Source organism: Pseudophryne corroboree, chromosome 7, assembly GCF_028390025.1.
Source record: "Pseudophryne corroboree isolate aPseCor3 chromosome 7, aPseCor3.hap2, whole genome shotgun sequence".
Lineage (NCBI taxonomy): Eukaryota > Metazoa > Chordata > Amphibia > Anura > Myobatrachidae > Pseudophryne > Pseudophryne corroboree.
Genome location: NC_086450.1, coordinates 60,315,923 through 60,604,280, shown reverse-complemented (window position 1 = coordinate 60,604,280; position 288,358 = coordinate 60,315,923). Strand labels below are relative to the sequence as shown.

At 47.7% G+C, this 288,358-nt stretch overlaps 2 protein-coding genes and 1 pseudogene across 10 annotated transcripts; 2 read left to right on the top strand and 1 right to left on the bottom strand.

The window, feature by feature from the left end:
- Positions 1-88,847: 88,847 nt before the first annotated feature.
- COPS8 (COP9 signalosome subunit 8) lies at positions 88,848-99,666 on the bottom strand. 2 transcript variants are annotated; one of them, XM_063933211.1, is made up of 7 exons: positions 99,498-99,666; positions 96,524-96,594; positions 96,390-96,438; positions 94,713-94,845; positions 93,441-93,548; positions 90,578-90,640; positions 88,848-89,935 (listed from the first exon to the last, which is right to left on the bottom strand). In XM_063933211.1, the coding sequence occupies exons 1-7, from the start codon at positions 99,573-99,575 to the stop codon at positions 89,856-89,858; spliced, it is 582 nt and encodes a 193-aa protein (XP_063789281.1). In that variant the 5' UTR covers positions 99,576-99,666; the 3' UTR covers positions 88,848-89,855. The 2 variants fall into 2 exon arrangements, with proteins under 2 accessions (XP_063789281.1, XP_063789280.1); XM_063933210.1 differs by having other exon boundaries at positions 90,566-90,640; positions 99,498-99,665.
- A 22,264-nt stretch (positions 99,667-121,930) lies between these two features.
- LOC134946273 (5S ribosomal RNA) lies at positions 121,931-122,049 on the top strand (annotated as a pseudogene).
- Positions 122,050-126,239: 4,190 nt separating this feature from the next.
- Positions 126,240-270,514, top strand: MLPH (melanophilin). 8 transcript variants are annotated; one of them, XM_063933204.1, is made up of 18 exons: positions 126,240-126,359; positions 163,244-163,403; positions 170,159-170,380; positions 192,970-193,106; positions 194,286-194,324; positions 199,391-199,479; positions 200,943-201,068; positions 201,471-201,672; positions 202,828-203,054; positions 224,749-224,832; positions 224,907-225,086; positions 236,860-237,036; positions 243,480-243,635; positions 244,618-244,710; positions 256,183-256,275; positions 258,274-258,331; positions 265,511-265,602; positions 267,850-270,514. In XM_063933204.1, exons 2-18 carry the CDS (start codon positions 163,294-163,296, stop codon positions 267,871-267,873), a joined length of 2,109 nt encoding a protein of 702 aa, XP_063789274.1. In that variant the 5' UTR covers positions 126,240-126,359; positions 163,244-163,293; the 3' UTR covers positions 267,874-270,514. The 8 variants fall into 8 exon arrangements, with proteins under 8 accessions (XP_063789274.1, XP_063789277.1, XP_063789273.1 ...); XM_063933203.1 differs by lacking the exon at positions 126,240-126,359 and adding an exon at positions 126,417-126,664; XM_063933202.1 differs by lacking the exon at positions 126,240-126,359 and adding an exon at positions 126,417-126,664 and having other exon boundaries at positions 163,189-163,403.
- The last annotated feature ends 17,844 nt before the right edge of the window (positions 270,515-288,358 follow it).

Genomic DNA, 288,358 nt, shown 5'->3' with positions numbered 1-288,358 from the left:
TTCGCATAGCCGATCGCAAGGAGATTGACAGGAAGAAGGCATTTGTGGGTGGCAACTGACTGTTTTCTGGGAGTGTTTGGGAAAACGCAGGCGTGTCCAAGCGTTTGCAGGGCGGGTGTCTGATGTAAATTTCCGGGACCAAAAAGACTGAAGTGATCGCAGCGGCTGAGTAAGTCCAGAGCTACTCAGAAACTGCAACAAACTTTTTTGTACCGCTCGGCTACATAAGCGTTCGCACACTTGCAAAGTGAAAATATACTCCCCCGTAGGCAGCGACTATGTGATCGCAGGACTGCAAAAAGTTGCTAGTGAGCGATCAACTCGGAATGACCCCCTTAGGACTTCGAGATACTGCAGTAACTGCTGTTTTTTGGGTTTGGCCATTGGCAGCTTTGCACTAATGTGATTGGTATACAGACGGCAAGTTTCATCCTTGTCAGCAATATAGGACTGGACTATCCTGTCAGAATATATAGCATTTTAGAGAAAGAGAAAGGGTGTGTGTACACACGGTGAGATATTTTCTTTTGATTTTGACTATATAGTCAAAATCGCAAGAAAAGTTAGTGCAGATCTCAAGGTGAAAGTCACCTTGCGATCCCGATTCGATCCCGATGCGCGATCCCGATGCGCGGACCCCGCCAGGTCGGCATCGCATGAAAAGATAGACTGTGCAGGCAAGTCAATACTTGCTAGATCGGTGTACTATCTAGTTCATCTCACATGTCAATGACATCTCACATAAGCTAAAATCGTAAGCACACATAGTCCATATCTCAAGAAAAGTTAGTCAAAATCTGTGCTATTTGGGCTCTGGGTAATTCAAGGGAAATCGCAAGTGAAAATCGGGCATAGCAAGGATCTCACCATGTGTACACACCCAAAGCTTTTAGCTACTTCCTAGGTACATGCAAAATACAAGGGGGGAAAAACATAAAAACAGTCCTGTTCTAGTTAGTTGACTTCTGTATATGAATTACCATGTAAATGGAATTATGCCAGTGGTTCCCAAATTTTTTGACTCACGGTGCCCTAGCGATTCAGCAGTTTTTTCACAGCACCCCTAGGATAAAAGTTATTTTATTGATAAATTTAGAGAGAGAAAAAATTAAACTAAGTAAATTGTGCCTACCTGCCATCCTTAGGTTCAGTTATGTGGTGGTATACATGATTTATGATTGGCAACCGCTAGCACTGGTTTTGCCTATCACTTTGACCATAAGACAGTGATTTAATTTGGTCCTGGACCACCAATCCAAAGCACCCCTGCAAGAGCCTGGCCTGGCCACACAGTTTGGGAACCACTGAATTATGCAAAGATTATTGTCCAGCATTGAACTATACTTACTGTATATCAATGTTTCTCAAACTGTGTGCCGTGGCACCCTGGGGTGCCTCAAGGTACATGTAGAGGCGATTTCGATTGGGGTCCAGGACCAATTCAAATTATTTATGGTCAATGGTTTATGGTCAATGTAATAGGCAAAACCAGTGCTGGTGTCTGTCGATCATAAAATATGTGGACGGACAAACGCAAATCCTGTCCCTCACCACACAATTGAACCTATGGATGACTTATAAACACAATTTACTTAATTTATTATTTCTTTCTAAATTTCTTAAAAAGAAACTTTTGGCCTAGGGGTGCAAGCTCTATACTTTAGGGTGCCGTGATTCAAAAAAGTTTGGGAACCACTGTCTCATAGGTGTATATTCAATTGAAGTCGGAATCCATTCCAACATTCATTTGTCGGAATGGATCCAACCAGGGCTATTCAATGTCATCTCAATTCGACTTTTCAAAAAGTCGAATTGAGAAGCGGGAGCTGAGACAGGGGAGAGCCGTGGGCAGACGGGGGAGAGCAGCGCTACAGCAGCAGCTAATTAAGATGGTCTAAAAGGGGGACAAAATCTGTCGGTTTTAGCCCCGTTTTCGACACAAGCACGCAGATCGGCAGCTATTCCGCCAATCCACGTATTTTTCGACAAGTCGAATGCCTCGACTTGTCGAATGATTTGGGGTTAGATTGAATAGGTCGGAAACCCCTTCCGACCTAAAAAAGTCGAAAACGGACGTCTTTTCAACTTTAATTGAATATACCCCATATTGTTTCTAAGTGGTGTCTTAATGATCTTCTTAAGCTCCAGAAAGGACTGGGCACGAGTTGAAAACTTTGCACTAATAGTAACTGCTGGCATCAGTCATCCTTCTTACATTTCAGCAATTTATACTTATTTCACTTTAATATGCTAAATAAAAAAATAATTAGATTTAATAAACCCTTATTTATAGAGAACCTGATACATCGCAATTTTGTATTAAGTCAATAATAAACCAGGCAAATTTAAAACAAGTAAATTTATGTAAAGCAACACAAGATGTGCACTCTAGCTTAGGTGCAAAAAGGACAAACCTTTCTGGTTTTTAGCCCTAGCAGAAGGGGTAATTCAGACCTGATCGTAGATGTGCTAAATTTTGCACATCTATGATCAGTTACACAGACATGCGTGGGGACGTCCGGCACAGGGGTAGTCCGCCCTGCATGTCTGGCTCTGCCCCCCCCTCCCCCCTCCCCCACACGGCGGCAATGCTTTTGTACCTGACGAGTAGCTCCCTGCCAGCGCAGATCCTGCACGATGGCAGGCCGCTACTCGCCTCGTCCTGGGTTACAGCGTCTGCATGTGATATCACACAGCCGCCGCAGCCCCCCCCCCCCCCCACACACAACGGTCCGGACATGTTGACATGCCCCCTCCCGCCCCGCGACCGCCTCTGCCTGTCAATCAGCATCTCACTGGGCTCCCGGGGTGCGCGAGTGCACTCCACAAAGTAATTCAGACTGCGATCCAGTCTGGATTACCCACATAATGTGTAGACAATTGGTTCAGTTTTCAGCAGAAAGTTATCACATTGCCGTAGAATTCCATAGAGTGTTCTCTTAAACACACATGCCTTTGTGATGTACAGAGCTGCTTGGGCTAACTATCCATGCTATCATAGGCAACTAGACACACACAATTGCAATATGCTTGGATGAGGAAAGACAAACATGGAATTTAAAGGGCTACACTATTTGTTGCTGAACCCATAGAAAGGCCATGAGGGACAGGTAGGTAGCACTAGCCAGCTGAATATCACTCTGCTATCAGCGTAATCAGAATCTGTTCTCCCAATCAAAGGCAATTGTTGGCTATTACTGAAATTCAATGTTCCTTTATTAAACAAATATGTTTGACTAATGGCCAATCTCTTTCTCAGCGACTTGCGTAACTGACTGGTGATGCAATTTTTAGTCACAGATCATTTTTGCCGTTAGAGTGTTGAAATGTGTGTATGCAACACAGATCATTGCGTCTGTTTTCATAAGAACTGCTTAAGGCACTTTGCAAAAGTTTATTTAGAATAGTTTCACTCCATATCTACCTTAAATAGCAATTGCACCTGCCCGCATGTCTCTCCATTTCCAGCCCCCTCCCTTCTAACAAATATTTTTATTTTATTTAATTCTTTCTACTGATGTTAACTGATGAGTCACTTAGGGTGCTTTGAAGTGAAACCGTTTAGGAACCTCTGTCATAATGTATTGTTTTGAAAATTATGTACTTTTGTAAAACTAAATTTTTATCCCATTAAACAGGTAACGCAAGAGACTTCATTGAAATCTCCTTCTTGCATGCCATCCCCAAAGCGTACTGAGGTCCCCGTACACTTGTAGGGGAACCTCCTTATGTCTGTATTGATCAAACTCCAAAAATACATAACTTCTTCAGATAGCACTCATTCTCAGTGCCCTGCTCTTTCCTATGGGAAGGAGTCTCAGATTGTGAAGATGGTTCCATTTAGATCCCTCCTCCGGCTGTTAGAGTTCATTGTGCGCAATTGTGGACACATGTGCACCAACACTGCTGAGTCATTGAGCACATGTGCACTGATACCCCTTTTCCACTTACGATCACGGGTCGCAGCCGGGAGCCTGACACGGGAGCTGCCCCCTGCTGCGACCCGTGCTCGTCCCCTTTCCCATCAGCAGTCACAACCCGGCATATGCCGGGTTGGTGACGCTTCTAGTGACGCGGCAGGGGCGGCGCAGGGAGATCACATGATCTCCCAGCGCCGCCCTTCCATACAGTGTAAACGGGAGCCGTGTCGCATCGACACGGCTCCCGTTTACACTACAACCCCACCCGGATCATTCCCGTGTCCTACCCAGGTAAATAGCCGGGTAGGATTCACGGGTCACTTGATCCGGGTTGACCCTTTTCCACTTGCCAAAAACACGGGTAAATGCGCGCCCCCGTGCATTTACCCGTGTTTTTTGAGCTAGTGGAAAAGGGGTATAACACAGCTGAGTCATTGTGGACATGCACACTAACAACGCTGAGTCTTTGGGGGGGTAATTCCGATCTGATCGCACGCTGCCATTTTTCGCAGCGCAGCGATCAGGTTACTACTGCACATGCGTATGCACTGCAATGCGCAGGCGCGTCATACAGGTACAAAGCGGATCGTTGCTGGGCGATGGCTTTAACGAAGAATCCATTTGCACAACTGATCGCAAGAAGATTGACAGGAAGAAGGCGTTTGTGGGTGTCAACTGACCGTTTTCAGGGAGTGGTTGGAAAAATGCAGGCGTGTCCAAGTGTTTGCAGGGCGGGTGTCCTACTCAGAAACTGCACAAACTGTTTTTCTACTGCTTGGCTGCACAGGCGTTCGCACACTTGCAAAGCTAAAACACACTCCCAAGTGGGCGGCGACTATGCGTTTGCATGGCTGCAAAAAGTAGCTAGCGAGCGATCAACTCGGAATGACCCCCTTTGGCGTATGTGCACTAACAATGCTGAGTCACTGTGCGTATGTGCATTAACAAAGCTGAGTTATTGAGCGCATGTGCACTAACAATGCTGGGTCACTGTGCGCATGTGCACTAACAATGCTGAATCACTGTGCGCATGTGCACTAACACTGCTGAGTCACTGTGCGCATGTGCACTAACAATGCTGAGTCACTGTGCGCATGTGCACTAACACTGCTGAGTCAGACTCAGAATTAGCAGTGATAAAGATCGTGGGGACAGCTAATTTTGGATCACCTGTCCACGGGCTCCTGTGATTTTGTATCCACCACTGCTCCTCCCAGCAAGTTGGATACCTAATTATCGGGAGGCCATCAGCCCCTGACATTGAATAGGCTCCAGTGTGTTATTATTATGCAGTAATTAGTAGGGATGAGCGGGTTCGGTTCTTCGGAATCCGAACCCGCCCGAACTTCATGTTTTTTTACACGGGGCCGAGCGACTCGGATCTTCCCGCCTTGCTCGGTTAACCCGAGCGCGCCCGAACGTCATCATCCCGCTGTCGGATTCTCGCGAGGCTCGGATTCTATCGCGAGACTCGGATTCTATATAAGGAGCCGCGCGTCGCCGCCATTTTCACACGTGCATTGAGATTCATAGGGAGAGGACGTGGCTGGCGTCCTCTCCGTTTATAGAGAAGAGAGTGAGACAGTAGAGAGAGACACAGTAGTAATTTTGGGGAGCATTAGGAGGAGTACTAGTTACTTGCTGAAGTGATAGATAGTGTGACTGTATATTATCTGACTTGTGGGGGAGACACTGACAGTGAGGAGCAGTTAGAGTCTGAGAGCAGGACTCAGGAGTACATATAACGTACAGTGCACACTTTTGCTGCCAGAGTGCCACACTGCCATTGTGACCACACTGACCACCAGTATAATATATATTGTGATTGTCTGCTTAGGAGTACTACTTGCAAGTTGCTGATAGTGTGACCAGTGACCTGACCACCAGTCACCACCAGTTTAATATATATATATATAATTGTATATAATATATATATAATATTGTATACCACCTACCCGTGGTTTTTTTTTTCTCTTTCTTCTTTATACATACTACTATAGTAGCTTACTGTAGCAGTCTGCGGTGCTGCTGAGCTGACTGTGTCCAGCAGGTCCGTCATCAGTCATTACATAATAAATATATATACCTGTCCGGCTGCAGTACTAGTGATATTATATATATATATATATATTGATTTCATCTCATTATCATCCAGTCTATATTAGCAGCAGACACAGTACGGTAGTCCACGGCTGTAGCTACCTCTGTGTCGGCAGTCGCTCGTCCATCCATAATTGTATACCACCTACCCGTGGTTTTTTTTTTTTTCTTTCTTTATACATACTACTATAGTAGCTTACTGTAGCAGTCTGCGGTGCTGCTGAGCTGACAGTGTCCAGCAGGTCCGTCATCAGTCATTACATAATAAATATATATACCTGTCCGGCTGCAGTACTAGTGATATTATATATATATATATTGATTTCATCTCATTATCATCCAGTCTATATTAGCAGCAGACACAGTACGGTAGTCCACGGCTGTAGCTACCTCTGTGTCGGCAGTCGCTCGTCCATCCATAATTGTATACCACCTACCCGTGGTTTTTTTTTTTTCCTTTCTTCTTTATACATACTACTATAGTAGCTTACTGTAGCAGTCTGCGGTGCTGCTGAGCTGTGTCCAGCAGGTCCGTCATCAGTCATTACATAATAAATATATCTACCTGTCCGGCTGCAGTACTAGTGTGATATAATATATATTGATTTCATCTCATTATCATCCAGTCTATATTAGCAGCAGACACAGTACGGTAGTCCACGGCTGTAGCTACCTCTGTGTCGGCAGTCGCTCGTCCATCCATAATTGTATACCACCTACCCGTGTTTTTTTTTTTTTCTTTCTTCTTTATACATACTACTATAGTAGCTTACTGTAGCAGTCTGCGGTGCTGCTGAGCTGACAGTGTCCAGCAGGTCCGTCATCAGTCATTACATAATAAATATATATACCTGTCCGGCTGCAGTACTAGTGATATTATATATATATATATATATATATATATATATATATATTGATTTCATCTCATTATCATCCAGTCTATATTAGCAGCAGACACAGTACGGTAGTCCACGGCTGTAGCTACCTCTGTGTCGGCAGTCGCTCGTCCATCCATAAGTATACTAGTATCCATCCATCTCCATTGTTTACCTGAGGTGCCTTTTAGTTGTGCCTATTAAAATATGGAGAACAAAAATGTTGAGGTTCCAAAATTAGGGAAAGATCAAGATCCACTTCCACCTCGTGCTGAAGCTGCTGCCACTAGTCATGGCCGAGATGATGAAATGCCAGCAACGTCGTCTGCCAAGGCCGATGCCCAATGTCATAGTACAGAGCATGTAAAATCCAAAACACCAAATATCAGTAAAAAAAGGACTCCAAAATCTAAAATAAAATTGTCGGAGGAGAAGCGTAAACTTGCCAATATGCCATTTACCACACGGAGTGGCAAGGAACGGCTGAGGCCCTGGCCTATGTTCATGGCTAGTGGTTCAGCTTCACATGAGGATGGAAGCACTCAGCCTCTCGCTAGAAAACTGAAAAGACTCAAGCTGGCAAAAGCACCGCAAAGAACTGTGCGTTCTTCGAAATCCCAAATCCACAAGGAGAGTCCAATTGTGTCGGTTGCGATGCCTGACCTTCCCAACACTGGACGTGAAGAGCATGCGCCTTCCACCATTTGCACGCCCCCTGCAAGTGCTGGAAGGAGCACCCGCAGTCCAGTTCCTGATAGTCAGATTGAAGATGTCAGTGTTGAAGTACACCAGGATGAGGAGGATATGGGTGTTGCTGGCGCTGGGGAGGAAATTGACAAGGAGGATTCTGATGGTGAGGTGGTTTGTTTAAGTCAGGCACCCGGGGAGACACCTGTTGTCCGTGGGAGGAATATGGCCATTGACATGCCTGGTGAAAATACCAAAAAAATCAGCTCTTCGGTGTGGAAGTATTTCAACAGAAATGCGGACAACATTTGTCAAGCCGTGTGTTGCCTTTGTCAAGCTGTAATAAGTAGGGGTAAGGACGTTAACCACCTCGGAACATCCTCCCTTATACGTCACCTGCAGCGCATTCATAATAAGTCAGTGACAAGTTCAAAAACTTTGGGCGACAGCGGAAGCAGTCCACTGACCAGTAAATCCCTTCCTCTTGTAACCAAGCTCACGCAAACCACCCCACCAACTCCCTCAGTGTCAATTTCCTCCTTCCCCAGGAATGCCAATAGTCCTGCAGGCCATGTCACTGGCAATTCTGACGATTCCTCTCCTGCCTGGGATTCCTCCGATGCATCCTTGCGTGTAACGCCTACTGCTGCTGGCGCTGCTGTTGTTGCTGCTGGGAGTCGATGGTCATCCCAGAGGGGAAATCGTAAGACCACTTTTACTACTTCCACCAAGCAATTGACTGTCCAACAGTCCTTTGCGAGGAAGATGAAATATCACAGCAGTCATCCTGCTGCAAAGCGGATAACTGAGGCCTTGGCATCCTGGGTGGTGAGAAACGTGGTTCCGGTATCCATCATTACTGCAGAGCCAACTAGAGACTTGTTGGAGGTACTGTGTCCCCGGTACCAAATACCATCTAGGTTCCATTTCTCTAGGCAGGCGATACCGAAAATGTACACAGACCTCAGAAAAAGAGTCACCAGTGTCCTAAAAAATGCAGCTGTACCCAATGTCCACTTAACCACGGACATGTGGACAAGTGGAGCAGGGCAGGGTCAGGACTATATGACTGTGACAGCCCACTGGGTAGATGTATGGACTCCCGCCGCAAGAACAGCAGCGGCGGCACCAGTAGCAGCATCTCGCAAACGCCAACTCTTTCCTAGGCAGGCTACGCTTTGTATCACCGGTTTCCAGAATACGCACACAGCTGAAAACCTCTTACGGCAACTGAGGAAGATCATCGCGGAATGGCTTACCCCAATTGGACTCTCCTGTGGATTTGTGGCATCGGACAACGCCAGCAATACTGTGTGTGCATTAAATCTGGGCAAATTCCAGCACGTCCCATGTTTTGCACATACCTTGAATTTGGTGGTGCAGAATTTTTAAAAAAACGACAGGGGCGTGCAAGAGATGCTGTCGGTGGCAAGAAGAATTGCGGGACACTTTTGGCGTACAGGCACCACGTACAGAAGACTGGAGCAACACCAAAAACACCTGAACCTGCCCTGCCATCATCTGAAGCAAGAAGTGGTAACGAGGTGGAATTCAACCCTATATATGCTTCAGAGGTTGGAGGAGCAGCAAAAGGCCATTCAAGCCTATACAATTCAGCACGATATAGGAGGTGGAATGCACCTGTCTCAAGCGCAGTGGAGAATGATTTCAACGTTGTGCAAGGTTCTGCTGCCCTTTGAACTTGCCACACGTGAAGTCAGTTCAGACACTGCCAGCCTGAGTCAGGTCATTCCCCTCATCAGGCTTTTGCAGAAGAAGCTGGAGACATTGAAGGAGGAGCTAACACGGAGCGATTCCGCTAGGCATGTGGGACTTGTGGATGGAGCCCTTAATTCGCTTAACAAGGATTCACGGGTGGTCAATCTGTTGAAATCAGAGCACTACATTTTGGCCACCGTGCTCGATCCTAGATTTAAAACCTACCTTGGATCTCTCTTTCCGGCAGACACAAGTCTGCTGGGGTTCAAAGACCTGCTGGTGAGAAAATTGTCAAGTCAAGCGGAACGCGACCTGTCAACATCTCCTCCTTCACATTCTCCCGCAACTGGGGGTGCGAGGAAAAGGCTCAGAATTCCGAGCCCACCCGCTGGCGGTGATGCAGGGCAGTCTGGAGCGACTGCTGATGCTGACATCTGGTCCGGACTGAAGGACCTGTCAACGATTACGGACATGTCGTCTACTGTCACTGCATATGATTCTCTCCCCATTGAAAGAATGGTGGAGGATTATATGAGTGACCGCATCCAAGTAGGCACGTCACACAGTCCGTACTTATACTGGCAGGAAAAAGAGGCAATTTGGAGGCCCTTGCACAAACTGGCTTTATTCCACCTAAGTTGCCCTCCCACAAGTGTGTACTCCGAAAGAGTGTTTAGTGCCGCCGCTCACCTTGTCAGCAATCGGCGTACGAGGTTACTTCCAGAAAATGTGGAGAAGATGATGTTCATTAAAATGAATTATAATCAATTCCTCCGTGGAGACATTGACCAGCAGCAATTGCCTCCACAAAGTACACAGGGAGCTGAGATGGTGGATTCCAGTGGGGACGAATTGATAATCTGTGAGGAGGGGGATGTACACGGTGATATATCGGAGGATGATGATGAGGTGGACATCTTGCCTCTGTAGAGCCAGTTTGTGCAAGGAGAGATTAATTGCTTCTTTTTCGGTGGGGGTCCAAACCAACCCGTCATTTCAGTCACAGTCGTGTGGCAGACCCTGTCACTGAAATGATGGGTTGGTTAAAGTGTGCATGTCCTGTTTATACAACATAAGGGTGGGTGGGAGGGCCCAAGGACAATTCCATCTTGCACCTCTTTTTTCTTTAATTTTTCTTTGCGTCATGTGCTGTTTGGGGAGTGTTTTTTGGAAGGGCCATCCTGCGTGACACTGCAGTGCCACTCCTAGATGGGCCAGGTGTTTGTGTCGGCCACTAGGGTCGCTTATCTTACTCACACAGCTACCTCATTGCGCCTCTTTTTTTCTTTGCGTCATGTGCTGTTTGGGGAGTGTTTCTTGGAAGGGCCATCCTGCGTGACACTGCAGTGCCACTCCTAGATGGGCCCGGTGTTTGTGTCGGCCACTAGGGTCGCTTATCTTACTCACACAGCTACCTCATTGCGCCTCTTTTTTTCTTTGCGTCATGTGCTGTTTGGGGAGTGTTTTTTGGAAGGGCCATCCTGCGTGACACTGCAGTGCCACTCCTAGATGGGCCAGGTGTTTGTGTCGGCCACTAGGGTCGCTTATCTTACTCACACAGCTACCTCATTGCGCCTCTTTTTTTCTTTGCATCATGTGCTGTTTGGGGAGTGTTTTTTGGAAGGGCCATCCTGCGTGACACTGCAGTGCCACTCCTAGATGGGCCAGGTGTTTGTGTCGGCCACTAGGGTCGCTTATCTTACTCACACAGCTACCTCATTGCGCCTCTTTTTTTCTTTGCGTCATGTGCTGTTTGGGGAGTGTTTTTTGGAAGGGCCATCCTGCGTGACACTGCAGTGCCACTCCTAGATGGGCCCGGTGTTTGTGTCGGCCACTAGGGTCGCTTATCTTACTCACACAGCTACCTCGGTGCAAATTTTAGGACTAAAAATAATATTGTGAGGTGTGAGGTATTCAGAATAGACTGAAAATGAGTGGAAATTATGGTTTTTGAGGTTAATAATACTTTGGGATCAAAATGACCCCCAAATTCTATGATTTAAGCTGTTTTTTAGTGTTTTTTGAAAAAAAACACCCGAATCCAAAACACACCCGAATCCGACAAAAAAAATTCGGTGAGGTTTTGCCAAAACGCGGTCGAACCCAAAACACGGCCGCGGAACCGAACCCAAAACCAAAACACAAAACCCGAAAAATTTCAAGTGCACATATCTAGTAATTAGGCATATAACAGATATACATCAATCCAAAGATTTAACTTTTCATATAAAATGGCTTCCAGCAAATCAGTGTAAACAAGGGGATAATGTACGTTAATGTATGCTTAAGAGGCCTGTTTTGTGTCACCTATCCTGGATTGTTTGATCAAAGATGCCTGGTGTAACAGATAGCGCCAACTATGCCGTATCGCACAGACAACAAATGCTTAAAGATTGGGGAATTTATTTGTCTACTGAAAACAATAGTTGTTTGCTCTCCAATGCAAGCATATTCACTATAAGAAATAATGCATCAATACATTACTTTTCATAATCCATGTTTTAGTAGACTTCTACCACATATGGGCAGCACAGACAGTGTAATGGTTAGCATTACTGCCTCACAGCTCTGAGGTCGTGGGTTCGATTCCCACCATGGCCCCAACTGTGTGGAGTTTGTATATTCTCCCTGTGCTTGCGTGGGATTCCTACGGGTACTCCGGTTTCCTCCCACAATCCCAAAAATATACTGGTAGGTTAATTGGCTCACTACAAATTAACCTTAGCGTGAATGTGTGTGTGTGTGTACATGTGGTAGGGAATATAGGGTTTAAGCTTCACTGGGGCAGGGACTGATGTGACTGGCCAAATACTCTCTGTAAAGCGCTGCGGAATATGTGTGTGCGCTATATAAATAACTAGTAATAAATAAATAAATATGTATCCACTGCAATGAGCCCCCAAAATCTACCGAGACAGTGTATATACCATGGAATGTACATAACTTAAGTCACGTTTCCTACACAGATACCAAACCTTGTTTAGTGGGCTTTAATATATTATCTCCGATGTGTTTAACAAGAGGATTATAGTAATTACAGAATCACTACTAGGAAGGTGTTGAACAAGGGACACGATTAAAAAATATGATTTTAATTACCAACCGGTAAATCCTTTTCTCGTAGTATATAAGGGATATTGGAGGAATCTAGTATGATGGGGTGTAGATGGGGTCCAAAGAAGCCAGTGCACTTCAAATTTCTTCAACTGGGTGTGCTGGCTCCTCCCCTCTATACCCCCTCCCACAGGCAGTTATAGGTAAAACAGTGCCCAAAGGAGAAAGGACATACTCGAGAGAAAGAACATAAGAACAATGGGGGTAATTCAGCGTTGATCGCAACAGCAAATTTGTTAGCAGCTGGGAAAACCATGTGCACTGCAGGGGGGCAGATGTAACATTTGCAGAGAGAGTTAGATTTGGGTGGATTATTTTGTTTCTGTGCAGGGTAAATGCTGGCTGCTTTATTTTTACACTGCAATTTGGATTTCAGTTTGAACACACCCCACCCAAATCTAACTCTCCCTGCACGTTATATCTGCCCCCCCCCCCCCCCCCCCCCCCCTGCAGTGCACATGGGGGGTCATTCCGAGTTGTTTGCTCGTTGCCGATTTTCGCAACGGAGCGATTAAGGCAAAAATGCGCATGGTTCGCAGTGCGCATGCGGTTAGTATTTTAGCTCAAAACGTAGTAGATTTACTCACGTCCTAACGAAGACTTTTCATCGTTGAAGTGATCATAGTGTGATTGACAGGAAGTGGGTGTTTCTGGGCGGAAACTGGACGTTTTCTGGGAGTGTGCGGAAAAACACAGGCGTGTCAGGGAAAAACGCGGGAGTGTCTGGAGAAACGGGGGAGTGGCTGGCCGAACGCTGGGCGTGTTTGTGACGTCAAACCAGGAACGAAACTGACTGAACTGATCGCTATTTGTGAGTAAGTCTCGAGCTACTCAGAAACTGATAAGAAATTTCTATTCGCAAATCTGCTAATCTTTCGTTCGCAATTCTGCTAAGCTAAGATACACTCCCAGAGGGCGGCGGCTTAGCGTGTGCAATGCTGCTAAAAGCAGCTAGCGAGCGAACAACTCGGAATCACCCCCATGGTTTTGTCCAACTGCTAACAAATTTGCTGCTGTGATCAACTCTAAATTACCCTCAATGGCCCTCATTCTGAGTTGTTCGCTCGCTAGCTGCTTTTAGCAGCATTGCACATGCTAGGTCGCCGCCCTCTGGGAGTGTATCTTAGCTTAGCAGAATAGCGAACAAAAGATTAGCAGAACTGCTAATAAATATTTTCTTGCAGTTTCTGAGTAGCTCCGACCTACTCCTAGATTGCGATCAGCTGAGTCCGTTTAGTTCCTGGTTTGACGTCACAAACACGCCTGCCTTCTTTAGCACACTCTCGGAAAATGCTCAGTTACCACCCAGAAACGCCCCTTTCCTGTCAATCATTCACCGATCAGCAGTGCGACTGAAAAGCGCCGCAGGATCCACAGCAAATCTACTAAGTTTTCAGTTAAATAACTAAGCGCATGCGCCCTGCGTGCCTTGCGCATCCGCATTTAGCAACAAATCGCAGCATAGCGAAAATCGGCAACGAGCGAACAACTCGGAATGACCCCCAATGAGTGGTGAGATTTACACACCAGCACACCACTAACATAAAAACGACCAGCAACGGCTGGTAACAAAACAGCAACAGCTAAACAGGTAACCATATAAAGATAACCTGCAGAAAACAGAGGCTGGCGCCCAAGAGTGTTCATTCCGAGTTGATCGCTAGCTGCATTCGTTCCTTGTGCAGCGATGAGGCAAAAAAACGGCACTTCTGCGCATGCGGCGCAATGCGCACGTGCGCCGTACTATTACAACGAACGATGTAGTTTCACACAGGGTCTAGCAAAGCTTTTCAGTCACACTGCTTGCCGCAGAGTGATTGACATGAAGTGGGCGTTTCTGGGTGTCAACTGACCGTTTTCAGGAAGTGTTCGAAAAAAACGCAGGCGTGGCTAGGTGAACGCAGGGCGTGTTTGTGACGTCAAAACAGGAACTGAATAGTCTGAAGTGATCGCAAGCGCTGAGTAGGTTTTGAGCTACTCTAAAACTGCACAAAAAAAAACTTTGTTGCAGCTCTGCAAACCTTTTGTTCGCACTTCTGCTAAGCTAAAATACACCCCCAGCGGGAGGCGGCATAGCGTTCGCACGGCTGCTAAAAACTGCTAGCGAGCGAACAACTCGGAATGACCACCAATATCCCTTATGGACTACGGGAAAAGGATTTTCCAGTAGGTAATTAAAATCCTATATTCTCTAGCATCCATAAGGGATATTGGGGGACTCAAGTACGAAGGGGACGTCCCAAAGCTTCCAGAACGGGCGGGAATGTGCAGAGACGTCTGCAGCACTGCCTGCCCAAACTGGGAATCCTCTTTGGCCTGGGTATCAAACCTGCAGAACTTCACAAAGGTGTTCTTCCCCGACCAGGTAGCAGCTCGGCATAGTTGCAAGGTCGAGACTCCACAGGCAGCTGCCCAGGAAGACCCCACGGATATTGTAGAGTGGGCTGTCGAAGTCGAAAATATTACACACACACCACGTGCAAACACCACAGAGTGGCCTCTGTGCGTGCGCGTTTTCACCGTGCGTACGCATACACGCACGCTACGTACACTGGTTCACGAGCCTTGCGTATTGGCGCGTGGTATGAGTACATACGGTAGCATCCGCATTCGCACAGAAAAGCTACAAAGACATAATCAATATTCAATTCATATAGTACACAATTTACACATAGGGGTATATTTACTAAGGTCCCGATTTTGACCGAGATGCCGTTTTTTCATCAAAGTGTCATCTCGGTAATTTACTAAGCAATAATCACGACAGTGATGAGGGCATTCGTAATTTTTTGGAAGTCCAACAAAAAAAATACGAATGAATACACCATCGGTCAAAACGCGGCTGTTTAAGTATGAATCTCGGTAATTTACTAAGAAGTGCAAAGCAAAAAACAAACAAACACTGCCGTGAAAAATTACAACTCGCAAAAAAGTGCTAAAATAAAACAGACCTGCTTTTTTAATCCGTGATTGTATAGGCAATGGCATGCAGGGATCCATGAGATCCGTGCATGTATATCAGTGGGAAGGGGTGGGAAAGTGGTTATTTTCTTAAAAAAAATTGCGTGGGGTCCCCCCTCCTAAGCATAACCAGCCTCGGGCTCTTTGAGCCGACCCTGGTTGCAGAAATATGGGGGGGAAAATGACAGGGGTTCCCCCATATTTAAGCAACCAGCATCGGGCTCTGCACCTGGTCCTGGTTCCAAAAATACGGGGGACAAAAAGAGTAGGGGTCCCCCGTATTTCTAAAACCAGCACCGGGCTCCACTAGCTGGACAGATAATGCCACAGCCGGGGGTCACTTTTATATAGTGCCCTGCGGCCGTGGCATCAAAAATCCAACTAGTCACCCCTGGCCGGGGTACCCTGGGGGAGTGGGGACCCCTTCAATCAAGGGGTCCCCCCCCCCAGCCACCCAAGGGCCAGGGGTGAAGCCCGAGGCTGTCCCCCCCATCCAATTGGCTGCGGATGGGGGGCTGATAGCCTTATGTGAAAATGAAAAGATATTGTTTTTAGTAACTACTACAAGGCCCAGCAAGCCTCCCCCGCATGCTGGTACTTGGAGAACCACAAGTACCAGCATGCGGCGGAAAAACGGGCCCGCTGGTACCTGTAATACTACTACTAAAAAAATACCCAAAATAAGACAATACACACACACCTTGAAAGTAAAGTTTTATTACATGCATCCACACAAACATACATACATACTTACCTTATGTTCACACGAGGGTCGGTCCTCTTCTCCAGTAGAATCCATGGGGTACCTGTTGAATAAATTATACTCACCAGATCCAGGGTCCCAGGCTCCTCGTAGCATCCATTTGTAATCCACGTACTTGAATAAAATAAAAAAACGGAGAGCCGAGCCACGCACTGAAAGGGGACCCATGTTTGCACATGGGCCCCCTTTCCCCGAATGCCAGAAACCCACTCTGACTGATGTCTAAGTGGGTTTCTTCAGCCAATCAGGGAGCGCTACGTTGTAGCACCCTCCTGATCGGCTGTGTGCTCCTGTACTGTCTGACAGGCGGCACACGGCAGTGTTACAATGTAGCGCCTATGCGCTCCATTGAGCGGTGAGGTCACTTTCGGTCAACCGCTGACTACAAAGTTCCCACCATTGGTTACAATGGAGCGCATAGGCGCTACATTGTAACACTGCCGCGTGCTGCCTGTCAGTCAGTACAGGAGCACACAGCCGATCAGGAGGGTGCTACAACGTGGCGCTCCCTGATTGGCTGAAGAAACCCACTTAGACATCAGTCAGAGTGGGTTTCTGGCATTCGGGGAAAGGGGGCCCATGTGAAAACATGGGTCCCCTTTCAGTGCGTGGCTCGGCATTCCGTTTTTTTATTTTAATCAAGTACGTGGATTACAAATGGATGCTACGAGGAGCCTGGGACCCTGGATCTGGTGAGTAGAATTTATTCAACAGGTACCCCATGGATTCTACTGGAGAAGAGGACCGACCCTCGTGTGAACATAAGGTAAGTATGTATGTTTGTGTGGATGCATGTAATAAAACTTTACTTTCAAGGTGTGTGTGTATTGTCTTTTTTTGGGTATTTTTTAGTAGTAGTACTACAGGTACCAGCTGGCCCGTTTTTCCGCCGCATGCTGGTACTTGTGGTTCTCCAAGTACCAGCATGCGGGGGAGGCTTGCTGGGCCTTGTAGTACTGCTACTAAAAACAATATCTTTTCATTTTCACAAAAGGCTATCAGCCCCCCATCCGCAGCCAATTGGATGGGGGGGACAGCCTCGGGCTTCACCCCTGGCCCTTGGGTGGCTGGGGGGGGGGGGGGGGGCCTTGATTGAAGGGGTCCCCACTCCCCCAGGGTACCCCGGCCAGGGGTGACTAGTTGGATTTTTGATGCCACGGCCGCAGGGCACTATATAAAAGTGACCCCCGGCTGTGGCATTATCTGTCCAGCTAGTGGAGCCCGGTGCTGGTTTTAGAAATACGGGGGACCCCTACTCTTTTTGTCCCCCGTATTTTTGGAACCAGGACCAGGTGCAGAGCCCGATGCTGGTTGCTTAAATATGGGGGAACCCCTGTCATTTTTTCCCCCATATTTCTGCAACCAGGGTCGGCTCAAAGAGCCCGAGGCTGGTTATGCTTAGGAGGGGGGACCCCACGCATTTTTTTTTCGCCGTTTTACAGTGTTTATTTAAAAAAAAACAAAAAAAAATGAACCCCAGCACGGATCACACAGGCCGAGATTCATTGTGATAAAGTCGGCAGTGTTTTGCTAATCACTGCCGTAAAAAATGGGAAAAAAACACGAATGACATCGACATCGGAACAAATTAAAAATACGAATACGACAGCTTAGTAAATTAGGCGTAATAAATTCAAAAAGTTGCAGTTTTACACTGTCGATGTCATTCGTGATTGAACTTTGACCTTTTTCCGAAAATTACGAATGTTAGTAAATATACCCCATAGTCTCCACACACATTGCCAGCAAGTTACATTTACTCAAAGGGTAGAACAATAGAGTTATTCAGCTTTACAGGATGTGAGGGGACAGAGCAAGGTTAGGTGTTTGGTATCCAGATGTGCAGTATTTTGAGATCTACATTCCGGTTGTTATGTGCAGTTAATCGCATGTTTCTGCGCATAGATATGTGCAGAATTGTAATATTCACAAATACTGTAAATACTGTACTCTTGATATTCGGCGGGAACCCACTGGCGAACACCTGCAAGCACACCTGGACCAAGCATCGCCCATTCATTCAAACCAACCTATGACCCCTCATGTACTGTAAATGACCTGCCCCTTGACCTATGGAAGAAGAGCTTACATTTCCTATTGTATTGTATTTGGACCCACTGTATAAAAGAAAGGCCTCCTGGCCGGGCTCAGTCTATTCTCTGAAGGTCACCTTGCTAAGACTGAATGAGGCCTGGATCCGGGAGCGCTCGCAAACAAACGTATGTACTATTGGTTGTAGCTCTTCCCTGTATTACTGTTGTATCTTTACTTGTATCTTTTGAGTAAATATTGTTGATGCGTTGGACCACAACATAACATTTAACTACTGGTGTCGCATTCCATTCTTGTTGGGGATAGCGTGTATTCAGCCACACGTGTCGCTGCATTGTGCGAATAGCGTGTCGGCGTGTATACGCAACGTGCATACATATCCTAGCGGTTATTCGTTTACGTTTAGCGGCCGCAGCAGCCCGAACCACAGTGTGATTAGGTATTGCTTTTCTTTGTAATTTAATCAAACTTTACAGGGCCTTCAGAGACTCTGGAACAGGTAAGGCTGCCAACACATAGGCCTGTTGGCTATTAAGTCTAAGCCAATGAGCAATGGACTGCTTTGAAGCAGGGCTACCCTTTTTCTGTGCATCATATAGCACGAACAAGGAATCCGTCTTTCTGATCCGAGCTGTTCTCTTGACATAGATCTTCAAGGCTCGCACAGCATCCAATGCCTCCGGAGGAGTAGAAGAGTCAGAACTTGACGGAACCACAATAAGTTGATTTAAGTGGCCTAGTCCTGAGCTCCGCTCTGTCCTCATAAAAGACCAAGTAAGGGCTTTACACGATAGGGCCCCCAATTCTGAGACACACCTAGCAGAAGCCAGGGCCAATAACATCACTGTCTTCTACCGTCATCAGAGATTCAAACCAGGAGGACTGTAGAAATGTCACCACAACATTCAAATCTCAGGGTGCCGTGGGCGGCACAAAAGGAGGTTGAATGTGAAGCACCCCGTGCAAGAAGGTCTGAACTTCTGGCAATACTGCCAATTTCTTCTGAAAGAAAATGGAGAGAGCTGAAATCTGGACCTTAATGGAACCCAGACGTTATCCACACCAGCGTGCAGGAAGTGAAGGAAACGTCCCAAGTGGAACTCTGCAGGCGGATACGTGCGTTCCTCGCACCAAGATACATATCTTCTCCAGATATGATGGTAGTGTTTTGACGTCACAGGTTTCCTGGCCTGAACCATGGTAGCAATAACCTTTTTAGAAAGGCCCTTGGGACCTAGGATGTTCCACTCAACCTCCATGCAGTCAAACGAAGCTCCCGTAAGTCTGGGTAGACAAACGGACCTTGTTGAAGAAGTTCTCTTCTCAGTGGCAGAGGCCAAGGGTCTTCGACGGACATGTCTGGAAGATCCGTATACCACGCCCTCCGCGGCCAATCCTGGGCAATCAGAATTGCCTGGACTCTTTGATTCCTGATTTGCTTGAGCACCCTTGGGAGCAATGGAATCGGAGGAAACGGGTAGACCAGCCCGTAAGGCCAAGGCAACGTCAGTGTATCTACTGCCCTTGCCTGAGGGTCCCTGGTTCGTGAGTAATACCAAGGAAGCTTTTTGTTGAGACTAGAAGCCATCATGTCTATTTGTGGTCAACCACACCGGTCGATGATCTGCTGAAACACCTGATGGTGAAGCCCCCACTCTCCCGGGTGGAGATCGTGACGACTCAGGAAGTCCGCTTCCCAGTTGTCCACTCCCAGAATGAAAATTGCGGACAGTGCTCTCGCATTTCTTTCTGCCCATAGGAGTATCTTTGACACCTCTCGCATGCAGGCCCTGCTTTTTGTTCCTCCCTGTCGATTGATGTACGCTACTGCCGTGGCATTGTAAGACTGTACCTGGATCGCGTGATCCCTGAGTAGTGGAGAGGCCTGAATCAGAGCATTGTGGTTCCCCAACAATCTTTTGCAAAGATGGATGGATATTCGAGTAGGCTGGGCCATGCGGACCATCTCCTGAAGTATTCTCGCTTTTTCCTCTGGGAGGAACATTTTCTGGGCCACAGTATCCAGCAATAGGAACCGCTGAGTTGGCTCCAAGTGGGACTTCTGTAAATTGAGGATCCACCCATGGTGTGACAGAAGCTGAATAGTGCAATCTATATGGAGCAATAAAAGCTCCCTGGATCTCGCTTTTATCAAGAGATCGTCCCGATAAGGGACAACATTGACCCCCTGAACCCGGAGTTGGAACATCATCTCTGCCATCTCTGCCATCACGTGACGACTCAGGAAGTCCGCTTCCCAGTTGTCCACTCCCAGAATGAAAATTGCGGACAGTGCTCTCGCATTTCTTTCTGCCCATAGGAGTATCTTTGACACCTCTCGCATGCAGGCCCTGCTTTTTGTTCCTCCCTGTCGATTGATGTACGCTACTGCCGTGGCATTGTAAGACTGTACCTGGATCGCGTGATCCCTGAGTAGTGGAGAGGCCTGAATCAGAGCATTGTAGATCACCCGAAGTTCCAGAATGTTGATTGGAAGGAGGGCTTCGTGGGCTGACCACCTGCCCTGGAACTGAGCCCCCTGGGTGATATCTCCCCATCCTCTCAGACTTGCATCCGTTGCGAGGAGGATCCAATCCTGAATCCCGAAACTTCGGCCTTCCAGTAAGTTGGAGGACTGCGGCCACCACAGGAGGGAAATCCTGGTCTAAGGTGACAGCCATATTATCCGGTGCATTTGAAGATGTGATCCGGACCACTTGCTCAGGAGATCTAATTGAAATGTTCTGGCATGGACCCTTCCACACTGGATCGCCTCATACGAGGCAACCATCTTCCCCAACAATCTTTTGCAAAGATGGATGGATATTCGAGTAGGCTGGACCATGCGGACCATCTCCTGAAGTATTCTCGCTTTTTCCTCTGGGAGGAACATTTTCTGGGCCACAGTATCCAGCAATAGGAACCGCTGAGTTGGCTCCAAGTGGGACTTCTGTAAATTGAGGATCCACCCATGGTGTGACAGAAGCTGAATAGTGCAATCTATATGGAGCAATAAAAGCTCCCTGGATCTCGCTTTTATCAAGAGATCGTCCCGATAAGGGACAACATTGACCCCCTGAACCCGGAGTTGGAACATCATCTCTGCCATCTCTGCCATCACGTGACGACTCAGGAAGTCCGCTTCCCAGTTGTCCACTCCCAGAATGAAAATTGCGGACAGTGCTCTCGCATTTCTTTCTGCCCATAGGAGTATCTTTGACACCTCTCGCATGCAGGCCCTGCTTTTTGTTCCTCCCTGTCGATTGATGTACGCTACTGCCGTGGCATTGTAAGACTGTACCTGGATCGCGTGATCCCTGAGTAGTGGAGAGGCCTGAATCAGAGCATTGTAGATCACCCGAAGTTCCAGAATGTTGATTGGAAGGAGGGCTTCGTGGGCTGACCACCTGCCCTGGAACTGAGCCCCCTGGGTGATATCTCCCCATCCTCTCAGACTTGCATCCGTTGCGAGGAGGATCCAATCCTGAATCCCGAAACTTCGGCCTTCCAGTAAGTTGGAGGACTGCGGCCACCACAGGAGGGAAATCCTGGTCTAAGGTGACAGCCATATTATCCGGTGCATTTGAAGATGTGATCCGGACCACTTGCTCAGGAGATCTAATTGAAATGTTCTGGCATGGACCCTTCCACACTGGATCGCCTCATACGAGGCAACCATCTTCCCCAACAATCTTTTGCAAAGATGGATGGATATTCGAGTAGGCTGGACCATGCGGACCATCTCCTGAAGTATTCTCGCTTTTTCCTCTGGGAGGAACATTTTCTGGGCCACAGTATCCAGCAATAGGAACCGCTGAGTTGGCTCCAAGTGGGACTTCTGTAAATTGAGGATCCACCCATGGTGTGACAGAAGCTGAATAGTGCAATCTATATGGAGCAATAAAAGCTCCCTGGATCTCGCTTTTATCAAGAGATCGTCCCGATAAGGGACAACATTGACCCCCTGAACCCGGAGTTGGAACATCATCTCTGCCATCACCTTCGTGAACACCCTCGGAGCTGTGGACAGGCCAAAGTGTAGCGCTTGGAACTGGTAGTGATCGTTCAGCAGGGCAAACCTCAGGTAAGCCTGATGAGGTGGCCAAATTGGGATATGGAGATAGGCATCCTTGATATCCAGGGAGACCATGAATTCTTGTTCTTCCAGCCCGCAATCACTGCTCGCAAGGATTCCATCTTGAACCTAAAAAACCCTTAGGTAAGGGTTCAAGGATTTCAGATTCAAAATGGGTCATACCGAACAGTCCGGGTTCAGTACCACGAACAGGTTGGAGTAGTAACCCTTTCCCTGTTGTTGTAGTGGCACTGGAACAATTACTTGGGACTGGACTAACTTTAGGATGGCCTGTTGCAGCATAACACGCGTATCCTCCAAAGCTGGCAAGCTTAATTTAAAAAATCATTGGGGAGGTGCACTGTCAAACTCCAGCTTGTAGCCCTGAGAAATGAGGTCCTTTACCCAGGTATCCTGGCAGGAGCTTTCCCAGATGCGGCTGAAGTGATGAAGCCGAGCTCCCACTTCAAGATCCCCTTGGGTGGGTGGGCACCGTCATGCAGAGGCCTTAGTGGAAGCTGAACTGGTGCTCTCCTGAGAACCTGCAATTTAAATCTTAGACCGAAAGGACTGGGTCGACGGCCCCGGGTAGGAACGTCTAGCCGGCAGGGCCCCAGAGGGGCAGTTACTTTAGAAATCCACATATCCAATTCCACCCCGAAAAGCCAATCCCCTGAAAAAGGGAGAGACTCTACACTGCACTTAGACCCTGCGTCCGCTATCCACTGACGTAACCACAAAGCTCTGCGCGTTGACACTGCCATAGCAGTGGTCCTAGCATTAATATTGCCTATCTCCTTGAGAGAGTCACACAGGACCCGTGCAGTGTCCTGAATGTGTTTTAGGAGAGTCACTGTAGTGACCAGGGACATATTCCGAGAGGTTCTCCTGAATGTGAGTAGCCCACGTATGAATGGCATGACTCATCCATCAATCTGCTATGACCAGTCTTTGTGATATACCTGCCGCTGTGTAGATAGACTTCAGTGTAGTCTCTATTTTTCTATCCCCAGGGTCCTTTATGGTAAAGGAGCCCGGTGCTGGCAGTACCGCCTTTTTAGATAGACGAGAGACTGATACAGCCGGGGGTTCTATTTTTTCTCTGGATTTTTCCAGGCTAACTTAAACAAGTCATCTAACTCTGCAGAATCAGGGAAAGTAACACCGAGTTTGTTCTGTGCTAAGACAATTGCTGTGCTGCAGTGTCCTCTAGAGGGAGCTTTAACATGTCCCGAATAGCTAGAATGAGGGGTTCAATACCTTGCTAAGAAGGGGAATCCCCAGTAACGAAATCCAATTTCTCCCCCTCCTCATCAGAGTCCGAGGGTAAAGCAGGTAACCCACGCTTTTGTGGTCCTGATCTAGAGTGGGGGAGCTCACTTGCAGCTAGGTCTGCAACAGCCTGCTGCAGTTGTAGAGTTTTTTGAGCATTAGCAGTGAGCCGAGATGACATATCTGACATCATGGATTTTATGGCACCCAGCCAGGAAGGCTCTTGACCCTACCAACCCCAACCCTCCCCCCCCCCCCCCCCCCCACCCCGGGTCCCCTCACTGTGCTGTGAGTACTGACTACATTGTTCACATGACATGGAACCAGATGTAGAGGGAGAGAATCTGGTGTGACAGACACTGTATAATTGGGGTTTTACCATGTTTACAGTAAACAAGACATATACACATACATATACACAGACAGACAAGTAATACAATAGCAAGCCTGCCTTTACTGTATGTGAGAGGGAGACAGAGAGAAGGAAACAGCACACCCAAGCTAAACAGCCCCAGTGAGGCTGCAAACAGTTATATCACAGTGAAACACTGGCGTTTTTGTCTTTTTCAGGACACAGATCGTGTACAATAGCGGCTCTCCCCCTTTGCTACACCCCTGTACCAGTTTTCCAGCGTATCTTGAGTGTTTGGAGGAGTTGTGTGTGCCTGCTGCTGCAACTGTAAGCAGAGGAAGGCGCCAAAACGCCGCTTGTCCCACTCTGAGGAAGCTCCGCCCCCTGTAATGGCGTCAGAGTTTCAGTTATATTTATACTGGCAAAGTCTCCCTAGGAGTGTAAAAACATCACAAGTGCTAGTTTTAACTAACGCTGCCAGTGTACACTCCCCCCAGGAGGTTCCCGTATGCCTCCCATGCGTGTTTGCCGCACCATAAACCGGGGGATCCCCCTAGCAGGGCCCCCGGACTGTACTCACCACTGTCGTCACCTTCAGGTTACTGTTAGGGGTGTGTGGCATGCTGCGATTGTGACCGCTAAGGTGCAGTGCCCCGCTGTACAACACCCTTTCAGGATGGTGGTCCTGCATCGGGGAACAGCTGACACCTTGCAAGGTGCCCAAACAGCATACCGAAAATAACGTTTAAAAAAAACTGAGAAAAACTCTCTGCAGCTCCAGAGAGTGTGCATCTTCTACTGAGGGCACATTTTTCTAAACTGCCTGTGGGAGGGGGCATAGAGGGGAGGAGCCAGCACACCCAGTTGAAGAAATCTAAAGTGCACCGGCTCCTTTGGACCCCATCGTACTAGATTCCCCCAATATCCCTTATGGATGCTAGAAAAATAAATAAAAAAAAGTTATAGACCAGATTTGCTTTCCAAAAAAAGCTATTGGTGTTTTGTTATAAAGGAGGGAAACTAATTCAGACATGGTGAGTTCTGGGAGTTTAGGGCTTTAGATGCACCCGAATTTTCCATAGTCGAGTGATTATCGGCAGTCACATGTGCTGCAATGGTCTTGATATGGAGGCCGCAAAGAGAATTTATTTGCAAAGTGACTGACCATCAGGGACCATTTGGGGGAAGGAACAGGGAGCGTTGTCAAAAACATAGGCGTGTCGATGATCGTTTTGGGGCGTGTTTAAACCTGCGATTGCGATCCCATATGCAGCTGCAATGGCTCTGGCAGGAATACATATGGTCTACCGGCGGCCACCAGTATGCAGGCAGCAGGGCGAGCGCTAGAAAGCACCTTGCAGGGTCGCCACAGGTTATATTCTACCTCTCTGTGTGTCATAGAGGGAGAAAAGCCTATGGCTCCGGTATTCCGGCGGCGGCGGCATTTCACCGCCTGTCAGGATTCCGGCGTTGGCATTGTGACCGCTCGTATCTCGACAGGTGGTCTCGTGATTGCCTCCCCTCTGGCATCATACTTCCTTTGGCCATTCTGCACTACAATAAGGTACAGAACTACAATAATCGATTGATCTCCATTGGTTTGCTGCCTCTTTGTGTGCAACCACTGGGATTTGCAAAGCCACTGCCACGTGTCTCTGTACAAATCCAAATGGCAGCGACATTTGCATACGGCTGCGGACTTTCAATCTATTGACGTCTTCAGCTGTTCTGCGTCAGACGAAGGAAAAGGATTTACTGGTGAATGCCCAAAGTACCGAACGCCGGTAATTTGCGATGTACACCAGATCCGTCGGGACCTGAATCAGGTCTTCAGCGTATGTTTTACACCACATGAGCTGGTATTGGGCAAGCACCAATTTTTATTATTGCAATTGCTAATTATCTTTTATAAATGCTGCATCAATGTTCGACATCAAACTTTTTAGCAGAATCTCCACCCCATCTTTTTCTTTTTGCAAGATGATGTAGAAAAGGACATTCCACAGCATTCTCTGCATTGTAGATAAGGCAGAGTTCATTTACACTTCCACTCAGAAATGCTGCCCACTATCACCGACTTGGGTATGGGACTCAGGGTTGACAGTGTCTAGGTCGACAGTGGCTAGATCGACACAGCCATTAGGTCGACATGCACATGTTCAACATGAAAAATGTCGACATGAGTTTTTCATGTTTTTTGGGTCTAGTTTTCTTCGTAAAGTGACCGCGAACCCCAGTTAGTGCACCGTGTCCCCTGGCAAGGCGAACAAGCTCTGCTGCGCTCGGCACAGGTTACCGTTCCCAATCATTGTCCACGTGGATCGTAAAGTATGAAAAAGCACAAAAAGGGGGAATTTTTTGAAAAACCCATGTCGACATATTTCTAGTGTCAACCTATTCACTGTCGACCAATGGGTGTCAACCTAAGTAGAGCAATTTAAACATGCATGGGATAGACATAAGGATATCCTTACAAAGAAATAAGGATCAAATAAGGTTTGAGATACAAACATGGTAAAGAAAAAAAAGGGGGGGGGCAGAATAGATGGGCCAAGTGGTTCTTATCTGCCATCAAATTCTCTGTTTCTATGTTTAAGTGATGTCGACCCAGAGTCCGGATACACACCGACATAACGCTACAGGTATGAAGAATCTGTTTTCTGTTTCCCACGCCAAACACCAAAATGTCATGATGCCAGAATACAGGAATAGATTCTCACAGCTGAGCACCAATGTTAAGGTGTGTACACACTAGACGATATCGTGTATGATATGCCAGCTTCGCACACATTGTTAACGCTCTCGTCCGCAACATCCTCCATCGGACCTGCACGCCCCTGAGAAGAGTGAAGAAAAGTAAAGATCCGGTCGGTACTATACGTACACCTTATCACAGAGAGATGGTTGTCACCCTATTTTACTACTCATGTGCAGGACTGAGCAGTGGCAAGTAAACAGAAATGCATCAGACAACTGCAGCACTCTCCCCTTCACACATCTTAGCAATCTGATATGGGTATGTAAACGAGGGCTTATTACAGTTGGCTTGGGCTCAATGGATGTAGAAGGTAAAAATAGTATTTTAATTACCTACCGGTAAATCCTTTTCTCGCAGTCCGTAGAGGATGCTGGGGTCCACATTAGTACCATGGGGTATAGACGGGTCCACCAAGAGCCATTGGCACTTTAAGAGTTTGAGAGTGTGGGCTGGCTCCTCCCTCTATGCCCCTCCTACCAGACTCCGTATAGAAACTGTGCCCGAGGAGACGGACAGCTTCGAGAGAAGGATTTTACACAGATAGTGGTGAGATTCACACCAGCTCACACATACAAGGCAAACCAAGGTCACCTGCTTGAACTACTCAGCAACGGCTGAACAAGATTACTTAACCAAGTAACAAAACAGTACTTAGTTCAGTACTGCTTAGATCTTGGTTAAGTAACCACTGCAGGATCACGAAGCGCTGGGAGGGCGCCCAGCATCCTCTACGGACTACGAGAAAAGGATTTACCGGTAGGTAATTAAAATCCTATTTTCTCTTACATCCTAGAGGATGCTGGGGTCCATATTAGTACCATGGGGATGTACCATAGCTCCCAGTATGGGAGGAAGAGTGCGGAGGCTTCTGCAGAACTGATTGACTGAACTTCAGGTCCGCAGCGGCCAAGGTATCGAACTTGTAGAACTTTGCAAACGTGTTCGACCCAGACCAAGTAGCCGCTCGGCAAAGCTGTAAAGCCGAGACACCCCGGGCAGCCGCCCAGGAAGAACCCACCTTACGAGTAGAGTGGGCCTTAACTGACGTAGGACACGGCAATCCTGCCGTAGAATACGCATGCTGGATAGTGAACCTGATCCAGCGAGAGATCGTCTGCTTAGAAGCAGGACACCCAAGCTCTTGGGATCATACAGGACAAATAGTGTCCGATTTTCTGTGACGAGTAGTCCTCTTCACATAGATTTTCAGAGCCCTTACAACATCCAAGGACTTTGATGAAATTGAGGAGTCAGTAGTAACTGGCACCACAATAGGTTGGTTGATATGAAATGCCGACAAAACCTTCGGAAGGAACTGCTGACGTGTCCGGAGCTCAGCTCTATCTTCATGGAAGATCAAGTAGGGGCTCTTACAAGACAAACCCCTCAGCTCCGACACACGCCTAGCAGAAGCTTAGGCCAACAAAGTGGCAGCCTTCCATGTGATAAACTTGACCTCAACCTCCTGTAGAGGTTCGAACCAATCCGAATGGAGAAACTGCAGCACCACGTTAAGATCCCATGGTGCCGTAGGCGGCACAAAGGGAGGCTGGATGTGCAGAACCCCTTTCAAAAAGGTCTGAACCTCTGGGAGGGAAGCCAACTGTTTCTGGAAGAAAATGGATAGGGCCGAAATCTGGACCTTTACGGATCCCAACCTCAGGCCCACATCCACACCTGCCTACAGGAAGAGGAGAAACCGTCCCAGTTGAAACTCCACCGTAGGAAACTTCTTGGACTCACACCAAGAAATATATTTTTCCAAATACGATGGTAATGTTTAGACGTTACTCCTTTCCTAGCCTGTATCAGGGTAGGAATAACCCTGTTCAGAATGCCCTTCCGAGCTAATACCTGGCGTTCAAACTCCATGCCGTCAAACGTAGCCGCAGTAAGTCTTGATAAGCGAACAGCCCCTGCTGCAGCAGGTCCTCCCGAAGAGGAAGAGGCCTCGGCTCTTCTAGCAGTAGATCCGCGTACCAAGCCCTTCTTGGCCAGTCCTGAGCAATGAGGATCATCTGAACTCTTGTTCTCCTTATGAGTTTTAGAACTCTTGGAATGAGTGGAAGTGGTGGAAACACGTACACCGACTGGAACACCCACAGAGTCACTAGGGCATCCACCGCCACTGCTTGCAGGTCCCTAGACCTGGAATAATACCGCCGAAGCTTCTTGTTGAGACGAGAGGCCATCATGTCTATTTGAGGTACACCCCAAAGATCTGTTACCTCCGTGAACACCTCCGGAAGGAGTCCCTACTCTCCTGGATGGAGATCGTGTCTGCTGAGGAAGTCCGCTTCCCAGTTGACCACTCCCGGAATGCAGATTGCTGACAGCGCCAACGCATGTTTTTCCGCCCAGAGGATGATTCTTGTTACCTCTGACATTGCAGCTCTGTTCTTCGTACCGCCCTGTCGGTTTATGTAAGCCACTGTCGTTACATTGTCCGACTGCACTTGAATGGCTCGATCTCGCAGAAGATGGGCCGCCTGGAGAAGACCGTTGTAGACCTTCCTTGGAAGGTTTCCCCTTGAGTGACTGCGCCCCAGCCCCGGAGACTTGCATCCGTGGTTAGAAGGATCCAGTACTGAATCCCGAAACTGCGGCACTCCACAGAAGGTGAGTTGTAGCCACCAGAGGAGTGAAATCCTGGCTTTCGGCGACAGACGTATTCTCTGGTGCATGTGTAGATGAGATCCTGACCACTTGTCCAGGAGATCCAGTTGGAAGGGCAGAGCATGAAACCTTCCGTACTGTAGAGCCTCGTAAGAGGCCACCATCTTCCTCAGAAGGCGAATGCACTGATGAACCGAAACCCGGGCTGGCTTCAGGACAGCCCAGACCATTGTTTGTATCACCAACGCTTTCTCCTCCGGAAGAAACACACACTGCACCTCGGTGTCGAGGATCATTCCCAGAAAAGACAACCTCCTGGTCGGCTCCAAATGTGATTTTGGAAGATTCAGGATCCAACCATGTTCCCTGAGCAGATGAGTCGTGAGAACAATGGACTGCAACAACCTCTCCCTGGACGATGCCTTTATCAGCAGATCGTCCAGATATGGGATTATGTTCACCCCCTGTCTGCGGAGAACCATCATTTCTGCCATCACCTTGGTGAACACCCTCGGTGCCGCGGAGAGGCCGAATGGCAGTGCCAGGAACTGATAGTGACAGTCTAACAAAGCGAATCGGAGATAAGCCTGATGCGGCGGCCAAATCAGAATGTGGAGGTACGCATCCTTGATATCCAGGGATACCAGGAACTCCCCCTCCTCTAGACCTGCGATCACCGATCTCAAAGACTCCATTTTGAATTTGAACTCCCTCAAATTCAAAATTGGTCTGACCGAACCATCCGGTTTCGGAACCACGAAAAGGTTCGAACAGTAACCCTTGTTTTGCATCTGAGGTGGAACTGGGACAATGACCTTTGACTTTTCCAATTTTTGGATGGTTTCCTGTAGGACAGCCCTGTCTACCAGTAAAGCTGGTAAGCCCGATTTGAAGAATCGGTGAGGCGGGAGTTCTTGAAACTGCAGCCTGTACCCCTGCGACACAATCTCCTGCACCTAGGAATCCAGGCCGGAAGACACCCACACGTGGCTGAACCGTCTGAGTTTTTGATGTACCAGAAGCAGGCTTCTGGTCTTGGGAACCTGCAGTAGCAGGTCTTTTTGGATTTTGCACGACCTCCTCTAAAGAAGGTGTTAGAAGGCTTGGTCTTTTTTGTTTTTGCTGTCCGAAAGGACTGTGATGGGAATGAAGAAAAAAAGGTTTCTTCGTAGCAGGTGTAGCTGAGGGAAGAAAAGGTGACTTACCCGCAGTTGCCGTGGAAATCCACGCATCCAACGCTTCCCCAAATAGAGCCTGACCTGTGTATGTTAGGTTCTCCACACCTCTCCTGGATTCCGCGTCGGCAGACCATTGGCGTAGCCAGAGTCCTCTGCGAGCCGAGACAGACATGGAAGATATCACTGCAGCCATCGAACCCAGGTCTTTCATGGATTCCACCATAAATCCAGCAGAATCCTGTATGTTACGTAAAAACAATTCAACGTCACTTTTATCCATTGAATCCAATTCCTCAAGTAACGTGCCTGACCACTTTACTAAAGCTTTAGAGATCCATACACAGGCAATAGTAGGTCTCAATATCGCCCCTGAAGCCGTGTATATGGATTTCAGCGTAGTGTCAATTTTGCGATCAGCCAGTTCTTTCAACGCGCTAGATCCCGGGACAGGTAAAACCACATTCTTTGACAGTCTGGAAACAGATGCGTCAACTATGGGTGGGTTTTCCCATTTCTTTCTATCCTCCTCAGGAAAGGGAAAAGCAACCAGAACCGTTCTGGGGATCTGGAATTTTTTCTCCGGGTTTTCCCAGGATTTCTCAAATATAGTGTTTAATTCTTTAGAAGCAGGGAAAGTTAGCGAGGCTCTCTTATTATCCGTGAAGTAAGCTTCCTCAACCTGCTCAGGTGTTGCGTCAGTAATATTCATCACATCTCTAATGGCCCCAATCATCAACTGCACCCCTTTTGCAAGAGATGCCGCCCTCAGCACATCCCCATCACCGTCTTCCGTGTCAGAATCGGTATCCATGTCATCTTGCATAATCTGGGCAAGAGCACATTTTTGAGAGTGTATGTTAGGGGGCACTGGAACAGAACTGGACGATACAGCCATAGAGATTTGTAAAACCTGAGTTACTGTCTCAGTTTGTGCTACCCTAGTAGAAATCTGAGAAATCATACCCTTGAGAGGCTAACCACTCAGGCTTTAGAATCTGTGCTAAAACAGTGCAATCCTGATTACATGGAATGGGATCATCCTGAGAGGACATATCTTCTGCAGCATATGACACAGAGTCCCTAGCCATGGCCAGTTGGGGACAACAAACACTACACACACACACACACACACACACACACGGAAAAGGCAGGGTTTCCCCCTCAAGAATGCCAAGAGAGCCACAGAGATTGGAGCCAACCCACACACAGCACTTTTCAGATATAGGAAAACCACTATCCAGCGCTTACTGTGCACCTTAATAAGTTACACAGTACATACACCCCCCCCCCCCCCCCCCCTTTCTACAACCTCCTGGTACCATACAAGATAGCTGGAGTTGATGAGGAGGAACAGCTCTGTCAGCATCTCTGCATGCAGGAAAAATGGCTCTGAACGCTGCTGGGTCCGCTCTGAGAAGCTACGCCCCCTTCCATGGCGCTGCTTCCCACTCTCTGGTTCTTTATACTGACCTGAGGAATATCTGCTGGCAGTGATCTGGGTTCCCTGACAGGCTTCTGACCAGTATAGGGTGTAGGCACTGGCTCAGGGCACCCCTCACAGCGCCGTACAATGTACCGCTGAGCCCTGGAGAGCAGTTAGTACTGCGCTACCTACCCTGTTGCCATCTTCACACCGGCTCCCCGCTTGCCAGGAGACCGGTGACTCACTCGCCACCGAAATCTTCTGGCTCTGTAAGAGGGTGGCGGGGTGAGCGATCACCTGTGGCGGCGAATGTTCATTCCCCTCAGGAGCTCAGTGTCCTGTCGGCAGAGATAGTGGCTTAGACCCCTTAGAGCAGACACTACTCCCTCCCTTAGTCCCACAAAGCAGGGAGGCTGTTGTCAGCAGCCTCCCTGTGCCTAAACTCTATTAAAATTAAAAAAAACAGAGAAACTCCTATGGAGCTCCACTAGCTGTGACCGGCTCCTCCGGGCACATTTTCTAAACTGAGTCTGGTAGGAGGGGCATAGAGGGAGGAGCCAGCCCACACTCTCAAACTCTTAAAGTGCCAATGGCTCCTGGTGGACTCGTCTATACCCCATGGTACTAATGTGGACCCAGGCATCCTCTAGGACGTAAGAGAAAAAATAAGATTTTACTCACCGGTAAATCTATTTCTCGTAGTCCGTAGTGGATGCTGGGACTCCGTAAGGACCATGGGGAATAGCGGCTCCGCAGGAGACTGGGCACAACTAAAAGAAAACTTTAGGTCTACCTGGTGTGCACTGGCTCCTCCCTCTATGACCCTCCTCCAGACCTCAGTTAGGATACTGTGCCCGGAAGAGCTGACACAATAAGGAAGGATTTTGAATCCCGGGTAAGACTCATACCAGCCACACCAATCACACCGTAAACTCGTGATACTATACCCAGTTAACAGTATGAACAACAACTGAGCCTCTCAACAGATGGCTCAACAATAACCCTTTAGTTAAACAATAACTATATACAAGTATTGCAGACAATCCGCACTTGGGATGGGCACCCAGCATCCACTACGGACTACGAGAAATAGATTTACCGGTGAGTAAAATCTTATTTTCTCTGACGTCCTAAGTGGATGCTGGGACTCCGTAAGGACCATGGGGATTACACCAAAGCTCCCAAACGGGCGGGAGAGTGCGGATGACTCAGCCAGGGTGTCAAACTTGTAGAATTTAGCAAATGTGTTTGACCCCGACCAAGTAGCTGCTCGGCAAAATTGTAGAGCCGAGACCCCTCGGGCAGCCGCCCAAGAAGAGCCCACCTTCCTCGTGGAATGGGCTTTCACTGATTTAGGATGCGGCAGTCCAGCCGCAGAATGTGCAAGCTGAATCGTACTACAGATCCAGCGAGCAATAGTCTGCTTTGAAGCAGGAGCACCCAGCTTGTTGGGTGCATACAGGATAAACAACGAGTCAGTTTTCCTGACACTAACTGTCCTGGAAACATAAATCCTCAGGGCCCTGACTACGTCCAACAACTTGGAAGCCTCCAAGTCTTTAGTAGCCGCAGGCACCACGATAGGTTGGTTCAAATGAAAGGCTGATACCACCTTAGGGAGAAACTGGGGACGAGTCCTCAATTCTGCCCTATCCATATGGAAAATCAGATAAGGGCTTTTACATGACAAAGCCGCCAATTCTGACACACGCCTGGCCGAAGCCAAGGCCAACAGCATGACCACTTTCCACGTGAGATATTTTAATTCCACGGTTTTAAGTGGCTTAAACCAATGTGACTTTAGGAAATCCAACACCACGTTGAGATCCCAAGGTGCCACTGGAGGCACAAAAGGGGGCTAAATATGCAGCACTCCCTTAACAAAAGTCTGAACTTCAGGTAGTGAAGCCAGTTCTCTCTGGAAGAAAATCGATAGAGCCGAAATCTGGACCTTAATGGAACCCAATTTTAGGCCCATAGTCACCCCTGACTGTAGGAAGTGCAGAAAACGGCCCAGCTGAAATTCCTCCGTTGGGGCCTTCCTGGCCTCACACCACGCAACATATTTTTGCCAAATGCGGTGATAATGGTTTGCGGTCACTTCTTTCCTAGCTTTAATCAGCGTAGGAATGACTTCCTCCGGAATGCCCTTTTCCTTCAGGATCCGGCATTCAACCGCCATGCCGTCAAATGCAGCCGCGGTAAGTCTTGGAACAGACAGGGCCCCTGCTGCAGCAGGTCCTGTCTGAGCGGCAGAGGCCATGGGTCCTCTGAGATCATCTCTTGAAGTTCCGGGTACCAAGCTCTTCTTGGCCAATCCGGAACAATGAGTATAGTTCTTACTCCTCTTCTCCTTATTATCCTCAGTACCTTGGGTATGAGAGGAAGAGGAGGGAACACATAAACCGACCGGTACACCCACGGTGTCACTAGAGCGTCCACAGCTATTGCCTGAGGGTCTCTCGACCTGGCGCAATATCTTTCTAGCTTTTTGTTTAGGCGGGACGCCATCATGTCCACCTGTGGCCTTTCCCAACGGTTTACAATCATTTGGAAGACTTCTGGATGAAGTCCCCACTCTCCCGGGTGGAGGTTGTGCCTGCTGAGGAAGTCTGCTTCCCAGTTGTCCACTCCCGGAATGAACACTGCTGACAGTGCTAACACGTGATTTTCCGCCCATCGGAGAATCCTTGTGGCTTCTGCCATCGCCGTCCTGCTTCTTGTGCCGCCCTGTCGGTTTACATGGGCGACTGCCGTGATGTTGTCTGACTGGATCAGTACCGGCTGGTTTTGAAGCAGGGGTTTTGCCTGACTTAGGGCATTGTAAATGGCCCTCAGTTCCAGAATATTTATGTGTAGGGAAGTCTCCTGACTTGACCATAGTCCTTGGAAGTTTCTTCCCTGTGTGACTGCCCCCCAGCCTCGAAGGCTGGCATCCGTGGTCACCAGGACCCAGTCCTGTATGCCGAATCTGCGGCCCTCTTGAAGATGAGCACTTTGCAGCCACCACAGCAGAGACCTTGGAGACAGGGTTATCAGCCGATGCATCTGAAGATGCGATCCGGACCACTTGTCCAACAGGTCCCACTGAAAAGTCCTTGCATGGAACCTGCCGAATGGAATTGCTTCGTAGGAAGCTACCATTTTTCCCAGGACTCGCGTGCAGTGATGCACCGACACCTGTTTTGGTTTTAGGAGGCCTCTGACTAGAGAGGACAGCTCCTTGGCCTTCTCCTCTGGGAGAAACACTTTTTTCTGTTCTGTGTCCAGAACCATCCCCAGGAACAGTAGACGTGTCGTAGGGACCAGCTGTGACTTTGGAATATTTAGAATCCAACCGTGCTGTTGTAGCACCTCCCGAGATAGTGCTACCCCGACCAACAACTGCTCCCTGGACCTCGCCTTTATCAGGAGATCGTCCAAGTACGGGATAATTAAAACTCCCTTTTTTCGAAGGAGTATCATCATTTCGGCCATTACCTTGGTAAATACCCTCGGTGCCGTGGACAGACCAAACGGCAACGTCTGGAATTGGTAATGACAATCCTGTACCACAAATCTGAGGTACTCCTGGTGAGGATGGTAAATGGGGACATGCAGGTAAGCATCCTTGATGTCCAGTGATACCATGTAATCCCCCTCGTCCAGGCTTGCAATAACCGCCCTGAGCGACTCCATCTTGAACTTGAATTTTTTTATATACGTGTTCAAGGATTTCAAATTTAAAATGGGTCTCACCGAACCGTCCGGTTTCGGTACCACAAACATTGTGGAATAGTAACCCCGTCCTTGTTGAAGGAGGGGCACCTTGACTATCACCTGCTGGGAATACAGCTTGTGTATTGCCTCTAACACTGCCTCCCTGCCTGAGGGAGTTGTAGGCAAGGCAGATTTGAGGAAACGGCGGGGGGGAGACGTCTCGAATTCCAGCTTGTACCCCTGAGATACTACTTGAAGGATCCAGGGATCCACCCGTGAGCGAGCCCACTGATTGCTGAAGTTTTTGAGACGGGCCCCCACCGTACCTGGCTCCGCCTGTGGAGCCCCAGCGTCATGCGGCGGACTTGGAGGAAGCGGGGGAGGACTTTTGCTCCTGGGAACTGGCTGTATGCTGCAGCTTTTTCCCTCTGCCTCTGGGCAGAAAGGACGCGCCTTTAACCCGCTTGCCCTTATGGGGCCGAAAGGACTGTACCTGATAATACGGTGCTTTCTTTGGCTGTGAGGGAACATGGGGTAAAAATGCTGACTTCCCAGCTGTTGCTGTGGAAACGAGGTCCGAGAGACCATCCCCGAACAACTCCTCACCCTTATAAGGCAAAACTTCCATGTGCCTTTTAGAATCTGCATCACCTGTCCACTGCCGAGTCCATAACCCTCTCCTGGCAAAAATGGACATTGCACTTATTTTAGATGCCAGCCGGCAAATATCCCTCTGTGCATCTCTCATGTATAAGACTGCGTCTTTAATATGCTCTACGGTTATCAATATAGTGTCCCTGTCTAGGGTATCAATATTTTCCGACAGGGAATCTGACCATGCAGCTGCAGCACTGCACATCCATGCTGAAGCAATAGCTGGTCTCAGTATAATACCTGTGTGTGTATATACAGACTTCAGGATAGCCTCCTGCTTCCTATCAGCAGGCTCCTTTAGGGCGGCCGTATCCGGAGACGGTAGTGCCACCTTCTTTGACAAGCGTGTGAGCGCTTTATCCACCCTAGGGGATATTTCCCAACGTGACCTATCCTCTGGCGGGAAAGGGTACCTTTTAGAAATTACCAGTTTCTTATCGGGGGAAGCCCACGCTTCTTCACACACTTCATTTAATTCCTCAGATGGGGGAAAAACTACTGGTAGTTTTTTCTCTCCAAACATAATACCCTTTTTTGTGGTTCCTGGGGTAACATCAGAAATGTGCAACACATTTTTCATTGCCTCAATCATGTAACGTGTGGCCCTATTGGAAGTTACATTAGTCTCATCGTCGTCGACACTGGAGTCAGTATCCATGTCGACATCTGTGTCTGCCATCTGAGGTAGCGGGCGTTTTAGAGCCCCTGATGGCTTTTGAGACGCCTGGGCAGGCACAGGCTGAGAAGCCGGCTGTCCCATATTTGGTATGTCGTCAAACCTTTTATATAAGGAGTTGACACTTTCACGTAATTCCTTCCACAAGTCCATCCACTCAGGTGTCGGCCCCGCAGGGGGTGACATCACATTTATCGGCATCTGCTCCGCCTCCACATAAGCCTCCTCATCAAACATGTCGACACAGCCATACCGACACACCGCACACACACAGGGAATGCTCTGACAGAGGACAGGACCCCACAAAGCCCTTTGGGGAGACAAAGAGAGAGTATGCCAGCACACACCAGAGCGCTATATAACACAGGGATGAACACTATAACTGAGTGATTTTCCCTTATAGCTGCTTATATATATATACTGCTGCGCCTAAATTTAGTGCCCCCCCTCTCTTTTTTACCCTTTGTAGTCTTGAAAACTGCAGGGGAGAGCCTGGGAGCGATCCTTCCAGCGGAGCTGTGAGGGAAAAATGGCGCCAGTGTGCTGAGGGAGATAGCCCCGCCCCTTTTTCGGCGGACTTTCTCCCGCTTTTTTATGGATCTCTGGCAGGGGTATTTTTCACATATATAGCCTCTAGGACTATATATTGTGATTTTTTTTGCCAGCCAAGGTGTTAATATTGCTGCTCAGGGCACCCCCCCCAGCGCCCTGCACCCATCAGTGACCGGAGTGTGAGGTGTGCATGAGGAGCAATGGCGCACAGCTGCAGTGCTGTGCGCTACCTTGTTGAAGACCGAAGTCTTCTGCCGCCGATTTCCAGGACCATCTTCTTGCTTCTGGCTCTGTAAGGGGGACGGCGGCACGGCTCCGGGACCGGACGATCGAGGTCGGGCCCTGTGTTCGATCCCTCTGGAGCTAATGGTGTCCAGTAGCCTAAGAAGCCCAAGCTAGCTGCAAGCAGGTAGGTTCGCTTCTTCTCCCCTTAGTCCCTCGTAGCAGTGAGTCTGTTGCCAGCAGATCTCACTGAAAATTTAAAAAAAAACTAAAATATACTTTCTTTACTAGGAGCTCAGGAGAGCCCCTAGTGTGCATCCAGCTCAGCCGGGCACAAGATTCTAACTGAGGTCTGGAGGAGGGTCATAGAGGGAGGAGCCAGTGCACACCAGGTAGACCTAAAGTTTTCTTTTAGTTGTGCCCAGTCTCCTGCGGAGCCACTATTCCCCATGGTCCTTACGGAGTCCCAGCATCCACTTAGGCCGTCAGAGAAATAAGATTTTAAACCTACCGGTAAATCTTTTTCTCGCAGTCCGTAGAGGATGCTGGGACTCCGTAAGGACCATGGGGAATAGACGGGCTCCGCAGGAGACATGGGCACTTTAAGAAAGACTGACTCTGGGTGTGCACTGCCTCCTCCCTCTATGCCCCTCCTCCAGACCTCAGTTAGAGAAACTGTGCCCAGAGGAGATGGACAGTACGAGGAAAGGATTTTTGTTAATCCAAGGGCAAGATTCATACCAGCCACACCAAACACACCGTATAACTTGTGATAAACTACCCAGGTAACAGTATGAACAAACAACATACTCTCGGTCCAAAACCGATGAAACTACAACATAACCCTTATGTAAGGAGTAACTATATACAAGTTTTGCAGAAGAAGTCCGCACTTGTGACGGACGCCCAGCATCCTCTACGGACTACGATAAAAAGATTTACCGGTAGGTTTAAAATCTTATTTTCTCTAACGTCCTAGAGGATGCTGGGACTCCGTAAGGACCATGGGGATTATACCAAAGCTCCCAAACGGGCGGGAGAGTGCGGATGACTCTGCAGCACCGATTGAGCAAACAGAAGGTCCTCCTCAGCCAGGGTATCAAACTTATAGAACTTTGCAAAGGTGTTTGACCCCGACCAAGTAGCTGCTCGGCACAACTGTAGTGCCGAGACCCCTCGAGCAGCCGCCCAAGAAGAGCCCACCTTCCTAGTGGAATGGCCCTTAACCGATTTTGGCATTGGCAAACCTGCCGTAGAATGCGCCTGCTGAATCGTGTTACAGATCCAGCGAGCAATAGTCTGCTTTGAAGCAGGAGCGCCAATCTTGTTGGCCGCATATAAAACAAACAAAGCTTCTGTCTTCCTGACCCTAGCTGTTCTGGCCACATAAATCCTCAAAGCCCTGACCACATCAAGGGACTCGGAATCCTCCAAGTCACGCGTAGCCACAGGCACTACAATAGGTTGGTTCATATGAAAAGACGAGACCACCTTAGGAAGGAAGTGAGGACGAGTCCTCAATTCCGCCCTATCCACATGAAAAAACAGATAGGGGCTTTTATGTGACAAAGCCGCCAGTTCCGAAACACGCCTTGCTGAAGCTAAGGCTAGCAACATGACCACCTTCCAAGTGAGGTACTTCAACTCCACCGCATTGAGTGGTTCAAACCAATGTGACTTAAGGAAACGTAACACCACGGTAAGGTCCCAGGGCGCCACCGGAGGTACAAACGGGGGCTGAATATGCAGTACTCCCTTCACAAATGTCTGAACTTCAGGAAGAGAAGCCAATTCCTTTTGAAAGAAAATGGATAAAGCCGAAAATTTGAACCTTTATGGACCCTAATTTTAGGCCCAAATTCACTCCAGTCTGAAGGAAGTGAAGGAGACGGCCCAAATGGAATTCCTCTGCAGGAGTACTCCTGGCCTCACACCAAGAAACATATTTTCTTCATATATGGTGATAATGTTTCGATGTCACGTCCTTCCTAGCCTTAATCAGGGTAGGAATGACCTCCTCCGGAATACCCTTTTCCGCTAGGATCCGGCGTTCAACCGCCATGCCGTCAAACGCAGCCACGGTAAGTCTTGGAACATACAGGGCCCCTGTTGCAGTAGGTCCTGTCGTAGAGGAAGAGGCCACGGATCTTCTAGCAACTCCTGCAGATCCGGATACCAAGTCCTTTGTGGCCAATCCGGAGCAACGAAGATTGTTCTCACTCCTCTTCGTCTTATTATTCTCAACACCTTGGGTATGAGAGGAAGAGGAGGGAACACATAGACCAACCTGAACACCCAAGGCGTCACCAGGGCGTCCACCGCCTGAGGGTCCCTTGACCCGACGCAATACTGCTTTAGCTTTTTGTTGAGACGGGACGCCATCATGTCTATTTGGAGCAGTCCCCACCGACCCACGATCTGTGCGAAGACTTCCTGATGAAGCCCCCACTCTCCCGGATGCAGATCGTGTCTGCTGAGGAAGTCCGCTTCCCAGTTGTCTACTCACGGAATGAACACTGCTAACAGTGCGCTTACATGACCTTCCGCCCAGCGAAGAATCCTGGTGGCTTCTGCCATTGCCACCCTGCTCCTTGTGCCGCCTTGGCAGTTTACATGAGCCACTGCTGTGACATTGTCCGACTGAATCATTACTGGCTTGTTGCGAAGTAATGCCTCCACTTTGACGTAGGGCGTTGTATATTGCCCTCAATTCCAGGACGTTGATGTGGAGACAAGTCTCTAGACTTGACCAGAGACCTTGGAAATTTCTTCTCAGTGTGACTGCTCCCCAACCTCGGAGGCTTGCGTCCGTGGTCACCAGGATCCAGTCCTGAATGCCGAACCTGCGGCCCTTTAGGAGGTGAGCACTGTGTAGCCACCACAGGAGAGATACCCTGGCTCTGGGAGACAGGGTGATCCTTTGATGCATTTGTAAATGAGACCCGGACCACTTGTCCAGTAGGTCCCATTGAAAAGTCCTCGCATGGAACCTGCCGAAGGGGATGGCCTCGTAAGATGCCACCATCTTCCCCAGGACACGTGTGCAGTGATGCACTGAAACCTTTTTTGGCTTCAATAGGTTCGTGACCAGAGCCATGAGCTCCTGAGCCTTTTCCATCGGAAGAAAAACCTTTTTCTGGTCTGTGTCCAGAATCAGGCCCAAAAAGGTCAGACGCGTTGTAGGAACCAGCTGTGACTTTGGAATATTGAGAATCCAGCCGTGTTGCTGTAACGTCTTCACAGACAGTGATACGCTGTCCAGTAACTTCTCTCGAGATCTCGCCTTTATGAGGAGATCGTCCAAGTATGGGATAATTGTGACACCCTGCTTGCGCAGGAGCACCATCATTTCCGCCATTACCTTGGTAAAAATCCTTGGGCCGTAGAAAGCCCAAACGGCAACGTCTGAAATTGGTAATGACAGTCCTGTACCGCAAATCTCAGGAACGCCTGATGAGGAGGAAATATCGGAACATGAAGGTATGCATCCTTTATGTCTAGGGAAACCATCCAATCCCCCCCCCCTCCAGGCTTGCAATGACCGCTCTGAGCGATTCCATCTTGAACTTGAACTTTTTTAAGTACAGGTTCAGGGATTTTAAATTCAAAATAGGTCTGACCGAACCGTCCGGTTTCGGTACCACAAACAGGGTTGAGTAATACCCCTTTCCTTGTTGCAGAAGGGGAACCTTGACTATCACCTGTTGAAGATACAATTTTTGAATTGCATTTAACACTAACTCCCTCTCTGAAGGAGAAGCTGGCAGAGCCGACTTGAAAACCCGGCGAGGAGGCACCTCTTCGAATTCCAGCCTGTATCCCTGAGAAACAATCTCTAGTGCCCAGGGATCCACCCGTGAGTGAACCCAGATGTGGCTGAAAAATCAAAGACGTACCCCCACTTGAGCTGACTCCACCAGGGAAGCCCCAGCGTCATGCGGTGGATTTTGCCGACGCAGGGGAGGACTTCTGCTCCTGGGAACTAGCTGTGTGCAGCTTCTTCCCCTTGCCCTTACCTCTGGCAAGAAAGGACGATCCCCGTACCTTTTTACCTTTATTTGAACGAAAGGACTGCATTTGATAATGAGGCGCCTTCTTAAGTTGCGGGGGAACATAAGGCAAAAAATTAGATTTACCTGCTGTAGCAGTAGAGACAAGGTCCGAGAGGCCTTCTCCAAACAACTCTTCCCCCTTGTAAGGCAACGACTCCATGTGCCGTTTTGAGTCTGCATCCCCCGTCCACTGCCGGGTCCACAAGAGTCGCCTAGCAGAAATAGACATAGCATTTATTCTAGAGCTTAGTAAACAAATGTCTCTTTGAGCATCCCTCATATATAATGCAGCATCTTTTATATGCCCTAGGGTCATCAAAATGGTATCCTTATCCAGAGTTTCAATCTCTGCTGATAGGGAATCAGTCCATGCTGCGACAGCACTACAAACCAAGGCCGATGCCTTAGCCGGCCTGATAATAGTACCAGAATGCGTGTAAATGGACTTCATGGTAACTTCCTGCTTGCGATCAGCAGCATCTTTGAGGGTAGCAGTATCCTGGGATGGCAGTGCTACCTTTTTTGATAAGCGTGTTAACGCCTTGTCCACCTTAGGCGAAGATTCCCATCGTATCCTGTTCTTTTGTGGGAAGGGATACGCCATAAGAATCCTTTTGGGAATTTGCAGTCTCCTGTCTGGAGATTCCCAAGCCTTTTCGCACAATTCGCTTAGCTCATATGAGGACGGAAATGTGAATTCAGGTTTTTTCTCTTTATACAGGTGTACCCTCGTGTCCGGGACAGGGGGTACCTCAGTGATATGCAAAACCTCTTTTATAGCAATAATCATATAACGAATACCCTTAGCCACTTTTGGCTGTAATTTTGCATCCTCATAATCGACACTGGAATCTGAATCAGTGTCGGTATCTGTGTCAGTGATTTGGGATAATGTGCGCTTCTGAGACCCGGAAGGTCCCGGTGCCACTGGGACAGGCATGGTCTGACTATCTGCCTGTTCCCTAGCCTCAGCTTTGTCTAATCTCTTATGTAATAAATTTACATTAGCACTCAAGACATTCCACATATCCATCCAGTCCGGTGTCGGCGCTGCTGACGGCGACCTGACATTCATGCACTCCGCCTCCTCCTTAGGTGAACCTTCAGCGTCAAACATGTCGACACACACGTACCGACACACTCCACACACACAGGGAATCTCTTTTCTGAAGACAGGTTCCCCCTAGGCCCTTTGGAGAGACAGAGAGAGAGTATGCCAACACACATCCCAGCGCTATAATCCAGGAAAAAAACACAGTATGCTCCTTCCAATAGCGCTGAAACACCTGTATACCGCCAATTATGTGCCCCCCCCCCCTCTTGAAAACCCACTGTCACCGTCTGTAAGCAGGGGAGAGTCCGAGGAGCTTCCTCTCAGCGTTGTGCTGTGGAGAGAAATAGCGCAGGTGAGTGCTGAGGGAGAAGCCCCGCCCCCTCGGCGGCGGGCTTCTGTCCCGCTCAAAATATGTAAAACATGGCGGGGGCTCTTTTATATACATGTACAGTGCCCAACTGTACATGTATATATCTCATATTGCCATAGGAGAGGTTTATATTGCTGCCCAGGGCGCCCCCCCCCTGCGCCCTGCACCCTTGCAGTGACCGGAGTGTGTGAGCTGTATGGGAGCAATGGCGCACAGCTGCAGTGCTGTGCGTTACCTCAGTGAATTCACGAAGTCTTCTGCCGCCTTTGAAACCTTCTTTCTTCTCATACTCACCCGGCTTCTTTCTTCTGGCTCTGTGAGGAGGACGGCAGCGCGGCTCTGGGACGAACGTCCAGGACGAACCTGTGTTCCAATCCCTCTGGAGCTAATGGTGTCCAGTAGCCTAAGAAACAAGACCTTGCAACTCAGAGAAGTAGGGTTGCTTCTCTCTCCTCAGTCCATCGATGTAGGGAGTCTGTTGCCAGCAGTGCTCCCTGAAAATAAAAAACCTAACAAATATACTTTCTTAGCAGGAAACTCAGGAGAGCTCCCTGCTGTGCACCCATCTCCTCTGGGCACAGTCTCAAACTGAGGTCTGGAGGAGGGGCATAGAGGGAGGAGCCAGTGCACACCCAGAGTCAAAGTCTTTCTTAAAGTGCCCATGTCTCCTGCGGAGCCCGTCTATTCCCCATGGTCCTTACGGAGTCCCAGCATCCTCTAGGACGTTAGAGAAATAAGATTTTAAACCTTTTTAAATCTTTTTCTCCTAGTCCGTACAGGATGCTGGGGACTCCGTAAGGACCATGGGGTATAGACGGGCTCCGCAGGAGATATGGGCACTATAAAGAACTTTAGAATGGGTGTGCACTGGCTCCTCCCTCTATGCCCCTCCTCCAGACTTCAGTTAGAGAAACTGTGCCCAGAGGAGATGGACAATACGAGGAAAGGATTTTGTTAATCTAAGGGCAAGATTCATACCAGCCCACACCATCCACACCGTATAACCTGGAATATACGCAACCAGTTAACAGTATGAACAAAAAACCAGTATCAGCTAAAGACTGATCTCAACTGTAACATAACCCTTATGGAAGCAACTATATATAAGCCTTGCAGATTTTGTCCGCACTGGGACGGGCGCCCAGCATCCTCTACGGACTAGGAGAAAAAGATTTACCGGTAGGTTTAAAATCTTATTTTCTCTTACGTCCTAGAGGATGCTGGGGACTCTGTAAGTACCATGGGGTTTATACCAAAGCTCCAGACCGGGCGGGAGAGTGAGGACGACTTTGCAGCACCGACTGAGCAAACGCAAGGTCCTCAAACAGCCAGGGTATCAAACTTATAGAACTTTGCAAAAGTGTTTGAACCTGACCAGGTAGTTGCTCGGCAAAGCTGTAAAGCCGAGACGCCTCGGGCAGCCACCCAAGAAGAAGGCCTTTACTGAATTTGTTAACGGCAAACCCGCCGTAGAATGAGCCTGCTGAATCGTGTTACAGATCCAGCGAGCAATAGTCTGCTTCGAAGCAGGAGCGCCAACTTTGTTGGCTGCATACAGGACAAACGGTGCTTCTGTTTTCCTAACCCGAGCCGTCCTGGCTAAATAGATTTTTAAGGCCCTGACTACATCCAGGGACTTGGAATCCTCCAAGTCACCCGTAGCCACAGGCACCACAATAGGTTGGTTCATACGAAATGAAGAAACCACCTTAGGCAAAAATTGAGGACGAGTCCTCAACTCTGCTCTATCCACATGGAAGGTCAAATAGGGATTCTTGTGAGACACGGCCGCCAATTCGGACACCCGCCTTGCAGATGCCAAGGCCAACAACATGACCACCTTCCAGAGTGAAATTTCAATTCAACCCTTTGAAGAGGTTCAAACCAGTGAGACTGCAGGAACCGCAACACCACGTTAAGGTCCCAAAGTGCCACTGGGGGCACAAAAGGAGGCTGGATGTGCAGCACTCCCTTTACAAAAGTCTGGTTCTCTGGGAGAGAAACCAATTCCTTCTGAAAGAAAATAGACAGGGCCGAAATCTGTACCTTAATGGAGCCTAATTTTAGGCCCATATCCACTCCTGTCTGTAGAAAATGGAGAAAACGGCCCAGAAGGAAATCTTCCGTATGAGCATTCTTGGCTTCACACCAAGAAACATATTTCCTCCAGATACGGTGATGTTTTGCCGTCACCTCCTTCCTAGCCTTTAGCAGAGTAGGGATGACTTCCTCCAGAATACCTTTCCCAGCTAGGATTCGGTGTTCAACCGCCATGCCGTCAAACGCAACCGCGGTAAGTCTTGGAACACGCAGGGCCCCTGTTGTAACAGGTCCTCCCTGAGAGGAAGAGGCCACGAATCTTCTGTGAGCATCTCCTGAAGATCTGAATACCAGGCCCTTCGAGGCCAATCTGGAACAACGAGGATTGTTTTCACTCATTTTTGCTTATGATTCTCAATATTTTTGAGATGAGAGGAAGATGGGGGAACACATAGACCGACTGAAACACACAAGGTGTCACCAGGGTGTCAACCGCTACTGCCTGAGGGTCCCTTGACCTGGCACAATACCTCCGAAGCTTCTTGTTGAGGCGTGACGCCATCATGTCTATGTGAGGAATTCCCCAAAGACTTGTCATCTCTGGAAAAACGACTTGATGAAGTCCCCACTCTCCTGGATGGAGATCGTGTCTGCTGAGGAAGTCTGCTTCCCAGTTGTCCACTCCCGGAATGAAGACCGCTGACAGAGCGCTTACGTGATTTTCCACCCAGCAAAGAATCCTGGTGGCTTCCGCCATTGCCACTCTGCTCCTTGTCCCGCCTTGGCGGTTTACATGAGCCACGGCTGTGACGTTGTCTGATTGAATCAGAACCGGTAGGTCGAGAAGAAGATTCTCCGCTTGTCGTAGGCCGTCAATTCCAGTACGTTGATGTGTAGACAAGCCTCCTGGCTTGACCACAGCCCCTGAAAATTTCTTCCTTGTGTGACTGCACCCCATCCTCGGAGGCTCGCGTCCGTGGTCACCAGAACCCAGTCTTGAATGCCGAACCTGCGACCTTCTAGAAGGTGAGCACTTTGCAGCCACCACAGGAGAGACACCCTGGCCCGGGGGGGGGACAGGCTTATCTTCTGATGTATTAGTAGATGGGACCCTGACCACTTGTCCAGGAGGTCCCACTGAAACGTCCTTGCATGAAACCTGCCAAAGGGGATGGCCTCGTATGACTTTGGCAGATTGAGAATCCACCCGTGTTGTTGTAGCACTTTCAGGGAGAGCGACACGCTCTTCTGCAATTGATCTCTCGATCTTGCTTTTATCAGGAGATCGTCCAAATATGGGATAATTGTGACTCCCTGCCTGCGCAAGAGCACCATCATCTCCGCCATCACCTTGGTGAAAATTCGCGGGGCCGTGGAAAGCCCAAACGGCAACGTCTGATACTGGTAATGACAGTCCCGTACAGCGAATCTCAGGTACGCCTGATGAGGAGGATATATGGGGACATGAAGGTATGCCTCCTTTATGTCGAGTGACACCATAAAATCCCCCCCTTCCAGACTGGCGATTCCATCTTGAATTTGAACTTTTTCAAGTACAGGTTTAGGGATTTTAGATTTAAAATGGGTCTGACCGAACCATCCGGCTTCGGAACCACGAACAGTGTCGAATAGTACCCTTTCCCCTGTTGGACTAGGGGAACCTTGACAATCACTTGCTGTTGACACAGCTTTTGAATTGCAGCTAACACTACTTCCCTCTCCGGGGAAGAAGCTGGCAAGGCCAACTTGAAAAAACGGGAGAGGGGGCACCTCTTCGAATTCCAGTTTGTAGCCTTGGGATACAATATCCATCGCCCAAGGATCCACGTCTGACAGAACCCAGACCTTGCTGAAGAGTCGAAGACGTGCCCTCACCGGTGCGGACTCCCTCAGTGGAGCCCCAGCGTCATGCGGTGGATTCAGTAGAAGCCGGGGAGGACTTCTGCTCCTGGGAACTAGCTGGAGCAGGTGCTCTCTTTCCTCTACCCTTAGCTCTGGCGAGGAAAGATGAGCCCCGACCTCTTCTGGACTTATGCACCCGAAAGGACTGCATCTGATATTGTGGAGTTTTCTTTTGCTGTGGGGGAACAAAAGGCAAAAAGGTAGATTTACCCGAGGTAGCTGTTGCAACCAGGTCCGCGAGACCTTCCCCAAATAAAACTTAACCTTTGTATGGCAAAACCTCCATATGCTTCTTTGAGTCGGCATCACCTGTCCATTGGCGGGTCCACAGGGCTCGCCTAGCAGAAATCGCCATGGCGTTGGCTCTTGAATTCAGCAGCCCAACGTCTCTTTGAGCGTCCCTCATATATAAGACTGCATCTTTAATGTGGCCTAAGGTCAATAAAATGGTATCCCTGCCTAGGGTATCAAGGTCAGCTGACAAGGTATCTGTCCAAGCTGCAACTGCACTACACACCCATGCCGATGCTATTGCCGGTCTGAGCAAAGCACCTGTATGCTCATAAATAGACTTTAAAGTAGTTTCCTGTCTGCGATCAGCAGGATCCTTGAGGGCTGCCGTGTCCGGAGACGGTAGCGCCACCTTCTTGGACAGGCGTGTTAAAGCCTTGTCCACCCTGGGTGAGGATTCCCAACGTACCCTGTCCTGTGCAGGGAAAGGATACGCCATAAGAATCCTTTTGGGAATCTGCAGTTTTTTTATCAGGAGTTTCCCAAGCTTTTTCAAATAACTTGTTAAGCTCATGAGATGGGGGAAAGGTTACCTCAGGTTTCTTTTCCTTATACATGCGCACCCTCGTGTCAGGGACCGAGGGGTCATCAGTGATATGCAAAACATATTTTATTGCAATAATCATATAATGAATACTTTTGGCCACCCTTGGGTGTAACCTCGCATCATCGTAATCGACACTGGAGTTAGAATCCGTGTCGGTATCAGTGTCTGATATTTGGGATAGGGGACGTTTTTGAGACCCAGACGGGCCCGGTGACCCAGTCGAAGCGGTGGATTGACTCCCAGAGCTTTATCTCTGGACTCTGCTTTGTCCAATCTCTTATGTAATAAGGTCACATTTGCATTTAAAACATTCCACATGTCCATCCAATCATGAGTCGGCGTTGCCGACGGAGACACCACAATCATCTGCTCCACCTCCTCCTTAGCTGAGCCTTCTGCATCAGACATGCCTCCACACTCGTACCAACACCCCCACACACACAGGGATATAGTTATAAGGAGACAGTTCCCCAATAAGGCCCTTTGGAGAGACAGAGAGAGAGTATGCCAGCACACACCCAGCGCCAACTGACACTGGAAAATAATCTCCCAGATAATAGCGCTTTTATCTTAATCACTGTGTTAATACACTCACTGCGCCTTACAAGTGCCCCCCCTCCTCTTTTCAGCCCTGTGTCACCGTGTTCAGCAAGGAAGAGACCGGGGAGCCAGCTTCTCTGCAGATCTCTGTGGAGGAAATGGCGCTGGTTAGTGCTGAGGGAGCAAGCTCCGCCCCCTCCAGCGGCGGGCTTCGGTCCCGCTCAAAATATCACAAAACTGGCGGGGGATTTATAGAATTACTGCCTCTGCAGTGTCTAACCTTATAATGCCAGAATTAGAGGTTTTTATTGCTACCCAGGGCGCCCCCCCCCGCGCCCATCAGTGCCCGCTAGTGTGTGTAGTGTGGGAGCAATGGCGCGCAGCGTTACTGCTGCGCGCTTACCTCAGTGAAGATCTGAAGTCTTCTGCCGCCTTGAAGTCTTCTTTTCTTCTTTTACTCACCCGGCTTCTATCTTCCGGCTCTGCGAGGAGGACGGCAGCGCGGCTCTGGCACGAACAGCGAGGGGAGACCTGCGTTCAGACTCCCTCTGGAGCTAATGGTGTCCAGTAGCCTAAGAAGCAGAGCCTATCACTGAAGTAGGTCTGCTTCTCTCTCCTCAGTCCCATGATGCAGGGAGCCTGTTGCCAGCAGGACTCCCTGAAAATAAAAAACCTAACAAAATTCTTTATCAGAGAAACTCAGGAGAGCTCCCTGTAATGCACCCAATCTCCTCTGGGCACAGGATCTAACTAAGGTCTGGAGGAGGGGCATAGAGGGAGGAGCCAGTGCACACCCATTCTAAAGTTCTTTATAGTGCCCATATCTCCTGCGGAGCCCGTCTATACCCCATGGTCCTTACGGAGTCCCCATCATCCTCTAGGACGTAAGAGAAATATACGTTATGGTAAGAACTTACCGTTGATAACGCGATTTCTCTTATGTCCACAGGTATCCACAAGATAACATTGGGATATTGTCGAGCGACAGCGAAAATGGCACCAACACTGTCACGAGCTTTCTGGCCTCCCAGGATGCATTGGGGCCTCCACTATATAGTCCCACCCACTGACTCAGTCAGAGCAGTTCTTTCCACAGCGATTTTAGGCAGGAACATCAGGCAGAGACCTGTTTAGGCGATAAGAACACACATGCACACCCTTCCATACAAGAAGGAGGAGGTTTTAGTGATTGTCTAGATCCTCATATCAGATGCGTCAGGGTGGGATCCCTGTGGATACCTGTGGACATAAGAGAAATCACGTTATCAACGGTAAGTTCTTACCATAACGTATATTTCTCTGGCTGGGTCCACAGGATTATCCACAGGATAACATTGGGATTCCCAAAGCCATTTTAGTGGTGGGGACGCTCCTGATTGCACAGGAGGACCTTTCGCCCGAAGTCTGCGTCATGAGAGGCAAAAGTATCCAAGGCATAATGTCTAATGAATGTGTTTATGGAAGACCGTGTGGCTGCCCTACATATCTGTTCTGCTGAAGCACCCTGTTGTGCTGCCCAAGAAGGACCTACCTTACGTGTAGAGTGTGCAGAGACATTAGCCGGAATAGGGAGATCTGCATGAGAATAAGCTTCTGATATTACCATTCGGAGCCATCTCGCCAGCGTCTGTTTACTAGCAGGCCATCCTCTTCTATGAAATCCGTAGAGGATGAAGAGAGAATCTGTTTTCCTGATGGCACTAGTACGATCTATGTAGATTCTTAAAGCCCGGACCACGTCCAGCGACGCTTCTCCCGCAGATAGTCCCGATACCTGAAAAGCTGGGCCTACAATCTCTTCATTCAGGTGAAACTTTGATACCACCTTTGGAAGATAGCTAGATCTCGTTCTGAGAACTGCTCTGTCTGGAAAAAAACTTAGGAAAGGAGACTTACATGAAAATGCTCCTAAATCTGACACTCTTCTGGCTGACGCCATTGGCAGTAAAAAAAAAGAACTTTAACCGTTAACCACTTAAGATCTGCTCTCTCAAGTGGTTCAAACAGAGGACCCTGGAGAAATTTAAGAACTAAATTCAAATCCCAGGGAGCTGCAGGAGGAACCAATGGAGGTTGAATATGTACTACTCCTTGAAAAAATGTACGTACATCCTGTAAATCAGCAATCTTCTGCTGAAACCATACAGTTAACGCTGAGACTTGAACCCTCAAGGAAGCAATTTTCAACCCTTTATCCAATCCTGCCTGAAGGAAATCCAAAATCCTAGCTACTTTAAAAGATCTCGGATTGAAATTTTTTCCAGTACACCAATGAATATAGGCTTGCCATATTCTATGATACACACGGGCCGAAGAAGGCTTTCTTGCTCTAAGCATAGTTTGGATTACTTGCTTTGAAAAACCTTTAGCCTCTAAGATAGAGGTTTCAACAGCCACGCCGTCAAAGACAGGCGATCCAGATGACTGTGACAACAAGGACCCTGCATTAGCAAATCTGGACGTCGAGGGAGCAGTATCGGTGCTTCCATGGACATTCCCAACAGATCTGTGTACCAATGCCTTCTTGGCCAAGCTGGAGCTATTAGAATGATTGCTCCTTTTGCCTGTTTTATATTTCTCACTACTCTGGGTAACAGAGATATTGGCGGGAACAGATACGCCAGCTGAAACCTCCATTCTACTGACAGTGCGTCTACAAGGGCCGCTCCTGGGTCCCTTGTCCTCGATCCATACCTTGGAACTTTGTTGTTCAGACGAAACGCCATAAGGTCCATCTCTGGTAGACCCCATCTGTTCACCAGTGTCTGAAACACTTCTGGGTGTAGTGCCCATTCGGTTTCCTGAATGGTGTGCCGACTGAGAAAGTCCGCTTCCCAGTTTAGTACACCCGGGACAAATACTGCTGACAATGCCGGGAGATGGAGTTCTGCCCATTTTAGAATGGGAGTTACTTCCTCCATCAATCTCTTGCTGTGAGTTCCTCCTTGATGATTGAGGTATGTTACTGCCGTCGCATTGTCTGAGCGGATCTGGACTGGTCTTCCTTGTAGATTGTACTTTGCCTGAACCAGAGCCAAGTAAATGGCTCTTATTTCTAACAGATTTATTGGCAGGCGACTTTCCCTTGCGGTCCATTTTCCTTTGAACCATAGGCTTCCGAGTACCGCCCCCCAGCCCTGCAGGCTGGCATCTGTTGTCAGGACTTGCCACTCTTTTATCCAAAAGGGTCTCCCCTTGTTTAAATGGTCTGTCTGTAGCCACCACGCTAGAGACCTTTTTACGTTTACTGGAATCTTTATCATCTGCTTCTTTATCGTCTGATGATTTCCGTTCCATTTGGTCAGAATAAGGTGCTGCAACGGTCTGGAGTGGAATTGCGCATATTGCACAATGTCGAAGGTTGATACCATCAGACCCAACAGTCGCATTGCTGCATGGACTGACATTGTCTGGGCTTGCAACGCTTCCTGAGCCATGACCTGCACCTTGACGATCTTTTTCTCTGGTAAGAGAACCTTCTGTAGGTTTGAATCCAATATGGCTCCCAAATGAACCATCCGCTGTGACGGATTCAGGGACGACTTTTCCCAATTTATGAGCCACCCGTGTCTCTGTAAACAAACTCTCGTCTGTTGAAGATGGCTCCACAGTAAATCTTGCGACTGTGCTAAGATTAACAGGTCGTCTTGGTATGGGAATATTCTTATCCCCCGTTTGCGCAGACAAGCTGCCATAACCACCATGATCTTGGTAAACACCCTGGGTGCTGTAGCTAGCCCGAAAGGCAGACCTTGGAACTGGAAATGTTCCTGGAGGATGGCAAACCTGAGGTAACACTGATGCGACAGTGCTATAGGCACATGCAGGTAAGCATCCCGTACATCCAGAGATACCATGTAATCTCCCGGTTCCATAGCCAACATTATGGAGCGTAACGTCTCCATGTGGAACTTCGGGATCCATATGTATGTTCATCATTTTCAGATTTAGAATTGGTCGATATGACCAATTTGGCTTCTGGATTAGAAATAGATTGGAGTAAAACCCCTGTCCCCTTGATGGAAGTACTGGGACAATCACACCTGACTGCAGTAATTTTTGGACTGCTTCTTGCAGGGCATTGGCCTTCGACTCTATACGAGACGGGCTGGTGCAAAAAAATCTTTGAGGAGGCTGCCTCCTGAATGGGAACCCATACCCCTGAGATACTACCTTCTGCACCCAAGCATTTGCTGTTGACTGTTGCCATATGTGTGCAAAAAGGAGTCGGCCCCCAACCCTGGAATGCTCCAGGCGGAGGCCCGCCTCTTCAGGCTGACGGTTTCTGTTCAGGTTTGGAAGCTGGCTTTTTGCTAGCCCACTGCTTCCTACCCCTGGATTTAAACTGGGGTTGCTTAGGCTCCTCTTTAGCTTTCGCTTTGCTTTGCCAACGAAATTAGCGAAATTTTAAACCCTTGGACTTAAGGGTTATAAGCAGCCGGAAATCTGACCTTTTTCGATTCAGCCTCTGATTCTGGGATATCCGATAAAGGTTTTCCAAATAATATATTACCGACAAAAGGCAATGCTTCCAATTCTTTCTTGGATTCCGCATCTGCCTTCCAGGTACGTAGCCAAACTGCTCTGCGAGCGACTACTGTCAAGGCTGAAGCTTTAGAAGCAACTGTACCTACATCAATTGCTGCTTCTTCCAAATACTGGGCAGATTGTCTTAAATGGCAAAAACGATCCTCTTGCTCCCTCGTAGAAGGGATGTCATTCTCTAGTTCCTCTATCCATTCGCCCATTGCCTTTGCTACCCAGGCCGAAGCCATAGCAGGTCTTACCACTGCTCCCACTAGAGAAAAAATATTTTTCAACAGGCTCTCTACCCTTCTGTCTGTGACATCATTCAATGATGTAGATGACAGTGGTAAAGCAGATTTATGCACGAGTCGCAGAACATGTGCATCTACTTTTGGAGGAACTTCTCTCTTCGAACAATCCACAGCAGGAAATGGATAATAAGAATCCCATCTCTTAGGAATCTTATACTTTTTACTGGGCGCTGCCCAAGACTCATCCATCATTTCCGTCAGCTCATCTGATGCTGGGAATTCAGTTTCACTGATTTTGTTCGTTTAAATTAGTGATGAGCGGGTTCGGTTTCTCGGAAACCGAACCCCCCCGAACTTCACCCATTTTACACGGGTCCGAGCCATACTCGGATTCTCCTGTATGGCTCGGTTAACCCGAGCGCGCCAGAACGTCATCATCCCGCTGTCGGATTCTCGCGAGATTCAGATTCTATATAAGCAGCCGCGCGTCGCCGCCATTTTCACTCGTGCATTGGAAATGTTAGGGAGAGGACGTGGCTGGCGTTCGCTCCGTTTATGTTGATGCATTGCAAATATTTTGTGCTTGCTTATTACTTAATTGTGGGGACTGGGGAGCAGCTGTATATAGGAGGAGTACAGTGCAAAGTTTTGCTGACAGTGACCACCAGTAATACGTTGTCTGCCTGAAAAACACTCCATATCTGTGCTCAGTGTGCTGCATATATCTGTGCTCACACTGCTTAATTGTGGGGACTAGGGAGCAGCTGTATTATATAGCAGGAGTACAGTGCAGAGTTTTGCTGACAGTGACCACCAGTATACGTTGTCTGCCTGAAAAACACTCCATATCTGTGCTCAGTGTGCTGCTTTATTGTGGGGACTGGGGACCACCAGTATAATATTATATAGGAGGAGTACAGTGCAGAGTTTTGCTGACCAGTGACCACCAGTATATAATATATAGCATTACGGTACAGTAGGCCACTGCTGTACCTACCTCTGTGTCGTCATTAAGTATACTATCCATCTAGATTCTATACCTGTGGTGCATTTCAGTTGTGCAGTTTGCTGACACAGTGACCACCAGTATACTATATATAGCAGTACGGTACGGAAGGCCACTGCTGTACCTACCTCTGTGTCGTCATTAAGTATACTATCCATCTACATTCTATACCTGTGGTGCATTTTAGTTTTGCAGTTTGCTGACACAGTGACCACCAGTATATATAGCAGTATGGTACGGAAGGCCACTGCTGTACCTACCTCTGTGTCGTCATTAATCAGGATTTTGGTACTTACCGATAAATCCCTTTCTCCGATTCCACAGGGGCCACTGGAGCGTAGTTACAATGGGGAAATAGTAGGCAGTAATTGGGAGCTGGCACTTTAAAATTCTCATACTGTGGCTAGCTCCTCCCCTACTATCTCCCCTCCAAGCCAGTCTACGTAAAACTGTGCCCGATGAGAGATGGAATAAACAAACCTTAAGGTAGAGGAGGTTAATGACGCCCTGTAAACCAGGATAATCCAAACTAAACCTGGAACAGAACCTGACAAAAACCAGGCTAGCCTGAACTCAACAAGCAGTCATATATTGATCTGCAAACCTTTAAGCAAAAAACAAGGATGATGAACAGCGCTGGGCGGGCGTCCAGTGGCCCCTGTGGAATCGGAGAAAGGGATTTATCGGTAAGTACCAAAATCCTGATTTCTCCTTCATCCACTAGGGGCCACTGGAGCGTAGTTACAATGGGGACGTCCCAGAGCTCCCAAAAACGGGCGGGAGAGCGCTGAGAGTCCTGTAAAAACTGCTCGGCCAAACTGTGATGCAGAGGCCGCAAAAGTGTCAAACTTGTAGAATTTGACAAGACGAATGTCGGTCCGACCAAGTAGCCGCCCGACAAACTATTTATGGAGACCCACGAAGGTCTTACAACGTGCGTAAAGTGCGCTGAAATGGAATACGGAGGCTCCCTAGCAACCTCCAAGAAGACTGTCTGATGGTCAGATGTATCCAACGGCCCAGCGTATGTTGGGACCCCGGCTATTTAGCACGGGAGCATTGTACAGCACAAAGAAGAAAAACACTTCGTCGAATAGCCGAAGACCTCTGTAGGGAGAGTCGGCGAGCCATGACAACATTCAAAGAGGACCAAAAAACACTAGTGTCAGATTTGTCGGAAAAATGGACATCCCCTCTGGAAGAAACGACCGCTGAGACCGAAGCTCAGCCGGGGGAGTTGCCAATAGAGTACTCCTTGAAAAAGAGGCCGAACCTACGGCCGCTAGGCTAATGTCTTTTGGAAGAAAACCGAAAAAGGCAGAGACCTAAAATTCAGGTCAGTGTGGTATGAAGCGCAGCGGGGCAAAACCTCCCAGAGAAACCAAAGATGACGGCTGAATGGTAACTGAAAGAAGGGGAAAACCCCTTTTATGCTTATTATGTCCCATACAGTTTTCCAAAAGTGGCAAAAGCGAGAAGAGGTAACAGACTTCTGAAATCGGAGCCCGGTAGGCCTAACCAAACTAGGGAACTACTCCCTTCTGAGGTCTCGTGAACAGTCACACGGTTACACGGAACCAGTGTAAGATTGAACAAAGAAAAAGTTGTTGAAGTGGACAGTCCAGTCGAGGTAGTAGCCAAGGCTCCTCTACTGACAACAGGTGTATCTGTATCTTCAAGTCATGTGTGGCCCAACCAGAGCCACCGAGAGGACTAGCACGCATAATCCTGTGTTACCGAACCTGAGGTAGAAATCAAAAAGGGAGGCAGGATAGAATAACCAGAAAACTCCCCGGAGCCCTGAGGGCCTCCTCGGCTACTGCCCGAGCTCATGTCCGAGAGTAGTAAAGGGTTAAAAAGTCAGTCAGAATGCCCTGAGGTCGATCCGAAATCTCCGCCCACAGCGGACCAGCTGACAAAACCCCGGGGAATGTTTTCTCACCCGGGAGTCTGACCTGGTGGCTTGACCTGGAAAGAAGATTGTTGTCCCCCGCTCAGAGAGGAATGTTGTCCCCTGCTCAGAGAGGAATGTAGGCGACCACTCATTGCGTCGCAACTTGACTGAAGGAATAGAGTACCTGGTGCCGAGTAAGGAAAAATCCTCTGACGGACCGTGTTGAGAAACGTCTATGAGGAGCATAAATTGGATCTGTGTTGAACCAGAAGCTCCTGGATCCTCCGGATATTCAGAAGCCACCTAATGTACAGAGTGGGAAAGCAGCAGTAGATTGTCCCATTAGGGAACCAACGTCACCTTCTGCCCTTGAAAGAGAGTTATTCTGTGATCTTCCTGAACTCTGTGGGAGCGGAAGACAGACCGAAAGGAAAGGACTGACAGTGAAAATGAGAATCCTGTAATGCGAATCTGAGAAAAACCCGTCCAACGGAAATCAGTAAACAGGCATCGCTGAAGACAAGGGACACGTAAAAACTCCCTTTCTTGTTCAAACTAGCAATCACAGACTGAAAGGATTCTAAGGCCAGAATAGGTCTGGCCGAGCCAACTGGCTTCGGAACGTGAAAAGAAAACAAAGGCCTGAGAACTGTCCCGATTCAAATGATATGTGAAAAACAGGGATCAACACCCTTTGCGGTTAGAAGCATATGGAGCGCCGCCTGCAGTATGACTCTCTTGTCATCGTAAATCGGCCGACCCCTGCCGAGGGACTCCTGAGATGGTTGTACTCCGAAATCTAGTTTGTAACCGCCCAAGCCTTCTCAGTTCTTCCCATAGGACCACCGACCTGCGCCTACCCTGGGACCCTCCAGGTGGTAGGAAAGTCTGACCTGTAGTGGGTTTATAGGAGGATGCTGAACCTCTGCTTCAGCTTTTTTTTTTTTTTTTTTGAGATCCCCTGGCGACTGAAATATCGCCCGTGTGGAGTCGAAAGTTTTTGAAGGGGCACGGAAAAATCTAAAGGAAAGACCGGTAAAGGTCTGTCTTGGAGCTGGGGCAGTATTAAGAGAAAGCAAAGTGGACTTACCTCCAATGGTTCCAGAAATCCTGCAGAAAGTTCCTTCCCCTGAACCATCTGCCCCGTAGGATTACATGTTCACCTGTCACAGTGTGCAGACCCAGAGGTCGCCGGTTTAAGACAGCCCAAGCGAAAATGCAGGGTCCGAGTCTGCAGACGTGGAGACCTTCAAAGATCATAGAGCAGAATCGTGATTCGGACCTGTACCAAAGTATCAATTGATCCTGATGTGAAACATCCTGTAACCTAGAGGACAATTGTTCCACAACCTACCTGCTCCGGACAAGGTAGAACCATGCTGCCGTATATGTCTTCGATGGGTCCCTGAACAAGGTTGCTCAGGCAAACGGCAGCTTGTTGGACCGGCGATACATCGAGGGGTTTACCCTAGAGAGGTTCTGATACCATCTCCTGCCGACTGTGGGGAGAGGGTAGGGAAAACAAACATTGTTTGATACCTGATATTGTGTATTCGGGTGTCTGCCGGCCGCCTACCGGAGCCTGCCCAGCTCATCCGAGACTGGGCCAGTCGCTGTCATTTCGTCATTGGCGTCGAACCCTGATGGACTTGACGTGTCCGCCTCCTTTACCTGCAGTACCAGACGAACTGCTGTATAATGCACCTGGATATTCTGAGACACTGGTTCAGACTCCACAGAAAACAGACATCATTAGTATTGTAACCTGGAAGGTTAGCAAGGTTCCTTTAGAAACCTGGAGAGGTGAAATGACGTACAAGATCTCTGGTTAATAGTGACATTACCTGCATAATCTGAGCTGTTCAAACAGGAGTGTTCTGCAGGTGCGTGGAGGGCTAAGCAGATGGCTCCGCCGCATACTTCACACCTAATAGGGAATTCTTTGACCATCCCAGGTGAGTGGAGAAAAGGTGGGTTAAAGAAACACAGCCCTATGTAAGGTCTGCACTATAATGTGTAGTGACCGACACGATTCAAATAAACTTTCTGGAGCAGCGGAGACCTGAACCAGTAGCGCTGCGCTGTGGGACAGGAGTCTTAGCCCTAGGCTATAGGAGCTCCCCTTAAAGTTTCTTTATTTTCAAACCCTGGTCCCCCTGTACAGATACCCGCTACTAGCGTACTGAGCCGCAGCGCTATTTGTCTGATGCCTTACACGCATTCCCCAAATTACAAATAGCATTAGTAACTAGTGACACCAAGGAATAATAAAAGGGAAGGCAACACTGTATGTAGTGTACCGCTAAATTTAGGTGCACCAGATGTTTCTCGGAGGTTCCGCTGGCTTTTCAAAATGGTGACCAGACTGTGAGAAAAGATGGGGGGAAATGTTATGTGGCAAGGAGGTATTTTGTTATTAGAAAACATTGCGGAAGTGGTTTGTTTTATCTTAAAGATGTATGTGGACACATCTGTACAAACTACACACAATTAGGGCACTGGTGGGAACCAAACCCATGACCTCCATGCCGCGAGGCAGCAATGCCAACCACCACACCATCCGTACTGCCCTATATACGGTATTGTATGCATATATCTATATACATACCTCCACACATATATATATATTCATACATACATATCTATATATATATATATATATATATACACACCCACAGTGAATCCAACCGTGTATGTGAACCCAATAGGGTAGATAAATACTGTAGTATATGTAGGGTAAAGAAATTGTGCACAGTAGATTTTTAATCATTAATGAGATGAGCCCCAGCTCCTGTAATAGAGCAGGCTCCTGTATGAAATGCCTGGCAGAGGACTCTCCTGCAGGGAGGAATGGCTGCCAAAGTCAGATATTACAAATATGTCAGCAACTCCCTGCACAGAAAAACTAAAAACCCCCCTGAGACAGGATTTGTGCCTAGAGGCAGTGAACGCTGCGATCCCCTGCCGGGAGACCGCTGAGCAAAGCGGGAATAGCCTTCACCCCCACATCCTACCTTTATCCTCCCTGAACAGCCCGGAGAGGGAAGGGAGCTTGCAGCGGCCGGGGAGCGGTGTGACAGTGAAGCGGCGGTCCTGTAGCGGCCGGGGGACGGAGAGCGCTTAGCCCGCCGAACAGAGCGGGAGTTAGCTCCGCCCCCTCCGCTTCGGCGCCAAATTCAAACCTGCTCTACAGTAAGCGGGAAGCGCCCTGTATCTCCCCGGCCGCTTGTATGCTGTGGCCGGGGAGCGTTTCATGAACAGAGCCCCATGTTTTTGTTATTTTTACACCACACTGACATAAGATGGCGGCAACTATAAAAGGCAACCAGCCTTGGATTCAACTAACATCTCACTGTTCTGTATCCCCCGGCTGCCTTCTGCAGCCGGGTAGTGAAGAGTGCTGAGCCCGCTTACAGAGCGGGCTGAAGCTCCGCCCCCCATATAATGGCGCCAAGTTCAAATTAGTAAGCGCCTTTGATGCACTCCAGCCTTCTATGACTGGAGAGTATAGGGGTCCATACATATGTTGAAAACTGAAACTGTAAAACATACATCAGTCTGGAAAGGGGGATGTTTGTACTCACCACACTTTAGGCGTACTCCAGCTCGACCCCGCGGCCCCGACACGCGCCGCACGCAGCGGTGTCCGGTCCCTTTTGATACTCATCTTCTGATGGAGTGGCCCCGACACGCGCCGCACGCAGCGGTGTCCGGCCATTTTTTATACTCACCGCTGCCATGCTGCCGGAATCTTCTGCTGGATGGAGTGGTCCCGACACGCGCCGCACGCAGCGGTGTCCGCCAACTCAGGAGAGCTCAGTGTCTCCCTCAGCCGGGGCCCATCCCGAGCCGCACGCAGCTGCGATGGGACCCCGCCGGCAGCTCACGCGGTGCAGACTGGCAGTGGCAGAGCTGCCAGTCTGTGCATGTGTGAAAGTAAAAATAAAATAATAAAGAAAAAAGAAAATTTTCTTCAGCTAAACCCAAGTGAACCAGCTCACATCGGGCACTAAACTCATAGGCCCTACACACTTGGCGATATTCTGAAAGATATGAACGATCTCGTTCATAAATGAACGAGAACTCGTTCATATCTTTCAGTGTGGAGACTTAAGCGATGAACGATGCGCGTCCCCGCGCTCGTTCATCGCTGGTCTCCCGTCGGCTGTGCATGCAGGCCAATATGGACGATCTCGTCCATAATTGCCTGCACTTCAATGCAGCCGGGTGACGGGGGGAGTGAAGAAACTTCACTCCCCCCGTCACTGCCCCCCCCGCCGCCGGGTCGCTCGTCGGCCGTATCGGCCGTCGGGCACCTCGGCGGCACATCGCCAAGTGAGTAGGGCCCATAAGACTGGCTTGGAGGGGAGATAGTAGGGGAGGAGCTAGCCACAGTGTGAGAATTTTAAAGTGCCAGCTCCCAATTACTGCCTACTATTTCCCCATTGTAACTACGCTCCAGTGGCCCCTAGTGGATGAAGGAGAAAGTATACTATCCATCTACATTCTATACCTGTGGTGCATTTTAGTTTTGCAGTTTGCTGACACAGTGACCACCAGTATACTATATATAGCAGTACGGTACGGGAGGCCACTGGTGTACCTACCTCTGTGTCATTAAGTATACTATCCATCTACATTCTATACCTGTGGTGCATATTAGTTTTGCAGTTTGCTGACACAGTGACCACCAGTATACTATATATAGCAGTACGGTACGGAAGGCCACTGCTGTACCTACCTCTGTGTCATCATTAAGGGGGTCATTCCGAGTTGTTCGCTCGCAAGCTGCTTTTAGCAGCTTTGCACACGCTAAGCCGCCGCCTACTGGGAGTGAATCTTAGCATAGTAAAATTGCGAACGAAAGATTAGCAGAATTGCGAATAGACACTTCTTAGCAGTTTCTGAGTAGCTCCAGACTTACTCGGCATCTGCGATCAGTTCAGTGCTTGTCGTTCCTGGTTTGACGTCACAAACACACCCAGCGTTCGCCCAGACACTCCTCCGTTTCTCCAGCCACTCCCGCGTTTTTCCCAGAAACGGTAGCGTTTTTTCACACACTCCCATAAAACGGCCAGTTTCCGCCCAGAAACACCCACTTCCTGTCAATCACATTACGATCACCAGAACGAAGAAAAAGCCGTGAGTAAAATTCCTAACTGCATAGCAAATTTACTTGGCGCAGTCGCAGTGCAAACATTGCGCATGCGCACTAAGCGGAAAATCGCTGCGATGCGAAGAAATTTACCGAGCGAACAACTCGGAATGACCCCCTAAATATACTATCCATCTACATTCTATACCTGTGGTGCATTTTTGTTTTGCAGTTTGCTGACAGTGACCACCAGTATACTATATATAGCAGTACGGTACGGAAGGCCACTGCTGTACCTACCTCTGTGTCGTCATTAAGTATACTATCCATCTACATTCTATACCTGTGGTGCATTTTAGTTTTGCAGTTTGCTGACACAGTGACCACCAGTATACTATATATAGCAGTACGGTACGGAAGGCCACTGCTGTACCTACCTATGTGTCGTCATTAAGTATACTATCCATCTACATTCTATACCTGTGGTGCATTTTAGTTTTGCAGTTTGCTGACACAGTGACCACCAGTATACTATATATAGCAGTACGGTACGGAAGGCCACTGCTGTACCTACCTCTGTGTCGTCATTAAGTATACTATCCATCTACATTCTATACCTGTGGTGCGCCTCTTTTTTTCTTTGCATCATGTGCTGTTTGGGGACAATTTTTTTGAAGTGCCATCCTGTCTGACACTGCAGTGCCACTCCTAGATGGGCCAGGTGTTTGTGTCGGCCACTTGTGTCGCTTATCTTAGTCACACAGCGACCTTGGTGCGCCTCTTTTTTCTCTAACGTCCTAGTGGATGCTGGGAACTCCGAAAGGACCACGGGGAATAGCGGCTCCGCAGGAGTCTGGGCACAACTAAAAGAAAGCTTTTAGACTACCTGGTGTGCACTGGCTCCTCCCACTATGACCCTCCTCCAAGCCTCAGTTAGATTTTTGTGCCCGGCCGAGCTGGATGCACACTAGGGGCTCTCCTGAGCTCTTAGAAGAAAGTATATTTTAGGTTTTTTATTTTACAGTGAGACCTGCTGGCAACAGGCTCACTGCAACGAGGGACTAAGGGGAGAAGAAGCGAACCTACCTGCTTGCAGCTAGCTTGGGCTTCTTAGGCTACTGGACACCATTAGCTCCAGAGGGACCGACCGCATGGAACTGGCCTTGGTGTTCGGTCCCGGAGCCGCGCCGCCGTCCCCCTTACAGAGCCAGAAGCAAGAAGAAGTCCGGAAAATCGGCGGCATGAAGACTTCTGTCTTCTCCAAGGTAGCGCACAGCACTGCAGCTGTGCGCCATTGCTTCTCATACACACTTCACACTCCGGTCACTGAGGGTGCAGGGCGCTGGGGGGGGGCGCCCTGAGCAGCAATAAAAACACCTTGGCTGGCAAAACAATCACAATATATAGCCCCAGAGGCTATATATGTGATAATTACCCCTGCCAGAATCCTTAAAAAAGCGGGAGAATAGTCCGCGAAAAAGGGGCGGAGCTATCCCCCTCAGCACACTGGCGCCATTTTTCCCTCACAGTTCCGCTGGAAGGAAGCTCCCTGGCTCTCCCCTGCAGTCTACACTACAGAAAAAGGGTAAAAAAGAGAGGGGGCGCACTAAATTTAGGCGCAGTAAATATTATAGCAGCTATAGGGGACATAATTCAGTTAGTCCCTGCAGTATATAGCGCTCTGGTGTGTGCTGGCATACTCTCTCTCTGTCTCCCCAAAGGGCTTCTGTGGGGTCCTGTCCTCTGTTTAGAGCATTCCCGGTGTGTGTGCGATGTGTCGGTACGGCTGTGTCGACATGTTTGAGGAGGAAAATTATGTGGAGGCGGAGCAGATGCCTGTAGAAGTGATGTCACCCCCTGCGGGGCAGACACCTGAGTGGATGGTTTTATGGAAGGAATTACGTGCACGTGTCGACTCCTTACACAAAAAATTTGACGACATGCCAAATGCGGGACAGCCGGCTTCTCAGCTTGTGCCTGCCCAGGTGTCTCAAAGGCCATCAGGGGCTCTAAAACGCCCGCTACCTCAGATGGCAGACCCAGATGTCGACACGGATACTGATACCAGTGTCGACGACGATGAGTCTAATCTAATGTCCACTAAGGCCATTCGCTGCATGATTGAGGCAATGAAAGAGTTGTTACACATTTCAGATTTAAACCCAGGTACCACAAAAAAAGGGTATTATGTTTGGGGAGAAAAAACTACCCGTAGTTTTTCCCCCATCTGAAGAATTAAATGAAGTGTGTGAAGAAGCGTGGGCTTTCCCTGATAAGAGATTGATAATCTCAAAAAAATTACTAATGGCGTTCCCTTTCCCGCCAGAGGATAGGGCACGTTGGGAAACACCTCCTAGGGTGGATAAAGCGCTCACACGTTTGTCTAAAAAGGTGGCACTTCCGTCTCCGGATACGGCCGCCCTGAAGGAGCCTGCGGATAGAAAACAGGAGGCGATCCTGAAGTCTATATATACACACACAGGCATTATACTTAGACCAGCTATTGCGTCAGCATGGATGTGCAGTGCTGCCGCTGCGTGGTCAGATTCCCTGTCAGAAAATATTGACACCCTAGACAGGGACACTGTTCTGCTAACCATAGAGCATATAAAAAACTCAGTCTTATACATGAGAGATGCACAGAGGGAGATCTGCCGGCTGGCATCTAAAATAAGTGCATTGTCCATTTCTGCTAGGAGAGGCTTATGGACCCGGCAGTGGACAGGGGATGCAGATTCCAAAAGGCACATGGAAGTTTTGCCTTATAAGGGTGAGGAGTTATTCGGGGATGGTCTCTCGGACCTCGTTTCCACAGCGACAGCTGGGAAGTCAGCATTTTTACCCCATGTTCCCTCACAGCCTAAAAAAGCGCCGTTTTATCAGGTACAGTCTGTCACAACTGAGGGCCTGAGCTGACGGGAGGCAGCCTCAGTTGTAGGGGCTGAGATGTACCGGAACCTGGGAGGTTGTATCAGACCCCTGGACATGTAAGTAACATGAATAATAACTGCCCGAAGGCGTGACCACGACAACTTGGATAAAAGTCAATGATGTTTATTATGACAACTCCGCAACACAGCAGCAGTAAAAGAAAACGTAAAAGTCAGCAAAGAATAAATACAGTTCCTGGGTACTACAGGATGGCAGGAGCCACAGGGCACTGGTAGTGTGAGATAGTTCTTATGATCTTCTAGATGGAAAGTCCTTACCAGGCCCGACTGTAGCAATGGAGATAACCAAGGATTGTGCCAGCTGGTGTTCCAGGAAAAGCTGGGTTGCTGAAGATAAAACAGCTGCTGTGGATACTGGCTGGAACCAGACTGTTGTTAGCACGGAGTGGATACTGGCTGGAACCAGTTAAATAATAAATGAACTTGGGAGCGATGAAATATGAACTGAAATGTAGAACTTGAGAGCGGAGAAATAATAATACCGGTGGAGAGTGGTAAAGTGTAGAAAGGACACCGGCCCTTTAAGGGAAGCTGTACTCTGCTGGAAGCTGAGCTGGAAGCAGGTAATGTTGTAGCTGGAAACAGATGAATCCACAATGGATTGGAGAGTCAGGCTACACCGCAGGTGGAATGCTGGTGCGGGTCTCTATGGTGGAAGTCTTGAGACAGGAGCTGGAACCTGGAAGACAATCACAGGAGAGAGACAAACAGGAACTAGGTTTGACAACCAAAGCACTGACGCCTTCCTTGCTCAGGCACAGTGTATTTATACCTGCAGCAAGGAAGGGATTGGCTAGGCAATTATGCAGATTATCAATACTGAGAACAGGTTGGTGGAAATGATCAGCTGACAGAATCCAAGATGGCTGCGCCCATGCAGACACTTGGAGGGAAGTTTGGTTTGTAATCCATGTGGTAATGAAAACAGTAATGGCGGCGCCGGCCACCGGAGACAGGAGGCACCAGGCTGACAGATGCACATCCAACCACGCGGACACAGCGGAGGCCGCGGCTGACGTAATCGCCACTCAGACACTCTGCATGCAGAAGTTCAGGGACGGCGGCGGAGGCCGCGGGAGACGCCATGCCAGGTGTAATATGGCGTTTACTGTGACAGCGTCCCAGAGTGACAGGAGAGGATACAGGAATGTACACATCAGGATAACAGATGGGATCCGGTCCTGGAGCGCTGAGCCAGCCTTAGGAGGCATCTGATGGGTAAGAAATGGCGTCCAGATACCCGGATCGTGACAGCACCCCCCCCTTTAGGAGTGGCCCCAGGACACTTCTTTGGCTTTTGAGGAAACTTGGAATGGAATCTCCGGACCAAGGCAGGAGCATGGACATCAGAAGCATTGGTCCATGAACGTTCCTCAGGACCATAACCCTTCCAGTCAATAAGATATTGTAGTTGACCGTAACGGTGACGTGAGTCCAGGATCTTGGCCACTTCATACTCAACGCCTCGTTGAGTTTGGACTTTCGGAGTTGGAGGAAGTGAGGAATGAAACCGATTCAAGATCAGCGGTTTCAACAGGGAAACATGGAATGTCCTGGGTATTTTTAAGAAGGGAGGCAACTGGAGTCTGTAAGCAACAGGATTGATGACTTGTTCAATCTTGAAAGGACCGATATAGCGAGGTGCAAACTTCATACTGGGAACTCTTAACCTCAAATTCTTCGTGGATAACCATACCCGATCACCCACCTTGAGAGCAGGAACTGCTCGACGCTTCTTATCCGCAAACTTCTTGTACCTGAACGATGCCTTGAGCAGAGCTGATCGTACGCTCTTCCAGATATTGGCAAACTGATGCAAGGTGATATCCACTGCGGGAACAGAAGTTGCTGGAAGCGGTTGGAACTCAGGGACTTTAGGGTGGAATCCAAAGTTAGTGAAGAATGGTGTTGAAGCAGATGAAGAATGATACTGGTTGTTATGACAGAACTCGGCCCAGGGAAGTAATTGAACCCAGTCATCTTGAGAGGAGAACACATAGATGCGGAGGAAGGCCTCCAAGTCCTGATTCACCCTCTCGGTTTGACCATTGGTCTGAGGATGGTAAGCCGTGGAAAACTTTAGCTTGACTTGGAGGACTTGACATAAACTTCGCCAGAATTTGGCTGTGAATTGAACTCCTCGATCTGAGATAATTTCTTCAGGAAGACCGTGGAGTCGGAAGATCTCTTGTACGAATACTTGAGTCAACTTGGAAGCTGACGGAAGACCGGTGAGAGGAATGAAGTGTGCCATCTTGGTGAACCGGTCAACTACCACCCAGATGGTATTGAACTTGTTGCACATGGGTAAGTCTGTAATGAAATCCATCGACAAGTGGGTCCATGGTCGACGGGGAACGGATAGTGGAACCAGTTGCCCCGCAGGCGACTGGCGGGATACTTTATATTGGGCACACTTTGGGCAAGATGCAATAAACTCCAAGACGTCCTTTTTCAGAGTTGGCCACCAATAGGACCTAGAGATAAACTCCAGGGTTTTTTGGATACCTGTATGTCCGGCAAAACGGGAAGCATGGGCCCAATGCATGAGCTTCTTCCTTAGCATCGGCTTCACAAAACTTTTCCCTGATGGGGGCGTAGAGTCCATCCCTACCGTGGAGAATGCCAACGGATTTATAATAGGATGCTTGTCTGAAGACTCTGACTCATTTTCTTGCTCCCATGAGCGGGAAAGGGCATCGGCCTTGCGATTCTGAGAGCCCGGACAGAACTGGAGTTTAAAGTCGAACCTGGAAAAGAAAAGTGCCCATCTGGCCTGACGAGGGTTGAGACATTGTGCGCCCTTCAGGTATAAAAGGTTCTTGTGGTCTGTAAGTATGGTGATAGAATGAGAAGCTCCCTCCAACAGATACCTCCACTCTTCTAGAGCGAGCTTGATGGCTAGCAACTCCTGGTCGCCAATGGCATAGTTGCGCTCAGCTGGGGAGAACTTCCGGGAGAAGAAACTGCAAGGGTGTAAATGGCCATCTTTAGCCCTCTGAGATAACACCGCTCCTACTCCAACGGAGGAGGCATCCACCTCTAAGATGAAAGGAGAGTCGATGTCAGGCTGTTTCAGAACAGGCGCAGAGATGAACCTTTGTTTTAAAAGATGAAATGCTTGCATGGCTTCTTCAGACCACTTGGACGGGTTAGCACCCTTCTTAGTGAAAGCAGTAATAGGCGCCACAATGGTGGAAAAGTCTCGTATAAACTTTCGGTAATAGTTGGCGAACCCTAAGAACCTCTGGACCCCTTTGAGGGTTAAGGGTACCGGCCAATTTTGGATTGCTTGTAGTTTCTCAGGATCCATCTCTAGTCCGGAACCGGACACAATGTACCCTAGAAACGGAATGGACTTGACTTCAAAGACGCATTTTTCTAATTTTGCAATAGAGATGATTGACACGGAGACGGGACAGAACCTCTTTAACCCAAAAACGATGTTCCTCTAAATCGTTGGCAAAAATGAGGATATCGTCTAGATAGACCACGACATGACGGTATAGAATGTCTCTGAAGATCTCATTGACAAAATGCTGGAAGACAGCTGGAGCATTGCTCAATCCGAAGGGCATGACGAGGTACTCATAATGTCCGTCACGGGTGTTAAAGGCGGTCTTCCACTCGTCACCCTCACGGATCCGGATGAGATTGTATGCACCTCGCAAGTCCAGCTTTGTAAAGATGGTAGCTCCGCTAACTCTGTCAAAGAGCTCAGTAATCAGGGGTAAAGGATAACGGTTCTTGATGGTAATGTCGTTCAAACCTCTGTAGTCGATGCACGGCCGCAGACCACCATCTTTCTTTTTTACAAAAAAGAAGCCTGCGCCGGCTGGAGAAGAAGAAGGTCGAATGAACCCCTTTGCTAGGTTCTCTTTAATATATTCCTCCATAGAATGCGTCTCAGGCAGAGACAACGGATAAGTTCGGCCTCAAGGTGGAACCTTCCCTGGAACGAGATCAATCGGACAGTCCCATTCTCTATGAGGAGGAAGGATATCAGCAGAAGCTTTACTGAACACATCCGTGAAATCTTGATATGGAGGAGGTGGAACATCAGACGACCTGGGGGAGGAAGAACAGACAGGCAATACTTTAAACAAACATGTCTCAGCACAGGAGGAACCCCATGCCAGGATTTGTGTAGTCGTCCAATCAATTGTAGGATTGTGAAGACGGAGCCATGGAAGGCCCAGGACCACAGGATGTGTGGCTCTTGGAATCACTAAAAAAGAAATAAGTTCGGAATGAAGAACTCCCACTCTCAGACGAACTGGTAGAGTCCTTAAAGAAATAACTGCATCAAAAATTTTGCTGCCATCCACGGCAGTTAAAGAAATGGACGAAGGAAGTCTCTCGGTGGGTAGGGACCACCGTTTAACATAGGCTTCGGTAATAAAGTTCCCAGCTGCTCCGGAATCAAGGAGGGCAATGACGTTCCGATAACGTTGAGCAACTTGAAGCGAGACTGGGAGATTACAATCTTGAGGAGATGGAGAGGAGATCATTACTCCTAGCCGGCCCTCTCCTTGGCGAGCTAGGATTTGGAGTTTCCCGGACGTTTGGGACAGGCATTAATGGTGTGAGACGGAGCTGCACAATAGAGACAGAGAAACTCGGAGAGACGTCTTCGGCGCTCAGCAGGAGTTAAACGGGAACGGCCAAGTTGCATGGGCTCATCTTTAGATGGTGACAGTTGACGAGGAGGAGGAGCAGAAGATTTTGGAGCAGATGATCTTCCACGCTCAGTTGCTCTCTCTCTGAAACGTAAATCAACTTTCGTGCAGAGTGAGATTAGCTCATCTAACTTAGAAGGTAAGTCTCTGGTAGCTAACTCATCTTTAATACGCTCAGATAAGCCATGCCAGAATGCAGCATACAGGGCCTCGTCGTTCCATGCCAGTTCGGATGCCAGGATCTGGAACTGTATCAGATATTGTCCTACAGTACGTGACCCCTGGCGTAAACGGAGAATCTCGGATGAAGCTGAGGTTACCCGGCCTGGCTCGTCGAAGATGCGCCTGAATGTTGACACGAAGGCAGTGTAGGAAGATAGCAGGGTGTCGGACCTCTCCCATAACGGTGATGCCCAATCAAGGGCTGAGCCACTGAGAAGAGAAATAATGTAGGCAATTTTTGTACGGTCACTGGGAAAATTGCCAGGTTGTAGCTCAAACTGAATCTCACACTGGTTGAGAAATCCCCTGCAGAATCTTGGAGATCCGTCAAATTTTGCTGGCGTTGGAAGATGAAGACGTGGAGCAGAAATGGGTAAGGTGGGTGGGGTTATAGCTGGAGTCACTGTGGTTGACGCACCAGACGCGCCTGATCCACGGAGAGTTGTCTGAATCCCATCCAGCCGAGTAGAGAGATCCTGGAGACAGCGGATGATGTGGCCCTGTGCAGCCTCCTGATGTTCTAGTCGGGCTGCCAGTTCTTGCATCGGCCTGGCCGCCTGATCCTGGTCTCCGGCTGGATTCATTAGGTCAGTGCTTACTGTCACAACTGAGGGCCTGAGCTGACGGGAGGCAGCCTCAGTTGTAGGGGCTGAGATGTACCGGAACCTGGGAGGTTGTATCAGACCCCTGGACATGTAAGTAACATGAATAATAACTGCCCGAAGGCGTTACCACGACAACTTGGATAAAAGTCAATGATGTTTATTATGACAACTCCGCAACACAGCAGCAGTAAAAGAAAACGTAAAAGTCAGCAAAGAATAAATACAGTTCCTGGGTACTACAGGATGGCAGGAGCCACAGGGCACTGGTAGTGTGAGATAGTTCTTATGATCTTCTAGATGGAAAGTCCTTACCAGGCCCGACTGTAGCAATGGAGATAACCCAGGATTGTGCCAGCTGGTGTTCCAGGAAAAGCTGGGTTGCTGAAGATAAAACAGCTGCTGTGGATACTGGCTGGAACCAGACTGTTGTTAGCACGGAGTGGATACTGGCTGGAACCAGTTAAATAATAAATGAACTTGGGAGCGATGAAATATGAACTGAAATGTAGAACTTGAGAGCGGAGAAATAATAATACCGGTGGAGAGTGGTAAAGTGTAGAAAGGACACCGGCCCTTTAAGGGAAGCTGTACTCTGCTGGAAGCTGAGCTGGAAGCAGGTAATGTTGTAGCTGGAAACAGATGAATCCACAATGGATTGGAGAGTCAGGCTACACCGCAGGTGGAATGCTGGTGCGGGTCTCTATGGTGGAAGTCTTGAGACAGGAGCTGGAACCTGGAAGACAATCACAGGAGAGAGACAAACAGGAACTAGGTTTGACAACCAAAGCACTGACGCCTTCCTTGCTCAGGCACAGTGTATTTATACCTGCAGCAAGGAAGGGATTGGCTAGGCAATTATGCAGATTATCAATACTGAGAACAGGTTGGTGGAAATGATCAGCTGACAGAATCCAAGATGGCTGCGCCCATGCAGACACTTGGAGGGAAGTTTGGTTTGTAATCCATGTGGTAATGAAAACAGTAATGGCGGCGCCGGCCACCGGAGACAGGAGGCACCAGGCTGACAGATGCACATCCAACCACGCGGACACAGCGGAGGCCGCGGCTGACGTAATCGCCACTCAGACACTCTGCATGCAGAAGTTCAGGGACGGCGGCGGAGGCCGCGGGAGACGCCATGCCAGGTGTAATATGGCGTTTACTGTGACAGCGTCCCAGAGTGACAGGAGAGGATACAGGAATGTACACATCAGGATAACAGATGGGATCCGGTCCTGGAGCGCTGAGCCAGCCTTAGGAGGCATCTGATGGGTAAGAAATGGCGTCCAGATACCCGGATCGTGACACAGTCCTTTCGGACCCAGAAAAACAGGCGAGGAAAAGGCGGGTCTTTTCTGTCCAGAGGCAGAGGTAGGGGAAAAAGGCTGCAACAAACAGCTAGTTCCCAGGAGCAAAAGTCCTCCCCTGCTTCTTCCAAGTCCGCCGCATGACGGTGGGGCTCCACAGGCGGAGCCAGGTACGGTGGGGGGCCGCCTCAAAAACTTCAGCGATCAGTGGGCTCGCTCACAGGTGGATCCCTGGATCTTTCAAGTAGTATCTCAGGGGTACAAGCTGGAATTCGAGGCGTCTCCCCCCCGCCGTTTCCTCAAATCAGCCTTGCCAGCAACTCCCTCGGACAGGGAGGCTGTGCTAGAGGCAATTCACAAGCTGTATTCCCAGCGCGTGATAGTCAAGGTGCCCCTACTTCAACAAGGACGGGGTTACTATTCCACACTGTTTGTGGTACCGAAACCGGACGGTTCAGTGAGACCCATTTTAAATTTGAAATCCTTGAACACATACATAAAAAAATTCAAGTTCAAGGTGGAATCGCTCAGGGCGGTTATTGCAAGTCTAGACGAGGGGGATTACATGGTATCCCTGGACATCAAGGATGCTTACCTGCATGTCCCCATTTGCCATCCTCACCAGGAGTACCTCAGATTTGCGGTACAGAATTGCCATTACCAATTCCAGACGCTGCCGTTTGGTCTGTCCACGGCACCGAGGGTGTTTACCAAGGTAATGGCGGAAATGATGATACTCCTTCGAAAAAAGGGAGTTTTAATTATCCCATACTTGGACGATCTCCTAATAAAGGCGAGATCCAAGGAGCAGTTGTTGGTAGGAGTAGCACTATCTCAGGAGGTGCTACACCAGCACGGTTGGATTCTAAATATTCCAAAGTCACAGCTGGTTCCGACGACACGTCTACTGTTCCTGGGAATGATTCTGGACACAGTCCAGAAAAAAGTGTTTCTCCCAGAGGAAAAAGCCATGGAGCTGTCGTCTCTAGTCAGAAACCTCCTGAAACCAAAACAGGTGTCGGTGCATCACTGCACGCGAGTCCTGGGAAAGATGGTGGCTTTTTACGAAGCAATTCCTTTCGGCAGGTTCCATGCCAGAATCTTTCAGTGGGACCTGTTGGACCAATGGTCCGGATCGCATCTTCAGATGCATCGGCTAATAACCCTGTCTCCAAGAACCAGGGTGTCTCTACTGTGGTGGCTGCAGAGTGCTCATCTTCTAGAGGGCCGCAGATTCGGCATACAGGACTGGGTCCTGGTGACCACGGATGCCAGCCTTCGAGGCTGGGGGGCAGTCACACAGGGAAGAAACTTCCAAGGACTATGGTCGAGTCAGGAGACTTCCCTACACATAAATATTCTAAAACTGAGGGCCATTTACAATGCCCTAAGTCAGGCAAAATCCCTGCTTCAAAACCAGCCGGTACTGATCCAATCAGACAACATCACGGCAGTCGCCCATGTAAACTGACAGGGCGGCACAAGAAGCAGGACGGCGATGGCAGAAGCCACAAGGATTCTCCGATGGGCGGAAAATCACGTGTTAGCACTGTCAGCAGTGTTCATTCCGGGAGTGGACAACTGGGAAGCAGACTTCCTCAGCAGACACGATCTCCACCCGGGAGAGTGGGGACTTCATCCAGAAGTCTTCACACTGATTGTAAATCGTTGGGAACGGCCACAGGTGGACATGATGGCGTCCCGCCTAAACAAAAAACTAGAGAGATATTGCGCCAGGTCAAGGGACCCTCAGGCGATAGCGGTGGACGCTCTAGTGACACCGTGGGTGTACCAGTCGGTTTATGTGTTCCATCCTCTGCCTCTCATACCAAAGGTACTGAGAATAATAAGAAAACGAGGAGTAAGGGCAATTCTCGTGGTTCCGGATTGGCCAAGAAGAGCGTGGTACCCGGAACTTCAAGAGATGATCTCAGAGGACCCATGGCCTCTGCCGCTCAGACAGGACCTGCTGCAGCAGGGGCCCTGTCTGTTCCAAGACTTACCGCGGCTGCGTTTGACGGCATGGCGGTTGAACACCGGATCCTAAAGGAGAAAGGCATTCCGGAGGATGTCATTCCTACGCTGATTAAAGCCAGGAAAGATGTTACTGTAAAACATTATCACCGCATATGGCGGAAATATGTTGCTTGGTGTGAGGCCAATAAGGCCCCAACAGAAGAATTTCAGCTGGGTCGATTTCTGCACTTCCTACAGGCAGGAGTGTCTATGGGCCTAAAATTAGGCTCCATTAAGGTGCAGATATCGGCTCTGTCGATTTTCTTCCAAAAAGAACTAGCTTCACTACCTGAAGTTCAGACATTTGTAAAAGGAGTGCTGCATATTCAGCCCCCTTTTGTGCCTCCAGTGGCACCCTGGGATCTCAACGTGGTGTTGAATTTCCTAAAATCACATTGGTTTGAACCACTGAAGACCGTGGATCTTAAATATCTCACGTGGAAAGTGGTCATGTTATTGGCCTTGGCTTCGGCCAGGCGTGTTTCAGAATTGGCGGCTTTGTCATGCAAAAGCCCTTATCTGATTTTCCATATGGATAGGGCAGAATTGAGGACTCGTCCCCAGTTTCTCCCTAAGGTGGTATCAGCTTTTCACTTGAACCAACCTATTGTAGTGCCTGCGGCTACTAGTAACGTGGAGGATTCCAAGTTGCTGGACGTAGTCAGGGCCTTGAAAATTTATGTTTCCAGGACGGCTGGAGTCAGGAAAACTGACTCGCTATTTATCCTGTATGCACCCAACAAACTGGGTGCTCCTGCTTCTAAGCAGACTATTGCTCGCTGGATTTGTAGCACGATTCAGCTGGCGCATTCTGCGGTTGGACTGCCGCGTCCTAAATCAGTTAAAGCCCATTCTACAAGGAAGGTGGGCTCATCTTGGGCGGCTGCCCGAGGGGTCTCGGCTTTACAACTTTGCCGAGCTGCTACTTGGTCAGGGGCAAACACGTTTGCAAAATTCTACAAATTTGATACCCTGGCTGAGGAGGACCTTGAGTTCTCTCATTCGGTGCTGCAGAGTCATCCGCACTCTCCCGCCCGTTTGGGAGCTTTGGTATAATCCCCATGGTCCTTTCGGAGTTCCCAGCATCCCCTAGGACGTTAGAGAAAATAAGATTTTACTCACCGGTAAATCTATTTCTCGTAGTCCGTAGTGGATGCTGGGCGCCCGTCCCTAGTGCGGATTGTCTGCAATAATTGTACATAGTTATTGTTTAATAACGGGTTATTGTTATGAGCCATCTGTTGAGAGGCTCAGTTTTGTTTCATACTGTTAACTGGATATGGTATAACGTGTTGTACGGTGTGATTGGTGTGGCTGGTATGAGTCTTACCCGGGATTCAAAATCCTTCCTTATTGTGTCAGCTCTTCCGGGCACAGTATCCTGAGGCTTGGAGGAGGGTCATAGTGGGAGGAGCCAGTGCACACCAGGTAGTCTAAAAGCTTTCTTTTAGTTGTGCCCAGACTCCTGCGGAGCCGCTATTCCCCATGGTCCTTTCGGAGTTCCCAGCATCCACTACGGACTACGAGAAATAGATTTACCGGTGAGTAAAATCTTATTTTTCTTTGCATCATGTGCTGTTTGGGGACAATTTTTTTGAAGTGCCATCCTGTCTGACACTGCAGTGCCACTCCTAGATGGGCCAGGTGTTTGCGTCGGCCACTTGTGTCGCTTATCTTAGTCACACAGCGACCTTTGTGCGCCTTTTTTTCTTTGCATCATGTGCTGTTTGGGGACAATTTTTTTGAAGTGCCATCCTGCCTGACACTGCAGTGCCACTCCTAGATGGGCCAGGTGTTTGTGTCGGCCACTTGTGTCGCTTAGCTTAGCCATCCAGCGACCTCGGTGCAAATTTTAGGACTAAAAATAATATTGTGAGGTGTGAGGTGTTCAGAATAGACTGGAAATGAGTGGAAATTATGGTTATTGAGGTTAATAATACTATGGGATCAAAATGACCCCAAAATTCTATGATTTAAGCTTTTTTTTAGGGTTTTTTGAAAAAAACACCCGAATCCAAAACACACCCGAATCTGACAAAAAAATTTTGGTGAGGTTTTGCCAAAACGCGGCCGCGGAACCAAAACCAAAACCCGAAAAATGTCCGGTGCACATCACTAGTTTAAATACAGGTGCTTTAGCTTTTAACACTGTCTTGGCTGGCTCTTCCAACGAGAGAACAGCCTTCACAGCATTAATAAGTTCAGCTACATCCTCTGAACTAAAGCTCTGCGACTGATCATCAAACGGAGTTGAATCTATTGTATCATCATCATCCGATGTATCATCTTGTGTAGTCTGCCACACAGACGTATCTGTCTTAGTCTTACCTACCCCTTGGTTGCTTGTAGAGGCTACTGGAACCAAACCATAGGAAGGGCGCTGCATGTACGGGTTCATAGTGTAACCTAACCCTTGAGGTGGTGCTACCGGAGCTAACCTGTCCGCTATTGAAGACAGAGTCTTTGCGAACATATTCCATGGTGGCTCTGTTGGTGGTTGAACCAACTTCTGTTTTTTACTTTGCTGAAAAGCGAAAGTTTGCACACAACCCCTCATAAGTGACCAATTGATTCATATCAATTACCCCTGACTTACAAGATAAGCATGTTAGGGCTGTAGGAGTGCTTGATAAATTCTCCTCATCACTTTTGCCGCTCACAGACATGGTATTAACCTGTTATTGACTACACAATTTGTGACTGAAAATCACCCTATATGTCAGTATAAAGAGGTGAGATCAATCTGACCACAGTGCACCTGATTTGAGGGTCAGAACAGGACTGACATTACACAGAAAAGTCAGCACACACACTAGCAGTCAGTCACATGTTAAAGCATTAGACATTGCCATATGGGAATACAACCTCCATTACAACTTATTCATAAGTAGGAAAATTGTACTTCTGTTTTAAACTGGTTCTTTTTTCAACATAGCATGCAGAAAATAAGATTTTACTTACCGGTAAATTTATTTCTCATAGTCCGTAGTGGATGCTGGGGACTCCGTAAGGACCATGGTGAATAGACGGGCTCAGCAGGAGACAGGGCACTTTAAGAAAGAATTTGGTTACTGGTGTGCTCTGGCTCCTCCCTCTATGTCCCTCCTCCAGACCTCAGTTAGAGAAACTGTGCCCGGAAGAGCTGACAGTACAAGAAAAGGATTTTAGAATCCAGGGCAAGACTCATACCAGTCACACCAATCACACCGTATAACTTGTGATAAACTTACCCAGTTAACAGTATGAACAACAACGGAGCATCAGATCAACCCTGATGCAACCATAACAAAACCCTTATTTAAGCAATAACTATATACAAGTATTGCAGAATAAGTCCGCACTTGGGACGGGCGCCCAGCATCCACTACGAGAAATAGATTTACCGGTAAGTAAAATCTTATTTTCTCTAACGTCCTAGTGGATGCTGGGGACTCCGTAAGGACCATGGGGATTATACCAAAGCTCCCAAATGGGCGGGAGAGTGCGGATGACTCTGCAGCACCGAATGAGCAAACACAAGGTCCTCCTCAGCCAGGGTATCAAACTTGTAGAACTTTGCAAAAGTGTTTGAACCTGACCAAGTAGCCGCTCGGCAAAGCTGTAATGCCGAGACCCCTCGGGCAGCCGCCCAAGAAGAGCCCACCTTCCTAGTGGAATGGGCCTTAATTGATTTTGGCAGCGGCAAACCAGCCGCAGAATGAGCCTGCTGAATCGTGTTACAGATCCAGCGAGCAATAGTTTGCTTTGAAGCAGGAGCACCAAGCTTGTTGGAAGCATACAGGATATACAAAGATTCTGTTTTCCTGACCCTAGCCGTTCTGGCTACATAAACTTTCAAAGCCCTAACCACATCAAGTAACTCAGAATCCTCCAAAGTCACGAGTAGCCACAGGCACCACAATAGGTTGGTTCATATGAAAAGATGACACCACCTTTGGCAGAAATTGCAGAAGGGTCCACAATTCTGCCCTGTCCATATGGAAAACCAGATAGGGGCTTTTATGTGACAAAGCCGCTAATTCTGACACACGCCTAGCTGAAGCCAAGGCTAATAGCATGACCACCTTCCACGTGAGAAATTTTAACTCCACGGTCTTAAGTGGCTCAAACCAGTGTGACTTTAGGAAACTCAACACCACGTTAAGATCCCAAGGCGCCACTGGAGGCACAAAAGGGGGCTGAATATGCAGCACTCCCTTTACAAACGTCTGAACTTCAGGTAGAGAAGCCAGTTCTTTTTGAAAGAAAATGGATAGGGACGAAATCTGGACCTTAATGGAACCCAATTTTAGGCCCAAAGACACTCCCGACTGTAGGAAGTGAAGGAAACGGCCCAGCTGGAATTCCTCCGTAGGGGCATTCCTGGCCTCACACCAAGCCACATATTTTCGCCATATACGGTGATAATGTTTAGCCGTCACATCCTTCCTAGCCTTTATCAGCGTAGGAATAATCTCATCCGGAATACCTTTTTCTGCTAGGATCCGGCGTTCAACCGCCATGCCGTCAAACGCTGCCGCGGTAAGTCTTGGAACAGACAGGGCCCCTGTTGCAACAAGTCCTGTCTTAGAGGCAGAGGCCAAGGGTCCTCTGTGAGCATTTCTTGCAGCTCTGGATACCAAGTCCTTCTTGGCCAATCCGGAACAATGAGTATTGTTCTCACTCCTCTTCTTCTTATGATTCTCAGCACCTTGGGTATGAGAGGAAGAGGAGGAAATACATAGACCGACTGGAACACCCAAGGTGTCACTAGTGCGTCTACAGCTATCGCCTGAGGGTCTCTTGACCTGGCGCAATACCTCTCTAGCTTTTTGTTGAGGCGGGATGCCATCATGTCTACTTGTGGCAGTTCCCACCGACCTGCAATCTGCGCAAAGACTTCTTGATGAAGTCCCCACTCTCCCGGGTGGAGGTCGTGTCTGCTGAGGAAGTCTGCTACCCAGTTGTCCACTCCCGGGATGAACACTGCTGACAGTGCTCTTACGTGATTCTCCGCCCAGCGAAGAATTCTGGTGGCTTCCGTCATCGCCACCCTGCTCCTTGTGCCGCCTTGGCGGTTTACATGAGCCACTGCGGTGATGTTGTCTGACTGAATCAGCACCGATTGGTCGCGAAGCAGGGTCTCCGCTTGACGTAGGGCGTTGTATATGGCCCTTAGTTCCAGGATATTGATATGAAGGCAAGTCTCCTGACTTGACCACAGCCCTTGGAAATTTCTTCCCTGTGTGACTGCTCCCCACCCTCGGAGGCTTGCGTCCGTGGTCACCAGGACCCAGTCCTGAATGCCGAATCTGCGGCCCTCGAGAAGGTGAGCACCCTGCAGCCACCACAGGAGAGACACCCTGGCCCTGGGGGATAGGGTGATCAGCCGATGCATTTTTAGATGTGATCCGGCCCACTTGTCCAACAGATCCCATTGAAAGGTCCTCGCATGGAACCTGCCGAAAGGAATGGCCTCGTATGATGCCACCATCTTTCCCAGGACTCGCGTGCATTGATGCACCGACACCTGTTTTGGTTTTAATAGGTCTCTGTCCAGTGTCATGAGCTCCTGAGCCTTCTCCATCGGGAGATAAACCCTCTTCTGGCATGTGTCCAGAATCATGCCCAGGAAGGGCAGACGAGTCGTAGGAATCAACTGCGACTTTGGAATATTTAGAATCCAGCCGTGCTGTTGTAACACTTCCCAAGAGCGTGCTACGCTGATCAGCAACTGCTCTCTGGACCTCGCCTGTATGAGGAGATCGTCTAAGTACGGGATAATTGTGACTCCTTGCCGTCGCAGGAGCACCATCATTTCCGCCATTACCTTGGTAAATATTCTCGGTGCCGTAGAGAGACCAAACGGCAACGTCTGGAATTGGTAATGACAATCCTGTACCACAAATCTGAGGTACTCCTGATGAGGTGGATAAATGGGGACATGAAGGTAAGCATCCTTTATGTCCAGAGACACCATAAAATCCCCCCCTTCCAGGCTTGCGATGACCGCACTGAGCGATTCCATCTTGAACTTGAACCTTTTCAGGTATATGTTCAGGGATTTTAAATTTAATATGGGTCTGACCGAACCGTCCGGTTTCGGTACCACAAACATGGTCGAATAGTAACCCTTTTCTTGTTGAAGGAGGGGAACCTTGACCACCACCTGCTGAAAACACAATTTGTGAATTGCAGCTAACACTATTTCCCTCTCTAAGGGGGAAGCTGGCAGGGCCGATTTGAGGTAACGGTGGGGGGGCATCTCTTCGAATTCCAGCTTGTATCCCTGAGACACAATCTCTATAGCCCAGGGATCCACCTGGGAGTGAACCCACTCGTGGCTGAAATTTCGGAGACGCGCCCCCACCGGGCCTAGCTCCGCCTGTGGAACCCCAGCGTCATGCGGTGGATTTAGTGGAAGCCGGGGAGGACTTCTGTTCCTGGGAACTAGCTGTACTGTGCAGCTTCTTTCCTCTACCCCTGCCTCTGGCAAGAAAGGACGCACCTCGGACTTTCTTGCCTTTTTGTGATCGAAAGGACTGCATTTGGTAATACGGTGCTCTCTTAGGTTGTAAGGGAACATATGGCAAAAAATTTGACTTTCCAGCCGTAGCTGTGGAGACCAGGTCCGAGAGACCCTCCCCAAACAACTCCTCACCCTTGTAAGGTAAAACCTCCATGTGCCTTTTTGAGTCGGCATCTCCTGTCCATTGCCGAGTCCACAGGACCCTTCTGGCAGAAATAGACATTGCATTTATTCTAGAGCCCAGTAGGCTAATGTCTCTTTGAGCATCTCTCATATATAGGACAGCGTCTTTTATATGCCCCAGGGTCAGTAATATAGTATCCTTGTCCAAGGTATCAAGTTCCTCAGATAAGGTATCCGTCCATGCTGCTACAGCACTACACATCCAGGCCGACGCAATTGCCGGCCTTAGTAAGGTACCTGAATGTGTATAAATGGACTTCAGGGTACCCTCCTGCTTTCTATCCGCAGCATCTTTTAGGGTGGTCGTATCCTGTGACGGCAGGGCTACCCTCTTGGATAAGCGTGTTAAAGCTTTGTCTACCCTAGGGGAGGATTCCCAGCGTAACCTGTCCGTTGGCGGGAAAGGATACGCCATAAGCATCCGTTTGGAAATCTGCAGATTTCTATCTGGAGATTCCCAAGCCTTTTCACATAACTCATTTAACTCATGTGAAGGGGGAAAGGTCACCTCTTGCCTTTTTTCCCCATACATATAAACCCTCTTGTCAGGGACTGGGGTTTCCTCTGTGATGTGCAACACATCCTTCATTGCTATAATCATGTAACGGATGGCTTTAGCCATTTTAGGCTGTAACTTTGCATCATCGCCATCGACACTGGAGTCAGAATCCGTGTCGATATCCGTGTCAACAATTTGGGATAGTGGGCGCTTCTGAGACCCTGACGGCCTCTGCGACATAGGATCAGGCATGGGCTGAGACCCCGGCTGTCCTAAGGCTTCAGCTTTATCCAACCTTTTATGCAAGGAAGTAACATTATCATTTAAAACCTTCCACATAGCCATCCAATCGGGTGTCGGCGGCGACCCCACATTAATTTGTTCCCGCTATGCTTCCACATAGCCTTCCTCGTCAAACATGCCGACACAAGCGTACCGACACACCACACACACAGGGGATGCTCTTTTTGAAGACCGTTTCCCCACAAGGCCTTTTGGAGAGAGAGTATGCCAGCACACACCCCAGCGCTATATGACCCAGGAATCACACAGTAACTTAGTGTTAACCCAGTAGCTGCTGTATATACTGTTTTTGCGCCAAATTTATGTGCCCCCCCTCTCTTTTTACCCTCTTCTACCGTGATTCTGCAGGGGAGAGCCTGGGGAGCTTCCTCTCAGCGGAGCTGTGGAGATAAAATGGCGCTGGTGAGTGCTGAGGAAGAAGCCCCGCCACCTCAGCGGCGGGCTTCTGTCCCGCGTTTGTGTGTAAAAATATGGCGGGGGCCCATGCATATATACAGTGCCCAACTGTATATATGCCCACTTTTGCCAAGAGGTCTCTAATTGCTGCCCAGGGCGCCCCCCCCTGCGCCCTGCACCCTACAGTGACCGGAGTATGTGGGTTTAGTGTGGGAGCAATGGCGCACAGCTGCAGTGCTGTGCGCTACCTCATATGAAGACTGGAGTCTTCTGCTGCCGATTTCGAAGTCTTCTTGCTTCTGTCACCCGGCTCTGCGAGGGGGACGGCGGCGCGGCTTCGGGATCGGACGACAAAGGGTGCGATCCTGTGTACGATCCCTCTGGAGCTAATGGTGTCCAGTAGCCTAAGAAGCATGACCTATCCGCAGTTAGTAGGTTTGCTTCTCTCCCCTCAGTCCCACGTAGCAGAGAGTCTGTTGCCAGCAGATCTCTCTGAAAAAAAAAAAACCTAACAAAATACTTTCTTTTTAGCAAGCTCAGGAGAGCTCACTAAGTAGCACCCAGCTCGTCCGGGCACAGATTCAAACTGAGGTCTGGAGGAGGGACATAGAGGGAGGAGCCAGAGCACACCAGTATCCAAAGTCTTTCTTAAAGTGCCCTGTCTCCTGCGGAGCCCGTCTATTCCCCATGGTCCTTACGGAGTCCCCAGCATCCAGTAGGACGTTAGAGAAAACACAGTAATATACAGGTCTCATATGCAATAGGTACTAAAAATTAACAATGCATACTAAGAAGTAGAGAGAATTTTTAGTACTGTATACCCTGCCTCCGTAGAGCGGGATACAGGGAGACTCACCACACTTCCATATCCAAGCAAAGACGCTCGTAAGACGATGAGTGGATTCAGACGCTACTGGTGTACACTGCCGCTCTTGATAACTGATAACGGACGCTGAGCGACTTCCACGTGTATGCAGACGCTAAGGCCTGCGACTCGGTCTGGCGGGTTTATCTCCAGTGTACACAACCGCAGATTCTAAGCTGCGACCGAGTACCCTCGTGGTAGCGTCTGAGCCGGAAGTGAGGTCATTCAGTTTATGAAACGAGACACCCGCGGGAACTGGCCATGAACTCGGAGGAGGGATGGCCAGGAGAGCGTCTGAATCCCCCTGTTGACTTAAACTCCCAGGATCGCGGCCTCTACCTAGTCCTGGCGCCTATGATCCACAGAGCGTAGCGCTATCGCACTCTTGATGTTCGGCGCATCAACACACTGTTTGTAGTCTCCACCAAAATCAGTGTAGCTGTGTCCTGACCCCTCTAGTAAGAGGGAGTCCATAGACTCACCGTCTCCCCATGCTCCGGCCTCAGCCTGGTTACGTCTGCTGGACCTGCTAGAACATCCGACACAGACACCCGTCGAGACAGCACTGATACCCGAAGGTAAGCGTTGTTGCGACCCGGTGGGGAGTTGTTGGAGCGACTCTTTCTAGTATGCGTTTAAGACGCTGTTAAGAGAAGTCGCTCAAAAAAACAATATAGTAAGTCTATAAAAATAAAATAATAAAAGCTTGAGGCTGCTCTCACAGCAGCCCTGTGACAATGCGGCTTCCTGCCGCACCAAGCAAAAAACTGATCTGACTGAGTCAGTGGGTGGGACTATATAGTGGAGGCCCCAATGCATCCTGGGAGGCCAGAAAGTAGGGGGTTGGAAACATTTTGAAACATAGGTCTGGTCAGCAAAAAAAAAAATAAGATTTTACTCACCGGTAAATCTATTTCTCGTAGTCCGTAGTGGATGCTGGGAACTCCGAAAGGACCATGGGGAATAGCGGCTCCGCAGGAGACTGGGCACAACTAAAGAAAGCTTTTAGGTCACCTGGTGTGCACTGGCTCCTCCCACCATGACCCTCCTCCAAGCCTCAGTTAGGACACTGTGCCCGGATGAGCTGACATAATAAGGAAGGATTTTGAATCCCGGGTAAGACTCTTACCAGCCACACCAATCACGCCGTATAACTCGTGATACTATACCCAGTTTAACAGTATGAAAACAACTGAGCCTCTCAACAGATGGCTCAACAATAACCCTTTAGTTAACAATAACTATGTACAAGTATTGCAGACAATCCGCACTTGGGACGGGCGCCCAGCATCCACTACGACTACGAGAAATAGATTTACCGGTGAGTAAAATCTTATTTTCTCTGACGTCCTAGTGGATGCTGGGAACTCCGAAAGGACCATGGGGATTATACCAAAGCTCCCAAACGGGCGGGAGAGTGCGGATGACTCTGCAGCACCGAATGAGAGAACTCAAGGTCCTCCTCAGCCAGGGTATCAAATTTGTAGAATTTTGCAAACGTGTTTGCCCCTGACCAAGTAGCAGCTCGGCAAAGTTGTAAAGCCGAGACCCCTCGGGCAGCCGCCCAAGATGAGCCCACCTTCCTTGTGGAATGGGCTTTTACTGATTCAGGATGCGGCAGTCCAGCCGCAGAATGCGCCAGCTGAATTGTGCTACAAATCCAGCGAGCAATAGTCTGCTTAGAAGCAGGAGCACCCAGCTTGTTGGGTGCATACAGGATAAATAGCGAGTCAGTTTTCCTGACTCTAGCCGTCCTGGAAACATTAATTTTCAAGGCCCTGACTACGTCCAGTAACTTGGAATCCTCCAAGTCGCTAGTAGCCGCAGGCACCACAATAGGTTGGTTCAAGTGAAAAGCTGATACCACCTTAGGGAGAAACTGGGGACGAGTCCTCAATTCCGCCCTATCCATATGGAAAATCAGATAAGGGCTTTTACATGACAAAGCTGCCAATTCTGACACACGCCTGGCTGAAGCCAAGGCCAGTAACATGACCACTTTCCACGTGAGATATTTTAGATCCACGGTTTTAAGTGGCTCAAACCAATGTGATTTTAAGAAACTCAACACCACGTTGAGATCCCAAGGTGCCACTGGAGGCACAAACGGGGGCTGAATATGCAGCACTCCTTTCACAAACGTCTGAACTTCAGGTAGTGAAGCTAGTTCTTTCTGGAAGAAAATCGACAGAGCCGAGATCTGTACCTTAATGGAGCCAATTTCAGGCCCATAGTCACTCCTGCTTGCAGGAAATGCAGAAATCGACCTAGTTGAAATTCCTCTGTTGGGGCCTCTTTGGCCTCACACCAAGCAACATATTTCCGCCATATGCGGTGATAATGCTGTACAGTCACATCTTTCCTGGCTTTAATCAGCGTAGGAATGACTTCCTCCGGAATGCCCTTTTCCTTCAGGATCCGGCGTTCAACCGCCATGCCGTCAAACGCAGCCGCGGTAAGTCTTGGAACAGACAGGGCTCCTGCTGCAGCAGGTCCTGTCTGAGCGGCAGAGGCCATGGGTCCTCTGAGATCATCTCTTGAAGTTCCGGGTACCACGCTCGTCTTGGCCAATCCGGAACCACGAGTATTGTTCTTACTCCTCGTTTTCTTATTATTCTCAGTACCCTTGGTATGAGAGGCAGAGGAGGGAACACATAAACTGACTGGTACACCCACGGTGTCACTAGAGCGTCCACAGCTATCGCCTGAGGGTCCCTTGACCTGGCGCAATATCTCTCTAGTTTTTTGTTTAGGCGGGACGCCATCATGTCCACCTGTGGCCGTTCCCATCGATTTACAATCAGCGTGAAGACTTCTGGATGAAGTCCCCACTCTCCCGGGTGGAGGTCGTGCCTGCTGAGAAAGTCTGCTTCCCAGTTGTCCACTCCCGGAATGAACACTGCTGACAGTGCTAGTACGTGATTTTCCGCCCATCGGAGAATCCTTGTGGCTTCTGCCATTGCCATCCTGCTTCTTGTGCCGCCCTGTCGATTTACATGGGCGACTGCCGTGATGTTGTCTGACTGGATCAGTACCGGCTGGTGTAGAAGCAGGGATTTTGCCTGACTTAGGGCATTGTAAATGGCCCTTAGTTCCAGAATATTTATGTGTAGGGAAGTCTCCTGACTCGACCATAGTCCTTGGAAGTTTCTTCCCTGTGTGACTGCCCCCCAGCCTCGAAGGCTGGCATTCGTGGTCACCAGGACCCAGTCCTGTATGCCGAATCTGCGGCCCTCTAGAAGATGAGCACTCTGCAGCCACCACAGCAGAGACACCCTGGTCCTTGGAGACAGGGTTATTAGGCGATGCATCTGAAGATGCGATCCGGACCATTGGTCCAACAGGTCCCGCTGAAAGATTCTGGCATGGAACCTGCCGAAAGGAATTGCTTCGTAAGAAGCCACCATCTTTCCCAGGACCCGCGTGCAGTGATGCACCGATACCTGTTTCGGTTTCAGGAGGTCTCTGACTAGAGATGACAGCTCCTTGGCTTTCTCCTCCGGGAGAAACACTTTTTTCTGGACTGTATCCAGAATCATACCCAGGAACAGTAGACGTGTCGTCGGAACCAGCTGTGATTTTGGAATATTCAGAATCCAACCGTGCTGGTGTAGCACCTCCTGAGATAGTGCTACTCCCACCAACAACTGCTCCTTGGACCTCGCCTTTATTAGGAGATCGTCCAAGTACGGGATAATTAAAACTCCCTTTCTTCGAAGGAGTATCATCATTTCCGCCATTACCTTGGTAAACACCCTCGGTGCCGTGGAGAGTCCAAACGGCAGCGTCTGGAATTGGTAATGGCAATCCTGTACCACAAATCTGAGGTACTCCTGGTGAGGATAGTAAATGGGGACATGCAGGTAAGCATCCTTGATGTCCAGGGATATCATGTAATCCCCCTCGTCCAGGCTTGCAATAACCGCCTCGAGCGATTCCATCTTGAACTTGAATTTTTTTATGTATGTGTTCAAGGATTTCAAATTTAAAATGGGTCTCACCGAACCGTCCGGTTTCGGTACCACAAACAGTGTGGAATAGTAACCCCGTCCTCGTTGAAGTAGGGGCACCTTGACTATCACCTGCTGGGAATACAGCTTGTGAATTGCCTCTAGCACAGCCTCCCTGCCTGAGGGAGTTGTCGGCAAGGCAGATTTTAGGAACCGGTGGGGAGGAGACGCCTCGAATTCCAGTTTGTACCCTTGAGATACTATTTGCAGGATCCAGGGATCCACCTGTGAGCGAGCCCACTGATCGCTGAAATTTTTGAGGCGGCCCCCCACCGTACCTGGCTCCGCCTGTGGAGCCCCACCGTCATGCGGCGGACTTGGAAGAAGCGGGGGAGGACTTTTGCTCCTGGGAACCTGCTGTTTGTTGCAGCCTTTTTCCCCTACCTCTGCCTCTGGACAGAAAAGACCCGCCTTTTCCACGCCTGTTTTTCTGAGTCCGAAAGGACTGTACCTGATAAAACGGCGCCTTCTTAGGCTGTGAGGGAACATGGGGTAAAAATGCTGACTTCCCAGCAGTTGCTGTGGAAACTAGGTCCGAGAGACCATCCCCGAATAACTCCTCACCCTTATAAGGCAAAACTTCCATGTGCCTTTTTGAATCTGCATCCCCTGTCCACTGGCGAGTCCATAAGCCTCTCCTAGCAGAAATGGACAATGCACTTATTTTAGATGCCAGCCGGCAGATCTCCCTCTGTGCATCTCTCATGTATAAGACGGAGTCTTTTATATGCTCTATTGTTAGCAGAATAGTGTCCCTGTCTAGGGTGTCAATATTTTCTGACAGGGAATCTGACCACGCAGCGGCAGCACTGCACATCCATGCTGACGCAATAGCTGGTCTAAGTATAATGCCTGAGTGTGTATATACAGACTTCAGGATCGCCTCCTGCTTTCTATCAGCAGGTTCCTTGAGGGCGGCCGTATCCGGAGACGGTAGTGCCACCTTTTTAGACAAACGTGTGAGCGCTTTATCCACCCTAGGGGGTGTCTCCCAACGTGACCTATCCTCTGGCGGGAAAGGGAACGCCATTAGTAACTTCTTAGAGATTACCAATCTTTTATCAGGGAAAGCCCACGCTTCTTCACACACTTCATTTAATTCTTCTGATGGGGGAAAAACTACGGGTAGTTTTTTCTCCCCAAACATAATACCCTTTTTAGTGGTACCTGGGTTTATATCAGAAATTTGTAACACCTCTTTCATTGCTTCAATCATGCAACGAATGGCCTTAGTGGACATTAGACTAGACTCATCGTCGTCAACACTGGTGTCAGTATCCGTGTCGACATCTGCGTCTGCCATCTGAGGTAGCGGGCGTTTTAGAGCCCCAGATGGCCTTTGAGACGCCTGGACAGGCACGAGCTGAGAAGCCGGCTGTCCCGCATTTGGCATGTCGTCAAATTTTTTGTGTAAGGAGTCGACACGTGCACGCAATTCCTTCCATAAGTCCATCCACTCAGGTGTCTGCCCCGCAGGGGGTGACATCCCTTCTATAGGCATCTGCTCCGCCTCCACATCATTATCCTCATCAAACATGTCGACACAGCCGTACCGACACACCGCACACACACAGGGAATGCTCTAACAGAGGACAGGACCCACAAAAGCCCTTTGGGGAGACAGAGTGAGAGTATGCCAGCACACACCAGAGCGCTATATAATGCAGGGACTAACTGAATTATGTCCCCTATAGCTGCTGTTATATATACTGCGCCTAAATTTAGTGCCCCCCCCTCTCTTTTTTACCCTTTTCAGTAGTGTAGACTGCAGGGGAGAGCCAGGGAGCATCCTTCCAGCGGAGCTGTGAGGGAGAAATGGCGCCAGTGTGCCGAAGGAGATAGCTCCGCCCCTTTTTCGCGGACAATTCTCCCGCTTTTTTATGGATTCTGGCAGGGGTAATTATCACATATATAGCCTCTAGGGCTATATATTGTGGTATTTTTGCCAGCCAAGGTGTTTTTATTGCTGCTCAGGGCGCCCCCCCCCTAGCGTCCTGCACCCTCAGTGACCGGAGTGTGAAGTGTGTATGAGGAGCAATGGCGCACAGCTGCAGTGCTGTGCGCTACCTTGGTGAAGACTGATGTCTTCTGCCGCCAATTTTCCGGACCTCTTCTTGCTTCTGGCTCTGTAAGGGGGACGGCGGCGCGGCTCCGGGACCGAACACCAAGGCCAGTTCCATGCGGTCGATCCCTCTGGAGCTAATGGTGTCCAGTAGCCTAAGAAGCCCAAGCTGGCTGCAAGCAGGTAGGTTCGCTTCTTCTCCCCTTAGTCCCTCGCTGCAGTGAGCCTGTTGCCAGCAGGTCTCACTGTAAAATAAAAAACCTAATTAAATACTTTCTTTCTAGAAGCTCAGGAGAGCCCCTAGTGTGCATCCAACCTCGGCCGGGCACAAAATCTAACTGAGGCTTGGAGGAGGGTCATGGTGGGAGTAACCAGTGCACACCAGGTGACCTAAAAGCTTTCTTTAGTTGTGCCCAGTCTCCTGCGGAGCCGCTATTCCCCATGGTCCTTTCGGAGTTCCCAGCATCCACTAGGACGTCAGAGAAAAAAAAAAAACCATGCAGGGACATGTGGTCCACATGTCTTGAGACTGCTGTAAAACTGCTCAGATGGAGACCATCCCTTCACTTTAGACTTTGGCCCATTACATTAAGTTGATTCTGCTGGCACCACCACAGGCAGCGAGCATAAACCAGGGCTTAGAAAATGCATGAAGCACAGGACACCCGTAACGGAATCTGCCTGTCCAAGTATTGCACAGCAGGAGTCACACTGTGCTCTGTTTTAGGCATGCCATCATTTGTATTAATGGTGGTACGGGAGAAATGGCTCCTCTAATCAGTCACTCTGTGATGCAGCCCTGGAAAAGTTCCCATGCCGCTAGCATAATGCATGCGACTCCTTGCCTATTGACTGGTGTACAAAAGCTCTACAACCATACACAGCGTCACACCAAAACTCATTTAACAAAAAAAACACACACAAAAAACACAACCCAACGGGTCTGGAAATTAGAAAACTGCAACTTGACAAATCAGCCAGGTGAAAAAAGGGCCGAGACATGCTCTGAGTAATAAACATTTTATTATCTCATTTTCTTCTTTAAGGGCCTTTAATATCAAGCTACAGGGTGACAAAACGTAACACCGCTCTAGTTTCCATGCAGTGTCTGGAGGTAAACGGTCACCCGGGAGAGCTGATGTTACATCTTGGGTGGTATGGAATCGCCATTCTTATAGATACCCATCAGTTTTTAGAGAAATCCATTTGTCATGCCAGGATGAAGCAGGTTCTCCTTGATACCAGAGTGTTGACAGTCTTGTCAAGACAGGCAGCTGATGTTTACGTTGCTTCAGTTACTCCACTTTAACATATAAGGTCTTCACGGTGCAACTCAAATTTATTTACACGGGCAGGGAAAAAATTGTCAAGCTTTGTACGTACGGACTGGCCAGTAAATGGTTAAAACAGGGCTAATCTTGCAATGGAAACCCAATTATCCGAAAACCCTCGTGACACATGCAGTGTCCTTGTGAACGCAGCTTACAGAATGTTCCCCGTGTCTGTAATTACTAAGAGGAAATGATACGCTAACATATTCCACTACTAGTAAGCCGACTGGAAAAACTCACCTCTGGAAAACGGCTATAAGAGGAGGTTTCATTAAGACGTCTCCGCCGGGTGAGACCTAACTCCAACAAAATAGGTGTAACCTATTCATGCACACAAGAGTAATAACTATTGCTAATCTTTCTTAAAATAGCAAACACCATTCTTTAGCCAGTGGAACCTATAGTATATTACTGTGTATTGGACAGGAGGCCTTTTCTGGCAGTAACCTAGTTAACTCCCACACAAGTCAGATTTCAAAGTCTGCTCCTTGATGCAGTCTTCCATCCTCAAGAACCCCTTCAGACCTAGTGCAGCTCACGAGGAGATGGGGTGTGCCTGGTCTGTAGGAGTATAGGGACTGTGCAGTATGAGGACTCAGAAGAACAGGCCATGAAGTGTGGAAGAATCCCCCATGTCTGCCTAACGCTTGCACATTCTTGATGTCAGGCTGGGAGGGAGTGCTAGTTCTCTAGGAAAGCCACGTAGTCAGTGAGCCGAGCCAGCTGCTGTTCGTTGGGGATCAGAGACAGGGGAGCAGAATCTGTGTGGAAAGCAGAACAAACAGTCACTCCAAAACGCCCACCCAAAATGTACCGTGTTACCATGCAGGCCGGCCCACCCTCCCTCATCCCAGACCTGCAGTGCTTTAGGAAATTAGCAACAGAACTGCATGCAGAAACAGTGAGACAGACTGATTTATTTTTAGCGATGTTAGATGAGGAAGGGAGGAGGAAGAGAGGGGGATGGGAGGGAGAAGGGAATTGGGGCCAGATGTGACCTCATTCCCCCGTGATTCTGGGAAGTTGCTTTTCTTTAAAATTAAAAAAGTCTGCCAGCTATTTGTATTAATAACTGCACAAATTAGGCGGCCAAATTAAAAAACATGTTCTAGCACTGGATATTAATTATGGAATTCTTAACGAATGTTGCAAACGCACAGCACAACTTAGAACAAAAAAAAGGAGAATACGCATTACCAAGTGTACACACTGAAAAAAAAAAAAGACTTATCTGAGCTAACAAATTAAGCGATTGCAGAGGTCAGGGAAGACAGAGACTTCTCGTGGAGCAGAAAGGAGAAAACTTGTTCTTCAGCTGCAATTTTAGACTCACACTAAAGAAATATTTAGGCAAACACTAACTTGACCCGAAATAAAAAGAGTGAACTTACAGAGCACCCTACCTGGCTTCTTCGGCATTACCATGCGTGTTGCAGAATCGGCCTGCCAGCCCTGTTCTAAGACACCTGCAAGAGGACAAGTGAGATTTCCGTTCCATAGGCGTAACCAACAAATATAATAAGCCCTTATGTCCCTGGTAAATTTCACAGTACATAGAGAAGCAATCCATGCTCTTAACCCTCCCAAGTGTACCTCTCCCTACTGTAACCCGTGTGCTGGGCCAGAATCTCTCCACTGTAAATTCAAGAGAGATGGACCCGAAAACCAAAAATCAGTACACAAGAGAAAACTAAAATCAGGTACCTCCGGCTTTTCCAGATAGAATTACTGAGGGGCAGATGTATTAAGCCTGGAGAAGTGATAAAGCAGTGATAAGTGGAAGGTGATAACGCACCAGCCAATCATTACAGGTTTGAAAAAATGACGGTTAGGAGCTGGTGCGTTATCATCTTCCACTTCTCCATGCTTAATACATCTGACCCTGTGTATGCAAATCTACCATACATACAGTACCTGAGGAATCTGGACAGCCAATAAATGTTATACCTGATCTGCTGCAGATCACTGCATGCAGGGGCAGATAAAGACACTCAATCCCAGAATACATATATAGATGGCAACCATAAGACATTTAACAGGACCAATGGTAAAGTCACTCAGATACGGTGACTGGGGCAGATGTATTAACCTGGAGAAGGCATAAGGAAGTGATAAACCAGTGATAAGTGCAATGTGATAAACACACCAGCCAATCAGCTCCCATATGTAAATTAACAGTTAGGAGTTGACTGGCTGCTGCATTATCACCTTGCACTTAACACCGATTTATCACTGGTTTATCACTTCCTTTTGCCTTCTCCAGGTTAATACATCTGCCCCTCAATCTGAAATACAGTAGATAATGCGGTCCTCACAAATGGGCCTATTAAAATTATTTCTTATGTCAAAGATGTTCAAAACTATGGTAGCTTTGTACGGTGAGGGTACTGCAGCAGGTATCAGAGATATGGAGCAGTCCAGTAGCTTTTTTTTGGGTACTGCCCAATTTACCAAGTTTTCAGTTTACCAGAAAAGCTTAACATTTTGGAGCTTTTCCCCTGATTTTTAACACCATCTTTAAATGGTATTAACTAATGCCGCATTTAGTCTTCATTTCCAGTATTTTTAATGGCTGCACACGTGCAGTAGCCAAGCCCGGTCCGAAACTAGTAGTAAGCTTATAGTGTAAGATATTACTTTATTCTTTACTTTTCCCCAGGATGGCTCTCATCAGTGCAAAATGTCCCGGATAAAGAACCTTGATAAATAGTATACAGAATGGACTTCCATGATATGCAGAGATAAGAAATTACAGTTATTGGGGGGAAAGGGGGAATGTAAAAAATCTCTTCCACAGAGAGCAAAACAATTTTCCAAATAATGTACAGACGTACAAACTGGTTTATTCAATTTAAAATGTATTCAGAATTCTATTACAATATATAGGGGTATATTCAATTGCAGTCGAAAGCTGCAGTCTGTCGGAAAGACGTCAGTTTTCAACTTTTTTTTAGGTTGGTGGGGGTTCAGACCTATTCAATAGGCCCCAGAATTTTCCGTCATGTCGGGAATTCTGACTCATCGGAAAGCACGTGGATTGGCGTGTTGTTTTGAGTGGTGTGGGGACCGGCGGGTAGGTGAGGACGGGAGAGGTAATTGTGCGGGGAGGGGTTGTTACCTGCCGAAGCCGGGTCCTCCAGGAGGGCATCTGTTCAGTGTCCTGTAACAATCATTCAAACTTTAAAAACTGTCGGAACGATTGTGGAGAACGGCCAAATCCGAGAAGATCCTGTCGAATTTGGCCGTTCATTGAATAGGTCCTGTCTGATCCGTTCCGACAAATGCATGTCGGAATGGATCCGACTTTAATTGAATATACCCCATAGTGGTCAATCCAATTACATGCGATCTTACATGCTCCAGCTTGATAAGGGAGATGTTCAGTGCAGGCGGATCTCTCAAACATACAGTAGCCTAACATCACGCATTTTCCTGTGTGTCCCTACAGGGGTACTAGGTAAAATGCATACTCTAGGGGTAATATCGGGTGCCACGGCCTACTTTCACATACCGTCACTGCCCCTGCATGGTGAGAAACTGAACTGCCCCCTTAAAGTGTATGGTCAGTTTACATCAAACAATCTCCCTAATGTGCAGACAATATATAATTGTACGGCATACCCAACTTTGCATCTTATTTATGCTGCTGATAGAGAAAACGTTTTAGTGAAGCATCCCTGCTTCTTTCCTAAACCTATCTCCGCACCGGGATGGTATCGGGGTCCAGGCATTTAGTTTGCCGGCAGTCAGAATACAGACAACAGCATCTCAACGCTCAGTAACCCGACACCAACTTGGTGAGTACCCTAGCCTAATACCCAACCCTCCTTACCCGTAGCCTGACCCTAACCCTCCCTGCAGCCTTAACCTATACCACACACACACCCCCCACACACACACCCCCCATCCTCCGTGGCTAACCAGTGATGAGTCCTGCAGTCAATAGTTTGGGATTCAGGCGCCAGCTTGTCGATCCTTGTTGGGGTCCCAGTGTCTGAATTCAGAGCAGTGTCGGGATTCCGGCTTCGGTATTCCGGCTGCTATGATCCTCTCTGCACCTACCCTCTGTGTGCGTCATGCGTGTTTTAAGTTAAGCAATTAAACTGCAAACTATCACCTCACATGCAGGATCCTTTGTGCCCAAAGTCTCAGTGTTAAGATAGCATGTACAATTTCTGATATTTGAAAAGTACAAGATAAGCATACGTGTATGTGGGTTCATACATATGAATTAAACCTATACTGCTTATCTTGGACAAAACTCACCTTTAACAGCTTCTTCCACAGGAAGACCAACAAAGGCTGCTAAATCATCAGCAGAAATTGACGTGTAAGCTTGTGACACCAAACCAAATGCGCGCCGCCTTGTTGCATCTGACATGAAAGAAAACGTATATCTTTTTTTCAAATTAACTTGCTAGTACGAAAGTTTGCAGCTTAATCCAATGCATATACCTACATTCCAATACTTTTCCCAATTATGGAGCAACATTTCTTAGACAGGAGCCCCCCCTAGTGGCCACAGCAACATACATTGGGCCTAATTCATATTTGTAAGTAAAGCAAAAAAAAAAAAAAAAACAAGAAGTAACTGTGTCTGGAACAAACCATGTTGCCATTCAAGGGGAGCAAATACATTTGTATTGTTTCTTTGGAGGGTAAATACTGGCTGCTTTTGCAATTAGCCTACATATGTTAGACAGCTTTATTTTTACATTGCAGTTTAGATTTCAGTTCGAACACACCCCACACCTAAACCTCTCTGTACGTTACATCTGCCCCACCTGCAGTGCAACATGGTTTTGTCCAATTGCTCGAATCGTGATTCGACCTATTCAATATATCCCAAAATTTTTCGACAAGTCAATGAATTCAACTTGTTGAAAAGCACGAGGATCGGCGGAATAGCTGCCGATCCACATGCTTGTGTCGAAAACGGGGCCAAAACAGATAGGTTTTGGCCCCCTTTTCGACCATCTCAGTCCGACATAATAAAAATGTCGGACTGAGATGAAGGATTAGAGCGGGGGAGGGGGGGGCCGCAGGGAAACGGGGGGCATATTGGGGAGATCAGCGCTACAGCAGGATGTCACACAGCCGCGCCGCTCACGGCAGCTTCCACCCAGCTCCAGCAAGTGAGGTCACGCTTTCTAAAGCCGGGTGGACACTGCCATGAGGTCGGGCGGATGTGTGACATCCTTCTGCAGCACTACTGTAGCGCTGATCTCCTCCGTCAGCGGGGACAGCTGCCGGCAGGTCTCCCAGTGCCGCCCCTCTCCCTCTCCTCCTCTGGTTCCCTCATCTCAATTCGACTTGAAAAAGTCGAATTGAGATGAGATTTGAATAGGGGTTGTCGAATCCATTCCAACAAATGCATGTCGGAATGGATCTGACACTAATTGAATATACCCCTTAATCTCCGTGGTAAATTAATTCAGCTGGGTAGTCAGATTACAAAAGTGAAGGAGTTTAATTTCCTCTCCCCCCAGAAATATACACAATGCAGCAGCAGACTGCAGTAAAATATGGTTTCCTTACCGCGTACAGCCTCCATGACTGGTTGTATTGTTTCAGACCACTGATGGGCTGCTATGGCGGAATAAATTTCAGGGAACTCTCTTTGCCAGATCCTCTGCCCTACCTCCCAAATCCAACCAAGCTCTGCACTGGCCTACCAGAGAACAAACATAACCATTGTAAATCATCAGCCAGAATGTGATGAAAGATATACACTTGAGGCGGTGAAGCCGGTTTTAGGAGACAGAAAAGCCACAGTTCCAGCTATGGAGTATAGATCCGAGTTTTACACTACGGGTGCAAGCAGAGAAGATGTATCTGTTATCGTGTGCTTACACATCTCTGCGGAACTGAAGGGCTATTCAAAATAGTATAGAAAACAGTTGGATCTCCACTTGTGACTAAGGGGTCTATTTACTAAGCCTTGGATGGAGATAAAGTACCAGTCAATCAGCTCCTAACTGTCATTTTTCAAACACAGCCTGTAACATGGCAGTTAGGAGATGATTGGCTGGAACTTTATCTTCGTTTACTTTTTCTCCATCCAAGACTTAGTAAATAGACCCTAAATGTGTGTAACTCAGTAGCAGACTTACTCTTAGCATAAGTTTGCCATGGGCGTGTAGATGGAAAAGCGCGGACTAGTTAGAGGTACAGTATGCGTATGCACAGATCAGGCAGTTTCAGGCGGATAAGACATAGCCTCATAGGTGTACTTAAAGATTCCTGCTCACACCCACCTGAGGAGCGACCAGAAACCTTAGTTATCTAGTGTTTCCGGGACTAATCATTATGTTACCACAGACCGTAATTGAATAGCTCCAGGCACTTAACCCAGGAACTATACCAATGCAGCAAGCCCTGTGGCTAATTGAATCACCACAGTTGTTACCAAATATCTACATTTTAAATATGTATTTAATGTGTAAATGTCCACATCATCCAAACGAATGCTATTAAAGAACTAATTCATCCACATATTGACTACATTTTACCCGAGGTAATCTTCCCTTTCCCTTTAAACATTTTTGGGGATGATGGCGGTCATGTGACTGACACCAGAATCCCGACAGTCCGGAGGTAAATATCGGGATAACTGTTAGGGGTTAGGCACTGGGAAGGGAGGGGGGAGAGTAAGCCCTATCCGCCCGGTTCCCCCATCCCCGAGGGTTAGGGTAGCGGGGAGGTAAAAGTACTTGACGCCTCAGGCATCAGGATCTTCAGTGTTGCGATGCCTGTGATTGTCATGTGACCGTCGGCATCCCGACAAGTGGTATTTCACACCGAACCCGTACTGTACCGAGCATTGCTTTTCGTTGAATACTCTGAACCAGAGATAGCAAACAATTCAACTAGTTTATTAGACACTCTCACATCAGTCATACATTTCTCATCAACATTCCAGTGGTGTTGAATATATAGCTGGTTTGGGTATGGGATCCCGACCACCACAATGCCAGCAGAGGGGCGAGCGCAACAAGGCCCCTAGTGGGCTCGGTGGCTCACCACAGGGTCTATTCCCACTCTATGGGTGTCGTGGACACCCAGGAGTGGGAATAGCTGTGGCAGCGCTGCCGGCATCCCGGCGTCGTAATTCTGGCCGCCGGGATCCTGACTACATCCCATATATCTGTGCACCCAGATTATGGACGGGTTTACATAACAAAGTAAGCACAGATTACAAAATATATAACTTACAGATTTAACAGCCGGTGGGACCCTTTTCCACAGATAGCGGGCGTTATTCCTGGTAAAGACAAAACACTAGCTGGTAAGTGCAGTAATAACATTAACACTTATGCAACAGAAATACCAGTGATGGAAGCACTTACATGTCATTGTGTAACAGGTATAGCGACAACAGCTGGCAGTACACCTGGGGGGTAGCAACGCCACCTGGGGACTGGAAAAGATATGGATTTAGATAAGGGCTTTTGCATGTTCTAGTGTAGCTGCACCACAGAGTTATTATGCTTGTTGAGGATATAGGATCTAAAAGAAACTCTACACATAACAGCACAGATTCATAGGGTTACATATGTACAGTGAGGAGCGTACTGCAGATACCACTGGGATACATTAACAGGGCTATATTCACACAAAAAAAAAGTTTACAAATTATTCACAGCTGGTCCCTCTCCTTTGCGTACCTGGGTCACATGTGGCTGGCTTCACCAAGAGTAGCAAAGAAGCTAAAAATCACAGTACACAATTCATCTGCATTTCATTCAATAGCCGTATAGCGCCAGATACTAAATACCAAAGTAATTTGGAGTACACTGTATGCAAATACAATTTTTTTTTATTTACAACAGTATATGTGGAGTGCAAAGGTGTAGTGTGTAACCATGAGGCCTGAACCATGCCCCCAACTTCAGCAAACCCCAAACTGAATACTGCTAAAGTGGACAAGGCCAGCATGTGAGGCTAACATGAAGAGTGGGTACAGCCCAGGGGCATGCGTACAGTATGGGTGATACCCAAGGGACGCGCAAACAGCCCCGGTGACAGCCCATGGGCGCACTAGCACAGGCCGGGCAAGTAGGCAAGGCCAATATGAGACAATATTGTACAGAAACCTTAATGGCGCGAAGGGCTATTGGTGTGTATCTTCAATATAGAGGGTTCTAATTGTAAATCAATTCATCTGCAGCAGACCCTACGAAACCAGTCTGTCCCGGATCCAATAAAAAATAAATTTAAAAAAAGGAAGCATGGGTTTGCGCTCATGAATAGATTATTTAAAATCACAATATGCACAGGTGGTTTGATAAAATTAGCATAACATTAAAAATCACATAAGACACAACATTTTAAAAAACAATATTTAAGATAATATATTAGGAACTCAGAGATGGTAAAAGTATCCAAATGTAGCAGTGTTGGATGTGCTCCTTAAATGAAACTATAATAGAAACATTTATCGATACTCCTCAAGAGAGGGCTAATGTATTCTTTTGTAGCAGTCTCAATTATAGGATACAATATAACAGTTATTAATCAGAATCAGCTTTATTGGCCAGGTATACATGCGTATACTAGGAATTTGATTTTGGTTTACAGTGCAACAGGTGAGGGGGGGGGGGGGGGGAAGACACACGTAGGCAAGGGGTGGGGGGGGGGGATATATGCAGTACACAGCTTAAGTAAGAGAGCACAGTGTTCGTTACAATCAGAAGATCAGAGTAGAACGACTGGAAAGTCAACCTGGCGGTTTGTCAGGAGTTCAGCAGGTGGACTGCTTGAGGAAAGAAGCTTTTGAGGCTTCTATTGGTTCTGGTGGGAATGGCCCTGTATCTTTTTCCTGATGGCAGCAAGTTGGGCTCGCCATAGCACGGGTGAGGAGGATCATTGACTATATTGGTCGGCCTTTTTTTGGCTCTGGACCGGTACAGGTCGTGGACAGGCGGGAGGGTCAACTCCGATGATCTTCTCAGCAGACCTCACCACTCTTTGGAGCCTGCGTTTGTCTCTCTCGCTGGCGGAGCTATACCAGACGATAATCGAGGAGCACAGAACAGATTCTACAATTGCGGAGTAGAAAAGGAGCAGGAGATTCTGTGGGATGTTAAACTTCTTAAATTGCCTTAGGAAGAACAGCCTCTGCTGCGCCTTTCCGACGGTGGCATCTGCATTTGGTCCTCACTTGAGGTCTCCAGAGATCGTGGTCCCCAGGAGCTTGAAGGAGTCCACTAGCGACACCACACTATCGGCGATGATTAGTGGGGGTGCTTCCGCTGGGTTCTTCCTAAAGTCTACTACCATCTCAACAGTTTTAAGTGGGTTGAGCTCTAGGTTGTTACAGCTACACCACCGGGCCAACCGATCCACTTCCCGCCTATAGTCCGATTCGTCCCCTTCTCTAGGCCGATAACGGTGGTGACATCGGCGAATTTAATGATTTTAATCGACTGGGACTCTTAATATCCAGCTGAGGGAAAGTCTCCAGAAAGAATTAAGTAGAGTAAGATGTAAAAATGACCCTTCGTAGCTGATCCCAATATCGCATTCCTGTGATGTCACATAGATGATAAACGCCGCTGTTTAGTTTCCTAACAGAGCGTCCTCGGTTATGATGAATTACCGCGTCCTTACTGGTCTCAGCGGCCACTCACAGCGGCTTCTCCGCCTCTTAATCACAGTAGTAGCCGTCGGAAATTTCCGACAGATACTACTGTGATTGATAACGGGTTGAGACTAAATCCCCTTTTGTTTCAGTAGCTGAAGAGAAACTAGACTATTTATTCTAAGCCCTCTATTTCCTCTCTTGTTTACGTGCATTTTTGGATACTCTCACCATCTGAGTTCCTAATATATTATCTTGAATATTGTTTTTTAAAATGTCTTATGTGACATAACTGTTATGCTAATTATTATCAGACCACCTGTGCATATTGTGATTTTAAATAATCTATTCATCAGAGCAAACCCATGCTTCCTTTTTTTGAAGGCCATGATATGAGGCTAAAAGGAAGGGGAAGGGGGCTTGACAGCCCAGGGGCACAAGCACAGCGCCCCGGTAAAACGGCTCAGGGTCACGCGTGCAGCATCCGGGTGACAGCTCAGGGTCAAACGTGCAGCCCGGGTGACAGCCAGGGGTCACATGTGCAGCAAGGGTGACACCTCAGGGGCACACTCACAGCCCAGGTAATGCATACAGCCCGGGTGACAGCCAAGGGTCACATGTGCTGCTCGGGTGACAGCCAAGGGTCACACTCACGGCCCAGGGTAATGCATACAGCCCGGGTGACAGCGCAGGGTCACACGTACTGCAGAGCAGTCAGACCACTCTCAGACGTTCCCCACCTCCAGCTCTTGCTCCTCGCTCTGCTCTAGAAGCCGCTGGAAGGACACCGGGTTTTCCGCCATCACGGCAACTGGCATGTTCACCTCGGTGCCCGGGCTCTCGTCCCGCACCGCCGCCAACACTGCACTTCCGCTTCCGGATCAGACCGAGAGGTGGTGGGTGGGGCGCGTCAGAAGCGCCTCCCTCGGATTGGCTGGTGAGCAACGGCTCCTGATTGGTGGACACGCCTCGATTGGTCAGCCTCACAAACCAATGGGCTCGGAGGAGGGAACGTGTGTGTGTGTGAGAGAGAGAGAGAGAGTGGGCGGGGCTGTGCGGCTACTGGTCTCCGGGACCTAAGAGGACAGCAGCAGCAGCACATAGCGCAGCCCCTAACTAGGCTTTCCTTCTGCCTCTGCTCATCCCCACTGCCTCCCTGCACCTACATCCACAGCCGGAGGAAGACAGCAGCAACGAGAAGCCAACCAGCTCCTGTCATTTTTCAAACACAGCCTGTGACATGGCGGTTAGGAGCTGCGTGGCTGCTACTTTATCTCTCTCGGAGGCTTAGTAAATTATACACTAGGTGTTGTCGGTAATGTGCTTAGCTTCAGACCACGCATTATATGAGAGCGCTGGGGTAAAGCATCTGATGGGGTCCTGCAGTATTTCTCTTATACTCTTCCCCCCTCTCTTCTTCCCACCTTTGCCTCCTTTGGGATGTCAGAGCTATGACGATCATGCCACAGCCAATCAGAAAGCCGGAAAAAGTAAAAATGTCATCAAGCTGGGTGCGATCAGGCAGGGGTGATGAAGCGCTTTCTGTTCCTCCTCATCTGCTGTGAGCCTGGGACTATACCGGATGCCTCTATCCTAGCTGCGGCACTAGACTTGGTGATCCGTCAGGTTATCCTTAGGGGCCCATCTAGCGACCCGCCTCCAAGCTGCCTGACGGCCAATACGGCAGACGGGCGACCGTCACCCGGCTCCATAGCAATGCATGGTAATATGGACAAGATTGTCCATATTGGCCTGCAGGTTTAATCGAGCCGGCACCAGCGATGACCGAGCGCGGGGCCACACAATGTTCATCGCTGGTGCCTGCACACTGAAAGATATGAACGGTATCTTGTTCATATCTTTCACTGGTATTGACCAGTGTGTAGGGTCCATAAAAATTGCTGACAGATATATGGGTCGGGTGTGGTATTGAAGGTCGACCACACTTAGGTCGACAGTGTATAGGTCGACCACTATTTGTCGACAGGTCAAAAAGTCGACATGAGTGTTTTTTTTTAATTGTGTGGTTTTTGCTGTACAGTGACCGGGAAACCCAATTAGTGCTTCGCTCGCCATACCTCGGGCAAGGTGCCTCGCTCTGCTACCGCTGCACTCAGCACAGGTTACCATTCCCAATCGTAGTCTATATGGATCGTAAAGTATGAAAAAGTCCAAAATCAGAAGAAAAATGTGAAAAACTCATGGCGACCTTTTGTCTTAGAACATGTCAACCTAGAGACCCTGTTGACCTAGAAACCCTGTCGACCTAGTTACTGTCGACCAATAGTGGTCAACCTAGTCACTGTCGACCGAAGTCTTGTCGACCTAGAGACCGGATACCATATGGGTCATTCCATGCCTGTTCTCCCAGGCATGACACCCACCGACACGGGATTTTCATGATCCTTTGTACACTTGATACTACCACAGAGCTACTAACTCATGTCAATTTTTTCTGCTCTAGGCCTCATAGTTTTTGAGTTATAGGGGGGGGGTCAAAATTTTGAAAAATTGCTGAGAAATGCTGCTACTAATGCTCCGTTTGTTCTGAGGTGTATCTGGGGAAAAAATCACATCTCGGTGCCTGGTCCACGTATCACTTTGAAATGTTGACCCTTTTGTCAATTGAAATATGGAGATTTTGGAAAAAAATGTTTTAGCAATCTTGCTTAACTCCGAGAGTTCTTTATACATTCCTTTATGTCATGCTTAATTTTTTTTAGCAAAAAAAAAAGTGGGTTCAATTAGCATTATCAACCTAAGGCAGGTGAGTTTTTTTGTTCAAAGTTAACCTTAAAATATACTTTAAAAAGGCGATGAAAGACCCCCTATATCTCAAAAACTATGAGGCCTAGAGCAGAAAACATTTACATGGGTTAGTAGCTCTGTGGTAGTATGAAGTGTACAAAGGGGGTCATTCCGACCTGATCATAGCTGTGCTAAATTTAGCACAGCTGCGATCACTGACACAGACATGCGGGCGGACGCCCAGCACAGGGCTAGTCCGCCTCGCATGTCTAGGCCGGCCCCACCGCACAAGTACAAAAGCATTGCACAGCAGCGATGCTTTTGTACTTGTAGAGTAACTCCCAGCCAGCGCAGCTCCTGCGACTGGCTGGGAGTTACTTGGCAGCCGCTGCGGCCCACCCCACGCATGGTCCAGCCACGCCTGTGTTGGCCGGACTGCACCTTGAAAACGGTGGGCAAACGCCACTGTGCCGCTACCTCCCGCCCAGCGACCGCCTCTGCCTGTCAATCAGGCAGAGGCGATCGCTAGGCAACAACAGCTGTCGGCCTTCTGGCATGCGCCTGCGCAGTTCTGACCCGATCGCACCGCTGCGAAAAACTGCAGCGTGCGATCGGGTCGGAATGACCCCCAAAGTATCATCAAAATCTGAATTGGTGGGTGTCATGCCTGGGTGAACTGGCACGGAATGACCCTAATGCAATCCATAGTCAAGTACATTTTCTAAATATTTTCCCATAATTCTAATGAGTATATCCCCCCTCTATTCATTTCAGTGCATTGCATAATATTCCTTGTACAGGTATGGCATCAGTTTTCTCTAGTGCTTGGGATTTCAATGTTACTGAAGTGTCCACAGACACCTATGATTAAATTGCGCCAAATAGCTCCAGGTACAGGGGGCACAGGTATTTTAAAAGCATGGAGACCCTACTGTATCTACAGTATAACTAAATTGCTAGTACTTTGCTGCTGGTTGTACCAACACGCAGGGCCGGTGCTAGGGTGTTCGGCGCCCCCCTGCAAACTATAAAATTGCGCCCTCCCATATTCCGTTGGCGTGCGCCGGGAAAAGGGGTGTGGTCTCACAACTAAGGGGCATGGCCACACAATAGTACCCCCATTTAAAATTACGCCACAATGTAGCACAATCTTATTAATCTTATACGTAATGCCCCACCCGTAGTAGTAGCGTCTTTATATGTAATGCACCCCAGTAGTAGTAGCACCCTTATACATAATGCACTCACAGTAGTAGTAGCATCCTTATACATAATGCCCCCCAGTAGTAGTAGCATCCTTATACGTAGTGCCCCCCCAGTAGTAGTAGCATCCTTATACATAATGCACACAGAGTAGTAGTAGCATCCTTATACGTAGTGCACCCCCAGTAGTAGATGCGTCCTTATATACGTAATGCCCCCCCCCCAGTAGTAGAAGCGTCCTTATACGTAGTGCACCCCCAGTAGTAGAAGCGTCCTTGTACGTAATTCCCCCCTAGTAGTAGTAGCGTCCTTATACGTAATGCCCCCCCACAGTACTAGTAGCGTCCTTATACGTAATGCCCCCCCCAGTAGTAGCATCTTTACATGTAATGCCCCCCCCCCCTGTAGTAGTAGCGTCCTTATGCATAATGCCCCCCCAGTAGTAGCATCCTTATACGTAATGCCCCTCTAGTAGTGGTAGCATTGTTATACGTAATGCCCCCCGAGTAATAGTAGCGTCCTTATATATAATGCCCCCAAGTAGTAGTAGCGTTCTTATACGTAATGCCCCCCCCCAGCAGTAGTAGCGTCCTTATACGTAGTGCACCCCCAGTAGTAAAAGCGTCCTTATACGTAATTCCCCATAATAGTAGTATCGTCCATATACGTAATGCCCCACAGTAGTAGTAGCGTCCTTTTACATAATGCACCCCCAGTAGAAGCCTCCTTTTATGTAATTCCCCCGTAGTACTAGTAGCGTCCTTATAAGTAATGCCCCCCCCCAGCAGTAGTAGCGTTGTTACGCGTAATGCCCCCCCCTGTAGTAGCGTCCTTATATGTAATGCACCCTCCCAGTAGTAGTAGCGTTGTTACGCGTAAAGCCCCCCTGTAGTAGTAGCATCCTTATACGTAGTGCACCCACAGTAGTAGTAACATCCTTATACGTAATTCCCCCCTAGTAGTAGTATCGTCCTTATAAATAATGGCCACCCCAGTAGTAGCGTAGTTTCACGTAATGCCCCCCTGTAGTAGTAGCGTCCTTATACGTAATGCCCCCCCAGTAGTAGTAGCGTCCTTGCATGTAATGGCCTCCCCCAGTAGTAGCGTCATTATACGTAATGCCCCCCCCAGTACTAGCGTCCATAAAGTGCGCGTACGCAGACATACCTCACACACACAATTCACACATATATACACACACATACACACCCACCCACCATATGCACACACACACACCACTTACCTAAGCCAGTCTCCCTCTGTACTGCAGTGCAGCCTGGTCAGTGTAGCTCCGCCCCTTCTGTCCCTGTTAGCCCCGCCCCCTTTCGGCCCGTTTAGCTCCGCCCCCGTCTGTCCCGTACTCAGCCGCTGTCACACGGGGAGGGGAGGCAGGAGGTTTTTGATTCTGCAGACGCTGCTGCCAGTGACTGTCATACAGTGACAGACACAGCAGCAGCAGGGGGGACAGGAGTCACAGGACGGCGCAGCAGTGAAGGGATTCAGAGCAGGGAAAGCGCCTCTCTGTCCCAGCGCCTCCCTGCACTGCATCCCTTCGCTGAGCGGGTAGCGCCGGGCCTGCCAACATGCTTGTTAATAATCTAATTGGTTTTGTGATTGTATTATCATGCATTGCAGTCAGACAAATATTCTGAAATATCCAGCCAATATTGCTCTGTGTATGAGGACAGTATAATGTATTAAAATAATGGAAGTGTGAACTGGATTAAGTTTACGGAACAGTATTTGCAAATAGTTCTATGAAACAATGTATTTTCATAACAGCAAATTATTTTTACTAGTTTAACAACAGACAAACTTTCAGATAAATGCCCAGATTATACTGGAGATTTGCACCTTGCTATTCTTAGAGCCAGGGCCGGCTCCAAGATCCCGTTGCTGGTTCATTCAGGGGTCTATTCATGTAATAAATGACACATGAATTCTTGCTTACCGACGCCGGGATCCCGGCAGCATACCGACGCCGGGATCTCGGCGAGGAGGGGCGAGTGCAGCAAGCCCCTTGCGGGCTCGGTGGCGACCTGCGGTCGCCACGGGTTCTATTCCCACTCTATGGGTGTCGTGGACACCCACGAGTGGAAATAGTCCCTATTGGTCGGCATGCCAACCATCGGGAAAGTGAGCCGTCGGGCTTGTGGAGGAGGTCATGTGACTGTCGGTCAGCTGACCGGCGGTCACATGAATACCACCCCTATACATCGCATTAGTTCGATGTGATATATAACTTTGGTAAGTAGCAATTCATGTATACTAACCTCATTGTACCATCTGAACTACAGTGCGGTAACTGCACTGAAGCTCAATGCTCCCATGCTCTCTGCCCAGCACCGCTGCTGGCTTTGACCCCTGACCTCTCGGCAGCCCCTGCAGCCTCCTGGGAACACAGCCTGATGCAATATATAGCTTTGGTAAGTAGCAATTCATGTATACTCACCTCTCCGGTGATGCGATCCGATATCCCAGGGTCCAGTGGTGAGGTCATCTCTGGCGGGCCCCTCTGTGGTGGTTGGAGTCAGCCAGCGGGTCCCTCTGCGCAGGAGCTGCAGGGAGGTCAGGGGGCAAAGCCAGCACGGGTGCTGGACCGAGAGCAGGGAAGCGGCAATAACTCAGGTTTTAGCGGCAGTGGAAAAGAAGCATAACTAAAGTTTTAAAACCCATTTTAAGCTTAGCTTCCACTTGTTTGTGTCTTCCACACATACAGGCAGATAACCTTACACTGGCAGATCAGGCAGCCTAAACATCTGCTCCTTATAGAAACTCCTTGAACTAACTCCTCCACTCCTCATCTTCCTACTCTCCCTCTCTCTCCTTTCTCTGTCACTCACTTTATTTGGCTGCTGGTGTGAAACCAGCTCCTGAGGGTCCAGATCCCTTTCTTATTCCCTATCCCAAGCATGCCTGTTGCTGTAGCTGGGTACAAGGGCCTAATTCAGACCTGATTGCAACAGCAAAAGTTTTCTTTAATGGGAAAAACCATGTGCAGTGCAGGTGGGGCAAATGTAACATGTGCAGAGAGAGTTAGATTTGGGTGGGGTGTGTTCAAACTGAAATCTAAATTGCAGTGTAAAAATTAAGTAGCCAGTATTTACCCTGCACAGAAACAATCCAACCCACCCAAATCTAACCTACGCCGATCGCTGACAAGGTGACCGGCTGCACTAAACACTCTTTCGGAGTACACACTGGACGGGGGGGGGGGGGGGGCAACTTAGGTAAAATAAAGCCAGTTTGTGCAAGGGCGTCCAAATTGCCTCTTTTTCCTGCCAATATACATGCCTACTTGGATGATGCTGTCACTCATATAATCCTCCACCATACTTTCAATGGTGACAGAATCATATGCAGTGACAGTAGACATGTCAGTAATCATTGGCAGGTCCTTCAGTCCGGACCAGATGTCAGCTTTCAGAGCACTACATTTTGGCCACCATGCTCGATCCTAGGTTAAAATGTAGTGCTCTGATTTCAACAGATTGACCACCCTTGAATCCTGGCAAAGCGAATGAAGGGCTCCACCCACAAGTCCCACATACTTTGCGGAATCGCTCCGTCTTAGCTCCTCCTTCAATTTCTCCAGCTGCTTCTGCAAAAGCCTGATGAGGGGAATGACCTGACTCAAGCTGGCAGTGTCTGAACTGACTTCACGTGTGGCAAGGTCGAAAGGTTGGAGAACCTTGCACAAGACAGAAATCATTTTCCACTGCACTTGAGTCAGGTGCATTCCCCCTCCTTTGCCTATATCGTAGGTGGATATATAGGATTTAATGGCCTTTTGCTGCTCCTCCATCCTCTGAAGCATATAGAGTGTTGAATTCCTCATCGTTATCACCTCTTGCTTCAGTTGATGGCAGGGCAGGTTCAGGAGTGTTTGCTGGCGCTCCAGTCTTTGGCACGCGGTGGCAGAATGTCGAAAGTGGCCCACAATTTTTCGGGCCACCGACAGCATCTCCTGTACACCCCTGTCATTTTTCAAAAAATTCTGCACCACCAAATTAATTGTATGTGCAAAATATGGGACGTGCTGGAATTTGCCCAGATGTAATGCACGCACAATATTGGTGGCGTTGTCCGATATCACAAATCCCCAGGAGAGTCTAATTAGGGTAAGCCATTCTGCAATGATGTCCCTCAGTTTCCGTAAGAGGTTGTCAGCTGTGTGCCTCTTACGGAAAGCGGTGATACATAGCGTACCCTGCCTAGGAATGAGTTGGCATTTGCGAGATGCTGCTACTGGTGCCGCTGCTGTTGTTGCTGCGGGAGGCCATACATCTACCCAGTGGGCTGTCACAGTCATATAGTCTTTAGTCTGCCCTGTTCCACTTGTCCACATGTCCGTGGTTAAGTGGACACTAGATACAACCGCATTTTGTAGGACACTGGTGACTCTTTTTCTGACGTCTTTGTACATTCTCGGTATCGCCTGCCTAGTGAAGTGGAACCTAGATGGGATTTGGTACCGGGGACACAATACCTCCATCAATTGTCTAAATCCCACTGCACTAATGGCGGATACCGGATGCACGTCCAACATAAGTGTCAAGGCCTCAGTTATCCGCTTTGCAACAGGATGACTGCTGTCATATTTCATCTTCCTCACAAAGGACTGTTGGACAGTCAATTGCTTAGTTGAAGTAGTACAAGTGGTCTTCCGACTTCCCCTCTGGGATGACGATTGACTCCCAGCAGCAACAGCTGGCGTACCACTCAAGGATCCTCCGGAGGAATCCCGGTTAGGAGAGGAATCCTCAGTCTTGACAGTGACATGGCCTGCAGGACTACTGACGTTCCTGACTGAGGAGGAAGTTGACGTTGAGGGAGTTGGTGGTGTGGCTTTCAGGAGCTTGGGTACAGGAGGAAGAAGGGATTTAGGTATCAGTGGACTGCTTACGCTCTTACCCAAAGTTACACAACTTGACACTGACTTATGATGAATGCACTGCAGGTGACGTATAAGGGAGGATGCTCCTAGGTGGTTAACATCCTTACCCATACTTATTACAGATTGACAGAGGCAACAGATGGCTTGACACCTGTTGTCCGGATTTGTGGAGAAATAATTCCACCCCGAAGAGGTGGCTGTTTTGGTAGTTTTCACAGGCATCACAATGGGCTTCTTCATCCCACAGACAACAAGTGTCTCCCCCGGTGCCTGACTTAAACAAACCACCTCACCATCAGAATCCTCCTTGTCAATTTCCTCCCCAGCGCCAGCAACACCCATATCCTCCTCATCCTGGTGTACTTCAACAGTGACATCTTCAATTTCAATATCAGGAACTGGACTGTGGGTGCTCCTTCCAGCACATGCAGGGGGCGTGCAAATGGTGGAAGGAGCCGACTCTTCCCGTCCAGTGTTGGGAAGGTCAGGCATCGCAACCGCCGACACACTTGGACTCTCCTTGGGGATTTTTGATATCATCTCAGAACGCACAGTTCTTTTCTGTGCTCTTTCCAGCTTAACTCTTTTAATTTTTCTAGCGGGAGGATGAGGGCTTCCATCGTCATGTGAAGCTGAACTACTAGTCATGGAGCTTGCCACCCCGTGTCGTAAATGGCATATTGACAAGTTTACGTTTCTCCTTAGACGATATAAATTTCTTTTCATGGGTCTTTTTACTGAACTTTGGCTTTTTGGATTTTACATGCCCTCTACCATCACATTGGGCATCGGCCTTGGCAGACGATGTTGGTGGCATTTCTTCATCTATGTCATGGCTAGTGGCAGCAGCTTCAGCACTAGGAGGAAGTGGTTCTTGATCTTTCCCTATTTTCTCCTCCAAATTTTTGTTCTCCATTATGTTTCTGGAGTTATATAACAAAATATGTGGCACAGGAATGGCTGATGGACAGGACACTACCACTGGTCTGATGCAGCACAACACAGCAACACTGTAAGGGACTTGTTGTTATAATTATTATAATACTGTAGCAGTGGACATATAGCAGCAGCGTATACCACTGTGACTGCCTGGTCACTGGAATGACTGATGCACAGGACACTAGCACTGGTCTGATGCAGGACAAAGGTATATGTACAAAGAGAAAAAGTATGACTCTTGTTTGGGCGCACTCTTATTATATTATCATAGATGATACCTAGTAGGAGATAAGTCAATAACAATGTTGTTATCGTCTTTAGTTAGTACCCTTCTCAACACGTAAAAACTCAAAACAAAATAAATTCAACATGGCCATGATTATACAATGCGGAAAATATGTCGGGATGAAACAACTTATTGAATTTGGAAGTATATATGAAATGTTCAGATCTTATTTATGCCTGGATAAATGCATAGGAAAAGTAGCTACATCTCAAGCTGCCTCCGTCTGCCCAAGATCTGTACAAACTTGGTTTGTATTAATGCAGCCCTAGTTGGGTTAAATACGCGAGTGGGAGAACCCACACACTGTTAACAATTCTAATTATTTGCCACTATCATAGGTAAGTGAGTCGTCACAATTGGAGATTGAAGAAGTAGTTAGATTGAGTATAAGTGGTGATACTGCTGTTGGTGTTTTTGATATAGGGAAGAAAATCTAATCTAGGTCTGTGCAGGATCAAAAATCTTTGTTCCCTCACTGATGCAGGACAATACAGATAATTATACAGCAGCACTGGGCATATGGCAGCAGATGACACCACCACTGTGAATGGTCACTGGACTGACTGATGCACAGGACACTACCACTGGTCTGATGCAGGACAATTATACAGCAACACTGTAAGGGACTTATTATACAGCAGCACTGAACATATGGCAGCAGAGGACTCCACCACTATGACTGATGCAGCACAACACATCACCACTGGACAGCACTGGACATATGGCAGCAGAGGACACAAGCACTGTGACTGGACAGATTCAGCACAAGACACGGACACTGAGAGAACGGAGACACGTCCTCTCTGTACACTCTCCAATGCCGGAGTGAAAATGGCGGGGACACGCAGCTCCTTATATGGAATCCAAACCCCGCGAGAATCCGACAGCGGGATGATGTCGTTTTGCCTCGTTCTGGTTTCCGAGTCAGGCGGTGGTGAAGTTCGGTACGGTTCGGTTCTCTGAGAGCCGAACCCGCTCTTCACAGCGTCATAAGGGGCTGTGCCCCCTTAACCCTTGCACACCCTTGTGGCGTGAAATATTTTTATTATATGGAGTATTACCTCCAATCATAATTGTGTGAGTGGTTAAATATTGCATGGACAAAGGGCATGCAATGGTTAAGGGGTCGAAGACCCTTGCAATGGGGTGAACAGTGCACGCAGGGCCTGATGAATCACCTAGTAGGCGCTTTGGTTGGGGGAGTGGCGGGTGCGGGGAAGACGCGGATGGGATCCGGAGGTGCCGCTGGAGGGGCGGTTGCGGTGTTGCTGCAAGTGGGGGAGGGGCTGGTGTGTGGGTGCCGCAGGTGAGGGTCCGGAGCCACCGCGGGTGGGGGAGGAGCAGTTGTGGGGTTGCTGCAGGTGGGGGAGGTGGTCCGGAGCTACCGCGGGTGCTGGAGTGGGGGTGCCACGGATGGGGCCCGGAGGTACTGCGAGTGGGGGAGGGGCGGGTAATGTTTCTCCTCCTGTCAGCAGCTAAGCTGCTGTCCTCCCTTTGGCAGTGGCTCTCCCGGAGACTCGCACAGCAGCCAAGCAGCCAGTCACTATTGTTAGCGCCGGTGTCCCAACGCACTGCATTACAGGGAAGAAAATGCACTCAATAAACTACAGCTCTCAGCAGCTGGTACAGAGGGCATTACGTGTCTTACGGCACTGGTACAGAGGGCGTTACGTGTGTAAGCGCCACTGCTACGGGGGCGTTACGTGTGTAAGCGTCACTGCTACAGGGGGCGTTACGTGTGTGAGCGTCACTGGTACAGGGGGCGTTACGTGTGTAAGCGTCACTGGTACAGGAGGGCGTTACGTGTGTAAGCGTCACTAGTACAGGAGGGCGTTACGTGTGTAAGCGTCACTGGTACAGGGGGCGTTACGTGTGTAAGCGTCACTGGTACAGGGGGCGTTACGTGTGTAAGCGTCACTGGTACAGGGGGCGTTACATGTGTAAGCGGCACTGGTACAGGGGGTGTTACGTGTGTAAGCGTCACTGGTACAGGGGGCGTTACGTGTGTAAGCGTCACTGGTACAAGAGGGCGTTACGTGTGTAAGCGTCACTAGTACAGGAGGGCGTTACGTGTGTAAGCGTCACTGCTATAGGGGGTGTTACTTGTGTAAGCATCACTGGTACAGGGGGGCGTTACATGTGTAAGCAGCACTGGTACAGGGGGCGTTACGTGTGTAAGCATCACTGGTACAGGGGGCATTACGTGTGTAAGCGTCACTGCTACAGGGGGTGTTACTTGTGTATGGTCACTGGTACAGGGGGGGCGTTACATGTGTAAGCGTCTCTGGTACAGGGGGGCGTTACATGTGTAAGTGTCTCTAGTTCAGGGGGTATTATGTGCGCTGTGCCTTTGTAAAATATGCGAGGGTGCAAATTTATAGTTTGCAGGGGGGCGCCGAACACCCTAGCACTGGCCCAGACTGCACACCCACTGCACTGCACAGCACTGTCACCTTTTGCATTGATCCAGCGTCCATACATTACCCTCCGCGATATCACCCACTCTATCCGTTACATTAGCCATCTCGGGGCTTCCAGGCCGCAGCCCAGGTGCTGTGTTGCGGAGTCAGGGCCTCTGGGGATCTGGGCGCGGCTGTGGAGGGGAGGCACTTCTGTGATATCAGGCGCAGAGGAGGCTTCGGGGCTCAGAGAGTATGCGGCGCAGGGAGGGCTATGAAAGCCTTCCGCTGCGCCACTTGTATACACATATATGTGGGTGGCCGCAGCAGCTTTTGTTCCACCTGCGCTGCGGCTAGGGAGTGGGGATTGTTGATGGCGGAGGGGGCAGGCGGACTGGAAGGACATTGGATGCTGCAGTAAAAGGATTTTTTCCCTATCTACTGTGCAGAGACTTGCTGCAGATGCAGTGGCATACCCTCCAGCTGTATCTTTTTGGCAGGTACAATACCTTTTTTTATGGTCTGTACCGATTTTTGACTCCCAAAGCTTCCATTGAAAGTATAGGAAAAGGGTCGTGGCCACGTGGCTGTGGCTATGCCCCCTCTTCAAATTTGTATCAATTTTTATGTGTAAATTGTTGGAGGGTATGTTGCTGCAGATGCAGTGGGCCTATTTTGGGGTGTGGACCTGGAGCTGCAGCTCCATCAGTCCCATTGCTAATCCTGCTCTGTGAAAACACAACAGGCAAAGGGCAGAGCCTCCCATTGGATGTAACCTGTGTGGGAGGGTGTTTCTCGCCCAATCAGCTGTGGACTGGGTGTGATAGACCTGCTGCTAACCCAATGAGAGCTCCTAGCCACGCCCAGGCACAAAGTCAAAGATCTGGGCTATTATATAGGAGATATATCTATATCTGTTGGTAAAACTGAACAACAGTGTAAAGAAAGGATGGTACTGCATGGATCAATGAACAGCGCAGCCATCCTCTCCCGTGGTGAAACACTTGGCCACTATGGGTCCATGAAGCACACAATTGTGGATCGTATATCCCCTATGACAAGAGGAGCAGACCGGGGTAAATTATTATTACAGAGAGAGGCAAGGTGGATTTTCCAACTGGATTCTTTAACACCTAAGGGACTGAACTAAACCTTAGGTTTACAATGTTTTCTGTAATAATAGAACTCATTGTTTAGTTTCCTTATTAGATATTCAATTCTCCATTTAAACTGTTATTTTTAGATTGCGCCACTAGATGGCGACATTTACATACTTGCATTATCTTTAGTTAAATATCGTCTATAGCTGTTTATTAATAAATTAACAGTAGAACAACAGTTTTTAATGTCTTTTATATTTGATATACAACATGCATTGTTATTAGACACAGCACTCGTAGCGCCAAGGCAGTATTCAAGTGAGTGCTTGTTTCAATAAACTTTGGGCCTAATTCAGACCCTGGGGTAAATTTACTAAGATGGGAGTTCTATTTAAGATGGAATGTTGCCCATAGCAACCAATCAGATTTTGCTTCTCATTTATCTAGAACCTTTTTGAAGATAATATCTGGAATCTGATTGGTTGCTATGGGCAACATCACATCTTAAATAGAACTCCCATCTTAGTAAATTTACCCCCCTGTCGCTGATGTGCAAAAATCTCTGTGAAGTGATTTTTGCACCTCTGCGCATGCGTGTATGCCAGTATCCACATGTGCAAGGTACTAAACTGCGTTCTCTTCAGAACATAGTTTAAGACCTGGAGGGGTGCGGGAACGGGGCATTGATGCTGCATTTTGCAGCTAGGCTGCATAGGCAGAGGGCACCTGGAGGGGTGCAGGAAGGGGGCATCGATGCTGCATTTTGCAGCTAGGCTGCATAGGCCGAGGGCTACTCGAAAAATGCGAAAGCATAGCTGTCGTGCAATGCTTTTGTCGTGCAATGCTTTTGCATGTCTCCTGGGGGGTAGGCTGGATCCAGCATGTGGGGCGGACTTGCCCTGTGCTGGGCATACCTCGCATGTAAAAGAATTTGATCGTAGATGTGAGATTTTTTTCGCACATCTACGATGAGGTCTGAATTGCCCCCTTTATTGTACTATTCTCTAATACAGTCTTTGACCATGGTGACGGGTGGACTTTTGGTGACGTCATCAAGAGCACGCCTAGTGGCGGGACATATGGGGTGCAGCGGCCTGAATTGTAAGGAATATGGCACACACATGGTGAGTTCTTGATATATTCTTCCTGGCGAAAAATGTGTTTACAGTGAAACATTGACCACACAAGAGGCAGTTTGCAGTGTGTTCATCTGAATCCCTGAGTGCCGCATTCTGATTTTATATATATATATGTATATATATATATATATAGTACTACAAATAGAAATGGATTCTCGTGGGAGCCAATATGCCTTTTGTATGACAATAATTAAAAGTTTTTATTGTACAGAAACAAACGATATTTATCCTATGCGTTCGTTATTGACACAACCTTCTAAAAATTCATATAAAACAATATTACAATCTTATACATAAATTACAGTTGGATGTGAGGATTTTACAGCCAGGTGATCACAGTCAGAACTCGAAATGGATGTATCTCCAACCAGATGTTTGTGATATATATAGTACTACCTGCATTCCTAGTTTTGTTAGTGTTTAAATATTAAACGAAAGGGCGTCCGATGGTGAAGGGGGCGTAGTCCCTTGCAACGGGGAGGGGCTTGGGGAGTGGGGACCGCGGATGGGGGAGGTTGACTGAAGGCGCTGTGGGTGGGGTAGGGGCGGGAGTGTTGCTGGTGGGGGATGGCAGGTGCGGGGCTGTTGCGGATGGAGGAGGGGTTCCGGAGGCGCTGCAGATGGGGAAGGGGTGGGTGTGGGTGTGCAGTGGATGGGGGAGGTGTCCAGGGGTCGCGGTGAGTGGGGGAGGGGTGGGTGCGGGGGTGCCGTGGGTGGGGGAGTGGCGGGTGCGGGGCTGTTGCGGATGGTGGAGGGGTTCTGGAGGCGGTGCGGATGGGGAAGGGCCTGCTGCGCGGGTGGGGTAGGGGATCCAAAGGTGCAGCGGGCGGTGGAGTGCCAGGTGTGGGGTGTGGCGGATGGGGGAGGGGGTCCGGAGGTGCTGCAGGTGGTGGAAGGGTGGGTGGTGTAGGGGGCGGGGGTGCAGCGGATCGGGGAGGGAGCCGGGGGGCGCTGTGGGTGGGGGAGGGGCAGATGCTGGGCTGGTGTGGATGGGGGAGGGGTTCCGGAGGTGCTGCGGGTGGGGATGGGTGCGGCGGGTGGGTAGGAGGTGTGGAGGCGTTGCGGGTGGGGGAGGGGGGTGCAGCGAATGGGGGAAGGGGTTCGGAGAAGGGAGGGAGGGTCCGTGTGTGGGGGTGTGGGGTCCGAAGGCGCAGTGGGTGGGGGTGCCACGGGTGATGGAGGGACAGGTGCGGGGATTTGCGGCGGATGGGAGAGGGGGTCTGGAGGCGCTGCAGGTGGTGGAGGGGTGGGTGCGCGGGTGGGGTAGGGGGTCTGGAGGTGCCGCGGGTGGGGGAGGGGTGGGTGGGGAGGGGGTGCGGGAGGGGTGGGGGTGCTGTGGGTGGGGGAGAGGCGGCTGAGGGGCTATTGCGGATGGGGAGGGGTTCCGGAGGCGCTGCGGGTGGGGAAGGGTGCGGGTGAGGTAGGGGGCCTGGAGGCGCTGTGGGTGGGGGAGGGGGGGTTTGGGGGTGCGGTGGATGGGGAGGGGCTGCAGGTGGTGGAGGAGCAGGTGGTGTAGGGGGTCCGGAGGTACAGTGGGTGGTGGTGGGGTGGGTGCTGCGGGTGGGGTAGTGGGTCCGAAGGTGTCGTGGTTGCGGGAGGGGTGGGGGTGCAGGGTATGGGTCCGGGGGTGGAGCGGATGGGGAGGGGCGGGTGTGGGGCTGCTGCAGATGGGGGAGGGGTTCCGGAGGCACTGCGGGTGGGGTAAGGGGACCGAAGGCGCAGTGGGTGGGGGTGCCATGGGTGGTGGAGGGGCAGGTGCGGGGGTTTGCGGCGGATGGGGGAGGGGGTCTGGAGGCGCTGCATGCAGGTGGTGGAGAGGTGGGTGCTGCGGGTGTAGTGGGTCCGGCGGTGTTGCGGGAGGAGTGTGTGCGGGGGTGCAGCGGATGGGGAAGTGGCGGGTGCAGAGGTGCCGCGGGTGTGGGAGTGGCAGGTGTGGGGATGTGGCAGATGGGGAGGGGTCCAGAGGCGTTGCAGGTGGTGGAGGGGCGGGTGCCGCTGTAGGTTTTACAGCAGATATCAGTGCACATAATCTCTGTGGCGGTTAGTGAGGGTTGCTGATGGTGTAAGAGGGGTGAAGGCCAGTACACAGACAGGCAGTTAGAGAGCAGGATGAGGATGACAGGGCATAGTGGTGGGGAGTACTTAGCAGATATAGGGGTGGGGTACAGGTGTGACGTCACAGTGTGTGTACCTTTGCTCTCATGTGTGAGGTATGTGTGACGTAAGGATGTGCGGGTCGTGGTGGCCACTAACCTCCAGGCTGCTGCTGTGAGATGGTGACTGCAGAGGGAGGGAGCTCCGACTCAGCAGCAATGGGTCGTGGTCAGCATTCCTTCCTGGCCCCGTTCCGCCGCACACTGGTCGCCCCGTCTGACGGGCGTCATTCCTCTATCCTGCCTGGCAGCGTCAGCTGCTGTTATCGCGGAGCATGAGTAAGCGTCCGGAGCCCTGCAGACGGGGGGGGGAGCTCTGGCACAGCAGCAATGTTGATTAGTGCGTGTCCCGTCCTGGCGCTGTCCTGCTGCACATGCTCCTTGCCGCTGAGCATGGCAGCCCTTGTCTGTATGCTGCAGATGCTGATATAGCGGTGCCTGAGCTAGCGCCCTCTCCCTGGGGTGTGGGTGTCAGGCGGTAGGTATGGTGTGTACGCGGGAGAGGAGCTGCGGGTGGCGACTCGCTGCCTGCAAGTACCCTCCATATCAGCGCTGTTCCCCTCCATGCAGATGGTGTCAGTGGCCGTGGTGTACTTTTGCTACCGCTGGCCATCCTCACCTCCCTAGGCCTATACTGTAGGTAGGGTCTTGTACCTGACTGCTGCTGGCACTGGGTATGGGGTAGCTCCCTGCAGCAGATGCAGTTGACTCCGCCCAGCGTTAGAGCGCCAGGCACAGAGTCACAGGGCTATTATATAGGATATATATACTGTATATATACACTGCTAAAAAAAATAAAGGGAACACTTAAACAACACATCCTAGATCTGAATGAATGCAATATTCTTATTAAATACTTTGTTCTTTACATAGTTGAATGTGCTGACAACAAAATCACACAAAAATGATCAATGGAAATCAAATTTATTAACCCATGGAGGTCTGGATTTGGAGTCACACTCAAAATGAAAGTGGAAAAACACACTACATGCTGATCCAACTTTGATGTCATGTCCTTAAAACAAGTCAAAATGAGGCTCAGTAGTGTGTGTGGCGTCCACGTGCCTGTATGACCTCCCTACAATGCCTGGGCATGCTCCTGATGAGGTGGCGGATGGTCTCCTGAGGGATCTCCTCCCAGACCTGGACTAAAGCATCCGCCAACTCCTGGACAGTCTGTGGTGCAACGTGGCGTTGGTGAATGGAGCGAGACATGATGTCCCAGATGTGCTCAATTGGATTCAGGTCTGGGGAACGGGCGGGCCAGTCCATAGCATCAATGCCTTCGTCTTGCAGGAACTGCTGACACACTCCAGCCACATGAGGTCTAGCATTGTCTTGCATTAGGAGGAACCCAGGGCCAACCGCACCAGCATATGGTCTCACAAGGGGTCTGAGGATCTCATCTCGGTACCTAATGGCAGTCAGGCTACCTCTGGCGAGCACATGGAGGGCTGTACGGCCCCCCAAAGAAATGCCACCCCACACCATTACTGACCCACTGCCAAGCCAGTCATGCTGGAGGATGTTGCAGGCAGCAGAACGTTCTCCTTGGCGTCTCCAGACTCTGTCACATCTGTCGCATGTGCTCAGTGAGAACCTGCTTTCATCTGTGAAGAGCACAGGGCACCAGTGGCGAATTTGCCAATCTTGGTGTTCTCTGGCAAATGCCAAACGTCCTGCACGGTGTTGAGCTGTAAGCACAACCCCCACCTGTGGACGTCGGGCCCTCATACCACCCTCATGGAGTCTGTTTCTGATCGTTTGAGTAGACACATGCACATTTGTGGCTTGCTGGAGGTCATTTTGCAGGAATCTGGCAGTACTCCTCCTGTTCCTCCTTGCACAAAGGCGGAGGTAGCGGTCCTGCTGCTGGGTTGTTGCCCTCCTACGGCCTCCTCCACATCTCCTGATGTACTGGCCTGTCTCCTGGTAGCGCCTCCATACTCTGGACACTACGCTGACAGACACAGCAAACCTTCTTGCCACAGCTCGCATTGATGTGCCATCCTGGATGAGCTGCACTACCTGAGCCACTTGTGTGGGTTGTAGACTCCATCTCATGCTACCACTAGAGTGAAAGCACCGCCAGCTTTCAAAAGTGACCAAAACATCAGCCAGAAAGCATAGGAGCTGAGAAGTGGTCTGTGGTCACCACCTGCAGAACAACTCCTTTATTGGGGGTGTCTTGCTAATTGCCTATAATTTCCACCTGTTGTCTATTCCATTTGCACAACAGCATGTGAAATTGATTGTCAATCAGTGTTGCTTCCTAAGTGGACAGTTTGATTTCACAGAAGTGTGATTGACTTGGAGTTACATTGTGTTGTTTAAGTGTTCCCTTTATTTTTTTGAGCAGTGTATAACGCCATTCTGAAATGGCGTTCTATAACATAAGGAGTTTTCAGGAAGTTTAATATTTTTATGCTTGCTGAATAGCATAAAACGTTAATTCACAGTAGAGATCAATGGAGTGATCCCTACTGTGCGATATTCAGCAAAATGGGAATGAACGGAGTTATCTTTAATTATCTTCTCCGTTAACCTTTTGCTGAATAGCGGGGTTGTGTTAAATGCGGAAACACTATTTTTTCAGTATTTTTAACAAGAAATTGAATGTTCTAAATCGGGCCCTAAATGAGAATAAAGTTTTGAGATAACAGAAAATAGTTTTGGATAGAATAAGAGCCTGAAAGAGACCTCAAAAAAAAAACATACCTGCATCTTGCAAGACGTTCTAAGTGGAAGAGGGTGCAGCTGGAAGAGGAGAGGTGAGTGTGGCAGAATGGACATGGGGACAGCTGTGAGGGAGCATTAGTACTAAGCAGGGGAAATTCAAATGTTATCACTTTAGACGGGAGACCGAGGGGCGATATTCAATGCCCCCACTTATAGTCGCTATCACGCCCATTACATTAGGGTTCAGGTGCTCAAAGCACCTAAACCCGACTAAAGTAATGGGCGAGAGCGTGAAAAGACCCGTTTGGGCACCCAAACGGGTCTCTTTACGCATATTTCGGGGGTAGCGAGCAGAAATTAACTTGTGTCGTGCGTCTGCAGTAACAGAATACTGCCAGCAGGCGCGATAGGGGGCAGAGATTTGAATCTCACCCAGTAGCTCAGGTGGAAAGTATTGTAAGCTCTAATCAGTTGGTCATTAGAGGGTGTTAAAAGATTTGAAGGTGACGGCTAGTAATTTGAATTGGATTAGTAGAAGTGCATATTTTGATTAAAAACATTTACATCTGCAGCCCACCTCAGGGGTCCTCAATGTCTGGAAGGTTTGCAATAATAAGTCCAAGCATGTGTAACATCTGTCTCTTTGTTTGTATGGATGTAGGGCACTTGTATTGCCATGCGGCTGGTACCGTGTATAATAAGGGATCAACAGAGCGCTAGCTTATTTGTTGTTTGTTGGTGCAGGGCTTTGTGAGGTGTTGTGGTAGATGTGGAGCGGCGAGAGGGGTCAGTCTTGTAGCATTTAAGAAGGATTGAAGCAAGGATAGATGTGTGAGGGGAAGGCCAGATAGGGAGAAGTTGTGGTAGTGAGAGAAGAGGGAGGATAAAAGCTTTGGTAGTATGTTGGGTAGGGAAATGGGGAAATATTTCAAATGTGGAGATAACGGTTCTGGTAGAGAGACCAAGGCAGTGGTTTCCAAACGCAGTCCTCAAGCCACGCCAACAGTCCAGGTTTTAGGGATATCCCTGCTTGTGCAATATGGTCTAATCAAACTGACTGAGGTACTAATTTAGTTACCTGTGCCTAAGCATGGATATCCATAAAACCTGGACTGCTGGGGTGCCTTGATGACCGCGTTTGGGAACCTCTGGACTAAGGGGTCTATTTACTAAGCCTTGGATGGAGATAAATCCGACGGAGATAAAGTCCCAGCCAGTCGGCTCCTAACTGCCATTTTTCAAACCCAGCCTGTGACTCTCCCCCGTTTCCCCAGCCACTCCTGCGTTTTTATCGGGCACGCCTGCGTTTTTGCACACACTCCCTGAAAACGGTCAGTTTCCGCCCAGTGACACCTACTTCCTGTCAATCACTCACCGATCAGCAGTGCGACTGAAAAGCGTCGCTAGACCTTGTGTAAAACTGCATAGTTTTGTGTGAAAGTACGTAGCGCGTGCGCACCATACGCATGCGCAGAAATGCCGCTTTTTTAACTAATCGCCACGCTGCAACCGAAAGCAGCTAGCGAACAACTCGGAATGACCCCCAAGTGCTAGGTTGTAAGTATAGGCCTGTCTACAGCCAGGGCCGCTGAGACATTGTGTAGGTCCAGGTACTGGGCAGGCGTGGCCTCTGGTGGGGGCACGTCTATATCCTGTGGTGAGGCACATTCGCATGGTGGCTGTTGCTTAGTGGTGGTATGTGCAATGGGGTGCATGGTTACCCCCTCCCCTCTGTGTGGCCCTGCCTACATTTTCTTGGACTACCCACATTTTCTGCTCCCTCTCCTCCATTCCTTCTCTCTTATGGGTCCTACACATTAGGCGATGTGCCGCCGAGTTGCCCAACAGCCGATACGGCCGACGGGAGACACGGCGGCGGGTGGGAAGAGTGAAGTTTCTTCACTCCCCCCCATCACCCGGCCCCATAGCAGTGCATGCTAATATGGACGAGATTGTCCATATTGGCCTGCATGCATAAGCGACCCGGCACCTACGATGAACGAGCGCGGGGCCGCGCATTGTTCATCATTGGTGCCTACACACTGAACGATATGAACGATATCTCGTTCATTAATGAACAAGATCGTTAATATCTTTCAGTTATATCGCGTAGTGTGTAGGGCCTATTAGTTATAGTTTTAGCCTTTTTTCTTATGTCTATTGCCTATATATTTTTAGGTCAAATGAGTCTCGTCTTGGAGATTTGTGTGTTAGTTTGTATGTGCATTATCCTGGATGATGACCATTTCAAGTATTTTAAAGGGAGTGAGGTGGAATCTTGTGCCTACAAAAATAAACTGCACTCGCCATGAAAGACGCAGAAAACGTAATATGTTGGGGAAATAAATACGAAACAAATACAAAAAGCGTTTGAACACGGCTTCATCTGGACGGCTATCAGGCAGTATGTCATTTCCTCATTGCTAGCCTGGAATAAGAGTCAGCAGAATGGTAATGAGCGGATTGTGAACAGCGGAATTTGAAGTTAGATTAAGGTCCATATAGTGAGGTGGTTTGGCAAACAGAAACACTGGCCTTGGAGAGTGATAAATTATATGGAGATAAAGTACCAGCCAATCAGCTCCTAACTTCCATATTACAGGCTATGTTTGAAAAGTAACAGTTAGGAGCTGATTGGTTGGTACTTTATCACTGCATACCTCCCAACACTACTGACAGCAAACTGACTATTTATATACTGAAAGCAAACCTGAGCATTTAACGCAGACCCACGATTTGGGCAACGGTTATTGGGGGTAATTCCAAGTTGATCGCAGCAGGAAATTTTTTAGCAGTTGGGCAAAACCATGTGCACTGCAGGGGGGGCAGATATAACATGTGCAGAGAGAGATAGATTTGGGTGTGGTGAGTTCAATCTGCAATCTAAATTGCAGTGTAAAAATAAAGCAGCCAGTATTTACCCTGCACAGAAACAAAATAACCCACCCAAATCTAACTCTCTCTGTAAATGTTATATCTGCCCCCCCCCCCCCCCTGCAGTGCACATGGTTTTGCCAACTGCTAAAAAATTTCCTGCTGCGATCAACTTGGAATTACCCCCATTATTCCTTGTTCATTGGACACAGTATGCCGATATCAATCAGCAGGAGGCAATGAGAACTGATTAAACATCACGGGGCAGTATCCAAAGGAATAACCACATTTGAAATTACCTACGTACACCTATTTGTCCTGTATATACCCCCTTTGGGAGCTGGCTATTAGAACTCGGACAGCCCAGTAATAGGAATTATTTAAATACATATGCATGCGTGAGTAGCTGGGACCATTTGATATTCCATGGGCCGTTATGCCAGTATGTGATTATTCATAATTTAAGGTAATTGAGCATACCTGATATTGCAAACCCTTATCTAGACATATAAGTCTCAATTTAGACACAGTGCTTTCACATTTTTCACAGGCACACATTGTGCCTAGTGCTCTCTCATCATTTTTCTTCATTTCCTACCTACCTACATCCGCGGACTCTCATCTATGATTCACAGTTAAATCCTGTGTCTAACGTAGACAGCAGATCTGCAACTTTTCCTTTTTACTTGTCTAATTTCTTTGCAAACCTTCCTTAGGTGCACTCTCATTGGTAAGTCGATCACACCTGCATCCAGAAATTACTACCATACCCCACCGACAGAGCCCGATCTCGTCCGATCTTGGAAGCAAAACGGTGGTGGGCTGGGTCAGTATCTGTGAGGGGGACCCCCAGAGAATACCCGGTGTTGTAATTTATGACCCATCTCGACTTTACACCAACAGCAGGATCACCACGTTTTTTCTTCAATCATCTCCTTGTAATTTCTGTTTCAATTTGTAAATTGTTTTCAGATATCACTTTTTCCGAATAATCTGGGATAAGCTGACCAATTCCAATTTTGACTTTCACAAGGTCCCACAGAGGTCGATTTCGTATTTATATGTTAGGATCTATACTACTAATATCAGTCCGGTCCAGCGACCCATTGAGGTCTCATTAAAACAAGCCTAGCTTGTGCTGGTTGGAGAGGATTTGGGTGTACAACCAGTATCTACATCCCCCTACAAGTCTAATATTTTAGACTAACCAGAACATTTCCCAAAAAAAAATTTCAACCCAACAATCAGTTGATTGGTTTACCCTATAATCTGCATGGTTTTCACTATTCAGATTTACGCAGTCACATTTTTTACATTATCTTACTCTTAAGAGATATAGATAAGTTGACATGTATGTTGGTACATAGATACCATTTTATCCTTACTGACCAACGGTGGTGGAATACGATAGTGTGGATTCTTTTTGTCAAATTAATTATTCATTAAAAGTTATGTTTTAATAATTTCATATTAACAAATTGATACAAGAGTGCACCAACACAAGAGTCTTCTGTAAGCCAATTTTCTCCTAAGTTTCCCTCTGACTCTGGGTGCACCACCAGGTAACTATAATGGAATTGTACCCGTAAATTGTCATAATTCTGGTTAAATACAATTCTGTCTGATCCTTGGACTGGTGCGGAATCATACCTTGTTTTGAGATACCTCCCAACACCTCTGATAGCGGAAGAGGGACATTCGCGCGGCAAAGTCGCAACCGATTTTTAAAAGAGGGCGTGGCTTACGTGGAAGGGGGCATGGCTTCACGCGAGTGCCGCGATCACGAGCCACGGCCCCCGTTTTCATCACTGACCGGGCATGCTTAGCGCTCTGTGAGCTGCTGGCATGCCTCCTCTCCTCACCGCTGCTCTGCTAAGCAGAGCAGTAACTACAGGAGCCTCCCAACTGCCCCCCCATCACCACCACCGCGTTGGCCCGTGGGTGGGACAGCGGGACAGTCCCCAAAAAACAGGACTGTCCTGCGAAAATCGGGACAGTTGGGAGGTATGTCACTGTACAATTTATCACTCTCCAAGGCTTGATAAATCTGGGCCACTGATCTGTAGATACGCTGCCTATACAGCTATATGGACGGGATGTACTAAAGAAAAAATACGGTAAAACCCCTGTTTTCAGGGGTTTTACAGCATTTTCAAATGTACTAACCCCCGGCCACCCGCTTAGTAATGCGGAGGGCATTGCCATCTTTTTAGGCAATACCCTATAAAAGCCTATGGGCTTCTTGCCGCATCCTGCCACCCCGCGCCACACACGCCGACCCCCACCCCTTCCCCCGACATACCTGTGTGCAGGCAGCCCATGGTCCCAGAACCTAAACACCTCCACCCCCAGAAGTCCTTCCGGCTTCAGGGAGGAGGAGCCCGGGACTGACTGCTGACGTCACATCCCATCTCCAGGAGGTAACAGAGACCCCTGGGAGGTGACGGAGACACACCTTCTCACAGGTATCGCGGGGGGCCTCTGTCAACGCATTGCAATGTTAATCGCATGTGTTAGTACATATGCAATTAGCATCGCTGCGGTGGGAGGCGAGGGACGGCAATGTATTTTAATACATCCCGCCCTATATGTTTTATGTGACCATATCATTCTTTCATCAGCTTCACTGACACAGCTGTGGAACCTCTCACGGCAGAACTTGACAAGCTGGAATAGATCTGTACAGTCAAAGGGAACATACTACGGAATGAAGAAAAGAATCCAGAAGATGACCCAGAGCATCAGTGTGACCAGCAGAGAGTAAATCACACACTGACTTATCCTCGTTACGTTACCACGGTGGCAAATTCTCCTCTATCACCCAGTTTCATACATATAAATCTGCTCAGCCCCCCCTCCCTCCCCGCTTTCACTTCACTCCCATATTCTGTCACCAGGCGCAAGGAAGTGCAAGTGTCACGTATGAGCTGCCCTGATTTCCCATATATGCATATGTTCCCTTTGTGAGGATGTTTACAGCAGATTTGGACAATTTACACTTTAAAACTGGCATAAGTTCTACACTGATTTGATATTATTTAAAAAATACCAGGAATACTACTGAATAATCACTCCTATACCCACCAACATGTGCCACATCCCCAGCAATGCAATATATATATATATATATATATATATATATATATATATATACCTAGATCCTACAATTGCTTAGGGGCAGATGTATTGAGCCTGGTGAAGTGATAAAGTGGAAGGTGATGACGCACCAGCCAATCAGCTCCTAACTTCCATGTTACAGGCTGAGTTTGAAAAATGACAGTTAGGAGCTGATTGGCTGGTGCGTTATCACCTTCCACTTCATCACTTCACCAGGCTTAATACATCTGCCGCTGAATTACTCGGCAGAACTACAGCCATGTGAAGTGATAAAGTGGAAGGTGATGACGCACCAGCCAATCAGCTCCTAACTTCCATGTTACAGGCTGAGTTTGAAAAATGACAGTTAGGAGCTGATTGGCTGGTGCGTTATCACCTTCCACTTCATCACTTCACCAGGCTTAATACATCTGCCGCTGAATTACTCGGCAGAACTACAGCCATGTAGCCAGTGCCCAGCAACATAGTGGTCTCTTCTGAGTCATGCCCCTGGTGTAGGTAGATTTATGGGTACATCTGTGCCCCTGGCTCCAGTTGTATAGATATTATGGATACAACTCTGCCCCTGGCTCCAGCTGCGTAGATGTTATGGGCACAATATGCCCTTGCAGTGAGTATTTGCGCCGTGTCATCGGAAAGCCACCCTGAGACAGGTACAGATGAACATGTTACACGTTTACACAATTTAATATGACACTCACTCCGTGCACAAGTGGGAAAGTTAAATGTTCTGCGCATGTTTGTACAGTGTATAATATATTTGCATAGAATTGTGCGACTGCAGTTACATCTGGAACATAGCTGGAATGTGTAGCTTTAGGAAGCCATGTAATCACCTACCTCCCAACGGTATCCAGTCTTTAGGTCGACACTGTCTAGGTCGACCACTACTGGTCGACAGTAAGTAGGTCGACGTGGTTTCTAGGTCGATAACGTCTCTAGGTCGACATGACAAAATTTCGACATGAGTTTTAAAAAAAAATCATTTATTGAACTTTTTCATACTTTACGATCCACGTGGACTACAATTGGGAACGGTAACCTTTGCTCACCATGCGAGGGGATATGGTGCACTAATTGGGGTTCCCGGTCACTGTACGGTGAAAACGACACCAAAACAAGTGAAAAAAAACCTCATGTCGACGTAAAACGTAAGACGTAAAACAAGTCGACCTACTTACTGTTGACCAATAGTGGTCGACCTAGAGACTGTCGACCTTACATACCACACTGCCTCCCAACATGACCCTCTCTAGGAGGAACAGAATGCTCTGCTCCTGGACTTCCCTCTTAATTTATGATTGCCATCACCTGTGCTGAAACACCTTTCTTATCCATTAAACCAGAGGTTTTCAAACTCGGTCCTCGGGAGCCCACACAGTGCATGTTTTGCAGGTAACCCAGCAGGTGCACAGGTGTATTAATTACTCACTGACACATTTTAAAAGGTCCACAGGTGGAGCTAATTATTTCACTTGCGATTCTGTAAGGAGACCTGCAAAACATGCACTGTGTGGGCCCCCGAGGACCGAGTTTGAGAACCTCTGCATTAAACCATAGGTTCTCAAACTCTGTCCTCAGGACCCCACACAGTGCATGTTTTGCAGGTCTCCTCACAGAATCACAAGTGAAATAATAAGCTCTACCTGTGGACCTTTTAAAATGTGTCAGTGAGTAATTAATACACCAGTGCACCTGCTGGGTTACCTGCAAAACATGCACTGTGTGGGGTCCTGAGGACCGAGTTTGAGAACCTGTGCATTAAACCATAGGTTCTCAAACTCGGCCCTCAGGACCCCACACAGTGCATGATTTGCAGGTAACCCAGCAGGTGCACAGGTGTATGAATTGCTCACTGACACATTTTAAAAGGTCCACAGGTGGAGCTAATTATTTCACTTGTGATTTTGTGAGGAGACCTGCAAAACATGCACTGTGTGGGATCCCGAGGACCGAGTTTGAGAACCTGTGCATTAACCTATTCAACACAGGTGCCGGCAATCATAAATTAAGAGGGAAGTCCAGAAGCAGAGCATTGTGTCCCTCCTGGAGAGGGTCATGTTGGGAGGTATGGAATCACATTTATGCAGTAACAGTAATTGTGCGGAAATGTTTTGCATGATGTAATGCTGGCGCTGCGTCCGATTGCTCCTGGCTGTCCTTTTGGTGCTCTGAATGGGAGAAAGTCAGTGTCCACAGGGTGCCCAGCCCTGGGCTCATGTGATGACTACACTTAGCTGCCTCTGGCTATGGGAGGTGTAGAAGGCAGGAGCATGTGACAGGCAGGGCAGGGCCTGTCCCCCTTCACAAAAACACACACTATTGTTTGGCAAAGAGTTCAACCGAGGCACTTCTACTGCAGCCACAGAGCAGGTAACGGCACGCCGGCACCCCTGGTTTGGAATGCTCTGGTTATACCTCTTCTTGTATGCTAGTCCTTTTCACAACTGATACATTTAAATGACTTGTTGCCATGGCAATTTAGGAAAGTTTTCTACTTGACTGCTGATCATCTATACTAATTTATTCACTGAAGCTTTGGATCAAAGTTAGTGAGAATGGACATTAGTTTACTGAGAACAGATTTCAGTGGGTATTATGGATTATTCTCAAATGACAGACTGCAGTCAGGCTCTCATTGGATTAAACCATATGTAACAATTTTTTTATTAAAATGTAAATGTTTCCCATTCATACTATATTTAATTTATTTTTTTATTGCAACTTTTATAAACTAGTTTTTAATGCAACAATTGCATTTTTATTTTTTTATTTTTTATTTATTTAGTGGTGGGTAGAGCATATGCCTACGGGACCCAGAATTAAAGGGCCACCCTAAAGAAAAAACTCCTGGTTCTGACTGTGGCATTTATCTAGAACTGTATTTAAGAATTAAATATGCTTTTACTCAGTTTGAATGCTGTGCTTTTTATTTGTTTTGCTAATATATTTTTAAAATAATCAAAATGTGTTTTTTAGTCCACCTAAATGATGGGAACTTTGCCAATACGTTCACATTTCAGCTTTGCCACTGCAATGTCTCCATATGTGTCACGCCTGTACTTATAATAATGGCATTATTGCCTAACTAGACTTGACCACTTTCTTTTTGTCTGCATGTTCTTCTGTGTGGTTTTATTGTGCATTAGGTGAGATTTATCAAAGCTTGGACAGAGATTTAGTGGAGAGAAACTTGGAGTACCAAGCAATCTGCTCGTAACTGTCAATTTGCAGGCTGTGGGGCATATGTAATCAATGCTTGCAGAGAGATAAAGTGGAGAGAGATACAAACCAATCAGCTGATGTCGTCTATAGTGTGCACCTATGAGTGTGCTGCTTGCTAAGTTCGGCTTTGTGTAGGGCAATATTAAGAATTTTTACTATACATACTTTTGGTCTTAAAGTATAATAATTGATCAGCACTCAGTGCCACAGAAGTATTGTGAGTGAAACATGAGGATCTGCCCTTTGCATGGGGCATATTGTCAGTAAACAGTATTGTACGTGTGAGCTGAGTTTCCAACTGTCCCTAATGCCCTAGTGATAGAGACTTGTCCCTGGAGAGTGTTGCCACTTGGTCAGGTCCCAGGCTTTCAATACCGACCAATAGCACAAGTGAAATTTACTATTTTTCTCCCTCTAAAGTGAACGTCTAACGTGATGTTAATTCCTGGTATTTGTAGGTCAATATTTATTGAAGGGAAGAATGTAAAATGTTGAATGCTGTAGCATGTGAAAACGTAATTCAGCAAGCAGGTCATGTAGCATATATACCTCCAAAACATCCTGATTTGGCTTTTTGGGCACTGTCCAGCCAACCCACCCGCGCAGTGTCCTGCAGTGGGGGGAAATGTTGGGAGGTCCTCTCTCACCCGCTGCTCTGCTTAGCAGTGCAAGCTGTAAGTATATGTCGGTCAATGTGATATTCTCTCTGTTATATGGTGGTCTATGTGATGTTCTCTGTATTGAATGGTGGTCAATGTGATTCTCTGTATTATATGGTGGTGACTGTGATGTTCTCTGTATTTTATGCCGGTCACTGTGATGTTCTTTGCATTATATAGACATGACATAATTTCTGTATTATATGGCAGTCACTGTGATGTTCTTTGCATTTATATGGTGGCCATGTGATGTTTTCTGCATTAAATGGCGGTCACTATGATGGTCCCCTCATTATATGGCTCTCTCCGTGATGTTCACTGCATTTATATGGTGATGACTGAGATGTTCAATGCATTATATGACGGTCACTGTGATTTTCTTTTGAATTGTATGGCAGTCACTGTGATACACCCTGCATTATACAGCAATCTCTACTGTAGAAAAAAAAATATTAAAAAGGGCTTTTTAATAAATTACTCCCAGTACTCTCTGCTTAAAACCACCAGTGAAGTATGAGCTGCTCCTCATGGACCAGTGCTTTGTACCTGCCCCCTAGGCTAAAATTTGCCACCCAGCGCCTGCTGACCCTTACGCACTTACCTAGGGAGGCCGTACAGGTGAGGGAAGGAACAAACTAATGTATGTCCTTTACACTCCCGCCCGTCCTCTTCGCTCTGCTAATGCACATTACCTCTCCTGCCTACTGATTACTTCCTCCCACTCCTAACTCCAAGATTTTGCACATGCTGCTCCCTTTTTCTGGAATTCTCTACCTCTCCCCCTCAGACTCTCCAGTCTCCACCTCTCTACAAAACTTCAAACAGGCTCTCCAGACCCACTTCTTCACCAAACCCAAGCCCTCTGTGGCCCACACTCTCTACCCCATCTGTGTGCCCCTCCCCTTTATAATGTAAGCTTTCACGAGCAGGGCCCTCTTCCCTCATGTGCCTGTACGTCTCTTACTTAACCTATCTTCTTTTCAATACTTCCTTTTGATGGCACCAAATCTCTCGTTTTTCTGCCGCCCTGATACTTATTTCAGTACTCTTTACTGACGCAGCTATGTTTATATACCCTGTACTTGTCCTATATTGTATTGAACTGTAAGTCACGGTCTTCATGTTTTGCTTATTTGTTTACTCTGTAATTGGGTGCTGCGGATCCCATGTGGCGCTATATAAATAAAGGGTAATAATAATAAAATAAGTGTGTGCTTGCGTAAATGTGAACATGTGCGAGTGCTTACGTACAGGTGCAAACACACAAAGAAAACACACCTATTCTGCATTTCTACTTGCCCTCCTCACACTCATAACTCACACTTCACTCCCTCCTTATCTCATCCAATTCCCCTGCAACTTTTACCTCATTCCTTTAAGCTTTAGGATCTCACAAGGCGCAGGGCCCTCCACCCTCTTTGTTCTCACCCTGCACTATCCCTGTCGCCAATGCACCCCATTTGCAGAGTTACTGCAAAGCAATCTTATATTCTGTTTTGTTTTGTTTTTGTTCCTATTTCATTTGGACAAATGGTTGGATTACATTACAATTGGCATATTATTGAATACGGTGTATTGGTTGGTGAGAATACATTTCCATACCTCCCAACTGTCCCGATTTTCGCGGGACAGTCCTGTTTTTTTGGGACTGTCCCACCCGCGGGCCACAGTGTCCCGCGGTGGGGGAGGGGCAGTTGGGAGGCTCCTGTCATCGCTGCGAATAGACGCTGTCATGCCTCCTTTAGTGTTGAAAACGGGGGCTGGTCATGCCCCCTTTAGTGTTGAAAAACGGGGCAGTGACTTGTGATTGCGGCAGTCCCACGAGGCCACGTCCCTTTCTGTTAGGCCACACCCCATTTTCGGGCATGCGCGCAAGAGTCCCTCTTTTTGAACTGAGAGTGTTGGGAGGTGTGCATTTCAGTTAAATCCATCATGTTGCAACACAGTATACTATGAAAAGCTCAGTGGGGTGGTATACCTTTTTCTAGCCTTAGTAAGTGGTAGGTGTGAGTTTTGTACCCTTGGTATAACTAAAGCTGGCCATACACAAGAATAGCTTTCATCCAATCATCCTACAAGTTGGTTGGTCCCAAACCCTGGGAAATACACAAAAAAACCTGTATTTTAAATCTGATTTAGCAACTTGCCTGATCAACAGTTTTTATCAATTTTCCAGGGTTTGGGAGCATGAAAATTCCATAAACACAACCTATTCCCGCATGCCATTAATAATACAAATCAGTATATTATACTGTGTATGTCATTGTTAATGCTTAGAGCAGTCTCGGCAGGGCCGGATTAAGGTTCACATGGACCTGGGGCTTGGCCTATTGAGAAGCTGAGGAGGTGTGGCTAATGCTTTGTGGGTGTGGCTAGTGCCATGTGAACATGTACACTCCCTACACTATAAGCCCCAATGTCTCCCAAAATACGTAAAAGTAGAAAAACAGCGTTACTGTGAGGAAATAATAAATACCATTTTAATTCTTAGGATTTCTGGCAACCATGTGACCATCTGGACAGTTATTAATCATAATGCTGTCATGGTGGTGGGGCCTATTTTTATCGGGGGCCTGGAGCTCCATCCGTCCCACTGTTAATCTGGCCCTGAGTCTCGGTCTTCAAGGCACCCTAACAGTCTAGGTTTTAAGGAGACCCACAGATGAATTCATTAATAACGAGGGGGCGACTAATAAGTCTAGGTGGCTTACCTAAACGGCCGCTGGGCTACAATATTATACTGCCGCAGTGTCGGTCGCAGATGAGTTGATTATCGAATTTGTGAGTGACCCTATAACCGCACGGCATGGCCACTGGAAGTAAGACTCCTGGAGCCATTGCAGTATGCCAAGTTTCATACTTGCAATTCCAGGGCCTTTTTTTTGGTGGTTACCCTTTTTCCTATAAAACATATTAGCTTAATTCTATGGCATAATTTTATCTTATTTATTTTTGTAAGTAATTTTGCACAAAAATATGGAGTTACACTTAAGTCTGAGACTTGTACAGTATTTCCATAGTCTTTAGAAACCATGACTCTGTGGTTGTCGCATGCGTCTTTACTGTAAAACTGCAGGAAACAGAAGATATGTTTATACACCGATTTTATACAGCACAAAATGAGATCCGGTGTATCCTGCCACCGAATACACTCGCATAGGGATAGCCATCGGTGGATTATCCATCGATGGTCACCGTTGATGGATAACCTTGATGGTGTGAAACCATCTGCAAGGTAACCATCGATGGTCACCCCTGCATTAGTGTGCAATGAGCTGCTGGCCAATCAGAGCCTGGGAGCAGGGCTTCAAGGGAGTGAAGGGGCGGAGCTAGGCTCCGTGTCCCAACACCTCTGCGGAAGAAACAAAAAAAATTTGGTAGCTCCATATCATCGATGGCGGAAATCATCTGGTTCATCCCCATCGGTGGTAAAAGTAGTTACCATTGGTCATAGACCAAAGAAGATTTCAAATCATCGATGGTTGATGAACATCCCTACATGCACACAACAACAGGAACTACTTACACCACAACACTAACAGTCATTTACAAAATAAAATAAAAAAACATCAATACGGATATTTCTAGCTTAGTATGTAATAATATAATGTTAATTATCCTAATAGTTATTGTATTATATGGACATATACAGGTTTTATATGGCAGAAAATAATTTGACTTCTTTTTTACTGACTCTCATTACATTTACTGACTGGTGGTAGTAATGATTTCAATCACTTCTGCCATAGCAGGATGTGTTCAGGATCTGCCGCTGCTTCAACTGCTCTTCCAGATCTGAGTGCTGTAAAATTATCTGGGCAATTAGCCACCATTTAGTGATCTTATAAGAGAAACTGGGAAAGGAGCCTATGTAAACAGTGTGTCTGCAGCCCATACTTGCTGACTTCTAGTGCTATGATGTCATTAGGCCACGCCCCCACTATGTGAAAAGCAAGTTATTTCCGTCATTTAGCCCTGCCCCTTCCATACGGCGCCATGATTCCCTGATTATTTCCCCATCCTGCGTAAGCTATTGCTATTTCATGTAGCACTTGCACCTTTTTCTCCTAAGGGGGTTTCCTGATGAAAACAAAAACATTTATATGAACGATGGGTAAGGGTCTGTTAGGTAAAAAAAAAAAAAAGTATACTTGCCTTCCACACTCCTGTCTCCTGAAGATTCCCAGCCACTTATTGCTGCTATGAACTTGTAGATATTGCAATGGGGCCCATTTATCATGTATCGTATATTTAGTGCAATCTGTGCACGTTATTAGCGCCCAGGATCGCACTGCAATATGCCTTTAGTTCAGTTAAATGTATTAACATGTACCCGCATGGCATACAGGGGCTCTTGTAAGGGATGCTCAGTGGCGCACACAGGGGCACCCCCGTGCTTGGCTCCACCCATTTCTGGAAACCACCCCCCCCCCCCACCCCCCATGCAAATCCTGCATTTGCCAATGATGCTGGGGCTTCTGCATGCACATGCATAGCAGCCAATTCCGGTGGAGCCGGAACCCTCCGGAACTACAAACAAGATGTGTAGTCCATTGTGTAGCTGCGAGGGACATTTGAATGCTTTGCACTCCGGAAATTGGTAAATCTAGTAGCATCGCATGTCGGAGATATCTGCTGCGGTCCCTCAGTGATAGATTCAGGGGATACTTAATTTCTCTATCGTCCTAGTGGATGCTGGGGTTCCTGAAAGGACCATGGGGAATAGCGGCTCCGCAGGAGACAGGGCACAAAAAGTAAAGCTTTTCGATCAGGTGGTGTGCACTGGCTCCTCCCCCCATGACCCTCCTCCAAGCCTCAGTTAGATTTTTGTGCCCGGCCGAGAAGGGTGCAATCTAGGTGGCTCTCCTAAAGAGCTGCTTAGAGAAAGTTTAGCTTAGGTTTTTTATTTTACAGTGAGTCCTGCTGGCAACAGGATCACTGCAACGAGGGACTTAGGGGAGAAGAAGTGAACTCACCTGCGTGCAGGATGGATTGGCTTCTTGGCTACTGGACATCAGCTCCAGAGGGACGATCACAGGTACAGCCTGGATGGTCACCGGAGCCTCGCCGCCGGCCCCCTTGCAGATGCTGAAACATGAAGAGGTCCAGAATTGGCGGCAGAAGACTCCTCAGTCTTCTAAAGGTAGCGCACAGCACTGCAGCTGTGCGCCATTTTCCTCTCAGCACACTTCACACGGCAGTCACTGAGGGTGCAGGGCGCTGGGAGGGGAGCGCCCTGGGAGGCAAATGAAAACCTATTTGGCTAAATACCTCACATATAGCCTCCGGGGGCTATATGGAGATATTTAACCCCTGCCAGAATACACTAAAGAGCGGGAGACGAGCCCGCCAAAAAAGGGGCGGGGCCTATCTCCTCAGCACACAGCGCCATTTTCCTTACACAGCTCCGCTGGTCAGGACGGCTCCCAGGTCTCTCCCCTGCACTGCACTACAGAAACAGGGTAAAACAAGAGAGGGGGGGCAAAATAGTGGCAAAAATTATATTATAAAAGCAGCTATACAGGGAGCACTTATTATAAGGCTATCCCTGTCATATATAGCGCTTTTGGTGTGTGCTGGCAAACTCTCTCTCTGTCTCCCCAAAGGGCTAGTGGGGTCCTGTCTTCGTTAAGAGCATTCCCTGTGTGTCTGCTGTGTGTCGGTACGTGTGTGTCGACATGTATGAGGACGATATTGGTGTGGAGGCGGAGCAATTGCCAAATATGGGGATGTCACCTCCTAGGGGGTCGACACCAGAATGGATGCCTTTATTTATGGAATTACGGGATAGTGTCAACACGCTAAAGCAGTCGTTTGACGACATGAGACGGCCGGACAATCAGTTAGTGCCTGTCCAGGCGCCTCAAACACCGTCAGGGGCTGTAAAACGCCCTTTGCCTCAGTCGGTCGACACAGACCCAGACACAGGCACTGATTCCAGTGGCGACGGTGACGAATCAACCGTATTTTCCAGTAGGGCCACACGTTATATGATTTTGGCAATGAAGGAGGCGTTACATTTAGCTGATACTACAGGTACCACTAAACAGGGTATTATGTGGGGTGTGAAAAAACTACCTATAGTTTTTCCTGAATCAGAAGAACTAAATGATGTATGTGATGAAGCGTGGGTTGCCCCCGATAAAAAGATGCTAATTTCAAAGAAGTTATTAGCTTTATACCCTTTCCCGTCAGAGGTTAGGGCGCGCTGGGAAACACCTCCTAGGGTGGACAAGGCGCTCACACGCTTATCTAAACAAGTGGCGTTACCCTCTCCTGAGACGGCCGCACTTAAAGATCCAGCAGATAGGAGGATGGAAAATATCCAAAAAAGTATATACACACATACAGGTGTTATACTACGACCAGCTATAGCGACAGCCTGGATGTGCAGTGCTGGAGTAGCTTGGTCAGAGTCCCTGATTGAAAATATTGATACCCTGGATAGGGACAATGTTTTACTGTCTTTAGAGCAAATAAAGGATGCATTTCTTTATATGCGTGATGCACAGAGGGATATCTGCACACTGGCATCACGGGTAAGTGCTATGTCCATTTCGGCCAGAAGAAGTTTATGGACGCGACAGTGGTCAGGCGATGCGGACTCAAAACGGCATATGGAAGTTTTGCCGTATAAAGGGGAGGAGTTATTTGGAGTCGGTCTATCAGATTTGGTGGCCACGGCTACAGCCGGGAAATCCACCTTTTTACCTCAAGCTACTCCCCAACAGAAAAAGACACCGACTTTTCAACCGCAGCCCTTTCGTTCCTTTAAAAACAAGAGAGCAAAGGGATATTCATATCTGCCACGAGGCAGAGGAAGGGGGAAGAGACACCAACAGGCAGCTCCTTCCCAGGAACAGAAGCCCTCCCCCGCTTCTACAAAAGCCTCAGCATGACGCTGGGGCTTCTCAAGCGGACTCGGGGGCGGTGGGCGGTCGTCTCAAGAATTTCAGCGCGCAGTGGGCTCACTCGCAGGTAGATCCCTGGATCCTGCAGATAATATCTCAGGGGTACAGGTTGGAACTAGAGACAGATCCGCCTCGCCGTTTCCTGAAGTCTGCTTTACCAACGTCCCCCTCCGAAAGGGAGACGGTTTTGGAAGCCATTCACAAGCTGTACTCTCAGCAGGTGATAGTCAAGGTACCTCTTCTACAACAGGGAAAGGGGTATTATTCCACTCTATTTGTGGTACCGAAGCCGGACGGCTCGGTAAGACCTATTCTAAATCTGAAGTCTTTGAACCTGTACATAAAGAAGTTCAAGTTCAAAATGGAGTCACTCAGAGCAGTGATAGCGAACCTGGAAGAAGGGGACTTTATGGTGTCCTTGGACATCAAGGATGCGTACCTCCACGTTCCAATTTACCCCTCACACCAGGGGTACCTCAGGTTCGTTGTACAAAACTGTCACTATCAGTTTCAGACGCTGCCGTTCGGATTGTCCACGGCACCTCGGGTCTTTACAAAGGTAATGGCCGAGATGATGATTCTTCTTCGAAGAAAAGGCGTATTAATTATCCCATACTTGGACGATCTCCTAATAAGGGCAAGGTCCAGAGAACAGCTAGAGAGGGGATTGGCACTGTCTCAAGAAGTGCTAAAACAGCACGGCTGGATTCTGAATATTCCAAAATCCCAGTTAATGCCGACAACTCGTCTGCTGTTCCTAGGGATGATTCTGGACACGGTTCAGAAAAAGGTTTTTCTCCCGGAGGAAAAAGCCAAGGAGTTATCCGAGCTTGTCAGGAACCTCCTAAAACCAGGAAAGGTGTCTGTACATCAATGCACAAGAGTCCTGGGAAAAATGGTGGCTTCTTACGAAGCAATTCCATTCGGCAGATTCCATGCACGAATTTTCCAGAGGGATCTGTTGGACAAATGGTCAGGGTCGCATCTTCAGATGCACCAGCGGATAACCCTGTCTCCAAGGACAAGGGTATCTCTTCTGTGGTGGTTGCAGAGTGCTCATCTATTGGAGGGCCGCAGATTCGGCATACAGGATTGGATCCTGGTGACCACGGACGCCAGCCTGAGAGGCTGGGGAGCAGTCACACAAGGAAGAAACTTCCAGGGAGTGTGGACGAGCCTGGAAACGTCTCTTCACATAAACATTCTGGAACTAAGAGCAATCTACAATGCTCTAAGCCAGGCAGAACCTCTGCTTCAAGGAAAACCGGTGTTGATCCAGTCGGACAACATCACGGCAGTCGCCCATGTAAACAGACAGGGCGGCACAAGAAGCAGGAGTGCAATGGCAGAAGCTGCAAGGATTCTTCGCTGGGCAGAGAATCATGTGATAGCACTGTCAGCAGTGTTCATCCCGGGAGTGGACAACTGGGAAGCAGACTTCCTCAGCAGACACGACCTTCACCCGGGAGAGTGGGGACTTCATCCGGAAGTCTTCCACATGCTGGTAACCCGTTGGGAAAGACCAATGGTGGACATGATGGCGTCTCGCCTCAACAAAAAACTGGACAGGTATTGCGCCAGGTCAAGAGATCCGCAGGCAATAGCTGTGGACGCGCTGGTAACGCCTTGGGTGTACCAGTCGGTGTATGTGTTTCCTCCTCTGCCTCTCATACCAAAAGTATTGAGAATTATACGGCAAAGAGGCGTAAGAACGATACTAGTGATTCCGGATTGGCCAAGAAGGACTTGGTACCCGGAACTTCAAGAGATGATCACGGAAGATCCGTGGCCTCTACCTCTAAGGAGGGACTTGCTTCAGCAGGGTCCCTGTCTGTTTCAAGACTTACCGCGGCTGCGTTTGACGGCATGGCGGTTGAACGCCGGATCCTAAAGGAAAAAGGCATGCCGGAAGAAGTCATTCCTACTTTGATTAAAGCAAGGAAGGAAGTAACCGTGCAACACTATCACCGCATTTGGCGAAGATATGTTGCGTGGTGCGAGGATCGGAGTGCTCCGACGGAGGAATTTCAACTGGGTCGATTCCTACATTTCCTGCAATCAGGATTGTCTATGGGTCTCAAATTGGGATCTATTAAGGTTCAAATTTCGGCCCTGTCGATTTTCTTTCAAAAAGAATTGGCTTCAGTTCCTGAAGTCCAGACTTTTGTTAAGGGAGTGCTGCATATACAGCCTCCTGTGGTGCCTCCAGTGGCACCGTGGGATCTCAATGTGGTTTTGGAATTTCTAAAATCTCATTGGTTTGAACCACTAAAAAAGGTGGATTTAAAATATCTCACATGGAAAGTGACCATGTTACTAGCCCTGGCTTCGGCCAGGAGAGTGTCAGAACTGGCAGCTTTATCTTACAAAAGCCCATATCTGATTTTCCATTCGGACAGGGCAGAACTGCGGACTCGTCCGCATTTTCTCCCTAAGGTGGTGTCAGCATTTCATCTGAACCAGCCTATTGTAGTGCCTGCGGCTACAAGTGACTTGGAGGACTCCAAGTTACTGGACGTTGTCAGAGCATTAAAAATATATATTGCAAGGACAGCTGGAGTCAGAAAATCTGACTCGTTGTTTATATTGTATGCACCCAACAAGATGGGTGCTCCTGCGTCTAAGCAGACGATTGCTCGTTGGATCTGTAGCACAATCCAACTTGCACATTCTGTGGCAGGCCTGCCACAGCCTAAATCTGTAAAGGCCCACTCCACAAGGAAGGTGGGCTCATCTTGGGCGGCTGCCCGAGGGGTCTCGGCATTACAACTTTGCCGAGCAGCTACGTGGTCAGGGGAGAACACGTTTGTAAAATTTTACAAATTTGATACTCTGGCTAAGGAGGACCTGGAGTTCTCTCATTCGGTGCTGCAGAGTCATCCGCACTCTCCCGCCCGTTTGGGAGCTTTGGTATAATCCCCATGGTCCTTTCAGGAACCCCAGCATCCACTAGGACGATAGAGAAAATAAGAATTTACTTACCGATAATTCTATTTCTCGGAGTCCGTAGTGGATGCTGGGCGCCCATCCCAAGTGCGGATTATCTGCAATACTTGTACATAGTTACAAAAATCGGGTTATTATTGTTGTGAGCCATCTTTCAGAGGCTCCGCTGTTATCATACTGTTAACTGGGTTCAGATCACAGGTTGTACAGTGTGATTGGTGTGGCTGGTATGAGTCTTACCCGGGATTCAAAATTGCTCCCTTATTGTGTACGCTCGTCCGGGCACAGTACCTAACTGAGGCTTGGAGGAGGGTCATGGGGGGAGGAGCCAGTGCACACCACCTGATCGAAAAGCTTTACTTTTTGTGCCCTGTCTCCTGCGGAGCCGCTATTCCCCATGGTCCTTTCAGGAACCCCAGCATCCACTACGGACTCCGAGAAATAGAATTATCGGTAAGTAAATTCTTATTATTTGCTGCATACAGAGGTGTAGCTAGGTGCCATAGTGCCCAGAGCAAAGGTGTGTTTCGGTGCCCCCTCCCCTGGAGTGAATTTGGGTGCATGTCACATTTGAAAAGAGAAAATATTTTAAAATCCTAAATCGGTGACATGACCAGTTCTAGACCTTGTGGATCTCGGGTTGAAAGTTTTATTTGGGCGCCCACATGTTTAAAATAGGAACAGCACGTGCCAGAGGTGCGCAACAAAAATATAGGGGTGTGGCTTCATGGGGAAGGGGCATGGCCACAGAATAGTACCAATTCAGATTACACCGCAAAGTATTGTCCGTTACTCACATTACACCACAGTAGTACCCCTTACACACTTTATGCCATATAGTAGTGTCCGTTACTCACATTACACCACACAGTAGTACCCCTTATACACTTTATGCCATATAGTAGTGTCCGTTACTCACATTACACCACACAGTAGTACCCCTTATACACTTTACGCCATATAGTAGAGCCGCTTATACGCATTACACCACAGTAGAGCCGCTTATACACGTTACACCACAGTAGAGTCATTTTATTATACATGTTACTCTGCAGCTTCTAATGCAGAGAGAGGTGCTGCAGCAGCAGCTGGGGCATGAAGAGGTGCTACAGCATCAATGTAGAAAGTTGTGCTGCAGGAGCCGGGGCAGAGAGAGGTGCTGCAGCAGGAGCCGGGGCAGAGAGAGGTGCTGCAGCAGCAGCATTTGGGGCATGAAGAGGTGCTACCGCATCAATGTAGAAAGTTGTGCAGCAGGAGCCGGGGCAGAGAGAGGTGCTGCAGCAGGAGCCGGGGCAGAGAGAGGTGCTGCAGCAGCAGCATTTGGGGCATGAAGAGGTGCTACAGCATCAATGTAGAAAGTTGTGCAGCAGGAGCCGGGGCAGAGAGAGGTGCTGCAGCAGGAGCCGGGGCAGAGAGAGGTGCTGCAGCAGGAGCCGGGGCAGAGAGAGGTGCTGCAGCAGGAGCCGGGGCAGAGAGAGGTGCTGCTGGACAGAAGTAACCATGCTGCACAGCTACAAGCAGACAGACATATAAAGAGGGCGGCAGAGTTATGGCATGTGCCGGCTGTCAGTGTCTCCTGCTGTCGCCTCTGGCCTGCCCTGTTCCCTACCTAGTCTTCGAGTATGAGTTAATGCGCGCCCCCTCTGCTTCTTCTCCTCCTCTTCCTCCTCCTCCTCCTCCTCCTGCTCTGCGGCTGCCTGTACAGCGACCCATGGTACAGATGTGTGTCAGTGGGGTGGGGGGAGCAGGACCGGAGATGGCTGCTCAGCAAAGGGCTGCAGTGCAGGGAGGTGCCAGGCTGGAGAGGCACTTTCCCTGCTCTACATCCCTGTGCTGAGCTGATGTCCCTGCTGCTGCCAACTACTGTGCCTGTCACACTCTGACAGGCAGCAGTGCCGGAAGCATGAAGCCTTCTCCCCTCCCCCTGGTGACAGCCAGTGTACGGGACACAAAAGGGGGCAGAGCTACACGGGGCGGAGCTACACAGGACCAGCAGTGCTTCTGGAACATTTATCAAAAATATCTCACTGTGTTTGCTGCCCTGGTGATAATGTCCTGGAATGCTTAGGGTTAACTGCAGTTTCTGCGGATATACTATATGCATGGACCAGATACCCGTCTCTTGCATACACAGTGGAACTTAAAGTCAAGTTCTCAATATTTAATTTCACTAATTAAAAAAAAAAAAGTTGAAAAGTGATGAAATAAATAAAACACAGTTATTGTATATTGCACAAGGCTCCTCCCCACCCCTCCATTGTGCACGGAAACCCCTTTGTATACAGGCATTTTACTTTTATACAGAGAACACTCCAGCCTCCCCACGTACCAGGATTTTTCTGATGCTATGAACCTCCGCATAACCGTGTGAAGGCCCATGCAGAGGCTGGTGACCCTACAGGCGTTTTCCTGCTCACAAACGCTCAGATTGTTCTGATCCTCTCTATGGCCAGTGAGACACCCAAAGCCTTGAATGAGCCATAACCTTCCATACAGTCACGTGGAACTCCTAGGAGAAGAGATGGCATTGCTCTGCCAGGTCAATATCTACTGGACCTTCCTTCTAGCAGTCCAAAGTATCAGTGACCGTGTCTAAAAACGCAGTTGCACGGACACCAGCGTCAATGGCAAGTAGAACATTATGGGGGAAATTCAAATGTTTGAAAAGTCGGTTGGGTGTCTGTTTTTTCCTGTCTATTAGATAGGAAAAAACAGACACCCAACTGATTGTTCAAACAGTTGAATTCCCCCCCTATGTGTCTGCTGTAAGCAGCTGCAGTTTCTGATGGCCAGGAAGATGGTCCGCTCATAGGGCACATTTGTACGCACATCGGCGATTTTAGCAACACAGCTGATGGGCATTACCATAAAATTGCAATAGCTGCACTGCCAGAACACGCAACGTAAGCCAGCTCTGGAGACTTGCCCACTTTTCCGTGTGGCTGGGAGTGCCACCCGATTTTCAGGAGCCTCCCGACTTTCCTCTTCCCTAAGAGAATAAAATGGCAATAATATGATAGACGTAATTACATTTCAGTTTATATCTCTTTACAACAAAATAAAGGTTTCTCAGGTTTGTGCACGGCCCACTAATATATCCTAGTGACTTTATTTAGCAATTTCTTAAACATAACCTTTTGCTCAGTATAAATATTGGCCATGAACGCAGGCCTCTGCAGTGGAAAACGCAGGATTTGCATGGGGGGGGGTTTCCAGAACTGGGCGGGGCCAATCACGGGGGTGGGGACTGAGGTGACCCAGTATATGCTGGGTCCGTAAAACTAGTATGTATGTATGTATGTATGTATATATATATATGTATGTATGTATATATATATATATATGTATATGTGTGTGTGTGTGTGTGTGTGTGTGTGTGTGTATATATATATATATATATATATATATATATATATATATATATATATATATATATATATATATATATATTAGTATAAGTAACAATGAGCGGCACTCAGCAGACTTGTAGTAGAGAAAATGCAGTTAGTTTAATCCGACATGTTTCGGGGACAACCCCGTCCTCAGGGCCTAACTGGTTAGGCCCTGAGGACGGGGTTGTCCCCGAAACATGTCTGATTAAACTAACTGCATTTTCTCTACTACAAGTCTGCTGAGTGCCGCTCATTGTTACTTATACTGCATACTGGGAGATTGTATTCATCTTACCTGGGAGGGCACCGCAGCCATTCATCTACATGAACAGGGAGTGCCGGGACAAACAGCTTGGATATATATATATATATATATATATATATAATCATATGTGTGTGTGTGTGTGTTTTATATGTATGTATATACATGTGTATATATGTATGCACATGGATATATATGTACTATAATTAAAATAAAGTAAACTTTTATTGCACTTACAAGTGCCACCAGGAAGACAGCAGGCTGCAGAGGACGCTAGACAGCCATTAATAATACTCATGAAGCTATAAAAAAAAAAAAAAAGTGGAGGGGGGTTTCTGGGTGCTCGGACCCCCCTGGGTGCGCCACTGCTCCGTGTTGAATTCTTTTGTCTGTTTCCAGATATGAACGCATGAGACTTTCCCTGCAGGTCTGCCTGCTATTTGTTATCCATCCAATTCATGGCATTGGAGAAATCTGCACATTTTGTGGATGCCCAAACCAACCAAATCTCATTATGCTCATGGCTGCTAAGACATACTGGGCGGGATGTACTATCAGTGATTGCGGGCCATCGCCGGTCATCGCAACAATGTACTAACATATGTGATTAGTATCGTATTGCGATGCCAGGGGTGCTCTGCGGTCACTGATGGGCTGGAGGAGAGAGTTTGCGGCGGCCTCTGTCACCTCCCAGCACCGTGAGGTGACGTGTGTTGGGAGTCGCCGGGCTCCTCTTCACTGCAGCCGGAAGGTGACAAGGCTGTGATGCGGGGGGAGGATGAGGCGGGGGATCCTGGAGCTGAAGATGCATGCTGCCAGTACTCAGGTGAGGGGGGGATCGGCGTGAGCGGCAGGTTGGGCGCTGGGTGCGACGGGTTGCAGAAAGAAGCCCATAGGATTCTATAGGGTATCGCCATAAAAAGATGGTGATACCCTCCACGGCGATATGTAGGCAGCCGGGTCTTAGTACATTTTGAAATGTGGTACAACCCCTGAAAACGGGGGTTTTACCGCATTTTTCCCTTAGTACATCCCGCCCACTAAATGTTAGTCATTCCTCATGCAATGGAGGTCACTAGAATTAGAATGTCCGGTTTCTGATTGGATTTCTGTCCTGTATATCACATGGCTCTCTGGACATTACTGAGGTGATGGCAGCACTTGAAGTTCTAAATGGTCTTGCCTCATCCATTGTTCAGGTGCAGGGAACGGAATGTGCCAAGCTGACGACTATTACAGTATATTTTAACTTCTTAAAGGAATATGGGTTTAACATTCTTCCTTGTCAAACTGATTCTATGTAGAGATAAGTCCTTATACACCAGGGGGTATATTTATTTACTAAAGTGCACGTTTTTAGAACTGAAGATATTGTCCATGGCAACCAATCAAATTTGTACCTACCATTTATCTAGCACCTTCTAGAAAATAACTAGAATCTGATTGTCTGCTATGGCCAACATCTTCACTTCCAAAAACCTGCACTATAGTAAATATACCCCTTAATGTCTATACACCATACAGTGTGAGGCGCCCGGCGTGACTGACTGAGACGTGTAGTGTTCTGTATTATTTCTTTAAATGTTGCATCTTATGCACATTGCAGGCTCGGCGAAACACCACTGACCGTGTACTAGAGATGCGACATTACCTGAACAGGAGTTGGGGCCTAATTCAGACCTGATTGCAGCAGCAAATTTGTTCTCTAATGGGCAAAACCGTGTGCACTGCAGGGGGTGCAGATATAACATGTGCAGAGAGAGTTAGATTTGGGATGGTTATATTGTTTCTGTGCAGGGCAAATACAGACTGCTTTATTTTTACACTGCAATTTAGATTTCCGTTTAAACACACCCCACCCAAATCTAACGCTCTCTGCAGATATTATATTTGCCCCACCTGCAGTGCACATGGTTTTGTCCATTAGAGAACAAATTTGCTGCTGCGATCAGGTCTGAATTAGGCTCTTAAGGGCCCTACACACTAAACGATTGGCCGCCGAGGTGCCAGACGGCCGACACAGCCGACGGACGACCCGGCAGCAGGGAGTGGGGGGGGGGGGTGAAGCTTCTCTACTCCGCCCGGCCCCATAGCCCTGCATACTAATATGGACGATATTGTCCATATTGGCTTGCAGGCAAAAACGAGCCTGCACCAATGATGAACGAGCGCAGGGACGCGCATCGTTCATCGTTGGTGCAAACGCACTGAAAGCTATGAACGATATCTCATTCATTAATGAACGAGATCACTCATATCTTTCAGTGTAATCGGCCAGTGTGTAGGGCTTTCAGTAGCAGATCTTGCCACGGGCAAGCAGGACTTTTGCCCGGGGCGCCGGCGCCATCCGGAGCCGCCGCACCATGGCAAGATCCGCTGCTGCTGTGGTGCCGCCCGCTGTCCTGTGAAGGGAAACTAGACGCTACGCGTCTAGTTTCCCTTCGTGGGCTGCCCGCTGTGAAGGGAAACTAGACGCTACGCGTCTAGTTTCCCTTCCTGGAGAGGACCTTAACTGTAATGATGTGCGGTGCGCGTTGACGTCATCGCGCACTGCACAGCAGAGGTCCTCTCCACGAAGGGTACTAGACGCTTAGCATCTAGTTTTCCTTCGTGGAGAGGACCTTTGTTGTGCAGTGCGCGATGACGTCATCGTGCACCGCACATCCTACTACAGTACAGGGAGCGTAACTGACCACGCCCCCTGTATGATGCCACGCCCCCTAATGCTGCCCGGGGCGCAAGAAGCCCGGAACCGGCCCCGAGGGCTTTTTAGTTTGACACACTTATAAAGTTACAGATAAAGCACAACAACAGAACTTGGTGAGAGAAAAAGCCGCGGATGCGTTCTTATGCAGATTCAGATGCACGCAGATGTACAAATGTTGCGCTTCCAGTTGTTTTATTTATGTGACTAAGAAGCACATTTTGAGTGAGAGAGATGCTCGTGTGGCCGAGTTGCCCCGGGACCTGGCACACCGAGAAGGGGTAATATCTATACGTTTCATTATGGTCTATGTGTAATTGTTGTCTTACTCTTGAATGGATGTTTAGACACAGGTGCTCCTGTGACTCTGTCCGAAATTGTAAAACATCTTCACTAACAAAGCCACAATTGTGGGCATACTGTATGCAAAATTGCTACCATTGTATGATGCGTTCAGGTTGGCACAGGTACCCAGGTGAACGTGCCAGGTATACAGAATGTTTTTAACCATTAGCCTTGCTTTAGAAATGCACTTTGGTTATTAGGCTTCAATAAAATGCTAAAAATAATATTTATAATTTAATTTATTTATCTATAATACATGTCATGAAAAAAAATTGCTGAAATCCACACACAAAAACATAATATCTTTGCACCTGAAGACCCCCCCAAATAATCAGCATGGACAGGTGTATATACGTCACTGTGTCGGCCCATATCTGTTCGCAAACTTGCCCTTACCAAACACGACTTACCCGCTACTCCAGGAGTAAAACGGCATGTCAGACACATAATTATCTACACAGACACATTCACACAACCAGTATTCTGTGTGTGTGCACACAGCGATGTTACTGGCATATGTATCACTGTGCATCAACCGCATAATGTGTATGTGCCACGTTTGAGACTGTTGTACATATTGTGGTTATAATTCATTATAAAATAACTGCACCCAGGGCTGAACTATCCACAAAGCAACCTAGGCACCGTGGGTCCTAGTGGGCCCGCCATCTGCCCAAATTATATTTCTCTTACGTCCTAGAGGATGCTGGGGACTCCGTAAGGACCATGGGGTATAGACGGGCTCCGCAGGAGATAGGGCACCTAAAAAGAACTTTTACTATGGGTGTGCACTGGCTCCTCCCTCTATGCCCCTCCTCCAGACCTCAGTTAGATCTTGTGCCCAGAGGAGAATGGGTGCACTGCAGAGAGCTCTCCAGAGTTTTCTGTTGAAAAAGAATTTTGTTAGGTTTTTTATTTTCAGGGAGTCCTGTTGGCAACAGGCTCCCTGCATCATGGGACTGAGGAGAGAGAAGCAGAGCTGGCTTGTCAAGTTGGGCACTGCTTCTTCAGGTCCAGCTTAAGACTTTTGGGCACTGGACAGTTGTGCCCTGAATAAGGGGGCATCATCTCATGCAAGGGGGCATGGCCTTGCAGGAAATGCCATACCCTCAAACACTAGTTACCGCATGTTTTAAGTAACTGGCTCATTAATTATCAAGAGCCCAATGGGCTGCATAGTTTTCATCAAACCCAAAAACTTTAAGTTTGCCTACGAAAAAACCAACACCATCGGTTTATTTCCAGAGCCCCGCTCCTTCCTATGCGCAGAAAATCTATGGTTGCATCAAATGATGCTAGTGGATCCCTCCGTATGGCAAGAACTTTGGTTTTACTCATGTGTGACATCAGGTCATACTGATGGAGCGGGCGCTCATTTAATGCGGCTCCATCGCAAACGTGCACTCCCGGCGTGGCTAGGTGATCAGTCACCTAGCTACGCTATGGGAGTACACAGAGGCGCTCCCATTGCAGTGAATGGGGTATGTGCGTGTCTCGCATGCATGCGCATCCCAGACGCTGTGATAGGCGTGACTCAGCGGGCGTGCTGCGGAGGAGATGAAGCCACGATTAATGTGGCTTCATCTGTACATGCACAGTCAGCCAGGTAGTCTTCAATAAGTAACACTGCTACAGCTGGAATAGTGATACTGATCGTGGAAACAGCTGCTTTTTGGAGCAATGTATGTAAAAAAATAAAAAAGCATAAATACTACCTTAATACAAAGTATTGAAGAAAAAACTGAGGCATTAAAGGAGAGATAATAATAATGGGAGACTTTAATCTACCTGATGTAAACTTGGAGGTATCTCTTGCAAGTTCCACTAGAAGTAGGGACATTCTGAATTCCTTGCAGGAAGCATCCCTCCAGCAATAGGTGAGGAAGCCCACTCATAAAGATGCAATATTAGACTTAATACTTAAAAATGGTGACAGAATATCTGACATAAATGTGCTTGAGAAGATAGGAACCAGTGACCATCAAGCAGTAAGGTTTAGAATAAATGGGAGGAGGGGGACTTGGTGGGATCCCATGCCCTGGTCTTGAACCTTAGTTTTAGGGACCCACCAATTGAGGTCACCTGGACGTTGGTTATTGGGGCCATATTTTTTGGCCGAAAATTTTGCCAAACACCTTGATTTTGCTCTGTTTTATTGCAGAGTTTATTATAATCGGATTATCAGTGCTTGGTACTACAGAGTGTGCATCTGCATTTTCTTTCTTTCTGGTATCGAATAAAGGCAGAGACCAACTCATCCCACACAAAAACAAAGGTCTTAGATTTTTGGAAGGCTGACTTTGGAGAGATGGGAAAATGTGTAAGCGATTCTTTGGCAAAGTTGGGGAACTTGGAAGAGTGCAGGAGAGATGGGAAAGATTAAAAAGTGCAACACTTGAAATTGGATTGGATTATTCCATGTTGTACATAAGTACTAATTTGTACTGTACTTGGATGCTTGATGATGGTCTCTTTATACAGTACATATGGCTGTATCCGATGCTTGTTAATAAAAATGTACTTTAAAAAAAAAAAAAAGTGCAATATTAAAAGCAACAGACCTTTGTATAAATTTACTGGACAAGGAAAATAAAACCAATGTAGTTTACAAAAGAAGTACCAAGCAATGTTAAAGCAAAAAAGATGGCCTTTAGGAAATATAAGCAGACACAGAATAATGAAGACAAAGAGTTGTATCTTGTTAGACAAGGGGGGCTAAGGGGGTAATTTTATCATGGATCGCATGTTCAATGCGATCTGTGCGGGATCTTATCACCGAGGATCGCATTGCAGTATGCAAACCTTATCACCCGAATGTTTGCTTGTACACACGCAGGGGCCCCCGAAACCCGTACATCCCTGCAATGTACGGTGAAGGCTGCTGGGGCTTCTGTGCATGCATGGTCAGCTAAGACCGCACATGGACAGTGGCCTCTTCCGGGGAGCGTCCCAGGTGAACCCTCTTTCGGCTACAAGTGCGATATTTAGCCCACAGGCTACAATGGGCTACCGCCATCTTTAGATATGCGGGGGATAATATCGGGGATTCTTTGCATTCCAGATATTAATGAATCGAGCAGAATTGCATCCTCCATAAAAACCTATGGGAGTTGAGGCTGCGGACGCCAATGGAGTGACCGCAACAGATACCTACTGCAGTCCCTCCTCCTTGCATTCAGAGGATACTTAATATTTGCGGATATATCCGCAAATATACAAAGATAACTGGTCCCCTTAGAAGGTAATCAGATGTGCAAAGGTACAGGCTAATGAGAAAATGGCCTAGTCAGAAAAGCAAAAGGAGGAATAATAAGACTAAAGACAGAGAGTTGGAGTCTTGTTGAGTGAGAATTTAATAGCAGATCATCTTAATTTGCTCTAAAAGAGAGGGGCAGGATGCACAGTTAAGTTATAAGTATATTAATTAAAAAAAAAAAGGTAGATAAAAGTACATTTACAGAGGAGAAAATCCTAACAGAACTCTGAAAACTGATAAATCAGTGGGGCCAGACGTGATACATCCAGGGATACTATAAAAGTCTGAAGGGGTTCTGGTAACACATTAACATAGTTATTTAACCAGTCGCAATCCAAAAATATACTGGTAGGTTAATTGGCTCCCAACAAAAATTAACCCTAGCGTGAATGTGTGTGCATGTACGTGCGGTAGGGAAAATAGATTGTAAGCTTCACTGGGGCAAGGACTGATGTAAATAGGCAAATATTCTCTCTGTAAAGCACTGCGGAATATGTGTGCGCTATATAAATAACTGGTAACTAGGTGCTTCATCGCGCTCTTCACACCGTCGCAAGGGGCTACGCCCCCTTAACCCTTGCATGCCTTTCTGGGGTTCAATATTTGTATTATATGGAGTATTACCTGCATTCCTTTGTTAGTGGTTAAATATTGCACAATGAAAGGGCGTGCGATGGTGAAGGAGGCGCAGCCCCTTGCGACGGCGTGAACAGCACCTGCAGGGCACGATGTACAGAATGTAGTGGGTGTGGGGGGGACTGCGGATGGGGGAGGGTGTCTGTAGATGCTGCGGGTGGAGGGGGGCGGATGCTGGGGGGGGCCTGGATGGGGAAGGGTCGGGAGGTGGTGGGGGAGGGGTAGAGGAGTGGGGGCTGCAGATGGGGGAGGGGTCCGGAGGCACTGCAGGTGGGGAAGGGGCAGGGGTGCCATGGGTGGGGGAGGGGCAGGTGCGGGCATGTTGCGGATGGGTAAAGGGTACCGGAGGTGCTGTGGGATGGGAAGGGGTGGGGAAGGGGGTCCGGAGGCGGTGGAGGGGCGGGTGCGGGGGTGCCGTGGGTGGGTGAGGGGGGGACTGCGGATGGAGGAGGGTGTCTGCAGATGCTGCCGGTGGAGGGGGGGCAGGTGTGAGGGGAGACATATATGGGGGGTAGATGTGTATGGAATAGGTACAACAGGGTGCGCTAAATCTGTGAAAGTTAGTTACACGTTTAAGCCCTTTAGCGTGAAGAAGCAATTTAAAACAATACTTCCCTTTAATACTTCATATATGCATCCACTCTTAATAGAGTTCCATATGCAAGGAAACAGAAAAATAACATATAGTGTAGTATATTTGTATAGGGAAAATTTAATACAGAACTTAAATACAGATAAAACAAATATCACACATTTAAAACAAGTCTTTTTCTCATAGTCCCCAATGGAGGGTAATAGGGTGGAGGATTACCAGAAAAAAGTGTTAGTGGGCGTTTAAGATGTAACCTTAGGGCAACTGGCTCCGGAACCTGGTTCCCTCGTCCACGACACAGTCGTCTGGTCAGCCTTTCCCCTGGGTTAAGTCCGGTAGGTGCTCCACTCTCCTGCTGCTACGCGTCCCTTCATCAGGCAGTGAGGGTGGAGTGTCAGAGCTTCCTATTTAAACCTTTCATGTTAATCACTTCCGGTTCAGAGATCATGAACCGGGTCTTAGGAATATTACCTAATATTCATAATGTAATCTAATATACATATTTCAGACAAACCAGTCTGTTCATTGTGCTGTAAAAACATAAATTCTAATAAAAATAAAACCAAAAAAGACCTGTAAGTCCGTGTCCCGGTGACCGGAAGTGACGCTCCCGTCCCTTCCGGTTGCGGCCGCAATAGGCGCCGGCATCCTGTATAATCAATAAGTCGCCAGAGTCACTGTGCCACATCAACACGGGTTCTCCCTGGTGGCAAGTCCATGGCAAAGTTCCAGAAAGCCCACAGACACGGCGAGCCGATTCCTACTCCGCCGTGTAACGCATATTGGAATGCACAGGGACTTCCGGTGACGCACTTCCGGTGACGTCAATCGTCCATAACATGTTGTAATGCAGTCCAGCGCCCCTACTGTCCAAACGGACTAGGAGGATACATGCACCTCTAGATATCCAGTAGCTTGTTCACATGGAATAATGTACATTAAAAAAAAAAAAAAATTTAATTAATTAAAATTACATAGTGAATATTCAGTGTATTGTGGAACAGTGAACACTATGAATGTGAGTGACTCATGCAAATACTGTGGGATAGAAGCTGAGTGGAGGGGGGGGGGGGGAATGGATAATTTCAGAGACACCATTTAAGTTCGAAATCTGCGTTAAGTCCATGTGGAATAAGGCTTTTTACCTTACGAATCCATTTCATCTCGCTTTTAGCTAGGCGAGTGGCTTCATCTCTATACCTCCAATTGTTTTTGACATTTTCAATTGCTAAAAACCGAATGATATTTTTAGTTGAGCAGTTATGTTTTTCTTTAAAATGGTTTGATAGTGAATGAGTGGTCAGTCCTCTCTTTATGTTGCGGAGATGTTCGCTCAGTCTGGTCTTTAAGGCTCTGCTGGTGCGGCCTATGTAAACAAGATTGCAGCTGCATTCAATCAAATATACTACATTGGTAGTATGACATGTCATGAATTGTTGGAGTTTGTATTTATTATTTTTAACTGTGAATTCTTCATATTTTGACCCTTCTGATTTGATTTCCCGGCATGCTTGACACGTCCCGCATCTGAAAAAGCCCTTGTTTCTTATGGGATGGAAATCTTGATATGGTAAAGCACTCCTGGTCAATTTAGTTTTCAGATTCGGTGCCTTTCTGTAGATGAATTTGGGAACTTGAGGTAGAGCTTCTTTCAAGACACGATCTCTAAGTAACAGGTGCCAGTGTCTTCGCACAATGGACTCCATTTTTTTGTGTTGGTGGTTATATTGGGTTATGAAGGCAAATTGCGTCTTTCCATCATCCTCTTTCTTCCTCTTTGTTCCTTCTAGAAGTGCCATCCGATCTTGTTGTAGGGCTTCGTTTTTAAACTTCTCTAACTTCCTCCTGTCATAGCCCTTCTCTATAAAACCCATTTTTTCATAGTGTCGATTTGTTCTTCACATGTTTTTTTTTATTGCTGCAATTTCGTCTTAGTCTTAAGAACTGACTCTTTGGAACACTAGTGAGCCAGTTGGTATGATGCTCACTTGTTACTGAGATATAATTGTTGGCATCTGTTGGTTTTTTGTAACATTTTGTTTCTAGTTTCCCATCCTCGACATATAGCGTTAGATCTAAAAAGTTTAGTTCTTTCTTTCTGGTTTGTTGTGACACTTACTTTGATGTTCATGTCATTGAGATTCAGTTGTTCAGAGAAACTGTCCAGACCTGCCTTGCCGCCTTTCCAAAAGAAAATGATATCGTCGATGTAACGATTCCAAAAGACGAGATCCTTTCCGTATTCCTGGCTTGATTTAATATTCTTCTCCTCCCAGAATGACATAAATAAATTTGCAAAGCTTGGTGCGAATTTCGTCCCAATCAGTTGGTTGTAATATACTCCGTCAAAATAGAAATAATTATTCTTCAGTATAAATTTGATACCTTCCAACAGAAATTCTTTCTTATTTTCTGGATAATCTGTTTAATTCTGGGGTGAATGGTGGAGGGGGTTTGGAGGTGCTGTGGGAGGTGGAGGGGCGGGGGAGTGGGAGCCGCGGGTGGTGTAGGGGGTCTGGAGGCACAGTGTGTGGGGGAGGGGTGGGGTGCCGAATGTGGTGGAGGGGGAGGTGTGGTGCATTGGGGAGGGGTCTGGAGGCGCTGCGGGTACTGTACCTGCCCAAAAAGTTAGTTGGTGGGTATGCAGTAACGGGGCCAGGGCAGGGGCGGCAGGACCAGGACAGGGCAGGATAAGGGTGAAAGGGCCAGGATAAGGATGGCAAGGCCAGGGGTGACAGGGACATGACAGAACACAGGGCATGGGAGAGTTTGGTATTAGGGACAAAACAGTGGTGACAGACAGATGTGTCTTACCGGAGTCACTGCTGCTGGCTGCTGCTGTTCTACTCCAACCTGTTGGGATCTGCTGCTGGTGGAGACTTGGCATGGCTGACTCAGGCTGGAGTCCTGCTTCCTCTGCCAGTCCGCATCCCTCCCCCCCTCCTCAGTCACACACCGCAGACCTCGTGCAGCTGCTGGGCACTGTGGTAAGGGGAGACTGGGAGTGACTGGTTAGCCCCCAGGAGACGCTGCGGCTGGAGGGAGGAGGGGGTCATAGCATGCACGCGGTGTGGACCTCGCGGGTGCCGGGCACTGTGGTAAGGGGAGACTGGGAGTGACTGGTTAACCCCCCAGGAGACGCTGCGGCTGGAGGGAGGAGGGGGTCGGAGCCTGCAAGCAGCGCGGACTTCTGCAGTGCTGCCCGCCGGCTAAATTGTGTGAAGGAGCTGGGCGCACCTCACTGCGGGCGGCAGCGCTGCAGCTAGCGATGGGGTTGCCGGGGCTGGAGATAACAGAGGCAGTACGGAACCTGCACAGCGGCAGGTGCCCCACAAAACTGCTACTAAGAAGCGTGGAGTGTGCCAGAAAGTGACACTCCTCCATGCCAGAGAGACCCTGCTGAGTATGCTGATGTGGGGGGTCAAGCAAACAGTGAGCCGGTGCCCGTCTGTCTGTACGGCATACCCCCATACCTCCCAACTGTCCCGATTTTCGCGGGACAGTCCCATTTTTTGGGGTCTGTCCCATGTGCGGTCCGCAGTGTCCCATGGTGGGGTGGGGTGGGGGGGCAGTTGGGAAGCTCCTGTACTCGCTGTTCTGCTTAGCAGAGCAGTGGTGAATAGACAGGAGGAGAGGGGCATCAGGGGGTACGGATTAAGGGGGGGGGGGCAGGGGATACGTACCCCGGGCCCCACAGTTTTAGGGGGCCCCCCGGCTGGAGTAGCTCTGTCCCAGCTCTGAAGCTCCCCCGTCCTGCCAGCAGCAGCAGCAGCATTGTGCTACATTCAGCACACGCTGCTGCGTGTTGGCAGGTCTGTGGTGTTACAGGGAGGCAGCAGCCTCCCTGCTTTCTTCTGCCTGTGCGGGTGTGTAGGGGGGAGCGACCACCCCCTCTGGATTTACCCCTAGATGAGGGGCCAAAATCCTATTAAAAAAATAAAAACAATTTCTGGAATTTGCATAAGGGGGCGTGGGCATGCATCCCGCGATTTGGCCACGTCCCCAAACCCGCAGCAGGCACAGCAATGAGATAGGGCCCCCCTGTCTCAAGTGCCCTGGGTCCTCCGGACTCAATCTTCCCCTGGGGGCATGCCAGCAGCTCACAGAGTGTTGGGCATGCCCCCTCACTGACGAAGACGGGGCGTGGCTCACGATCACGGGTCCTCCCACGAAGCCACTCCCCATTTTCGCTATGCGTGTGTCCCTCCTACCTGAAGAAAGTTGGGAGGTGTGCCATGCCCATACCATCTGCTTCTGCTCCTAGTCTCCTATATATTAGCCCAGATCTGTGACTTTGTGCCTCATTTGTGTCTCCTATAGATTTGCCCAGATCTGTGACTCATTTGACTAACTCCGCCCAGTGTTGTGACTTCGCCCAGCGTTGGCAAATGAGGCACAAAGTCACAGATCTGGGCTAATATATAGGAGATAATAATATAGTGATCAGCATGTATCCGGTATGTGATATAGATGTGGACCTGTGTACAGTGATCAGTGTTTCTCCCAGAGAGGAGATGAATAAATGGGATCCGGTTGTGATGCCGGCAGTCGAAATGCCGGAATCCAGACACCGCTCGGAATGCTGGCACCATTATCCTGAATGAGATCACATTCTCGGTGCCGGCGTACCGACAGCCAGGATCCCGAACAAGTGACTGGCGGGCCACCGGAAAGGTAAGCTGCAAGGGGTGGGGGGATAGTTTTAGGCTGCAGGGGGAGGGCAGAGCCGGATTAACAATGGGGTGGATGGAGCTGCAGCTCCAGGCCCCCCCATTGAAAATAGGCCCACAGGATCCCATGCAATTCAGCCAGCCAGTGATGACAGTGAATTTATGGGTAAACACCCGAATCTGAAATAATTCTGATTTATAAGATCTGGATATTCTCCATAGTCCACCAAAATATGGATGTATAACTGCCAGTATCTTTAAAAAAGAACTTCAATCAATAGTTTTTATAAGGAACTCCCTAAATAGAGTTCTTTTAATTATTTTTAAGGCAGCCTGTGGAAATTTCCATCTATAATAAGCCCCCTCCAGGAGCTAATATAGAAGATTTTACTATCCTTATATTTAAGGTTGTGATTTTCTACATTTAAACTCACTTATGACAAGTAAACATGTCATCTATATTTGGTAGGTACTCACCTTACTTTTTCAATTTCTCATACCATCTATATACCATTCTTCATAAATTCTGGACATCAGTCCTTTGAAAATAATTTTTTCATAAATTTTAAAACCATTTTTTCATATTTTTCATCCCCAAACAAGTTACCCCTGATGAAGTCAATAAGACTAAACGCGTTGGGTTTGTCAGTCAGAAGTTTCCTACTTAGTTTGTGAAGATACTCCCTTGTTCAAATTATTCAACAAACGCAGTGGTTGTCTTTTTTTTTACTGACATTTATATTTCCTATCTGTATACTCATTACATGATGAACTATGTAAAAATTGCATTTGTTCAAATGAATGTTATTAAAATAATCTTTTATTAATTGGCCATGGGCCTCTTGTTTGGATGACCGTTTGGTGAGGGGTGTCCGTTACAGATTCCCGGTCACAAACTTTCTCCAATATCCAACTTACACCTATGGAAACAACATTGGAAGAATTACCGTAAAGATGTTCCTATATAGCGCACTTGGGAATTTTGTTTGTATCATATATATATATATATATATATATATATATATATATATATATATATATATATATATATATATATATGTGTATATGTATGTATATGTATGTATATATATATATATATATATATATATATATATATATATATATATATATATAAATAAAATACGGTGTATGGGATGGCAGGGCCATCATTAATTTATTGCCAAGTTTGCCGTGCACGTAGTGCAGTTCGCCTGGGGGTGGAACCGGCAGCCACTGCAATGTCTGTATTGCCGGGCCCGCAGCTGAGAAGTGAAGAGCCACACAGCATCTCCATGCACTCCTGATGCCCAAGAGGACCCATGAAGCAGGGGAAGTAAGGAGCGATCAGCCGGACAGCAGGTACTCTACTTAAATAGACAGACATCAGCCGCACTCACAGGAGGAAAGGTCCATACACACTAGACGATGTGCTCTATAAACGACGTCTAGTGTTTCCCCTCACGGGCTGCGCGGTCTGCGGCCGCCCGTACATACGGCGCGATATGACCGCTCATATCGCTCAGTGATGTCACGCAGCTCCTGGACGACAGTCCAGATAGAGCATGCATGCACTGCTGACAGCGACGATCGTAGCCGACCCGCAGGGCAGCACATCGATCGTCGCTGGCGCCATATACAGTTGCAGAGAAAATGAGCAACGTTGCTCAGGTAGGCGGAAAATGAGCTACGTTGCTCATTTTCTCGGCAAGTGTTTATGGGTCTTTAGTGAAAGCAGTGTAGTTACTACTTCACTTGGATTGAGCAGCACCAGAGTCTGACCGCTGGCTCCAGGCAGCATTGCTTGTGGAACGCCCTTTTGTATTGAGCAGCATTTCCAACTCTGAAACCCAGAGGAGGGTCTCCAATTAACCAGACCAGGGACACACGATAAAGGAGTCGGGAGAATCTGCTACTGTCCCCCCATCTCCTGCTGTTCCCATCACTACTGCTCCCTTCATTCCCTCCTGTACCCTGCACTACTGCCCCATCTCCTGCTGTTCCCATCACTACTGCTCCCTTCATTCCCTCCTGTCCCCTGCACTACTGCCCCATCTCCTGCTGTTCCCATCACTACTGCTCCCTTCATTCCCTCCTGTACCCTGCACTATTGCCCCATCTCCTGCTGTTCCAATCAATACACAGTGCCGGCAACAGAAATCCCAGGGCCCTGTACACTAATATCGCTGGGGGCCCACCCCTCGACCCCCAGTTAGAGAAGCACAGTAATACTCCCGGAAAAAGTGGGGAGAAGCCAGACATGCATACACAGACAGAGACTGGCACACATAGAGATACAGATTGGCACACAGAGAGCCTGGCGCACAGCTAGAGACAGAGGGCGGGATGTACTAAAGCAAAAATGCGGTAAAACCCCCGAAAACGGGGGTTTTACCGCATTTTCATATTTACTAAGACCCTACCGCAGCGTTTTCGGCGTCCAGGGTTTCGCCATCTCTGGATGGCGAAACCCTATAGAAGCCTATGGGCTTCTTTTCGCCGACCGCCGCAACCCGCCGACACCGTCGACCCCCGCCGCAGACGCCGACCCCCCTTCCCCCTGGCTTACCTTCCTCCAGGCTGCCCTGGACCCGGAAGGTAGTGTCCTCCTCCCCCTAGCAATGCAGCCGGACGTCCTTCCGGCTGCAGGGGGGAGGAGGAGGTGCCGGGGGCAGCTTGCTGCTGCTTCCCGGCATCTAGCCAGTGTGGGGACCCCGGGGAGGTGACGGAGACCCCCCGCAGACCACCTAACAGGTATCGCGGGGGGCCTCCGTCACCGCATCGCGATGTTGATCGCATATGTTAGTACATATGCGATCAACATCGCTGCGGTAACCGGCGAGGGGCGGCGATGTATGTTAATACATCCCGCCCAGAGCCTGGCACACAGCAGGAGACAGACTGGCGCACACAGAGAGACAGACTGGCGTACATAGAAAGACAGACTGGCACACACACAGAGACAGACTGGTATACATAGAAATACAGAGACTGGCACACACACAGAGACAGACTGGTATACATAGAAAGACAGACTGGCACACACACAGAGACAGACTGGCATACATAGAAAGACAGAGACTGGCACACACAGACAGATAACATCTACAATATAGAGAAATGCAGACAATGCAATCAGCTGGACAGTGACTGTTACTATGACTTGAGTCACCAGTCTTCTTTTCACTCTTCTGCTGTGCTGCACTGCCAGCCAGAGAGGGTGTCTGTAGGGAATAAATGGCAGTGGGGCTGCTGCAACCGCCTCATATACTCTGCACCCGATGCTTCACTTCCTGACTGCTCCTCTTTTTAGGTGGCCGGACCACGGTGGCAAGGACAAATAGAGAAGGGCTGGTGCTGCACAATGACATCACAATATCCTTAATATGCACAATGGATGGGACCAAACCACGTGATGCCGTTAACAGGGAGGGGGCGCCATAATGGTTTAAAATTGGAAGTCCTAGTGATGGTAAATTTGCTGTTATGCGCTGAGGCAAAGTTTTTCTGCTCCTGAAACTCAGGGCTCCTCCAAACCTCTAGGCCCGGTACAGATGTACCTGTTGACACCCCCGTCGCCGGGCCTGTCACTACTGCTCCCTCCATCCCTTCCTGTCCCCTGCACTACTACCCCCCCATATCCTGCTGTTTCCATCACTACTGCCCCCTTCATCCCTTCCTGTCCCCTGCACTACTACCCCCCATATCCTGCTGTTTCCATCACTACTGCCCCCTTCATCCCTTCCTGTCCCCTGCACTACTACCCCCCATCACCTGTTATTACCATCACTACTGCCCAATTCATCCCCTCCTGTGTCCTGCACTACTACCCCCCATATCCTGCTGTTTCCATCACTACTGCCCCCTTCATCCCTTGCACTACTGCCCCCCATCTCCTGCTTTTCCCATTACTGTCGTCCCCTTCATGCTCTGCTGTTCCCTTTACTTCTGCTCCCACATCCCGTGCTGTGTTTCTTTATACTGTGCCCGCCTCCTACATATATCTCTCTCTCTCTCTCAATTCACCATTGTTGTGTGGCACAATGTGTATAAAGGGTACTACTATGTGGTGTAATATGTATAAGGGCTCTACTATGCGGTGGAATGTGAATAAGGTTGCACTACTATGTTGTATAATTTGAACTGGGGTACTATTGTGTGACAACGCCTCTTTTTGGATGCATGACTTTGGCGCGCACTGTCCCTAGTCATGTTACGGCTGTGTGGGATAGTGGCGGTTCGGATGCCGGCAGTCAGAATACCGACAGCAGCATCCCAAGGCACAGAATCCTGACATTTGCTAGGTAAGTATTCTGGCCCTTCCCCTCTGCCCCCATAGCCCTCCCCGCAGCCTAACCCTCTCTCCCTGCAACCTAACCCCTCCCTGCAACCTAACCTTCCCCGCAACCAGAGCCGGCGGAACACACTCGGCAAGGGGATGCAAAGCAGGGAGGTGCTAGGGTGGAGAGGCGCTTTCCCTGCTCTGCATGTAATACCCTGGTAAAACCCAAATGTTGCCCTTTGCTAAGTCCCCTGTATGAGCAATGAGTTGTGATAGGATAAAGTTATAATATTAATAACTGTACCTTGTATAGATAGGGATAAAAAGAACATTCTTATAATTACATCTAGCCTCTCCTAGAAGGATATGGGCATATTTAATATTAGGACTTTCACAGAAAGAGACAGTTGTGGGCAAGCGCCCCTCACAGAGGGAAGTTAGTACTGTCAGCCTGAACTTGGGCATACTAGACTGCTACACTGCCTACCAAGGAGGGGGGTGCTGGCACGAGGCTAGGAGCGGAGCAACCAGCTCGTGCAGGGGACCTCTGGCGGGACTGATCCGGGGCCCTGGAGGGGAAGTTATAAAGGAGAGGGCGGGATGTATTAACATACATCGCCGCACCTCGCCGGTTACCGCAGCGATGTTGATCGCGTATGTACTAACATATGCGATCAACATCGCGATGCGGTGACGGAGGCCCCCCGCGATACCTGTTAGGTGGTCTGCGGGGGGTCTCCGTCACCTCCATGGGGTCCCCACACAGGCTAGATGCCGGGAAGCAGCAGCAGGCTGCCCCCGGCGCCGCCTCCTCCCCCCTGCAGCCGGAAGGACGTCCGGCTGCGTTGCTAGGGGGAGGAGGAGATTACCTTCCGGGTCCGGGGCATCATGGAGGAAGGTAAGCTGGGGGGGAGGCGTCTGCTGCGGTGTCGACGGGTTGCGGCGGTCGGCGAAAAGAAGCCCATAGGCTTCTATAGGGTATCGCCATCCAGAGATGGCGATACCCTGGACGCCGAAAACGCGGCTGTAGGGTGTTGGTAAATATGAAAATGCGGTAAAACCCCCGTTTTCGGGGGTTTTACCGCATTTTTGCTTTAGTACATCCCGCCCAGAGTGAGAAAGAAAAACCGTTGGTGGTCTGAGGAGACAGAGCTCGGGTCCGGAGCTGCGCAGGGAGAGTAACGCAGCCGCTAAGGAAAGCACGGAGATCTGAGCAGTAACGGACAGCGGAGAAAGCTGTAAAAGTACCCTGGTGGTGGCTCCGGTGTTTCCCGGTCGTGTTGCGGGATCCTGAAGTGCGGACGGTGGTCTAAAGAAGGCTGGAGCTGGAGGGTGAAGAATCTCAGCCGAGTGACGCCCACCGGGAGGTGGCTGAGGCTGGCTAAACCAACCCGACCGGAGCTGGGCTGTGGCCGGATCAGTGAGTGACACTAGCGGGGAGTAGAGGAGGCGGATCCGGTTTTCCCTTATAAGGTTAGAGGTGGGCCCGAATCGCCATTGCCACAGAGCGGCCCTGGACTGAAGGGAAAATAGCCTGTGTGATATTAACAACCATTGCATTGCCACAGGGCGGACCTATACTGAAGGGAAAATAGTTCAGTGTCACATTAGAGACTTTTTAATTACAGCTTCCCAATAGGGGGATTTCTTATAAGAAATACACCAGCTAGCATTTTGCCCTATTTACAAGTGAAAGCTTAGTTCTTAAAGTGGCAGCCAGCACTAAAAGAGACAGTATAAACTCTGGTTAAGCAACAAGAGTTAAATAGAGGAGGCTACTGTTTTAGTTGGGGCTGGAAATACACTTACCTCAGACACCGCATAGACACATCGCATCAGAGTGATCCCGACAGCTCACGTTGTTAATTTGGAAGGATCAATTCAGATACATAAATTCCTTCAGGAAGCTGTAGCAATAAAAAGAGAAGAGAAATTGGTACTTCACGCTCAGGCACACTCGAGGAATCTTAGCACATTACATCGTCACAGGACTAATTGCTGTTAAATAGAGTCCGTCAGGCGCAACTAACTCAAGGATGCAGTACAACTAGCCAACAATTAACCCCATCGGTGATTAGACTGCTTTGAACCACATTGGGAGTCACCGAATCTGATTATATTGCAGTTAACATCAGGGATCCTAACAAGTATTCTATTAGGAGTACGCCTACAGGAGACCAGGAGCTTTTCTGTAATGCGCTTTCGATTAATTCCTCAAAGACTTCATGTGCACCAACGTTATGGCCACCAGTCACTGCGCAGTGTAGACATTAGTGGGAGGTTATATGGATCAATAAAGCTTCTAGAACATATATAGTAATAATTTACTAGAGTAATTGTTAGGTATAATATTTATGTTACAGATATGAGCAGTAACTGTATATCTTTATTGTATATGTGATAACCCTAATATTAAGTCCAGGTTGCTACCTCGCATATTCCAAGGCGGAGACTTACTGGAATCGTCAGTGGCTGTGAAATAAAAACTGTCTTTATTGTTTGAGTGTGTGAATATATATATACTATTATATAATAGTGGTTCTTTTTATAAAAAAAAAAATTAAATAAATGTTGCTAACATAATTAGCTAATATTTATTTTACCTATGTGTTAACCACAATCTCAAAGAATAATGAGAAGGTATTACATGCATCCCACCTGCTGTACAGCCCGCTGTTGCTGCTGGCTGCCGCCGATGACAGGCGCCGGCATTGTAAAGCTGGAACGGCGAAGAATATCGCCGCTTAGCCTCACACTGTACTCCACTGTCATGTGGTGCAGAGAGGATCCGTCTGGCTCATCCCTCCTCACAGCAACTGCAGCAGGCACCGGGCCTAAGTACAGAAGGGACTGGGAGGACCTGCGTTCCGGCAAAACAGAAGCCCCGCCCTCCCAGGTCATGTCACCGGGCTCCACAAGAGATCAGACAGAGACACCACAAGTTCAGAATGTAACGTTTGTCCCATGCTCTGCCGTGTTCATATACCTGTCAGCTGGGGCTATTGCACCTCTCCTGCACTCCCCATGATGTTAGGTAGTCTCAGATGGAAACCAACCGCCATCCCAGCTTCACCCCTTCACTTGTGCACACGGGGGGGGTGGGGGGGTAAAGCTCTTCTGCCTCATCTCATTCTGTTGCTCTCTCTCACTAGTCTCTCCCTATGGATGTCTCTTTCCCCATGCCTGTCTCTCCCGCTCCTTATGGCCCCATCTCTGCCCATGCCATCTCCCTCCCCCATAACTCTCTCTCCCCATACCCCCATCTCTCTCTCCCCCATGCCCCTCTCTCTCTCTATCCTCCATGCTTCTTTCCCTCATGCCCTCTCTCTCCCCTATGCCTCTCTGTCTCTCCCCAGTGCACTCCCTCTCTTTCCTCCATGCAGCTCTTTCCCTCACCACTGTCTCTCCACGCCAATACTCTCTCTCTCCCTCCATGTGTCCTGATGATGGGGCTACGTACCACGAAACGTAGATAAAGCACCTATTTGCTTCACCACTTACCTGCCTCCTGAGTGCCGCCGTTCATTTCCCTCAGTGTACAGACGGACCGCAGAGTCCGGTAGGAGGGTACCAGAGCACATAAACTATCAGCTGTATCCCCCTGAGTGAATGATACTTGCAGTTCAAATTACCTGTTTTATTAGCTCTATCATAGGATGGCAATGACCGTTTAAATTTGTTTGTTTTTTGTTCTTAAATAGATATATTTGTATATGTAAAGATTTTTTTGTATCATCTGCCGCAGCAATTCTGCAGTGGCATACAATAGGCCCTTCATAAGTTTCAGCTCCAGGCCCATGTGGACATTAATCTGGCACTGGGGGAGGGTTTGGGTTAGGCTGCAGGGGGAGGGCTAGGGTTAGGTTGCGGGAAGTGGGAATTAGGTTTATGCTGTGGGGAGGGTGGTTAGGTTTAGGCTGCGGAAACGGGGGGCAAGGTTAGCATACTTACCTGACCCCGGTTAGTATTTTAACCATCAGGTTGCCGTGGTCGGTATTCTGATCGTCTGCATCCCAACCACCGGCATTTGAGCCCCAACACGTATAAATTTGGCAAGTATAGTGATCATAATGTATCAGGCGGGTATAGGGTAAGTAAACAGAGCGATAAAATTGGATCAGAGGAGGGGGCCCCAAATCCTGATCTTGGTTTGGTCACAATTGAGTCTTAATTTGACTCTCACTGCACCCATAAAACGACTGGGAAGTCACTTAATCATTGTGGAGACACTTATAACTAGGAATGTGAACTTTAATAACTTTTCTAAAATAAATACCCCTATGGGAAAAAAAATATGCAAAAGAAATATGTATTCTTGACTCCCATAATTCATCCCTTGTATGAGGTTGTTTTTCTGTACGCAGCACATCCGCAGGCAAGATGAGGGCACCGCAGCACACTTTCGGAGCATGTGGTCCTCGAGTTCTGTTGGACTAAGACAGAACATGAAAAACATATTGCTTTTAATATACATCATTTAAACAGACAATAAGACTATTGAGTGAATCAGGGCTGTTAGGGGCACATGGTCTCGTCAGACATCAGCCCCCTGTGGTGTGACCATCAGCTGACTGCTTGAGCAGTGACTTCTCTGTGCACCGTCTCACGCTCGTTATCGGCTAAAGGAACCAGAACTCCTGACGAGAAATGCAATAAATATTTTTGGAGAAAAGTAGAGCCGTCTCATTTAACCTCTTCAAGTTTACTCTGACGTGGACGCCCCATCCTCCACCATGATACAGTATATAATTAGCAATTATATACCCTCAGTAGACTGCATTTAGCAGCGTCCTTTATCAGTCCATGCTACGCTCGGACGTCTCATTTCCTGTTATTGCCTTTTCTATCTACAGTCATTTTATAATTTCTTATCTCCAGTAAAAAAAAAAAGTCATGTGACATTATATAAAGCATCTAAGTCAGGATACGCAGTTATCTGTTACTATGTATGTTCCTTGTGATCGACAGATAGCCGACAAGCGTCTTCAGTAACACATTTCCTCTTTCGTTCCTGTTGCAGAGATCTTGGGTACCAGCATCCACTAAGCGCTGTATTCCTGGTTTTGTTCCTGCAGAGACCGTGTCCCTGCATTGTACATCATCTTGGCACAATTAGGGGACCGCCATGGGAAGAAAGCTGGACTTATCCAAACTGAGTGATGATGAAGCTAAACATGTATGGGAGGTTGTCCAGAGAGACATCAGTCTGCGCAAGAAGGAGGAAGAGAGGCTTGAGTGAGTAATCTGTAAAACATGATATACAGAATAATGATATTCTTGCACCAGGTTCTCATTGCCAGAAGAAAGTACTGGTCTCGCATTTACTATAGTTTTGAGGGAGTCTTTGGTGCTGTCCAGGTCTTGACGGATTTGCTAACATGGGATATTGGGCCTAATTCAAGGTTGATTGCCAAACAACATTTTCCTCTGATGGGCAAGACCATGTGCATTGCAGGTGGGGCAGATATAATGTGTGCAGAGAGAGTAAGATTTGGGTGGGTTATATTGTTTCTGTGCAGGGTAAATACTGGCTGCTTTATTTTTACACTACAATTTAGATTTCAGTTTGATCACACCCCACCCAAATCTAACTCTCTCTGCACATGTTATATCTGCCCCACCTGCTGTGCACATGGTTTTACCCAGTAGAGGAAAATTTTATTTTGCAATCAACCTTGAATTAGGCCCTTTAGCTGCAAATCTAATATCACACTGTTCAATTCTATTCTCAGAGTTTAGCAGATATTACAGAGCTTGTTGTACAACTTACATACACCGATCGCTTTGTGATCTTACGGCACGCTTGATTGTAATTATCTACTGTTCTGATACAGCATGCATGTAAAAGCCTGCACCCCCCCTTGTGATAACACATGAACTGTACTTGTAGGGCTGTAAAGTCAGTAATTTCTTATAGGACACACAAATATTTGTGATATCTTGGAAACAGATCAGGTGCACGGTGTATGGAAGTTGGACTGGTGTTTGGGGCAAACAGGATAGTTATCCAGACACCAATCTCCTGCAGGTAGGTGGGAGGTAGGCGGGGGAGTGTGTGTGTGTGGGGGGGGGGGGGGGGGGGGGGGGGGGGGGGGGTGTCATGCAATAGGAGTCATTATTTTATTTTATTTTGTCATTTAAATGGAATGTTAGGTCTTTCTGTGCATTTCAGTGGCATAATTAGAGATGGTCGTGGTGGGCTAACCATCGATGGTCACCATTGATTGTTAACCTCGATGATGTGAAACCATCTGCAAGGGAACCATCAATGAGTGGCAGGCCAATCAGAGCCTGGTGGCGGGGCTTCAGGAGGCGGAGCTAGACTCATTGTCCCGCAACTTCGAGAGAAAAAAAGTGCTTCTGTATCATCGATAGCGGGAAACCATCTGGTTCTCCCCCATCGATGGTAAAAGTATTGCAAATCGGGCATAGACCATCTATGATTTTAATCCGCCAATGGTCGACGGCCATCCCTAGGCCTAACAAACTTTGTTTGACCTGAGCATTATCACTGGCGTATGGCGGTCCATTATGGCATAAATTATATAATAGAGTAATGTGACTATAAATGACGTTGGGTTTGTATATGCAATAATACAGTTACATTATGATTTTTCCAATAATCTCTTTATTCTAGATACATGAAAGTAGCACTAGAAATGGTAAAGCTTTGATGTTTTTAGTTCTGAGAAAACAGGCACTTATATGGGAAGAAAAGCATCTTGAGTTATAGATTTCCAGCATTTGATGACATATCTGTAAATTGCCACTACCAGTACATCAATTACCTTATTAGGGGACCCACTTTAATCCCCTCCCAGGACCCATTAGTCTAGCACTAATTGGTCATCTGTATTACTTTAGGTACAACTAGAGTGTGTATTTCATATGTGCCGGGTTTATCCTAGTACTTGGAAACCTCTGAAGTGATTACACATTACAAAATATTCATGTAATAGAATCTGCAGCAAACTATAAACGTGTCTGTATACAATGATACAAAGTAAAGAGTGTGGATTATGTTTCCGAGGGACAGAATGGAAAATACCTAAGAAATACCTTACCAGAGAACTCATCCTACTAGCCAAACATTGTACCTGCTCCACCTTGCTCAAACCCCAAAAGCAAACAGCTCTTAGATACTGCATGTGCGGCTACGGCACTGTGATTCATTCTGTGGTGCCTAGAAGACTGTTCCAGCACCAAATTGCGGTCAGAAAATGTCAGAGTGCACATGTCATTTTGTAAACTCATGCACCTACTATTGTGCAAATGTGGGTGCAGTTATGGGTAAGTGCATGATTTGTGCCTGTAGCAGTTCTATAAAGTAGGGTCTGCTGTATTACAAATTGGAGTTGGTGCAGATTTGGGAGCAAAAGCAAACATTCATGGGGTGCAGATACTGGAACGGCCTTTTTGTACACTGCAATGTAGAGGTGGGGTAGGGCAATCCTTTCCCAACTCTAAATCCATTGCTATATTTTAAATTTGCCTTCTTGCAATGCACTATAGTTTTTCCAAGGTGGACATTTGTTCCTAATGTCATTTTTCATTGCAGCTTTTTTTTGGGTGGTAAAAATGAATTATCAATGCAATTATTTTCTTATGATAGGACAGTGCTGTTCATCATTAATTCAATGTTGACTTTCATCAGAACATCGACACTCACAATATCCACACTCTGCTGATGAGATTAGGTGCAGGCTGTGGTGGAGGGTTATGCTGCTGGGGAGACTTAGAGTTAGGCTGCATGGGAGGGTTAGGTTTAGGGTATACTTACCTACCTTTTATGGTCTCCTCTCTGGAAGAAGCCCGGGGAGGAGACACTGCAGGACACTTCTGGGGGCTGGGCTCTCTTCTTGCTAAGCCCCGCACCCGTTGTGGCAAAATGTCACAATTCATGAGGAGGAGGTGGGACTAAATTATGTACATTTGCGTAATTTAGCCCCACCCCCTCTATACAGTGCCGCAAAGGCCAGGTAATCCTGCCCGCTTCACTAGGAAGTAGGTGGGATGCGGGAGATTTGGCCACTCTTCTGTGGGTGTGGCGGACAGCCGTAAAAAATTAGGAGTGTCCCGCAAGTTGTGGGGGAGTAGGCAAGTATAGGGTTAGGACACAGGACATATCACCTGACACTGCCGAGCCCAGGCGGTGTCGGCTATACAGAAATAAGCAGCGGCAGTTGCTCAGTGGGTGCTGCAGCGCAGACCAAAATTAGCAGAGGGTGGCCCGGAAAAAAACATAACCCTAACTGTACCTTTTTAAACTCTGATTGGGTCTCCTCCTACCCCGGTTGTGCAGCAGACTTTGGCATTGTGCTAGAGTCTACTGCCCATGCACAGGGTAAATCTCTATGGCACGTGCGCGAATCGCCAGAAAATAGCCGCAGCGGCCATTTTCCAAGCGATATTTTCCACTCCAGGCCGACGGAGACGTGAGTATACTTAAATGGATACACGGTGTGTGGGCCCCCTTGGACCCATAGGCCTGTGTGCACCGCACACCATGCACCCATTATAGATACGCCAATGAGTAAACTAGTAATACCCTGTGTGTCAGGACACAGTTACCATGTCTGAAGTCTCCCAAGACTTGAGGTCTGTCATAGGAAATGTTTTAAAAAAAGTTGAGGTGTGATTTTGCTAAGATTTGCCTGGGATTTTAATTGTATTCATGAGATTCATTGATTTGAGCAGAGTTAACTGCAATCATCAACATTGATGCGTCACACAAATGTACCCATGGGCCCTGATGATTCATTCTCAGCGAAAGTACAGAATATGTTGTCAGGTTACGTCCACTGCAGATATAAAGGAAATTAATTATTGTAGAACAGTAGTTCAAGAAATAGATCGAAACAAACTCCAACTAATCAAATCTTTGCAAATATAATAATATAATGGACCTCCTACGCTTGTGCTTTTCGTGCTGCAGTCCTCGCAGGGCAATAATATCCTCTTAGGATTCAGATGAATCCGGGTTTTGTGGACTGCTGGAAGGAGACTCAGAGGGGTTATTCAGGGATGGATGCAGCGACCATGTCCATCTGGTCTGCACACGTGCACTGACCGCAGTGCATGTGCGCGACTTTACACATTGCGGCCGCATCCAGGAAGGATGCGGCCGCAGTGTGAGTGACAGCGGAGGCCGTCGGAGTGGTGTCATTGCAGTGTGTGTGTGGGGGTGTACTAAGTGGGGGCATGTTGGGACCGTTTTCAGGGTGGCTGCGTGACGTCACACGCAGCTCCTCCGGAAAAAAATTGGCTGCTGACAGCGCAACCAGACTGCGCTGCCAGGGGTCAACCCTAGATCCGATGCATTCACAATTAGATTACGGGAGGCGGCCCTCAAACATGCTGTGCAGCTTTTCCCTGTGCTGGGCGGCCCTCAGCACGCGCAGAGATGAATGCCGATCCGGCTGTATATGCAGCCATCTGCGTTCATCTCCGAATAACTCCCTCATACCGTACAAGGGGCCTAATTAATGTTGTTCGATTTTTCATGACTTTTGAATTGCTAATCTTAGCAAGTGACGCTGCCACCCAGAAAAGACGCCCACTGGCGCTGTCGCAAACTCCTTCGCAACTGCGTACACATATGCAGCCTATATGAAGAGGAATAACGGCTGCAAGAGTTGCCCTATGGCTACGCACACTGGCCGCAGCGATGCAGAAGCCATGTTTTTGCGCACATGATCGCAGATGACAGCAGATAAACGCCCTGAAATTGTCCATGCCTGTGTTTTTGCTGAAACTCCCCATTACCTCCCCCAAACAGTCCCTTCCTGTCAATCAGTCTACGATAAAAGACAGTTGGGAGACCCTCTATCACTCGCTGCTGTACTTAGTGGTGAATATTCGCTGTACGCATGCGCACAACGTCTGTTCACTGGGAGAGAAGGATAGGGGGCATTCCAGTTGCTCACAGAGCGCTGGGCATGCCACAACAGCGGTGAAAACGGGGGTGTGGCCCATGATTGTGGCACCCTCTGCGCCCCGCAGAGGGTGCCACAATCATGGGCCACACCACCGTTTTCACCGCTGTTGTGGCATGCCCAGCGCTCTGTGAGCAACTGGAATGCCCCCTATCCTTCTCTCCCTTGCACCCTTTCTAAAGTGGGGAGGTATGTAATATGATTAACTCCTGGTTAGTATCCCCTTCTCAGCTGTAGCTCTGAAAGCATAAAACTATACAGAACCAATTTACTGCCTGGAGGCGCATTTAAGATGTGTATACAGATTTAGGGACATATTTACCAAGGTGATTTTGCAAGGAAATCCCCAGGACACAGATGTTTTCAGGGAATATCCATAAAAAGTAAGTGCCCCCAGGATTTAAGAGGGAGGGCCTCTATTTTTGCTTAGTACTGTAGGTTCTAAAATGTTTTATTTATCAAGCTTGGCCCCAGTAGTGAACGCCGTCTTCAAATGGGGTGTGGTTCATCAAATCGACAGTGTCTAGGTCGACCACTATAGGTCGACAGTCACTAGGTCGACATGGATGGAAGGTCGACAGGTCTAAAGGTCGACATGAGGTTTTTGGGGTTTTTTTGGTGTCTTTTTCTTCGTAGTGTGACCGGGATCCCAAATTAGTGCACCGCGTCCCCTCGCATGGCTCGCTTCGCTCGCCATGCTTCGGGCATGGTGCCTTCGCTCCGCTACCGATTCGCTCTGCACACTTTACCGTTCCAATCGTAGTCCACGTGGATCGTTAAGTATGAAAAAATTCAAAAAAAGAAAAAAAATTTGAAAAACTCATGTCGACCTTTAGACCTGTCGACCTAGCACATGTCGACCTAGAAACCCTGTCGACCTTCCATCCATGTTGACCTAGTGACTGTCGACCTGTAGTGGTCGACCTAAACATTGTCGACCTAGACACTGTCGATCTTCAGACCGGATCCCCATCAAATGGCCTTAGCCCATAATCCTTAGTCCGTAAGTTATAGGTTACCATACCTCCCAACTTTATGGCCGGATAAGGAGGGACATCTGTGCGTGTCCGAAAAGGGTGTGTGGCTTTGTCACTAAGGGGGCATGCCTGGCGCTGTGTGAGCTGCTGGCATGCCCCCTCTCCTTCTGTCTCCACTGAAGCGCAGCATCTATTCACCACTGCTCTGCTAAGCAGAGCAGTGACGGGAGCCTCCCAATTGCCCCCCACCCCACACCGCGGGACACTGCAGCCTGTGAGTGGGACAGTCCCCCCAAAAAAAGGGACAGTTGGGAGGTATGGACTACTCGCTCATGGTTTTTACCAGAGAGGAATGGCTGCGCCAGCACATTCGGCAAGCCAGGTCTATACACGTAAGGGAAGCAGGAGTCACTGTACTCAGAGCGCTTCACCGGGAAAAGGCTTTAGCACAAGCTCTGTCTCGGCACCTGAAAAATAGTACATACAAGCCATAACTGCAATGTGACTACCAACAAAAATATCTCACCCCAACTGCATTTTAAATGCGGACTGTGGTAAATATGCCCTCAGTTGGGAGGGAGATGGATACTGTTTATATTTAGACTGCATTGTAAGAATAAAGCTGCCCAGAACTCATACACTACATGAAAAGGCTGATCGTATATTTCATGGCACGTAAAAATAAAATGATATCATTTGCTCCCCTTCCACTGCAACATGGTTTATCCCCCGTCACATTTGCACCATTTATATTGGGTTGGGTATGGGATCCCGGTGGTACAAATAACGCCGCCAGAATGCCGGCAGGGGGGCGAGCACAAAGAAGCCCCTTGTGGGCCAGCTGCACTCGCCACGTTGCGGCCCCGGCGGCTCGCTGCACTCGCCACAGGTTCTATTCCCACTCTATGGGTGTCTTGGACAACCATGAGTGGGAATAGCCCTTGGCCTTCTGCCAGCATTCTGCCGGCCAGGATCCCGGCATCGATATGCTGACCGCTGGGATCCCGACCGCCGGGATCATAACTACATCCTTCCCTATTGAGTACTCCAAATGTAAACTCCATTTTGTATTTTACAGGGACCTGAAGGAAAAGCTGGACAAGGAGAGCAGTAAAAGAGAGCTCCTCTCCAACACGAGTCATGTGAACAGCACTCTCTGCATACACTGCCTGCAGCCCTTCCAGTTCCTGCTGAACAGTAAGCGCCAGTGCCAGGACTGCCAGTTCTTTGTCTGCAAAAACTGCAGCCGCTACAACAAGAAGGAGCATTGCTGGGTGTGCGACACCTGTAGGGCCACCAGGTAAGTGACACTTATGGGATTGTATCATATTATTATTATATAGGATAATCATGTAACATAAATTACCTCATGGTCTGGAGAGCGGTTTATGGGGCAATGCCATGTGCGCCGAACCTGTGGGGAAAAATGAAATATTTTTTCCCTGTGTTTTTCTTGTGTCAATAATACGAAGGGCTCACTCATGAGACTCGGCTATAGGTTCCTGGTAACGTACGTGGATGGTACTATGGAATCTTGGTTACTGGTATTGATATGTGTTGTATATACAGTAATTAGGTTTACAGTCATTAGGTTTGATCCTTTCTTTGATACTCCCCTCAGATTTTATTGAGGACCATTTATGGAAACATTGGGGGTCATTCCGAGTTGTTCGCTCGTTGCCGATTTTCGCAACGGAGCGATTAAGGCAAAAATGCGCATGGTACGCAGTGCGCATGGGCTAAGTATTTTAGCACACAACTTAGTAGATTTACTCACGTCCAAACGAAGAATTTTCATAGTTGAAGTGATCGGAGTGTGATTGACAGGAAGTGGGTGTTTCTGGGCCGAAACTGTCCGTTTTCTGGGAGTGTGCGGAAAAACGCAGGCGTGCCAGGATAAAACGCGGGAATGTCTGGAGAAACGGGGGAGTGGTTGGCCGAACGCAGGGCGTGTTTGTGACGTCAAACCAGGAACGAAACGGGCTGAGCTGATCGCAGTGTAGGAGTAAGTCTCGAGCTACTCAGAAACTGCTAAGAATTTTCTATTCGCAATTCTGCTAATCTTTCGTTCGCAATTCTGCTATGCTAAGATACACCCCAGAGGGCGGCGGCTTAGCGTGTGCAATGCTGCTAAAATCTGCTAGCGAGCGAACAACTCGGAATGAGGGCCATTGCTCCCTAAAACTGTGGCCTACACAATATTCCGTAGTGTGATCTGAGAAGTGCGCTACCATTGAAATGAGCTTCTAAACATCTCCTTATGTACATACAAGCCAGTGCTCTGTGAGAGGCCAGGGGGATCCTCTCGCCTTGCCATTGTGGGGCAGTTTGGTGGCAGCAGCTCTGTTCTATAACCGCGAATATAGTAGAGTGTGGTTCTAGAATAGGAACGATCAGTGCTACTGTGGCACCCCAGGGGAGTAAGGGCGTAGTGGGCGTGCAACTTGGAAGTAGCTTGGTCCGCTTCTCATCTGAGAGAGTCTTGCTGTACCACCCACCAGCAGAGAGGTAAGGACAATACCCAGAACAGACGCAAAGAGAATGAGTTGGCCGTATGTAAAAGAACTGTAATATTTATTCTGCATCTATTACAGTATGTTTGCAAAACTATGGCAGTTCATTTATTCATGGATAAAGATACTATATATAATTTACGGGAAGTCCATTAATAGATACGTCCTAAAATATTAATATAAACACAATGGGTGGAATTCAAATCTTTTAGACGCCGGCAACCTACGGAGATATTCAAGATGGCGCCCAACGGAAATATTCAAATATAGCTCCGATTGGGCGCGATCAACTGCTGGCGTCAACATGTGTGAAAAGTGAATAATTTGGGCGCCCACTTTTCCCGACTGCACCTATTAGTTTAGTCTGGTGTAGCCGCTTAAAGTGGAGAGGAGATGGTATCAGGATCCCTGCGCTTAGGATGCCGACACCTACTAGGGGTATGCTATCCCTAATCCCTAACCTCCCTAACCCTTCTTACCCACAGCCTGACACTAACTCCCCCCCCCTCAGCCTAACCCTGACCCTTCCCGGTGGTGCCAAACCCTAATGCTGCCAAACCCCAACCCCCAGTGGTTTATCTCTCACCTGTCCTGGCATACGACGGGTTCCCGGCGCCGGCATTTTGATCCATGTCTGGATCCCGGTGTCGGTATTTCAAGCAATGTCAGGATTCCGGCATCAGTATTCTGACTGCCGGGATCCCAAACACCGGGATCCTAACCGGATCCAAGTGGAGAGAGAGAAACTGCCAACTAATCAGCTCCTTAATGTCATTTTTAAAACACAGCCTGTAATATGGCAGTTAGGAGCTGATTGGATGATACTTTATCTCTCTCCAAGGCAGAGTACATCTGCCCCCAAGTGTTATACTCCTGTGTCAGGACTGTATTTCCCCACCATGTGTGTAATTAGCAGACAGTGTATTTCACAGCTGGGACGTTTTTACCCAAATTCTGTCAGACTCTTCCTCCTAATGCAGGCCCAGCAGTGAAGATGGGTGGGAGTCCTGATTCTGTTATCTGAGCTCTGCTTCCCACTGACACCCCAGTGGCTTTGCTGAAAGTCTCTGTCACTCTGTAAAGGTTTCATCACTGTCTCTGTAACACAGCAGAGCCGTAGTATCAGGCATGTAATGCAGGACTGAAGTCGAACTAGCCACCTGGAATATGTGCTCTGGTTGGTACACTAGCCACCAGGAAAGTGGGGTCTGCTTTACATACTAGTCGTTAGGAATGTGTGGAAAACGTTACATGATAACAGGGAATGTTGGGTCTGATTTTTGTAGAGTGTGTGTGTCAAACGCCTTTCTTATCGATTACCTAGCTCACCACAGGTGATGGCAATCATACATTACCAGGAAAGTCCAGGAACAGAGCATTTTCTCCCTCATGGAGAGGGTCAGGTAGGCAAGTATGGTGTATATATATATATATATATATATATATATATATATATATATATCTCAAATGATGGGGAATTTGTACTGTGCACTAGCCACCAGAATAAACACTACACTCCTAAAGCGATTAAGTCATGGTCAGGGCGGGATGTATTAAGATACATCGCAATGCGGTGACGGAGGCCCCCCGCGATACCTGTGAGAAGGTCTGCGGGGTGTCTCCGTCAACCCCCCAGGGGGTCTCCACACTGCCCGCACGCCAGGAAGCAGCAGCAGGCTGTCCCCGGCGCTGCGTTGCTAGGGGGAGGAGGAGATTACCTTCCTGGACCAGGGCTGCCTGGAGGAAGGTATGGCAGAGGGGAGGGGGGTTGGCGTCTGCGGAGGCGGCGGGTTGCGGCGGTTGGCGATAAGAAGCCCATAGGCTTCTATAGGGTATCGCCTTCCAGAGATGGTGATACCCTGGACGGCGAAAATCCGGCGGTGGGGTCTTAGTACATTTGAAATTGCGGTAAAACCCCCGAAAACGGAGGTTTTACCGCATTTTTCCTTTAGTACATCCCTCCCTCAGGCGGGATGTTATGAGATAATTATGTTTTATTAAAAATCCCCCAAAATCCAAGTCAATCAGCTCCTAACTGCCATGTCACAGGCTGTGTTTGAAAAATGTCAGGAGCTGATTGGCTGGTACTTTATCTCCGTCCACTTTATCTCTCTCCGAGGCTCAGTCCAAGATTGAGGGCCTCGGATAACCCTTCAGTAAACAATGAAAATTTAATTTATTTCAAGTAACACTTTCATTTATTACAAATGTATGTGGTTAATGTACAGTGCACAGTGTCGGGCTCGCGGACCTCCGCAGTTTACAGATCTATTGCAGATGGAAAAGTAAAGGAGAGCTGTCAGAAAAAAAACAGTTCTGATTGTGATCTGCTTTAATAGCAGACTGTCCGACAAGTTTCAGTGCACAATAATTATTTGTGTGTTTAATGCAACAACAACAAAAGAATCAGTCACTGTGGTGTGTGCAAAAGTCCAGGCATTCATCCAGTTATTCATTAATACTTTTTTTTTAAGGCTGTAAAACTTGATTGCCTTGTTACACCTTCAGTACAGAGAATTCCAGAGCTGAATAAATACTCTGGCCTTTCTAGCCTCTCAGGAGATGGTGCTTGCTCTCAACAATGAAGGGGTCCTGGCACAAAACTGCTCACACTAGATAGGTCACAACAACCACTCTTAACAAGGCCTTCACCTACAAAAGCCCCTGCCTTATACCTAGAAGCACAGGCCGTAGCCGGGAGCCTGACACGGGAGCTACCCGGCTGCGGCCCGTGCTCAGCATATTGACGGGTTGGTGACGCTGCTGGCGAAGTGGCAGGGGTGGTGCTGGGAGATCACATGATCTCCCAGCGCCGCCCTTCCAAACACTGTGAATGGGAGCCATGTCGCATCGACGCGGCTTCCCTTTACATTGCACAGCTTACCGGGTTGAACTCGTGTTCAACCCGGTAAGCTACCCGGGTAGGATTCCCGGATCACTTGATCCGGGTTTTTGCAGAGGGACCATTTTCAACTAGCAAAAAACACAGGTAAATGCGCGCCCCCGTGCATTTACTCGTGTTTTTTGAGCTAGTGGAAAAGGGGTATTAGAGTCCTAGATCTACACAGGTAATTGGTTGGTCCCAGGAGTTAAGCTTGTGGCAGTAGAGATTTATCTTAGAACTGCTTTTGAGTAGGAGTTGGAGACTAGACTATACTATGAAAACTGAACTGACAGCATTATACTAAGGGGTCTATTCATGAAGCAGTGAAAAGAGTGGAGAAGTGAGCTAGTGGAGAAGTTGCACATGGCATTGGCAACCAATCCGTGTTGAGGTAACATTTAAAAAGTGCAGTCTATAAAATTGTACAGAGCAGCTGATTGGTTGCCCTGAGCAACTTTTCCACTGGCTCACTTCTCCACACTTTTCACTGCTTCATGAATAGACCCCTAAGGCACCAGATGAAGATATAGTATGTACACTTCTGAAGGGCAACCGGCAGCTAAAGTCCAGGTAGCAGCAGATGGTCAGTTCAGGCAACAACAAATGGCGGAGTTTGGATATACAAGATGGGGATGATTACAGATGGCAATCAAGGGCAGTGTTGAGGTTCACTAGGTGGTGACAAACAAGCAGCCTAGTGTTGGCACACTAGTGGAAGTTACAACAAAGTCAGCAATGCTTTCCAGCTGCAGCTGCCATATAAATCAGCAGGGACCAATCGGTGCATAGTGATCATGTGACCACACTGCATCCTGGACTCGTGGGCCTGAGGTAGATGTATCAAACCTTGGAAAGTGGAGAATGATAAAGTACAAACCAACGAGCTCCTAACTGTAATTTTTCAAATGTAGCCTGTAACACGGTAGTAAAGAGCTGATTGGTTAGTACTTTATCAAAGCTTGGAGTGAGAGAAATTACCAACCAATCGGCTCCCAATTTTAATTTTACACCCTGCAACCACACTTCATTTGGACGCTGCAGACTGCAGTGTGAAACAGGCCCCCGGAGCATCCTCAGTTCTATGCTCACTGGTGCTGGCCTGCTCACCTTGGGGAAGATGTAGTGAGCCATGGAGAATTATAAAATGGAGAGAGATCAAGTACCAGCCAATCAACTCCTAACTGCCATGTTACAGGTGCTGTTTGAAAAATGACAGGAGCTGATTAGTTGGTTGTTTAGCTCTCTCCATGGCTTAGCACATCTACCCCCTTCTCTTTAATGATGTCATATGCTCAGCAGGGACGTGCAGGGAGATAAATGGCTGAGGAGGCACTGGCTAGTATCAGAGCCAGATTTACACACAATACAGTGCATCCGGAAAGTATATACAGCACTTTACTTTTTCCACATTTTGTTATGTTACAGCCCTATTCCAAAATGGAATAAATTCAGGTTTCCCTTAAAATTCTACACACAATACCCCATAATGACAATGTGCTAACATTTTTTTAAGTTTTTGCAAATTTATAAAAAAAAAAAAATGAAACCACATGTACATAAGTATTCATAGCCTTTGCTCAATACTTTGCTGCCAAAGGTGCATCAACAATTACAGCCTCAAGTCTTTTTGAATATTATGCCATAAGCTTGGCACACCTATCTTTGGGCAGTTTCGCCCATTCCTCTTTGCAGCACCTCTGAAGCTCCATCAAGTTGGATGGGAAGCGTCGGTGCACAGCCATTTTCAGATCTCTCCAGAGATGTTAAATCGGATTCAAGTCTGGGCTCTGGCTGGGCCACTCAAGAACATTCACAGAGTTGTCCTGAAGCCACTCCTTTGATATCTTGGCCGTGTGCTTATGGTCGTTGTCCTGCAGAAAGATGACCGTCGCCCCAGTCTAAGGTCAAGAGCGCTCTGGAGCAGGTTTTCATCCAGGATGTCTCTGTACATTGCTGCATTTATCTTTCCCTCTATCCTGACTAGTCTCCCAGTTACTGCCGCTGAAAATTATCCCCACAGCATGATGCTACCACCACCATGCTTCACTGTAGGGATGGTATTGGCCTGGTGATGAGTGGTGCCTGGTTTCCTCCAAACATGACACCTGGCATTCACGCCAAAGAGTTCAATCTTTGTCTCATCAGACCAGAGAATTTTGTTTCTCATGGTCTGAGCGTCCTTCAGGTGCATTTTGGCAAACTCCAGGTGGGTTGCCATGTGCTTTTTACTAAGGAGTGGCTTACGTCTGGTCACTTACCATACAGGCTTAATTGGTGGATTGCTGCAGAGATGGTTGTCCTTCTTTAAGGTTCTCCTCTCTCCACAGAGGAATGTTGTAGCTCTGACAGAGTTACCTTCGGGTTCTTGGTCACCTCCCTGACTAGGGCCCTTTTTCCCCGATCGCTCAGTTTAGACTACCGGCCAGCTCTAGGAAGAGTCCTGGTGGTTCCGAATTTCTTCCATTTACGGAAGATTGAGGCCACTGTGTTCATTGGAACCTTCAAAGCAGCAGATATTTTTCTGTACCCTTCTCCAGATTTGTGCCTCGAGACAATCCTGTCTCGTAGGTCTACAGACCACTCCTTTGACTTCATGCTTGGTTTGTGCTCAAACATTTATTATTTATTTATTTATTAGCAGTTTCTTATATAGCGCAGCATATTCCGTTGCGCTTTACAATTAGAACAACAATTATAGAACAAAACTGGGTAAAGACAGACAGACAGAGGTAGGAAGGCCCTGCTCGCAAGCTTACAATCTATAGGGAAATAGGCATTGATACACAAGGATAGATGCTACTTGTCACATAATGGTTCCCCAGGTTGCTAGGTTCTTAATGGGTTGTATATGATATGATCACCCAGCAATGTTGGAAGACAAAATGTGAGTTTATGTGGACTGTACTGAGGGGATGTAACTTGATAGGGAAGCTGTGAAGGTTATGTGTGTGGGTCTGAAATTTGGTAGGCTTGTCTGAAGAGATGAGTTTTCAGAGAACGTTTAAAGGTTTGGAGACTAGAGGAGAGTCTTATTGTGCGTGGGAGTGCATTCCACAGAGTGGGTGAAGCCCGGGTAAAGTCCTGTAATTTTGAGTGGGAACAGGTAATACATGTGGATGAGAGATGCAGATCTTGTGCAGAGCGGAGAGGTCTGGTAGGGAGATATTTTGAGATGAGTGAGGAGATGTTTGATGGTGCAGTTTGGTTAATAGCCTTGTATGTAAGTAAAAGTATTTTATATTTGACACGGTAGAATACCGGTAACCAATGGAGGGACTGACAGAGCAGGTCAGCAGATGAAGAACGTCTGGCGAGGAAGATTAGCCTCGCAGCTGCATTTAAAATGGATTGAAGTGGTGATAGCCTATGTTTGGGAAGACCAGTAAGGAGACTATTACAATAATCAATGCGGGAGATGATAAGTGCATGGATTAGAGTTTTTGCAGTGTCTTGTGTAAGATAAGGGCGTATTTTGGATATGTTTTTAAGGTGCATGTAACATGATTTAGAGACAGATTGAATGTGTGGAACAAAGGACAGTTCAGAGTCAAGGGTGACACCTAGGCAACGAGCTTGTGGGGTGGGGTGGATAGTTGCATTGCCAACAGTTATAGGGATATCAGGTTGGTAACTACTCTTAGCTGGTGGGAAAATAATTAATTCGGTTTTGGAAATGTTGAGTTTGAGGTGGCGAGATGACATCCAAGATGAAATGGCAGACAGGCATCCAGTGACACGAGCCAATACTGGTGGTGACAAATCTGGGGAGGATAGGTAGATTTGAGTATCATCAGCATACAAATGATACTGAAATCCAAAGGAGCTGATTAGTTTACCAAGAGAGGAGGTATAGATTGAGAAAAGCAGAGGACCTAAGACTGAGCCTTGCGGTACTCCAACTGATAGAGGTAGAGAAGAGGAGGTAGAATCAGAGAAGTGAACACTGAAAGAGCGATTAGATAGGTAGGATGAGAACCAAGAAAGGGCTGTATCCTGAAGACCTAGGGATTGTAGTGTTTGTATGAGAAGAGTGGTCAACAGTGTCAAAAGCAGCAGAGAGATCTAGAAGAATAAGTAGTGTGTAATGGCCTTTTGATCTAGCAGTGACCTAGATCATTTAAAAAAGAAGGAAGGGTAGTGTGACTGCGCTAGGTTTGATGAATACAACACTAATGGTAAAATTTAACAAATTTATTCCTAAAATTGTACAATGGATATATAAGAATAGTATCAATAAAATATGCACATGAATAAACTAATAGACAATGCAATTGCTAAAAATGTAGATTAACATCCCAAGGGACCACCCAATTCGCCAGGTGTGGAAATTGGACTTTGTGGAGATGTATGCGGTGACCGTTCCAAATGTATTTCCCCTATATTATAGTCCAGCTTATACAATAGTCTCAGAATTTAGGCAAGGTCCAAATGAATGGACTAGTTACCGTTAGAGGGTATATTGCTCCGGAATCTGTAGTGGAGAGCTCCTCATGCGATACGGTTATATGCAGTCCTTTGTATGATGTTTGCCGTTTGGAATCTGAGAATTGAGAAGATCGTCTGGACGATGCTTGGGGAATGGTTCGGTCCTCCTTGGAGTCGCTTCCTGGCTGGGGTCCCTGGATCACCTGACGCGTTTCGCTGCAACCAACTGGCAGCTTTCTCAAAGGTATAAGCAGTCTAGGACATGTGGGGTTTATATACCATCTCTAATATGGTGGCTAATTAGCCCCTTGGTGCACCTGGGTACAATTGCATAATCACTTCTAGAGCTAAATGCAAAAAATCAGAATAAACTTATAAGATAAGACAGACCTACTTCGAATAACATATAGTAAGTAGCAAATATGTACATTCTTTGTGAAAACCGAAGTGTTTAAAGCTTTTGTTAATATGTGAATTAATGGATATGGACAGACAGGAAGTGTGTAGACAAACATTAGCCAATAGCTAAATTTGTTGTGTGTCCGGTTGTCATGGGAATGGTGTTGGCAGCTTCCATTATAGGTGGGGGAACATGTAGAGAACGGGACTAAGGCTACGTGCTTCCGTTTTGTTCCGATCATGTGACTATTGTCACGTGATCGGGATTTGGTATTCTGTGTCTGTGGCGTACGGAGGAGCGGGGAGACGGTTGCTAAGCAACCGGACGATATCTTTGTTTCTATAGGTCCGCAGCGACACACCCTCAGGCGGTCGCGTAACTGGCCCTGCTCCGTATGTTACGGAGAACGTGATTACGTCATAGTCTGTAAGTCATCACTGGCATTACTTCCGCCCTCCAATCCGTAGGATGCCTAATGCTTCCGCCAACCTAGCGATCAGAAATAGAGATTTTATACTTCAGTTTTTGGTTCAGTTGAAACTCGTACTTTTTTAGTGGCTTAAGAATCTGACTCAACAGGGCCATTATTCGAACTATAGATACAGGGAATAGGTTTTTTTAGTAGCAGGTATTTTAAGCATTATATTAACGTATCCATTGGATAGTGATTAGAATATTAGTTTCCTAGATAGATTAGTAGACTATAATGCTTCATAGCTATTTATTGCTTAGTATATTAATTTTATCTGAATATTAAGATAGATAAGATGGTATAGAGGCCATATAGGTGTCCCCTCTATTGATTTATATATATTAATTTTATTATATTATTATTATTTATTGTAATCATAATTCAAAGGTTTCAGAATACTAGAAAGGCGAGACCATAATTTGTGAGCGGAATTGTAATTTTTTAAAAAGAAATTCTTATATATTTTATATGGGGAAAAAAAGAAAGATTAGTTATAAACAATAATTCATATTATAGTATTTAGTTCTACGGCATCATTAAGACCACCAGGGTAAATGGAGCCCATTTTAAACATCCAATAAGTTTCTTGTTGGCATAGTTTTTTGTAGCGGTCCCCACCCCTATTGGTTATTGGGATGTGTTCCACTCCAATTAGTTTCAGGCTGTTGGGATTGCCTTGGTGGAATTCATAAAAGTGTTGAGAAACACTATGGGATGACAGTTTTTTAATAATATTTCTACGATGTTCAAGAAACCTGATTTTGAGTTTTCTAGTGGTGCGCCCTACATATTTGAGTCCACATCCACATGAAAGAATATATATAACATATGATGAATTACAATTGATGAAATGTTTAATTTCATATAGTGCACCATTATCTTCAGTTTTAATGGTCTTGGTTCTATTATCTATGAAGTTACAGGTGATGCACCTGGTTGCTCCACATTTGAAGAACCCTTTAGTGTCGGATGGAAGCCAGGAGTCTAATTGGGCTGTGGATTTTAAATCAGGTTTCAAAAAACTGGGTGCCAACGTGTTTCTAAGGGATCTATTTTTCTTAAAGATAAAAACAGGAACACTTGGTAGCAGGGGGGCTATTAGATAATCCTGTTTAAGGATATTATGATTTCTTTTAATAATTTGTTTAATCCGAGAACAGTGACTGTTATAGGTAGAGATGAATGCTATTGGTTTCTCATCTTCTATTAGGTTAATTTTGTCCTTTTTCTTATTGGTTAGTAGTGTGTTTCTGTCTAATTTACTAACTTCTTCAAATGCTTTATTTAAGAGAGCTATAGGGTACCCTCTCTGTTCAAATGATTTTATCATCTCAGATGCTTGGGCTTCGAAAGATATTATATCGGAGCAGTTGCGTCTGAGGCGTATAAATTGACCCCTGGGAATGTTTCTCTTCCAGGGGGGGTAGTGTGCACTGGAATAATGTAGATAAGCATTAATGCCCACTTCCTTAGCATAATTGGTGGTGTAGATTTTACCATCTTTAGCTTCAAGTGACACATCCAAAAAATTAATACATTGGGAGTGATATTGGTGAGTGAAAGTTAAACCATAAGAATTAGTGTTAAGATAATCAACAAATGACTGTGCTGAGTGTGAATCCCCATCCCAAATGATGAAAAGATCGTCAATGTACCTGCCATATAGGACCAGGTGCGCCTCCCAGCCTCCCCTCCAGATAAGTTGTTCCTCCAATTCCCCCACATAGAGGTTAGCATAGCTGGGGGCGAACCTGGTCCCCATGGCGGTACCCTTGACTTGTAAATAGTGAGATTGAAGAAACAAAAAATAATTGTGATGAAGGATGTAAGAGATGGAATCAATTATAAATTTCTTGTGTGTCTCACTCAGGTCCCCATCTTGAGCGAGTCGATTGGATATTGTGAGTAGGCCTTTCTCGTGTGGAATATTTGAATAAAGGCTTTGGACATCCAAAGTTAAGAATGCATATGAGTTAGACCATTTCACGTCTTTGATAAGGGTTAGGAAATGAGTGGTATCCTTGATGTGAGACCTGAGTGTAGGTACACGTGGTTGTAAGTATGAGTCTACATAATAGGATAGGTTGGATGTGAGGGAGTGAATGCCAGAAATAATGGGACGCCCCGGGGGTGAGGTGAGGGATTTGTGTATCTTGGGTAAATGATAGTATACTGGAGTGACAGGGTGTGCAGAATAAAGAAAATTGTATTCGTCCTTGGATATGACTCCATCGTCTAGAGCCCCCCCCCAGAAGAGAAACAAGCTCCAGAAGGAATTCTCGAGTGGGATCGCTGTTTAATTTAGTGTAGAACTCGGGGTTTTCTAACTGTCTTGTGGCCTCCAGTATATAGTCGGTCTTGTTCTGTATGACAAGCCCTCCCCCCTTATCAGCTTCCTTGATAATAATGGATTTATCCCTAGTTAGATTCTTAATAGCCCTTTTCTCTTGTCGAGATAGGTTAGATTTATTTTTATGGGGATAAAGATGAATATCAGAACACATAGTTTTGAAATCGTCCATGGTCACCTTATAGAAGGTTTCTATGCTGGAACCTTTGGATTTAATTGGGAAGAATTCTGATCTCTGTTTAAAGTTCTTTCTGGATATGTCGTACAGTTTCTCTATTTTATTGGGGATGCATTGTTCTGTACTAGCCAGTTCCTCCAATATGTCCAGCGCTGTCTGGTCCCCATCATCAAGTACTATGGGTAAAGCTTCCTCCCTCCTTTGTTTTATGTGTTGTTTAGCGAAGAATCTTTTACGGCATAAGGTTCTGATGTATCTATTAAGTTCCACAAACAGTGTGAAAATATTTGGGGGAGTGGATGGGGAAAATTTAAGGCCCTTATTCAGGAGGGTAATTTCAGAGTCTGAAAGAACCTTTGTAGATAAATTGAAAATAGTGGAGGTCTTTGTGCCCTTGGTCTTATTTCTATTTAGTTTCTTGTGTTTTTCTTTCTTACCCCCTCTTCTACCTCTGAATCTGTACTTCTTCTTCCTCTTTTTGATGTTATCTGTTGTTCGTTCGCATGTGGTATTTGATCCCAGTGTGATTTTGTTTGGGCGTTTGTCTAAAAAAACATCTGTTGTGGTTTCCGTTTTGCTCATATTTGGATCTCTTTCTTTAGGTCTCGCCCCTCTGCTTTGCGTATCATAAGTTGGTCTATCCTGTATTCTAGGAGATACTGGGTGGGGATATCTAGAGTGGGGGGTTTCTATTTCGTTTCTATTATTTCTCCTATATGAGGGGGAGCTATTTGGCCAATGATGTCTCGTGTGTTCCCATTCTTTATGTTGGGGGTAGTTGGAGTTCCTATAGGTAGAAGAATAGGTATTTCTATTGGAAGTTTTCCTGTGTCTATTAGATGTTGATTTGTTATAAGGTCGACCTTGTGATTTTTCATATGGTCTCCCTCGCTGTTCTATCTGTTCGTCCCTGTTTTTTAGTTTATATGTTCTCACTGTTCCTTTCGTATAATCATCAAAATCTCGCCTAAATTTTGTACATTTGGTATCTAGGAGCGTTTGTTCGAATTTATCGATTTTTTTCTGTAACGATCCTATCCCTTTCTTTAAATTCAGGCATGTTAGCATGTGGTTCGAGTCTCTTTTTAACTTCCTCAATTTCTTGTTCTATTTGTTTCGCTCTTTCCATTCTGTATTTAATAACTAGCTCCATTAAAGTAAAGGAGCATCTATCGAGAATATTCTCCCATTGTTCCTGAAATACTTTATTACTTTATTATTATACTTTGTGACTAGATCATTCACTACTTTGGTCAGTGCCGTCTCTGTGGAGTGTTGGGCACGAAAGCCTGACTGAAGTGGATCCAATAAATTGTGCGAGTTAAGAAAGTGTGTAAGGCGAGTGTACGCAAGCCTCTCAAGTAGCTTGGAGGGACTGGGTAGCTGGGAAATGGGACGGTAGTTAGAGAGTGTGTTTGGGTCAGAGTTGTGTTTTTTTAGAATGGGAGTAATGACTGCATGTTTAAACAGAGAGGGAAAGATACCAGTAGAGAGAGATTACAGATGTTAGTTAAGGTTGGGATAAGCACAGGAGACAAAGTTTTACTGACCTGTGAGGGTATAGGATCAAGAGGAGAGGTAGTGGAGTAGGAGGATGAAAAGAGTGTTGATACTTCATCTTCACTTGTGGGATCAAATGAAGAGAAAGTGCCAGAGGGTTCAGGTAGGGAATTGAGCAGGTCACTGGCTGAGTTAGAGCATACCATTTCATCTCGGATTTTATCAATCTTATCCTTGAAGTAGGAAGCAAGTTCTTGTGCACGGATAGTAGCCAGTGGGGGAGGTGAGGGAGGGTAAAGAAGTGATTTAAATGTATTAAAAAGTCGCTTGGGGTTGTTGGCATGATAAGAGATGAGAGATTGGAAATATGTTTGTTTGGCAGTGTCCAGGGCCTGACGATAGGAGTGGTAGGTAGTCTTATATGTGAGAAAGTCACTTGGATTCTGAGATTTCCGCCACTGACGTTCTACTTTACGTGACAGTTTTTGTAGGTGTCTTGTTGATTTAGAATGCCATGGTTGGCATCTAAGCCTACGTGGAGTGTGATGGGTAGCTGGAGCCACTTCATCAAGGGCACTCTCTAGGGTCTGGTGCAGGTGTGATACAGCAGTGTCAGGTGTAGTAAATGTAGAGATTGGTGAGAGCAGTTGTTGCAGAGAAGTGGAAAGTTGTTGAAAATGTATATTGTTAGTATTTCTGCGGGTTAGAGGAGGCTTGCTTGGTTTTAGTGTCCTAGAATTTAAAGTAATAGAAGAAATTGTGAAGGTCAGGTTGTGATCAGAGAGAGGGAAAGGAGTGTTAGTGAATTCGGAAACTGAGCAGAGCCTGGTGAAGACAAGATCAAGGCAGTGGCCCTCATGGTGAGTAGAGGAGTTGGACCATTGGGTTAGGCCAAGAGAGGAGGTTAGAGAGAGGAGTTTGGATGCATGAACAGATTGTGGACTGTCAAGAGCTATATTGAAATCGCCCATAATGATGGTGGAGATGTCAGAGGATAAGAAGTGTGGGAGCCAGGCAGAGAAATCTTCTAGAAATTGTTGTTTAGGTTGCCCAGGAGGGCGATAGATAGCTGCAACACGCAGAGAGAAGGGGGTGAAAATCCTGATAGAGTGAACTTCAAATGAGGTGAATGCGAGTGATGGAACCTGAGGTAGAACAGTGTATGTGAAAAACTGTGACAGTAAGATTCCGACCCCACCACCTTTACTATTATTAGGCCTAGATGTGTGTGAGAAGTGGAAACCACCATGTGACAGTGCTGCAGGGGAGGCAGTGTCTGATTGTGTGAGCCATGTTTCTGTTATAGCCAGCAGATTAAAGTTGTGAGATATGAAGAGGTCATGGATGGATGTTAATTTGTTACAAACAGAGCGTGCATTCAATAAGGCACATTTTAGTGATTTGGAGGGGGATGGGAGACACGTGATATTTATGAGGTTAGATGGATTTCTATGTTGTTTTGAGATAGCAGAGTGTGAGAGGGAAAGGTGGTTGGGGCCTGGATTTGGTGATATGTCCCCAGCTAATAAAAGCAGAAGAGTGAGATATATATTGGTGGATGTTTGCGAGTGTTTGTACTGGTGGCCAATTGCGTTTGTCAAAGTACTTGCAGAGAGGAAAGTATAAATCTCATGAGTGTTTAGAAGAGGGGAGTGGAGAATAGAAGCTGTAATGTGTACAGAGGGGTGAGTTTCAGGGTGAGTGTAGAATGTGTTAAATTTGGTGAGAATTCCATGAATTGAAATTAGACACAGTAGTTTGATGAACATGCTGTGGTTGTTTGTGTTTTCTTTAGTTAAGTGGAGTTAGAGTAAGTTGTTAAAGTAAGATACCTTTTCTTGTTGTTTTCAATGTTTGTTCAACTGTTTTTTTTAACTGTTCGGATAACACACTTATTAATTCCACACTTAATAAATTCCAGCAAGCAAACATACACTGTCAAGTGTGGGACCTTTATAAAGACAGGTCTGTGCCTTTCCAAATCCTGTCCTATCAACTGAATTTACCACAGGTGGACTCCAATTAGGCTGTAGGAACATCTCAAGGATGATCCGTGGAAACCGGATGCACCTTAACTCAATTTTGAGCTTCCTGGCAAAGGCTTTGAATACTTATGTACTTGTGATTTCTTAGTTTTTTATTTATAATAAATTTGCAAAAATCACACACAACTTTTTTCAGGTTGTCCTTATGGGGTACTGGGGGTAATTTAGACCTGATCGCTGCTGTGCGATCGGGCCCAAACTGCGAATGCACCGCAATGCGCAGGCGCGTCGCACGGGTACAAAGACAATCACCGCTCGGCAATGGGTTTGTGCGACGGATCCATTCGCACGGCCAATTGCAAGGAGATTGACAGGAAGAAGGCGTTTGTGGGTGTCAACTGACTGTGTTTTCAGGGAGTGGCTGAAAAAAACGCAGGCGTGTCCATGTGTTTGCAGGGATGGTTCCTGACGTCAATTCCGGTCCCGGACAAGCTTATGTACTCGCAGCGGCTGAGTAAGTCCTGGGCTGCGCAGAGACTGCACAAAATCTGTTTGTACAGCTCTGCTACATATGCGTTTGCACGCTTGCACAGCTAAAATACACTTCCCCTGTAGGCACTGACTATCGGATCGCAGCAGTGCAAAAATCGCTTGCTAGCGATCATGTCTGAATTAGGTTCATTGTGCATAGCATTTTGAGGGAAAAAATTAATTTATTCCATTATGGAATAAGGCTGTAACATAACAAAATGTGGAAAAAGTGAAGCGCTGTGAATACTTTCTGGATACACTTTCTAGGTTTAGAAACAGCAGCTTCTCAAGATGTCACGGGAGTATAGCAAGTATCCCTGGAATAACAAACTGCAGGATTCCCTTAACGTGTTTCGTCCACAGCTAATATATTTGTTTAGGAGAGTCTTTGGTAGCCGTGCTGGATTGCAGGAGCTGGGGTGGATGAATAGAACTTTCTCATAGGCTGAGATGAGTACAGGTCTGGTGGAAATTGGGATACTGGTTTAGCTGCTAAGGCTGAGCTTCGGGCTCTAGGCGGGAACATATGACTGGCTGGGGCCAGATAGGATAGAGGGTCGATTGGGAGCGGTTGGGATATAGCACCAGGCTGGAATCGGCAATGCTTCTTAGGCCACTGGAACCTCTGTGTGATAGATGATAGAGACCTGGTGTACTCTACTAGGATTCTGGAACACTGACTGCCAGCAATCAGAAGCCTAGGGACGTGGCTGAATAAAGCTACGTTTTAACTGGTATCTTGTTACTGCCCGGGTAGCCCCCCCCCCCCCTATATACGACCTGCTCAGAGGGGTATCTAGAGAGGAGGGGACCCGGAGCGTGTGCAATCCCCGTGTGTGGGCCCCCTCCTATCCCCTAGCCGGCAGCACCGCTATTAGGGCTCTGAGCACTGAGACTCTGGCACAGTGCTAGAGTCTACAGCGCATGCGCGGGACTCCGAAAAAATGGCACAATGGCCATTTTTTCGAAAACCTGCGCATGCGCTGTCGACTCTAGCACTGTGACAGAGTCTCTAGTGCTCAGTGTGCTAGCAGTGGCAGTTCCAGCTACAGGAGAGGGTGGGGCCCACACACTGCCACCAAAGGACGCTGGAAAGGTAAGTATAGAAGAAATGGGTGCAGTGTGGGCCCCCTCTGAACCCAGGGGCCCGTGTACACAGCACACACTGCACCTTTTATAGATATGCTACTGCCCCTGCTAAGCTGTGATTGGTGCAACTGGGCAGGTGACCACAGCCTGCCATCCCAGTGTACTGTTCCCGATCAGCTGACTCTCAACAAGATGGCAGTGCTCATAGGATGGCGCCTGCGGGTCCCACTCTTGTGGAATGCCAACGGGGTGGCAGCAGACACAGCGGGGAAATCCAGAGAGAAGAAGAGAAGAGCCCCCGGAGCCAGACAGCTGCAGAGAAGACAAGTGTGCGGGTTTCCACTGTAAGCCTAAATACCTAGGTCTGGTGTGAAGGGTGACAACACTGGAATAACCTGGGTCATCACCCATGCGTGATCAGGTTTAAGTACAGTACTGAAACCAGTGCTAAGAGTCCCGGGTCCGAGCCGTGTTACAGCCAGAGTTTATGTCTGAAACGGGTAGAAGAGAGCACCCACCAGGCTTTTTTTTTAGTAGAAAATTCCCAAATAATTGTCAACCTTTCGATTCTCTTGGGGACCTTCGTCAAGACACGTGAGATGTGTGGTTGAAAAGGTGCAGTTGCCTGGACGTTACAGGATAGCCTTGAGATTTGTAAATGCACCCAAGCATAAGTGTCTGAGATGATGTATGTCAGTGCGACTCTTTCTGTAGACTATATATAGATAAGAGACAAAGAGGTCTATTTACTGAGCCTTGGACGGAGTACCAGCCAATCAGCTCCTAACTACCAAGTCATAGGCTGGGTTTGAAAAATGACAGGAGCTGATTCTTAATCTCCATTCACTTTTATCTCCATCCAAGGCTTAGTAAATAGACCCCAAAGTAATTCACCAGCATGGTTAAACAGATTACTATTAGCATGTCTTCTATTACTCAATAAATACTGAGTTTCAGAAGACGGCGATACTCGATGAATCTGATAGCGGAATAACGTTTTGTTTGTATTACCGTCCTATGGCCCTCATTCCGAGTTGTTCGCTCGCTAGCTGCTTTTAGCAGCATTGCACACGCTAAGCCGCCGCCCTCTGGGAGTGTATCTTAGCATAGCATAATTGCGAACGAAAGATTAGCAGAATTGCAAATAGAAAATTCTTAGCAGTTTCTGAGTAGCTCGAGACTTACTCCTACACTGCGATCAGTTCAGTCAGTTTCGTTCCTGGTTTGACGTCACAAACACACCCAGCGTTCGGCCAGACACTCCCCCCGTTTCTCCAGCCACTCCCGCGTTTTTCCCTGAAACGCCTGCATTTTTCCGCACACTCCCAGAAAACGGTCAGTTTCCGCCCAGAAACGCCCACTTCCTGTCAATCACTCACCGATCAGCAGAACGATGAAAAAACTTTGTTACGCCGTGAGTGAAATATTTAACTTTTGTGTAAAATAACTAAGCGCATGCGCTATGCGAACCTTGCGCATGCGCAGTAAGCGACTAATCGCAGTATAGCGAAAATCAGTAACGAGCGAACAACTCTGAATGACCCCCTATGCGCAGAACGTATACAGTATACAAAGGAACATTTACCCTCAGAACATACTGTGAAAGGTTTAGCTGGGGCCTGTGATATGAGAATGTGCTAGGAGAACGATGACTTCAGAGTTAACACCGGTCATTTATTCTCAGACTGCCGCCCTTTGGTGTATGAGCAAACTTCCGTACTGATCCAACTGTATTACAGGGATTACAAACCTAATCCCAGATAAAAATACATCCTAGGAAAAACAGAACTGTATGTCTGTATGTCTGCTCTAGGCCATTTACTAACTTTGTTGTCATTGAGATTATCAGCATGTTAGCCACATGCCCTGGAAATGAGTTCACGTGTAAAATTAATGATGTAGATCCCCTTGAAATAATTATTATTATTATCCTTTATTTATATGGCACCACAAGGGGTCCGCAGCGCATTGCAAAGTACAGAAACAGTATGAACAAAGCAAGAAGAAAGTAGCTTACAGTACAGAACATTGCAGGATATGGATGTGGTCTATAAACATTACTGCAGCAGCTGTCATAGTGCTCAGATAAGCAGTGGGGCGGCAGAACCCAAGGGATTGGTGGTGGTGTAAGCAGTGGGGAGGACCGGACGGTATAAGTAAGGAAAGAGGGCCCTGCTTGTGAGAGCTTGCTGTCTAATATTGCATACAGTCATAGGCTTTTAAATCTGAGCTACTCTATGTTCTGCTTCATGGGTAGGAAGGCCAATCCCGGGCCGTTTTTTCAATACCGGGACCCAGGATTAAAAAGTGATCAATTTTGGGATTGGCTAGGGTTAAAAAAAAATTTGTAAAAAAATACTCACCCTCCTCAGGTTTGGCTGTCGGCGGGTCCGTGCGGCAGGTGACTGTAATGTTGGTGGGTTCGGGCAGCAGGCGGTGAGTATGGGCAGCAGGAGGCGGGTGCAAGCATTCCAGGCCGGCAGTGAGGCTTGTGCTGTGTTGCGCAGAGTGACCTCTAACACCATGTCACACAGCTGCACTGCTGTGGGCAGGGGGAGCTGGGCAGCGTCTGAGCCGTATGCTGAACTGGCTCAGACGCTGCCCGGCATTAAAAACAAACAATGGCCCGAATCCCGGGATTGGAAGCTCCAATCTCTGGATTCAATCCCGGCCAATTTTAGGCCAAAATCCCGGGATCCCGCTGATCCCGGGATTGGCCACCATATCCATGGGTTTATTAAGCACTATGGAGACCATGTCTACAGTGCAAATCAAAGGTATAGAGATCACTGGTATTTACTGTCCATTACACAAGTTACTTGTGAGTGCTATAATCATTTAATTAAGCTATTGGCACACAGCTTTAGGACTGCACAAGGGAAATCCTGCAGGTTGTGCACTGGTCCTGTCCCGCATATCCCCTTTAGAAATCCTAAGGAATGTTGTAATTACCCTGTGTAAATTGTGCCTTCACCTGCTGGTATTGATGGCTCGCTCCTGGCAGGGTTACATGACGTCTACGGGTTTGGAAGTCTGGCAAAGTGAAGGAGTTGACTAACTAAAAGTTCTACTTCTGGGCCACAACATCATGGAGGATCTGTGATAAAACCCACCAGTCAAGAGCTTAGAGCGAAGGGAAGGCTGGGGTAATATGCGGAGATCTTTCACTGACGTATGTGTTCCCCAGGGGTTACATTTTGTGAATGGATAAGCAGGGACGTGCCTCGGCTCAGCCAGTGCCTCTGGTAGTTACAGCCCTGGCTCCTAGGTTACCAAAGAAAAGCTGTGTTCTCATAAGTGGGTCTCTTGCGGAATCTCTGCACCATGGTGGGGGGAGATGGAAGGTTTGTCATGGGGATGTTTAACATCTTACTTTTCTGTATGTGTGTACACACACACACACACACACACACACAATTGAAATCACAGAAAACTAGTAATTCGTGCAAATCAATTTGCACGAATACAAGTTTTCTGTGATTTCAAGTCTCTGAGTGCCGTCTCATCCTTTCACCGTGAATCTACAAGGGGTTCATTCCGAGGGAAAGGCACCGGAGCGAGTCAGTCCCGCTGCTGGGACAGTGCCTAGTGCCGGAGGTTTGCATATAATATTTATATATAATGTGTGTGTGCATATAATAAATACTGTATATATCTAAAATTATGATTATTATTTTTTTCTTAAATATACTATGGGCCGGCTGTACTTACAGTATGTTATAGAAATTCAGTAGGCTCCATCATTCCGGATTCGGTATGAATTACTGGCTGTCAGGATCCCGACGGTCAAGAGACCGCCGCTGGAATCCTGACAGGCGGAATCCCGGTAGTGAGTGCTGCGAGTTCGCTTGCCACACTATTATATCCTCCCTCAGGTGGTGGCGTGGACCACCACCCGAGTGGGAATACTGGGTTTCTGTCGGGATTCCAACCGCCGGCATTTCCTTGGCTGTCGGGATTCCGGCGTCTGTATCCTGACCGCCGGGATCCCGACATCCGGTAAATTAACTGCATCACATCATTCCTTATTACAGTAAAAGTACGCAAAGTACAGCTTTTGCTACAATATTATACTTTGTATATGATGTCAGATTTCTCCCCAACCTATATGAACTGCCTCTGAAAAAAAAAAAAAAATTCACCTATAGAGTCCGTTAAACATCTCTGTACCGTATGTGACATAAGTATTCAGACCTCTAGACTCATGTAAGTGGAATGATTAATGATATGAATATTAAAAAGAACTTGCCCTGTTCCCAGGTGATCAGCGTCTCTGGGTCAGTGCACCGTGGAATGTGATAAGATCTGTGTTGGAATCACTTTCCTTATTAGGAACTCAGACAATGCTGCAAGTAATCTGTCCGGTTCTCCCTGTTCTAGAATAAGCAACTCACACAAAAGGATTATGCAAAGTGAGAAATATTTGCCTGTGAAATAAGATCACGCAATTTTCTGTATACCATCTGCACATATTGGCCAATAGTGCGGGTTGTATTATAACACAAACATACAACATTCTACGCTGAATACATCTAACATCGAGGAAAATATTACAGCGCCTGTTAATGCAATTACTAGCAACGTGAGTGCCAAAGTGGAATTATCACCAGCAATCTATAGAGGTGGATTCATGTTAACATTGGTGCGAACAATATTTAAATGTTATCCAATTGGTTAGTAGGAAATGCAGGCATGGCTGTGCGGCCAATCACAGTGCTGAGCCTGCTTCTGCCCTATAGCATTATAATAAAGGCACTAAATGGGGGATGTATACATGGTGGAATTACAGTTTTCCAATACGTCCTTCAGTTCAAATGACCACGAACCATCTGAGACAGGAAAAAGGCAACGCTATGATATCAGTGTATCTTAATATGCAACAAACAGAATCCCAGTGCATTTAACAACGGGGGTCATTCCGAGTTGATCGTAGCTGTGCTAAATTTAGCACAGCTACGATCAGGCACTCAGACATGCGGGGGGACGCCCGGCACAGGGCTAGCCCGCCCCACATGTCAGGCCGGCCCCCCCTCCCACACAAATACAAAAGCATCGCACAGCGGTGATGCTTTTGCATCTCAGGAGTTACTCCCAGCCAGCGCAACTCCTGCGGCTGGCCGGGAGAACCTCTTTGCTGCCCCTGGTCGCAGCGGCTGCGTATGACTTCACGCAGACGTCGCGCCCCACCCAACGTTCCGGCCACACCTGCATTGGCCGGACCGCGCCGCCAACCAACCCCATCTCGTCCAGCGTCCGCCTCATAGGCGATTGCTAGGCAACGACTGCCTTCAGCCATCTGGCACGCGCCGGAGCACTGCGCCACCGGTGCATGCGCAGTTCCGACCCGATCAGGTCGGAATGACCCCCAACATCAGCACATAATACAATGCAGTCTGATACACAGGCACAGCACTGGTAACTGTGGGGGAGATACACTGGCGTCTGCGTACTCCAGACCCCTGACGCCACACTATACACACAGGCCGGAAATCTGTTAGTTCTTTGCTCCTTTGTTGCTTTCCTGTATGTCCACTGTATTAAACACTTGTGTATGTTCCGCAGAACGGTGAAGATCGGGTCTCATGACTGGTATTACGACCATGTCCGCTCTCGCTTCAAGCGGTTTGGCAGCGCTAAGGTGATGCGCTCTCTGTACCTGAGACAGCAATCTGACGCAAGGGGAGGATCCAACTTGTCAGGTGGGACTGAGTGACTTTTGCAGCTTACGAATAATGAACGGTCGCTAGTCAAAGGGAACTTAAAGCCAAAAGATTTCCACACTTGCCAACAAGCCTATACTGCAGTTTAATTAAATGTAGCAGACTGTTTCCAATTTAATATTAAGGCAAAAGAGGGATGGTAACGGGAAAAAATATGAGATTCAAGACTAACTAATGAGCGATCAAATCTATTCAAAAACACTCTGAAATTTGATTAGGGTTTAGCGTTGTTAAATAAGTTTTTTGCTGAATATGTCCGCCCTTATAATGGGGACAATTGACCAGTAATGTTTAAAGCGGTCTGCTCAGACCACGCTGCAGAGCCGCCACTTTCAGTGAGAGTTCCGGGGGAACCCTCTACCCGGCTAGGAATGCGATGTGTAGCCCATAGGCTACAATGGGACGCGGGGACCAATATCGGGAAGGAGGGACATTTTCAATACAGCACTGTGGACGGACGGATGGGGACGGCTGTGGCGGGTGGATGGTGGCATGAACAGCCTGGGCCCTCCTTTCTCTGTCAGATAAGCTGGGCCCGGGACAGCTGGCCCCCCAGCACCCCCCTGGTGGTGGCCCTGTCATTACTACTTCCTTGGAAGCAGCAGTAATAGCGCTGTATGGTAATGTAGTTGTAGGCGTCTATTATAAGCAGACACCTCCTGCTCAGTAGTAATACGACCTGCATCCTAAGATGCAGCATTGGATCAGGCACCCACCACCCCTCAACTTATGGCACCCATGGTGCTACGCAAGCCGCTCATCACAGAGGCCAGAAAAACTTCGTCTAAGGATGGACTTTCCTGACCTCTTCCCACCTCCAAAACGGCTGCAACACGCCTCCTTTGTCACAAACTGAAGCCGTCGGCGGCCAAGAAACAGCATCAGACTGTCTCAAGGACAGTCTGATGCCGGGCTGCTTGCAATGTTGCAGGACCCATTCGCACACGCGTAGAACGAGTCCTGCACATGCACAAAGTACTGAACATCGGTACGTTGCATCATGAGCCGCCTTAGCGACCGCACCTGAGTGAGGGCCAGTGTCTTATGAGAAGCAAATATTATGTGTTATACTACAAACCATCAGTAGATAGTTCTACATATTCTGTGATGATTTTTTCCCCCGACTTAAATGATTCCCCCTTTTATGTCTCTGCACAGGACTTCAGGACCGAGTATACAGCATGCCCGACATTAGTAGTAAGTAAGGCCGCCATAACTTAATACTTGGGAACAGTTTTGTTAAGTGAATGTGTAAAAATGTTCTGTATTTTGGATGTCAGGGACACACGGGGTCATTCAGGCGCTGTTGCACCTGTGATATCATGCACAAAGTACCGATGTTCTGTGCGCAGACCCCGTTCTGCACGTGCGCAAAGGGGTCCTTCAACATCGGAAGTAGAACGGCAGTCGACTATCAGTGATTGACAGTCTGCTGCTGCTCGGAGGGCAAGGACGCAGTGGTTACGGCCTCCATTTTTGAAAACGGAGACATATTGCCTCCTTTTAGGGGAGATTTGTGCGGCACCATAGGTGATGGTGACTGAGTGCTCCGATGCTGCGTCCTAGGATGCAGGTCCGATCACTACTGTAACAGGAGACGTTGACTTGTAATAGACGCCTCATGCTGCATCTCCATAAAGCGCTGTCACTGCGGCTACAAGGGGAGCAGCAGTGATAGTGCCTCCGACATGACCTGAATGAGCCTCACAGTGCGTATTGAGGTATCGCATGGTATTCATAGAGTAAAGCATCATAGAGGGCCTAATTCAGCAGCAATCTCTATTGCTACTAAAAGTGAGATTTTTTGAAAACTCAATTGCATAGAATCGCACAGGTAGTTGCCGCCCACAAACAGAAAAAGACGCTCATGCAAAATCGGGAACATCAAAGGGGTAAATTCAAGCAGGGCATCCACAAATCTGCACATGCTGTTGCATGCAGGTGATCGCAGATGACGTCAGAGACCCGCCCACAAAATGCCATGTTACCATCCCTAAATGCTCACTTCCTGTCCATCACTGTGCAATCGCTTCACTTTAATATGCGAATGCACCACGATCGCAATGCAGCTCTGGCACATGTGCAGCGCATGTGCAGTGTTTCTGTAATAGGCTAAATTGCGAAAACTCTTAATTGCGATCCATTCTAAATCAGGCCCAAAATGTAGCAATGTAAAATATATTAATATAAAATAACAATTAAATAACCATAAAAAAGGTATGATAAATTTATATATACATACCTCCCAACTGTCCCAATTTTCGTGGGACAGTCCCATTTTTTTTTTGGGGGGGGGACTGTCCCGCTGTCCCACCCGCGTGCTGCAGTAACCCGCGGTGGGGAGGGGGGCAGATGGGAGGCACCTGCACTCGCTATTCACAGGTGACAGAGGGAGAGAGAGGGCATTTCAACAGCTCACAGAGTGCTGGTCATGCCCTCTTCAGTGACGTTAAAGGGGGCGTGACTCACTATTGTGGCTTTACCGTGAGGCCACGCCCCTTTCGTATAGGCCACACCCCTTTTGACGCACATGCACTTTGTGCGCGCCAAGGTCCCGGTTTCAACCTTTAAAATGTTGGGAGGTATGTATGTATGTATGTATGTATGTATGTGTATAGTCCTCTATTTGACCGACACTTCACTTCATCAATTAAGTACCTGGGTGCCTTTCCACGCTCCAACGGAACCTCAATGGATGCAGAAAGATGACTTGAAAGGCTTGTGTGGCTGCAACTTTTCAAATCTGGGGAGTACCACTTGTTACTTATAGTGTGTATGTGTGTGTATAGTGCTGTGGTTTGCATCTTTCTACACATTTTCTGGTTCCCGCTAACAGGGGTTCTACTGTGAGGTGCGGTTTCTGAATCGCGTGAAGAGAGTTTTCACATATATATAATATGTATGTGTGTGTGCACTTTTGTGTTGTGTTTTTTTTAATACATTTTACTTCATTTTATTTTCATTTTTAACATCTTGTTACGTGTGCATGCTTGCTCATGTATGCATGGAGTGACTTATTGTCACTGCTCCATCGACGGGGTAGCGGAGGAATGTGATGTTTCAAAATTTACAGTTATCACTAACATTTAGTAAATGGGCACATATACTGTATCTGTTATTCTGGCTGCCGAAGTCATTTGCATATGCATTTATTTCACACATATTTTGACTACTATACATAGTGACCCAGAGCAGCACGTCTGTAGAAACAGATGCTGAGCTAACAGGGCGGCCACAGTAGTGCTGGTCCTCTGTGATAGGTGGGGGGGCCTCTCTGGGCCACCGTCCAATCATCCTCTGCACAATAACATATTGGAAGAAACTGGGCATTCTACACCTGGCCCAGTCACACCTTGATATACCTAGTTACACTCCTGCATCAGTCTGACCGCCTTCAACCCTTTTGCACACACATTAGAGTGGCACTTGAGTGGAGATGAGCAAAATCCCTGCAGAACAAGCTGAAAATGTGTGGCAATACAATGGGGGTGATTCAGATCTGATCACTGGGTTGCTAAATTTGTTGTGCTGCGTTCAGATAGTCGCCGCCCAAGGGGAATGTATATATGCCGTGCAAGTGTGCGATCGCATGTGTACGCCGAGCTGCAAAAAATTCCTCAGTCAGCAGACAGCTGCAAATACGTTCGCACCTCACTCACCATCCAATGATTTTTACACTGTGTGCTGTGTGTGTGCAGCCCAGGACTTACTCCTACAGCGCCATGAGAACAGGCTGATCAGGTCCGCTTAGTAACACCTGCGTTTTCCCTGACACTCCCAGAAAACGGTCAGTTACCCCCCACACACGGCCTCTTCCTGTCAGCCAGCGAATGGCTGTGCGATTGAAATTTTTCGCACCATCCTGTCGCTGTTCGGCGATGCCCATTGTTTTCCGACGCGCGTGTGCTTTGCGTTGCTTGCGCAGTCTATCGATGATCGCCCGCTGTGCGAAAACACCCAGCAGCGATCAAGTCTGAATCAGGCCCAATGTCCGAATTGTGCTTGCGATTCATTTGGTATTCTAATAAATATTTTAATTATGACCATCCATAATGATACGTCTCTTATCTTGTGTACAGTTCTCAGTATTGGTTTTTATCATGAGTATTATACTGGGCCTAATTTAGACTTGTACGCAAACCTGATGCTCGGCATACAAGTCCGATGATGATAACACTAAGCATGTGTGGGACCTGTTCTGTGCATGTGAACAACGGGTCCTGCGTCCTCATACGCATTGCCCCTTAAGCCCCAGCCTGATGGATAGGCTGAGGGTGTTTGGGGATGGGGAAAGGGCGGGAGCGGCAGTGCTGGCAAAAAAATTTTTTTTCAACTGAGATTGCAGTAGCGCGTCGACACTCGCCACATCAACGATCAAAACAGCGTTTTTGCAGACATACTCCCAAACGGGATGTAGTTATGTGACCGATGCCTATTGAGTGGGAATAGAACCTGTGGCACTCGCTCTCCCCACCCCACCGCTTCCCCGCCGGGCATCTCATTGCCAGGATCCCGCCGTCGGTATGGTGACCGGCAGTCTCCCAACCACCGGTCACTCGATACCAACTCCTTCCAAACGGCCTCTTCCTATCAATCACAAGGTACCTAGTCACATGTGCCCTGCAGCCGCGATTCATGTGCGGTCTACTGGATTCGCTCAGTGACGTCGCCATTGAAGTTGCAACTGCATCTGAATCAGTTTTAGAGTGGGGTGGGTTAGGGTTAGACTTAAAATACTTACCCGGATCCGACAGCATTCTGAGTGTCGGGAGTCTGCTGTCAAGATTCTGGCCATCGGGATCCCGACTGTCAGTATTCCGATACCATCGACCACATCCCTAGTTCTGTGTTCTTATATTGCGTGCTCCATAAAATGGAAACCAGTGAAAAAGCGGAGTTGAATTAGTGTCGGAGTGTCATGCCATTCCGAAGTTAAAAAGATCAGTTGTGCACTTTGGCAAAACCATGTTGCACTGCAGGTGGGGGCTGGGGAAATGTAAACTGTGCAGAGAGCTAAGAAGCACATTTATTAAATACCGTGTCAGCAGAACTGGAATAACAGCAGAGCGGCTGCGGCGGACGCCCACACACCATAAAAACACAGATGTGCCTGCCATGAATTCATCATGTCCCGAAAACGTAAAGATTGCAGAGCCTGACTACGGGAACTAACTGCATCTTCAGATGGCATTATCCTGGTGTACCCCACTCCTGCAAAGAGGGATCCGCCTCTTCCAGCCCTCGCTGTGCGCATCTGATGACTAAGTCCATAACTGCGCAATAACTCCGCCTGCAGTGTAAACTTTTACTGCTACTTAGCGGCAAAAGTATTGCTACTGTGGTAGGGCTCACGGGACAGCGGCTTTTCAGAGCAGCCATCCCGCCACTGGAGAATTTGTGTCTGCCACCGCAACTCACAGAGAGTTAGAAACATAGGGCCCGATTCAGACCTGATCGCTGTGCTGCTAATTTTGTTGTCCTGCGATCGGACAGTCGCCACTCAAGGGAAGTGTTAATTTGCTCTGTGCAAGTGTGCGATCGCATGTGTACGCCGTGTGAAAATGTCCCTCGCACCTCACTCACCATCGAATGGTTTTTCCAGTGTGTGCGCTGCCCAGGACTTACTCCTACAGTGCGAAAAGAACAGGCTGAACCGATCCGTAGCTCACGTCACACACCCGCCCTGAAAACGCTTGGGAACGCCTGTGTTTTTCCTGACACTCCCAGAAAATGGTCGGTTACCACCTCCAAACGTCCGCTTCCTGTCAATCGGTTTGCGATTGGCTGTGCGATCGAAATTTTCACACCAGCTTGTCGCTATTTGGCGACGCGCGTGCGCTTTGCGGTGCATACGCAGTCATTCGATAATCGGCCGCTGTGAGAAAACGCACAGCAGCGATCGGGTCTGAATCGGGCCCCTAATTTCTACAGGTCCACTGCAAATTACTAGGAAAAGGCCAATAAATGTGGCTTCAAGAGTGCACCCCTAATGAACAAAAGGGTACCTCAAATGATAGTGAGATGCCCTTCTCCGTTATGTCCTCGTTATATGGCTGACTTTCTCAGTCAATGGCAGTTATTAAAAAAAAAAAAAAAAAAACTGTTTATTATATGTGTGCAGCTTAGTATGTCTTGCTTAGATTTACATACGACATTCCGGACGTATAATAATCCATTGCTCTACGTTGTCGCAGTTGCTATATTATTTATGAAGTACACAGGACACTGACTTCTGTTATGTCGTATTATTACCTTTCCTCTAGGAGAATATCTGCGCCAAGCCAGGGCGGGCATGTTTAATGATGAGGACGAGGACATTATGGACAGTTCAGAGACTCAGCGCTACAGTATGGTAAACACTCGGCTTTGGACACGTTAAACAATGAGCTCCTTCGCATTGGACAACAAGACCGCTGCTATTACTTATATGTGCTCTGCTTCCCTATATATCTTCCAATATACTATAGCTCACTGTACAGATGGGTCCACAGTTATCTTGACTTCTTTGCTGCGCCTAGGCACAACATGGTTTATTAACATAAACCCTTCATCTATTGTTCTCAGCTGCAATACAATACAGAGAACAATACAGCAGGGGATTAAGTCATTACAGCAGGGGATTAAGTCTGATTGGCTAGTCTCCGTTAATCCTATTAAAGGTCAAGATAAACATGGACCCATCTGTAGTTTAAATGGTAAAAAGCAGACTGTGATTTATAAGGGGACAAGTTTAAACAATGTCTGTGACGGTGGTATTGTCAGACTGTGCTATGCAGGCTCTACATGTAAATACAGTTATATATAGAATATATATTGTCTGCTTGTGTTAAACACACTAGTAGGCACAATTCAGCCTTGGGACTCTTGGATTCATACACCTGAGGTATGGCCAGAGATGTCATAGCATCTGAAAGGTTTACTGACTTTGGGTTTTTAACCCACTTAAGATCACATAAGACTGTCCTAAGCACATACCTCCCAACATTCAATCATGTGATATCAGGCCAAAATAAGCCATACCCAAAATTCACCTCAAACCTCACCCTGATCACCCCAAAACACCCACTGTAGATTGAAACTCCACCCACTGCATAATGCCCCACCCCTTTTAAGGCCTGCAGTTAGGCACTATCCTGATTAATTAGCAATGCTTGGGGGTTATGTTAATAAGGTGGGAGGAGCTCCAGCTCTGTAACAGAGTGGGGAGGTATAACTTTTATTTTTAAAGCGCTGCAGTGCTATGTGGGCTCGATACTGAACAACGTATTTTACCTTCATGGTTGCTATCCGGGACTCTTAGCGAAGGAATATATACACAGATATAATGCAACAGTTCTTAGTCTCGGCTGGGAGTACAAAATGTAATCCTGTCTGAAAGAGATAATAGGGAAATCATAACACAGTGTTTTATATGGGGGCATGCATAGTTGTGCTAGAATGATCTATAATGTCTGTTTGCAACTATGGGACATGTACTAAGCGGTGATAAAAGTGGAGAAGTGAGCCAGTTGAGAAGCTGCCCATGGCAACCAATCGGCATTGACGTAACATTTAGAATTTGCATACTATAAATGTATACATAGCAGCTGATTGGTTGCCATGGGCCACTTCTCCACTGGCTCACTTCTCCACTTTTATCACTGCTTAGTACATGTCCCCCTCTGCTAACGATACATGCAAATTATACTGATCACCACATTTTGCAGCCACTGTAATATGCATGAATCACACTCCCAATGGGAAATCACCATGGTGCTGCTCTATAATGGCTTCTGCTCTCTGTTACTTTACTTCTCATAACTTTCTCTCCTGAAGATGCGCAAGAAAAAGCGTCTGCTCTCCGTCCACCCATTTGACTTTGAGAATGATTCTGAGTACTCGGCTCAATCAAGGAGACAGTCTACGCAGCTGTCCCCAACTCTAGACCATGATGTTTTCCAGGTATCTTCTTGGGTTGCGGTTCTGTCACTGATTACCTTCTGTATAATACAACCTGAATCACGCGGATGTTGTGTAGCCTATGCCCTCTTGCTGTGTGAACATAAAATTGCGTGGGGTCAATTCAGTGTAACATTGTATATCACGGCGCAGTGCCCGGGCAATCTAGAGTCTGCACATCACCCATACATATAGTAGCCTAACATTCTGTATTTTCTTGCTCATTAGGGGATGCGTGGTGAAATGCGTTATGTAGGGGCGGTAATGGGTGCCGTTGGTGTTCCCTTGCCATCAGAATGGCACATTGCCTGCATTGCGCCAACATCACATTCAATGGAATCGCCTCCTATGAGCCCGCATCCTGTATCATAATTTATCTGCTTATTTTGTCACCTTATTCCGCAGTCGTTCTCTGAATTCACCAGTCCTGGGAAAGATGTGGCCCGGAAGGAGTCGCTCATTGCGGAGTCTGAGCTGGCTTCCGTTTTCCACCAACTACTCCAGGAACAAGGACAAAACACAGCTAACCCAGAGCAAGAGTTCAGCACTGAGGTCCGCCTGACCAACAACTCCCGCCGCCGCAGTCTGGAGAACATCCGAAGGCCCAGTGAGTAGATGGTCCCAGCATCTGCACAACATCACACGGAACATGGAGAGTCCTCTAAGCTTTGCACACCTGGAAACTTGGATATAGTCAGGGTTCTGTTACAGTCTGTGGGTTCCCCCAGATCTCTCTTGTCCACATCTCTCTCTCTCTCTCTCTCTCTCTCTCTCTCTCTCTCTCTCGTTCTTAAACTCTGTCCTCAATGCACCCCAACGGTCCAGGATTTAGGTATATCCATGGCTCAGCACAGATGGTTAAATCTAATTGACTGAGGTGCTAATTAAGTCACCTGTGGCCAAGCATGGATAAACTTAAGACCTGAACCGTTGGGGTGCCTTGAGAACCGCGTTTGAGAACATCTGCTCTATACCCATCTAAGACATTGACAGTGCCAAGTACAGGAGCAGGTGCAGTTGACGTTTACAAAATCCAGAAAGTTGATACAGATGCTTACGAGATATTTTAATGTTCCAACTAATATCGGTAGTACAGTTACAGCATATAGGGGGAATTGTATCAAGCTTTGCTTTTCATAGAATGTAGTTGACAAATGAAGGGGTCTATTCATGAAGCAGTGAAAAGTGTGGAGAAGTGAGCCAGTGGAGAAGTTGCCCATGGCAACCAATCAGCATTGAAGTAACATTTATAATTTGCATACTATACAATTGTACGGAGCAGCTGATTGGTTGCCATGGGCAACTTCTCCACTGTTTTAACTACTTCATGAATAGACCCCTTAGAGCTAAAGTAGATTGTCTTATATGGGAAACTTTGGCACCTGTTCTTTTTAGAAGATTTGATACATCTACCCCACAATCACTTATCTAACGCGATGCTATCTACCCTGTAACAATCATGGGCTGTATATGTGAAAGACTGATCAGGAGAGACATGTCCCCCAGTCTTACCAATGATATCCTTCTGTAATATTTACCTGTCCTTGGATATATGCCAGGCCCACACTAGTGCCAAACGCCAGGCTGCAGTGATGTCCGTTATTCTATTGTTCCCTGCAGATGATGCAGTCATTAACCAATACTGTGCCAGATGGATTTGCACTAATTGCAAGTTCCATAGCAGAAAAATATTTGACAACAGAAAATGCCATAAATAACACCTTATTTTCCTGCTTCTTCCCATTCCCGCTTACTCCTCCAGACCTTCCCATTTTAACAGAATCCCAAGTAAACTGCTCCTTCCCTGATCCCCAACTAACTCGCACCCGGTATCTCCCTAAAGGCAGCCCTTCCCTTGTACCCAAGGGACCAAAGTACTCTGGGGACATGGACACCTCCGATGAAGAAAGGGGAGCTATTCCCAAAGCCCCACCCAGACGCAGGAGCCGGGCTTCTTCCCAGGAGAACGTCAATCATTCCGTCACTCAGGTAATATCTGGACCGGGCAGCTGATTCTCAAGTGGGAGCAATGCAAAAGAGAGCAAGTAACTGTGCACCAGGACAAACCATGGTGCAATGAAGGGGTGCAAATAAAAGTTTGTTTTTTTGCATGTAGCCCACAAATGCTGGACAGATTTATTTTTACACTGCAATTAAGATTTCAGTTTGGACACACCCCACCCAAATTTAAATCGCTCTACACTTTTAAATCTGCCCCACCTGCACTGCAGCACGGTTTTGCCAACTTGCACAGTTACTTGCTCTTTTTTGCTTTACATCCACCAGGGCCATCTTAACAGCATTGTAGGCCCTGGGCAAAGCAGTGCACTGGGGCCCCTACACACCCATTCATGGGAACCAATTAAAAAAAAAAAAAATCAGAACATACCCCTTCTGCAGTCATATAGTGAATGGCTTTCAGCACTCTGATTGGTGGATAGCTCCAGCCATCCACCAATCAGCACGCTGACAGCCATTCACTGTCTGGCTGCAGGCTGGGAGGCAGGTAGAGAATGGTGTACTCTGATTGGTGGATAGCTCCAGCCATCCACCAATCAGCACGCTGACAGCCATTCACTGCCTGGCTGCAGCCTGGAAGGCAGGTAAAGAATTCTGCCTTGCCGCTCTGATTGTGTGACCACCACCCGCCCCTGTTCAAAGGCCCCCTAGAATTGTGAGGTCCTGGGCAGCTGCACAGTGTGTCTGTATGTTAAGATGGCCCTGACACCCACCTCAGCATCAGGCACTCTTATCAGAGCATTTAACAGAACCCGTGTTTGCAAACATCTTGGTGCGTGATACATGTAGACGAAGTAATCTTACTAAAGAAAATTGTTTACTGTTAGAATTAAGATTTATGTTGGTATTTTTTTTATTTTATTTTTTTGACACCTACTGTATAACAAGCTCGTGCCCCGTCTCGATCCCTTTCTGATATGACAGTCAGCACACAGCCTGGAGTGCGCCAGGCACCATATGTTCTCTGAGGTGGTAATTAGGCCCTTTTCATCCACTGCTTGCTCATTAATTAGTATCACAGCTCAGAGTCACTTTTGATGTAAACAATATCTCTTTCCCACTGCCCTCTTAACCCTCTTCAGTTCTTTGTACGAGTTTGTTAATTATATTTTATGTCTTGTTCTTGGAGTGAGTGCCGTCTGGGCAAATTCAGCTTAATGGCCCATTACCATGATACGAGGTCCCGGATGGACGCTAGGACAAAGTAACCACATATTGCTTAACTGATGTTTTTTCTCACCATACTTATAACAACGTGAGTGTCGGTGACAAGATGATGAGAATATATAGGTGTAGGCTTCATTGCTCTGATAACTTGGTGCACATTCTGCGGTTTTATCACCTAACTCACAATTATCTGTATTTCCGCCATTCTCATATTTCTTCTGAACATTTTATTAAATATTAATGATTAATATTCAGTTATTTGCATTGATTTGTGAGGTATTCATTTAACAACTGTTATTTTTAGTGATATCAACAAGTCATTTGAATCATTATCTTAATTAGAGAATTCGGATGGGTCTGGTATGTAATACCGGCGGTCTGGATCATGGCGGTCAGGAAAGCGGCACCGGAGTCCCAGCAGCGAGTGCAGCGAGGGTGCTTTGCTTAATTAACTTTAAATGTGGACAATGATTGGGAATAGTAACCTGGTATCCGGATAATAGGTCAACAGTAATAAGGACACTCAATACATCGACCACTTTTGATCGACATGGCAATGTTCAATGCAGTATATGGTCGACATGATTTAAAAAAAAAAAAAAATTCAAATTTTCAACTTTTTCATACTTTACCATCCACGTGGACTACGATTGGGAATAGTAACCAGCACGAGGCACCTCGCCCGCAGAATGGCGAGCAAAGCGAGTGCGCTAATTGGGGTTCCCGGTCATGTTACGGACTAAATGACACAAGAAAACAAACATGTCAGCCTTTTTCCTGTGTTGACCTTTTTCTGCGGCGACCTTTTCACCATGTCGACCTTTTCCCATGCTGACCTAGTGCATGTCGACTTTTTCAGGTTGACTCAATAATCCACACCCCAGTAACCTTGCCCGAAGCGTGGCGAGCGCAGCAAGACCGCAAGGCTAAACATTTGTACGGATAGTGGTTACATATTACCAAACATACAAGATTTGACCATTTTCATGTTGCCCTTTTGACCCTGCCGACCTTAACCTCTGTTGACCTTTTATCTGTTGACCTTTTGTGCCCGCCAACTTTTTGTACCTAATGCATGTCGACCGTATGGTGTTGACCTATTGACTGCCTACCTAGACACTGTAGATTTTCTATACCACACCCCTCTAACCCATACAACCTTACCACATAGCTTTAACATTTTTCTTGACATTTTGCAATGGTCAACATGTTGGGTGTCAACATTTTAACCATGCCGACATTATGACATGCCACATTATTGTGTCGACCTTTGACTGTCAATGTGATTGTCACACGACTACTTTCTTAGTATACAGTATGTGAATGAGGTGGGTACCTGTGCAAGCTATGAGCCCGCAGGAGGACCGTCGCCATTTTTCTGATCAGTGGCTGCGTCACGCCCCCACCATGCCCCCATTCGCACAGCCACGCCCCCGCAACGCTCCATCTCTGCCTAAAAAACGGAGCGTTGCCACCCCGCGAACGCCTCTGCTTGATTGACAGGCAGAGGCGTTCGCATTTTCTGCGGCCATCCACAGCAAATTACAGGCGCATGCGCAGGACAGACCCGCATCTTTTGGTAATATTTGCGGTTGGATTGCGAATAGCGATCCAACAAATGGCGATCCAATCGGAATCAGGTCCTATATGTGGCGATGGGACGTGTCCAGTGGGGGTATCTTTGATTTAAATATGGCTTGATAGGAGAGTGGAGGTGAATTGCCAGGTGGGAGACAGGCAGGTCATTGTCCGGTATGATCTGCTCTGCTCCTCTGTCCCATACATGGTGCGTGTCTCTGGTTGATAGGATATTTAAAAGGAGAAAAACAAGCACGTTAACTATTTATCATAACCACACCCACCTAGACATTACAGGTGCCTCATCATCAAAGTTAGTGAAGGTTATTTACGAACACTGCTTATGGGTTCACACTTTCACTATAATAGGTATAGCAATACATCAGCAACAAGGTTCTGTATGTGTAGCAGATAATGGTGGTCATTTCCGAGTTGTTCGCTCGCTAGCAGTTTTTAGCAGCCGTGCGAGCGCTATTCCGCCGCCCACTGGGAGTGTATTTTAGCTTAGCAGAAGTGCGAACGAAAGGATCACAGAGCGGCTACAAAATAATATTGTGCAGTTTCAGAGTAGCTCCAGACCTGCTCAGCGCTTGCGATGACTTCAGACTGTTCAGTTTCTGTTTTGACGTCACGAACACGCCCTGCGTTCGCCCAGCCACGCCTGCGTTTTTCCAGACACTCCCTAAAAATGGTCACTTGACGCCCAGAAACGCCCACTTCATGTCAATCACTCTGCGGCCAGCAGTGCGACTGAAAAGCTTCGCTAGACCTTGTGTGAAACTACATCGACCGTTGTGAAAGTACACTGTGCCGCATACGCAGAAGTGCCGTTTTTTTTCATCATCTCTGTACAGTGAACATTTTCAGCGAGCGATCAACTCGGAATGACCCCCAATGTGATGGCATTAATGAGGGTTTGCACAATTTTGGGAACAACATTACACTTGCCATAGCATCAGTCATATAAGTCACTGCTGCCCATGTATGTAATTAATGGGGATGACATTTTGTCACGTATGTGTGCCTGTTGCACTGATATCCCCCAACTGCCAGACACTAGTTCCATAGAAGCCCCCTCACTGCCAGCCGTACATTGTAGATTATCCACCCATCTGCCAGCAATCTGTAGCACAGATGGTTGTGGTACGAGTGACCGGCGTTCAGGATGAGGACGGTCAGAAGACAAACGGCGGCATCCCAATGGGGAGAATACTGACAGGGGTTCTGAAAGTATACTTCCCCCTCCCATCTACCCTCCTAAGCCTAACCCTCTCCACTGGTGCCCAAACCTAACCCCCCCTCCTAGTTTCACCTGATGTCAGGATTCCGGTGCCGGACTTTTGGACGCATGTTGAGATTCTGACGCCGGGATTTCGACTGCTGGAATGCCGACCGTCAGCATCCTATACGTATCCCGCACAGATACCCCACTACTACACCTCTGCAATCAGCAGTGTACACCAAAGAACTGTGATAACATGTTAATCATATTAGTCCTTATGACAATTATATGACATAATTCATTTCTTACTCACAAATAGAGCAGTCCTTCATCCTCATCCTCCTTATTAACACATCAACTTCTGTATGATTCTTCTTTATTGCGGATGATACAGGCATTTTCCAAACATAAAAATCTCTAGACTCCTCAAGAAGGGAACGGCCTACAGAGAGTTGCTTACAGCGCCATCTGGTGGCTTCATACTTTTAGTCAAGAAAAGTTTAGCTCCAGTTATATACATGGCAGGGAAACAAAAATTCTAAACTCAGTGTAACAATAATAAATATAAGCTTCAAACACATAAAAAGTACCGCAAATAATAAAGACCGTTATAATCTGTCATTATTACATCATTAGCTCACACATGCAAGAACATTAACTCATACTGTCATAGAGAGATAAAGTATTTTTATTTTATTTTCTGGTATACAATACTGTAACCTACAGTATACGGTATATTAATTTTTGTTTATATCATTATTTTTTTCTGTTCTGATCACTGAGCTGTGCTCTGATAACTGTTTTGTCTGCGTGATTCATTCTATATACTATCATTTGTATTGAACTTATACACATCTTGATTTTATTAAGGCACTGAAGTTTATGTGTAAGCTTGCGAGATGCAGAACTGGGCGCAGTTGGTCTAGATCAACCTGGTTTTGCCTTTTAAATGAGCGCTGCTTTAAAATACTTGCTAACTTGCTGAAATCACACCGGTGCCTCAACCTCTGCAGGTGTGGCAGATGTAAAATGTGCAGACAATGGTACCGGGAGAGGGGGAGCGGGCACTAATTACCTGGGCCTGGAATGCTGGAGAGGCCCAGGTCTGCTGCAACCCTCCCCCCTCCACCCCCAGTATACCTATACTTAACTCCGGCACCATCTTCCCAGTGTTATCTTCAAAAAGATGGTGCCAGTGCACTGTGCCAGAGTCTTTGCCCTCTAGTGCACATGCCCCATCTTCCCAAATATCAGTGGGAAGATGGCGCCAGCCAAGGAGGAGTGACCTGCTTCCCACAAGAATGGCGCCCCCTCGCAATTATAACTTTTTTTATATTGTATTATTTTTAGGGGGGGTGTGGACATGCCTCCATTTTAGGTCTATACATTTAAAAATCTAGAAATATCAGTAATTGTGTATAAAAACAATGCGTGGAAGTATTTAATTTATTCCTGACAACAAAATGCTATGTTTGAAGTGGGATGTGGTTAAGATGTCGGAATACCGACACCCGTCAAAATGCCAACGCTGGAATCCCAGCAGGGTCAGGAGACCGACGCCGGAATCCCAACCGTAAGTATAGCGGCCAGGTTAGGGTTGGGGGGGAAGGGCGCGTTTAGGTTTAGGCACCACCTGGGGAGGTTAGGATTAGGCTGCGGGGGGAGGGGGGGAGGGTTAGGATGCAAGGAGCGGATTGGTTAGGGGCAAGGGGAGAGGAGATAGCATACATAAATTACACCTGTCGGGATTTTAAACATCGGGATGCCGACATCTGTATTGTGATCATCAGCATCCTGTCCATCGGTCACACATACTGCACCTGTTTGAAGGCTTGTATTGTTCAATTATTAAAAAAATCTAAAGTAAAGTTAACAAAGCAAATTCAAAAAGATGGAAGGGCAGCTATTATGTTAGCCAACGCTGCATTAACGAAAAGACTACCCTAGGAAATAGTGACGTGCCCGACTGATGCCTCTCGTATCCTGCGACTCAATAGGCTGCTACTGCACGCCCACAGTACAGCCCAGTGGCTGCCACTCCTTTGTAAGGCAGTGACAGACATACTTTAAATTGAGGTTGTTCACTTTGCTGCCGATGATCTGGTCTCTGACTATGCTGCAAAACAAATTAGCAATGAGTCAACGAAAATAAGATTTTAATCACCGGTAAATCTATTTCTCGTAGTCCGTAGTGGATGCTGGGAACTCCGTAAGGACCATGGGGAATAGCGGCTCCGCAGGAGACTGGGCACAACTAAAGAAAGCTTTAGGTCACCTGGTGTGCACTGGCTCCTCCCACTATGACCCTCCTCCAAGCCTCAGTTAGGATACTGTGCCCGGAAGAGCTGACACAATAAGGAAGGATTTTGAATCCCGGGTAAGACTCATACCAGCCACACCAATCACACCGTATAACTCGTGATACTATACCCAGTTAACAGTATGAATATAACTGAGCCTCTCAACAGATGGCTCAACAATAACCCTTTAGTTAGGCAATAACTATATACAAGTATTGCAGACAATCCGCACTTGGGATGGGCGCCCAGCATCCACTACGGACTACGAGAAATAGATTTACCGGTGAGTAAAATCTTATTTTCTCTGACGTCCTAGTGGATGCTGGGAACTCCGTAAGGACCATGGGGATTATACCAAAGCTCCCAAACGGGCGGGAGAGTGCGGATGACTCTGCAGCACCGAATGAGCAAACTCAAGGTCCTCCTCAGCCAGGGTATCAATTTTGTACAATTTAGCAAACGTGTTTGCCCCTGACCAAGTTGCAGCTCGGCAAAGTTGGAAAACCGAGACCCCTCGGGCAGCTGCCCAAGATGAGCCCACCTTCCTTGTGGAATGGGCTTTTACAGATTTTGGCTGCGGTAGTCCAGCCGCAGAATGCGCCAGCTGAATTGTGCTACAAATCCAGCGAGCAATAGTCTGCTTAGAAGCAGGAGCACCCAGTTTGCTGGGTGCATACAGGATAAACAGCGAGTCAGTTCTCCTGACTCTAGCCGTCCTGGAAACATAATTTTTCAAGGCCCTGACTACGTCCAGTAACCTGGAATCCTCCAAGTCCCTAGTAGCCGCAGGCACTACAATAGGTTGGTTCAAGTGAAAAGCTGATACCACCTTAGGGAGAAACTGGGGACGAGTCCTCAATTCTGCCCTATCCATATGGAAAATCAGATAAGGACTTTTATATGACAAAGCCGCCAATTCTGATACACGCCTGGCCGAAGCCAAGGTCAATAACATGACCACTTTCCGCGTGAGATATTTTAGATCCACGGTTTTTAGTGGCTCACACCAATGTGATTTTAAGAAACTCAACACCACGTTGAGAACCCAAGGTGCCACTGGAGGCACAACCGGGGGCTGAATATGCAGCACTCCTTTTACAATGTCTGAACTTCAGGTACTGAAGCTAGTTCTTACTGGAAGAAAATCGACAGAGCCGAGATCTGTACCTTAATGGAGCCTAATTTTAGGCCCATAGACACTCCTGCTTATAGGAAATGCAGAAATCGACCTAGTTGAAATTCCTCTGTTGGGGCCTTTTTTGGCCTCACACCAAGCAACATATTTTCGCCATATGCGGTGATCATGTTTTGCAGTTACATCTTTCCTGGCTTGAATCAGCGTTGGAATGACTTCCTCCGGAATGCCCTTTTCCTTTAGGATCCGGCGTTCAACCGCCATGCCGTCAAAACGTAGCCGCGGTAAGTCTTGGAACAGACAGGGCCCCTGCTGCCGCCGGTCCTGTCTGAGCGGCAGAGGCCATGGGTCTTCTGATATAATTTCTTGAAGTTCTGGGTACCAAGCTCTTCTTGGCCAATCCGGAACCACGAGTATCGTTCTTACTCCTTGCCTTCCTATTATTCTCAGTACCTTTTGTATGAGAGGCAGAGGGGGGAACACATAAACCGACTGATACACCCACGGTGTTACCAGAGCATCCACAGCTATCGCCTGAGGGTCCCTTGACCTGGCGCAATATCTTTTATAGCTTTTTGTTGAGGCGGGACGCCATCATGTCCACCTGTGGCCTTTCCCAATGGTGTACAATCCTTTGGAAGACTTCTGGATGAAATCCCCACTCTCCCGGGTGGAGGTCGTGTCTGCTGAGAAGATCTTCTTCCCAGTCCCACTCCAGGAATGAACACTGCTGACAGTGTTAACACATGATTTTCCGCCCATCGGAGAATCCTTGTGGCTTCTGCCATCGCCATCCTGCTTCTTGTGCCGCCCCGTTGGTTTACATGGGCGACTGCCGTGATGTTGTCTGATTGGATCAGTACCGGCTGGTTTTGAAGCAGAGGCCTTGCCTGACTCAGGGCATTGTAAATGGCCCTCAGTTCCAGAATATTTATGTGTAGGGAAGTCACCTGACTTGACCAAAGTCCCTGGAAGTTTCTTCCCTGTGTGACTGCCCCCCAGCCTCAAAGGCTGGCATCCATGGTCACTAGGACCTTGTCACAACTGAGGGCCTGAGCTGACGGGAGGCAGCCTCAGTTGTAGGGGCTGAGATGTACCGGAACCTGGGAAGTTGTATCAGACCCCTGGACATGTAAGTAACATGAATAATAACTGCCCGAAGGCGTGACCACGACAACTTGGATAAAAGTCAATGATGTTTATTATGACAACTCCGCAACACAGCAGCAGTAAAAGAAAACGTAAAAGTCAGCAAAGAATAAATACAGTTCCTGGTTACTACAGGATGGCAGGAGCCACAGGGCACTGGTAGTGTGAGATAGTTCTTATGATCTTCTAGATGGAAAGTCCTTACCAGGCCCGACTGTAGCAATGGAGATAACCCAGGATTGTGCCAGCTGGTGTTCCAGGAAAAGCTGGGTTGCTGAAGGTAAAACAGCTGCTGTGGATACTGGCTGGAACCAGACTGTTGTTAGCACGGAGTGGATACTGGCTGGAACCAGTTAAATAATAAATGAACTTGGGAGCGATGAAATATGAACTGAAATGTAGAACTTGAGAGCGGAGAAATAATAATACCGGTGGAGAGTGGTAAAGTGTAGAAAGGACACCGGCCCTTTAAGGGAAGCTGTACTCTGCTGGAAGCTGAGCTGGAAGCAGGTAATGTTGTAGCTGGAAACAGATGAATCCACAATGGATTGGAGAGTCAGGCTACACCGCAGGTGGAATGCTGGTGCGGGTCTCTATGGTGGAAGTCTTGAGACAGGAGCTGGAACCTGGAAGACAATCACAGGAGAGAGACAAACCGGAACTAGGTTTGACAACCAAAGCACTGACGCCTTCCTTGCTCAGGCACAGTGTATTTATACCTGCAGCAAGGAAGGGATTGGCTAGGCAATTATGCAGATTATCAATACTGAGAACAGATTGGTGGAAATGATCAGCTGACAGAATCCAAGATGGCTGCGCCCATGCAGACACTTGGAGGGAAGTTTGGTTTGTAATCCATGTGGTAATGAAAACAGTAATGGCGGCGCCGGCCACCGGAGACAGGAGGCGCCAGGCTGACAGATGCACATCCAACCACGCGGACACAGCGGAGGCCGCGGCTGACGTAATCGCCACTCAGACACTCTGCATGCAGAAGTTCAGGGACGGCGGCGGAGGCCGCGGGAGACGCCATGCCAGGTGTAATATGGCGTTTACTGTGACAGCGTCCCAGAGTGACAGGAGAGGATACAGGAATGTACACATCAGGATAACAGATGGGATCCGGTCCTGGAGCGCTGAGCCAGCCTTAGGAGGCATCTGATGGGTAAGAAATGGCGTCCAGATACCCGGATCGTGACAGCACCCCCCCCTTTAGGAGTGGCCCCAGGACACTTCTTTGGCTTTTGAGGAAACTTGGAATGGAATCTCCGGACCAAGGCAGGAGCATGGACATCAGAAGCATTGGTCCATGAACGTTCCTCAGGACCATAACCCTTCCAGTCAATAAGATATTGTAGTTGACCGTAACGGTGACGTGAGTCCAAGATCTTGGCCACTTCATACTCAACGCCTCGTTGAGTTTGGACTTTCGGAGTTGGAGGAAGTGAGGAATGAAACCGATTCAAGATCAGCGGTTTCAACAGGGAAACATGGAATGTCCTGGGTATTTTTAAGAAGGGAGGCAACTGGAGTCTGTAAGCAACAGGATTGATGACTTGTTCAATCTTGAAAGGACCGATATAGCGAGGTGCAAACTTCATACTGGGAACTCTTAACCTCAAATTCTTCGTGGATAACCATACCCGATCACCCACCTTGAGAGCAGGAACTGCTCGACGCTTCTTATCCGCAAACTTCTTGTACCTGAACGATGCCTTGAGCAGAGCTGATCGTACGCTCTTCCAGATATTGGCAAACTGATGCAAGGTGATATCCACTGCGGGAACAGAAGTTGCTGGAAGCGGTTGGAACTCAGGGACTTTAGGGTGGAATCCAAAGTTAGTGAAGAATGGTGTTGAAGCAGATGAAGAATGATACTGGTTGTTATGACAGAACTCGGCCCAGGGAAGTAATTGAACCCAGTCATCTTGAGAGGAGGACACATAGATGCGGAGGAAGGCCTCCAAGTCCTGATTCACCCTCTCGGTTTGACCATTGGTCTGAGGATGGTAAGCCGTGGAAAACTTTAGCTTGACTTGGAGGACTTGACATAAACTTCGCCAGAATTTGGCTGTGAATTGAACTCCTCGATCTGAGATAATTTCTTCAGGAAGACTGTGGAGTCGGAAGATCTCTTGTATGAATACTTGAGCCAACTTGGAAGCTGACGGAAGACCGGTGAGAGGAATGAAGTGTGCCATCTTGGTGAACCGGTCAACTACCACCCAGATGGTATTGAACTTGTTGCACATGGGTAAGTCTGTAATGAAATCCATCGACAAGTGGGTCCATGGTCGACTGGGAACGGATAGTGGAACCAGTTGCCCCGCAAGCGACTGGCGGGATACTTTATGTTGGGCACACTTTGGGCAAGATGCAATAAACTCCAAGACGTCCTTTTTCAGAGTTGGCTACCAATAGGACCTAGAGATAAACTCCAGGGTTTTTTTGATACCTGTATGTCCGGCAAAACGGGAAGCATGGGCCCAATGCATGAGCTTCTTCCTTAGCATCGGCTTCACAAAACTTTTCCCTGATGGGGGCGTAGAGTCCATCCCTACCGTGGAGAATGCCAACGGATTTATAATAGGATGCTTGTCTGAAGACTCTGACTCATTTTCTTGCTCCCATGAGCGGGAAAGGGCATCGGCCTTGCGATTCTGAGAGCCCGGACAGAACTGGAGTTTAAAGTCGAACCTGGAAAAGAAAAGTGCCCATCTGGCCTGACGGGGGTTGAGACATTGTGCGCCCTTCAGGTATAAAAGGTTCTTGTGGTCTGTAAGTATGGTGATTGAATGAGAAGCTCCCTCCAACAGATACCTCCACTCTCCTAGAGCGAGCTTGATGGCTAGCAACTCCTGGTCGCCAATGGCATAGTTGCGCTCAGCTGGGGAGAACTTCCGGGAGAAGAAACTGCAAGGGTGTAAATGGCCATCTTTAGCCCTCTGAGATAACACCGCTCCTACTCCAACGGAGGAGGCATCCACCTCTAAGATGAAGGGAGAGTCGATGTCAGGCTGTTTCAGAACAGGCGCAGAGATGAACCTTTGTTTTAAAAGATGAAATGCTTGCATGGCTTCTTCAGACCACTTGGACGGGTTAGCACCCTTCTTAGTGAAAGCAGTAATAGGCGCCACAATGGTGAAAAGGTCTCGTATAAACTTTCGGTAATAGTTGGCGAACCCTAAACCTCTGGACCCCTTTGAGGGTTAAGGGTACCGGCCAATTTTGGATTGCTTGTAGTTTCTCAGGATCCATCTCTAGTCCGGAACCGGACACAATGTACCCTAGAAACGGAATGGACTTGACTTCAAAGACGCATTTTTCTAATTTGCAATAAAGATGATTGACACGGAGACGGGACAGAACCTCTTTAACCCAAAAACGATGTTCCTCTAAATCGTTGGCAAAAATGAGGATATCGTCTAGATAGACCACGACATGACGGTATAGAATGTCTCTGAAGATCTCATTGACAAAATGCTGGAAGACAGCTGGAGCATTGCTCAATCCGAAGGGCATGACGAGGTACTCATAATGTCCGTCACGGGTGTTAAAGGCGGTCTTCCACTCGTCACCCTCACGGATCCGGATGAGATTGTATGCACCTCGCAAGTCCAGCTTTGTAAAGATGGTAGCTCCGCTAACTCTGTCAAAGAGCTCAGTAATCAGGGGTAAAGGATAACGGTTCTTGATGGTAATGTCGTTCAAACCTCTGTAGTCGATGCACGGCCGCAGACCACCATCTTTCTTTTTTACAAAAAAGAAGCCTGCGCCGGCTGGAGAAGAAGAAGGTCGAATGAACCCCTTTGCTAGGTTCTCTTTAATATATTCCTCCGTAGAATGCGTCTCAGGCAGAGACAACGGATAAGTTCGGCCTCGAGGTGGAACCTTCCCTGGAACGAGATCAATCGGACAGTCCCATTCTCTATGAGGAGGAAGGATATCGGCAGAAGCTTTACTGAACACATCCGTGAAATCTTGATATGGAGGAGGTGGAACATCAGACGACCTGGGGGAGGAAGAACAGACAGGCAAAACTTTAAACAAACATGTCTCAGCACAGGAGGAACCCCATGCCAGGATTTGCGTAGTCGTCCAATCAATTGTAGGATTGTGAAGACGGAGCCATGGAAGGCCCAGGACCACAGGATGTGTGGCTCTTGGAATCACTAAAAAAGAAATAAGTTCGGAATGAAGAACTCCCACTCTCAGACGAACTGGTAGAGTCCTTAAAGAAATAACTGCATCAAAAATTTTGCTGCCATCCACGGCAGTTAAAGAAATGGACGAAGGAAGTCTCTCGGTGGGTAGGGACCACCGTTTAACATAGGCTTCGGTAATAAAGTTCCCAGCTGCTCCGGAATCAAGGAGGGCAATGACGTTCCGATAACGTTGAGCAACTTGAAGCGAGACTGGGAGATTACAATCTTGAGGAGATGGAGAGGAGATCATTACTCCTAGCCGGCCCTCTCCTTGGCGAGCTAGGATTTGGAGTTTCCCGGACGTTTGGGACAGGCATTAATGGTGTGAGACGGAGCTGCACAATAGAGACAGAGAAACTCGGAGAGACGTCTTCGGCGCTCAGCAGGAGTTAAACGGGAACGGCCAAGTTGCATGGGCTCATCTTTAGATGGTGACAGTTGACGAGGAGGAGGAGCAGAAGATTTTGGAGCAGATGATCTTCCACGCTCAGTTGCTCTCTCTCTGAAACGTAAATCAACTTTCGTGCAGAGTGAGATTAGCTCATCTAACTTAGAAGGTAAGTCTCTGGTAGCTAACTCATCTTTAATACGCTCAGATAAGCCATGCCAGAATGCAGCATACAGGGCCTCGTCGTTCCATGCCAGTTCGGATGCCAGGATCTGGAACTGTATCAGATATTGTCCTACAGTACGTGACCCCTGGCGTAAACGGAGAATCTCGGATGAAGCTGAGGTTACCCGGCCTGGCTCGTCGAAGATGCGCCTGAATGTTGACACGAAGGCAGTGTAGGAAGATAGCAGGGTGTCGGACCTCTCCCATAACGGTGATGCCCAATCAAGGGCTGAGCCACTGAGAAGAGAAATAATGTAGGCAATTTTTGTACGGTCACTGGGAAAATTGCCAGGTTGTAGCTCAAACTGAATCTCACACTGGTTGAGAAATCCCCTGCAGAATCTTGGAGATCCGTCAAATTTTGCTGGCGTTGGAAGATGAAGACGTGGAGCAGAAATGGGTAAGGTGGGTGGGGTTATAGCTGGAGTCACTGTGGTTGACGCACCAGACGCGCCTGATCCATGGAGAGTTGTCTGAATCCCATCCAGCCGAGTAGAGAGATCCTGGAGACAGCGGATGATGTGGCCCTGTGCAGCCTCCTGATGTTCTAGTCGGGCTGCCAGTTCTTGCATCGGCCTGGCCGCTTGATCCTGGTCTCCGGCTGGATTCATTAGGTCAGTGCTTACTGTCACAACTGAGGGCCTGAGCTGACGGGAGGCAGCCTCAGTTGTAGGGGCTGAGATGTACCGGAACCTGGGAGGTTGTATCAGACCCCTGGACATGTAAGTAACATGAATAATAACTGCCCGAAGGCGTGACCACGACAACTTGGATAAAAGTCAATGATGTTTATTATGACAACTCCGCAACACAGCAGCAGTAAAAGAAAACGTAAAAGTCAGCAAAGAATAAATACAGTTCCTGGTTACTACAGGATGGCAGGAGCCACAGGGCACTGGTAGTGTGAGATAGTTCTTATGATCTTCTAGATGGAAAGTCCTTACCAGGCCCGACTGTAGCAATGGAGATAACCCAGGATTGTGCCAGCTGGTGTTCCAGGAAAAGCTGGGTTGCTGAAGATAAAACAGCTGCTGTGGATACTGGCTGGAACCAGACTGTTGTTAGCACGGAGTGGATACTGGCTGGAACCAGTTAAATAATAAATGAACTTGGGAGCGATGAAATATGAACTGAAATGTAGAACTTGAGAGCGGAGAAATAATAATACCGGTGGAGAGTGGTAAAGTGTAGAAAGGACACCGGCCCTTTAAGGGAAGCTGTACTCTGCTGGAAGCTGAGCTGGAAGCAGGTAATGTTGTAGCTGGAAACAGATGAATCCACAATGGATTGGAGAGTCAGGCTACACCGCAGGTGGAATGCTGGTGCGGGTCTCTATGGTGGAAGTCTTGAGACAGGAGCTGGAACCTGGAAGACAATCACAGGAGAGAGACAAACAGGAACTAGGTTTGACAACCAAAGCACTGACGCCTTCCTTGCTCAGGCACAGTGTATTTATACCTGCAGCAAGGAAGGGATTGGCTAGGCAATTATGCAGATTATCAATACTGAGAACAGATTGGTGGAAATGATCAGCTGACAGAATCCAAGATGGCTGCGCCCATGCAGACACTTGGAGGGAAGTTTGGTTTGTAATCCATGTGGTAATGAAAACAGTAATGGCGGCGCCGGCCACCGGAGACAGGAGGCGCCAGGCTGACAGATGCACATCCAACCACGCGGACACAGCGGAGGCCGCGGCTGACGTAATCGCCACTCAGACACTCTGCATGCAGAAGTTCAGGGACGGCGGCGGAGGCCGCGGGAGACGCCATGCCAGGTGTAATATGGCGTTTACTGTGACAGCATCCCAGAGTGACAGGAGAGGATACAGGAATGTACACATCAGGATAACAGATGGGATCCGGTCCTGGAGCGCTGAGCCAGCCTTAGGAGGCATCTGATGGGTAAGAAATGGCGTCCAGATACCCGGATCGTGACAGACCTAGTCCTGTATGCCGAACCTGCGGCCCTCTTGAAGATGGGCACTCTGCAGCCACCACAGTAGAGATACCCTGGTCCTTGAAGACAGGGTTATCAGCCGATGCATCTGAAGATGTGATCCGGACCACTTGTCCAACAGGTCCCACTGAAAAGTTCTTGCATGGAACCTACCGAATGGGATTGCTTCGTAGGAAGCTACCATTTTTCCCAGGACTCGCGTGCAATGATGCACCGATACCTGTTTTGGCTTCAGGAGGTCTCTGACTAGAGATGACAGCTCCTTGGCTTTCTCCTCCGGGAGAAACACTTATTTCTGTTCTGTGTCCAGAACCATCCCCAGGAACAGTAGACGTGTCGTAGGAACCAGCTGTGACTTTGGACTGTTTAGAATCCAACCGTGCTGTTGTAGCACTTTCCAAAATAGTGCTACCCCGACTAGCAACTGCTCCTTGGACCTTGCCCTTATAAGGAGATTGTCCAAGTACGGGATAATTAAAACTCCCTTTTTTCAAAGGAGTATCATCATTTCGGCCATTACCTTGGTAAACACCCTCGGTGCCATGTACAGTCCAAACGGCAGTGTCTGGACTTGGTAATGGTAATCCTGTACCACAAATCTGAGGTACTCCTGGCGAGGATGGTAAATGGGGACATGCAGGTAAGCATCCTTGATGTCCCGGGATCCCATGTAATCCCCCTCGTCCAGGCTTGCAATAACCGCCCTGAGCGATTCCATCTTGAACTTGAATTTTTTTATGTATGTGTTCAGGGATTTTAAATATAAAATGGGTCACACCGAACCATGCGGTTTCGGTACCCCAAACCGTGTGGAATAGTAACCCCGTCCTTGTTGAAGTAGCGGCACCTTGAGTATTACCTGCTGGGAATACAGCTTATTAATTGCCTCTAGCGCAGCCTCCCTGCCTGAGGGAGTAGTCGGCAAGGCATATTTGAGGAAACGGCGGGGGGGAGACATCTCGAATTCCAGCTTGTACCCCTGAAATACTACTTGAATGAAACAGGGATCCACCTGTGAGCGAGCCCACTGATCGCTGAAATTTTTGAGACGGCCCCCCACCGTACCTGGCTACACCTGTGGAGCCCCCGCGTCATGCTGTGGACTCAGAGGAAGCGAGAGAAGAATTTTGATTCTGGGAACAGGCTGACTGGTGCAGCTTTTTCCCTCTTCCCATGTCTCTGTACAGAAAGGAAGCGCCTTTGACCCGCTTGCTTTTCTGAAGCCGAAAGGACTGTACCTGATAATACAGTGCTTTCTTAGTCTGTGAGGAAACCTGAGGTAAAAATATTTCTTCCCAGCTGTTGCTGTGGATACGAGGTCCCAGAGACCATCCCCAAATAATTCCTCACCCTTATAAGGCAGAATCTCTATGCGCCTTTTAAAGTCAGCATCACCTGTCCAGTGACCGGTCTCTAATACCCTCCTGACAGAATGGACATTACATTCATTTTGGATGCCAGCCGGCAAAATATCCCTCTGTGCATCCCTCATATATAAGACGACATCTTTAATATGTTCTTATGTTTGACAGGGTCACCGACCACGCTGCAGCAGCACGATCTGCAGGTCTCAGTCTAGTACCTGAGTGTGTAAATACAGACTTCAGGATAGCCTCCTGCTTTTTATCAACAGGTACCTTCAAAGTGGCCGTTCCTAAAACGGCAGTGCCAGCTTTTTTGACAACCGTGTGAGCGCCTTATCCACCCTAGGGGATATCTCCCAGCGTAACTTATCCTCTGGCGGGAAAGGGTACGCCATCAGTAACTTTTTAGAAATTACCAGTTTCTTATCGGGGGGAACCCACGCCTTTCACACACTTCATTCATTCATCTGATGGGGGAACAAAACACTGCCTGCTTTTTCTCCCCAACATAAAAACCCATTTTTAGAGGGTTAATGTCAGAAATGTGTAACACTTCTTTTTTTTTTTTTTTTTTTTTTTTTATTGCCGGGATCAAGTCACGGATGTTCCTAGTGGATTGTGTATATGTCTCAACCTTGTCGACACTGGAGTCAGACTCCGTGTCGACATCTGTGTCTGCCATCTGAGTGAGCGGGCGTTTTTGAGCCCCTGATGGCCTTTGAGACGCCTGGGCAGGCGCGGACTGAGAAGCCGGCTGTCCCACAGCTGTTACGTCATCCACCCTTTTATGTAAGGAGTTGACACTGTCGGTTAATACCTTTCACCTAACCATCCACTCTGGTGTCGGCCACACAGGGGGCGACATCACATTTATCGGCATCTGCTCCGTCACCATATAAGCCTCCTCATTAAACATGTCGACACAGCCGTACCGACACACCGCACACACACAGGGAATGCTCTGACTGAGGACAGGATCCCACAAAGCCCTTTGGGGAGACAGAGAGAGAGTATGCCAGCACACACCAGAGCGCTATATAATGTGGGGATTAACACTATAACTGAGTGAAATTTCCCCAATAGCTGCTTGTATATATAATATTGCGCCTAAATTTAGTGCCCCCCCTCTCTTTTTAACCCTTTGAGCCTGAAAACTACAGGGGAGAGCCTGGGGAGCTTTCTTCCAGCTGCACTGTGAAGAGAAAATGGCGCCAGTGTGTCTGAGGGAGATAGCTCCGCCCCTTTTTCGCTGACTTTTCTCCCGCTTTTTTCTGGATTCTGGCAGGGGTATTTACCACATATATAGCCTCTGGGGCTATATATTGTGGTATTTTTGCCAGCCAAGGTGTTTTTATTGCTGCTCAGGGCGCCCCCCCCAAGCGCCCTGCACCCTCAGTGACCGGAGTGTGAAGTGTGTATGAGGAGCAATGGCGCACAGCTGCAGTGCTGTGCGCTACCTTGGTGAAGACTGATGTCTTCTGCCGCCGATTTTCCGGACCTCTTCTTGCTTCTGGCTCTGTAAGGGGGACGGCGGCGCGACTCTGGGACCGAACACCAAGGCTGGGCCTGCGGTCGATCCCTCTGGAGCTAATGGTGTCCAGTAGCCTAAGAAGCCCAAGCTGGCTGCAAGCAGGCAGGTTCGCTTCTTCTCCCCTTAGTCCCTCGCTGCAGTGAGCCTGTTGCCAGCAGGTCTCACTGAAAATAAAAAACCTAATTCTATACTTTCTTTCTAGAAGCTCAGGAGAGCCCCTAGTGTGCATCCAACCTCGGCCGGGCACAAAATCTAACTGAGGCTTGGAGGAGGGTCATAGTGGGAGGAGCCAGTGCACACCAGGTGACCTAAAGCTTTCTTTAGTTGTGCCCAGTCTCCTGCGGAGCCGCTATTCCCCATGGTCCTTACGGAGTTCCCAGCATCCACTAGGACGTCAGAGAAATGTGGAATTGATGGCAATTTCAGATATAGGCCCAAATCGAATGACCTTCAAGATATGGGCAGCAGCGAGACTTCTTGATTCAAAGCACTCATTTTTTATAAGCCAATATAAACCTGGTTTTGCCATTTCAAAAATTGCCGTTTTAAAACATGGGGCAGATGTATTCACCTGGAGAAGGCATAAGGAAATGATAAACCAGTGATAAGTACAAGGTGATAAACGCACCAGCCAATCTGCTCCCAACTGTTAATTTACATATTGGAGCTGATTGGCTGGTGCATTTATCACCTTGCACTTATCACTGGTTTATCACTTCCTTATGCCTTCTCCAGGTTAATGTGGGAGGGTTAGGGTAGGAATCCACCGGGAATTTGAACGTCTGGATGCTGCTGTCGACATTCAGACTGTCGGGATCCTAACCTCCAGGATTACGATACCATCCCATGTATTATAATGTACTACTGTACTTTGAGCTAATTATACTGCATTATAATACACAGGGGTTGGTAGTATATTATAAACTCCTATAAATAATAGCTGTATGAACAGTGAGATCTGATGTCATCGCTTTTAATCAATGAGGTCAGATTTCGGCATGCCAGTGTTCTGTAGGAAAACGCATGTATACGGTAATAAGGAATAATGCACATCTCCCGTATAAATTATATACAGTAATAAGGAGTAATGCACCTCTCCCGTATAAATAATATACAGTAATAAGGAATAATGCACCTCTGCTGTATAAATTATATACAGTAATAAGGAATAATGACCTAACCCATATAGATTATATACAGTAATAAGGAATAATGCACCTCTCCCATATAAATTATATACAGTAATAAGGAATAATGCACCTCTCTCATATAAATTATATACAGTAATAAGGAATAATGCACCTCTCCCATATAAATTATATACAGTAATAAGGAATAATGCACCTCTCCCATATAAATTATATACAGTAATAAGGAATAATGCACCTAACCCATACAAATTCTACACAGTAATAGGGAATAATGCACCTAACCCATATAAATTATACACAGTAATAGGGAATAATGCACCTCTCCCATATAAATGCTATACAGTAATAAGGAATAATGCACCTAACCCATATACCTGTAAATTATATACAATAATAAGGAATAATGCACCTCTCCGGTATAAATTATATACAGTGATAAGGAATAATGCACCTCTCCGGTATAAATTATATACAGTGATAAGGAATAATGCACCTCTCCGGTATAAATTATATACAGTAATAAGGAATAATGCACCTAACCCATTTAAATTATATACAGTAATAAGGAATAATGCACCTAACCCATACAAATTATATACAGTAATAAGGAATACTGCAACTCTACCGTATACCTGTAAATTATATACAGTAATAAGGAATAATGCACCTAACCCATACAAATTATATACAGTAATAAGGAATAATGCACCTAACCCATTTAAATTATATACAGTAATAGGGAATAATGCACCTAACCCATATAAATTATATACAGTAATAGGGAATAATGCACCTAACCCATATACCTGTAAATTATATACAATAATAAGGAATAATGCACCTCTCTGGTATAAATTATATACAGTAATAAGGAATAATGCACCTCTCTGGTATAAATTATGTACAGTAATAAGGAATAATGCACCTCTCTGGTATAAATTATATACAGTAATAAGGAATAATGCACCTCTCCAGTATAAATTATATACAGTAATAAGGAATAATGCACCTCTCCTGTATAAATCATATACAGTAATAAGGAATAATGCACCTCTCCGGTATAAATTATATGAGGCATTTCTGTAACCTGTATAAAATCACTGCCTACAACCTTGTGCTTTATTATAGCAGAATTCACCAGTGACTGTTCATTTTCCTAAGATTTTTAGACCCAGATTTATCAAGCCTTGGAGAGTGATGAATAGCGCGGTGATAAAATATCAACCAATCAGCTCCTAACTGCCATGTTACAGGCTGTGTTTGAGAAATGACAGTTAGGAGCTGATTGGTTGATACTTTATCACTGTGCAATTTATCACTCTCCAAGGCTTGATAAATCTGGGCCATAGTATGCAGGACACTGTACTATATATTGTCTACTAGAGAAAGTACTTTAGAGTAATGTTCAAGTTCTTGCAGGGCTGCCTCAGCTATAGCTTGAAGGATGAGAAAGTTACAAAGCGGTATATATGTGGTATGCTCTGTTACTCCTCTGGGTACTATGTTCCGTCCATGCTTAAAAAAAAAAAAAAAAAAGTATCTTTGCTGCAACTGGTGATGGCATTTTTATATTGGAACATTCTTGTGTGTGGCAGAAAGTCTTCTCTGCTTGCTGAGATTGTGCCCTCTAGTGGTGATGGTGAAATGATCTGCTTTCCATAGAACTGGTATCTTGTTAACAAGGGGCATATTTAACAAACTAATTTCCCTTAAAAAACAGACATTTTCTAGGAATAATCACAAATTAAGTGTTCCCAGAAAATACATGCGGGAGACCGCAAAATATCTTTCATATCGGTCCCTCCATTTTTGATCACAAAAGCAGCTCCCATATGGCAGCCGCTAAATTGTCAAAGTCCAGGGTAGCTATTATTGCCTTCCGTTTGTGTTAGTCCATATCAGCTGCATTTTTTTTATGGAAAGGTTCCTCCGGAGCCCTTCCCAATAGCCCATGCTAGCATGTGTGCAGCCTCACAGCCATGTATGCACATTACATGTATCCAGAAGCTGAGTGATGATAACGGTACAGTAGTTATCACTTTACCTTGAACTCTTCACCGGATGGGCTCTTATTGGAGCTCATGTCCCAACATTTGGTAAATAGCACTTTTTAAGCATTTTTATTGCTGTGATTTGTGGCAATAATACATTTATATTTAATGAGGCAACATTTTGGTTATTGTTAAATGTGCCCCTATATTATCTTAATAAACCTGATCTGTTAAGTGGTGGAAACAATCTCTGTGGGTGATGGGGTCTATTCTATCCGCTTCTCTTTCTTCTTTCACAGATGTCTGATCTCAACAAACGCATGTCCGCCATTGAACGCATGCTAAACCGCCTAGAGGAGAGAATATCTGTGCATTCAGATGAGGTACCCTCAGCCAGCTGCCTTGTACAGGGGAATACAGGCCTAGAGCTATAATCTGACCCTGTGCAATCTCTCAGTCCACAGGTCATGCTGTGCTCACAGACGCGGACCTGGAGGAGGAAACCCTGAAGAGAAAGATTGGGGAACTCGCCAGTAACTTAAGTGACAAAGAAGGTTTATCCGATGAGGAGAAGAGCCCCAAACTCAAAGCATCAATGAAAACTTCCAACGAGCAAATTCTTAATCACTCTCAGAAGGTAAGTATGAGAAGATCAGGTTATGGAACATAAGTGTAGAGGTTGAGAGCTACAGCTTGTTCATCCAAGATACGGAGTAGCTGTATCAATATAACTATTAAATAGTGCTAGATTAGAAATGAAAGAGAGCTGGCCATTAAACAAGGTGGGGTCCAAATATTCAAGGCCTGCCAGGCAAGCCTAACCACGTCCCCAAGATGGCATGGCTATGACAACTTCAGATGGTGGTTCGCAGCTTCTGTAGAGGGCACCGACATTCACAACAAAGCTTGGCCATGCCCCCTAGTACTGTGGCCCTGTGGATCTCTCAGTGGCCCTGAAAATGGGGCACTGGTGAAGAAAACTGCTAATTTGGCCCAGAGAACCTGTTGAGTAACTTACATACGGGTGTGGGAAATTCTGGAAGAAAAATAATAAGAATAAGTATAAAAAAAAGGAAAATGTTGTTATTATATAGCATTTTCTTTATTTTTAATAAAAGAATTAAAATGAAAAAAACTTTTCTTCATGATTTTGACTTTCTTGTATATCATAGAAAGGGCAGGAGAGAAACATATCAATCTACATATGCATACCCCAACTGTCCCGATTTCCGCAGGACAGTTCTGTTTTTCTTGGACTATCCTGCTGTCCCACCCACGGGCTCCAGTGTCCCACGAGGGGGAGGTTAGGATGCTCCCTGTCACTCGCTGCCCTGCTTAGCAGAACAGTGGTGAATAGGCGTGGAAGACAAAAGTGTTGGGGGCATGGCTAGCTGTTCACAGAGCGCTGGGCATGCCCCCACAGTAACAAAAATGGAAGGCATTCCCACGAAGCCACGCCACCTTTTTGGACACTCATGGTATGCAGATGTGTCTTCACACACTGTTGCTTAGGTCTAGGCTGATAGCCCCTCTCGGTGTGCCAAGTCCTGATCGACTTGGCTCCACCGAGCTCTTACTTGCTCAAAATGTGCGTCTTATTCACATACTGTAAATAGAACAACTGGGAGCGACAAAACGACTTAGCTAGACTGCACTGATAAATTTAATGAGCAACATATGTACATCTGTGTTCGAGTGAGTCTGAATCTGTGTACGACGTGCTACCATGCTGTGGCTTTTTCTCTTGCCAAGTTCCGTTGTGCTTCATCTGAGACTTTGTGGGTGTGTAAGACTAATTCCTGTGCGGTTAAGCTCGCAGCCCAACATTTCCAGTACACTTTGAATACAGTTTTGCAGCTTCTGTGATGCGAGTAAGACGGTAAGTTTAGCATCTCAGCTGTTCTGGGCATATTACGCCTTAAGTTTTACAGGCGCCAGGTGTATGAGGTCACACTGGTACATGAATTACTGCTATTATTATCCAGTACATATATAACAGTGACAATATTTTACACGTCACTGTACACTTTGGGGGTCATTCCGAGTTGATCGTAGCTGTGCTAAATTTAGCACAGTTACGATCATGTTCCCAGATATGTGGGGGGACGCCCAGCACAGGGCTAGTCCGCCCCGCATGTCTGTCCGACCCCCTTCCCCCGCCTGCGTTGGCCGGACCGCACCCCAAAACGAGGGCCTGACGCCGCCCCCTCCCACCCATCGACTGCCTCTGCCTGTTAATCGGGCAGAGGCGATCGCTAGGGAACCACTGCGGCGCATGCGCTATTCCGACCCTATCACTGCGCTGCGAACAACTGCAGCGATCGGGTCGGAATGACCCCCCTTGTCTAATGGACACCGACATTACATACTAATACATGCTGAGTCAATGAATACAGTTAGTATACTCTTATTTTTATTTTCTTGTAATAACTAAACACGGCCTAGAAAGCACCTCTGTGTTGGTCTCTGCATTGTTCAAATATAACAACATTAGTTATACAACTGACGGTGTACATTATTAGCAGGTAGCAGAATGTCTGCAGGAATACTATAGGTGCAGGATGATCATCTGCAGCTGTCCTGGCTGGGAGTAATCTCCCCTCATACATAATTAATTAGAAATTAAAGATGCAGAGTTTGCGGACAGATCTCGCTGCTTTTAGTTCTGCGCATGGCTAAAGGGCCCTACTCACTGGCCGACCCGCCGCCGAGCTGCCCGACGGCGGATACGGCCGACGAGCGACCCGGCGGCGCGGGAGGGGGGGGGGGGGCAGTGAAGTTTCTTCACTCCCCCCGTCACGCGGCTGCATTGAAGTGCAGGCAAATATGGACGAGATCGTCCATATTGGCCTGCATGCACAGCCGACGGGGGACCAGCGATGAACGAGCGCGAGGCCGCGCATCGTTCATCGCAGGAGTCTCCACACTGAAAGATATGAACGAGTTCTCGTTCATTTATGAACGAGATCGTTCATATCTTTCAAAAAATCGGCCAGTGTGTAGGGCCCTTTAGGGTGTGTTACTACGAGCAACTACAGAAAAAATTTCTAGTAATAATCAACCCATTCACATCTTCACTTGCAGCTATGTACTTAGTATAATCCCTAATTATCCCTAATTAAATGATAATGTTGATTTAGTCATAGTATGAGTAGTTTGAGCCAGAGTTTGCATGACTGGAACAAGAGATACAGGTTGAGTGTCCCATATCCAGAATGCTTGGATCCAGAAGTACTTTGGATAACAGATTTTTCCGTATGTTGGAATATTTGCATACCATAATGGGATATCTTGGGGATGGGACCCTAAGTGTAAGCACAGAATGCATTTATATGCATATATAACACAGAGCGCATCAGTGACTGCCAAATAATACAGAGAGCACCAGTGACTGCCATATAATACAGAGAGTCAGTGACTGCCATATAATACAGAGAGCACCAGTGACTGCCATATAATACAGAGAGTCAGTGACTGCCAAATAATACAGAGAGCACCAGTGACCGCCATATAATACAGAGAGCATCAGTGACTGCCAAATAATACAGAGAGCACCAGTGACTGCCATATAATACAGAGAGCATCAGTGACTGCCAAATAATACAGAGAGCACCAGTGACCGCCATATAATACAGAGAGCACCAGTGACCGCCATATAATACAGAGAGCACCAGTGACCGCCATATAATACAGAGAGCATCAGTGACTGCCAAATAATACAGAGAGCACCAGTGACCGCCATATAATACAGAGAGCACCAGTGACCGCCATATAATACAGAGAGCACCAGTGACCGCCATATAATACAGAGAGCACCAGTGACCGCCATATAATACAGAGAGCACCAGTGACCGCCATATAATACAGAGAGCATCAGTGACCATCAGTTACCTCCATATAATACAGAGACCATCCTAAAAACCACCATACAAAAAGATGGAAACAGGAATTTGGATACAAAGGGCTTGATTCTGAGTTAGACACATCCACGGTTACTTTTCCGTTTGGATATGGCAGGCTACTTACTTCATTATGCTAATGAATATATCCAACTTAATTCCAAAAGATCCATGCATCTGCATGTAGAAGCCCAGCCCGCCAACTGATTTTATGTCCGCTGTCACAAGCGCTACCAATTTTCATACACATGTTACGACTGAGCACAGAAGACACACCTGCGACACTCACGCAACACTCCCATGAGACAGAACATTTCAGTGCGTCCGCATGGCCGCTGCCCAGTCACCTCCAAGAAATGCCCATTTCACGCAAAGTGTGGTGACATATGGATCACTCCGTACATGGTAGCAATCTCTGTACACGTGGTTATGCCTGATCTGGTAGATACAGAGTTGCCTATTGCTGCAGGTAATACATCCCTTTATCCAAGGGATAAAGCTCTGGCTCCCTCTGTCACCTGGGGCAGCTCCCCCCTAGTTGCAGCCCAGAACCCTTTCCTTTCCCATCCTTTCTCTACAGTCACAAGCAAAAGAATATACACGTGTGCCAAATGTGTTCAAGGAATGCGCAGAATCAATTTGCTTATTTTACACTACGCAAAGTCCATGTAAATGTGATGCTTGTTACATTAAAAGTGGAAGGTATAATACAAATTAACAATGGTTTCAGTGTACAAAAGGCTCCCATCAACGGCTAAGCAAGGGTTAACACGAAGATCCTAATATTTAAAAGCATTTTTGTGGGGGCTAGGGGGATCTTGTAAAGAACAGCCAGGCTTCCCAGTGCTCCAGCCTTTTGCAATAAGGAGCTGCTAATGGGAGCTCTCTGTCCTCTCCAATATGTTCAGTACAGTAAAAGATGCTTCATGAAGATCAAAGAGCCTCTTGAGTTGGGTTCCAAAGCTGGAGCTGAGAGCTCTCCAGAAGCTGTGCCAACACAGAAAACGAGCACGCCACCTGCCCCCAGTGACCCCACCCATGCTAAAACCACTCACACGACACATCAGGGATTGCAGCGTCTGTATCGGGCTAATGGATCTATTTAGCTGTTACTGAAAAGAAAGAGGAAGTGTGGAGTGGGTGATGTGTTTGTTTTTAGTTTATTATTTATTTCAGTGTTATTGAGTAGCAGTAAAATATGGATTCATTGACACATTTAACAATCTGCACTAGGCACAGCAGTGTGCTTTCCTTCCTAGTCCTCTCACTTATCGTATTTTGGGAAGTCTTGCCTCTAGGTGCATATCCTTGAGTCTAGAAGACTCAAATTGCCAGGAGCTCTACTGGACTCCAGCGAGCGTAGTCAGTCTCCCGGTTCCCAACCCCTTTCCCTAGTGATGACCTATATCGGATCATAGTGGAAGCCCACCCCCTCCCCATCTCCAAAATGGCTTTGCATGGCATACGGTAGAGCAGTGAAGACGCGTTTCGCAGGGTTCCGGTATGAATGGTCGACCATGTTATGGTCGACAGTCATTCGGTCGACCACTATTGGTCGACATTGACATGGTCGACATGGACACATGAAAAGGTCGACATGATTTTTTTTTACTTTTTTGGTGTCGTTTTTTGCGTAAAGTGACTGGGAACCCCAATTAGTGCACCGCGTCCCCCTGCATGGCTCGCTTCGCTCGCCATGCTTCGGGCATGGTGCCTTCGCTCCGATACCGCTTCGCTCGGCACAGATTACCGTTCCAATCGTAGTCCACGTGGATCGTAAAGTATGGAAAAGTTCCCCAAAAGAAAAAAAAGTTAAAAAATGCATGTCGACCTTTTCATGTGTCGACCATTTCCATGTGTCGACCATGTGTCCATGTCGACCAATAGTGGTCGACCTAATGACTGTCGACCATAACATGGTCGACCATGTGAACAGATACCGTTTCGCAGTGCACCACCCCCGTTCCTCCTATCGTGATGTCACGCTCTTTGATATCATGGACGTAACAATAAAATAGTATGTAAGTATATTACAGTACTGCAAATATGCTACTGTACACCTTACATTTCTAGTTGATAACTTATATATTTTATATTACATAGGATAAGAATATGGCGCTACTGGGTGCTGTTTACAGATTTGCATAAAAAGGCACATTTAGAGCAACTTAAGCAAAGTTTGCACCATGACAAAAGCATTTTTTGCATTTGGCGCAGAGCGATCCGACCCCTCTGGAGCTCAGTGTCCAGTCAGCGGAGATAGTGGCTCAGACCCCGCAGGGCGGACACTGCTCCCCCACTTAGTCCCTCGCTGCAGGGAGGCTGTTGCCAGCAGCCTCCCTGTAAAAAAAATAAGATTTTACTCACCGGTAAATCTATTTCTCGTAGTCCGTAGTGGATGCTGGGGACTCCGTAAGGACCATGGGGAATAGACGGCTCCGCAGGAGACTGGGCACATCTAAAGAAAGATTTAGGTCTATCTGGTGTGCACTGGCTCCTCCCCCTATGACCCTCCTCCAAGCCTCAGTTAGGAACTGTGCCCGGAAGAGCTGACACAATAAGGAAGGATTTTTGAATCCCGGGTAGACTCATACCAGCCACACCAATCACACCATATAACACGTGATAGGAACCCCGGTTAACAGTATGATAACAATTGGAGCCTCTGAAGAGATGGCTCACAACAAAACCCGATTTTTGTAACAATAACTATGTACAAGTATTGCAGACAATCCGCACTTGGGATGGGCGCCCAGCATCCACTACGGACTACGAGAAATAGATTTACCGGTGAGTAAAATCTTATTTTCTCTGACGTCCTAGTGGATGCTGGGGACTCCGTAAGGACCATGGGGATTATACCAAAGCTCCCAAATGGGCGGGAGAGTGCGGATGACTCTGCAGCACCGAATGAGAGAACTCCAGGTCCTCCTCAGCCAGGGAATCCAATTTGTAGAATTTAGCAAACGTGTTTGCCCCTGACCAAGTAGCTGCTCGGCAAAGTTTTGTAAAGCCGAGACCCCTCGGGCAGCCGCCCAAGATGAGCCCACCTTCCTTGTGGAATGGGCTTTTATTGATTTAGGCTGCGGTAATCCTACCGCAGAATGCGCCAGCCGAATAGTGCTACAAATCCAGCGCACAATAGACTGCTTAGAAGCAGGAGCACCCAGCTTGTTGGGTGCATACAGGATAAACAGCGAGTCAGTTTTTCTGACTCCAGCCATCCTGGAAACATAAATTTTCAGGGCCCTGACTACGTCCAGCAACTTGGAATCCTCCAAGTCCCTAGTAGCCGCAGGCACCACAATAGGTTGGTTCAAGTGAAAAGCTGAGACCACCTTCGGGAGAAACTGAGGACGAGTCCTCAATTCTGCCCTATCCATCTGGAAAATCAGATAAGGGCTTTTTCAAGACAAAGCCGCCAATTCTGAAACCCGCCTGTCCGAAGCCAGGGCCAACAGTACGACCACTTTCCACGTGAGATATTTCAATTCCACAGTCTTAAGTGGTTCGAACCAATGTGATTTCAGGTATGCCAAAACCACATTGAGATCCCAAGGTGCCACTGGGGGCACAAAAGGAGGCTGAATATGCAGAACTCCTTTGACAAAAGTCTGAACTTCAGGCAGTGAAGCCAGTTCTTTCTGGAAGAAAATCGACAGAGCCGAAATCTGGACCTTGATGGACCCCAATTTGAGGCCCAACGTCACCCCTGCTTGCAGGAAGTGTAGGAATCGACCCAGTTGAAATTCCTCCTTCGGGGCCTTCATGGCCTCACACCAAGCAACAATATTTCCGCCAAATGCGGTAATAATGTCTTGCGGTGACATCCTTCCTGGCTTTGATCAGGGTAGGGATGACTTCCTCCGGAATACCCTTTTCCTTTAGGATCCGGTGTTCAACCGCCATGCCGTCAAACGCAGCCGCGGTAAGTCTTGGAACAGACAGGGTCCCTGCTGCAGCAGGTCTTGTCTGAGCGGCAGAGGCCAAGGGTCCTCTGCCAGCATCTCTTGAAGTTCCGGGTACCAAGCTCTTCTTGGCCAATCCGGAACCACGAGTATGGTTTTCACTCCTCGCATTCTTATTATTCTCAGTACCTTGGGTATGAGAGGTAGAGGAGGAAACACATAAACCGACTGGTACACCCACGGTGTCACTAGAGCGTCCACAGCGATCGCCTGAGGGTCCCTTGACCTGGCGCAACATCTTTTCAACTTTTTGCTGAGGCGGGACGCCATCATGTCCACCCGTGGTCATTCCCAACGGTTTACCCGCATTTGGAAAACTTCTGGAAGAAGTCCCCATTCTCCCGGGTGTAGGTCGTCCATCCTTGTGGCTTCTGCCATCGCCATCCTGCTTCTTGTGCCGCCCTGTCTGTTTACATGGGCGACCGCCGTGATATTGTCTGATTGGATCAGTACCGGCTGGTTCTGAAGCAGGGGCCTTGCTTGGCATAGGGCATTGTAAATGGCCCTTAGTCCAGAATATTTATGTGAAGCGAAATCTCCTTGGAAATTTCTTCCCTGTGTGACTGCACCCCAGCCCCGAAGGCTGGCCTCCGTGGTCACCAGGACCCAGTCCTGTATTCCGAATCTGCGGCCCTCTAGTAGATGAGCCCTCTGCAGCCACCACAGCAGTGACAACCTGTTTCTTGCCGACAGGGTTATCCGCTGTTGTATCTGTAGATGGGACCCGGACCATTTGTCCCACAGGTCCCACTGGAACGTCCTTACGTGGAACCTTCCGAATGGAATTATGCTTCGTACGAAGCTACCATTTTTTTATTTTTTTTTCAGGACTCGTGTGCTTCCACTGGAAGAAACACTCTTTTCTGGTCTGTGTCCAGAATAATTCCCAGGAACAGAAGACGTGTCGTCGGTACCAGCTGTGACTTTGGAATATTGATAATCCAGTCGTGCTGTTGTAGCACTTCCCGAGAGAGTGCTACCCCCACTACCAACTGTTCTTTGGACCTCGCCTTTATCAGGAGATCGTCCAAGTACGGGATAATAAAAACTTCCTTCTTGCGAAGGAGTATCATCATTTCGGCCATTACCTTTGTAAAGACCTTCGGTGCCGTGGACAACTCCAACGGCCGCGTCTGGAACTGATAGTGACAGTCCTGTACCACACATCTGAGGTACTCCTGGTGAGGAGGGTAAATGGGGACATGCAGGTACGCATCCTTGATGTCCAGGGAGACCCTGTAATCCCCCTCGTCCAGGCTCGTAATAACCGCCCTGAGCGATTCCATCTTGAACTTGAATCTTCTGATATAAAAGTTCAAGTATTTTAATTTTAAGATGGGTCTCACCGAACCGTTCTGTTTCGGTACCACAACCATTGTGGAATAGTAACCCCTTCCTTGCTGAAGGAGGGGCACCTTGACAATCACTTGTTGTGATTATAGTGTTGAATAGCCACCAACACCGCCTCCCTGGCAGAGGGAGGTGCCGGTAAGGCAGATTTTAGGAAACGGCGGGGGGAAGAACGTCTCGAACTCCAGCCTGTACCCCTGAGATACTACTTGAAGGACGCAGGGATCCATGTGAGAGTGCCCACTGGGCGCTGAAATTTCTGAGACGGGCCCCCACCGTACCCGGGTCCGCCTGAGCAGACCCAGCGTCATGCTGTGGACTTACCGGACGCAGGGAGGACTTCTGCTCTTGGGAACTAGCTGTGTGCTGCAGCTTTTTCCTCTACCTTTGCCTCTCGGCAGAAAGGATGAGCCTCTAGCCCTCTTGCTTTTCTGGGGCCGAAAGGACTGTACTTGATGATACGGTGCTTTCTTTTGTTGTGGGGTAGCCTGTGGCAAAAAAGTCGATTTCCCAGCAGTAGCTGTGGAAACGAGGTCTGAAAGACCATCCCCAAACAGTTTTACCCCCTTATAGGGCAAAACTTCCATGTGCCGATTCGAGTCGGCATCGCCTGACCATTGCCAAGTCCATAACCCCCGTCTGGCGGCAATGGACCTAGCGCTTATTTTTGATGCCAGCCGGCAAATATCCCTCTGTGCATCACGCATGTATAAGACCACGTCTTTTATATGCTCTATTGTCAGCAAAATATTGTCCCTATCCATAGTAATTTTCCGACAGGGAATCTGACCACGCAGCGGGAGCACTGCACATCCATGCCGAAGCAATGGCTGGTCGCAATATAATGCCCGAGTGTGTGACTATATCTTTCAGGGTAACCCCCTGCTTTTTATCAGCAGGTTCTCTGATAAGCGTGTAAGCGCTGTATCTACCCTATGGGGTGTTTCCCAACGTGACCTATCCTCTGGCGGGAAAGGGTACGCTGCCAATTACCGTTTAGAAATTATCAATTTCTTACCGGGGGAAGACCACGCTTCCTCACACACCTCATTTTATTTTCTCAGATGCAGGAAAAACTACTGGTAGTTCTCTCTCACCAAACATAATACCCTTTTATGTGGTACCTGGGGTATTATCATAAATGTGTAATACATTTTTCATTGCCTCAATCATGTAACGGGTGGACCTATTTGGAGGGTACACTAGTCTCATCGTCGTCGACACTGGAGTCTGTATCCGTGTCGACATCCGTTTCTGCCATCTGAGGTAGCGGGCGTTTTTAGAGCCCCCCATGACATTTGAGACGCTGGAACAGGCACAAGCTGAGTAGCCGGCTGTTCTGTGTCGTCGACCTTTTGTGTAAGGAGTTGACACTTTCACGTAATCCTTCCATAAGTCCAACCACACCGGTGTCGATCCCGCAGGGGGTGACATCACATTTACAGGCATTCGCTCCGCCTCCACATCATTATCCTCCTCATACATGTCGACACAGCCGTACCGACACACAGCACACACACAGGGAATGCTCTGACAGAGGACAGGACCCCACAAAGCCCTTTGGGGAGACAGAGGGAGAGTATGCCAGCACACACCAGGGCGCTATATAACACAGGGATATCACATATAAGAGTGTTTTCCCTTATAGCTGCCTATATATATTGTATACTGCGCCTAAATTGTGCCCCCCCTCTCTTTTTAACCCTTTCTGTAGTATTGACTGCAGGGGAGAGCCAGGGAGCTTCCCTCCAACGGAGCTGTGAGGGAAAAATGGCGCCAGTGTGCTGAAAGGAGATAGCTCCGCCCCTTTTTCGCGGACTTTCTCCCGCATTTTTATGGATTCTGGCAGGGGTTAAAAAGCACCTATATAGCCTCTGGGGCTATATATGGTGCCAGTTTGCCAGCCAAGGTGTCAGTATTGCTGCTCAGGGCGCCCCCCCCCCCAGCGCCCTGCACCCATCAGTGACCGAAGTGTGTGGTGTGCATGAGGAGCAATGGCGCACAGCTGCAGTGCTGTGCGCTACCTTGGAGAAGACAGAAGTCTTCAGCCGCCGATTTTCCGGACCACCTTCTTGCTTCTGGCTCTGTAAGGGGGACGGCGGCGCGGCTCCGGGAACGGACGACGAGGTCGGGTCCTGTGTTCGATCCCTCTGGGGCTAATGGTGTCCAGTAGCCTAAGAAGCCCAAGCTACCACCACTTAGGTAGGTTCGCTTCTTCTCCCCTTAGTCCCTCGATGCAGTGAGCCTGTTGCCAGCAGGTCTCACTGAAAATAAAAAACCTAACAAACACTTTCTTCCTAGGAGCTCAGGAGAGCCCCTAGTGTGCATCCAGCTCAGCCGGGCACAGAAATCTAACTGAGGCTTGGAGGAGGGTCATAGGGGGAGGAGCCAGTGCACACCAGATAGACCTAAATCTTTCTTTAGATGTGCCCAGTCTCCTGCGGAGCCGTCTATTCCCCATGGTCCTTACGGAGTCCCCAGCATCCACTAGGACGTCGGAGAGAAAAAAAACTCTAAAAATAAACTTTTTACTAGAAAAGCTCTGTAGAGCTCCCATACCCTCCAACATTTTACACAGAAAAATCGGTACAAATCCGAAAAAGGGGCGTGGCCGCGTGTGAAGGGGGGCGTGGCCACGCCCCTTTTCCTATACTTTCAATGGAAGTTTGGAGAGGCAAAAATCGGTACAGACCATGAAAAAAAGGTACTGTACCTATTAAAAAGGTACAGTTGGAGGATATGAGCTCCCCTAGCTGTGACCGGCTCCTCCGGGCACATTTTCTAAACTGAGTCTGGTAGGAGGGGCATAGAGGGAGGAGCCAGCCCATACTGTTAAATTCTTAAAGTGCCAATGGCTCCTGGTGGACTCGTCTATACCCCATGGTACTAATATGGACCCCAGCATCCTCTAGGACGTTAGAGAAATGCAAAATACACAACCTGCTTTCAGGGTTCCGAGGGGGTAGGGTATCAAGCCCATGTGTGTGAAGGGTATATTAACCAGCTGCATTTGCAGTGAGTGCAACCAAAGTTTGTATCTGGATTCTGTGCAGTGCTACATACTTTGCATGACCCCCGCATTTGACCTTTCTTGACATTGTTGTAGGAAACTGAAAACATGTAGAACTAGGTCCCTCAATTAAACTTAGGTTCATGGATGTTCTGACTGGTCAGTAACTTCTCCCATCTGCAGAGGACAGCGGCTCAGGCACTCTGTGACATCACTTCTAAAACGTTGAGGACCATAAATGCCACCCAGCAAGCCATGCAGGAGGCCCTAGGGGGCGAGAGCCACCAGCCCACCATGCCTTGCACCCAGCCAGGAGACGGCAAGAAGGTTCAGGCTGAATTCCTGATCTTAGAAGAAAATGTAAGGAAGAGGAGAGCTAGTAGAAGAGAGGGGAGCTGTTCTCCTCCCTCCCTACACAAAACTGTTATCCATTAAAAAAAATGATGGACTATAACTTTTAAAATAAGATTTTACTCACCGGTAAATCTATTTCTCGTTGTCCGTAGTGGATGCTGGGAACTCCGTAAGGACCATGGGGAATAGACGGGCTCCGCAGGAGACTGGGCACTCTAAAAGAAAGATTAGGTACTATCTGGTGTGCACTGGCTCCTCCCTCTATGCCCCTCCTCCAGACCTCAGTTAGGATACTGTGCCCGGAAGAGCTGACACAATAAGGAAGGATTTTGAATCCCGGGTAAGACTCATACCAGCCACACCAATCACACCGTATAACTCGTGATACTATACCCAGTTAACAGTATGAAATATAACTGAGCCTCTCAACAGATGGCTCAACAATAACCCTTTAGTTAGGCAATAACTATATACAAGTATTGCAGACAATCCGCACTTGGGATGGGCGCCCAGCATCCACTACGGACTACGAGAAATAGATTTACCGGTGAGTAAAATCTTATTTTCTCTGACGTCCTAGTGGATGCTGGGAACTCCGTAAGGACCATGGGGATTATACCAAAGCTCCCAAACGGGCGGGAGAGTGCGGATGACTCTGCAGCACCGAATGAGAGAACTCAAGGTCCTCCTCAGCCAGGGTATCAAATTTGTAGAATTTTGCAAACGTGTTTGCCCCTGACCAAGTTGCAGCTTGGCAAAGTTGTAAAGCCGAGACCCCTCGGGCAGCCGCCCAAGATGAGCCCACCTTCCTTGTGGAATGGGCTTTTACTGATTTAGGATGCGGCAATCCAGCCGCAGAATGCGCCAGCTGAATTGTGCTACAAATCCAGCGAGCAATAGTCTGCTTAGAAGCAGGAGCACCTATTTTGTTGGGTGCATACAGGATAAAAAGCGAGTCGGTTTTCCTGACTCCAGCCGTCCTGGAAACATAAATTTTCAAGGCCCTGACTACGTCCAGTAACTTGGAATCTTCCAAGTCCCTAGTAGCCGCAGGCACTACAATAGGTTGGTTCAAGTGAAAAGCTGATGCCACCTTAGGGAGAAAGTGGGGACGAGTCCTCAATTCTGCCCTATCCATATGGAAAATCAGATAAGGGCTTTTACATGACAAAGCCGCCAATTCTGACACCCGCCTGGCCGAAGCCAAGGCCAATAACATGACCACTTTCCACGTGAGATATTTCAGATCCACAGTTTTAAGTGGCTCAAACCAATGTGATTTCAGGAAACTCAACACCACGTTGAGATCCCAAGGTGCCACAGGAGGCACAAAAGGGGGCTGAATATGTAGCACTCCCTTTACAAAAGTCTGAACTTCAGCCAGTGAAGCCAGTTCTTTCTGGAAGAAAATCGACAGAGCTGAAATCTGGACCTTAATGGAACCCAATTTTAGGCCCATAGTCACTCCCGACTGTAGGAAGTGTAGAAAACGACCCAGCTGAAATTCCCCTGTAGGGGCCTTCCTGGCCTCACACCACGCAACATATTTTCGCCATATACGGTGATAATGGTTTGCGGTTACTTCTTTCCTGTCTTTTATTAGCGTAGGAATGACTTCCTCCGGAATGCCCTTTTCCTTTAGGATCCGGAATTCAACCGCCACGCCGTCAAACGCAGCAGCGGTAAGTCTTGGAACAGACAGGGCCCCTGCTGTAGCAGATCCTGTCTGAGCGGTAGAGGCCATGGGTCCTCTGATATCATTTCTTGAAGTTCTGGGTACCAAGCTCTTCTTGGCCAATCCAGAACCACGAGTATCGTTCTTACTCCTCGCCTTCTTATTATTCTCAGTACCTTTGGTATGAGAGGCAGAGGAGGGAACACATAAACCGACTGGTACACCCACGGTGTCACTAGAGCATCCACAGCTATCGCCTGAGGGTCCCTTGACCTGGCGCAATATCTCTTTAGCTTTTTGTTGAGGCGGGACGCCATCATGTCCACCTGTGGCCTTTCCCAACGGTTTACCAACAGTTGGAAGACTTCTGGATGAAGTCCCCACTCTCCCGGGTGTAGGTCGTGTCTGCTGAGGAAGTCTGCTTCCCAGTTGTCCACTCCCGGAATGAACACTACTGACAGTGCTAAGACGTGATTTTCCGCCCATCTGAGAATCCTTGTGGCTTCTGCCATCGCCATCCTGCTTCTTGTGCCGCCCTGTCGGTTTACATGGGCGACTGCCGTGATGTTGTCTGATTGGATCAGTACCGGCTGGTTTTGAAGCAGGGGTCTTGCCTGACTTAGGGCATTGTAAATGGCCCTCAGTTCCAGAATATTTATGTGTAGGGACGACTCCTGACTTGACCAATGTCCTTGGAAATTTCTTCCCTGTGTGACTGCCCCCCAGCCCCGAAGGCTGGCATCCGTGGTCACCAGGACCCAGTCCTGTATGCCGAATCTGCGGCCCTCTAGAAGATGAGCACTCTGCAGCCACCACAGTAGAGATACCCTGGTCCTTGGAGACAGGGTTATCAGCCGATGCATCTGAAGATGCGATCCCGACCACTTGTCCAAGAGGTCCCACTGAAAAGTTCTTGCATGGAACCTGCCAAATGGAATTTTGCTACGCAAGAAGCTACCATTTTTCCTAGGACTCGTGTGCAGTGATGCACCGATACCTGTTTTGGTTTCAGGAGGTCTCTGACTAGAGATGACCGCTCCTTGGCTTTCTCCTGCGGGAGAAACACTTTTTTCTGTTCTGTGTCCAGAACCATCCCCAGGAACAGTAGGCGTGTGGTAGGGACCAGCTGTGACTTTGGAATGTTTAGAATCCATCCGTGCTGTTGTAGCACTTCCCGAGATAGTGCTACTCCGACCAACAACTGTTCCTTGGACCTCGCCTTTATAAGGAGATCGTCCAAGTACGGGATAATTAAAACTCCCTTTTTTCGAAGGAGTATCATCATTTCTGTCATTACCTTGGTAAAGACCCTCGGTGCCGTGGACAGTCCAAACGGCAGTGTTTGGAATTGGTAATGGCAATCCTGTACCACAAATCTGAGGTACTCCTGGTGAGGAAGGTAAATGGGGACATGTAGGTAAGCATCCTTGATGTCCTGGGATACCATGTAATCCCCCTCCTCCAGGCTTGCAATAACCGCCCTGAGCGATTCCATCTTGAACTTGAATTTTTTTATGTATGTGTTCAAGGATTTCAAATTTAAAATGGGTCTCACCGAACCGTCCGGTTTCGGTACCACAAACAGTGTGGAATAGTACCCCCATCCTTGTTGAAGTAGGGGCACCTTGACTATCACCTGCTGGGAATACAGCTTGTGAATTGCCTCTAGCACAGCCTCCCTGCCCGAGGGAGTTGTCGGCAAGGCAGATTTGAGGAAACGGCGGGGGGGAGACGCCTCGAATTCCAGCTTGTACCCCTGAGATACTACCTGAAGGATCCAGGGATCCACCTGTGAGCGAGCCCACTGATCGCTGACATTTTTGAGGCAGCCCCCCACCGTACCTGGCTCCGCCTGTGGAGCCCCACCGTCATGCGGCGGACTTGGAAGAAGCGGGGGAGGACTTTTGTTCCTGGGAACCTGCTGTTTGTTGCAGCTTTTTTCCCCTACCTCTGCCTCTGGACAGAAAGGACCCGCCTTTTCCCCGCCTGTTTTTCTGGGGTCGAAAGGACTGTACCTGATAATACGGCGCTTTCTTAGGCTGTGAGGGAACATGGGGCAAAAATGCTGACTTCCCAGCTGTTGCTGTGGAAACTAGGTCTGAGAGACCATCCCCGAATAACTCCTCACCCTTATAAGGCAAAACTTCCATGTGCCTTTTCGAATCTGCATCCCCTGTCCACTGCCGAGTCCATAAGCCTCTCCTAGCAGAGATGGACAGTGCACTTATTTTTGATGCCAGCCGGCAGATCTCCCTCTGTGCATCTCTCATGTATAAGACTGAGTCTTTTATATGCTCTACGGTTAGCAGAATAGTGTCCCTGTCTAGGGTGTCAATATTTTCCGACAGGGAATCTGACCACGCAGCTGCAGCACTGCACATCCATGCCGAAGCAATCGCTGGTCTCAGTATAATGCCTGAGTGTGTATATACAGACTTCAGGATCGCCTCCTGCTTTCTATCAGCAGGCCCCTTTAGGGCGGCCGTATCCGGAGACGGTAGTGCCACCTTTTTTGACAAACGCGTGAGCGCTTTATCCACCCTAGGAGGTGTTTCCCAACGTGCCCTATCCTCTGGCGGGAAAGGGAACGCCATTAGTAACTTTTTAGAGATTACCAATCTTTTATCAGGGAAAGCCCACGCTTCTTCACACACTTCATTTAATTCTTCCGATGGGGGAAAAACTACGGGTAGTTTTTTCTCCCCAAACATAATACTCTTTTTAGTGGTACCTGGGTTTATATCAGAAATGTGTAACACCTCTTTCATTGCCTCAATCATGCAACAAATGGCCTTAGTGGACATTAGATTAGACTCATCGTCGTCGACACTGGTATCAGTATCCGTGTCGACATCTGCGTCTGCCATCTGAGGTAGTGGGCGTTTTAGAGCTCCTGATGGCCTTTGAGACGCCTGGGCAGGCACGAGCTGAGAAGCCGGCTGTCCCGCATTTGGCATGTCGTCAATTTTTTTGTGTAAGGAGTCGACACTTGCACGTAATTCCTTCCATAAGACCATCCACTCAGGTGTCTGCCCCGCAGGGGGTGACATCACTTCTATAGGCATCTGCTCCGCCTCCACATAATTTTCCTCATCAAACATGTCGACACAGCCGTACCGACACACCGCACACACACAGGGAATGCTCTAACAGAGGACAGGACCCCACAAAAGCCCTTTGGGGAGACAGAGTGAGAGTATGCCAGCACACACCAGAGCGCTATATAATGCAGGGACTAACTGAATTATGTCCCCTATAGCGGCTATTATATTTACTGCGCCTAAATTAGTGCCCCCCCTCTCTTTTTTTAACCCTTTTCTGTAGTGCAGACTGCAGGGGAGAGCCAGGGAGCTTCCTTCCAGCGGAGCTGTGAGGGAGAAATGGCGCCAGTGTGCTGAGGGAGATAGCTCCGCCCCTTTTTCGCGGACTTTTCTCCCGCTTTTTAATGGATTCTGGCAGGGGTATTTATCACATATATAGCCTCTGGGGCTATATATTGTGATATATTTGCCAGCCAAGGTGTTTTTATTGCTGCTCAGGGCGCCCCCCCCCCCCAGCGCCCTGCACCCTCAGTGACCGGAGTGTGAAGTGTGTATGAGGAGCAATGGCGCACAGCTGCAGTGCTGTGCGCTACCTTGGTGAAGACTGATGTCTTCTGCCGCCGATTTTCCGGACTTCTTCTGGCTCTGTAAGGGGGACGGCGGCGCGGCTCCGGGAACGAACACCAAGGCCAGTTCCATGCGGTCGATCCCTCTGGAGCTAATGGTGTCCAGTAGCCTAAGAAGCCCAAGCTAGCTGCAAGCAGGTAGGTTCGCTTCTTCTCCCCTTAGTCCCTCGATGCAGTGAGCCTGTTGCCAGCAGGTCTCACTGTAAAATAAAAAAACTAAAATAAACTTTCTTTCTAGGAGAGCTCAGGAGAGCCCCTAGTGTGCATCCAGCTCGGCCGGGCACAGAAATCTAACTGAGGTCTGGAGGAGGGGCATAGAGGGAGGAGCCAGTGCACACCAGATAGTACCTAATCTTTCTTTTAGAGTGCCCAGTCTCCTGCGGAGCCCGTCTATTCCCCATGGTCCTTACGGAGTTCCCAGCATCCACTAGGACGTCAGAGAAATGAACATAATGTAGATGTTCTGCTTCATTCCATTTTTTGTTGAAAGGGTTAAAAATAAAGTGTGTTTGGGTAAGGATATGTGGAGTGGAAGCTCATAGGTGCCATACTGTTTAAGGAAGGGGAAGAAACCCCTCGTGGGTGGTCACTATGGACACAGCTTAACCATAGGATACCAAACTAACCAGAATTCACCTTCAATTCAAATCTCCTCTACCAGCTATCTTTCTTGGAGAGAGAGAAATTGATGAGAGATAAAGTACCAACCAATCGGCTCCTAGCAGCCATGTTACAGGCTATGGGGTCTATTCATGAAGCAGTGAAAAGTGTGGAGAAGTGAGCCAGTGGAGAAGTTGCCCATGGCAACCAATCAGCATTGATAACATTTATAATTTGCATACTATATGGTTGTACTGAGCAGCTGATTGGTTGCCATGGACAACTTCTCTACAGACTCACTTCACCACTCTTTACACTGCTTCATGAATAGACCCCTATGTTTGAAAATTACAGTTAGGAGCTAATTGGTTGGTACTTTTTCTTTCTCCACTTTATCTCTCTCTAATATTTGAAAAATATTCCCCATTCTATCATAACATCTATCTATACGATTAAATGCTTTCAACATATTACTGAGCATTCTGTGTGCGTTCCACTCTGATCCAGGTGTATATGGTGGCTGATAAGACATATGGACTGGAGCGGAGCCTGCAGGACCTGGAGGAGATGGCACGTCAGAGTGGAACCACTGATTCAGAACTTTCGGAGTTAGAGGTCAGCGTAGCGTCTGCTATGGCGCAAGTGCAGCAAACGGAGAGCGAGGCGAGTCATTAAAATAATCCTTATATTTAAAGGGGCAGCATAGAATATTTTCCCCTTAGGGTCTAATTTTGAACGTAAAGATGCATTTGCACACTTGTGTTCCACGTCTGTATTTTCAGTTCTATAAAGCTCAAAATATGTAATATTAAATATATTGTATAGATGCATCTTGAGACAACATACGAACATCAACATCAATTACAAATCTTACAGCTGGTTTATGTACTTGCAAAATGTATGTCTTGTAGCTAATGTATAAGATCTGCGTCATTCAAAGCAAGACTCATAGCGAGATCACTGTACTGTAGTTACACATTAACACCCCCAATCCGCCTCTCTAAGTGCAAGGGGCAGCAAGTGCATTTAGGCCCTCATTCCGAGTTGTTCGCTTGCTAGCTGCTTTTAGCAGCTTTGCACACGCTAGGCCGCCGCCCCATGGGAGTGTATCTTAGCATAGCAGAATTGCTAACGAAAGATTAGCAGAATTGCAAATAGAAATTTCTTAGCAGTTTCTGAGTAGCTCTAGACTTACTCCTACACTGCGATCAGTTCAGTCAGTTTCGTTCCTGGTTTGACGTCACAAACACACTCAGCGTTCGCCCAGACACTCCCCCGTTTCTTCAGACACTCCCGCGTTTTTCCCAGAAACGCCAGCGTTTTTTCACACACACCCATAAAACGGCCAGTTTCCGCCCAGGAACACCCACTTCCTGTCAATCACACTACGATCACCAGAACGATGAAAAAACCTCGTTATGCCGTGAGTAAAATACCAAACTTTTGTGTAAAATAACTAAGCGCACGCGCTCTGCGAACATTGCGCATGCGCAGTTAGCGGATAATCGCAGTATAGCGAAAATCTGCAACGAGCGAACAACTCGGAATGAGGGCCAATGTGTGCATCCCTAGCTATAGATGCAAGTTGTGCGCGTAAGCAGTGCAACTCAGTAATGATGGTATTATTTCTGCTTTCTTCCCCCAGGTGTCAGATATTGAATCCAGGATAGCAGCTCTGAGTGCCGCAGGACTTCCGGTCTCTCCGTCAGACAAAGCCAAAAAGAAGTACAGCCCTCGTGTAAGATTTTAAAGCAAATATATACCTTATACTGTATATAGAGTTTATTTTCATTTTAAACAGATGTTCAGTCAATCTGTCAGTAACTGACTCTGCTGTGCATTGCCCGGGATACTACATTGCTAGCCATAAACTAGTTTTGCTTGTCTGCCGCTCAGACTTCTGGGGCAGATGTATTAAACCTGGAGAAGGGATAAAGCAGTGATAAGTGAAAGGTGCTAACGCACCAGCCAATCAGCTCCTAACTGTCACTTTTCACATCTGTAATTACTGGTTGGTGCGTTATCAACTTCCACTTATCACTTCTTTATCCCTTCTCCAGGCTTACTACATCTGCCCTAGTGATGTGCACCTGAAATTTTTCAGGTTTTGGGTTCGGTTCCGTGGCCGTGTTTTGGGTTCGGAACGCGTTTTGGCAAAACCTCACTGAATTTTTTTTGTCGGATTCGGGTGTGTTTTGGATTCGGGTGTTTTTTTCAAAAAACCCTAAAAAACAGCTTAAATCATAGAATTTGGGGGTCATTTTGATCCCATAGTATTATTAACCTCAATAACCATAATTTCCACTAATTTTCAGTCTATTCTGAACACCTCACACCTCACAATATTATTTTTAGTCCTAAAATTTGCACGAGGTCGCTGGATGGCTAAGCTAAGCGACCCTAGTGGCCGACACAAACACCTGGCCCATCTAGGAATGGCACTGCAGTGTCACGCAGGATGGCCCTTCAAAAAAATACTCCACAAACAGCACATGACGCAAAGAAAAATGAAAGAAAAAAGAGGTGCAAGATGGAATTGTCCTTGGGCCCTCCCACCCACCCTTATGTTGTAAAAACAGGACATGCACACTTTAACGAACCCATCATTTCAGCGACAGGGTCTGCCACACGACTGTGACTGAAATGACTGGTTGGTTTGGGCCCCCACCAAAAAAGAAGCAATCAATCTCTCCTTGCACAAACTGGCTCTACGGAGGCAAGATGTCCACCTCATCATCATCATCGTCCGATTCATCACCCCTTTCACTGTGTACATCCCCCTCCTCACAGATTATTAATTCGTCCCCACTGGAATCCACCATCTCAGGTCCCCGTGTACTTTCTGGAGGCAATTGCTGCTGGTGAATGTCTCCATGGAGGAATTGATTATAATTCATTTTAATGAACATCATCTTCTCCACATTTTCTGGAAGTAACCTCGTACGCCGATTGCTGACAAGGTGAGCGGCGGCACTAAACACTCTTTCGGAGTACACACTGGAGGGAGGGCAACTTAGGTAGAATAAAGCCAGTTTGTGCAAGGGCCTCCAAATTGCCTCTTTTTCCTGCCAGTATACGTACGGACTGTCTGACGTGCCTACTTGGATGCGGTCACTCATATAATCCTCCACCATTCTTTCAATGGTGAGAGAATCATATGCAGTGACAGAAGACGACTTGTCAGTAATCGTTGGCAGGTCCTTCAGTCCGGACCAGATGTCAGCATCAGCAGTCGCTCCAGACTGCCCTGCATCACCGCCAGCGGGTGGGCTCGGAATTCGTAGCCTTTTCCTCGCACCCCCAGTTGCGGGAGAATGTGAAGGAGGAGATGTTGACGGGTCGCGTTCCGCTTGACTTGACAATTTTGTCACCAGCAGGTCTTTGAACCTCTGCAGACTTGTGTCTGCCGTAAAGAGAGATCCAAGGTAGGTTTTAAATCTAGGATCGAGCACGGTGGCCAAAATGTAGTGCTCTGATTTCAACAGATTGACCACACGTGAATCCTGGTTAAGCGAATGAAGGGCTCCATCCACAAGTCCCACATGCCTAGCGGAATCACTCTGTCTTAGCTCCTCCTTCAATGCCTCCAGCTTCTTCTGCAAAAGCCTGATGAGGGGAATGACCTGACTCAGGCTGGCAGTGTCTGAACTGACTTCACGTGTGGCAAGTTCAAAAGGTTGCAGAACCTTGCACAACGTTGAAATCATTCTCCACTGCGCTTGAGACAGGTGCATTCCACCTCCTTTGCCTATATCATGGCCAGATGTATAGGCTTGAATGGCCTTTTGCTGCTCCTCCATTCTCTGAAGCATATAGAGGGTTGAATTCCACCTCGTTACCACCTCTTGCTTCAGATGATGGCAGGGCAGGTTCAGGTGTGTTTGGTGGTGCTCCAGTCTTCTGTACGCGGTGCCTGTACGCCGAAAGTGGCCCGCAATTCTTCTGGCCACCTACAGCATCTCTTGCACGCCCCTGTCGTTTTTTAAATAATTCTGCACCACCAAATTCAAGGTATGTGCAAAACATGGGACGTGCTGGAATTTGCCCAGATGTAATGCACTCACAATATTGCTGGCGTTGTCCGATGTCACAAATCCCCAGGAGAGTCCAATTGGGGTAAGCCATTCTGCTATGATCTTCCTCAGTTGCCGTAAGAGGTTTTCAGCTGTGTGCCTATTCTGGAAAGCGGTGATACAAAGCGTAGCCTGCCTAGGAACGAGTTGGCGTTTGCGAGATGCTGCTACTGGTGCCGCCGCTGGTGTTCTTGCAGCGGGAGGCAATACACCTACCCAGTGGGCTGTCACAGTCATGTAGCCCTGAGTCTGCCCTGCTCCACTTGTCCACATGTCCGTGGTTAAGTGGACATTGGGTACAACTGCATTTTTTAGGACACTGGTGAGTCTTTTTCTGATGTCCGTGTACATTCTCGGTATCGCCTGCCTAGAGAAGTGGAACCTAGATGGTATTTGGTAACGGGGGCACACTACCTCAAGAAATTGTCTAGTTCCCTGTGAACTAACGGCGGATACCGGACGCACGTCTAACACCAACATAGTTGTCAAGGCCTCAGTTATCCGCTTTGCAACAGGATGACTGCTGTGATATTTCATCTTCCTCGCAAAGGACTGTTGGACAGTCAATTGCTTACTGGAAGTAGTACAAGTGGTCTTCCGACTTCCCCTCTGGGATGACGATCGACTCCAAGCAGCAACAACAGCAGCGCCAGCAGCAGTAGGCGTTACACTCAAGGATGCATCGGAGGAATCCCAGGCAGGAGAGGACTCGTCATAATTGCCAGTGACATGGCCTGCAGGACTATTGGCTTTCCTGGGTAAGGAGGAAATTGACACTGAGGGAGTTGGTGGTGTGGTTTGCGCGAGCTTGGTTACAAGAGGAAGGGATTTACTGGTCAGTGGACTGCTTCTGCTGTCGCCCAAAGTTTTTGAACTTGTCACTGACTTATTATGAATGCGCTGCAGGTGACGTATAAGGGAGGATGTTCCGAGGTGGTTAACGTCCTTACCCCTACTTATTACAGCTTGACAAAGGCAACACACGGCTTGACACCTGTTGTCCGCATTTCTGTTGAAATACTTCCACACTGAAGAGCTGATTTTTTTGGTATTTTCACCAGGCATGTCAATGGCCATATTCCTCCCACGGACAACAGGTGTCTCCCCGGGTGCCTGACTTAAACAAACCACCTCACCATCAGAATCCTCCTTGTCAATCTCCTCCCCAGCGCCAGCAGCACCCATATCCTCATCCTGGAGTACTTCAACAGTGACATCTTCAATTTCACTATCCGGAACTGGACTGCGGGTGCTCCTTTCAACACTTGCAGGGGGCGTGCAAATGGTGGAAGGCGCAAGCTCTTCCCGTCCAGTGTTGGGAAGGTCCGGCATCGCAACCGACACAATTGGACTCTCCTTTGGGATTTGGGATTTCGAAGAACGCACAGTTCTTTGCTGTGCTTTTGCCGCAAGTCTTTTCTTTTTTCTAGCGAGAGGATGAGTGCTTCCATCCTCATGTGAAGCTGAACCACTAGCCATGAACATAGGCCAGGGCCTCAGCCGTTCCTTGCCACTCTGTGTCGTAAATGGCATTTTGGCAAGTTTACGCTTCTCTTCAGACGCTTTTAATTTTGATTTTTGGGTCATTTTTTTACTGATCTTTTGTGTTTTGGATTTTACATGCTCTGTACTATGACATTGGGCATCGGCCTTGGCAGACGACGTTGATGGCATTTCATCGTCTCGGCCATGACTAGTGGCAGCAGCTTCAGCACGAGGTGGAAGTGGATCTTGATCTTTCCCTATTTTTTTTAACCTCCACATTTTTGTTCTCCATATTTTGCGCACAACTAAAAGCCACCACAGGTATACAATGTAGATGGATGGATAGTATAGTATTATATTACTTATGGACGACGAGTGCACCTACGACAGAGGTAGGTACAGCCGTGGCCTACCGTACTGCTGCTTATATATATATATAATATACTGTATAACGGACCTGGTGGACACTGTCAGCAGACTGCTAAACTAGTATGAAGGAAAAAAAAAAACACAGGAGTGTTTTTCAGGCAGACAAACGTATACTGGACTGGTGGTCACTGTTAGCAAAACTGTGCACTGTACTCCTGCTATAACTGCTCCCCAGTCCCCACAATTAGGCAGTGTGAGCAGAGCACTCAGCACAGATATATCATGCAGCAGTGCAGCACACTGAGTGAGCACAGATATGGTGGTCGGAGCGTTTTTTTCAGGCAGAGAAACAAAGGATTAAACTCACTGGTGGTATAATCAAAACCCTGCACTGTACTCCCTAACAGCTGCTCCCCGTCCCCAATCCTCCCCACAATTAGAACTAAGTCACTCTGTGTTCTACTATAACGGAGAGGACGCCAGCCACGTCCTCTCCCTATCAATCTCAATGCACGTGTGAAAATGGCGGCGACGCGCGGCTCCTTATATAGAATCCGAGTCTCGCGAGAATCCGACAGCGGGATGATGACGTTCGGGCGCGCTCGGGTTAACCGAGCAAGGCGGGAGGATCCGAGTCGCTCGGACCCGTGTAAAAAAAAAAAAAGGTGAAGTTCGGGCGGGTCGGATTCCGAGGATCCGAACCCGCTCATCACTAATTCTGCCCCACTATTCTTTAAAGGGAACTAGAAATTCTTCAGAGACCACTGGGAAGACTGAGCAAACCTTCCAAACAGGAAAGCTAGAAGTGGGGGCATATCAAGATAGGTGGGGGCCAATGTGCATCCTCCATCACCTCCCCACCTCTCGAGCCGGCAGCACTGCTCTGAGCACTAAAAGACTCTGGCACAGGTCTCCCGGAAAATGCCATGGTGGCCATTTTCCCAGGGATTTTGCAGCGATGCGGCTACCGACACGGGACTCCAGAAAGGTAAGCATAGTAGAAAAAGTAAATTCCAAAACAATGGGAGGTTGCGCTAGTTGCGTGATATTGGACAGGCACGTGAATAAAATGTCTCATATGTCCTAGAGGATGCTGGGGATGCTTCAAGAACCATGGGGTATAGACGGGATCCGCAGGAGACATGGGCACTTTAAGACTTTAAAAGGGGTGTGAACTGGCTCCTCCCTCTATGCCCCTCCTCTAGATTCTGTGCCCAGGGAGACTGGTCACACACAGGGGAGCTCTACTGAGTTTCTCTGAAAAAAAGACTTAAGGGGGTAATTCTGAGTTGATCGCAGCAGGACCTTTGTTAGCAGTTGGGCAAAACCATGTGCACTGCAGGGGAGGCAGATATAACATGTGCAGAGAGAGTTAGATTGAGTGTGGTGTGTTCAATCTGCAATCTAAATTGCAGTGTAAAAATAAAGCAGCCAGTATTTAAATGCTAACAAAGTTCCTGCTGTGATCAACTCAGAATTACCCCCTATGTTAGGTTTTTTATGTTCAGGGAGCACTGCTGGCAACAGGCTCCCTGCTTCGTGTGACTGAGGGGAGAGAAGCAGACCTACTTCTCTGAGTTCAAAGGCTCTGCTTCTTATTAGGCTACTGGACACCATTAGCTCCAGAGGGTTCGATCACTTGGTACGCCTAGCTGCTCGTTCCCGGAGCCACGCCGTCACCCCCCTTGCAGAGCCAGAAAAAAGTAGCCGGGTGAGTAAAAGAAGAATCGAAGACTTCAGTGACGGCAGAAGACTTCAGGTCTTGAGGTACCGTGCAGCGCTCGCACTGCGCGCCATGCTCCCACACACACAGCGGCACCAACAGGGTGCAGGGCGCAGGGGGGGTGCCCTGGGCAGCGTGTAGACCTGAAATACACTGGTAAAAGTTATATGAAAAGTGCCTGGGCACTTAATATAGACCCCCGCCAGTATAAATATGCTAAAATGAGTGGGACTGAAGCGTGCCGGTGAGGGGGCGTGGCTTAGCCCTCACAGCTCTAACCGGCGCCATTTTTTCTTCACAGAAGCTGCAGAGACGCTGGCCCTGACCTCCACACTGCTGTACAAGTAACATGGTGCAAAACGGGGGGGGGGGGGGGGGGCACAGTAAATTTGGTGCTATTATCTTTATTATAAAAGCGCTAACAGGTCTGAGGCATTGTATATAAAGTTTCAGTACCGGGATAGGCGCTGGGTTGTGAGCTGGCAAACTCCCTCTGTGTCTTTCTAACAGGCTTTGCTGTGGGTCTGTCCCCTATAGCCCCCAGTGTGATTGTAGGTGTCGGTACGTGTGTGTCGATATGTCTGAGGCTGAGTGCTCTTCCCAGGAGGAGGCTGGAGTGGGGACAGAAAAGACTGTGGGAGTCCCGACGGCTGGGTAAATATGTTGAGTGTTTTGAATGCAAATGTGGCTCTGTTGACTAAGAGATTAGATAAATCTGAGTCTAAGAACCAGACATGGAGAAAATCCATGGAGGATGCATTGTCACAAGCTCAGACCCCTTCGGCGTCACAGAAACGTAGATAGCAGATACAGATACCGACACGGATTCTGATTTCAGTGTCGACTATAGTGATGCCAGATTAAATCCTAAACTGGCTAAGAGCATTCAGTACATGATTGTGGCGATAAAAGAAGTATTGCATATCACAGAGGACCCTGCTGTTCCTGATACAAGGGTCTGTATGCTTAAAGGAAAGAAACCTGAGGTAACGTTTCCTCTCATGAACTGAACGCTCTTTTTGAAAAGGCTTGGGAAAATCCTGACAAGAAGATACATGTTCCCAAAAGAATTCCAGTGGCATATCCGTTTCCCTCTGGGGACAGGGAAAAGTGGGAGTCAACCCCCACGGTGGACAAAGCTCTATCGCGTCTGTCCAAAAAGGTGGCGCTTCCGTCTCCTGACATGGCAGCCCTAGAGGATCCTGCGGATCGTAAGCAGGAATATACACTAAAATCCATTTATGTCACTAAGGGTTCGCTACTCAGACCTGCCGTTGCTTCGGCATGGGTGAGTAGCGCTATTGAAAAGTGGGCAGATAACTTGTCATCTGAGATAGATACCCTGGACAGGGATAGCATGATTTTGATTCTGGGTCATATCAGGGACGCTGCAGCATATTTAAAAGAAGCTGCGAGGGATATTGGCCTTTTGGGATCAAGGGCCAATGCCATGGCAGTCTCGGCTAGGAGGGCATTGTGGATTCATCAATGGAATGCTGATGCTGACTCTAAGAAGACTATGGAGTCCCTACCGTTTAACGGTAGGGTCTTGTTTGGTGACGGCCTCACTGACCTGGTATCTACGGCTACCGCGGGTAAGTCATCATTTTTACCTTATGTTCCTGCACAACAAAAGAAAACACCCCACTATCAGATGCAGTCCTTTCGGCCCAATACATACAAAAAAGGACGAGGGTCTTCCTTCCTTGCTGCGAGAGGAAGAGGAAAGGGAAAAAGGTCACAGGCTGTGGCAAGTTCCCAAGAGCAGAAGTCCTCTCCGGCTTCTACCAAATCCACCGCATGACTCTGGGGCTCCTCTGCGGGAGTCCGCACCAGTGGGGGCACGTCTCAACTCTTCAGTCAGGTCTGGGTGTGCTCGGACCTGGATCCTTGGACAGTAGAAATAGTAACCCAAGGGTACAAATTAGAGTTTCAAGACGTGCCCCCTCACCGATTTTTCAAATCGGCCTTGCCATCTTCTCTTCTAGAAAGGGAGGTAGTATGCGCTGCAATACTAAAGCTGTGTCAAAATCAAGTCATTGTCACAGTACCCCCGTCACAACAGGGGGAGGGTTTTTATTTGAGTCTGTTCGTTGTCCCGAAGCCGGATGGCTCGGGCAAACCGATTTTGAACCTAAAATCCCTCAATTTCTTTCTCCGAGCAGTAATCTCCAGTCTGGAGGAGGGGGATTTTATGGTGTCTGTCGACATAAAGGATGCCTACTTACACATTCCCATATATCCTCCACATCAGGCATACCTGAGGTTTGCTGTTCAGGATTGTCATTACCAATTTCAGACGTTGCCGTTTGGTCTGTCCACAGCTCCGAGGATTTTCACCAAGGTTATGGCGGAAATGATGGTTCTCTTGCGCAAGCAGGGAATCACAATTATCCCGTACTTGGACGATCTCCTCATAAAGGTGAGATCCAAGGAGCAATTGCTGAAAAACATTGCGCTCTCACTGACTATTCTGCAACAACATGGTTGGCTCCTAAACTTGCCAAAATCATAGCTGGTTCCGACGACACGGCTGTCGTTCCTGGGTATGATTCTGGATACAGAATTACAGAGAGTTTTTCTTCCAGTGGAAAAGGCTCTGGAAATACAGAACATGGTAAAACAGATTCTGAAACCGGCAAGAGTGTCAATTCTTCAATGTACTCGGTTGCTGGGGAAGATGGTGGCGGCCTACAAGGCCATCCGTATGGCAGGTTCCATGCCAGGGTGTTTCAGTGGGACCTGTTGGACGAGCGGTCCGGGTGTCACCTGGACATGCACCGGAAAATAATCCTATCTTCCAGGACCAGGATCTCCCTTCTGTGGTGGCTGCACAGTTCTCACCTTCTGGAAGGACGCAGGTTCAGGATTCAGCATTGGATCCTGGTGACCACAGATGCAAGTCTCCAAGGCTGGGAAGCAGTCACACAGGGGAGAAACTTTCAGGGAAAATGGTCAAGCCAGGAAGCTTGTCTGCACATAAACATTCTGGAATTAAGGGCCATTTACAACGGCATTCTGCAATTGGAACATCATCTTCGCGGTCTGCCCGACTTGATTCAGTCAGACAACATAACAGCAGTGGCGTACATTAACCGCCAGGGCGGAACAAAGAGCAGAGCGGCGATGGTCGAGGCCACGAAAGTTCTTCGCTGGGCGGAGAGACATGCAAGCGCTCTGTCAGCAGTCTTCATTCCAGGAGTGGACAACTGGGAAGCAGACTTCCTCAGCAGACACGATCTCCATCCAGGAGAGTGGGGTCTTCATCAAGAGGTCTTTGCAGAAGTGACAAGTCGTTGGGGAATTCCTCAAATAGACATGATGGCGTCCCGCCTCAACAAGAAACTTCAGAGTTATTGTTCCAGGTCGAGGGACCCTCAAGCAATAGCGGTGGACACCCTAGTGACACCGTGGGTTTTTCCGTCAGTCTATGTGTTCCCTCCACTTCCACTCATCCCAAAGGTGATAAAGATTATAAGAAGAACAAGGGTTCAGGCGATACTCATTGTTCCGGATTGGCCAAAAAGGGCCTGGTATCCAGATCTTCAGGAGTTGCTCATAGAAGATCCCTGGCCTCTTACTCTACGGGAGGACCTGTTACAACAAGGACCGTGCGTGTATCAAGACTTACCGCTGCTGCGTTTGACGGCATGGCGGTTGAACGCCAAATCCAAGCCCGAAAGGGTATTCCCAGTGAAGTCATTCCCACACTACTTCAGGCTAGAAAAGAAGTAACGGCAAAGCATTACCACCGTATTTGGAGGAAATATGTGTCTTGGTGTGAATCCAAGAAGGCTCCTACGGAGGATTTTCAGCTGGGGCGTTTGCTCCATTTTTTTGCAAGCAGGTGTGGATGCGAGCCTAAAGTTAGGCTCCATTAAAGTACAAATTTCGGCCTTATCTTTTTCAGAAAGTATTGGCCTCCCTTCCAGAAGATCAGACCTTCGTGAAAGGCATGCTGCACATCCAACCTCCATTTGTGCCCCCTGTGGCACCGTGGGATCTTAATGTGGTATTGCAGTTCCTGCAATCTCATTGGTTTGAACCTTTGCGTAAGGTGGAGTTAAAATTCCTTACTTGGAAAGTAGTTATGCTGTTGGCCTTGGCATCCGCAAGGCGGGTATCTGAGTTTGCGGCTTTGTCTCACAAAAGTCCCTATTTAATCTTCCATGCTGATAGAGCGGAGTTGAGAACTCGTCAGCAGTTTCTGCCAAAAGTGGTTTCATCATTTCACGTAAACCAGCCTATTGTGGTGCCAGTGGCTACTGAAGCCTTGGCGGAATCAAAGTCTCTCGATGTGGTTAGAGCTTTGAAAATCTATGTCGCCAGAACGGCGCAGATTAGGAAAACAGAGGCTCTGTTTGTCCTCTGGGCTCCCAATAAGATTGGGGCTCCTGCTTCCAAGCAGACTATTGCGTGCTGGATCTGTAATACGATTCAGCAGGCTCATTCTACGGCAGGATTGCCATTACTGAAATCGGTGAAAGCCCATTCTAACAGACAGGTGGGCTCATCCTGGGCGGCTGTCCGGGGGGCCTCGGCATTTAGCTTTGCGGAGCTGCTACTTGGTTGCGTTCAAACACCTTTGCAAAGTTTTACAAGTTTGATACCCTGGCTGAGGAAGACCTCTTGTTTGGTCAATCGGTGCTGCAGAGTCATCCGCACTCTCCCGCCCGTTCTAGAGCTTTGGTATAAACCCCATGGTTCTTAAAGCATCCTCTAGGACGTATGAGAAAATAGGATTTTTTAATACCTACCGGTAAATCCTTTTCTCTTAGTCCGTAGAGGATGCTGGGCGCCCGTCCCAGTGCGGGCTGTTTCTGCAGTTTGGTTATGGTTACACTCATGTTGAGTTAAGTTCAGTGAGTCTGTGGCTGATGTTAGTCATGCCGTTGCATGTGTTGTTGTTAAATGCCATGTTGTACGGCGTGTTTGAGGTGTGGGCTGGTATGTATCTCACCTTAGTTTAAAAATTAAATAAATCCTTTTCCTCGAAAAATGTCCGTCTCCCTGGGCACAGTTCCTATAACTGGAGTCTGGAGGGGGGGCATAGAGGGAGGAGCCAGTTCACACCCCTTTTAAAGTCTTAAAGTGCCCATGTCTCCTGCGGATCCCGATTATACCCCATGGTTGTTGAAGCATCCCCAGCATCCTCTATGGACTAAGAGAAAAGGATTTACCGGTAGGTATTAAAATCCTATTTTCATGAATACAGTCACAGACTGCAGCTACAGATATTTTTGAGGTGCTGTACCTCAAAAAAAGATTTCAAAAACATGCCATGCTATTTATTCTCCCACCAGGTGTGTCGTGGACACCCCAAGAGGGAGAATAGTTGTCTGTATCCAAGAATAGTTGGCGGTCGTGATCCCGGCGCTGATGTGCTGAGTGCAGGGATCCCGACAGCCGGGATATCGAACGCTTCCCGTGATTAAAACGTATCATAAAACGTTTGGCACATGACTGAAATCTGAAATTACTGATGCTAAATACAATGATTGACCTTTTTTATGTTAGAAAGCTGTATAGCGTGATGACATTTGTCTGTGTTACTTATCAGAATGCTGCTCCAGCCATATCCCGAAGCAGAGAACCATTCCTGTCCACATCTCCAGAACCATACAACCTGACATCAACACCCAGCGAAGCCAAAGTTAGTAATCTGCTATATAAGTAGCACGTGTGGGAATGGTAATGTGTCCATGAAATATACTCTAGTAGGGGAATACAATTAAGCGCGGAAGAGTCTAAGAACCCTGTAGCGTGTTTTTTCCTGCAGCTGTGGGAATTTGCTATTCAATTGCAGGAAAGAAATCACGGTCTTTTTTTTTTTTTTCACGCGTTTTTCTGCAGAGAAAACCTCACACAGAGTTGAATTCCCCCTTAAGAGTCTCCTACATATGCACACAATGGACCCTGCCATCCCTTTACCCCGGACCTACAGCCGCAATGTGTAGCCCATAAGCTACAATGGGCTACTGCCATCTTCAGATGGTGGTAGCTGTGGGGCCAATATCTGGAATGCTTCTCATTCTGGAAATTGATTAAATCTGGCGGTATTGTATCTCCAATAGAAACCTATGGGGCATGTGGCTGCCGATGGGAATGGAGGGATCGCGGTAGGCATTAGAGAGATCTGCTGCGGTTCCTCCTACGTACATTCGGCGAATACTTAATATTTGCAGCTAACCCCCATAAATGGGTGTTTTAGGAGAAATAGCTGGAAATATTATTTTTTTATAAGAGGGCCCCCATGTGTCCTAGTGCTCTCATGCTTTCATAGGGAAATGCCTACATCCCGGATCGCGTAGTTGTCCTCGACGTTCAGGGGTTGTTCTGCGTATGGAGCACATAAAAATCAAGTAACTTTGCACCTAGACAAACAGAGGGCCTAATTCAGACCTGATTGGAACAGCAAACTTTTTCTCTACTGGGCAAAATCATGTGTACGGCGGGCGGGGGGCACAGATGTAAAATGTGCAGAGAGAGTCAAGGCCAGTACTCACTGGCCGATGTGGGAGAGATGTGTGCTGAGCGAAGCGCTCAGCACACATCTCTCCCACCGCTTAGCACAGCGCAATGTGTGCTGAGTGTGCGGGGCGGGGGGGGGGTTCATTTCACCCGGCGGGTGAAATGAGTGACCTGCTAGATTGGCCTGCACGGCAGGCCAATCTAGCACCAGCGATAGCGCTGCGCATCGCTATCGCTGTGGGGGCTACACATGGAGCAATCCTGCCTAAAATCTAAGCAATCTAGTCAGGTTGATTAGATTTTAAGCAGCGATCGCTCCGTGAGTACCCCCTTTAGATTTGGGTGGGGTGTGTTAGTGAAATCTAAATTGCAGTGTAAAAATAAAGCAGCCATTATTTACCCTGCACAGAAACAATATAACCCACCCAAATCTAACTCTCTCTGCACATGTTATATCTGCCCCACCTGCAGTGCACATGGTTTTGCCCATTAGAGAAATATATTGCTTTTGTGATCAGGTCTGAATTAGGCCCAATGTTTGAGTAAATCTGAGTTTGGACACATCCTTCCCAAATCCAATTCTCTCTGCACATTTTAACCCTCCCCCAAGTGCAGCATGGTTTTGCCAAAGTACAGTTACTTGCTTCTTTTTGTTTGCCCCCACCTCCGTATACTCCCCTCAATGTGCACCTAAATGTGGGCTAGGCCGTCGTGATCCCAACAGCCGGTATAATAACTACATCCCTTCTGTATAGAGAGTATTGCCTCTATGAAAGGGCCTAAATTCACAAAAACAATGTTAGGTGTTTTTAAATGTCTTATCCAAATGCACTGATATGCCAATGGAGAACCGCCTGCAAATGTTCCACTTTTCTTTTATCACCATCTATAATATCGCCTTCCAGACCTATAATGAATTAAATGTCTATAATTTCTACACGTCGGATTGTGTGCGGAGGACAATGTGGCATGTGTGTTTTGGTGTGCAAGTGTACATAATAGAGATGCAGCAAGTGGTCAGGGAGCAGATACATGTTTTCAAAGTGGAAGGTGTATCAAACCCCTGAGAGAGATAAAATGGAGAAGTTACCCATAGCAACCAGTTTCTGTCATCTCACTAAAGAGCTCAGGATCTTTGCTGGGCTGCGGATTTACGAATTATCTGTCTCCTTCCCATCAGATTCTGTCACTGCAGCAGGCACTCCAGAAAAAGTTCAATACAGATACAGACCTAACAGGTGAGTACAGTATGTATGCGGCTGACTCCAACCTTCTCCTGCCTGGTATCGTAGTGTGAACCTCCCACTTGTTTGCCTGAGTATGGCTTGTTGTGACAATGTTATACTATGCTGTGTGCCAATGTGGGAGCCTCTTCTGGGACTTCTTATCTGACACTGTGGCTCATTTTAGTGAGCCATTAGCATTTAAAAACGTAATCCATTTCTGATTTACTTCCAATATTGTATAACACCGACGTCTTCCCAAATAATGTTCAGACGTGTCATATTTGCAGAGCTGCAAACTGTCATTACCATCTGGTGTGATGGTATAAAGGCCTCCGAGGGGGAGGTGTATCAAGCCTTGCTGAAATATAAAGCAACCAACTCCTAACTGGCATTTCAAAGAGTGTTGCGGAGATTTATCAAAACTTGGAGCGATAAAGTGGAGAGAGTTAAAGTACCAACCAATCTCTCCTAGGCTTGATACATCACCCCCGAGTCTTTGTCCTACACGGCAAGACGATGCCTTACGCCGAGACCAATACATGATCACGTCTCATGAAATAAGTGACCTCAAATGGCTACAATCCAGACTACTACGCCTTTATACAATAAAAAAAATAATAATAATAAATATATATATATATATATATATATATATATATATATATATTAAAAAATGTATTCCAAGTCAGTATGTATAATGGTCAGGTCATAAGCATATTTATAGTTCTCAACGAATAATATTAACTTTTGCTTCATGTCCACATAGATCATGATGATTTCATATGATCAGTGTGATAGATCACCCCATGTCCCAGTCACCCCTGCTCTGTCTATACGTTGTTCAGGAAGTTGCACATGTAACATTCTGCAACACTCCCACTTTAGTGAAGGTGCTGATGGCATGTGACTGTTTCCTCCCCCCATGGACTAGCAATCGCTGTCACTGTCTACGCACAGAGCCGGAAAATCTTTCCAACACATATTACTGTTATGTTAAACCTTCGCTATAAACAGACAGAAATGGCTTTGACCTATAAGGCTTCAATTAACTTCCCTATAAACCTCCAATTTCATAGAGGCTTATCTCGCTGATTATTGCCCTGACCTGACTCTCGCTGCTCCTTCTTCTTATATAACGAGAAGTGGTCAGGAGAAAGTGTAGCGCATAATGCAGAACATTCCTCCTGCCGCAGCATCACTCTGTTGCTGAATATTATTTTATTGCTGAATATTATTTTACAATTCAGCTTTAAAGAAGAATGCTAGAATAGTATACAGAGACTGATCAACAAGTGTACAAGGCAAGACATAGCTACAAACAGCAGAGAATAAATACATACATACCAGTAGCGGATCTTGCTACGGGCACACAGGATTTTTGCCCGAGGTGCCGCCTTCCGGAGGGCGCTGGTGCCATTCGTAGGGCGCCGCGCCATGGCAAGATCCACTACTGTTGGTCAGTGCCCCCCGGTGCTGTGCGGCGCTGTGAAGGAAACTAGATGGGTAGATGCTACCTGTCTAGTTTCCCTTCGTGTAGAGGACCTTTGCTGTGCGGTGCGCGATGATGTCATCACGCACTGCACAGCATTGTGGGACTGGCACATAGATGCTAGGGGTCATAATTGACCTCTAGTGTCTATGCTGTACTATGGGAGAGACGTCATGACGTCTCTCCCATAGCTCCGAGGAGCGGCGCGGCAGAGGTCAGCAGCGGTCGGGAATCAGGAGCGGGGATAGTAAGTATTTAATTATTTTATTTATTTATTTTTATTTTTTAAGTGGCGCTACTCTACAGGGGGCACAATTCTACAGGGGGCACAAATCTACAGGGGGCACAAATGGGGGCACAACTCTACAGGGGGCGTAACTGACCACGCCCCTGCATGAAGCCACGCCCCTATTTTACAATACAATACATACATACACACAAATACATACATACATACATACATACATACATACATACATACATACATACATACATACATACATACAATACATAAATACTGCTACTTTTCAGCACATACAGAAGCCAAGGCTGTAGTACAAGGTCATTGCCAGTTAACAGCATGATAACAGAGGAGCCTCTGAAAAGATGGCTCACAACAATAATAACCCGATTTTTGTAACAATAACTATGTACAAGTATTGCAGACAATCCGCACTTGGGATGGGCGCCCAGCATCCACTACGGACTACGAGAAATAGAATTATCGCTAAGTAAATTCTTATTTTCTCTGACGTCCTAGTGGATGCTGGGAACTCCGTAAGGACCATGGGGATTATACCAAAGCTCCCAAACGGGCGGGAGAGTGCGGATGACTCTGCAGCACCGAATGAGAGAACTCCAGGTCCTCCTCAGCCAGGGTATCAAATTTGTAGAATTTAGCAAACGTGTTTGCCCCTGACCAGGTAGCTGCTCGGCAAAGTTGTAAAGCCGAGACCCCTCGGGCAGCCGCCCAAGATGAGCCCACCTTCCTTGTGGAATGGGCTTTTACAGATTTAGGCTGTGGCAGGCCTGCCACAGAATGTGCAAGCTGAATTGTACTACAAATCCAACGAGCAATAGTCTGCTTAGAAGCAGGAGCACCTAGCTTGTTGGGTGCATACAGGATAAACAGCGAGTCAGATTTTCTGACTCCAGCCGTCCTGGAAACATATATTTTCAGGGCCCTGACTACATCCAGCAACTTGGAGTCCTCCAAGTCCCTAGTAGCCGCAGGTACCACAATAGGCTGGTTCAGGTGAAACGCTGAAACAACCTTAGGGAGAAATTGAGGACGAGTCCTCAATTCTGCCCTGTCCGTATGAAAAATTAGGTAAGGGCTTTTATAGGATAAAGCCGCCAATTCTGACACACGCCTGGCCGAAGCCAGGGCCAACAGCATTACCACTTTCCATGTGAGATATTTTAAGTCCACAGTGGTGAGTGGTTCAAACCAATGTGATTTTAGGAACCCCAAAACTACATTGAGATCCCAAGGTGCCACTGGAGGCACAAAAGGAGGCTGTATATGCAGTACCCCCTTGACAAACGTCTGAACTTCAGGAACTGAAGCCAGTTCTTTCTGGAAGAAAATCGACAGGGCCGAAATTTGAACCTTAATGGACCCTAATTTTAGGCCCATAGACAGTCCTGTTTGCAGGAAATGCAGGAAACGACCCAGTTGAAATTCCTCTGTAGGGGCCTTCCTGGCCTCGCACCACGCAACATATTTACGCCAAATACGGTGATAATGTTGTGCGGTTACATCCTTCCTGGCTTTGATCAGGGTAGGAATGACTTCATCCGGAATGCCTTTTTCCTTCAGGATCCGGCGTTCAACCGCCATGCCGTCAAACGCAGTCGCGGTAAGTCTTGGAACAGACAGGGTCCCTGCTGGAGCAGGTCCCTTCTTAGAGGTAGAGGCCACGGGTCCTCTGTGAGCATCTCTTGAAGTTCCGGGTACCAAGTCCTTCTTGGCCAATCCGGAGCCACGAGTATAGTTCTTACTCCTCTCCGTCTTATAATTCTCAGTACCTTGGGTATGAGAGGCAGAGGAGGGAACACATACACTGACTGGTACACCCATGGTGTTACCAGAGCGTCCACAGCTATTGCCTGAGGGTCCCTTGACCTGGCGCAATACCTGTCTAGTTTTTTGTTGAGGCGGGACGCCATCATGTCCACCTTTTGGTTTTTCCCAACGGTTCACAATCATGTGGAAGACTTCTGGATGAAGTCCCCACTCTCCCGGGTGGAGGTCGTGCCTGCTGAGGAAGTCTGCTTCCCAGTTGTCCACTCCCGGAATGAACACTGCTGACAGTGCTATCACATGATTTTCCGCCCAGCGAAGAATCCTTGCAGCTTCTGCCATTGCCCTCCTGCTTCTTGTGCCGCCCTGTCTGTTTACGTGGGCGACTGCCGTGATGTTGTCTCTAGCAGATCCCACTGGACGGTTCTTGCGTGGAATCTGCCGAATGGGATTGCTTCGTAGGAAGCCACCATTTTTCCCAGGACCCTTGTGCATTGATGCACTGAGACTTGGCCTGGTTTTAGGAGATTTCTGACTAGCTCTGATAACTCCCTGGCTTTCTCCTCCTGGAGAAAAACCTTTTTCTGGACTGTGTCCAGGATCATCCCTAGGAATAGAAGGCGTGTCGTCGGGATCAGCTGCGATTTTGGAATATTGAGAATCCAACCGTGCTGCCGCAACACTATCTGAGATAGTGCTACCCCGACTTCCAACTGTTCCCTGGATCTTGCCCTTATCAGGAGATCGTCCAAGTAAGGGATAACTAAAACTCCCTTCCTTCGAAGGAGTATCATCATTTCGGCCATTACCTTGGTAAAGACCCGGGGTGCCGTGGACAAGCCAAACGGCAGCGTCTGAAACTGATAGTGACAATTCTGTACCACAAACCTGAGGTACCCTTGGTGAGAAGGGTAAATTGGGACATGTAGGTAAGCATCTTTGATGTCCAGAGACACCATATAATCCCCTTCTTCCAGGTTTGCAATCACTGCTCTGAGTGACTCCATCTTGAATTTGAACCTCTGTATGTAAGTGTTCAAGGATTTTAGATTTAAAATTGGTCTCACCGAGCCGTCCGGTTTCGGTACCACAAACAGTGTGGAATAATACCCCTTTCCCTGTTGCAGGAGGGGTACCTTGATTATCACCTAAAACTAAACTTTCACTAAGAAGCTCAGGAGAGCCCCTAGTGTGCACCCTTCTCGGCCGGGCACAAAAATCTAACTGAGGCTTGGAGGAGGGTCATAGGGGGAGAAGCCAGTGCACACCAGGTAGTCCTAAAGCTTTACTTTTGTGCCCAGTCTCCTGCGGAGCCGCTATTCCCCATGGTCCTTACGGAGTTCCCAGCATCCACTAGGACGTCAGAGAAATATATATACTTACTATCCCCGCTCCTGATTCCAGACCGCTGCAGACAGCCGCCGGCGCCGCTCCTCTCCTCGGAACAGCATAGACACTAGAGGTCAATTATGACCCCTAGCGTCTGTGCCATAATGCTCTGCGGTGCATGATGACGTCATCGCGCACCGCACAGCAAAGGTCCCCTCCACGAAGGGAAACTAGACGCGTAGTGTCTGGTTCCCCACACAGCGGAGGACCAGCGGGAGTCGCAGCTGGGGGCACAGTACAGTAGCGGAACTTGCCATGGTGTGGCGCCCTCCGGAAGGCGCCGGGGCCCTCCGGAAGGCGGCGCCCCGGGCAAAAGTCCTGCTTGCCCGTGGCAAGATCCGCTACTGACTGTATATGCTTATTCCACAGGTTTCTTATAACTCCTTACAAGAGGGGAAATTGGTAATGCTTTTACTGTATAAGTGTGATATTTTATATACATGCCCTACTTTATATGCGTATAGAATTTCACACTAAGATGCTGGTCATTAATGGGCATATTTATCAAGCCCCAGTAAGAATAATTTATCACTGCATACCACGACAATTATTTTTTTCAGGGCAATTTATCAATATTTAAGTTCCCTCTTCGTTACAACCGCTAACATAATCTACAGAGCTTGATAAATTATGTCCAATTATGTCATTTTTTTTATTTTTTTATATAAAAACAGTTTACTAAATCTGCCCCTAAATGGCCCATGCCGAATACCTTCACATAGGAGGAACTGCTGCCCCCTGCCAGGTCATTTAATGATCTTGTGTTTCAAAACTGTGCATCATTAGGGACTTAAAGTGGGTCATGGAGAGGTGGTGGAACTCATTAACCCGCCACATACCGCCCCCCACCCCCCACCCCCACACCACACACACATTGAGTGCTAGTGTTTTTGGCACCCCCCCTGCAAACTATAAATTCGTGCCCTACTTCTCATACTTTTTAAAGAGACATTGATCTCACAAAGAAGCAGCGTGGTCACACAATTGTGCCTCCTATTCAAATACACCACACAGTAGCACAATCTTATTCATATTACATGTCATGTAGTGCCCCTGATTCATATTACACAACATAGTAATGCCCTTATTCTAGTTATGTCACTCAGTAGTGCCCTTTATTCATTTTGCACTAAACAATGGTACTATTTATATATGTTATGCCACACAGTAGTGCCCCTTATATACAATGTCCACAGCAGTGCCCCTTGTACACAATTCCCACAGAAGTAGTGCCCCTTACACACAATGCATACAGTTGTAGTGTCCCTTACACATAATGACCACAGTAGTGCCGCTTATACACATAATGCCCTCAAAAGTGGCGCTTATACACAAAATGTCCACAGTACAGCTGCTTACATACAGAATGCCCACAGTAGTAGTGCTGCTTACACATAATGCCCACAATAGTAGTGTCCATAACACATAATGACCACCGTAGTTCCACTTAAACACATAATGCCCACAGTAGTGCCCCTTATACACATCTCTGCCTCTGTCACTCCAGCAGCTCACCACCTGTATCCCTCCAGCAGCTTTCCCACTTCTCTTGTCCCTCTAGCGCCCTCTCATCTTGTCTGCAAGATGCACAGAGCCTGCTCCTCTTCATGGCACTTCACTAGGACCTGAGGAGGAGATGAATGCTGTCCAACAGACACAGCGTATGTTAGTACCAGGAGGGGTGCGTTGTAAATGGAGGACGACCATTGAGCCATCAGGACCTGAGGAAAGGGGAGCTGGTTGCAGCTTATCCGTAACACTAGCGCCACCTGCTTCATCGATTGATCGTTGGTGATAGGACTGGCCTTTCTGTTGGAATTACTGTGCAGAGCAATGGAGGAGGTGGACCTAGTTCCCCCTACCATTACAAATGGTGGCACTCGGTTCCACCTCGTTCCCCTCCGCTTTAACCCCTGATTAGGGGTATCACTGAGGACTTCCCATGGTCCTCCCAGGGTCTCCCGTTATCCTGTTGAGAATGTATACAGACCACATTAAGCACCGTTCCAGCACAGACACACATCTGTAACCTCACAATGACACTTTCGGCATATACTGTATATTGTACCTCTGATTTGTAATATATCCGCAGTAAATGAGAAAACAGATTGAGTGGAGATGAGTGGAAGACGTGTTCTAAATGAGTCCAGGCCACAAGATAAATGAGTGAAACGAGGAGTATAAAGGAAGCACTGGCATGTCGCAACATTGCATAGAGGAAGCTTTGCAGGCTGTGCATCTTCTGAGCCCCAGTTTCATCTACTGTATTTTCTCTCCCTCTTTTCAGATGAAGCCTTTGGGCGAAATGCACTTTATCGTGGCTCCCTGACGCAACGGAATCCAAATGGAAAGAACAGATCAATCGACCGTGTCTTTGCTGTAAGTGGCTGAGCTGGAATTATGGGATGCAGTGATGAGCTACCAGTGTGATGGATTCAGTATGATTTATCGGCGGACGGGATGTCCGCTGTCAGTATCCCAACAGCGGCATCCCATCTGCCAGTATGCCGGCAGCGGGGCGAGCGCAAAGAGTCCTGTTGCGGGCTCGCTGCACTCGCCATGCTGAAGGCGAGTGCTGAGCTCACCACAGGATCTATTCCCACTCTATGGGTGTCGTGGACACCCACGAGTGGGAATAGCCCTGTTGCACCAGGATTTCGCCTGGCGGCATTGTCAGCTGTCTGGATTCTGGCGTCTGTATCCTGACCGCCGAGAGCCGGCAAATTAAACGCATCCCAGTGTGATACCCACCCTGTATTTTAGAAATTAAAAGGCATCCAGAGATTTTTACACACACCGCACATGTGTTGTGGGCTGCATACACATCCACACGGATGTACATATGATTCAGAACTGTACACTGCAGCCACTAAATGGGCATTTCTGAGTGGTAACGGGCGGATGAGAGAACTGTTCCGTGGTGTGTCAGGGCATAACATGGGCGTGCACCCTGAGTTACTTGCTATTCTGAGTCGTATGCACTCGGCATTCGCTGTAAGGGACGGCTGCTCTCGTGTATGGATGAATTCGGTTGGGCGTTTTGTTACATTAGCATTCCGTTCACAGCAGGAATCCAGAGTCAAGTTCACATTATGCGGGTAATTCAGACCTGGTCACTGCTGTGCGTTTTCTCACAGCAGGCGATCAGATCTGAACTGCGTATGCACCGCAATGCGCCGGCGCGTCGGACGACTGCACCAGGCATCGGTGCCTAGCAATGGGATGGTGCGAAAAAAAGCGAACGCTCTGCGATTGACAGGAAGAGACCGTTTGTGGGTGGCAACTGACCGTTTTACAGAAGTGTCCGGAAAAACGCAGGCGGGACCAGCCGGGAGGGTGTCTGACGTCGGCTACGGCCCCGATCAGCAGGATTACATTGCAGAGGAAGAGTAAGTCCTGGGCTGAGCAGAGCCTGCACACACTGATGTTTGTGCAGCTCCGCTCATGAAGCGATCGCACACCTGCACAGCATTTTTCCACTCCCCCTATAGGCGGCGACTATCTGATTGCAGGGCTGCAAAAAACGCAGCCCTGTGATCAGGTCTGAATAACCCCCTACATACGATTCAGAATAAGGGCCATAGTTTATACAAGTTGAGTATCCCATATCCAAAATGCTTGGGACCAGAAGTATTTTGGATATCGGATTTTTCCGTATTTTGGAATAATTGCATACCATAATGAGATATCATGGCGATGGGACCCAAGTCTAAGCACAGAATGCATTTATGTTACATATACCTTATACACACAGCCTGAAGGTAATTTAATACAATATTTTTAATAACTTTGTGCATTAAACAAAGTGCCTAAATCAGACCTGATCTCTGGGCTGGTAATTTTGCTGTCCTGCAACCAGATAGTCTCCACCTAAGGGGAGTGTAAATTCTCCCATGCACGTGTGCGATCGCATGTGTACGCTGTGCTACAAATGTCCCTCAGTCAGCGGAACAGCTGCAAATACGTTCGCCCCTCACTCACCATCGAATGTTTTTACCAGTGTGCGGTGTGTGTGCGCAGCCCAGGACTTACTCCTACCGTGCGATGAGAACGGGCTGATCGGGGCACACTCTGACACTCCTAGAAAACGGCCAGTTACCACCCACAAACGCTCTCTTCATGTCAATCAGCATGTGAATGGCTGTGCTATTGAAATTTTGGCACCAGGTTGTCGCTGTTCGGCAATGCCTGTTGTTTGGCGACGCGTGTGCGCATTGCGATGCATAGGCACGCACATTCAACTGATAATCGCCTGCTGTGAGAAAATGCACAGCAGCAATCTGGTCTGAATCGGGCCCAAAGTTTGTGTACATACACACGATTCATTTATGTTTCATATACACCTTTGTGTACATTGAGCCATCAGAAAACAAAGATTTAGCTATCTCCGTCTCGCTCCAAAAAATCTGTATTTCGGAATATTCTGTATTTCGGAATAATTGGATATGGGATTCTCAACCTGTACTGTATGCCAGGATGGTTTCTTTGAGTAAGCCTCTTGTGTTCATGGAACATTGCACTTTCAGTGAGGACATTGTGAACCCATAAGACGCACACAGTACGCGTTAGGCTTTAAGTCAAATGAAAACAAAGCCTGAAAGTTATTATCTTGCACTTGTCTTGCAGAAACCTGTGCTCAGCCAGAGATGAAAGCTGGAACGAGGTTTCCTACTCACCTGATCATTGTCCTACATGTACACCAGGAGAATAAGATCCTGCACCAGCCACAGAGGCAGCGTGTTATGTGTGTGTGTGCATGTCTGCTATCAGTCTCCGGGGCCTGGGTTATGCAGGACACAATAATAAATGAAAATATAATGGTCCTATATAGAGTCACAGATATTTTAAGTAGCACACGCATTTTACCACAAGTGTAGAAGAATACGCAATATATATTTACAGTACATTTTTATCTTAGAATTCTAAGAAATCAGAGGGACATATAACACTTCTTTCTTATACTACACATCAAACATGTCACATGTTATCAGAAACATATAAACATGTCACTGCCCTGACTAACACGCTATAATAACCATATAAACATGTCACTGCCTCGACTTACACGCTATCAGAACCATATAAACATGTCACTGCCCCGACTCACACGCTATCAGAACCACATAAATATGTCACTGCTCTGACTCACGCTATCAGAACCATATAAATAGGTCACTGCTCCGTCTCACACGCTATCGGAACCATATAATTGTACATAGAGCCGAGGGAAACACGACAAATGATAGGGATCGTTAGAAGCGAATTCCTGTGATGTCCATTTCCAAGATTCCGAAACTATATCAACAACCGCAACTTTATATGCGTTAGATTACCCACTGATTTTGCTGATTGTTTTTAGGGTACGCAGTTGCTATCGGTGACATACATATAATCTATAATCGCTAATTAGCTATATGACTGATACATTCTTTCTGAGCCTCATTTAATGATAATTCAGCACTTGTGGGTATAATGTAGCCAGGAAAACCAAAGAACATTGTTATATTGTGTTGTGTCTGTTGCTTTCTGCTTTTACGTGTATGCATTTATCGAACGTCTGTATAAAATGTAACCTGCTCCTGATTTCACTGTAAAATGGTTGTAATCAAGAGTCCCATTAGGTGCTCCCTACGGTTCATGTCAAACTTGCACCCCCAAACTTTTGCAAAATGACTCATTGGAGAGATGGTTCATTGGGATTGTGTTTATTACACAAGTTGCTTTTGTGTACTGTAATGTTTTTACTATATGGGCTTTTGTGTCATTGGCGCACTTAGGAGGGGTTTCGACTGCCTGGTCACACCTCGCCCATGCTAATGAGACCACCTCCAGTATGCTCATCAAAAAGAAAAAAAGAAGGTGGGCAGTCCCGGAACTGTCCCTTCTATGACTTTGAAACGGTATGGGCGCATGCAGGCTATTGTAGTGCATGGCCTGTACCTTTTCTATGGTGGCTCCAAAGGAACAGAACGGTCTAATCGGGGTTGCCTCAATGCACTATGAAAAAAAAAAGAGAGAGAGACAAGAGAAAAGTGACAGGAAGAGAATAACAAGAGACAGCGAGGGAACGGAGAGTGTGTAAAGTAATTAAGGACCTGATTCAGAGATGTACGTTAATACAATTGCAGCTGCGAATTTGTACGCAGCTAATATGCAAAAATATGCTAATGCTGTACCCACCTAGAAATGTATTCATACACCCAACGGCGTCTTCGCAGATCCAAACAACTGCGTACAAATATATGCAGCAGTGGTCGCAGATCCTTCGACAACGCACTCCTGGAATAAGCCTATGGTCGTGCACAATGCCAGGGGGAACTGAGACGCTGGCACACTGTTTTCTGTAGAAGGGAGCGCAGCTGTAGGCCGACACACCCCAAAATTATTGTGGTCCCTTGGTGGATGCACAGTGCGACCATGATGCACACGCAATCGCTTGACTCCATAACTATTCGCATTGTGCACAACTTTTAATCAGGCCCTTAAGAGTGGTGATTAAGGAGTCTATGTACTAAGCATTGGAAAGAGATAAAGTGGGTTCTATCTACTAAGTCTTGGAAAGAGATAAAGTAACAACCAACCAGCTTGTAACTCATTTTTCAAAAAACATCCTGTATCATGAGACTTTGGAGCTGATACTTTATCCCTCTCCAATTTATCCCCCTCCAAGGCTTAATAAATAGACCCTCAAAGTACCAGACAATAACTCCTAACTGCCATGTTACAGGCTGTGTTTGAAAAATGACAGGAGCTGATTGGTACTTTATCTCTCTCCGAGATAGACCCCTATGAAACTTAGGTGGAGTTGAAGGGTAGAAAAGGGCTAAAGGATGAGGCTATAAATGGAACAAAAGAATACGTAGAAATAGAAGGATAGAATGGAGGAATTAAGGAAAGGAAGGGGATCCCCCTTCCTCCATAGCATGGGCTGTGTGTTGCTTATTAACATGGAAAAGGCAGTTGTTAGAGGGTTCCCCAAGCAAACATTTAAAAAAAAACCCTCTACAAATCCTGCATTTATCCCCGTGGTGTGCGTATCCTCAGAAAATGCACCCAGATGGCAGAAAACGCTCCCACTGAAAGCAGGGAACGGCTCCCAGTTACCAGCGGCTCCTGAGCTCTGCTGCCAGCCACTAATATTGAGCTTCTAGTTGAGTCCCGTTTCTGAGAACCTAAGACCGTTGTTTTCAAATAAGCAAACAAGCCGCCAAACTGCATTTCTGTGCATCTGCCATTGACCCCTAATGTTATGTTAGTATTTTAAAAAAATAAAATAGTTGTGTATTCCAAATATTGTGTTTGTTCTGTTCTGTCATTAATGAATGGTAATCTCAATTAAGCATGTTTTTCTAATCCTTTTAAAATCAGGGCCCTCATTCCGAGTTGTTCGCTCGCAAGGCGATTTTAGCAGTATTGCACACGCTAAGCCGCCGCCTACTGGGAGTGAATCTTAGCTTCTTAAAATTGCGAACGAAAGATTCGCAATATTGCGATTACACATCTCGTAGCAGTTTCAGAGTAGCTTCAGACTTACTCGGCATCTGCGATCAGTTCAGTGCTTATCGTTCCTGGTTTGACGTCACAAACGCACCCAGCGTTCGCCCAGACACTCCTCCGTTTCTCCAGCCACTCCAGCGTTTTTTCCGGAAACGGTAGCGTTTTTTCCCACACGCCCATAAAACGGCCTGTTTCCACCCAGTAACACCCATTTCCTGTCAATCACACTACGATCGCCTGAGCGAACAAAAAGCGGTGAGTAAAAATCCAAACTTCATAGCAAATTTACTTGGCGCAGTCGCAGTGCGGACATTGCGCATGCGCACTAAGCGGAAAAACGCTGCGATGCGAAGAAATTTTCCGAGCGAACGACTCGGAATGACCTCCCAGACACATAAAATTCAACACACAACATATTTAATGAATTAACAGTATGAAATTCAGATGGAGTACAACATACACATACAATATAATACAAGGGGTTTCCCCTGGCAACCTCCCTCTCTTCTCTCTCCTGCCAGTGTTGGTGCCGATAACAGGACAGCCGCATTAAAGTGTCTAAGGATATAAGTGACGGTTTTAAGGACTCGCTGCATTGTTTAACCTTCCTCACAACTTTTCAGGTTCACAAGAGAAAGTCACAAGAGAAAGTCACCCCTCTCAGGGGTATGGTCACGCATGACAGTGACCTGGCCAGTGCTTACAAGGTGTTGGGTTATCCCTGTCCTCCCCCATCCACCATTAAACCACCTTTTGCTTGCTGAGCACGCAATGGAGGGTGAGCACAGCACCTGTATACCAGGGATGCATATCTATGGTCAATCTTCACAGGGGCGGATACAGAAGAAAATGAAACGGTAATAGTTATATTTACATGCACTTAAGGCACACATGCTCACAGATAAGGGGTGTGTTATCACAGGGGGCGTGGCCTCAAAGAATACGCCATCAGGTAATGATTGGCTGTAGGAGCGCATCCTGGTTTATTGCCAATGTTTCACCATGATGAAAAGGCTGATTGGGCCTTGAAATGTTGGTCACCTGTTCCATTAGTTATGGGAGCCTGGAAGGCACCACCCCAGTACAATATAATTATTATAGTTTTTAGTTGGTGGCGGCAGGTGCAGCATACTTTGTTTTGGGCACTGCACTGAGACTCAGACTGCAGGACACGAACTGCCCATCTCTGATTAGCAGAAGCAGCCAGCTGGATCTCCAACAAGCAGCATAAGACATCTGCAGGACAGCCCTGTCACAATCACACGGGCCGCCTTCTCAAAGCTGAGGCTGAGTGTGACTGCACCTAGCATGGTGGTAAAGGAAGTGGAGGAGGAAGCGCTGGGAAACTGTGCGGTGCAGTGAGGGCTAATGAAGCCTTCTGCGCCGTCATAAGTAACAGTCTTACTCGATGCTGGCATTTGAACCCCGCGCTTGGGCTGGACTCTGGCCAGCTGGCAGTGGGGGAGGTAGGTTGCGGTGTGAGCAGGGGGAGGCTGGAGCTGCAGCTCCAGCCTCCCCATTGGTTACCACACAGACTTGCTGTTAGAGCCGCGGCAGGTCCTAGTGCCTGCCGACTCTTTTATCAAATCTGACTGACGGAAATAGCAGTAGTGCAGCTGCTGTTCTCCCTTTGAAAAAAATAAGTCAGAACCCCCCCCCCTGGATCCGCCTATGAATCTTCATGCTGTCAACAGTTAGTATCTCATGGATGATGGGCATTAACATAATTAAAATGAACATTCTCCCAGGTTGCAGGAACTACTCATATATTCAGGACTTTGTATGGGGTAACAAATTGGATCAACGAATCTTGTGATAAAGCTAGGGGAAACAGGTTTGTAAATATGCTAAAAGTTTACTACTTGTCTCAAGTAATCGAGGAACCAACTAGAATTGGCACATTATTGGAGCACTGGCGTATTTATAATGGTTGCAGTGCACACGGGGTCCAGGGGGGCCGACACCGCACACCCTGCACCCATTCATGTAAATACTTACCCTCCGGCATCCCACGGTGCAGCAGCAGTGCTGCAAAAATCACTGTGAAAATGGCGCAGCACTATTTCCCCGGTTATTCGCGCATGCGCAGTAGGAAATCACTGGGAAAATGGTCGCCGCGCCATTTTCCCGGTGATTCGCGCATGTGCTTTAGGCTCTGGACAGCGCTAGGGTCCCCTAGGGACCCTAGTCCCAGAGTCACAGTGCTGCCACCAGCTAGAGAGGAAGGAGCCCTGCAGAGCCTGCACACGGACCTCCTCCTCTCTAGAAACGCCCCTGTACTGGACCTAGTATTAACTAATAATGTGGAGATTATATCAAATACTAAAGTAGGGGAGACCTTGGGAAACGGCGATCATGATATGGTAACATTTGAAATTAGTTTTTAAAACCAGTACTATAAGGGTTCTACTAAGACTTTTAACTTTAGAAAAGCAAATTTTACCATGCTAAGACGCGTACTGAAGGACATAGATTGGGAAATTTTGTTTCAAGGTAAGAACACTGCTGAAATGTGGGATGCTTTTAAAAGGTTGCTTGACAAATATACTCACAAGTTCATTCCCATGGACAGTAAACACATGAGAATTAAATTCATACCGATAAGGCTTAATAAGAAGGTAAAGGAATGGAAATGGATAAAAAGAGGCGAGCATTCAAAGCGTTTAAATCCGATGGGAAGGGGAAGTCATTCCACTACAAGGAATGTAGCAAAAAATGCAAAAAAATAATCAGAGCAGCTAAAATAGAATACCAAAAGCAAATTGCTAAGGAGAGTAAAACAAACACTAAAACGTTTTTTAAGTTTATTAATGGTAAAAGGTTAAAAAAAAAGAATAAAGGACCATTAAAAAGTGAGTCGAGAGTCTTGATTAATAATAACAAAGAAAAAGCACAATTATTTAAAAAAAAAAAATTGTGTTTACTAGAGAACACCAAATGGGTGTACTACGAATGGCCGGGTGCCAGGATCCCGGCGCCTAGCATACCAGCACCAGGATCCTGACCACCGGAATGCCGGCAGCTGGGCAAGCGCAGAAGAGCCCCTTGCGGGCTCGCTGCGCTCGCTATGCTGCGGGCACAGTGTTATTCTCCCTCCAGGGGTGTCGTAGACACCCCAAGAGGGAGAATAGTTGTCGGTGACCAGCTGTCGGCATCCCGGAACCGGTATGGGGAGCACCGGAATTCCGACAGCCGGTATATCGAGCGCCTCCCGGACCAAATGGTGGGAATAGTGCATAACAATACAAATTGTAATGTCCCGTTGCTTAATAGTTGTTTGAGTGAGGTAGTAGACCGTGAGCGACTAAGCAAGATTAAGATTAATTAATCTCCGGGTCCAGATGGACTTCACCCAAGGGTTCTTATGGAGTTAAACTCAGAACTAGCAAGGCCTTTATATTTGATTTTCTCTGGGTCAATTACATCAGACATGATACAAAAGGACAGGTGTATAGCAGAGGTAGTGCCAATATTTAAAAAGGGAATTAAAACGCACCCTGGTAACTATAGACCGGTAAGTTTGACATCCATAGTGGGGAACATTTTGGAAGGTATATTAAGGGATAGAATACAGGAGTACTTGGAGACCTCCAAGGTTAGTAATATGAACCAGCATAGTTTTGTAAGGGATAGGTCATGTCAACCTAACTTAATTAGCTTCTACGAGAAAGTGAGCGATAATCTTGACCAGGGAAACGCAATGGATGTGGTTCATTTAGATTTTGCTAAAGCCTTCGACGCGGTGCCTCACATGAGGCTGATTCTCAAATTAGGAGGGCACGGTCTAGGAAACACTATCTGTACTTGCGTAAGTAATTGGCTGCATAACAGGGAACAGCGAGTGGTGGTTAATGGGATGTTTTATAACTGGGCCACAGTATACAGTGGAGTACCGCAAGGGTCCGTACTTGGGCCACTCCTGTTTAACATACTGTATTTATTAATGGCCTTGTAGATGGTCTGGAAAGCACAGTGTCAATTTTTGCGGATGATACTAAACTGTGTAGTGTAATTAATTCAGACGTGGATGTTGAGTCTCTTCATAACTACTTATTTAAACTGGAAGTTTGGGCAGCCAAATGGAGAATGAGGTTTAAAATAGACAAATGTAAAGTTATGCACTTTGGGACTAAAAATAAACATGCAACCTACAAATTAAATGGGGAAAATGTAGAGGAAACGGTAATAGAAAAAGGTTTGGGCAGAGCCGGCCTTGGCTATAGGCAGGCTAGGCATTTGCCTAGGGCATCCAAGCATGTCTAGGGGCATCCAAGCATGTCCCTGCAGTATCTCATGCTGGGAGGGACAGTCCGCAAACTTACTGTTACTTTCCAAATGTATTCAATCAGTACTTGTATACACTGCTGTTTACATTTGTAAAAAAAAATGCACACTGTGCCTTAAACTGCCTCTGACATGTTTGAATGCCCCTGACTTGTGAGACCTCAGACAGACAGCAGAAGCCAAGTAAATGCAATTCCTGGACCTGTGACATTTTCACTGACTATATAAGGTTATTACTGGATGGCTTCTATAACACAAGTGTATTTTGGAAGACTGCTTCACAGAAACCTGACATCACCTAAACTGCTTGTGCACATAGGGGAGGGGGACCCTGTTATCCTGTGTCCCTTATCCCTGTGCAATTCCCAGGTGTCTGCAGGGATACAATATGGTCAGTGTTCTCCCCACACTTTATTTCCTAGTCAGTCCATGCCGTAAAATTCCCCTGCCATCTAGTACTGTAACATGGACAGTAAGTTGCGTTGCGCTATTTCTATATGAAACATCAGTGCAGGGTGACTTTTGGACACATCAGACTGGAGGGCAGAGCATATCGCTCCCACAGTATAAAATAAAGGGCACGCAGTTGCCGGGAGTAACAGATACCAGCAAACACACTGAACAGTGAAGAGAATGGACAGTTGCTACATGTTTGATACTGGTCTTTTTGTATAACCAGCAAGTGTGGCAGTATCTTTGGCAGTATATGTGTACTATGGGCATTACTAATGTGGGGCATATGTGTAAGGTTCCTTTACTGTGTGGAATTATATGTATTATGGTCATTACTGTGTGGCATTGTGTAGAGTTGAACTGGCCCACAGGGTAACCCCCCGGTGGGCCCCACTACCTGAGCGTTGCAGGTACAGATGCAGAACTAGCGGCGGAGCTAGGGGGCACCAGACAAAATTTTGCCTGGGGCATCAAATTGGCTAGGGCCGGCTCTGGGTTTGGGGGTGCTCATTTATAAGAGACTGTTATGCACACCAGTGCCAGCAGGAATGTACTGGTGTCTGTACGGTGAGGGATGCAAAACAAATGAACTCACAGACAGACTGGGAAATATGACATTACATACACAGAAGGTGATAGGGTAACAAAATAAACACAAAGTGAACAGAGAAGCCCAAAGGCTAAGAAACTGGGTGTCTCCCTAGTATTAGGAATGCTCAGATGGAAAGAAGCGAGAGGTAGTGATTTAATACGTAGAGAACCCGAAATGCTGTTGCTAAGGGCAACAGCAAAAACCCTAAAGGGTTACCAACGGGTGTGGCAGTAAAGCTCCTTGGTCAGAGATGGAATAATAGACACAAGGAGAGTCTCCACAATCCTAGTCCTCACTTGCAGTGCACTGGTTCAGCTTACTGCCACTGAACTGACACCTGAACACCTTGCACAGTGAGAAAGGATTTTGGCAGGCAAGTCTGAGAATACAGCCGCAAACTTGCTAGGTTCACAGAGTAGCAAAAGAACCCCAGCAGGTTAAACGACTGACTCCAGTCTTACTGCTAGGTCTGGATTGGCAGAGTGTAATACCAAATCCCAAGGCCTATTTGCAGTAAGCAACAAACAAATACAAAGTTTACACAGTACTAGCTAGCTTTCAGGAACTGACTAACCAACAAAGATTCAGCAGCATCTGCCTAACCTGAGAGAGGGTTTATATAGCAGGTGCTGTCCACGCCCCACTCAGACCTCACAGACTGTGAGCACAAAAACCAGCACCTGATCCCCTGCCGTGCACAGAGCCTGTAACCACTGCACAGCAAAAGACCCGAACCGGAGTATCAGCTACGCCCAGGTTACTCCGCTAGCACTTGTCTCCCGGTTGCCATGATGACGTGGCAGCACAGAGCAGGAGACCCTAACAGTACCCCCCCTCTGATGAGGGGTCAAAGAACCCCTACCACCGGGTTTATCGGGGAACTGCGAGAAGAAAGAGCGTAACAGTCTGGGGGCATGAAGATCACAACTGCGCACCCACGACCGCTCCTCCGGGCCATACCCCTTCCAGTGCACCAAAAATGACAGCCGACCCCGAACTATCTTGGAGTCCAGAATCCTTTCAACAACAAACTCCCTCTGGCCACGTATCAGAAGAGGGGAAGGTCTTCCACTGGAAGAAGGATTACTAATCGCCCGTTTTAAGAGGGAACAATGAAATGTTTTATTGATACCCAAAGAACGGGGTAGATCTAACTGAAATGCCACCGGATTGATAACCCTAGTGATCTTATGAGGACCGATGAACCGGGGGCCTAACTTATGAGATGGCTGTCTCAACTTCAAATTCTAGGTAGACAACCAGACGAAGTCTCCTAATTTGAAGCTGCGGGTCTTTTCCGCTTATCAAAAACCCTTTTGGTCACTAATGACACAGACACAAGGGCTTTCTTCACTTTCCTCCAAATACCTCTAAGGACCGAAACCACAGAGGAACCACCAGGCGTGGAGTCCAGGGGGTCAAAAGAATTGGCCTTAGGATGATGCCCATACACACAAAGGAAGGGCGAGATCCCTGTAGCAGAGTGAGCCGCGTTGTTATAGGCAAACTCCGCCATGGACAGATGAGCAACCCAGTCAGTCTGACACTTGGAGACATAACACCTGAGGAACTGCTCCAAGGACTGGTTCACCCTTTCAGTCTGCCCATTAGACTGCGGATGGTAGCCTGACGACAAGATGACAGAAATCTGGAGATCGGAACAAAATGCCCTCCAGAATTTGGCCACAAACTGGGATCCGCGGTCAGAGACCACATCAAGTGACAACCCGTGGAGGCGCACAACATGCAGCATAAATAATTCAGACAGGCGTCTGGCCGATGGCAGCCCAACCAATGGAACGAAGTGCGCCATCTTCGAAAACCTTCCAACGACAACCCAGATGGCTGTCATCCCCGAGGATTTGGGCAAGTCCACCACAAAATCCATTGAAATTTGGGTCCATGGCTTAGATGGAATAGAGAGTGGATGTAATGGGCCAACAGGAACCCCTCTAGGAGTCTTATTTCGGGCACAGATGTCACATGCCCGAACCCACTGATCCACATCCCTAGCCACCGAGGGCCACCACACCGCCCTAGATAGCAACTCCCGAGTTCTGGCAATACCCGGGTGACCTGCCGACTTCTTGGCATGGAATTCCAGGAACACTCGCTGTCTTAACCTAGGAGGCACAAACAAAAGACCTACCGGAAGGTCTGGAGGAGCCTGCTCCTGTGCTCTAAGGACTAATGACAAGAGGTCCTGGGTAATGCCCACTTTAATACATGATGGGGACACAATGGGCAATGGCTCCTCGGTGGTCTCCTGGATTGGAGCAAAACTCCGCGAGAGCGCATCAGCCTTGATGTTTTTTGACCCAGGGTGATATGTTATCAAAAAATTAAAGCGAGCAAAAAACAAAGCCCATCGTGCCTGCCTGGCATTGAGGCGCTTCGCTGACTCTAAATATGCCATTCTTATGGTCGGTGAGAATTGAGACCACAAACTTAGCCCCCTCAAGCCAGTGTCTCCACTCCTCGAGTGCATCCTTAATAGCCAACAATTCCCGGTTACCCACGTCATAATTCATCTCGGCAGGCGAAAATTTACGGGAAAAGTAAGCACAGGGATGAAGGCGATTATCAGACACCCCCATCTGAGAGAGCACTGCCCCAATACCCATCTCAAAGGCATCCACCTCCACCATAAAAGGACGCTCTGGATCTGGGTGTCGCAGCACCTTGGCCGAGACAAATGCCCTTTTTAGACGGGCAAAAGCCGCTTTGGCCTCACAAGACCAGTGAGCAACATCCGCCCCTTTCTTAGTGAGTGCCACCAAGGGCGCCACTATAGACGAAAATCCAGCGATAAATCGTCTATAAAAATTCGCAAAGCCCAGTAAACGCTGAAGCGCCTTCAAACTAGTGGGCTGCACCCAATCCAGGACTGCCTGTACCTTGGAACCCTCCATTTGGAAACCTTCTGGGGAGATAATATATCCTAGAAATGCGATTTGCTGAACTTCAAATTCGCACTTCTCCAGCTTCGCCCCAAGCCGGTGGTCTCTGAGTTTCTGGAGGACTAAGCGTACATGCTTCCGATGTTCCTCCAGGGAATGGGAGAAGATTAGGATGTCATCTAAGTATACAACTAAGAATCTATCCAAATATTCCCTGAGCACATCGTTCATGAAGTCCTGGAAGACTGCCGGGGTATTACAGAGCCCAAAAGGCATCACCAAATATTCATAATGCCCTGAGTGGGTATTAAAGGCAGTCTTCCATTCATCCCCCTCTCTTATTCGGATTAGATTGTATGCACCGCGTAGGTCAATCTTAGAAAAAATGGTGGCAGTACGAAGCTGGTCAAACAAGACCGAAATGAGAGGCAGTGGGTATGAGTTTTTAATCGTGATACGGTTCAATTCCCTGAAGTCGATGCAGGGTCGCAACGAACCATCCTTTTTACCCACGAAGAAGAACCCCGACCCAACTGGAGACTGTGAAGGTCTGATAAATCCCTTAGCCAAGTTCTCCTGAATGTACTCTGCCGTAGCCTGAGTCTCAGGACGTGACAGGGAGTACAACCTGCTCTTGGGAAGCTTAGCATTCGGCAACAAATCAATGGCACAGTCATAGGGGCGATGGGGAGGTAGTACCTCTGCAACTCTTTTGGAGAACACGTCCGCAAAATCTGCATAACATCCTGGCAATCCTGGCAAACTTAGCTGCGAAAGCCTGACTGGAAGGCTCAAGCAACTCCTGAAACAATCAGTACCCCAACTAAGAATCTCCCCAGAGACCCAGTCAAATTGAGGATTGTGGGCCCTTAACCAGGGTAACCTCAACACCAATGGGGCAAAAGTACAGACAGTCACATAAAAGGACAATTTTTCAGAGTGTGTGGCTCCAATAAACAAGGAAATCTGGCTAGTGCAAGAGGTAATTTTACCCTGGGATAATGGTTCCCCGTTTAACCCACAAATCTCAATTTCCGATGCCAAGGGTACTAAGGGAACAGAGTGTTTCAGGGCGAATTGGCGGTCCATAAAAACCCCGTCTGCCCCACTGTCCACAATGGCCTCAGTCTTGACAGTTTGACCGAGGATCTTCAAGGTCACCGGAATGATAAAAGTCTTCTTGGGAAATTCTGACTTCTGGCCTGACAGGATATTTCCCATCACCCTCAGGCCCTGAAGTTTTCCGGCTTTTCTGGGCATGATACTACCACATGACCTTTATTCCCACAGTACAAACATAACCCCTGCTGTCTCCTCCGCGTCTTCTCACGCGAGGAGAGGCGGGTAGCCCCAATCTGCATAGGCTCCTCGGAAAATTCCTCAGAGTCTGAGGTTCCCTTGGGAAAGAAGGAAACCTCGGTCTCCCTTTCAAGCCTGCGCTCTCTCAGCCGTCTATCCACCCGAATGGATAACTGCATGAGCTGATCCAAGCTATCAGGCAAGGGATATTGTACCAGTTGGTCTTTTAACTGGTTAGAAAGACCTCTTCGGTACTGGTGTCTCAGGGCTGGGTCATTCCACTGGGTATCATGGGCCAACCTCCGAAACTCCGTACAATAAACCTCAACTGGCCTTCGCCCTTGCTTAAGGATCGAAATCTGAGCCTCGGCTGAGGCCGTCTTGTCAGGGTCATCATACAACATGCCCAGTGCCGTAAAAAAAAAGCATCAACACTTTTAAGCGACGGACAGTCAGGCTGCAACCCATATGCCCAGACCTGTGGGTCTCCTTGTAGCAAGGAAATCACTATGCCCACCCGCTGAATCTCCGACCAAGAAGACTGAGACCTAAGCTGGAAATATAGTTTGCAGCTCTCCTTGAAACAAAAGAACTGCGAGCGATCTCCAGAAAAACGATCCGGGAGATATACTTTCGGCTCTTTAACCCCTGAAGGTACTGCTGCTGCGGTAGCTCCGCCAGCGGCATGTGAGGTGTGCATTTTAATGGACAAATCATTAAATTGTCGAGTCAGGACCTGCACCTGATCGACCACTTGTTGCAAAGTATTTTGAGGGGTATGCTCCATATTCCCACAAAATTTCAACAGGAGTATTGGGCTGCTGAATGTGTTATGCACACCAGTGCCAGCAGGAATGTACTGGTGTCTGAACGGTGAGGGATGCAAAACAAATGAACTCACAGACAGACTGGGAAATATGACATTACATACACAGAAGGTGATAGGGTAACAAAATAAACACAAAGTGAACAGAGAAGCCCAAAGGCTAAGAAACTGGGTGTCTCCCTAGTATTAGGAATGCTCAGATGGAAAGAAGCGAGATGTAGTGATTTAATACGTAGAGAACGCGAAATGCTGTTGCTAAGGGCAACAGCAAAACCCTAAAGGGTTACCAACGGGTGTGGCAGTAAAGCTCCTTGGTCAGAGATGGAATAATAGACACGAGGAGAGTCTCCACAATCCTAGTCATCACTTGCAGTGCACTGGTTCAGCTTACTGCCACTAAACTGACACCTGAACACCTTGCACAGTGAGAAAGGATTTTGGCAGGCAAGTCTGAGAATACAGCCGCAAACTTGCTAGGTTCACAGAGTAGCAAAAGAACCCCAGCAGGTTAAACGACTGACTCCAGTCTTACTGCTAGGTCTGGATTGGCAGAGTGTAATACCAAATCTCAAGGCCTATTTGCAGTAAGCAACAAACAAATACAAAGTTTACACAGTACTAGCTAGCTTTCAGGAACTGACTAACCAACAAAGATTCAGCAGCATCTGCCTAACCTGAGAAGAGGGTTTATATAGCAGGTGCTGTCCACGCCCCACTCAGACCTCACAGACTGTGAGCACAAAAACCAGCACCGGATCCCCTGCCGTGCACAGAGCCTGTAACCACTGCACAGCAAAAGACCCGAACCGGAGTATCAGCTACGCCCAGGTTACTCCGCTAGCACTTGTCTCCCGGTTGCCATGACGACGTGGCAGCACAGAGCAGGAGACCCTAACAGAGACTTAGCAGCAGCACCCAATGTCAAAGTGCAGCAAAGAAGGCAAATAAGGTATTATCATGCATAAATGGGGAATTGAGACAAGCGATGAGAGTGTAATCCTCCCACTGTATATATAATTGGTACTGCTGCATCTTGAATATTGTATACAGTTCTGGGCAGAGGTGTAGCTAGGCGCCATGGTGCCCAGAGCAAGGGCGTGTTTTGGTGCCCCCCTCCCTTATACTGAATCGGAGGCCTAGTCAACACGTGGTGGCATGTTACTAGGGAGGCCAATCCCGGGATCGGGATCAGCGGGATCCCGGGATTTGGGCCCAAAAATGCCGGGATTTGAATCCCGGGATTGGAGCATCCAATCCCGGGATTCACGGGATTGCGCTGCGCATGTGCGGGAGGGAGTGTGTGTAAGTAATACTACTTACACTTAGGCGGGCGGCAGCCATAGACGAACGCTGAATGCGGCGGCACTTCAAATGTGGCGTCGGCCGCCAGCCAATCAGAGCTGGCAGACCTGCAGCCAATCAGGGATGCTGCCGCGGCAGCCAATCAGGAGCGACTGCTGCGGCCGCTTCCCTAATTGGCTGCTGGTCCGCCAGCTCTGGTTGGCTGGCGGCCGGCGCTTCATTTGAAATGCCGCCGCGTTCAGTGTGTCCATGGCTGCCGGCCACCTAATAGTAAGTGGTACTTACACCCATCCTCCCTCCCGCGCCGCTACCAACCTTCCCCGCTACCTACTGTACATCCTCCCGCCCAGCTACCTACACCCTCCCGCCCAGCTACCTACACCCTCCCACCCAGCTACCTACACCCTCTGCACCGCTACCTACACCCTCCTGCCCAGCTACCTACACCCTCCCGCCCTGCTACCTACACCCTCCCGCCCAGCTACCTACACCCTCCGCACCGCTACCTACACCCTCCCGCCCAGCTACCTACTCCCTCCGCACCGCTACCTACACCCTCCGCACCGCTACCTACACCCTCCCGTCCAGCTACCTACACCCTCCTGCACTACCACCTACACCCTCCCTCCCTTCCCCGCCGCAACCTACACCCTCCTGCACCGCTACCTACCCTCCAGCGCTGCTCCCTATACCCTTCTTCACTGATCCCTACTGCGATCCCGGGAATCCCGGGATTGATCGTTTTTCAATCCCGAATCCCGGGATTGAAAAAACGGCCTGGGATTGGCCTCCCTACATGTTACATTTGAAAAGAAACAATATCTAAAAATCCTAAATTGGTGACAAGGGTGGTTGTAGACCTTGTGGAGCTCATGGTAATCTGATAAACTCATGGTAATTAAAATAATGCCCCAAATGTGACACCCCCCCCCTCCCCCACAGACCCAAACCACCCCTAAACGCTCAATTAAAATACTGCATCACAATTGCCCCCTCTCCCCACATACACACTATTTCATAGTCCCCAATGCCTCAACCCTAGAACTGATATCCAGACCTGATAATCCCACTATGCTTCAATGAAAATAATGTCCCAGAATTTCCTGAGAGGCAGAGAGAGGTGCTGCAACATCAATGTAGAGAGAAGTGCTGCAGCAGCCGGGGCAGAGAGATGGCACAGCAGCCTGGGCAGGACAGAAGTAACCCTGCTGCACAGCTACAAGCAGACAGTGAGACATATAAAGAGGGTGGGCAGAGCTCCGGCATGTGCCGGCGGTCAGTGTCTCCTGCTGTCGCCTCTGGCCTGCCCTGTTCCCTACCTAGTCTCCGAGTCAGTGTGCGCCCCCTGCTACTCCTGTTCTGCGGCTGGCAGTACAGTGGCCCGTGGGAAAGGTGTGGGCAGCAGCGCGCCCTCTAACTTTTTGGGCGCCCGGAGCTCGCGCTCCATTGGAGCCACCCTCGCTACACCCCTGGTTCTGGGCACCACACTATAAAAAAGATATCTTGGAACTGGAAAGGGTTCACAGGAGAGCTACAAAAGTGATAAAGGGGTTAGAGGCTCTGAGGAAAGGCTTATTAGGTTAGATAAGTTTACACTTGAAAAGAGGCGTCCAAGAGGAGATATGATTAATATTTACAAATGTATAAAGGAACAATACATACAGCTGTCAGGCGATTTGTTTACTGAGAGATCTCTACACAGGACATGTGGACACCATCTGAGGTTAGCGAAGAGGACATTTCATACCCAGTAAAGGAATGGGTTCTTTACAGTAAGGGCGGTAAGGATTTGGAACTCTCTGCCAGAGAAGGTAGTAAAGGCAGACTCAATCAATATGTTTAAAATATCCAAGTATATAGCATTTAAAATGAACGTGTTTTAGCAATACCATTGATTATAGTTGGCAACAGGACTAAAAACTTTACTTCATTGGGGTCATTGTAGTTAAAATAAGAATTTACTTACCGATAATCCTATTTCTCGGAGTCCGTAGTGGATGCTGGGGTTCCTGAAAGGACCATGGGGAATAGCGGCTCCGCAGGAGACAGGGCACAAAAAGTAAAGCTTTAGGATCAGGTGGTGTGCACTGGCTCCTCCCCCTATGACCCTCCTCCAAGCCTCAGTTAGGTACTGTGCCCGGACGAGCGTACACAATAAGGAAGGATTTATGAATCCCGGGTAAGACTCATACCAGCCACACCAATCACACTGTACAACCTGTGATCTGAACCCAGTTAACAGTATGATAACAGCGGAGCCTCTGAAAGGATGGCTCACAACAATAATAACCCGATTTTTGTAACTATGTACAAGTAATGCAGATAATCCGCACTTGGGATGGGCGCCCAGCATCCACTACGGACTCCGAGAAATAGAATTATCGGTAAGTAAATTCTTATTTTCTCTATCGTCCTAGTGGATGCTGGGGTTCCTGAAAGGACCATGGGGATTATACCAAAGCTCCCAAACGGGCGGGAGAGTGCGGATGACTCTGCAGCACCGAATGAGAGAACTCCAGGTCCTCCTTAGCCAGGGTATCAAATTTGTAGGATTTTACAAACGTGTTTGCCCCTGACTAAATAGCCGCTCGGCAAAGTTGTAAAGCCGAGACCCCTCGGGCAGCCGCCCAAGATGAGCCCACCTTCCTTGTGGAATGGGCATTTACATATTTTGGCTGTGGCAGGCCTGCCACAGAATGTGCAAGCTGAATTGTATTACACATCCAACTAGCAAAAGTCTGCTTAAAAGCAAGAGCACCCAGTTTGTTGGGTGCATACAGGATAACAGCAAGTCAGTTTTCCTGACTCCAGCCGTCCTGGAACCTATATTTTCAGGGCCCTGACCACATCTAGCAACTTGGAGTCCTCCAAGTCCCTAGTAGGCGCAAGACACCACAATAAGCTGGTTCAGGTGAAACACTGACACCACCTTAGGGAGAGAACTGGGGACGAGTCCGCAGCTCTGCCCTGTCCGAATGGACAAACAGATATGGGCTTTTTTGAGAAAAAAAACACCAATTTGACACTCGCCTGGTCCAGGCCAGGTCCAAGAGCATGTTCACTTTTCATGTGAGATGCTTCAAATCCACAGATTTGACTGGTTTTAAACCAATGTGTTTTGAGGAATCCCAGAACTACGTTGAGATCCCACAGTGCCACTGGAGGCACAAAAGGGGGTTGTATATGCAATACTCCCTTGACAAACTTCTGGACTTCAGGAACTGAAACCAATTCTTTCTGGAAGAAAAATCGACAGGGCCGAAATTTGAACCTTAATGGACCCCAATTTGAGGCCCATAGACACTCCTGTTTGCAAGAAATGCAGGAATCGACCGAGTTGAAATTTCTTCGTGGGGCCTTCCTGGCCTCACACCACGCAACATATTTTCGCCACATGTGGTGATAATGTTGTGCGGTCACCTCCTTTCTGGCTTTGACCAGGGTAGGAATGACCTCTTCCTGAATGCCTTTTCCCTTAGGATCCGGCGTTCCACCGCCATGCCGTCAAACGCAGCTGCGGTAAGTCTTGGAACAGACATGGTACTTGCTGAAACAAGTCCCTTCTTAGCGGCAGAGGCCATAAGTCCTCTGTGAGCATCTCTTGAAGTTCCGGGTACCAAGTCCTTCTTGGCCAATCCGGAGCCATGAGTATAGTTCTTACTCCTCTACGTCTTATAATTCTCAGTACCTTAGGTATGAAAAGCAGAGGATGGAACACATACACCGACTGGTACACCCACGGTGTTACCAGAACGTCCACAGCTATTGCCTGAGGGTCTCTTAACCTGGCGCAATACCTGTCCCGTTTTTTGTTCAGACGGGACGCCATCATGTCCACCTTTGGTAATTCCCAACGGTTTACAATTATGTGGAAAACTTCCCCATGAAGTTCCCACTCTGCCGGGTGGAGGTCGTGCCTACTGAGGAAGTCTGCTTCCCAGTTTCCATTCCCGGAATGAAACACTGCTGACAGTGCTATCACATGATTTTCCGCCCAGCGAAAAGTCCTTGCAGTTTTTGTCACTGCCCTCCTGCTTCTTGTGCCGCCCTGTCTATTTACGTGGGCGACTGCCGTGATGTTTTATCCCACTGGATCAATACCGGCTGACCTTGAAGCAGAGGTCTTGCTAAGCTTAGAGCATTATAAATTTACCCTTAGCTATATTTATGTGGAGAAAAATCTCCAGACTTGATCACACTCCCTGGAAATTTTTTCCTTGTGTGACTGCTCCCCAGCCTCTCGGGCTGGCCTCCGTGGTCACCAACATCCAAAACTGAATGCCGAATCTGCGGCCCTCTAGAAGATGAGCACTCTGTAACCACCACAGGAGAGACACCCTTGTCCTTGGATATAGGGTTATCCGCTGATGCATCTGAAGATGCGATCCGGACCATTTGTCCAGCAGATCCCACTGAAAAGTTCTTGCATGAAATCTGCCGACTGGAATTGCTTCGAAGGAAGTCACCATTTTTTTACCATGGCCCTTGTGCAATGATGCACTGATTTTAGGAGGTTCCTGACTAGCTCGGATAACTCCCTGGCTTTCTCTTCCGGGAGAAACACCTTTTTCTGGACTGTGTCCAGAATCATCCCTAAGCACAGGAGACTTGTTGTCGGGATCAGCTGCGATTTTGGAATATTTAGAATCCACCCCTGCTGTTGTAACAGTATCCGAGATAGTGCTACTCCGACCTCCAACTGTTCCCTGGACTTTGCCCTTATCAGGAGATCGTCCAAGTAAGGGATAATTAAGACGCCTTTTCTTCGAGGAAGAACCATCATTTCGGCCATTACCTTGGTAAAGACCCGGGGTGCCGTAGACAATCCAAACGGCAGCGTCTGAAACTGATAGTGACAGTTCTGTACCACGAACCTGAGGTACCCTTAGTGATAAGGGCAAATTTGGGACATGGAGGTAAGCATCCCTGATGTCTCGGGACACCAGATAGTCCCCTTCTTCCCGGTTCGTTATCACTGCTCTGAGTGACTCCATCTTGATTTGAACCTTTGTAAGTGTTCAAATTTTTTTAGATTTAGAATAGGTCTCACCTAGCCTTCTGGCTTCAGTACCACAATATAGTGTGGAATAATACCCCTTTTCTTGTTGTAGGAGGGGTCATTTAATTATCACCTGCTGGGAATACAGCTCGTGAATTTTTTCCCATACTGCCTCCTTGTCGGAGGGAGACCTTGGTAAAGCAGACTTCAGGAGCCTGCGCAGGGGAAACGTCTCGACATTCCAAACTGTACCCCTGGGATACTACTTGTAGGATCCAGGGGTCCTGTACGGTCTCAGCCTCATGCTGAGAGCTTGTCAGAAGCGGTGGAACGCTTCTGTTCCTGGGAATGGGCTGCCTGCTGCAGTCTTCTTCCCTTTCCTCTATCCCTGGGCAGATATGACTCTTATAGGGACGAAAGGACTGAAGCTGAAAAGACGGTGTCTTTTTCTGCAGAGATGTGACTTAGGGTAAAAACGGTGGATTTTCCAGCAGTTGCCGTGGCCACCAGGTCCGATGGACCGACCCCAAATAACTCCTCTTCCTTTATACGGCAATATTCTGGCAGATATGGACATCGCACTTACTCTTGATGCCAGAGTGCAAATATCCCTCTGTGCATCTCGCATATATAGAAATACATCCTTTAAATGCTCTATAGTCAATAAAATACTGTCCCTGTCAAGGGTATCAATATTTTTAGTCAGGGAATCCGACCAAGCCACCCCAGCTCTGCACATCCAGGCTGAGGCGATCGCTGGTCGCAGTATAACACCAGTATGTGTGTATATACTTTTTATGATATTTTTCCAGCCTCCTGTCAGCTGGCTCCTTGAGGACGGCCCTATCTATAGACGGTACCGCCACTTGTTCTGATAAGCGTGTGAGCGCCTTATCCACCCTAAGGGGTGTTTCCCAACGCGCCCTAACTTCTGGCGGGAAAGGGTATACCGCCCATATTTTCTATCGGGGGGAACCCACGCA

What these genes read in the sequence shown, in the direction of transcription:
- COPS8 (XM_063933210.1), bottom strand. Translation starts at nt 99,575, where the DNA reads ATGCCAGTTGCCGTGATGGCGGAAAACCCGGTGTCCTTCCAGCGGCTT. An exon ending in AGTCATGGAGGCTGTACGCG is followed by an intron (nt 93,549 to 94,712) that starts GTAAGGAAACCA and finishes CTTTCATGTCAG; the next exon opens with ATGCAACAAGGCGGCGCGCA. An exon ending in GAAGCCAGGTAGGGTGCTCT is followed by an intron (nt 89,936 to 90,565) that starts GTAAGTTCACTC and finishes CTTTCCACACAG; the next exon opens with ATTCTGCTCCCCTGTCTCTG.
- MLPH (XM_063933204.1), top strand. Translation starts at nt 163,294, where the DNA reads ATGGGAAGAAAGCTGGACTTATCCAAACTGAGTGATGATGAAGCTAAA. An exon ending in GGAGAACATCCGAAGGCCCA is followed by an intron (nt 201,673 to 202,827) that starts GTGAGTAGATGG and finishes TTACTCCTCCAG; the next exon opens with ACCTTCCCATTTTAACAGAA. An exon ending in TTCTTAATCACTCTCAGAAG is followed by an intron (nt 225,087 to 236,859) that starts GTAAGTATGAGA and finishes TCCCATCTGCAG; the next exon opens with AGGACAGCGGCTCAGGCACT.